Source organism: Cnephaeus nilssonii, assembly GCF_951640355.1.
Source record: "Cnephaeus nilssonii genome assembly, chromosome: 21".
NCBI classification, from domain to species: domain Eukaryota; kingdom Metazoa; phylum Chordata; class Mammalia; order Chiroptera; family Vespertilionidae; genus Cnephaeus; species Cnephaeus nilssonii.
In genome coordinates this window covers 39,449,991-39,693,783 of record NC_137092.1, presented here as the reverse complement: position 1 = coordinate 39,693,783, position 243,793 = coordinate 39,449,991, and the positions used below count along the sequence as shown (strand labels likewise).

Sequence of the window (243,793 nt, the reverse complement as noted above, 5' to 3'; positions counted from 1 at the left end):
GATTCCAGTCAAGGGCACATGCCTGGGTTGTGGGCTCAAGGGGGCGTGCAGGAGGCAGCTGATCAATGATTCTCTCTTATCATTGATGTTTCTATATCTCTCCCTCTCCCTTCCTCTTTGAAATCAATAAAAATATATTAAAAAAAATTAATGATGTTTGCACAGCAGTGTCAACATGCCTAACACCACCAAGCTGTACACTTGTAAAACTTGCCATTTCGACCATTTTTGTTATGTAAATTTTACCACAATTTAAAAAAGTAATGAGTGGTATAAAACAAGGTGTTGAATACAGCAGAAATGAATTACAACTGTTCATAAGAATGAATGCCATTATGTTGATTTTTTAGTATGCCTATTTATACTATTGTTGTTATTAATCATGTTAATATTAGTAATAATCAATACCTATATAGTACTTACTCTGTGCCAACGACTGTTCTAAGCACTACATAGAAATGCAGCTTTTGTCACTGTCTCCTCAGAAAATCAAAGTTTCACGCCATCTGACACATCTGTGGAATCACTGCCAGATTCCAGACTTCCCGAAAGCCTCCCAGTCAACGAGGAGGAACAGTGAGGTCAATAGGACAGGTAAACCCATTACCAAATTTCTTGCCAAAAAAAGCAGGGCAATGTATGAAAGCATCTGTACATGATTCTTGCGACATTGAGAAGCTGCCCTAAGTGTAAACTATGAACGTGCGGATGAATTTGAGTGGCTCAGATGTGGGCTGGTGGAAAAACACAACAAAACAGGACAATCACATCAGCACTCTAACATCTTGTCATTACCCAGAGATACCTGTGTGACTGTCTCATATCTCAGTTAGTCAGTGTCCCACGTGGGACACACTTTTACCCACTTTCTCCCTCCTGCATTCCCTCTGATCAGCATGTCCGGTCCCGTCAACCTGAGTGAGCCAGTGTGCATCCATCACTTTACCAATAAAGCTCACTTTTAGTCTGGTCTCCGCCATCTATCATTCACAGTTGGCAGATTAGGGACACATTTTGTATCTGTATGTTTCTCTTACCTCACCGTCAGATCCCTGGGTCCTTCCAGGTAGCTGTTGTTTTTATTTCTTTTGACCTTGCAAACAGACTGGACTTACGGGCCTGGTGTGGGGGTGGGAGATGGAGGGATATAAGTGTACCTCCTCCACAGTGTCAGATTGTGTACCAAGGGAGTAGGGAGAATGGGTGGGTATGTCAGGAAAAGCTTATAGGGACCGGAATCTAAGTATAAAGCTCTTCTACTTCTCTGGTCTTCACTGACCTTTATCCCAGTCCGGTTCTTTGGGGTTCTGCCAAGATCACCTTAATATATGCCCACTGTGTTCAAGGTCTGGGTCAAATCACCTTCTCCAAAAGTTTCCACAGGCTGACTCCATCCTACCAGGGTTACTCCTTTGATTGACTTTTTACCACGGACTCCTCCAGGGAGAAATCTTCCTACAGTCTGAGTTCGCTTCCTAAGCTTGTATTCTCTATCCAACCAACGAGGCAAGAAGTGTTTGAAGAGCCAGTGTGGTGTGCTTTATTTATTCTTTTATTCTCTCCCCCACAATGCCCATCACAGTGCTTGGCTGAGTTTGCCCCAATGGTTCTGAACTCAAAAGATAGTGATTATTCAGTTATTAAAGTGTCACGAAGTTTGTAATTCCTCTTAACAACTTGAAAAAATCCCGGAGAACAAATGCCGTGTTTCCTCTGACCCTTTGTATGTACGATACACTCATGGCCTCTCCTTCCCGACTCTCATCTCCAGGGATGAATAATGCTCAGGTTGTATCTGTTTGTTTCCTTTTCCAAGTCATGAGTCCACTGTGAGTCACTCATGTCTTTCCCATAGCAACCAGCTATTACATAACGAAGAGTGGAGTATGTTATGTCAGTGAGATGCCACAAGTTGTAATTTCATCTAAATGACTTCAAAGAGAGGAATAAAAATACCTGGTTTTATTTCAAAATAAAAGCAGTTTTAACATTTCTACACAAATCAGGTATAACCCAAACATTTTATTGATCTCCAAAGTAATTTTCATATCAATTAATAGTTCATATTAATATTCATGTCGACCTGTCTGGGGAGGATGAATCATAATCGTTATCATTATCATTTCCATTTTATGGAACAGAAACCAGACTGAAGGAGAGTCTGGGAGTCTGATCATCTGGTTTCCAGTTTCACCTCTGACTCGAACTAGCGATGGCCCCAGGCAGGGGGTTGAAACGTCAAGGCCCTTTCTTTTTATGCAGTGGGTAATGAAGCTGGATCTCTGCTCCATTCTCATCTCTCCCCTTCCCTGCTACTCGGCATGATTTCCTTGCTTCTATCTGTTATACCTCTGTAGATAATAAGAGATCCCACCCATTTCTACAGAAGAAGGACCTATTGCAAAGTGCAAATGTCAGACGGACTCATTGTTAAAAATTATTAAGAACGTCAACAGAGTGACCACAGAGCATTCAATTGGCCAGAGGCCAGGACTGACAGGAATAGCTGCATTGGGCCAGTGGGTACCAGCTGTCCCTTAGGCGAGCCTTTGTTTGAAACAGTGCCATGTAAACGTCAGCTGGAATGAAGCCAGAGTTCCGAGTTCTATGTCTAGTGATTCCGGATACTGAACATCCGTATTGTGCCATCAGCTCAAGGGAGAGCAGGTCAGATTCACAAGGCCGACGGGACTGCTGAGAATATGCTTGAGTTTTCCTCGTGGCGGGGGAGGGGGAGAGTAAAAAAAACCATTGTCATGTGGGTACGACAGGGAATTTGAAGCATTCTTTGTTCACATGATAAGATTGCTTTTCTCTCCACTGTCAAGAAAGTCAACATTAAAAAATCTCATTTGTTTCCTTTACTCTTAAATCATAGTGTGTGTGTGTTTTAAAATATATTTTTATTGATTTCAGAGAAGAATGGAGAGGAAGAGAGAGAAACATCAATGATGAGAAAGAATCATTGATTGGCTGCCTCCTGCACGCCCCACACTGGGGATCTAGCCCACAACCCAGGCATGTGCCCTTAATGGGGAATCTAGCCATGACCTCCTGGTTCATAGGTCAATGTTCAAGAACTGAGCCACGCCGGCTAGGCCATTGTGTGTGTTTTTTAAAGAAAAATGTAGGAGTGACAGCTACCCAGGTATGGTTTTAAAAATTAATATCTCTTTTATTAATATGTTCAGGGTTTAAAAGAACTATGGTGAAGCATGTTAACTACTTGAATAGAATATTACTTTATAGATCATATTTAATCATTGTGAAAGATAAGCCATTTTCTTGTTGGTTCTTGATATTTTCCCACTTACATTCAAATTAATGCCAAAATAACAGCTATCATCTCAATTAATGGTAGCCAGGAGTTACATTATAAAAATTTCACATATAAAATTGTATTCTCTAATAGAGGATTTAACATAGCTATAAAATACATTGCCCACTCTAAGTGGCTTGATGTGTTTAAGAGTCCTTCTTGTCTCTTTGAATACTCAATTCTAGTAAATATCACAGCCGAAGAGCTCCAGGCGAAGGGCAATACTTTGATTCCACGTTTTCGGAATGATACGGATAAACCTGGAAATGATTGGAGGGTTGAAAAAGTTCTTCACATGCCCTTTGATATTACTATTTCCTTCAAAAATCTGAAAACAGAAGGTGAGAAAATCCTTAATGGTAGTATAATGAGTATACGAATCTTACAGTTAATTTTAAAATTATTTTTGTTCAAACCGAAGGCATCCAAGAACTCAGACAACATTAACACAGAGATGACCCTCAGTGAAACCCCACTGCAGACAGGCCTCCTTAGGAAGTCTGCTCCCCAGGGATCTGAGTTGACGCAGGGGAAGAGAAAGCGTTTGATGGGTGTATGGGGCAGCTACAAGCCCAGCTCTGCCCTCAGGCCCTTTGCTGCTGAGTGACTTGGAGCCAGTTACTTAAGTTTTCTGATTCTCGATTTCTCATTGGCAAAATGGGGATAATAAAATTTTACCTTATAGAAGTTGTAAGAATTAACAGAAGTTGGTAAACATACAACAAGTGCCTAGTAAGGGACAGTAGTGGCACCAATACATGGTTAGCTCTTATTAATATTTAAAATAAAATGCAGCCATGTGTCTATAGTCCTCCTTTTTGGATATACCCTATAGTTCCAGCTAAACTGTGTCCCTGCTCCGTTTTTGTGTTTTGTTTTTTTTTGCTTGTTTTTTTGCATCCCCAGCAAGTTCCCCGTGATTCACACACAGCAGAAGCTAAACCACAGTTTGTTTCTGACAATGATGCTTATCCTGCTAGGAGGACATCCTGGTACAGTGAGAAATAAACCAAAGCAAACCAAAGAAACAACCAACCCAGGGACTGGTTATCTTATGGCCACGGGTGTGTGATCAGTCACGAATAACAAGCATCTCCAAGGCAATGCTAATGCAGTGGTAGTGTTTCTGGACCCCTCTGTGGACTGCATGTTTGTGTCCTCCCAAAATTCACATATAAACTTTGATACTTTATATCAAACTAGAGGCCCAGTGCACGAAATCGTGCACTCGGGGCGGGGGGGGGGGGGGAGGGATCCCTCAGCCCAGCCTGCACCCTTTTGCAGTCCACGATCCCTCAGGGGATGTCTGACTGACAGCTTAGGCCTGCTCCCTGTGGAGAGTAAGCTGGCAGTCGGACATCTTTAGCGCTGCCGCAGAGGTGGGAGAGGCTCCTGCCACCACCACTGCGCTCGCCAGCCATAAGCCCAGCTCAGGGCTTCTGGCTGAGCGGCGCTCCCCCTGTAGGAGCGCACTGACCACCAGGGGGCAGCTCCTGTGTTGAGCGTCTGCCCCTTGGTGGTCAGTGTGTGTCATAGTGACCGGTCATTCTGCCGTTCGGTCAATTTGCATATTACCCTTTTATTATATAGGATAAGTGGGATGGTATTAGGAGGTGGGGCCTTTGGGAGGTAACTAGGATTAAATTAAATGGAATTAATACACATAATGAAGCAGGGAGGAGGCCTGGGAGCTCTCTCTGCATGGACTCAACAAGGAAGGCCACATGAGGACATAACAGGAAGAGGCTCTTACCAGAACCCGACAGGGCCCAAACCCTGATTGGTACCCAGCCTCCAGGAGTGTGGGAAGTAAGTGTTTAAGTCAACAGCAGCCCACGCTCCATCTCTCTCGATCAGAGGTAAGGATGTTTCACACCAGACCCTGGAGTTTTGTTCTCACTGCTTCACAGGTGGCTCAGTCAAAGCAGAGAGGCAATGTGCATGGTCCCAGGCAGAGATAGGGTTTAGAGGGGGCCATGCCAGCTCATATTTGTCCAATGCAAAGAGCTATCTGCAAAGGCAAGGTACCATTCACATCACAGCACAGTTTTCTAACGGCTTCCTTTTTGCCCGGACACCGCCCTGTACCTTGTCCACCATGGAGGATTTCTGCCTGTAAGGTTTCCATTCCACGCCCTGGTCACTGTAGTGGATGGCGTAGCTCTTCACGTACATTTCAGAGGAGAGGGACTTGCAACCCTGTGTAACAATCGCAGTTATCTTCTTGGTTTTGAGCAGATCGATTTGTAACCACTGTTTGTTGTTGTTTGCCTGTGAACATGAGGAGAACACATGGGTAAGACAGATGCCAGACCTTTGCTTTTTTAGACCGAGTTACTCAGAAATGCCAGAGCTCCACGCGTTTCTTTTCTGTCTCATCCCTTACGACGCCCTGTCTCCTTGAAGCCTTCTCTGTTCCGTTTGTTTGTTGCTGCAGCACGTGTGCTAACTTCTTCTGGAGTCGTCCACACACATGCAGTCATGATCTGGGTCCGTCTTCGTATCTCTTCGTCTTTGAGGACAGGGACTGATGAGCTTTGTTTCTATGCACTTACCACAGAGCAGGGCACACAGCTGGAGTTCATTAAATATTTGTTAAATAAACAAGTAAATGAAATTGACTTGGGAAAAATATTAAACCCACAAATTATCTCTAAGTGTTATTCTGGTAAGCAAGTTGGTTTAAATGCTATGATGATGTTACTGATTACTGAAGGGCTACCTGGGAAAGAACGGAATAGTATCCTGTATTTATTTTAGAAAAGCCCACTTTCCTTTCCGTTGCTAATGCCCAATAGGAGACATAGTCCAATTTCTTCTTTTCAGATATTTCAGACACATTTGAGAGACCTGATAAAGCTACACCGAGGGCTTGATGTGCACAGTAACTGTCCTGCCTCTGGCCAAATGAAATGCCTAGTTACAGGCTTGGGGTTATGCATGTGGAGGAGGAGGATCAGAAGACAGATTGAGTTTTAGAGTAATCTGAGATGAATTTTCAATTCTGGGAGATTTATCAAGCCCCATAGTCTCATTCGGTTCTATGTGAAATAATGAAATAATTAATATTGATCTATTTGTCTCAACATCACTCATATGTGCATGCCTGTCTGCTCATATGTATATACATGCATATGTATGTAGTCATATTCCTTATATATCTTTACAGAAAATTAATTGGATTAAAAGTATCGTATTGGATAATTTTGATTAATTCTGTTATACCCTTTAGTGGCATTTGGTGATATCGTAGTGTGTCTTCAAACCAAGGTGGTACTCGTGATGCAGAATATAGGTAGCTAGAGGGGTTTTCTAGGCATAACTTTTTTTATAGGCATAGAGGGGGTAGAGACCCTTCCAGCTGCATGCATGCCTACATATGTCTAGCTTAGATTTTCATTCTCTCTAAAGAGACCCTATAAACACATTTCATGCTAACAGGTTAAGTGAAACAAATAATTGTGACCTAGAATTCCAGATTTAAAATGACAGCATTAAACATTAAAATGAGCATTTCCTCTTTGGAGCCTTTATTATTTCACAAAGACTAAGAGCAAATTGTATTCGGAGCAAGTTTTCTTTTTAAAAGGCTGTACCATGGGGGGCGGGTGGGGGGGGGGGGACAAGGTTGCGCCATAAACAGATCTAAAGGGTCATCTGGGAAACACCTTTCTTCCTCTCTCTGCTTAACCTTTTACTCTTATTTTATGATTTTTAAAATTACATAAATAAAATGTAATGTGATGGTATTAACTTTATTATTTTACTAGAGGCCCTGTGCATGAAAATGCATGCACTGGAGGTGGGGGTGGGGGGGGTCCCTCAGCCAGGCCTGCCCCCTCTCACAGCACGGGAGCCCTCAGGGGCGGGAGGTAACCTAGCGATCAGCACAAGCCTAGGCCGGCCCTGGTTACCTGAGCCTCAGGCGGCCCTGGGCGGCTGGGAAGCCGCCATCCGAGGCTTGCCTGTCCAGGGAATTGCAGTGTGGGTACCTTAAGGGAGGGAGTTAGGAGGAGAGAAAATAGGGAACTTGGATTAAATTGGTTGATGGGATTGCTCTAATTTCTGATGTCATTCTGATGTATCAGGTCAGTTGAAGAGTGCAATAAAAGTGAGTCAGTTATTAAGTTACCCTAAAACTGTCACCTGACTTACTGTGTGGGTAATATCAGGGGCAATATAAAAGCTGTTTCTCCAATGCAGATAACTGTTTTACATCCCTGGTTTTGCAGCATTTTACTGTGCGGCCAATTGTCTAAAGCAAGCATTTCCAACTGCAGCCGGTAGGCCGCATGCCTTGAGGCATGTGGCTGTGAGTTTGACATGCTTGGTCTAAAGGGATGTCACAAAGTTCTCAGAAAAATTGGAACAAAAGAATTTTAATGGCACTCTTAAGAAAATGAAAAATATTGCTAAGTTGGGGCATGGTGGGGGAAAGGAAGAGAAGATGTTGGAAATCTAAATCACTTATTGCTAATGTAAGTTGTCTCAAAGAGGATTTGCAAATTACAGCCCAAGGCCAAATCTGACCCACCGCCTGATTTTGTAAATAAAGTTTTTTTGGAACATAGCCATGATAATGTTTACGGTTGCTTTCCTGCTACAATGAAAGATGAGTAGTTTTGACAGGAAATGTATGGTTCATAAAGCCCAAAATATTTATTACCTGGCCTTTGCCCACCTCTGGTCTAAATTAAGATTAGACAAACTGCAAAGATGATGAATAACTTCTCTGAGTCAGTGTTAGAGAAAAGCTCTCAAGTTAACAGGCATGCTAGTCCTCAGGCCCAGGATCACAGCCTGCAGAAACAGGGGTGCTGTCTGGCTTCCCAGGTCCCCCATGTTCCTTTGATTTCTTCTGGAAGCTGAGAGGATTGTGTTAACAGGGATATTTACCTTGGCTTGCCAGGCATTCACACGGCCCTGGGCATTCAGGCGGGCACGGAAGGGATCCCAGTAATCTCCCCACCAGGACTTTTTAAACGAGGAGGCTGTGATTTGTGTGTTTTCTATCTTCCCACTTTCCATACCCAGTGGGGTGGAGCATCCTGTTGAGAGACAAGTAATGGGATTAGTCCTCACCACCAGCACTCCCTGTACCCCAGTTTGTGTGCAGAGGAGAGAAGGAATACTGTTCCTCAGAGTACCAGCAAAAGCAACCATCACAACAATCAGCCGGATGGATGAACAGAGCTGACTGTCCCATTTTAGGGAGTCAGCTTGACTCTACGAGCTGATCAAACTACCGCTTCCATCAGACACCATGTGGGAGGAAAACAATGATTTATGGAGCTGTTCCGAGGAGTGCCACTGCCTGTACAAAAGCAGTATTTCATGGGAGATGGTACAGGCCCCTGCTATCTGGGCACTGGCACAATGCTCATATACTCATCCCTCGTGAATATCAAGAGTATATGTAACATTGCCTGCTTGGCTAAGAAGCTGATTCCAAGGTTCAGCTACATTCTTCACCATGAGTGTAGCTCTTCCCTCCACCCCAAGAGAAGGTGCTGTGGCTTCCCAACAGGCGTGCCACAGCGCGTTTCAGGTGTGCCTATATATTGGGCTCTCCTGCCCCTTAGTCGTGAGTAGCCAGGTGGGGTCTGGGTCAGCCAAGCTCTGGGTCAGCTACTTTATTCTATTACCCCAGGCCCATGTCAGGTATGACTTTCTGTATGTGTTTTGCAGTGAACAATTTTGGAAAGCACCACTTGAAGAGACATAGAAGGAGAATAGTTATTATGACTTTCAAGCATCGTTGTTCTACATGGTAGAATTTTATTATGGCCACATGTGGTTCCCTACATCTCATCGTACCACAGGTCACATTACATCCTCTGAAAAATAGCAGCTTAACATAGAAAAGGCGTGGGTACCTACAAGGGATGTGAAACGACACAGAGCCTGGTCAAGGTTTCAGGAAGTGGGGAAGCAGACTTAGATGGCAAAACCACTCATTGGACTCTGATGCATGCCGGGAACGTGGCTAGATACTGTTATCACATGAGTGTCCCCGAGGACTTGGGAAGAGCCAGGCCTAGTGTGAATCTCAGTTCTCTGGGAAATGGGCTTCGGGAGGTCATTCTCACCTGGGACCCTCCCTCGGGGTCAGGTGCTGCTCACTGAGATGGTCCCCGCCCCCTGGCCGGGAGAACCTGTGTCCCTCTGAGTCACCATGAGCGTTTACCTGAGTGGAACCTCTGCTTCCCAAACGTTGTTTCAGGAGCCTACGTGATGAAGAGAACTAAAAGTCCTCCCCCTTCTCCCACACCTCCCGACCTGGCCTCTGAGCAGCGGTGAGACGGTCACGCATGGCGGTTCCTCACCGTTAACCTCGCAGCCTTGCAGCTCCAAGCGCAGGGCAGGTCTGTGGTAGAATCTGGTTGGATAGACCCTAATGAATCTTGCCACAATCGGCGGATCAAACCGATTCTCTTTGACTGAAGAGGCGTCGGAGTTGCCATCAAAATACTAGAGGAAAAGAGACAAGCTTAGTTATGCAAACATTCTCTGTAAAGTGATTTTATAGTGAAATTTTGGTGTAATTTAATATTGTGACGTTAAGTTTTCATGTGGCCAGAACTAAATCAATATGGTCTTAAAAAATATTTAAGGATACTTCCACTTAAGGAATATGGTATAGGTGTACTTTTCCCCATTCCTCCTGTTAAGTACAACTAAAAACATAAGAACGCTCTGGAAGGGGGAGAGAAGGCAGACTGGCTAGAATTCTAGGACCCTAGGAACAACACGGTCATGGGCTCCCTGGGTTTCTTTTTGCCCCACAGCCCCCAGACTTGGAAGAGAAGAAGCCAGCAACCAGAAACACCAATGAGCACAGGCACAAACAGCCCCAGCACAGCCCTGCTTTCTCTAGCTCAGCACCGAGAGAGGACAGCCCAGCAGACAGAGCTCTTTTAGGTGATCATTGCCCTCTGGCCAGCTCAGCTCCACAGAAACAACTATGGCCTCTCCTCATCCAACAGCAGCGAGGCCAAGGGCAGAGCCTTGACTTCCATGGGCGTGAACTGTGATGAGCACCTCGCGCCCGCACTGGGGTGTGTCGGAGGCCAGGTGGGGGCCCAGCTCCTACCAGGGCTCCCACCGCTGCAGTGTCCATGGAGAGCCTCTCATCCCACCAGCAGCAAAGAGGAGGTGTCCCTGTCAGGTGGGCAACTTGGGCTAGACCACCCTGGCAGTAGGAGTTGTGCCCCATCCGCTTCCCCTGCCAGAGCAGCATCAGAGATATGCAGCCGAAACAGAGATAGGGGAAGATTAAGCAACTAAGTGAGCAAGACAGAAAACAGAAATACGGTAGGTAAGAGTAATGATGCAAAGAGCCAGTTCTTTGAAAAGATGTTAAAAAAGGCAAATCTCTAACAAGACTAACAAAGCGGAAGGAGAAGAGACGCAAATGACCAGCACCAGACGTGAGCAGGCAGTCTCACCACTGACCTTGCAGACGTCAGAAGGATGATAAGGGACGTACGAGCAACTCCAGACATGAATCTAGCAACTTAGAGGAGATGGATGCACTCATTGGAAAAACACTACTCCCACTCACCCACTATAAAATAGATAATTTGAAAAGCCTGTAACTGCTGAAGAAATTTAATTTGTAATCTTAAAACTTCTGGGAGAGAAATCTCCAGGCCCACATGGTTTCACTGGTGAATTCTGCCAAATGGTTAAGGAACTAACACCAATTCCGGACAATCTTTTCCACAAAATAGGAAAGAAGAGCATGCTTTCCAATTTAGTTTGTGAAGCTAGTATTACTCTGATATCAAAACCAGAAAAGACAGTACAAAAAAATAAAACTACTACATATCAATATCCCTCATGAATCTAGATGTAAAATTCTTTGAGCTAGAGACTCTCACTGAAATCTATGTTCTCTGTCTGATACTGATTAGTAAGAACCATCATTTACGATTTTTCTTATCTATCCTAGAAATAGCTAAGTGATAATATAGAAAGTTAGTTATAGAGAATATAGGAAATTGGAAAAAAATTGGTAACATCAGAACTCTTGATGGCATATTTTTAGCGTGAGCCCCTTAAGGCACCAGATCAGATAGATACTCTATGCTGCCGTACACCATCTGCCAATCTGAAAAGCCTAGTATTTCGTTGGATGATAAAGTGATTTTTAAAAAGTTTTGTGGAGTTTTGAAATTTCAGGAGTCAGGCTTATCCCTTTAATTTGTAATATACAGACCCATCATTTTACCTCTTTCCTTCATTAGGCCCTAAGAAAGCCCTTCGTGTTTCTAATGCCTTTACAAAAGCAAAGAGTCATGGTCACAGTCATAGTGACCATCGGATAAGTATGAAGACTCGGAAAGAGACGTGCGCACAAACCATCACGTTCTTTGTGCTGTTCCCTTTGAAAATCTGCCAGTTGGCCTGGTCGGAGCTGTAGGCCACGCGGAACTCAGCGGTGTAGTAGGACTTCAGGTAGTGTTTGGCGCCTTGGGACTGGATGCCTGTGAACAGGACTTCCCTTTGCATGTCCACCTGCAACATAGCAAAGCCACTGAACAGAACTGTCCTTGTCCACAAGTCACACACCACCTTAATTCATTGAGCAACCAACCAGCGTTCTTCAGAACTAAAGAGCCAACACCTCAGGTTTTACTTAGCAAACGAATAAAATGCAGTCTGTATTTGAGCACAGAGGACCTAAATCCCCGCTTAACCACTAACAAGCTGTGCATGACACTGGGAAGTTAGTTAACCCCTCTATGTCTCAGTTTTTTCATCTGTAAAATGGGATGTTACTACAACCAACCTCATAGGGTTCATTTTAAGGGTGTTATCTATTTAGAATATTACCTGGCGCCTAGTAATTGCTATTTCCACTAACAACATTCCAAAGGAACAACAAAAAGTTATTAAATCAGTGTCACTTTTATTATTACAACTAGAGGCCCAGTGCACAAAATTTGTGCACGGGTAGGGTTCCTAGACCTGGCCAGTGATCAGGGCCGATGAGGGCCTTCTGGCTGCCAGCCAGGGCCTTCCTTCAGTCCGCGTCCTCCCCTCATGGTTAGCGCACATCATAGCGAGCTATTGAACTCTTGGTTTCCCAGTTGAACTCCCGAGGGGACAATTTGCATATTAGGCTTTTATATATATAGATAACAGTAAATATTATCAGATAAATGTCATACCTGGATCCAAGGTTTAGAGTCAAATTCTGAACTTTTTTCTGTCATCCATGCATTATATGATCCACCATTGTTTAATCTTGCTAATTTGGGCTCCCAATAACCTAAATCCAAAGGAAGAAAAAAATGTATTCTGAATTTAAAAAAACACACACACACTTAGAAATTTCTCAAGTGAGTTCAGTCCCAGTGGAAAACCAGATCCCGGAGGACCTTCTTGTGCAGTTAGAAGGCCAGGCAGGTGGCACAGGCTCACTTCCCGACTTAGCTCAGGATGACGAAAGCTTGGCTTCAGGTCTGTTCTTGGTCAGCTGTCACCTGCCACCCACCCCCTTTCCTGGATACAGGCCATGTTTCTCTCCTCTCAGTTATGTAAATTACCGTGGCCGCTGTTGAGTGTGCCTGCCTACCAGGAAGACATGGGAGGGGTTTATGGGAGCCTCACAGCCCCTTGCAATTGACCCCTTGATCTTGGGAAGGGCTCTGAGCAGTGAGGACAGTTAGGAGGAGTTCCTGACACACAGTGGGGGATCAACAAAGTTTCTTGAATCGATGAGTGGTGGGCACAGCAAAGGGTCCTATTAATGGGGACTCTAACACGTGTCCGAAGAGGCCCCGTGAATCTGGCTGGAACAGCATGTGTGATCCAAGCCAGAAGGGCAATGAATGGAGAGAGTCTCAGAAAAGGGCACAATGGTCGTACGAGCAAGCTATGTCCTCTTGCCCAGTCTGCTGAGAGGTCAGACTGCCTATGGAGAGGGACCACGCTCTTGGTCTTTCCTGGGAGAGAGTCTTTGGGAACATCATACACCAGAGGGGGGGCGGCAATAAGGGAGTGCCAATAGGCTTTATCTCCTGCCACGGCGCTTCTTCCTTTACCGAGAAGCACCCCAAATGGAACTGCTGTGCTGTGTTGCGGTAGAGAAAAGCCTGGAGAGGAGCAAGGCCCCAGAGGCTCCAGGCCCGGCTGGCCTGCGTGGTTGTGCAGGCTGTATCCTTCACAACGCGGGGAGGCGTCTCTCACAGGCTACGCTGCTGCTCCTTACCCAGAAACTCCGACGCCTTGATCTGTGAATCAGCTATCACGCCTGTGCTTAGTCCCAGTGGCATCTTACATTCTACAAAAAACCAGGACAACGAATAATGTTTGCTGAGAAGATACATTTAACAACGTATACCTCTACGGCTAGAGATGATACCTGTGGTGGGTCAGTAATTAGATACCGTTACCTACCTTGCATAGCACTGACTGAAATGCTTCCGATCCTACAATGGTGTAAGTGCACTAACAAGACTGGTACTTTAATAGAAACAGCGACCCCCTATCTGAAAATAACCGAAATCCTGAAATGCAATTTGTTTTTAAACCAATTTCCATCTGCTTATATCTTAAAATAAACCACTTTACAACATTAAGTCCTAGCCTGCAGGGTTATTTAGGTCCTGATTGTGTCCCTGGGAAGGAATACCAGCTAAGGGGGCGCCAACCACTGCACTATCTGGATGTTGCCCCCGTGCTTGGTACTCAGCAGGTGCTTGATCCATGCTGGCTGGCTGGCCGGACAGACAGATGGAAATTTGTCCCGAGTCCTGGGATGCCAAGTCCAGGGACTCTTTTGGGGATTATTGAGCTCCTCGTATCTTTTTCTCCTTGGTGCAAGGAGCCCGGAGGATTTATTATATGCACTTGCCAGGGGTCACACATCATGAAGGAGGTTGCTGTATGTTGGCTCCCCAACTGGGAGGAATGCCTTTGGGCCGAACCGTTTGGTTTAAGTTTCCTGGATGACTGATGTGTGCGTGTAATCAGACCGTGGCCACAGCGAAAGCACTAGTGCCACAGGTAGATTGTGCCTTTGTCATATCAGAGCTCCGAGTTGAATATTTCCTGTCTAAACGTCAGCAATATTCTAGCAACAGGACTCTCCTGCTTACAGGCCCCGCGGCTCTTGGCTGATACCTCTGTCTATGATGAGAAACGGCGTTTGCATCCCTGCTCTCTGGTTCTCTCCGACCTCCGTGTCTAGGAGCCACCAGCCAGGTTTGGATGCCTTCATTTCAAGAGTTTTAAATGAACCTAAAATAGAGAGTGAAGGACAACATTACATACTCAAAGATGAACAGGTTACTATTAGGCAGTGATCAAAGGATCCTAATATCACTGCATCCCAGGGAGCTTTAGGATAGAACTTAAGAGTTGTCCATTCATTTCTAGGCAGGACTAGAGGTGTAACGAACAGATCAAAACAGCACACACACACGCACACACACACACACACACACACGACAAATAAATCACCCAGAACTTAAAAAAATCTCCAGCATCCCTTACTGGAAAGGAGCTTCCATTTATCTGAACAGAATGTTATGAGTTAACCCACACACAACACAGCTTCATGGTCCTAAGGATCAGAACAACCTCGAGTGACCCAACCCATCACTGGGCCCGAACGCTTGTCCATCTTTCCTTTCCCTCTCTCTATCCCACTGGCTTTTCTGTTTTCACATGAGAAAATTAAAACATCTCCACATTTCAAATGTTTGACAGAATTTACACACGTGGGTGGAGCATGCATAACTTGCTTCAGAACACCACGGGAAGAATGAGTTTCTGAAACCTCTGCTTATCCACGCTCGTGTTGGCTATTACCTACTGCCAGTTAGTACTTCAAGCCCGCCAGCTGCCGCTGTGAGCATTTCCCAGCCGGGGAGTGACAATGAAAAGCTGACGGTCACCCCCCTCGAACAAGATTGTGAGTAAAAATGAAAGGCTGATGGTCGTCCCCCTCAAACCCTAAAAGGATGTCCAGCCTTCCCCTCTGGGACGAGATACTTGGGCTTGAGATGCAGACGGCCAGCCCAGCCCAGCTTCTCAGGGCTTCTCCTGGGCTCCTGGGCAGCCGGCTGCCCTGGTCTCCCTGGTCACAAGTAAGGAGTGTGTTTGACTCAGTCCCCTCGGTCCCTGATCTCAATAGAACGGGCTTTATTAGTGAGTCACGGGCACGTTGAAAGCAAGCAAGAACTCTCCCTTTCCAGACCCTTAGCCAAAACGGGCCCATGGGGACGTCTGTGCTTCCGCCGGAGGCTGACTCACAGGGCAGCTTCCCCACCCAGAGTCCTGCCCGAGACGCCTCCCCGAGCTTCCCAGCAGCGTGCAGACCTCTGCTAACACACTGGCCATTAGCTGGCTTCCTGGGTTCCCTGTGCCCACCACAGCTGAGAACCAGTGGCATCACCCCTCTCACACACACACCTACACACACACACACACACCTACACACACACACACACACACCTACACACACACCTATACACACACCTACACACACACACATACACACACACCTACACACACACACCTACACACACACACCTACACACACACACCTACACACACACACCTATACACACACCTACACACATACATGCCTACACACATACATGCCTACACACATACATACATATACCTACACACATACCTACACACACACCTACACACATGTCTACACACATACATATACCTACACACACATACACACATACCTACAAACAACGCATTGGCACATAAGAATCCTTTTAGGTGACTAGTTTGTTTAAACCTTATTATTCTGCACACAAAGAGCTCTAAATACCCCTGTTATTCTTTAGCTTTTATAATCATTTAAAAAAAGAATTTTTTTTTCTCCAAACCGCCTCATGAGTCAGTTTGAGAGGAAGAATCCTATAGTCACTTGCCCAAAGATATCAGGGTGATAGAGTGAGGAGTAGAATTCAAGAAATCAAGACCCCCCATCCCCACCCCTCCCCGCAGCCCTGGCAAACGTCTCCCCTCCCTCCGCACGCAGCCTGAGCCGTGGGGTTCCTTCCGCCCACGGTGCGGCTGCGGCTGGGAGAGCCTGCAGGGGGCATGGCTTCTCTGCTGAATGGAGTCGGGCCACACTGTCAGCGGGTGCGGCAAGCAGTGCGAGCGCTCGCTGGCTTCTCACACCCGGTGTGCCGCTCCGGGTGTGGCTTTGCCAGGATCCACGCAGAGCCCGTGCTCGGCCCTCAGCAGTGAATGCCGAGGGGGGCTGAGGGGGACTGGGGACGGTGGTGGCCTCCTCTGGCCGTGGGTTAGCCAGGACCTCTTTCCAGGCCCAGCGGCTTACCGGGCAGCAGGGGCCAGACGCCGAGCTGGTGCTGCTGCGTGCCGTTTTCCAGCAGGGTCTGGCCGTGGAAGTGAACCACGTGGATGTCCCGGGAGCCGCCCAGGTTCAGCAGGTGCAACCTCACCCACTCCTGCTCGTACATTCGCAGGCCAGGCAGCTTGTAGATCACCCCATTGATGGCTGAAAGGACAGAGGGAAAAACCCATTAGAAGGTGTGTACACAGGAGAGAGGCCGTGAGGACCTGGGAGGGCTCCCTCTCCACCAGCTCCTATGTCAGCCTGCAGCAGGCGTGTGGGCGAGCTCCTCACAGGACTTTATCCTTCTCTTCCCCGGACTTCCCACGGCCTCTTCTGTGCTTTACCCATGCAGCCTTTCCATTTACAGTTTGAATTCTCCTTTGCTGCTAATAGAAAAGGCTCATGTGGCCAGATAAGGGGACTCCAGTGTTTAGAGGAAAGGAGTAAGTAAGGGGGTGTGCAGCATGGCACTCTCAGGTCCCCTAAAGTCAGAGACAGAACCAGGCCAAGTTAGGTCGGATTCATCTCTACAGCACCCACAGCCGCAGTGATTCCTGCTGGTTCTCCCAGTCAAACGACAGCTGCTCTGCCCCCTCCCAGCTTGGATATCCAGGGTTCTGAGACTTACCCACTCGCCCCTCCATGGTGTGTGTGTGTGTGCGCGCGAGAAAGAGTATGTGTGTGTGTGTTTGAGTGTGTGTGTGTGAGAGAGAGAGAGAGAGAGTGTGTGTGTGTGAGAGAGAATGTGTGTGTGAGTGTGTGAGTGTGTGTGCGAGAGTATGTGTGTGAGAGAGTGTGTGAGTGTGTGTGTGTGTGAGAGTGTGTGTGAGTGTGTGTGCGTGCAAGAGAGAGTATGTGTGTGTGTATGTGTGTGTGTGTGAGAGAGAGTGTGTGTGTGTGTGAGTGTGTGTGTGTGTGTGTGTGTGTGTGTGTGTGTGTGTGTGTAAAGCACCTGGTACATCGGATCACCTTAAAAATACTACCACATTTCAATGATAAAGCTTAGTGCTACCCTGCATTTAACTGGGACTAAAGTGAGGGAAGTTTTTGTTGTTCTTGTTGTTCATTCTTCTAAAATGGAAGGCACGGCTGTGGAGTTTCAGGAGCCAAGCCAGTGAGCTGCTGGAGGGAGAGGAGCTGAGAGCGTTTGGCTGCCTGTTTCATTCACGCGTGTTCGGTGCCACCGGGGGCTGCTGAATACTGAAGCTGTTATTTTAGAAAGCACACGTGGGTGCTTCTCCTTTAAAGAGACATAATTTTCCTTTAAAGGTCAGGAAACAGTCTATTAAGCACTTAAACTGCCGAATGATGCTAAGTCCTCGTCAGTGTCTGTTTAACTGAGGCGTGCTGGCGCATGGCTGTGGGTTTGGGTCTGTTTCCCAGCAGCGCCGAGCCTCTTTCAGACCCTCCGCGTTTCTTCGCTGGGAGTGTCACCTGCTGGCCCTCCCTGCCCTCTGAGACGTGTAGGGACCTGGCTGAGTGGTCGCTCCTGGCTCCTCAGAAGCATCTCCTGCCTAATCTTGTGGAGACCTCAGGGCAGGGGTCCCTGTCACCCAGAGCTCCCAGATCAGATCAAATCAGAGGGAAATACCGTGGAACTTGTGGGAGGCTTTTCCTTCCGAGGATCCGCGTCTCCAGGAACTCTGGTGTTTCTTGTCGTAGTACCAGCTCTTCTTTTCATCAAAGACCATGAAAAGCAAGACAAACTCCCTCCTGTCCACGGGCATCCCGCTCTCCTTGTGCAGGGTTCCTCGCCGGCAGATCAGGAGGGGCCCTATCAGGCCCGAGTGGATGTCCCGTTCCTGAAAGACAGCGGGAGGAATGGAGCGCACACCCTCTCGGCATTCTCCCTGCTCTTCCGGCGATCAATCGTTGATCACGTGGAAGAGGGAACCTTCTTAGAGGCCTGACTGTGAAGAGTATAAATGAGTGGCTTCATAGAGCTGGCTCTTACCCATCTAATTCTATGGCACTCATATCCCCTTCCTTTGCTTAGTCGTTTATCTGGACACGGTAGTCATGATAATGATGATAAGATATTGATGCTATAACAAATACTATTTAGTGAGCATTTACTACTATATTAAATATTTTGCCTATAGCCCCTTATACAATTCTGACAACAATCCTATATGGTGAAATGAACTCACTTATTAAACAAATATGATCAACTATGTGTGATGTACTGTTGTTATCTCATTTTTAACTTTGGAAACCGAGGCTGAGAGAGGTCGAGTAACGTGCCCAGGGCCACGCAGTGGGTGACAGGGTAGGAACTGGGATCGAGGCCGGTGTCTCCCTGCCATCCCAAGAAGGAAGGGTCTTGACATTGCAGTTCACCCACAGAGAAAGAGGAGCAGAAAGCTAATACTCACCCAGGAAATTGCAAATAAATGCCTTCCTCTATCAAGGAAGTCCCTCTGACTGGGCCAGCCCTCTCAGTATCCCTCACTCCTGTTCACTGAGCACACCTTTCATCTCTGTAGGTCTGCAGGGAGGTCCTGCTATGGTAGCTGTGGGGTGTTGGCCACCATCCTTACACAGATAGCAAGACAAACATTTAGCAAGAAATAATCTTCAGCCCTAAGCTGGTTTGGCTCAGTGGATAGAGCGTCGGCCTGCAGAAGGTTCTCAGGTTTTATTCCCGTCAAGGGCACATGCCAGGGTTGTGGGCTTGATCCCCATTAGGGGGCCTGCAGGAGGCTGCCAATCAGTGATTCTCTGCCATCATTGATGTTTCTATCTCTCCCTCCCTCTCCCTTCCTCTCTGAAATCAATTTTAAAAAATAAAAGTAAAACATCCAAAAGAAAAGAAGAAGTAACCTTCACCTTCCATTTAGCAGACTTGGGTTATACGTTAGGGGAATGACAACACTTTGATGCCGTGCCTACCGTGTTCACCGCTGAGTAGTAGGCCCACGCCCGGCAGGCAGAGCCGGGGTTCTCGGGCCCCGCTCTCCCGGTGGCGTGCCACACGTAGGTGTAGCTGCTGTTTGGCTGAACAGCATTGTCTTCCTGAAACCACTCGGGAGACTCATCTTCATAATTCTTTCCCTCCGACGACTTTTCATAGAAAAGCCCATGGGCATGAAGAGAATATGGTCTGGATGCTAAATTTTTAAAACGAACCTAGGAAAAACAATGATCCACAACACACTTCAGCTTAACCAAACGCCAGTTGCCACTGAACTTATATACATTATTTCCTCTAACTTTTACTAGCATCCTGCGAGATAGGGCCCAAGCAGTTTCCCCCAGAAATACCAAACCATGCTTGTTCCTCGCTCAAAGCAAAATTATTGACCTTATCTACAGAGGCAATGCTGCTGATAGGAGCTCTGGATTTGAAGGTCGTGAGGCTTGGCTTTGTCACAGTAAGCTTTCTGCCTGCTGGGGAAGAGAGACTGCACCTGTGAATTCAAGTTAAACTCTGGGGACAAAAGGTGTCGTACATCACATGTGAACGGGTTGGAGAGAAGTGCCTGGGAGGAGCAATTCGGCTGAATGTTTAGAAAGGGTCGAGGGAATCAAAGGAAGTTTCCTAGGGGGAACGGAATAGTCCTCATAGAATAAGCAGGAGCTTAGCAGAGGGAGAAATTGAATCATAAGATTATTTTTTTCTCGGGGATTGCCAAATACTTGGCAACTGTCTTTGAGAAGAAATGTCATTATTTATTAATTTTGGAAAATAAGTAAATTCACCCGGCCAGTGTGGCTCAGTGGTTGAGCATTGACCTATGAACCAGGATGCCACAGTTGGATTCCCAGTAGGGCGCGTGCCTGGGTTGTGTGCCCGATCCCCCACTAGGGGGTGTGTTGGAGGCAGCCGATCAATGATTCTCTCTCATCATTGATATTTCTCTCTCTCTCTCCCCCACTCCCTTCCTCTCTGAAATCAATAAAAATATATTTTTTTTAAAAAAGAAAATAACTAAATCACCCTTAGCTCTCTCCCGCCACCATCGCCTTTACAGCCCTCCGGTGCTGGTGGGAATGACTTACTTGGATAACGTCATCCACCTCGGCTCTAATGACAGGGCCAAGAATGCCAAGGTGCTCTTCAGACTCTCCCCGAGGGTCCCGTTTGGTGAAAGTGCCGTCCAGGTACTTTCGAAAAACTACTTTCTTGTATATGGTGTCCTCTGGAACCTCACCGGTGTCTTCGTTATCCATTTCACTGGGATGATAATGATAGTATTTGTTTACAAGAACAAGTGAAAGAGCATTCAAAGAATTTAGGAAATGGTCTCTGTTTCTGAATATAGCATCTAGCATAGAGAAGATATCTAACACATGTTTGATGAGCAAATGAATGAAAATATAAATGACTAAAAACAATAAAAATATATTGGGGAAAAAAAAGAAAATAACGAAATCACCCTTAGCTCTCTCCTGCCCTACAAGCCAGTAGCTATCCAGCTGCCAGCTCAGATATCATTTCTTAGGTAAGTCCTCCCATGAGCCTTTAGACTAGGTCAGATCTCTGTATAGCATTCCTCCATTTCTATAGTAGTCTTATAGTGCATATAGTAAAATCCTATGGCGTTATAGCATTTCTATAGTATATACAGTAAAGTATGTATCACATATTTGTGCGATTATCTATTAGTATCTGACCTGCCACTAGAGGAAAAGCCCCATGAGGTAGGGATTGTGCCTAGTTAGCTCACGGTTTTATTCCCAGTGCCTCACAGATTACCTGGCACCAAGCTGCAGCAGGGGAACAAACGTATGCTTAGCTAGTTTGCCCAGAATTACCTCCTTGGACTATGGAAATCACTTTTCTGGCAGTAGTGGAAAAATGAGAAGAGATGAAAACACTGGCCAAACCTTTGTGCATATTTTGCATAATCCCAGGATATTTCTTCCGCGGCAATGTAGTAATATTTTCTGTTCCCGTTGCTGCTGCGGAGGTACGATGCTGCAATGTGGTCCGGATTTCTGGAGGAGGTGATGTCTATCCTAATATCGGTTTGGTAAGGGTCATCGTAGGCCACAAGGTCCATTTCACGAGCGTCTTCTTCACTGCTCTCTTGTTTCTTCCTCGGTATGATCTCGATGTGCTCTCCATTTTCTCCACTGAAGCCAAACACAACTGCTGGATTCAGTTCGCTTGATATAAAGGTGTTATAGAGTGGAGGAGATGGCTGCGGAGATGGCATCTGACCAAAGTCTGAATAAGGGAAAGTATGATCAAATTCTGGAAGAGGCGAGGATGGACTGGATTCGGAAGTGTGGGCTGTTTGAGCAAGGTCTGGAGGAGGTGATGTCTGCCTGAGATCAGGAGGAAGGCCTGTCTGAGTGATGTCTGGAGAGAGAGTTGCATGGCTGAAATCTGGAGAGAGAGTCTCCTGGCCCAGGTCAGGGGAAAGGGTTGTCTGGCCAAGGTCAGGGGGAAGGGTCGTCTGGCCAAGGTCAGGGGGAAGGGTCGTCTGGCTGAGATCAGGGGAAAGGGTCGTCTGGCTGAGATCAGGGGAAAGGGTCGTCTGGCCGAGGTCAGGGGGAAGGGTCGTCTGGCCGAGGTCAGGGGGAAGGGTCGTCTGGCCGAGGTCAGGGGAAAGGGCCATCTGGCCGAGGTCAGGGGGAAGGGCCATCTGGCCGAGGTCAGGGGGAAGGGTCATCTGTCCGAGGTCAGGGGAAAGGGCCATCTGGCCGAGGTCAGGGGGACGGGCCATCTGGCCGAGGTCAGGGGGAAGGGCCATCTGGCCGAGGTCAGGGGGAAGGGTCATCTGGCCGAGGTCAGGGGGAAGGGTCATCTGGCCGAGGTCAGGGGGAAGGGCCATCTGGCCGAGGTCAGGGGGAAGGGTCATCTGACTAAGTTCTGGAGGGATGGTTGTCTGCCAGACTTCACGTTCTAAGGAAGGGGACACTTGTCCAGTGTCGGTAGGGAAGGACTGGGTTCCTCCATCATAGTCAGGCATCTGGCCAGTCTCTGGAGAAGCTGCGTGACTGGGGCCTGTGGGGAACTGCGTTTGATCAGAGTCTTGACTCGGGAACGTTTGGTAGAGCTGCTCCGGGGGCATTGTCTGATACACGTCTGGCGAGAAGCTTGTCTGACCGGTGCTGTCTGGGAGACTGTGATTATGGTCAGGAAGGGAGGCTGCCAGGCTAAGATTCCCACGGGGGAATGTCTGAGCGAGGTCTGTGGGAAGAGACGTCTCATTGGCCTTGGGAAGGCCGTCTGAAAGGGTGAGGCTGCCCTCTCCTCTGGGAAAGCTCCTTGGAGAGAGAGGAGCGTGGTGTGCAGGCTTTTTTCGTGTCCGAATGAGAAAAGTGCTGTTCTTCACTCTACTATTTCCTCCAGGTCTTGTTTGTAGAAATTTTTGCTTAATTCCAGAAAACTTTGGGTGGCCACCTTGCTTTCCATGCTTGTTGGTAAGAGGGATGCGTTCTCCCCACGTCTTTGAGGCATTCCGGGGGCTGTTCCACAGCTTATTAACCGCCATGTCTTCATCAGCCTCTGGGATTATTTCATAGCTACCTTTTTCAGAAACCAAATGCCATTTCCCACTCAAAACCTTAGATAGAGTCTTGTGTTTTAAGAGTAACAGATCACTGGGAAGGTCCTTCCAGGGCCCCATTATGGAAGAAGAGTTGCCTTGGCTTAAATGTCCCCTGGTTTTATTTCCTAGAAATTTCATCTGGGAGAACCTGTGCCTTGCCTCGAATCTCTTACGTTGAGCATGCCCTTGGCTTCTGAATCCTTCTGCACCAAACGGTAGGAGGCTTGTCCCTATGACCTTTGGCTGTAGAGGATCCTCCACAGGGTCTTCAGAATAAGGGCTGGAGTGCTCTGCTGTGGAAGGGCTGAGAACCGAGTTCTTTCCTAAGCCGGGCCCCACCTGGGGACCAGCTGTGGTGGTTTCAGGCTGAGGAAGGGTTTTGTTAGGTTCTGCAAATTTATTGTCAATGAGCCCACTAATGTCACTTGGGGAAGAAGAATTTGAATCAGCAGCTGTATCAGTACTTGGAGGAATGAATTCAGAGCTGTTCTCCAGGGCTAGGGCAGTAAGATTGAACTCATCTTCTTCCTGATTCAGTGATGAATTTCTGAATGACCTAATTCCAAGTGATAAAGCCAGTTGATCCTGGTAATCATATTCAGCAGAATCTCCTTCACCTTGGCTTTCCGGAAACTCTCGCATTTTCCGTGTAGTCATGGATGTAAATGGTAGAGGTTCGTATATTTCATATTCATCTTCTTCCTCACTCCGGATACACTTAACATCCCTGAATCTCAACCTTAGGTTTTTGCTTCTTGGATTAGAATTCATGGTAGTTAACATCCAAGTTCCTAGAGAAGCAAGACAGACAGAATAGAGAGCTTTAAGTCCAGAAAAAGACATACTAGGTGTACCGGTTAATAATAGTGGATTTTGTAATAAAAGAAAACATGATAATTTCAAGAGAAACATCAAAAGTGCCTTATTCAAAGTAATGTCCATTGCTAGCTACACATGCCCCCATCTTTCAGGTAATTTGTGGTTACAGTCCCAATAGAACTTTTCTTGTTTTGAGGCAAACCATTCAGAAACCCAATTTTCCACTACTTTGTTCGTTTTGAAGTGCTGCTCAGAAAGTGCGTGTGCCATCGATTAGAACAAGTGGTAATCTGAAGGAGCAAGGTCTGGTGAATACAGCAGGTGGGTTAATACTTCCCAGGTAAGATCTTTTAACGTGTCTTTAACTGGTTTTGAAGTGTGTGATGGTGCGTCATCATGAAGCAAAATTACTTTGCCGTGTCTTCTGGACCACTCTGGTCATTTCATGATCAAAGCATGGTTCAAATTGATTATTTGTTGTCGGTAGCAATCAGTATTAATGGTTTCATCTGGTTTTAGAAGCTCGTAATACAGCACACCTTCCTGATCCCACCAAACGCAGAAGCGATTTGGCCTTGCAGTCAGTCAATGTTGACGGTTGACCTGGATCAACCCATGATTTTGTGCATTTGGAATTCTCAAAATAAATCCACTTTTCGTCGTCAGTCACAATTTGATGCAAAAAAGACTTTCTTTCATGCCACTGAAGCAACATTTTACTGATGACTTTTTGGTTATCCATTTGTCTTTTGTTCACTTGATGTGGCAGCCATTTTCCTCCCTTTAAAATCTTTCCCGTTGTTTGTAAATGATTGGAAATTGTTTTGCTGACAACATTTAATCTTTCTGCAAGTTGTTTTTGAGTTTGACACGCATTTTCATCCAATAATGCTTATAATTGTTGGTCTTCAAACTTTTTCGGTTGACCTGACTTTCTTTGTCTTTCACATCGAAATCATCACTTTTAAAGCGTTTAAACCCACATTCACAAGTATCTTGAGATGGAACATGTTCACCATAAGCTTCCCAAAGTATACGATAACTTTCAGCAGCACTTTTCTTCAAAATAAAGTAATGAATTAAAACCTCCCACAAATGCTCTTTTTTTTTGGGCACGAAATTCAACATTTTTAAGTGTAAAAATATCTATGATGTTAACACTTCCAGAAAATTTGACATATGAAGTTTTGAAGCTTGCTATCAATACAACAAAATAGCATACATATCATATTGCATATATATCAACATATGTGTAACTCCATCTATTGAAAAACATCCTCGTTATTAACCGGTACAACTAGTAAAATCCCTAGCTTTTATTGTAGCAGATAATTTCCAACAAACTTTGGCCAGGGATACTCAAGTGTGGCCTGTGGACCTCTGCTGCCCTGCGAACTGTTGTTACAGGTCCACAGAGCCACAAGCAGGAAAATGGAGTCAGGTACTTAGGACACTTTTGAGCAATTTGACATTGCTGTGACATCCAAGCATGTGATCAATGCACTTACCTTGTTTAACAGAATATAGACCGAAGGTATTGGTCAGGGGAGAGCAGGGAGAAAAATCGTCTTAGCACAGATAGTTTGAGAGTCACTATTTCAGAATATATTTTAAAAGGGATGAATTGAGAATAAAATGAATTTTAATCATATCCATCTTGTTAGCTGCACATCTTGTTTGAGAATTGTAGTTGGGGGAGGATGGTGATATCTACCCCCAGAAATAAGAGACATTTAGGTATTTCCAAGTGACCAATAATTTATGTGGGTCCAGGGAAATTTAGAATCTCTTTGAAATGGTGTGATTTGCCGGCACACTGAAGATTTCCTGGGAAGTGTCCAACAGTTACCACTTGCTGAGCATCTACTGAGTGCTGGACACTTGGCACATATTATAATTAACTAGAGGCCCGATGAACAAAATTCATGCATGGGGCGGGGGGTGTCCCTCAGCCCAGCCTGCACCCTCTCCAATCTGGGACCCGTCGGGGGATGTCTGACTGCTAGTTTAGGCCCGGCCCACGGGGATCAGGACTAAACCAGCATTTGAACATCCCTCTCACAATCCAGGACTGCTGGATCCTAACCACTCACCTGCCTGCCTGCCTGATTGCCCCTAACCGCTTCTGCCTGCCAGCCTGATAGACCCCTAACTGCTTCGCTGCCGGCCTGATTGATGCCTAGCTGCTCCCCTGCAGGCCTGGTCAACCCCAACTGCCCTCCCCTGCCTGCCTGGTTGCCCCCAACTACCCTCCCCTGTTGGCCTGTTTGCCCCCAACTGCCCTCCTCTGCCGGCCATCTTGTGGTGGTCATCTTGTGATGATGTGGAGGCCTTCATCTTGTGGCAGCCATCTTGTGGTGGCCATCTTGTGATGATGTGGGGGTGGCCATCTTGTGATGATGTGAGGGCATGGTGCGAGGGCCACCTAGGCTTTTTTTAGTATAGACTAGAGGCCCAGTGCACAGATTTGTGCACCGGTGGGGTCCCTCAGCTTGGCCTGCAGGGATTGGGCCAAAACTGGCTCTCTGACATCCCCTGAGGGGTCCCGGATTGCGAGATGGCACAGGCCAGACCGAGGGACCCCAGCGGTGCACAAGTGGGACCAGGGAGGGACCAAGGGAGGGCTCCAGGGTGTGTCTGGCCCATCTCACCCTGTCCTGATTGGCCAGACCCCAGCAGCAAGCTAACCTACCAGTTGGAGCATCTGCGCCCTGGTGGTCAGTGTGTGTCATAGCAACTGGTCAAACGGTCTAATGGTCAGACACTTAGTATATTAGGCTTTTATTATATAGGATGACCAAAGCAACTCTGTTAGCTGCTGTTGTTCTGTGTGGCTGTGTTTTGTTTTGTTTTTCAGATGAATAAACTGAGCCTCAGTGAGGTCAGGTCAGTTGCCCAAGGCTACACCAGTGTTGTGTGGCCGGGCAGGATTTGAACCCAGGGCTGATGAACTCCAAAGCCCATGTGATTTCCGGGGTGCTGTGCCGTGTCTGAGGCCTAGGCACTACACCTGATGATCACTAACCCTGGCACAGATGGCTGTCTTATAAAACTGGAAAGGGCATTTTGATAAAAGAAATGTCTTTTTGAGACTGAATGTTCACACTTCCTCCTCAAAGTCATGCCGTATCTTCTGTGATGTGTGCCTTTACAGAAAAGGATGAACGGAACCCACATTAAAAGGCTGGACCCACTGAGGCCATTAATTCCCCAAAACTGAAATCATGACAAGTATCAAAAGGGAAGCCTGCAAGGGATCCGAGAGCTGAGCCCAGGACCTGAGCCTGGAGAGCTGCGGCAGGCCTAGGGACCAGGAGTCCCCGCCCCGCACCAGGCTCTTACCCACATTATCCATCGTGACCGTCACCGATTCCCCATGCATGGGAAAGAGCGTCAAGGTGTCCTCGTGCCTCTTTCCATAGACGAAGGAGTGCCCAGTGAAGTGAATGGTCAGAAAGTCATCCTGGGTGCCCATGCTGCAGAAGTGCCACTGGATGGTGTCATCAAAGCAGAACCCGAGTGTGGAGATGCTGTCGGGCACGAAGCCGTTGATGGCTGAAAGAGTCGAACCGGTTAGAATGCCAGGCCTATGCCAGCAAGAGGGCACGAGTATAATACCTAAAACACAGGTCCCAACGTTAATTTGGTTGCATCAAAGCAGTGATTACCTGAGACCAGCTTTACCAGGTCTAACATGTGACTACAAGGTCAAACCCAGACTCCCCACAGCAGTGGCTGTGAACTTAAAACTGCAGCACATGGCTCAGGGAATACCTACTGCTCTGAGCGGTTACTGCACACTTCAAACCCCTCCCACAGAAAGACTTTGCAAAACTCCTGGCTCCCCATACACACTAACCTTTTTAGTGTGATTTGAAAATCCAGTTTTGAGTTACTTATGTTGTTTCTGCCCTGGCAATAGAACACCTTGCACCCAGAATGTCTATTTTGCACCCCAGATACCACAGGTCAAGGTGTGTAGCCTCTTCCTTTATCACCCCCATCCCTCACCTGTTCTTCTCTGCCCAGAGCATGCGCACAGGTACACACACACATACACACACACACACACACACACACACACACACGGAGCAGGAGACCAAGAAGACATGTAAGGATAACAAGCTTTTGACCTCTCGCTGTGAAAAGGTTGCCATGATGTCCCCTTTCTGTAATTTCGTCACCAAATCCCGGGATGAAGGTGAAGCTGAGATGTGAGTCGGTTCTCATCCACGTCTGCCTCTAGGCACAGCCACACTTCGACCACACGAGTGAGAAGTTGATGGACAGAGAGGAGAGCGTGCTCTACTTACTGCTCATGATGTTTGACTCATAAAACTTTGGGTCGTCACGGTTCACCTCCTCGGGATTCTCACAGAACTTGTTGATGTTGTCCTCAATGTACCAGCTCTTGTTCTCATCAAACACAGCAAACACGGCCTGCTGCTCGATGTCTGCTGCTCTCTGCGGGGAAAAGCGCTGTGTTCTAACATCCCGGCCAGAAACCCACAGCTTCAGACACCCCAGGGTGCAGTCCTGGGGGCCATGGAAGCCACGCATTTAGGCCTTGGTGAGAGCCCCTTGTGTGCAAAGCCCTCGTTAGAGCCAAAGGTATCACGCAAAAGCAGACAGAGCAGATCAGGAAATTCAGAGACTAAAATATCCTAATAGAAAAATCCCATTTGTCATGGCAACTGTAATTCTGTTTATCTCTGTGATGGAACACCTTTCTACCGGACTCATCGACTGACGGGGTGTGCTCTGAACCATTGCAAAGGATGAAGCAGGAGGTTGCAGTAGGAAAGCTTCATACCTCTCCCTACGCGTTTCCTTTCCAGGTTCAATAAATTAAGGTCTTCTTAATGTTCGTTTCTGATTTTCCTAGGCATATATTTATTTTGTATGCCTTGGATGAGACCCTTTTTAAAAATTATAGCTTAGCCTAATTGTCTGTGAATTTAATGGAGCTTAATAATATAAGACTCTTCTACAGTGAAGATCAGGTCAGAAGATCCACGTCTTTGTCTAGTTCAGTCTCACTAGAGATGGATCGTTGTCGAGGTGCAGTCTCTCCAGAAGCTATGTCTCCCGAGTATCTCTCTTATCTCTTTCTAGTGCAGATCTCTACAGACAACAAGGATCAGTACAGAGCCTTACACTCCTGCCAGGTGCTACCTCCCTGAGCCCCAAAACAACCTGTAATTTTTAGGATGGGTATTACCAATCTCATACAAGGAAGAAACTAAGAGAGGCTAAGAGACTTGCTCAGCACACAGACAATAACAACAGACCTGGACTTTGAAACTAGAACAAAGGTTGGCTTCACACTGTAGACTTGCCTTCTGCAGTGAGAGTCCGGGTGAAAATTGACAAGACAAAAAGTTCCCAAAGGAGTAAATGCCATCACAGTCACACTCCAGAGGACTACTTAATTTAATGTTTTCTGTTCCAGAAAAGGTCCGTTATTTAGCAAGGAGACCTAGTCTGTTCCAGCCAGAAGACATTCCTGGAATTTCTGAATGGGTACGCCAAGGACAAAATACCTGTATGCCTCGCGTGTCCAGGGATCTGCTCTTACAAATCAGAAGTAGCCCTATGAGCCCAGAGGCAATGTCCCTTGTGACGTCCACATCACTGTAGTATGGCCTTGTTAAGCACTGAGCGTCATTGTCTGTGGGCTCATCAGACTCCAGAATATTCCATTTGTAAGTGTAGGTTTCCCCTGGTTGAACTGCTCTGATCATGGTGTTACTGCCTGAAAGAAAATATAGTCAGAATTATTTTCATTTTCAAAATTATCTTATGAGAATGAATGATACAATGGAGCTTTCATTGCAAGCAATTAATATTGGGAAAGTAATATTCTTTTTATATTAAGATCCACTTAATAGAACCCTGGATAGCATGTAGTCATCAGGTCTTGCTCCCCTAGAGGCCGCTGTGGCACTAATAAAGGACGCTGTAGGGCAAGCATGTCAAACTCAAAGGCTAACACGGGCCAAATAAACAAGGATTAAGTTTATGTGGCCACAAAAAAACAAAAGCTTCAATTTTCATAGAAATGTAGATTTATTTCGATAGAGACATGCTGAATACAAAGGGCTGAAATAAATGAGTTATCGTTAACATAAAATAATAGAACATTTTAATAAAAATTAATATTTTTCTTGAATATTAACTTACCAGACACTGAATAACTGCACAAATTAATAAGTGTAACACAAATAAATCTGTTATTCTTGTTCTCCAAAAGGGAAATATTTCCTGTTGTGCACACCAAACAAGTCAGTACAAGACTAATGACGTGGCAATCAGCTGCTAAAATATTTGCTGCTGGTATTAGTGGAGAGAAATGGTGCGTTTGTGCATAAGGCGCGTAAAGGAAATGAATGCAACACGATTATAGTAATCAGTCATTAGCGAATGTTGTAGTTCATTATTAATAATTATGTATAACAGGATATTGTAAAAATTAAGTTATGAAATTTTTATTAAGACGTTTCTTACATACCGTTATATTGGCTGGGCTACAAAAATATTTGTTGTGGGCCGCATGTGGCCTGTGGGCCGCAAGTTTGACATGCTTGCTGTAGGGTAAATAAACCCCTGAGATGAGCAGGGTTTCCTTGTGGCTTTTAGGATCCCTGCCCATGTATGGATACTACCTGACTGCACAAGGTTTACTACTGATCAAGAGGGACAGTAGAAAAATATAATAGCTTCTCGGAGGTCAATAGCTTCATTCAGTAGAAGTGAAAGATTCAAACCTGAGGCGGAGGAAGAGTTGACTTCGTCTTCAAAGGGAGAGAAGGTCACGCCATGAGGGTAAATGCTGTAGGCGCGGCTGGCCATATTTTTGAACGTGATCTACAAAGTTAACTCAGATTCATTATTCGGGACTTAAGGTTGATCATGAACATTAATATAGGATGTTAACTTTGCATGCTCACTTGTTGGATGGTGTGTGCATGCATGCAATCTTGTTTGTTTAGCTGAGCAGCAATCTCTCCATCACCCGACAGAAGCATTTGAGAGAGTTTCACCTCACACGTCTGACCTTTGAAGTGACATTTCCTCACAGTACGCCACCCCCTCCGAGCTGGTCCCCATCTCCTTCCCGTCTCCTTTCAGCTCAGACCCCATCTGTTTCCATTTTCTGCTCCTCCTCTTCTCTACACCATAACCTCCTTCTCCAGCTGGCCAGGTCTCCCAGAACCCCTGTCCTTGAAGCCGTGTCCTGAGGGCATGGCTAAGAGCCAGATCCTCAATTTCCAATGAGGTGTATTTATACTCCCTAAGAGCACCTCAGAGGGATCAGAGATGGGGGAAGGGAAAGAGCAACAGAGAGAGGATGCTTCTGGTCCTTTGGTTATTTTCAAATGAACAGAATTGGCCTTGTCTGCAGATGCCCTCCTAGCTCCGCCCATGCAGCGGTGAAGTATGCTCTTGGTAAGCACTGGGCATCATTTTAGGAGCATTATCCACACAAGAGTCCTGGTTAGGTTCCTTAATCTTCAAAAGAGAACCTTGATTGTATCTTTGGTTGATTGCCAAAGCATTTGGGTCATCCTCCATCTGTAGATAATCTGCATTCTAGAATCTTGCCAAAGATTGCAACCTTCAATTCTCTGCTTCCCGTGCTTATAAAAAGCTTGATGAACCCGGCTGGCGTTGCTCAGTGGTTAAGCATCCACCTCTGAGCCAAGAGGTCATGGTTAAATTCCGGTCAGGGTGCAGGCTTGGGTTGTGGGCTCGATCCCCAATATGGGCGTGCTGAAGGCAGCCAATCAATGATTCTCTCTCATCATTGATGTTTCTACCTTTCTCTCCTCCTACCTCTCTGAAATCAATAAAAATATAAATTTTAAAAGCTTGATGATGTGTCATAGCATTAAAGGAAAACTATCTGAACAACACTCTGTCCTCATGATAAATATATGTCTTTGAGTGTGTCTTTATCAGAGACCAGACTTCAGAGAACTATATACCAAAACCACAGTGAAGAATTTTTTTCTCAATGGTATTTACTGTAATATTCTTAGCTATAATGAGAAACACTTATAAGGCTCTATGTGGAGAGCAGCTACAGTATTTGGACAGGTTCAAGCCTCAGACTAATGAGAGGGCACAGTCTTCTCACGGCCACGTGCAAGTCCCAGCCCTCCCAGCACAATTATAGCCAACAGCTATAGTTGTAAGCTTGAACCTATGGTCCGAACATGTGGTCCCACGTGCCTAAGTGATATAGGCTGCAAGTAAACAAAGCTTGATCAGGTGCATGTAATTGAGTAGGATCGAAATTCACGAGAACGTTGTAAACATCTTGACCACACTCTTACTTTGCCTCTTGGAAATCTGGCTGTAAAATAAAGACACGGCTTGTGGGCGCTGGTGCTGTCTCTCCATCAGAGAAGCAGCGTCCCACTGAGACCCAGCTTTCATTCCCTTGTCTGTCTTTTCTCAATCCTTCACCACCCCCTCTCAGGGTCACCCTTGGCCGTGCTGGTGCAGCACAGCTCTACAATATTTTTATTTATTGTACCAATTGTAGGAATTTTATCAAGGAATCTATCCACTGCATCACATAGCACCCTCTTTTCAAGGATCCATGGGGAAAATTCTTCTCTGGTCGCCGTGCTTCTTTTATGACTACTGTGAATCTGGCCCTAACAGATTTCCCTTTTTACTTTGGCTGCTAGAAAGCTCAGGACAAAATTTGCAAACAACCTTATAAGACCATATGGTAGGTGCTTCATTATACTTACCTTATCCTTGGTTTTCTTTCCTATGTCCCCAATATTATTCACCCCAATTACATTGACTATTTTGTTCTTTTATAATTTGATAAACTATCTCAGATTCTTTGTATTATGGGGTAAGCTATAAATAAGTGCAAATACTAAATAAAAACGAAAAGTTGCATTTGAATTAAAAATTACATGGACACCTTTTAAAAAAATAAACAGCCAGTACTTATAATGTCTTTTGTTACTTAATTTCTTTCACATGGGCCTACATTTCTGTTACTTACTTTGAGCGTGTCTCTGACCTGGGCTCTGATAATAGGGCCCAAGATCCCGTCTTCATTGTTTCGGGACTCCTCTAGGCGTTTGGTGAAGGTCTCATCTTGGTACTGTTTGTACACAACCTTCTTATAATGTTTTCCAATTTGGTTGGAGAAATTATCCAAGTGCAGAGATCTGTATTTTCTTAAAGTGAAAGGAAATATTAAAAAATTAACCATTTTCTCAAGTAGAGACCCCAGTAGGATGGGGAAACCCTTGTGTTTAGAAGTTCTGCTCTTGGATTAGCTTAAAAAACAAACAAAACCAACTCCTAATATGATTTGCAAAGTCCTGATATCTTCCCTCTAGTTGGAAAACTGGAATCCTCTGATGCACTGATAAAGTCATAATCATGGTTAGAAGCAGCTTTTCAGATCTTCCTGTCCCTTTGTTACTAGAGCAGACCTTAGATGTCTTTGGGGAAAGGTCTACCTGGATGAAAGGATGGGATATGCTACGGATTTTTCTCAAGTCTTTCCTGTCACTTAATTTATGGTACCCTGGTTGGCTTTCCAGGTATTTCTCAATCTCTAAAAGTACTTCTCACTCCAGGAAGTTTTACTATCTTTTTTAAAAATATATATTTTATTGATTTTTTTTTTTTTTTTTTTTACAGAGAGGAAGGGAGAGGGATAGAGAGTTAGAAACATCAATGAGAGAGAAACATCAATCAGCTGCTTCCTGCACACCCCCAACTGGGGATGTGCCCACAACCAAGGTACATGCCCCTGACCAGAATTGAACCTGGGACCCTTAAGTCCGCAGGCCGATGCTCTATCCACTGAGCCAAACTGGTTAGGGCAGTTTTTACTATCTTTGTTAGACATGGCTCTGTGCTGCTGGTCTATCCTGTCTACCACCCACTCAGTCTAGGTGCCAACTGAAAAGCCACCACCATCACCCAGCTTCTGCAGTTCTTCGATAAATGATTAGGAAGCAGCAACAAGAACCACTTCACTCCTTGGTCCTCTTTATTACCTTAAAATACCATCGTAAAAGCAGAAGCTCTATGAGAGAATTTATCCATTTCATCCATTTATTTTGCATAATAAACAGCACTGAGTGTTGCCAGAGAGTCCCAGATTCCTATCTTAGTTCTGTCAATTATTATATAATCTTGATCAATTCCTTTTTTGATGTTTTTAATAGCAAATACATTCAAACGATTTTGATTAGTGAAAACTCTCACTCACATACTACATCCTCCCAACCCCACCTCTCTACCTCTCTCTGCATTTTCTAAGTATTCACTTATATTAATGTGTACAATTCCAGGTAATCTTTATGCACATCCCTCCCAAGATTTGGGAAGTTTTCCACCATTATTTTTAAAGAAGCTTTCTGTCCCTTTCTCTTCTTTTCCTTCAGACTCGTACAGTGCACATGTTAGTTCTTTTGATGGTATTCCATAATTCCTGTAAGCTTTCCTCATTCTTTTTCATTCATTTTTCTCCTTGTTCCTGTAAGTGGATAATTCCAAATTACCTGTCTCTGAGTTTGCTGAATCTTTCTTCTGCATGATTGAATCTGGCATTAAAGCCCTTTATTGATTTTTTTCAGTTCTGTTATTGTATTCTTCAGTTCCAAGATTTCTGTTGGGTTATTCTTATGGTTTATTAGACTTCTCATTCTGTTCATGCATTGTTTTCCTGATTTTATTTAGTTGCCTGTCTGTGTTCTCTTGCACTGCACTGAGGTTCTTTAAGATGGGTATTTTACATTATTTATTTGTCAAGCACTTCATAGATCTCCAATTCTTTGAGGTTGGTTCCCGAAGCTGTATTAGTTTCCTTTAGTGGTGTCATATTTGCCTGATTCTTTGTGGTTTGTGTCGCCTTGAGCTGGTGTCTGTGCATTTGAAGAAGCAGACACCCTCTTCCAGCCTTTACAGACTGAGTTTGGTAGGCAAAGACCTCCTCCCGACAGGTCTCCTACTGATGGGATTGCTTTTAGGATCACAGTCAAGTGAGGTTGGATCAGGTCACATGGCTGCTGGTGGGCAAGCCTTTACCAAGAGCTCAGATGGGTATGGGTCCTGTCTGGTCCGTGGAAGATGGGACTGCCTCCAGGACCTTAGTCAGTAGAGCTGGTCCTGGAATAATGGTCCATTTTTAGGTCCTCAGTGGAGTTTGCAAATGGTAGGCCTGTTACCAGGTGTGTAGATGGGTATGGCTCCCATCTGGTCCTTGGGAGGGCTCCCGTCATGTCCCTGGGTAGGTCCCTGATGGGCAGGACTGCTTCTGGACTGCAGGTGGGAGGGCTGGAGCTGGGTTGTAGGACAACTTCAAGATCTGCACTGGGACCAAGGCCTGCAGGCCAGCTCCAGGGTCATGGATAGGGGTGGCTCCTCATGAGTCACTTGTCAAACAATGTTGTAGCAGGAACTGTAGCTGAGTCCATAAGAGGATGAGGCTGCTTCTAGGCTTGTAACCTGGACTACAATGAGCAAAACTACCACCTGAGCATGACTCGCCTTGTCAAAACAGCCCTCCGTGGTCCTGGCTTTCCTTGGGATTTTGTGTTTCTACCTGGATTGCAAAGCTCTCACAAAGGCACTTTGTTTGTGGATGGCTGACAACTATTGTTGCTGTCGGGGAGAGGGGTGAGGGACCTCCTATTCTACCATCTTGCTCCCTGGCTTTTTAATTTAACAATTTAACAATGGAGAACTTTTTATATTAGTACATAACACATGTTTGCATCCTTTTAAAACAGATGCATGGTATTCCATGCCTGGATATCCCATAATTTATTAAACCAATTTCCTATTGATGGACATTTTGGGTTGTTTCCAATCTTTTGCTACTACTAACAGGGTAGCAGTGACTATCCTGTATGTACAACATTTTCCCTGTGAACGGTATATCTCTATAGTAAATTCCCAGGGTGAGATTGCCGGGCCAAAGGGTGTAGGCATTTATAATTTTGACACAAATGCCAGATTATCCTCTAGATCAGTGGTTCTCAACCTTTCTAATGTCGCGACCCTTTAATACAGTTCCTCATGTTGTGGTGACCCCCAACCATAAAGTTATTTTCGTTGCTACTTCATAACTGTAATTTTGCTACAGTTAATGAATCGTAATGTAAATATCTGTGTTTTCCGATGGTCATAGGCAACCCTGCTAGCGGTTCTCAACCTGTGGGTCGCAACCCACAGGTTGAGAACCGTTGCTGTAGAGCCTAAGACCATCGGAAAACACAGATATTTACATTACGATTCATTAACAGTAGCAAAATTACAATGATGAAGTAGCAACAAAAATCATTTTTTGGTTGGGGGTCACCACAACATGAGGAACTGTATTAAAGGGTCGCGGCATTAGAAAGGTTGAGAACCACTGCTCTAGATGGCTCTTCCATTTACTCTTCCACCAGCAAAATGGCAATGCTTGTTTCCCACAGCCTTGCCAAGAGATTATGTCACCTGCACTGTGAGTCCGCTGGATGGAAAACAGTATTTCAGAGAAGTTTAATGTGCATTTCCCTCACTGTGAGTGAGCCTGAGTATTTTTTCAGATGCTTCAGAGCTATTTTGAATTTCCAGACTTCTTAATATCTCTGACCTATTTCCTACTCTACTTAATAAATAAGCTGTCTCTCACTTCTAGAGATAAAGTGAAGCTCTTAGAAAGGATTTAACACAGTGCTTGGCAATAGCAAACATTCAACAAGTGGTAGCTGCTATTATTATTATTACTAGAGGCCCAGTGCACGAAATTTGTGCATGGGAGGGGGGGGGGCGTCCCTCAGCCCAGTCTGCACCCTCTCCAATCTGGGACCCCGCGAGGGATGCCCGACTTCCCATTTAGACTGGGATGGGGCCTAAATGGGCAGTCGGACATCCTTCTCACAATCCAGGACTGCTGGCTCCCAACTGCTTGCCTGCCTGCCTGCCTGATTGCCCCTAAAAACTTCTGCCTGCCAGCCTGACCACCCCCTAACCACGCCCCTGCCAGCCTGATCGACACCTAACTGCTCCCCTGCCAGCCTGGTCACCCCTAACTGCCCTCACCTGCAGGTCTAGTTGCCCCCAACTCTCCTCCCCTGAAGGCCTAGTCACCCCCAACTGTCCTCCCCTGCAGGCCTGGTTGCCCCCAACTTCCCTCCTCTGCCAGCCCGGTCACCCCTAACTGCCCTCCCCTGCAGGCCTGATTGCCCCCAACTGCCCTCCCTTGGAGGCCTGGTCCCTCCCAACTGCCCTCCCCTGCTGGCCATCTTGTGGTGGCCATCTTGTGTCCACATGGGGGTGGCCATCTTGTGTGTTGGAGTGATGGCCAGTTTGCATATTACCTCTTTGTTATATAGGATTATTATTATTATCTCTCCTTTGGTGAGTTTGGGGCAATTCCAGACTGATTTTGAACAAGACCTGAATGGAATCCAAAACATGTAATCCCTTGAGAGCTGTCAACTCCTGACACCTCACCTGCACACCAGGACCCTATGGAACATGCCTGAACCTTTGCACAGTGGTCAGGACCCCCCAAACTCACTTGTTCATGTTCACTGGAATGAAGGGTGCGTAGTCCCAGATGACTTCCTCCGCAGCGATGAAGTATTCCCATCTCTTCATGTGCCGCCGCTGCTCCAGTGTTAGCGGCTTATGACTCCGCGTCCTCTTTGCGCAGTTCTCAATGTCGATGCGAGCCTGCATCCCAGCTGAGTTAGTACATAGAGACAGTGAAAGAATTGGGGAGAAGGAACAAAGGCTGACCAAACTGTGTAACTTTTCAACAGCAGAAGGGTTAACTGATACTGGTGAAAGCAAGGGAGAGAGGGGGCGGGCTGGGGCGGGGGGGGGGGGGGGGAAGGCGGGGGGGGGGGGAATCTGGGGAAGATTGCCTTTGCTTCTTCCTGAGCAGAACATCTGTGGCTTCCAGACCCTGAAGACCCTATGACTTAGGTCTTGTTGATTTCTCCTTTTTCCTGTCATCTGCCCCTTTATTTGTAAAATCAAAAGAATACAGTAATACTGTATGAAATTGTTAAAAATTAAATAAGTTAATACAAAAGCAATTAACCTCAATAATGTTAGCTTTGTTGTTTTATGATCACTTGGGTGACAATTTCATCAGTTCAAATATAATTTTGACTGCTCAGTGCAAAACAATACCACAGTACCCGAGCTCTGGCCGGCGTGGCTCAGTTGGTTGGGCATTGTCCCGTGCACTGAAAGGGTCGATTCCTGGTCAGGGCACATGCCCAGGTTGCAGGTTCGATCCCCGGTTGGGGGTGTGCAGGAGGCAGCTCATCAATGTTTCCCTCTCACATCGATGTTTTTCTCTGTCCTTTTTCCTTCCTCTCTCTCTAAAAATCAATTTAAAAAATTTTTATAAAATGAAATGGTCCCAATCCTCTTTCTTATGTGTTTTGCTTGTACATATTATTTTGGTAACAAAATGATTTCCTATACTAATATCATTTACTTATAATTTAGTCTCTGTTTACGGGAAACCTCCTCCCAATAGTTTTAAAGCAACTATGTGTAATAGAACAATGAGTATTTTGTTTATGTGGAACCACATAACAACCTGAGCTGATCTTCCCCCACCAGAGTTCCCTGGTATTCTTTCAAGCTCATTCCTCAGCTGCTTAGGTTTTATGTTTGAGCCATTCAGTGCACAGTCATTGGGTTCCTGTTTGTGCTCATTTTGTTCTAAAACGAAGTCTTTTCATGTTAAAACTTCTACACTTTCTGTAACTGGGCACTTCTATACATTTGCATGTTTGCCTTGTTCTGGCATCCAGATCTTTTCTTTCAGGTACATACTAAACACCACAAGAAAGAACATCTCTGTGGGCATTTCTCTTCTTCCTCCCTTTTCCTTTCAAGGAAGTAGAGACCTCTTCAGCTTTTGTTTCATTTAAAAAAGTCTTTGTCAATTCCTCCCCTTCCTCCATCCCCAAGTAAGGCTGTAAATCTAAGTGGAGAATGTAAGTTCTCCTCCCAGGGACCAAGGCAGGTATGTCTGGAGTGTGGATGGCTTAAGAAGGCAAAGGATAAGGAGGGAGTTAGCACCCGGGAAGAAGGATCCTACATTCATAAGCAAGACTGTTGGGAGCGTTTCTTGCCTTGAAAGTGTTTGGGGATGAGAGAAGAGATGATCCACTTCCCCTCCGGGCCCATCGTCATGTTTGCAGTAGTGGACGTGGCGCTGACGAGGGTCACAGCTGAGACCTTGTGATGGTTCTGCTCCAGGACCTGGCCATTGAAGTGAATGGAGAACAGTTCTGGCCCAGAGCTCATGCCGATCAGATGCCAGCTGATGTGGTCGTGGGCACAAACGGCTATATCTGCGAGAGGAGGAGCGATGGGGGGGCAAAGCCAGGCAGTCAGCACTCTGTGGTAAGAACCTCTTCACCCCAAATGGATTGAGTACCTGCTATTGTGCAAGGTTCTGAGGAACAGACCCTCCAGCTGTAGCGCCTGCCCTGAAAACGGAGACATCCGAGAGAAGGGCCAGCAAGCAGTTGCCACTCATTGCGGTGAGGGATGCTACAGAAGGAAGGGCAGAGCCCAGAGAGGGCCATTAGTTCAGAGACAGGGATTGCTAAAGGATTAGGCCGAGGGGGAGCCAAGTAGGTGGCCACTGGGACGGAGGGGTTTCCCCGGATGCAGGGCTTTCATGGTTAGAACCGGGACAGTCCTGGGCAAGCCTGGCAGCTGATCACCTCGAACCAATCTGGGCTCAGCTGGAGGGAGTCGCCAGTCTCCATGAGGGTCGCGTTCAGAGCCTGACCGTCTCAGCGGGATAGAGAGAGGGGCAAGCTCTGCCAGAGGGAAGAGTGTGAAGGTGGTTCAGGATGGCCGATCGCGCCTGTACCCCTTGTCGATCGCTTTAATGAGCTGCCATGAATTACTCTGTGGGTCACAGGCTCTCCTTAAAACACAGAGGACAAGTCCTCAGTGCGCGGGGCCCCTGCGAGCATTTCATGGGCGGAGTCATGAGACTGAGCGCAAAGGCTGAGTCTGCTCCTTCTTTGCCCCCAAGCGACTGGGAAAGGCTCCTTTGCTGCGTGGGAGATTCCAACCCTGGCTTCTCTCCGTGGCCCGGGTTTTAAGTTTCAGATCCATAATCACTAGATACAAGCACTCACACCTCGGTGCAGCAAGTGCTACCATAGAGGTGAGATCGCGGGCTGAGGGTCAGGCTCTCACCCACAGAGGGGCTGAGGGCTTGTCTTTTTGGGGGACCATTACACCAAGACAGGCATTCTGACATCATGACGAGAACGAGAAGCTAGACCCTGAGAATGAAGCTGAAAGGTAGGCTTTGGTGGGAGCATTTAGCACCCCAAAGAAACGCTCATATCGACTTGAGCATTCAGTCCGTCCGTATTAGCATTTACCACTGTTACTCAGTTTGTATGCTTCCCGAGGCTGTTTACAAGCATTAACGTGTCTGTTCCTACTAACGCCATTTCCCTTCCCTGCCCCTCTGAACCCCAACGAGTCTGTCTTTTTCAACTATAAATCCATATACTCCATGCCCTGATCAAGTTATTATTTTTATTTTTGTGCCTATGGTTTGCTTCTGCATATTTAACAGATGATTCACTCGGCCAGGACACAGAGACAGCTTCTCCTTGGAACACGCCCCTCGAAGGCCCATAGTACTGGGCATGCTATTTTACACATAAAAAAAGTCTTAACTACCGTCTGTCCCAGGAGAGATGTTAATCCGTTTGTGTAAGTTAGCTCATCTCGACAACTAACCATGGACCACACTGAGGTAGGGAATGAGCGAGGTAGCCCCAGTTAACTGCGTTTGGACGCTGAATCCAAGCCGAGAGTCATCGGGATGTGTTTGTGGCAGCCCAGGCGGAGACGCAGTCAAATGAAATAGAAAACAGTTTAAAGCAACGTCCAGACCTCAACTCGTGACAAGTTTGGTTGGTGGTAAGTGAGGCCATTTGTGATTTTTCAGATATAGAGAAGGACCCGTGAGAAATTTAATAAAGTAATATTTTCATGTTTTCTGCTTTTTCCTCGGGATCTTTGGTTCTAAGCATTTCTATCAGATAGAAGTGAAAGTGGTGTAGGTGGGAGTCAGTCCTTTCCTCTGAGCAGTTGCTATGATGGAAAGAGTAAAGATGCTATCTGCCTTTGAGTAGTTCTCATCAATCACCATTCGAAGTGCTAGAAGTATTTCCGGAGTCTGGAATTTCTCCTAATCTCCTGCTCATCTTTACCATATCATTACAGACTTCTCCCTGCTGACCCTTTCTGCCAGGGCTTGACCTTGAACATCCGTCCTGCAAGGCTTCCTCTGTGGCTGAAGGCAGGGTCACTGTGCAGCAGGGGCCACAGAACCCACTGAAGGAGACTGAGCTGATATCCTGGAGGCCTTCCTGGAAGTGCAGGCCCAGGTGAAACCTGTTCAGAGCACTCCATCCAATAATGCTGCACACCCCTTCCCTTAGGTAGCTTCCAGTTTGCCTGTTGTACTTGCTGGTTTAAAAAACATGACAAAATCTCAACCTAGCTGGTTTGACTCAGTGGATAGAGTGTTGGCCTTCAGACTGAAGATTCCAGTCAAGGGCACAGGCCCGGGTTGTGGACTCAATCCCCAGTAGGGGGCGTGCAGGAAGCAGCCGATCAATGATTCTTTCTCATCATTGATGTTTCTATCTCTCTCTCCCTCTCCCTTCCTCTCTGAAATCAATAAAAATATTTTTTAAAAAGACGATAAAACCTTGAGGACCACTGAGCTAGATCACCTTACCTTCCTGACTAAGAGTTGAAAGTAGTGGGTACCATCACCTTCCTTAGTGCTGGAGGACAGCAGCAGGCCTAAGGCACTAACGAGTCTAGTGTTGTTGGGAAGAGCACAGCCCGCGTAGTACCTGGCATCGTCCCGTTCACATAGCCGTTGACTGTGTACATGACGGATGATGACCGGCTCCAGCTCTTGCTTTCATCAAACACAGCAAACATGAGCACCTGCTGCTTGTCAAACATCTTCTGACTCCCATCCTCAGTGAGGGTGCCTGGGAAAGAAAAGACGTGCTTGTTAATAGCATCCCAGGTAGAAAACTCTCATTTGCTGTTCCTAGGTAGCAGAGCTGAAGGCAAGCAACCAATCTTAGTGATGTCAACTCGGAGAAATTCTTGTTTTAAAAATAGCATCTTGCCCTGGCTGGTGTGGCTCAGTTGTTGGGCATCATCCATGCACCGAAAGGTTGCTGATTTGATTCCAGTCAGTGCACATGCCTGGGTTGCAGGCTCAATCCCCAGTAGGGGACGTGCAGGAGGCAACTGATTGATGCTAAGCTCTCAAATTGATGTTTCTCTCTCCCTCCTCTCCCTTCCTCTCTCTCTAAAAATCAATGAAAATAAAAAAAATAAAAATAAAGAGCATCTTTATCAATGATGATGATTGGGGGCTTATTAAAATTTTGCTGCCACATTAACCATTTTCTCTGGTGCCTCATAGCCTTGAGGAATGGGGCTTTAAAGGTAAATTTGACCTGGCACAGAGAGGAAACATTTGGTGACTGTCAAGGTTTTGGCAAAAGTATCATTTACTCCTGTGTCAGTAGAACAATACACAGGTACCAGAGCTCGGTTGGTAAAAGCTCAGCTCTCCAAGTTTCGTCCAGCCACCTTGCTGTTCATGAAATGGCTCACTAGAGAACTGGTTGAGAGGGTCAAGGTGAATTCTCATTTAAGGATAAAATGCAGCTGAAAGTAAAATGAAAGAAGAGCTTTTTATAAGTTTTAACTTTTTATGTGCCATCCCAGTATCCTCTGTATACCAGGCAAGGAACACATGTATTTGTGTAGTGAATACATGATTAGGAATTGATGTAGGGATGGTATGTGTGTCTGTGCAGACAGATGGCGAGTTCATCCCATTATTTCCCACAGTGCAGTTCGTGTGATCATTTGTTTTCATGAAAGATGAGCTGAATTCTTTTCAGGTAAAATGAAAATCCAAGCTTGCTCCTAGAAGCCTAGACGATGCAATTTCTTATAAAAGTCAGTTGAGTGTATTTGCAACCTGCTGCCCAAAGTGTTCCACTCTTTATAAGAAAGGAAGCTAGAGTTTTGTGTGTTTGTAGACCAAATTACCAACCCAAACCTCCGACACGTTAGGCAAAGCTCTTCCCCAGTGCTATCAGCAGAGGGCAGGCTGCTGTGCACTTGCAGAAAGACTTGGCCTTGAGGTAAATATACAGACCACACGGGTGTGCCTCAGAACCAACTCCCAGATGAGGATTTACTCAGAGAGGCTCCAGGACTGAGATGAAGGAGGGATTGGAAGAACCAGGGGAGGACTCCAGACCCTCCGATGCCAATGTCCAACAGTGATCTGCTTCCCACCCTCCCCCCTCTGCTCGATTTGCTGAGAGGTTCCAGGATTCCCCCAAGCCTTTCCAGTATAATACTCCTTACCACTCCAACAGCTTTGCTATTGTTGATTTTTTTTACCTTTCTTACAAATAAGCAGAGGTCCAATCAGCCCAGAGTTGAAGTCCTGTATCAGATTTTCATAGGAGTAGTAGATGTACGTGAGGCATGGCGGGTCATCGGGTGTGGGCCCACTGTCCTCACTGATGGTCCACTCGTAGGTATATTCGTGGCCGGGAGCTACAGCATCATCCAGCTTCTCTGCAGGGAACGTGTGGTCAGGGTAGGAGGCGCCTGGAGAAGTAAAGGTCATGAGAACACCTGGGCAGTGCGGGAGGCTCGCTGTGCCATCACTCTCCAGCTGGAGGAACGTGAAGCCTCTATAGAGATACCTGTGCCATTCTACAGTGAGCCTCCGTTGTTTGAAAAGATTCACATTGCATCCACTTCCCTGTCTATGTAATTAGTAGGGCTTTGAGTCCATGTGATCTGAAGTGAATAAGAAATGTTACTAGTACATTATTTAAGGTTTAGTACATTAATTTTCCAGGGTGTCTAAATAATTATTATTCAAATGTAATCAGAGAATCGAATCATCTCGGATCAGCGAATCATTTCACAATATGAAAATGGGTTATATCTTCTCTGTGGTGCTTGATGAGACATCTTCCATTTAACCGCCTGTTGGCATGGGATGTAGCTCTATGCAGAGCTGTTTGTATATTGTTTTGTTTTGATCTGTAAGTTTTTCTTTTCTTCTTTCCAACTGCTGCCACCCTCAGCCCTGTCTTATCGCTTTGTCACATCTCCACCACCTGGTTGTCCCAAGTCCTTCCCCAGAGTCTTAGAGTCTGGCTCCCATAGGCAGTCTAGTTGTCCTTATAGTATGAAATGTGTCTAACCCTCTGAAATTTAGATGTCTTGCTTTGGTCCTTTGTGTACCCAAACACCTGCCATTAACACTTTGATGCCTACTCATTCTTCTCTGCTGGTGGGAGAGGGGAGGATGTATAAGTTGGTCTTCCTTATTGAAGAGAGGGAACTGAGATTCTGAATATTAAAAGAATTGCAGAGGGTTGGGTGTGGCTTTCAACAACAGAAGGAAGATGTGGCTAGAGATGGAGCAAGTGAGGTCAGGAAGGGGAGAGGTCAGCATCATAGATAGCCAAGTGGGATGGGCAGCTTCCCCTGCTTGAGGCATTCCTCATTTGATTGGGTGAAAGTTTCACCATCATCAACTGGTACCAGAATTTCCCTTTGGGATACAGTTATCTTTGGTACAAGAGCTTGATCCTTGAGGTGGAAGGTGAGACCTTCAGAGTGTATGTGTGGGCAGACAGTTGGGTAAAAAATCAACCCTAAAATATTTTATATGATGGGGTAAAGGGCCAGTGGAAACTACTCTTACTGAAGTGACCATACTCTTTGAAAACAAAAATGCTTTATTTTTTTCCTACCCTTTCCCTGCTTATTTTCTTCTCCTTTTTATTCCCCCCCTTCCTTTCACCATCTTTCTTGAGTTATAAATTATATACAGTAAAAGGCACCAATTCTAAGTATATCTGCTGAGGTTTGACAAATGTGTTCAGTCCTATACGCAATCAAGGTACAAGACATCGCTACACTCCAAAACGCCTACCTCCTGTGCATTCCTGGTCAATGCTGTCCCCGCCCTCTGCGCCCAGATAACCACTGATTTTCTTTCTGTCACTGTATTCTGTTTTCCAATAATGTCATAAAAATGGAATAATACATTATGTATACGCCCTTGTGCTTGATTAGTGTTAGTACAGTATATCTTTTTTATCCTTTATTGTTTTACCTATCTTGTCTTTAATTTAAAGTGGATTGCTTGAATTCAGCATACAATTGGGTATTGCTTTTTATCCAGCCTTACAATCTGTCTCGTAGTTGTATTGTTCTTCCTATTTGTTTTTAATATAATTATTTATATGCTTGGGTATTTGTCCATCTGGTCTTTGTTCCTTCGTCTCTTCTTTCTTGATTTTCCTTGGGTTGAGTATTTTTTTATTCCTTACCCAAGGATATGTTTTTATTGATTTTAGAGAGAGAGGAAGGGAGGAAGAGAGGGAAAGGGAGGGAAAGAGAGAGATGTGAGAAATATCGATCCATTGCCTCCCATACATGCCCCACCTGAGGAATGAACCTGCAACCTAGGTATGTGCCCTGACCTGGAATCAACCCCACAACCTTTTTAGTGTACAGACGACACGCCAACCAATTGAGCCACCCAACCAGGGCTGGATTGAGTATTTTTCATGATTCCTGATTATCTCCACTATTGGCTTGTTAGCCTTGCTTTGTTTCCTACTCTGTAGACAGAATGATCCTTTAAAATCCCAGATCTTACTTTGCCATGTTCCTGCTTAAAATCCTGACAATGATCTATCCCTACTTCTCTCTCCATTCTATTACGCGTGACTCTTTCCCCCGTACATTGTGTATCAGTCCCTCGGGCCCCTTTAGTTCCCTGGATTGATGCACAGCACTCCCTCCTCCCTCGGGGTCTTTGCAGACAATGTTCCATCTGCCCAGGGTGCTCTTCTTCCCTTCCTTCCTTGGATAAGTGTGTGCTCATGCTTGATGTCAACTTAAATGCAAACTTATTGCTTCCCTGATCTCTCACTGAGCTATGCACATTTTTTTTACAACACTTGTCACGATTTTTAATTGAATATGTGTGATATTCCATGGTTAATTTCATTTTATCCTTCTAGATAATAATTATTTGCCTCCTGCACATGTGACCTGAGCGAGGTCCTCAAAGGCAGGTGCTGGGTTGCATTTGTCTTAGAATCTCTGGTGCCTGTCACAGTACCTGGCACGGACAAGAGCTCGATGACTGTGTATTGAACTCTTAGGATTTAAGGTCCCGCAGCTAGAACCAAGGTCATCAAGTCACTCATGGGTACGTTTCATTGGAACTGCACAGTGTTAAAAAAGTTCAATGCCAACATTAACATGAGATATTATATAAGAATCTGAATTGCTGGTTTCTCTTAAAAAAACACACACAAGCAAACACACACAGTGTCACCTGGGCATCTGGTGACACTGACCTAACTCCTGCATAGAATTGGCCTGGTCTGAGTCCTGATGACCCTTCAGATAGGACACAGTTCTCTGGTCAACAGTGCCTACTGGACTTAGTTCTCATCGAGTCACCCTCCTGGCGGCCAGAATATCTGAGTTTGTGACCCTTGTACTAGTAAAAAGCTTCACTGGGATTTTGTTGTATCTTTCCTTTTTCCCAAAAGATACTATGACATCGATAACCAATCTTTACTATAGATTGAACTTTCACTCTGTTTATAAGAGGGATTTGAGTGTAAAATTATCAGGGGCTGAGAAAAGTTAAAAGCTCAGATGACTTCCTGTGAGTAATAATATCATTTCAGTCTAAATCAAACAGGAAAAAAAGCATTTATGAGGAAGAGACTCTGCCGACAAACAGGAAGGATTATCTCTGGAAAGTTGCAAAACAGCTTTTGTAGCAAAGCGCAAACAGGTCTGATAAGGGAAGCTGCCCTCTCAGGGCGGACTTGTCTATTGACTGGAACACGTGTGGCGAGTTGTCCACAGGGTCCATCTCGAGCCCAGCTGCCAGCCCTTAGTCAGTGCCTCATGCTTCGTGGCCTCATGAGGTTAAGAAAGAATATTTCCGGACACGATGCATCCAGTGTTTCAACTGTTAAAGCAACACAGGGAATGCCCATAGTAGAAAATGGCGTTCTTCCCGTTGCCTTCACAAGCTCTCAAAGGACAAAGCGTGGTATTCTGTGGGGGGTGAGAGAGAACATCTGAAGTTCCTCCTCGCTTTCTTTGGATAAAGGCATGCTCATTCTTCAGATATCAGCTTCAATGTCAGCTCACTCATTCCATGATCTCTGATTATATATCTCACAATATAGATGTGTATATGTCTGTATATCATCTGTGATTATGCTATGAGTATATATACACATAGCAGCATTATATATTATATACATAAAATAGCATTCATCACAATTTTAGTTAAATATTTGTGAGATTACATGATTAATGATATTTTCTCCTGCTTAATTTAAGAGAAAGCCCAGGAGTTTTGGGGTCAGAACTGTAATTTTTGGTTGTAGCACTTGCTAACTGCATGAACTTAGAAAGTTTCTTAGCCTCCCTTTTAGCCCCAGTTTTCTCATTCATTATTACATAATATAATCTTTGTTCTACTAATATTATTATTTTTGATGGGTATGAAGACCAGAAAATATATGCAAAATGTCTGGCACCTAAATGTGTGGCTGCCTGCGGTAATACAACTCAGTATTTGGGTTATTTCCTTTCCCAGATATTTTACAATTGATATGGCCTCTTTCTTTATGTTTCACTTCTGATAAGATGTATCTTAAGTGCTCTTGAGTTCTCTTAACACATGTGAGAAAGTTTAAAGGTGGTGATATATTTATTCTAAAGAAGGTAAAAACTGGTAATAAGATTAGGTAATTACTCACAATCACCAGTAAGATTAATAAATTTCAGAGCAAGGGGAAAATAACACATAGCCTCCACTTTCTAATCCAGTTCTCAGGTCTTCAGTTTAGTTCAGTACTCCTCATCATATTCATCATCATCATTATCACCATCAACACCACAATCATTGTCACCATCACCATCACCATCATCAACATCACCACCATCATCATCATCATCACCATATAACCATCATCACCACCACCACAATATCATCATCATCATCACCATCACCACCACCACCATCATCACCATCATCACCATCACCATCACCACCACCATCATCATCAGCACCACCACAATCATCAGCATCATCACCATCACCATCATTACCATCACCACCACCATCATCACCATCACCACCACCATCATCATCACCATCATCACCATTGCCACCACCACAATCATCATCATCACCATCATCACCACCACCACAATATCATCACTATCATCACCATTACCACCACCATCATCATCACTATCATCACCATCACCACCACCATCACCACCACAATCATCATCATCATCACCATTACCATCACCATCACCACAATCATCATCATCATCACCATCACCATCATCACCATCACCACCACCATCATCACCATCACCACCACCATCATCATCACCACATCACTACCACCACAATATCATCATTATCATCACCATCACCACCACCACCATCACCACCACCATCATCATCATCACCATCATCATCACCATCACTATCACCACCACCACCACCACAATCATCATCATCACCATCACCATCATCACCACCATCACCACCATCATCATCACCATCATCACCACCACCACAATCATCATAATCACCATCACATCATCACCATCACCACCACCATCATCACCATCACCATCACCACCACCATCATCACCATCACCATCATCACCACCACTACCACAATCATCATCACCACCACCACCACAATCATCATCATCATCACCATCATCACCATCACCACCATCATCAATCACCATCACCACCACGATCATCACCATCACCACCACCATCATCACCATCACCATCATCACCACCATCACCACAATCATCATCACCATCATCACCATCACCACCACCATCATAATCATGTCATCACCATCATCACCACCACCATCATCATCACCATTTATGCTTTAGGCTCTGTGCCAGGAACCAGGGCACAAATCTAAAGAAGACAGCCTGAGACCTTGAAGGATTCACAGCCCAGCCAATAGTAGGGTACATGCCGGCACCCTTATTGCTAAAAATTTCACCTCTAGAATTCTTCCAGGGCCACTTCAGGGAAGACACCACAATTAGAACATATTGTTCATATGTAATGAGAATCAACAAATATAAATATCTAAGAGTCACCTAAGAGGCTGTTACATGTGCTAGTCATAGCAGCATGACTGAGTTTCAAATGACAGCAAACTTATTTTTAAATGATCAGGGTTTCATATCCAGATTTATTGGAACACATAGTGGTTTATAAATGTTCATCTAGTTGACCAAAGTAAATTACTGAGAATTTCATATTCATATATTAGTTAAATATAAGATAAACTTCAAATAATTGAATGAACAATTTACTCAAAGGTGAATTTTGGACATCTAGACCCAAATAGTGAACAGTATAGATTTATACATGGAGTAATTATACTGAATGAAGATTACTAGTGAGATAGTTTGGGGATAATTTTATCAATGCCTTTCTTCTTTTCACTTCAAAGTATTTTACTTTATCTTTAATCTAGAACAAAGCAGCGTATTTTATCTTCAAGTTTGCAAACTACATAATATGAGGTGTAAAATATAAACAGCTACTTTGAGGAAGCATTTATGAAATGTATTTTTGGAAAAACTAATTTTAACTTTGCCATCGAAGTAAGTGAAAAGTCTTAACTGAAAAGAAGAGGAATGGACAGGAAAGACCATTGTGCTAAAGCACAGAAAGTCCTTGTTCAGCTTCTCGCTGGACTAAATCCTTTGCACAAGGGTGGCCCTTCACTTTATATTTACTCAATTCTGCTCACTTCCTGCTCAGTCCTTAGTCAGCCTGGCAATTTGTTTACTCTTGTCGTGATGAACTAACTATTTGCCAAAGGGCTCCAAGTATTTTTTTTCCAAATGTAAAATGGGGCGTACGCGTTTGGGAAAGTGAAGTTACATAAAGAGCCCCTTTGGTCATCCATTTGGGTGCTTGGCCATGAAATCCGCCCTTGTTAACTTTTTGAACAGTTCTTTTCCTCTCCATTGAGCAAACCGAGTGAATGCTTCAGTGTGTCTTTGAAGATTCAAAAGGTGCTTTTATTTTATTTACTTATTTAAATATATTTTTATTGATTTCAGAAAGGAAGGGAGAGGGCGAGATAGAAACATACATGAGAATCGACCAGCTGCCTCCTGCACGCCTCCTACTGGGGATCAAGCCCGCAAACCGGGCATGTGCCCTTGACCTTAATCAAACCTGGGACCCTTCAGTCCGCAGGCTGACGCTCTATCCACTGAGCCAAACCAGCTAGCACCAGAAGGTGCCCTTAGAAGCTTTCACCGAGGCAAAGGGAAAACTGGATGCTGATGTTTCTAACGAGCCTGGCCCAGTGCACAGCGCGTGCAGCTCTCCGCTGAAGGGGAGTTTGCCAGTTTGAGACTGATGAGAACCGTTCTATTAGCCATTACAGTTTGTTTCAGGTACTTATATACTCAGAGAAGTTTCTAGCTTAGGCCAAAATATTCGGATAAAAAGTGAAAAATGTAATTGCTTATATTATGTCAAACATTGGAACATTTACTGTTTTCATATAGAGAATCTGGCAACACTTAAATGCAAAAAACAATCCCTGGTGGAAATTTTATTTTTCAATTTTTTATTCACAGAGTTGGGTTACCAGGAGAAAGCAGAATATTATAGGATTTTGTACTATAGTACTTACATTGCAACTCCCACATTTAAAATATAAGAATATAAATAAAGTAAAAGGATACGATTCACTCTGAAACAAACTCTTACAGGTAATTGCACAAAGAATTTCAAAGGTCTTCATGAACAACAAAATGTGCTCAAAGGTGCAGCATTACAATCAAACAACAGTCACCAAATGCTAGTCAGAGAGTTTCTGAAATTTTAGCCTCAAGTCAAAAATCTTTTAGTGACAGCCCTAGCCAGTTTGGCTCAGCAGATAGAACGTTGACCTGCAGATTGAAGGGCTCTGGGTTCGATTCTGGTCAAGGGCACATGCCCAGGTTGTGGGCTTGATCCCCAGTAGGGGGTGTGCAGGAGGCAGCCCATCAATGATTCTCTCTCATCATTGATGTTTCCATCTCTCTCTCCCTCGTCCTTCCTCTCCAAAATCAATAAAATATATATTTTTTTAAAAAAGAGAAAAAACCCTTTTAGTGACAGAAAGTTTTAAAATACGTAGGTACAGTTGTGATTGCAGTTTAAAACACACTCCTGTTAAGTACATCTCTAAAGGAAATGATCTTGTAAGCATTTTACAAATCATGGCTAGTCCATCCTGTTCTCTCAGGGGTTTCTCATCCCTGCCCCATGTGCTACTGGGGTGCTCTCAGACACACCTGGGGAGGGGGTGCCACTGGGACTAGTCAGGTAACACCAAGCTACAACTTAGCCTTTATGTCAGATGCTACCAATTCATGGATGACAGGCATGGGTGAGATGTACACAACTTTCCTGTCCAGAACCCAGACTTCCAGCCAAGAATTCAAATGACAGCCACGGAAAGAATGTCCAGAAACAAGGCTCCCAGGCAACTCTGGTTACAAAACGATGTACAAAACCCATGCATGAAGCTCAGGGTCTTCACCTGCAAGTCATACCACTGACAGATAACACAGCTGTCATTTAGAGTCTGTTGACACAGACTGTGCAGAGTTCTAACATCTCTGTGAATGTCTGTAAGATCTCACAGCGGACTGGAAGGAATGGTTTAGAGAGGGACTCGAATTTTGCTTCTCATCCTCTGTTTTATTATTTTATTTATTTATTATTCTTTACTAGAGGCCTGGTGCATGAAATTCGTGCATGGGTAGGGTCCCTAGGCCTGGCCAGCAATCAGGGCTGATTGAGGCCTTCTGGCAGCTAGCCAGGGCCTTCCTTCTGGCTGTGGGCCAGGACCTCTCTTCCCCGGCTGCTGGGCCTTTCTTTGTTCTGCGCCACCCCCTGGTGGTCAGTGCACATCATAACAAGTGATCGGTCTCCTGGTCGAACTCCCACAGGGACAATTTGCATATTAGGCTTTTATATAGAGAGATTATTGAAAGTATTACATATGTCCCCCTTTTCTCCCATTGTCCTCTCCCAGCCTACCTCCATCCCTTAGCCCAGGAGAGCATTATGCTAAGTGAAATAAACCAGTCAGAGAAAGGTAAGTATCACATGATCTCACTCATATGTGGAATCTAATGAACATAAACTGATGAACTAAAATAGATCCAGAGACATAGAAACCTGGAACAGACCGCCATCCTCTGTTTTAGAAAGGCCTGGGGAAGTATACCATTTAGAAAGATTCATACCCAAAGTAATGAAAAGAAAATATCTTAGACACTTGAAGTAAACCTCAAACTACCTGGAAACTGCAATTATTCAAAATGTGCTTGGGATAGCTGAGGTTTTCGGGGGAAGTTTAGTTCATTTTGGCATCTGAATTCGATGGGAGCGTTTTATTTCATTCAGGTAGATGACACTATCTGAGGCCAAGGCCTTCGTTCAATCTAAGCTTCTGGAAATGAAATGCAATGCCCGCATATGAATAGCCAGGGACTAGCCCCCCGCGACAGCAGCTAGCTTTATTGCGTGCCCACTGTGCCTGGAACTTTACTTTGATTCTGACTAATCCTTGCGACAACCTTAGAGGGAAGGAGTTGCGATTCCCGTTTTGTAGATATGAAACTGAGGGTTTGTGGTAAAGGAAGTTGCCAACGTTTACTTAGGGTTCCAAGCGAGGCCATCCTGGCGCTAAAGCCGCATTCTTCCCGTGGCTGTCCTTCCCTTCCAGCTGATGAGAGTAAGTTTCCAAATCCCAGGTGGGGCTCAAGGATTAGCTCCCAGATAAGGAGGATTGTTCTAGAGGTTGCTTTGGTTCTGGTTAGATCAAGCAGCCACAAGGACAAAGACTGAGTCCTCTCTAAAACCTTTTACTCGTCTCAACCTCCCACCATCCATCTCTCAAACATCTACCTCTGAGATAAAGAAGCCCGGATTCTCATGGAGCTGGCTCAGCAGGTAGTTCATCTCCACCCCTGAAACAATCCTTCAAACCATCCCGGGAGGCTCGGGGAGGCGGGGGGAGGGCCAGACGTGAGGAAGATGTTTTATTTTAGGGAAGAGGACACAACAACAGGTAGGCTTGCCTTTTGCCAGGAAGGACACTCTCTCTGTTGGCTAGATTTGCATCTCATTTCCAAGGCAAGATATGACTTTCTTGGAAAACCTTTACTTCCTGAGAGACGTGGCACCGGGGCAATGATCAGGTGACCAGTGGAAGTGGTGGCGCATTTTAAACCTCTGCTCACAAATGACTGCTGGCTGTGGGGGGTGGTAGGGACAAATAAACAGAAAGGAAGAGGGATGGTGTTGCAAGCTTCGTTTCCCGTGCAAACAGCCCCGCTTGGAATACAAAGTCCACAGCACTTACCTCCTCCCACATCTAAAACGGGACCTTCATGGGGCATTTTGCGGGCTCTCCCTCCTGGCACCAGCGTGCTGAGTCCCTGACACTGTCATCTGGAAGCCTCATAAGTAGGTTAAGTGGTTGTTCTATGACATCATATGATTTGGGGGCCATAGGAGAGACCCCTACTCAGGCTACCTCACCCAGAGTCCTGCCAAATTGGCTCTTTAAGGTGCCTGAAATCTCAGTTAATGCTTCATTGTTTTTCCTCAAACCAGAGTATGTGCTCATGCACATATTCCCAGGGAGGGTAGTTCATTGACCTGTTAGCAGTCACGTATCCCTTAGTAGGAATGAGTTTGACAATGATTTACACTATAATAGTAAATGTAAAAGTCACGTTCTAATCCATACATTGTCACCTAAATATTAAATTATTTGGACACATTTAAAAAATTTTAATTGAGATATTGACATAATTTGAACAAATTTTGATTGAATAATTACCTTTACCATCATAGCTAATATTTATCAAGTGTTTATTATATGCTAGGTGTGCTAAGATTTCATGACAACAAACCTATATGAAGAAGTCATGCCTTGGCCAGTGTGCTCAGTGGTTAGAGTGTCAGCCTGAGCACCAGTTGTGGGTTCAATTCCCGGTCAAGGGCATATGCCTGGGTTGCGGGTTCCTTCCCACCCCCAGTCGGGGCATGTGCAAGAGGCAGCCAATGGATGTGTGTGTCTCTCTCTCTTTCTTCTTCCCTCCCTTTCACTCTCTCTGAAGAAGCAGTGGAAAAATATCCCTGAGTGAGGATTGACAACAACAGAAAAGAAGTCTTGATTATTATTCCCATTTTACAGATGAGAAAGATGAGGCACAAAGAGGTTAAGTAACTTTCCCTAAATCATTCAGTTAGTGTCTGAGCCAGGATTTACACCAGGCAGGCTAGCTCCAGACCCTGCCCTGTAAACCACTCTTCTGCTCAATTACTCTCTTTAAACGTATGGTGGTTGGAACATATGGGAGAAAGAAGATTTGTGAATCGAGAGAGGTCTAAAGTTATATTTGTGTTATTATGCTAACTTCTATTACAATATGGACACAATTTTCTTATATCAGTTCCTAGCAGAACTCTATTCTGCTTATTGTGGTCTGAACATAAGCATAATGGAAATAATCAGAACAATAGCAACAACAGGTACTTACTATCCTGTGGCTGATGTCACTTTTATCTCCATCATCCTCATGATCTTTACTGTCACTGTCATCATCATCATCATTAACATCCTTTACTGAGGGTGTACCAGGTTCCCGGAACCACGTTTATTTCGTACAATACCTAAACGATCCCATCTAATCCTCAAAGCAATCTTAGGAGAGGGTGTAAACCAGGCGTCCTCAAACTACGGCCCACGGGCCACATACGGGTGTTTTTTGCCATTTTGTTTTTTTACATCAAAATAAGATATGTGCAGTGTGCATAGGAATTTGTTCATAGTTTTTTTAAACTATAGTCCGGCCCTCCAACGGTCTGAGGGACAGTGAACTGGCCCCCTGTTTAAAAAGTTTGAGGACCCCTGGTGTAAGCATTCCCACTTCATAGATGAGAAAACTGAGGTTCAGGAATGCTAGGATCATTTAGCCAGAAACATACAATGGAATTTGAACCTAAGTCTGCCTTCAAAGCTGATGTCCTCAACCACTTCACTATGTCCAAACTTTTAACACTACTTACTAGTAAGTGTCATCTGTGTGCCAGTCTAGTTATATGTCACTATTTCAAATGATGGCTCGTGGGCCAAATCCAGCCAGCTCCCCTTTCTTTGGAAATAAAGTTTTATTGAGGTGCGGCCGTGTTCATGCACTTACATACAGATAGTGCCTTTGGCTGCTTTTGTGCTGAAAGGAAGAGTTGAGTGGTTGCAGCAGAGATTGCCTGGCCTGCAAAGCCAAACATATGTGCTTTCTGATCTCTACAGAGAAGTCTGCGGACTCGCCTTACACCATCTTGCAACGTGCATGTGAGCACTCTCGCTGCGCAGGTGAGCATACTGGGATTCAGAGAGAGCAGGGAATTGGCCCTCCCAACGAGTAAAGAACTAGAACCTCCAAAGCACTGAGGTCTAGAATGCCAGAACGCTTTCGTTCCCCCTGACGCTTACAGAGCGACCACTTTTCTATTCACCAGCTGCAGGGGCATTCTGTGACATGTGGCTAATGGAATGGTTTTCAGTGCTGCACACTGGTGTTAAAGGGTTGTACATCTTCTCCTGTCAGAGGGATAGGAAGCTCCTCTTACCTTCTGAGGCTTTACTGTACTTAATCCCTTGAGGATGGATGCTTAAGGGCTTGTCCGCCTTATTTTTAAAGTGAACCTTCATGATGTCTCCAACTTCGGCATATAAAGTAGGCCCAAGAAGTCCTAGGGAAGCAAAGATAACTATGTCAGGATTACAAAAGACAGAGCTGCCACACACTCACACACGCACGCACACACACACACACACACACACACGTGCACACACCATGCAGAGAATCCCATGAGTGACTGCGGTCAGCCCTCAGGTGCTGAGGTTGACCTGCTCATCTTCCATCTGTAAGTTTTTACCGCCTCTTCAGCTCAGCCTTGTGTGCAGCCAGCTAAGGACAGGGAGGGAGGGAGAAACGCTTGGCTTGGCTCAAAGCAAGCCGAGGAGCAGGAGCGGTCGTCCCCCAGTTCTGACCCACTGTCATTCCTTAGAGACGACCTACCGTCTTTGGTCAAGAAAAGGAAGATGTTCACTATTTATTTATCTATTTATTTTTAGAGAGAGTGGAAGGGAGGGGGAAACACTGAGAGAAACATGGATGTGAGAGAAATACATCGATTGGTTGCCTCCTGACCAGGGCTGCAACTGAGGTATGTGCCCTTGACCGGAATCGAACCCGGGACCCTTCAGTCCGTGGGCCGATGCTCTACTTGCTGAGCCAAACAGGCTAGGGCAGATGTTCATTTTCAATTGTCCAGGGTGGTATGAGGGAGGGTGGCTGGCTACTTTAGAGGTCCTAAGTGAAGTGAGGGAGCAAATCACAGAGTTCTCAGACACGTTCAAAGTCTTGGAGGCAGGAGTGAGCTTGATGTTTTCAAAGAACAGGAAACAAACAAACAAAAAAAAAAACCCAGAAAACAAAGGACCCAGCCTGGGCAGAGTGAGAAGAGACTGCGGGGGCAGGTTCCTTAGGCCCTTTGGTCACAGCCAGGACCTTGGGTTCTCTTCTAAGTGACATGGGAAGTCGCGGCAGCTTTGTGCAGCAGGGAGGTGGGGTCTGGCGTGTTTTAAAAGTTCATCCTGAAAAAGAGAAAGGGAAAAAACAGACAAACAGTTCACCCTGCTGCTGTGTGGTGGGAGAGTGGAAGCAGGACTTGGTGATACAGAGGAGGCAACGGCACATGGGGCCAGAGAAGTGGCGAGAAGAGGGGGGCTCTGAATTCTGGAGGCGGAGCCAGCAGCATCCGCTGATGGGTTGGATGTGGAATGAGAGAGAGAGAGAAGCCAGGATGACCCGAGGCTTCTGATCTGAGCAACTGGGGAAATAATCAGCTATGCCGATGGGAACACAGCGGGACAGCGGGTCAGGGGCAGAAGCTAAGAGAGAGGTTTCCCTTCCTCCATGCCAGGGGCTGTGCCAGGTCCTGTCCTCCAGGAGCCACAGCCAGTTGGAGATGGACGTCGGGTAGGAGCTGCTGCTGAGCTACGGGCAGAGGCTGGAGGACCAGCCCTGCGTGGGGGTGAGGGCACAGGACATCTGCTCCGAGTTTTGAGGAGTCATCGTCTAGAGCTTCCCACGGTGCAGTCCTGGGGTCCCCTGCAGGATCACCGGGCCCAGGTTCCCAAGGACCAGCTTAGCCCGGTGAGCCGGCCTCTGCAGGTGGAGTCGGGGCCCTGCCTCTGAGCATGTGCCCCTGCGTGATACCCATGTCCTCGAGAGCTGGAGAGCCCGTCGCCAGAGCCTCATTTCAGCAAGTGGCAGGAATGGACTGCCCCACTTCCCAGCCACCCACTAGCTCTCGAGGGGTTGGCTTCTGGCCTTTAGGCATCACGGGGGCAGCAGGCGTCAGCGCCACGGAGCTCACCCGCATCTACTGGCAGGGGGAAATGGTGCTGATCACGGACTCTACCCACTGTCCCCCCAGGGTAGTCACGCATGTACGTCCTCACGTGACTCCTCCTACACATATTTAAGGTAGATGGTAAGATCCTCCTTTTACAGGGCAGGAAACTGGGCCTCCAGCGTTCCCCCTGCTTCTGCTTCCCTAGCTTAACCCCCCCCCTCCTTCGCCGATACAGCTAGTTAGGGGCAGAGCGTGGGCAAAGTGAAACCTGCCTGACTGGATCCTGAGCTTGTAACCACCTCCCCCCTCGCATTCACTCATTCATTCATTCATTCATTCATTCAACAAATAGTAATTGAGCGCCCACGTTATCCTGGGTCAGACTTGCAATGCTGAGCAACACAGGTGCCCTCGCTGGCTTCACGGAGCTTGCCACGGGAGCGGGGAGGGTGGCTTGCCCAGGGCCAGTCAGTGATTCGCTGGCATTGCTGGGGCTGGCATTCAGGTCTCTGGACTCCTGGACCAAAGCTTTCTCTACCACCTTCCCCAGGGAGAGTTCAGACCCCTTTCCTGGAATAGTCTACACCAGTCTTGACTCCTGACCACTCTGACCCCGGCTGACCCCTCTCTTCTGGCTGCTACGCTCAGACCTAGCTCCCAACAAAGCTCCGCTGGCTGCTCCCAGCTGCCGGGATGCCCATGAGGCCCACAGGGTGCGGACTCCGCTCTCACACTGGCCCCGCATTTCGTTGCCATGGTGGCCTTGCTTGGTTGATTTGCTTGTTGGCATCTCTCGGCTGCAAATACCAGATGCCCAGAGTAAGTCTCATAAGCTGTTTAACCTAAGGAGGCCTCCAACTGCAGTGCCCAGTCCTAAGGATTTATTTAGCCTCCCTTCTGCTTCTTCAGAATCAGGGCAAAACAAAGGAATGTTTTCAAGGCAATTCAAACGCCTTCATGCATGAAGGCAAACATGTGGCCGAATGTTCCTCAGCTCCTCTGTCGGCCAGATGCCCTGAAACCTTCCCCTCCCCCTCCCCAGGGCCCAAGCCAAGCTGGGGGCCCAGGAAGGTGGCACAGCATGTGCCCAACTTCCTGCAGTTGGGGCCTTGGGGAAGGCCACAGGAGGTCAGCTAATCCACCCCCCCTCCCCCCCCCCCCCCCCCGCTCTCAGGTGAATAACGCATTACAGAAAACAGGGTTGCCCACGGTTGCAGCTCTTTAAAAACCTTCAGGGACAAACATGTCATAATTTTCCTTGAAAAGGTGCAAAGACTCAAAACTAGCCATTCAAAAGCGCAAGCAGCATTTCTGAAAATGGCCCAGTCCCTCCCTCCCGACCACTGGGCAGGCATCGGTCTTCAGACCTCCAGTCCTGCAGCCCGGTCTGGGCTCCGTCTGTGGAGTGGGGAGCTTGGTGGTTCCCGTTCAGGCTCAGCCAGAATCACACCCACCTGATGAGTGGAAACAGGGGGAGGTACGAATGGCAGAACGAGGCTGGGAGGGGAAGGTCACAAGTCAAGGGCAGTGTTCAAACCCAGATCTCCTCATTCAGTATCTGAGGCTTTCCCTGGACACCAGATTTGCCTCCTGTATCAACTACTACCGGGATCCAAAGATTAATGAGATGTCATCCCCTGCCCTGGCCGGTTTGGCTCAGTGGATAGAGCATCGACCTGTGGACCGAAGGGTCCTGTGTTTGATTCTGGTCAAGGGCACGTAACTGGGTAACAAGCTCCTTCCCAGCCCAGGCCTTGGTCAGGGTGCGTGCAGGAGGCAACCAATTGATGTGTTTCTCTCACATCGATATTTCTCTGTCTTTCCCTCTCTCTTCCACTCATTAATGTTTCCTGGCTCACTTTCCCTTTACCCACCTCTAACTTAATTTAGTTAAAAAGTTCTTAAGTGTGTGCTAAGGTTGGAGCTAGAGTTATGGACGTGAGTCGACTCTGCGGCAGAGGCTAGGAGAGCCTTGACCCTCCTGCCCACGGCTTCAAACTTAACTTGACGAGGAACCTTCCTGCCCCTGGGAAGGCAGTGTGCCTCCTACCGCAGCTGATCACTCCTGTTTCTTCTGAGTCCGACTCCGTCCGTCAGATGACTTTATCTGCTCCTTTTCTATTGGATTCTTCCCTGGAGCACTTAGATATTTTAAGCCACTGAGTCCTTTTTTATAAAACTCCAAAATACCCTCCAACCTCTTATTCCCTTTCAGAACTACCCTGTCTCTCCTCCCATGTGGGGCCAGGTTTCAGAAAGGTGTTATCTCTGAGTTCCCCCCGGGAAAGGAGGTAAAGCGAGTTTCCAGAGGGGAGCATTAAATGTCCTAGAAATGTCAAGTCGGGAAAGACCTGGAAAGAAACTGTTGGCTCTGGCATCCTCGCAGCCATAGGGACCTCTTCTGAGAGTAATTCTAGTGGCTCCCTCAGAGCAGGTTAAGGAGGGAGGGCAGGGAGAGGAAATGACACCATAGGGAGTGAAATGGGCCGTTCATATAGCGATTGGTAGTGAAGGAGAAGGGAGAGAAAGGAGAGTCAAGCTGAGTGGAGGGGAGTTTTGTTCCAGATGAAAGTTAACCTGAACATAGCTGTGTTTTGTTTTACTGTTAATGGGGAAGGCTCCAGTCCAGGAAAGAGTGCAGATAAAGGGAGATCCGAGGAGGTGGGGAGAGTGGGATGATAGAGAGGCAGAAGAGAGCATCTGGGACAGAGGGCAGGTCTTGCTGGTTGGGGAAGGCTGAGTGAATCAGTGATCAGGGACCCAACTGGAGGAAGTTCTCGCTTGCTGACCTCTGTCGTTCCTGTGAAAATACGGTGCCATATTTCAGACCCCAACCCATTCAACCTGCTTTTTTTGATTAAAGAAGAAATGAGGAAGAAGAGACTTTTTTTAAAAAGTGACAGCTATTGTGTACAGCACACTAAGTAAAACAGAAAGACAGACGCAGAAGAATCCAGAACAGTCACTTGCAGTTCGAGTGCAGGGAGCCAGGGGAGGAAGGGACCGTTAGCTCAGGCTCATCGCACCCTCAGCCTGGGCCGCCTGTCTTGTCCACTGTGGCACCCACAGCACCCACAGCACCCAGTGCAAGGCCCGGTCCAGAGCATGTGCTAAGTCAGATGAATGAACACAAATTCAAACACTTAAAAGACCTCTTCAGCTTCTTGGTCAATCTTAAAAACAGCTGGCTTCCTGGGCATGTCACTCGTGGCCTGTGAAATCACACAGGGCCCGGCTTGCCTCAATTCTTTGCTGTCCCTGTTTTGAAATTCTCAATAATGTGAATTTCATTTTCATTTTGGCCTGGGCTCCACAAATTATGTAGCCTATACTGGTTAAAAACAACAAAAACACACATTTCTATAAAATATCAGTAAATGGATGTTTTAGATATAGATAATATCAAAGAGATTTATCTTTAAATTAGAGAATACTAGTATGTGTTTCATGCTTACCTGAAGTTTTAGATCGTGGTTTTTCTTTCTGAAAATATGCTTCATACTCTCTGTAGACAATTTTCTTAAAAGTTGTTGCAAAAGGATTCAAACTGGAAATAAAATACAAACATTTATTTAAAATGTATGTCTTACATCTATTTATGTTCAAAAGAAAAAAAGGAAAGAAAGAAAGAAATCTCTCATGTTCTAGGAACAATAGTATTTTTAATTATATTTCAGAAACCTGTGGCTTTATGAATATGAACAATAAATGAAGCTGATAACAAAAATTGCTGGTCTCTTCAAGAATATTCTGCAGTGATCATCATTCTGTCACAAATTAAGCCTGGCCTAACTAATCCTGTTACTCAGAACCCATTTTCTAAAGAAGAACCCAAGATGGTCATGTGAACCCAAACTTTAGGTTTAGAGTTTAAATGATTAAAAAACAATCAAATCTTTGATGAATAAATATGTGGGCTATTTTCAGCTGGTCAATCAAATACAGAGGTAAGCTATGGGCAACGTTGTAAAGAACTGACTTGGTGGGTCCTACTTCTAGTTGAGAAGTTGGCTATGGTAATCGAGTAAAAGCCCCGGATTCACACTGGCAGCAAACAAATGAGCAAACTAACTCTCAGGAAGTTTAAGTAACTTGTCCATGGATAAGTGGTAGAGCCAAGATTCAGAAAAGGTGGAACCATTGTGTTCCTGGTAAAGACTCACAGAGGGAGGGAGGAGATTTCTGAGATACTTTCCAGGCTTCTTCTTTTGTGTCCCTAAAGATGGACACATCATTCTGTCCTCATCTCAAACTCAAAGATTAAGGTAAAGAGAAGAGAATTGGGGGACATTTCTTAAAATGTCTAAACCAGCTGACCAGATTGGCTCTGTCAAGCTTCCTAACCTAGAGACAGTGGCCCAGCCATAGTCAGGGCATACGTGGGAGACCCTCCCCAGCTGCCGTGACCTCTGCGTGTTACAGCGGCTGGGCGGGCGGGTGAGTCAGAGTGTCTGTTTAAACCATGTGGTGTTATTAACTGTGTAACCTTGAATAGCTTACTAACTCCATTGGTTCCTCAGTTGCCACAAATGTGAGATGGGAATAATAGTAAGATCTTCCTCTCAGAATTGTTAGAGTATTAAATGAGTTGTTACCAGCAAAGGACTTAGAGTGAGCTAGTAATAATTTAAAAGGTAATAAAAGTTGGTGTTTAGCCTTCAGGTTTTCCCAGCAAACAGAAAAATCTGTAATTGTAGTAATCCTTGTAATTTTTTTTGTGAGATATAAGAACTGTGTTAATGTTTTGGGGGCAGAATGAGTAAGTGCTTTTGGAATGAGCAGCTATGGAGGCAGTGGGTTCTCAGTGGAATAGGAACTGGACGCAAAGAATATGGGTGCTCAGGGTGTGGGGGAGCAGACGGTGAGGACAGGGCACTTGAAAATGAACTAAATGACCTCTAGAGTTCTTAGAGCCCAAGGATTCTATATGTTGATTTTATCCCTAATGTGGGATTGCATTTTTATTTATTTGGTTTATTGTTAGTAAAATTGAAAATTAATTCTCCTGCCCCAACCCAGATCTCTAAATACAAGAATATAGATGATGGCGTAAAAGCTCTACTAGGAAAAATCAGTCTTTTATGTGGAATAAGTCGAATAGACATGTGTTTTCTAACACATTTGATTGCATATATTGTGTGAGCATACTGAGGCATATTTGTTTTGATTTTGAAAAAGTTGAATGGCTCCTGGAAAATAATCTGTCGGAACAGAAAGTTAGAGATGATACGAATTCAAGTATGCATGATGAATATGTACGCATTTTTATTTTTATTTTTATTGATTTCAGAGAGGAAGGAAGAGGGAGAGAGAGATAGAAACATCAATGATGAGAGAGAATCATTGATCGGCTGCCTCCTGCACACCCCACACTGGGGATCAAGCCCACAATCTGGGCATGTGCCCTTGACCAGAATTAAACCCGGGACCCTTCAGTCCGCAGGCCGACGCTCTATCCACTGAGCCAAACCAGCTAGGGCTATATATGCATTTTTAAAATATCTGTTATTACATGCATGTAATGACTGAACAAGTTTTCTTAAGGGAATTTTTAGAAACATTCATTTCAGGCCTTCAGCAAGAATAATAGACACGTTTAACCTCTAAAGGCATTGCTCTGCTCATTTTAGATGAACTAAAGGGAAAGCTCTTTGCTTTGTGCTAAAATAGACTTTGGCAAGGGGTGGAATTGACTGCCAAATGTTGATTCCCTTCTAGTATCAGTTAGCTCTCGGTGCAGGACAATTTAGAACAAGTTCTTAATTTAAGCAGCCAGATACACAGATTTTCCACAGGAAAGTACTAGAGGGAAATGACATGATTTGAGGTTCAATATGGAGCCTTGGTCTGGGTTATCCTTCTGTGGTTTGGATTCAATCGTTGATACCAGAAGAATGACTCTTCCCAGGATCCTGGGAACTCAGCGGCAGAGCAAGAGGGTGGGACGACAACCTGGCTCCCTGTGGACTCACCACGTGAATCCGACTTTGGACCCTGTGGTCCTGCCCCCAGCTTCCAGCATTAACTGTGGAAGAAAGACCACACTTCCCAGCATAGCACAGCGGCCACAGGAAAGCCAGCAGCAAGTCAGTGTTCCCACGCGCAGGAAAGATTCGTGTTGGGAAGACTTATCTTCCTGGGGGTTTTAGTTCATGGCAGTTCCGTACAGTGTGCGTGGGACCTTGATTATCACCTTGAAGTGAAATGTCTAAGATGATTTATATTTTTTTTAAAAAGAGGGATTTCTTATTACAAGACCAAGAGACTATGTAATACCCTCCAAAATAAACCTTACTAAGGGAATTTTAAAAGGGTTAAGGTTATACACGAAAAGACTGAAAATAGTACAATATCTCTTGGTAGTTCGCTTTGTAATTGTAAAAGGGGAACATGGCTTTCGCAATCCAAGTGTGATGTTAAGTTTAAAAAAATTGAGTCACACTAAGAGGTTTACCATTAAAACAAGTAAAAATATAACCAACTGGAAATATTGAGTAGATCCTGTAATTTGTCTCATTTCTGGGAAGTTTTATTTTTAGCCTTTCAATTGGGAAAAGTAATTTCCGACTCAAAGATGTTTTATTATTTAAACCTCCTCTTAGCTGCATCTCTGCCTTCTCATAGGGACCCCACTCAAATTGCCAAGATTAAGTGAAGAAGAAAGAATAAAAATGTTGCATTCTTAGGGACTAATGATGTTTTGAAAGTCATTTATAAGAAAACAACAAAATGATGGCAGTCGTTATTGAATAACCTGCGTATAATGAAGTACAAGCTTTAGTTTTAGAAGATGAAGCGATGTAGAGAATGGAGTAAATGCTATGCAACTAGAAGTTCCATAACAATTCTAGACTGCTAGAATTCTAGAACAGGAGTTTGCAGAGGGCAAAGTTTGCAGAGGGTGCTGGTACTTTTGAACCAATCAATACATTAAACCAACAATCAATCATACTAACTAAACTGTGTTATCAGCAAACTTGAAAGCAGCATCTAGCCAATCAAACTGCATCTTTTCTATATCTTCATTCTCCAGGCAGGATCAGCAAAGGGAACGCTGCCTAAGACGAGTAGAGTAAGCTCCCACAGAAGCCCGCGGACGCCACCCCAGCCTTACCTGGGGTTTGTGGGCTCCGGGCGGTAGTTCCAGCTGATGCCCTGCGCAGCCACATAGAACTGCCTCAGCCGCGCAGCCTCGGCCCCCGTGGCCCCCCAGCCTGCCCAGCTGGAGCCCAGGACCAGCAGGACCCAGAGGCAGAGGCAGCCTGGGGACATGGCTCTTTCCTGCTGCTGCCCTCGGCGCCCCAGGACCTGGGCAGGGCTTGCTCAGCGAAGCTCGGGCAGCACCGCAGGGGCTGGGCGTCCGCTGTCCCCGCTGCAGTGAGCTCGGGAGGCTGTGGGTGGCAGTGTCCTCCTGCAGCTTCTCCAGGCGCTTCAGCCGCAGCCTCAGGCTGTCCCGCCTCCTGGGCCCTTCCAGGAAGAGGGGTTGGCGAGGTCACTGCCCCGGGAGACAAGAGGAGGCACCCAGATCAGTGACTGTTTCACTACAGGTGACAGGAGCGCAGAGCGCAGAGGCTCCAGCAGGTGGGGCAGTGCCCAGGGATGCGTACACCACAGGCAAAGGGCTCCCTGCACTTCCAGCTGCTAAGCCACGGAGCAGGAGCCCTCAGCACCCCCACAACACTGCCTGGGGCAAAGTTCACTCTCGCCAGACCCTCTCCAGTTCCCAGTGCCATGGGACCCACCACCTTTAAGCACAGCCCTCTCCGGCCCCGAGGAAAGGGCGTGTGCACTGTGCCTGGGCACAGGGATGTATCTTCAGCAGGTGAGGAAGCAAGGGGATGAGCGAGCACAAGACCGGGCCCGTCGGCCTGGACCACTTACTGGACTTCTGCCCTCGCTCTGTTCTGTTTTGATCCGGGCTGTGGCCACTGAAGGCAGCAACAGAGAGGAGGGCTTCACCAGTGTGTGTGTGTGTGTGTGTGTGTGTGTGTGTGTGTGTGTGTGTGTGAGAGAGAGAGAGAGAGAGAGAGAGAGAGAGAGAGAGAGAACCAGTGGACCAGGTTTCAGTCCCACTCACAAGCTGTCTTGGATGCGTTCCTCATCCTCTTTGCTGCTCAGATTTGCCATCTGCCCAGCAGGGGAGATGGTAACAGCTTTCCCTGATAGTATCGGTGGTAGGATAAAAGAACACTGTAACGTGTGTCGCTCCTGGCAGTGGGAACGCACTGAGCGGTGTTCATTATCAGGGCTGTGTTTTTCCTGCCTCCAGAGTCCCTTACGTTCCTGCCATCTGCCTGTTTTCACTCTGCCTTAAGGTCTTGTTTGCTATTGACGGAGAATCAGAGAATTATATTGTCCCAAGCATCCTGATGGCTTGTCCCCGGTTCCCTGGACCTACGTGCCTCCCAAGCCCCTGCCTTAGGATTTGTCTCAGCAGATTCCATAAACTGTCATGGGCACCTTGTGTGAGGTCACGATGAAGCCAAGCTCTTCAACGCTTCACCCCCTACACACGACCCTCTGCCCTTGCCCCTTGGCTGATATTATTCTATAACGTAGAACGCCCGTTCCCCCCACTCTCTAAAGTCCGTTCAGAGTTCTACTGTCGCCTTGATTCGGGGCTCGAATGGGCTTTTCCGTTTTGTGAACTCCTCCAACGCTCTTCACATACATGTCATGTTGGTTACCCTCTAGTACTTTGGGTGGGTGTCAGGACACCCTGTATCTATAATATCAGCTGGGAACCCATCCAGATTCCCTGGGGAGCTTCACAGAGTGTAGACTCTGCCTCCAGAGACAGGGCTGATAATGGTCCCGTGAGACCTCGCCTAGTGATTGGCAGTCAGAGATACTATTGACAGCATATCTGGGAACCTTTAAAAGCACGGTGTCCCTCAACCCCAAGGTTCCTATCAGAATTCTTGCAAAAGTTTTGTGACCTTCGGTTAGACTGTTTCACCATTTTTATTGGCATGTTTGTCTGTGTCATTCAGTCTGCATGGCATGCTTATTGCCTCACAGTCACAGAGGCAAGACAGCTGTGTTTGATTAGCTCCAGATAACACTGTGTAACTTTCCACAGCCTATTTATCAAACCTGTGATTTATATATATATATATATATTGATTTCAGAGAAAGGGAGGCAGAGGGAGAGAGAGATAGAAACATCAATGATGAGAAAGAATCATTGATCAGCTGCTTCCTGCACGTCCCCTACTCGGGATCAAGCCCTTGACAGGAATCAAACCTGGGACCCTTCAGTCCACAGGCTGACATTCTATCCACTGAACCAAACTGGCTAGAATAATAAAATATTAAAGAATGTGTAAAACACATCCATTCTACCCTAGGACATTCAGGTAATGAAGACTCTTTGTGCTTCTCTGGTTTTCTCCCGGTGGGAAGGTGGTGCGACATGTAATTGCCGGCTGATGGGAGGGTCCAGCAGTAAAGTTGTTTGTTATATTAATGTAGACGAAGTGATGGGCACAGGCCCTATTGAACAAAACATCAGATACTATAACATGGCATTTGGGGGGATCCTTTTAATGGCACCTTTGAATATGGATCTTGGGGGAGAGTGACCTTGCAGGGACCAGCACAGTGACAGGTGTCTTCCTGTCCTGGTTCTCGGTGGTTTGCAGCCTCTGGACGCCTCTGCAGCAGGGGTCTAAGCGGGTCATAGACACCGCCCCGGGGGTCCGGAGGCCTTACAGAAACCCCTCCAGGCAGAGACGCCGCCTCCTTCCAGAAGTCCAGGAGGCCTTCCTCCAGTCCAGAACTGAGGAGCCGTTCTTTCCCCGCAGTCTGGTCCTCTGGTGGCTCAGAGGCTCCGGGCTTTGGCTAGTTAGTATTTCTAGTGACGGCCGGCAGAGCCCTGCAGCAGCACGCGGCCCAGAGAGGGGGCAGGAAGGGCGGTGCATGGAGACTCCATCTCTTCTGCTCTGGTCCAGAGCTATTCTAAAGGAAAGGCTTGTCCTTCCTTCACACGCATTTACTGAAAACTGCAGCGGGTGCGCTCCAGTCCGTCAAGTCTCGCAGGAAGCCCGATGTTCAACAATAGCATCCTCTGAGGTGGAGTGAGGTGACCAAGAGAGGACAGGTCTCTGAAAAGGACCCAACAGAAATTAATGACATTTCCTTTTTTAAAAAAATAAAAGAAAGAAAGCTCTCTTCCTATCTGTTCCCCAAGGCCCAATATAATCTTTCTGGGGGCCAGATTTTCTGCCACCTAGGCTACTTTTCTTAGACTCCACACTCCCTGAGCTGTTTGGGAGAGACGTGTCGGGCTATTTTCGTTTTCCCAGCAGGCCACGAGGGCATTGGCTCCATAAAAGTTTGTAAAATTTTTCCAGTGGTCAAGATGTCTGGTTCTCAAGCCACAATGTCAATGTCACCTACGCGTCACTGAAGGGAATGCCATCCATCCTGAAATAGGTGTCACTAGACCGTGTCACCCTGGGGTGTGTGTGTGTGTGTGTGAAAATCCTCATATGAATGCTCTTTCTATGGTCATGCTACTGTCATGCCTGTCCCCTATGCCAACACAGTTTCCTTCATGGCTTGAAAACACACTACATACTTAAAATTTAACTCATGATTGTACAAAGTCAGACTTTAAAATCTTCCCCTTCACCTTACTGTTCTATTTCCTTTATGCCTGGCCAGTGTTGCCCAGTGGTTGAGCGTCGACCTATGAACCAGGAGGTCATGGTTAGATTCCTAGTCAGGGCACAAGCCCAAATTAGGGGTTTGATTCCCAATATGGGGCTTGCAGGAGGCAGCCAATCAATGATTCTCTCTCATCATTGTTTCTCCCTCCACGATTCTTTCTCTGAAACCAATAAAAATATATTTTAAAAACAAACAAACAAACAAATAAATAAATAAAATATGCCATCATTAGTAACTTACCTTAAGGGCTCGGGTCAAATGCAGCATTTGTAAAAACTCCGTATGTCCCCAGGTGGCTAAAGAACAGAAACACAAAGATGACCTGCCACATGGTGCTTAGCCCGTGACCACAGTCCATGACATAGTTTCTCCAGAGGGAGGGTCACCGCCCACCCCTGGGATTCTGCTTTAAAAGGGAAAGAAGAAACGCCAACAGGGTTTTCTAGATGCCCCTTACCAGCGCCTTTCATACCCAGGTGCAGCTGTTGTTGATGCCTTGGGTGCTGAATGCCTGCTACGCCCCCTATAGGGCTGCAGATTGTTCCAGGTGAGAGGAAGTCCTTACAAAATCCCTATCTTGATACCTGACCATCAGATCCCCGCAGGAGTGTTCGAGGTAGCACTGCCCCCTACAGGCGCTTTTTAATTTTCACAATGACCAAGAGTTCTAAGGATATTGGCGGCAGGGACCGGGCTGCTGATACCCTAATATGCATGGACACAAGACAACTGTCCTACGCTCCGTACGACTTTAGAGTATGTACGCAGTATTCATGCAGGTGAAAAAAATCTCCGAGCCCAGAACCTCACTGCTTTACACATAAATACGGTGTTTTGTGTGTGTTGCTTTTTTGCATCTTTTAAAATGCAACTGCCTTGTGAATTGAAGGGAGATTTTATCAGGTTTTCCAAACGTTCTACCAGTCGTTCATCACTTATCACTCAGGCTGGCAACGCCTCTGGGGCTTTTTGAGTCACTGTTACAACCTCCCTGTCAGTTGTCCTCTCTGGCTGGTGCCTTCCTAGTGGTTCTACCCGAAGGTGCCTCTGATGAGCTCATGGGATCCGCCAGTGTAGTGCCCCAGCGTTAGCCTTTTATTTCTACAATAAATCACTTTCCCTCCTATTGTTATTGATTCTATAGTTAGGGAACTTACTGGTTTTTAAAACATGTGTAGTTAGGATATATTATCTGTGCATTTCGTTGTGTTGCAAGAAAGGGGTGTTATGTATAATCATTCTGACATGTTATGGCGAATTAAAAAGTCAGACTAGAAAAATGAGCTCAATCATAAAACAGTTCCACCTTACCTGTGAGGGTTCAAAGGGTCTTTCCCATCATCTGAAATAAGCAAGAAGACACCAGTGATTGGTTAAAAGAGGAAACAGGTACAGGAGAAAGGCCATCCAGGATGGGAGTTATGGGGGGCATCGGTAGGTAGACTGATTTTCAGGTGACTCATTAAAGGGACAAGCTTCCCTGAGAGGCAGGGCCCACACCTGTCATGTATCTCCAGAGTCCTCTCACCTCTCACCTCTCACCTTTCCCCTCTGCCCTTGCAGTAGCAGCCTCCCCTCCTGGGTCTGGTGCCTGGCTCTTGGCTGGTTTTGGTTGTGGTTGAGACCACTGGTTCTCAAAACCCATTTCTTTGGCACTCGAGGCCCCTGTCACTCATCCCGTGTCACAATCCCTCAGCCTACACTTGGGCAAGTTAATTACATAAAGAAACCCATCCCAACGAAACAGTGGCGGTCTCCCTCCGTGGTAACCGAAGCGATCAAGGGCCTTCTGTCCTAATCTAAACCATGAGCCATGGTAGTGGGAACATAAAACACGGCAGCCGTGCTATCAATGGAAGCACCTCGTGGCTAACAACGTTTTCAAGTATCAGGTCAAGTGAAGAACAAGTGTTTTTATTACTGGGCATCACTGAGCCTCTAAGGTGATAATGGATTTGCAGGGGAGGGACAGAGTAGGCAGCACCGTCCTGAAATTGACCACAGAATCCTAGGATGTTTAACATCCCATCGGTCACATCAAGGGAAAGCCCCCATCCTCACAAATACATGTATTTCTTATTGAAGACACTGGAGGATGGGCGCTGCTGGCCCTCTCCCTGGTCCAGAGGGCTCCCTGGAAATGTCTCTAAACTGGGGAAAGACCTTGGGGAAGATGCAGGAAGAGTGTGGTTCCGACGTAGCATGGAGCCGTCTCAGGAGCTCTTGCGTCTGCCTCTGAGTTTGGTTAAGCAAACGCCGATGCTGCATGGAGAGACTGGGGGGCGGGGGGACCTTTGGTTTTCAAACAGTGTTACTCCTTGTCTGTTGTCCTCTGGCCACCCACAACATAGCCAGCCTCAGGGCCGTGGTGGCTTTGTGATGGAGGGGCATAGAGCAGGGACCAAGTGGTCCTGCCCTGAGCAGGGAAGGGTAGGAGCCGGTACTCCCTAACTCCAGGAGAACTCCGGCAGGTGCTTTTGACAGAGACACTGCCTTACCTGGCTCTGCACAGTCCCGGCCCCGCTGATGGCCCTGGTCACTTTCCATGAGGAACGGTGAGGAGCCCCATAAGCTTATCCAAAGAGGTTCTGAACTCAGGGACAGGCTAAGCATTTGGGCCGGACAGAGGAAGGATGCTCTGACCCTGAAGAAATGGCCCCTCCTTTCATCCCCGGGCCAGAGCTCTTGTTGATGGGCAGCCTGACAAACACGTTTTCCCTTATAGGGTCTCCATCCGTTCTGGTCCCTTCCCGGCCTTAAACCCAGCATTAGCTCCACACATGTCCCTGCGAACATACATCTTTTCATACCAAGGCATGAGCAGGGCGGCTCTTCATGCCTCCAGCTCCCTTTCTCGCTTCCTCCATGAGCCTCTTGGGATCGGACGCCCTGCACTGCCTAGCGTAGCACTTCCCCACCTGCCTCACCTCTAGGTCCTTCCAGATCTTTCCTCCTGGAACTGCTTCTGCTTTTCCCTGGGCAAATCCCTCCTATTCGTCAAAGTTAAGCTGCAAAGAGCCGTTCTGAGCTACCCGGCTGGTTGGGACCCCTCTGTTTTGTGTCCCTAACCCAGTCCCGCCCTGCAGCGTTAGCACGGATCTCACTTGCCTGTTCCCACTGCTGGATCACACATCCCTCCATCTCAGGGACCAGAAGTCAGGGTCCCACCACCTAACACAGTTGGTCAATAAATGACAGAGGCATGAAAGAATGGTGGAGGGGACGAAGGAGAGAAGCAAGACACGATTTCATTTAGTTTTGGTGATAACTGAGGTTCCCTGGACCAGGGGCCCCCAATTGCCAAAGAGGGGGTGTTGAAAAGTTCAGATTTCCAAGCCCATGTCCAGATCTCCTTCCACGAGGATCTGTGCTTTTAGAACGTTCTTCATTTTTATAAAGAGAACCGAGGGCAGTCAGTCCTCAAGGTCTCGGTTTCTTCTAATGCAGGTGTTCTCACAGGGGCGCTGCTGCAGCTGCGGTCCCTCGCCCTCCCCACATCTCAGGAAAGCGGAAGCGAAGGACCGCCTCCCTCCCAGTTACCTTTCCGTCTGCACCGCCTCCTGAGCAGAGCCAGGAGCGTGCCGCCCATCACCAAGCCTGTTGTGGAGGCCACTGCTCCACCGAAGTACGTCAGCGCTTCCTGGACGGTCAGCGGCCCCGCTGCAAGCAAGCACACACACACACACACAGACTTAGGGTGCATTGCGCCGAAGACCACCCTCCCAGCGGGGCCCCGGGACCTGAGAGGTGCGATCCCGTGGGATCACCAGAGGCCCTGGCCGTGCTGGTAACCTGGGAGTCATAAAACCACGTTTTACCCCCAAGGCTTTAGTGTCCAACGCAATTTCCGAAGGAGTCAGGGCAAGGGTGGACTAAAAGGAGTTAAGTGGCCACATGGTGGACCGAAGGAATGGAAGTTTGGGCAAATAAAATAAACCCTGGGTAATTTTTCTTTCAATAAAAAAAATACAGTTACAGGAAGAAAAAAAAGTCATGTCAAACTGTGGAGGAAAAAAAGGAAGAGGAAGAAAGATGATGGATGGAATAACCCTTAAAAGCAGATGGGGCTTCATGAAGGAGGTCTGTGGTGTCTTCAGTCTTTAGAGGTGTGTGATAAACAAAGGTCCTCTGAGACACGTGAGGAATCTGCATATAATCACCTCCCGTTTAAAACATTTTGAAGCTTCAAGATGTAGTACCTCCCCAGATTGCAAAGCAACCAGAGGATTCATGTAATAAATCTGAGCTCTGCAGAAGGAGGGCCATTGCTTCTGACCCCCTCAGCTCTGCGAAGGCTTGATTCATTGTGAAACGCTTACCCAATGCAGGGAAAACCCCGTGACGGAAAGCGAGACCTCTGCCAGAAATGCAGAGAAGAGCACGATTTGGTTATTTTCCACATCCCCGTGGCTCCTGAAACTATAGGAAGACGTACCGTCGCAGGTGGGCGTGGCCGCTGACCACTGGCCGTCGGGTCCGCAGGCTGCCGCCGCCGAGCCATTGAGCGCCCGGCCCTCCGGACAGTGGAAGGTGCAGGTGGCGCCGTAGCTGAAGTTGCCCCAAGGGCTGGAGCAGTTCATCAGCACCGGCTCCGCCATGTGCAGCTCGGAGCACCGCACAGCTGCAGGAAGGAACGGGGACAGCAGTCATGGCGCAGGAGGGGAAGCGAGACCGTGGCTTCATGTCACCTGGCTGACAGGGCCAGAAGGTGAGAGAATAGGAAAGGTCAGGGAGGGCGCCCTAACCGGTTTGGCTCAGTGGATAGAGCGTCAGCCTGCGGACTGAAGGATCCCAGGTTCGATTCTGGTCAGGGGCATGTACCCTGGTTGTGGGCACATCCCCAGTAGGAAGTGTGCAGGAGGCAGCTGATCGATGTTTCTCTCCCATCAATGTTTCTAACTCTCTATCCCTCTCCCTTCCTCTCTGCAAAAAAACATCAATAAGATATATTTTTTAAAAAAGAAAGGTCAGGGAGGAGACGAGCCTCTCCCGACATCCACATCAGCTCTTCCAACATCTCACAGACCGAGACACCCTCTGAGAGGGTGCCAGCCAAGGAATTAGGCGGGCACAGCGTGGCCTCTAAGAAACAGCTGCAGAGGGATCGGGCAGCCCGGCCTACAGAAACACCATTGACAAAATCTTGCTTCTCAAAGATGCTGTTGTCCTAAATGTTATCATCACTTCAGTGGACAATTAGCTGGCGTGTGAGCAGGTGCTGTTAGATGTTAAACATGACCAAAATATTTCCCAAGGATTCAACTCGGCTGGACTCAGGTTTGAAAGGAGTGGAGACTGCCACCCTCGTTAAACTGGTTTTCCAGAAGCTTCAAGTCATTCGCCTTAATTTGTGGACAGGAAGCTAGAGCTCAAGAAATTAACTTTAACTCAGATAAACGCCGAGAAGTAGCCACACCGCAAAGCGCGGGGCTGTGCTGTGCTTTGTGGGGAAGACCAAGTGGGAGAGACCATGGTTCATGCACAGGCAGCCGCCCTCCGGGGGTCACGCATGGCTGTCTCCTTATTTGGGTGCAAACCATGAGGATGTGGAATGTCTACTGTCCCCTCGTCACTAGAGCTGAAGCTTGCATTGCAGCCTTCACGGGGCTGGTGTGACGCCAGCATGCTTGGTGCCCTCACACACTTGGACGTTTACAGCGTTTCCCCATTAGGTCTCTGAGCGCCAGGGCTTTAGCGTGAGGCGAAGGGAAGGGGGAAGCGATGCGCTTGCCGCATGCGACTGCCGCTTGGGATTGGCGTGGACTTCGTGGAGGAGCGGACACTCGAAGTGGCCGCTGGGGCTGGACGGGGTGGCGGCAGGCGGGTGCCCTGACTGGCTCGGGGGCCCGAAGCATCGGTGTCCTGTGTCCGAGCTGCCGGCCCTCACTCACCTCTGCAAGCCGGGGTCGCTGCTGTCCACCGTCCTGACCGAGCGCACCGCAGAGCAGCCTCTCCCTGGAGCTCGAACCCCGCGTGGCATTCAAAGTGACAGGTGCTGTTCAACCCAAAGGCTGCCAGCGGGTGAATGCAGGACATGTCTCCCTGCCCCGGGGCGACGAGGGCTGGGCAGCGCACCTCTGCAGGGGGCGCCGGCACTGCACCTGGGAGGACACGGGTGCACTTAGAGAGCATCGGAGACGGGCCTGTCCTGGGATAACCCCTCCCCTCCTTTCATCCAGAGGCGGCTCTAGCAATAGCCCCTCCGGCAGCGCAGGGAAGCCGGTGCCAGAGGCATGGAAACCAGGTGGAGGAGAGAACGTGCAAGTGCCCTTGGAGAGGGAATCCTTCTAGAAGAAACTGGGAGGTTACTGTCACTGATATTAACTGAACAAGCCTGGGGTGGGGTGGGTGGGGTGGGGTTGGGAGGAGGGGGTAAGGGGGAAATGGGGGAGATCTGTAATATTGTCAACAATAATAAAAAGAATTTAACGCAGGAGAGCTGGTGTGGAGATCTAGGGAACGCAGTGGAAGCCAAATGTGCATGGGCTTCGTCGGGAGGTGGACGGGCCTCCGGCCTGAGATCGGCATGGAGTGTGAGGCGTGGAGGACGCCGCCGGCTTTGTCGCTAACCGGGCATGCGGCAGAAAACCGGCCTCTGTGCTCAGTTCCTCCACCCCCACCCTCTCCCGGAAAAGCAGCAGACCCACCCACCGACCCAGTAAAGCTCCTAGAGAGAGAAGCCAGAATCGTGGAGGACAATTTCTGCTTACGAATCAGTATATCTTGTATCAAATATTAAAAAAGTCCTGTCTCTCCTGATACATTTAGATATCCAGTCTGTGTTCCCTGGGCCCTATTTCATAACAGGAAGTAGGGCTTTAATAATAACAATAATAATAATAATAATAATAATAATAAACGTATGGCTGTTGCCCGGTCAGAGCCATGCACTGTCACTGTTGAGGAAGCAGCTTGCAGAGGGCTGTCCCAGGGCGGGGGCGCTCTGCTACCTTGGCAGGTTGGCGGAGGGGCCGTCCATCTCCCAGACGCTGTGCACTGCACACTGCCGGACCCCTGCAGCTCAAAGCCCCCGCGGCAGGAGAAATGGCAGGTGGAGCCGACACCGAATTCTCCGCGAGTGTCCGAGCAGTCCAGGCTCCCCCGCTCTGGGGCGGATAATTCTGGACACCTGGTGGCTGGAGAAGCAAAAGGGGAATCTCAAAATCTTCACGTTCATTCGGAAGCTTTGCTTTGCGCCAATTCCTTCATTCGTGCACTCAACAGACATCTACTGAGCTCCTACGCTGCCAGGTGTTAGGCTAGGCAACAGGCACCCCACAGCAACATGACGGTCATCTGCCCCAGGGGCAGGAGGAAGGTGGGGGGCTCACAGAGAGGGGCGGGCAGAAGTCACAAAAATGAAGCAGTCCCACTCCAGAAGGCACAGTCTCCTCCTCTTCTCTGTACCCCTTCTCCTCAGAGTCCCCAGGGCCCCCGGGGCTCCCACTGCCCTCTGCTCCTGGGTGTGGTCCAGGGCCTCACCCCGGGCCTACCTCCTGCCAAGACTGCTTCCTCCCAGACACCCGGCCTCCTCTCCATGCTCAGTGCACCTACCACTGCAGTGAGCACCTCTGTCCTCACCGCTTTCCTCCGTTTGGATCCGGCTGTTTCTTTATTCCACAGCTCCGGCCCCGACAGCTCAGAGCCTTCTGGCCAAGCTCCATCAACCCTGGGAGTTCCCTGAACCGGCCTCGAGCTTCCTGCCCTGGCTCTCGCTCACACCGCCCGCGTTCCCTTCTGCTTCCCCTGAAAAACCCCACCCACCGGTCCTCGGGGTCCAGCCAAACACAGCCTCTTGGCAGCCGCTGCCGACCACGGCAGTCGGAAGCCTTCACTGGGCATAGCATTTCAAGAGGTGGTGCTGGTTTGTTAAGCAAAGATGCTAAGCAAAATGAGCCTTCGCTGGTGAAGGCATTTCTTTCAGAACAGCCTTGGGTTTAAAGAAAGAATAGTCACTCAGCTCGCCAGTAACCCAACATGTGTTGCTCAATGATACTCTTATGTGCGAGGATTTAATGGGGAGAAAGACACAGGACTCAGAAATGTGCGACTACAGTCATGTATAAACGCAATCCCGAGGCAAATGGTTAGTCAATCAGAGTCTCGTGTATTTGTCCCCTTGGCAAATGCTCATTGAGCCCCACTTGAAACCCTGCTGTGTGAATTGTGGGGCCCACGGGGAGGTGTGGTCTGTGGGTGTTAGATCTCCATTGAGCAGGAGAGGGAAGATGAGTCCTCATGGGAGCAGGTGCATTCAAAAAAGTCAGGGCTGGAGGGCACAGGCAGGGAGGGGGCTGGGCAATGCAGGCAGAGCCACGCCCCGGGGGGCCCAGGGTTCCAATGAAAGAGGAGTCTCTGTGGAACCCTCAGAAATGACCTCTCGTATCGCACTCTGCGAGGGAGACAGGACTCCCCCGTCACCGCCCCTGCTTGCAGGGGGCCCAGCCCCTCGGAGGTGCCAACACCATGTGGAAACCAAGGACCTGGGTCAGTGCTGAGGGTTAACAATTCGTGGACTCGGGCGTTCGGGACAAGAAGAGGGGCTGTTTGCTAAGTCTACAGAGCGAATTTGGAGAATGAGGTGGAAGCACAGCTATAAAGCCTGAGGGCACGGTGACAGTTCTGATTCCCCCCGACACCCTCCACCCCCGTTGGCTGAAGCTGCTGTCGGGGTCGGGGTTGGGTCTAGGCCCTGGGCAGGCTGGGCCCGCAGGTGGAAGGCAGATGCCCCTTCTCGTGGATAAACGGCCATGATAAACGTATGGCTGTTGCCCGGTCAGAGCCATGCACTGTCACTGTTGAGGAAGCAGCTTGCAGAGGGCTGTCCCAGGGCGGGGGCGCTCTGCTACCTTGGCAGGTTGGCGGAGGGGCCGTCCATCTCCCAGACGCTGTGCACTGCACACTGCCGGACCCCTGCAGCTCAAAGCCCCCGCGGCAGGAGAAATGGCAGGTGGAGCCGACACCGAATTCTCCGCGAGTGTCCGAGCAGTCCAGGCTCCCCCGCTCTGGGGCGGATAATTCTGGACACCTGGTGGCTGGAGAAGCAAATGGAGAGTCTCAAAATCTTCACGTTCATTCGGAAGCTTTGCTTTGCGCCAATTCCTTCATTTGTGCACTCAACAGACATCTACTGAGCACCTCAGCATTTTCTGAGGAGGGGGCAGGCCTCAGAAATTACAGATTTGACAACCCTGTCGGTTGCATATATGATTTAAAACTTTAGTGAGATAATTCTCACGGGTTTTTTTTTTATTGCTTGGTCTGAAAATAGAATGTGGGAAGACAGAGCTCAAGATAAATGTTGATGGAATAAATGAATGAGAAATAAGTGAATGAGTGACATCCTAACGCTGTCACCCACGAATGCTCTGGCGTCCTCAGGTGCTTGTCGTGTGTCTTTCTAACAGCAGGTGGCGGCATTTTGTGTCCTGTCACCTGCAGGACTCTTGGCCAGGGAAGAGCCCAGGAGATGACCTTGTCCGCTCCTCTCCGAATGGAGGACCCTGCCCCCCTAAGGGAGTGACAGGACCTTCTAGAATGGCACGTGACTGCCAGCGAGGCGGATGCAGCTCTTTGGATATTAATCTAGTGCTCATTCCACCAGAAAAAATAAATAACATCTTAGCTGTTTTTCATATAATGCTAATAACCAGTTTCTATCAACACATTCTCCCATCTGGCCACCAGGCACTGCTCTTTCTCACGTTCACTTCTGCTGCAGCCTGAGCAAGGGGGGGGGGGGGGGGGGGGAGCAAAGAGCAAGTTCACGGGCAACGGCCCCTGCCCCTGGGGGGCAGTGTGGTGCAGCGCAGAAAACACCAGCCCCTGGGAGGACTGGACCTGGCTTCAGACGCTGGCACCACACTTCCTGGCGATGTGCCCCTGGCCTGCCCTTTCTCTCTCCGGGCCTCAGTGTCTGCATCTCTAAGATGGGGGACCGTAGCCATGTGAGGTTCGTTGGGTGGGTTGGCTGTGGTAATGCCTGTGAGGCAGCTGGCACCTGGTACACAGCGGCAACTAGCCCCTCCGGTCTCATGATCACTGAGCACACTGAACAGCCAACCGGCACAATGGTGCCTTTCGGAAGTAAACGTGGCTTATGAATTAATTAAGTCAGTACGTTTCTGATTTAGAGAATACTGCAGGCCAGACGTTTGGGGGGAAATCAAAGGCTGGTAAGATCCAGCCCCCGCCTTTGATGGTTCCACTAATTCGCTCTCAGTAGGATTGGTGCTTGAATAAATTTTATCAGGGAATGATCAGCTTCAATTCAACAGGAATTTGTCAGCGCCCCACTTTCACTCTGTCTAGTTGCTGCTGGGGGCACAGAGATGAAGGAGCAGTGCCTGCCCTCGAGGAATGTAGAGCCACATAGAAGTGGGGGGCGGGGGGGGGCACACGGTAGCCAGGCCCTGAGCTCCTCGAGGGGCGAGATGAAACGAGGCCACCCCTGACATCGGCTCATCTGGGCTCAGCTGTGCTCAGGAAGGGTGAACGCAGGAAGGGAGGAGTGGAGAGTGGAGCAGAAAAAGGCTGTAAGGGAGGGACACAGAACTGCGGCAAACATCGAATGCCATGCTGACATGATGATACTTAATAAAATCTAAATGTTCAACTGAAGTTATTGTCCTGCCGAGAGAGAGAGAGAGAGAGAGAGAGAGAGAGAGAAAGAGAGAGAGAGAGAGAGAGGAGCTGCCTTCGGTCTAGATCAACATGCTTTGTGGAAAGTGCATTTCCTTCAGTTTAAGACAGTTTTACATAAATCTCATTCTATGGCTCTGCACAAGAGAGAAGCCATAGAAAACACAGCTTGGTGGTCCTACCTGCACAGGTTGGTGGGGAACCTGTCCAGTGCCCAGATGGGGTGCAATCCAGCCTTTCTGGTCCAGATAAAGAAAACCCCTCATTGCAGGTGAACTGGCACGTGGACCTATAGCTGGAGTCTCCCAGGGGGCTGACACAGGTCATTGTTCCATTCTGCGGGCTTCGCAGAGGCGTGCAGGTGATGGCTGCCAGGGCAAGAGGGGGGAGAGAGAGAGGCTGTTTTAGAACTCAGCAGCCCAAAATCTGCATGTGTGAATGTGTGTTTGAGTGTGTGAGTGTGTGTGCACGTGGGTGTGTGTGAGTGTGTGTGTGTGCGTGAGAGTGTGAGTGTGTGTGAGTGAGTGTATGTGAGTGTGTGTGAGTGTGTGAGTGTGTGTGTGAGTATGTGTGTGAGTGTGTGTGTGAGTGTGTGTATGAGAGTGTGTGAGTGTATGTGAGTGTGTGAGTGTGTGTGAATGTGAGTGTGTGTGAGTGTGAGTGTGTGTGAGTGTATTGTGTGTGAGTGAGTGTGTGTGTGAGTGTGTGTGGGTGTGTGTGTATGAGAGTGTGAGTGTGAGTGTATGTGAGTGTGTGAGTATGTGTGAGTGTGAGTGTGAGTGTGTGTGTGTGTCCTTAGTACATAAGGGCAGCGTTTGGTGACTGAGAGGGAGCGGTGTTTTGTTGGAAGAGAGAGCAGCGTGGTCATCTCGGCGGCCCCTGGTCAGGAGCGGAAGAGGCTGCTTCCTGAGCACTTTCTTCAGAAGCTGACCTGCTGACCTTACCCAGAAACAAGGACAGCGACCGGAAGTAGGAAAATGGGCTGAAGTACTCTCCTCCCCTTCAAGCTTCCTTTCCTAGCTCTGGGCCCAAATCCTGGCTGTTACTCACTAGCAAGGTGTCCCTGGGAAATAAACCTTCTCAGCCTCAGTTGCTCCGTCTACGGAATGGGAAAATAATAACCCTTGCCTTGCAGGGAATAGCAGTTATATGAAGCAAGTTCACTAAAGCATGCATGAAAACGAAATTTAAAAACCAGGGGCGCACAGTGGGCACTTCATGTAAATGACCACCTGCAGCTGCAGAAGCTTCCCCCATCCCCGCCCCCCCCCCCCCCCCGGCCTGTCTCATCCTCCGGGGCCAGCCTCCAGCGCCTCTACCCGTTCACTTGCAGAAGAAAGTAAATTGGATGTCATGGGCTTTGCCACAGTTTCTACATGTGGAGCTTGAGGTGCTAGGGACTTGCTGGGTTGGAGATGAGGCTCTGTGAGCTTGGACAAGTCACTCAACCTCTCTGAGCCTCAATAGCTTTACCTTAAAAATGTGGAGAATGGCATTCCATGGGTCCCAGGATTCTCACAAGGGTCAAAGGTGAAAACACTGTATGTGAATGTTACTAGCTGGTGAGGTTGTCCCTCTGCCAGGTAGAGAGTGATCAAGCCCAGAGGAAGCATGCTGACGGGAAAGAGGAAGACTAAGAGAGCGCATGCTCAGCATCCTTCCCTGTTTGACCCCAATGAGCAGGGGACACCATGGAGCAGAGGCAGGGGCGGGGCGGCTGCCAGAGGACTTCTCCGGCCACCGACCTGAACTGCTTAAAGTTTCGACAACGTTTTCTGCACCTTTCTCTTCCCTTCATCCCTTCCCCCCTAATCTGATGGACTTATCAAAAAAACCTAGTTATTTTCTGCCACTTGACAAGCCCATCTGTATTCAGGGTGTGTGTGTGTGTGTGTGTGTGTGTGTGTGGCGGGGAGGAAGCGGTGGGGAGTAGAGTCAAGCAGCCTGTCGTCTGTAAGAACAAACAGGGAGGCCTTGGTGCCATGGAGCCGTTTCCAGCTCTCCTGTGGCCGAGCCTGTGGCAGCCAGGGTGGCTCGGGGGCGGGCGGGGCAGTGAAAAGGGAAATAGATAACACGCTCTCAAGAAGCATTGCAACAGCTGGCGGATTGCAGGCCTCGGGTGCCTTCCTGCCCCACCCACACGTAGGTACTTCACTGGATGCTCAAGAGGAGAAAGTTCGGTCAGCGTAAACAAGGAACCAAAAGCAGAAGGGGACTGGAGGTCACAGGAAGCCGCGGTGCCTGCCAGCCTCCTGCGGCGCCGCGCCCACGCGGGACGGTGGGGCAATGCGCTGCAACCCGTGCCCGCACGGCCCGGGGTTGCCTGGAGGGACTCTGATGACCCTCGTCCCCAAAGCTGCCTGGGCTCTGAGTCCAGCCTCAAGGAGGCCAGGAGGAGAGCGGAGGGCGCAAGGTCACAGCCTCACCTGGTCTCTGCAGACGCAGCTCAGACTGTGTACCCCGCCTGGCTCCAGGGGCTTGTGGTGCTCGCTGTGCTGGGGGTGAAGGCCCCAGGCTGCTGAGTGCATTCACTCATTCACTCATTCATTCATTCATGCACTCATTCATTCACTCATTCATTCATTCACTCCTTTGTTTACTGTTGTGCTAACAGTGGTGTGTGTGTGTGTATGTGTGTGTGCATGTGTGCACGTGTGTGTGACCTGAATAGCAAGTGGTTTCCTCTCCATTGACACCAGATCCGCCTGCTTTCACTCAGACGTTGAAAGCTTGTGCAAAGGCAAAGGCAAGCAGCCAGAGTTATCTAGCCTTTTACCTGATTGATTTCATTGTGAAAACTGTAGCCGCGTCATAAAAACACTAACTGCATGGAGGGAAGAGTGGGTGGGGAACGTGTGGAGGAATTCCTACAAGAATGCTCACCGTGTCTGTTTGAAGGTGGGGGTATTTGAGAAGATTTTCAATGTTTCTCTATTTTCTTATTTTCAGTAGCTTTTATAAATGAAAGCATTGCTTTTGAAAAGCAGTACTTGCCCTACATATAACTAAAAATCTATACCTTCAGAGGAAAAGGACAGGGGAGTGTGAAAAGCATCCGTCTGCGCTTCAGGTCCCAAACACCTCCGGGCTCCCCCCGCTGTGTGTCTCACAGGGACAGACACGATGGCTTCGTCTCATGTCAGGTCCCACGCAGGTGGGCCTGCTGAGGCTGAGTGTGCACTTTCCATGCTGAGAATTGCATAACTTTGCGTCTACAGACGAGTTTCTTCCTCTTTCTGTCCCTCCGCCTTATCCTACGCATATCTCTGCAATCTGACACAGAACTGGAGGGTGCTGCAGCCAGCACCGGTATATTCTGCCCCTCCCTGCTCCACCCTGATATGACCTGTGACCCCCTCCCCCGCCCCCCAGCCACCAGGAGACTCCATGCGTCCTGGGGTAGGTGCCCGTGCAGCCTTGGACAGCGGCCTCGGCTGCTGTGGCCTCCGGCCTTCTCTCCAGATGCTGGCTTTAGCCCAGTGAGCACAGTTCACCTGGCTCCGGGTCCCAGCCTCAAGTCCTACTGAAGGCCCTGGTGAGCTGCAGGCAGGGCCATCCCATCGCCCACCGCCCAGCGTCCTGCCCCTGTGCTCCTGCCCAGCCCCTCTCGGCACCTGCACTCTGAGTCGCCAGGTTCATGCGTTTTCCAGTCCATTTCACCTTTCTGCCGCCAGACAGTTACGGCCTCTAGAATATCCATCATGCCCAAGCGTGGGAAGGGCCTCCTACCTTGGCACTCGGGGGGGTCAGCGCTCCAGGACCCGGTGGCCAGGCACCGGAGCTCGCGTGCCCCGACCAGGAGGAAGCCTTCGGCACAGGCGAAGCTGCAGGCAGACTGGTACCTCGAGGCGCCAAAGGGGTGGACACACTTCACCCGGGCCTGGTTTGGAGCCGGAAGATCCTGGCACTGCAGCGCTGAGGGTGAGGAAGGGAGGGGGTGAGGGAGCAAAATGGCAGTACACAAGTTCTCGTTGCTCCCCAAGCTCTCGTCGCTCCCCGCCCCTTAGCCCACATTCCTGCCAAGAACAGGGGCTTCTGAATGGGACGCACTTAACCTGGGGAGAGAGAAAATTCCCTTTCATCGCCAGGGGGCTGAGGAGGAGGCAGGGCCATTGTGAACCGGTTGAGCAATATGTATCCATACGTTTCAGAATATCTTACCTTTGGACCCAAGAATCTATGCTAAGTATGCAATCAACGTGCACATCGAAACCTCAGTTCATAGATTGTTTTAGCATGGCATTAGCTCTAAGAGCAAAATATTGAAAACAAAAAGATAAATGCCACTGATCAGAGGCTGAAAATGAATGATGGTGGGCCCATGGGAGGAACATGGAGGGTCACCACAGAGGGTGTATTCCCCTGAACAGAGACGGGAGGTGCCTCACGGTGTGATGGTTAGTGAAGAAGCAGCGTGTAAGTGGCATGCCCTCTGCACTGTGGTCTCAGTCATAGAACGCAGATGGTCAGACGGAGAGAACACGTGGACGCTACAGAGGCTACGTCTCACCTTTACAGCCGAGACAAGCACTTAACGACCCCGGGGAGTTAGACTAGCGTGCTCCCTGCATGTCGCCTGGGTGTTATTGGTAGTGGCAGCCATAGCAGTGGCAGCAGCCGTAACGGACGGTAGTGATGCCATCACGCTCTGCACCAAACGCAGACCGGACTGTGGGGGCAGAAACACTGGGAGCTCATCGGGGGTCTGAGACACCGCTCGGAGGCGGAGAGAATAAACACGCAGCTGTCTCTTCTGGATGGTTTCCGCCTGGAGACAGGCGTGCCTCCCGCAATCGCTAAGGCAGGAGCGCGTCCAGGGCTCCCGTGTCTTTGCCTGCAATGCACCCCATGACTCTCCCGCGCCCCCCATCACGGTGCACGGCCATCCCCCCCCCCCCCCCCCGGCCTCTTTTTCTTTCAATTTTCTCATTGTGGTAAAATACACATAAAATAAAATTTACCCTTTACCACGTAACCGTTTTTAAGTGTGCAGCTCAGTGGTATTGAGCACATTCCTGCATACCATAACCACCACCATCTCCTCAACGATTTTCATCCTCGTGAACGGAAACTCCACACTCGTCACCTAGTAACTGCCCACGGCCCTTCGCCCCGCCCCTGGCAACGGCCACTCCGCCTGTGTCCACGACTCCGACGGCTCTAGGACCTCGTACAAGAGGACGCATGCATATTTGTCCTCCTGTGGTCAGCTTCTCTCACTCAGCACAGTGTCCTTGAGGTTTGTTCGTGGTGTGGCATATGTCACAATTTTCTCCTTTTGGAGGCTGAATCCTATTCCATTGCATGTTTATGCCACATTTTGTTTATCTATTCATCTGCTGATGGGCACATGGGTGGCTTCCACATTTTAACTATTACGAATAATGCGCTATGGACATGGGTGTGCAAACCTCTTTTCAAGACACTGATTTCAAACCACTGCCTATTTCTAAGTCAGACTCAGGGATTGACATGAATTGCCCAGAGGTTCCCAGCACCCACCTTTCTAAAGCTCTCAGCAGCTTTAAGCTTGCTTTACACACACTAATTCAAGACCACTGCTGAGGCAGGTAGGCCGGGCAGAGAGCAGCACCCCCATGTTACCGAAGACGCTGAGCCTCAGAGAGACCAAAGCTCATTGGAAGGAAACGACTGAACTAGACTGAATGCCTCGTCCATTATTCTTCTGCCGTCCCATGCCCTTCCTCAGGCACCACCCCTTCCTCCCAGCTCCGTCTCCTTCACGCCCACCCACCCACACGTGTCAATCAGTGCAGCCCGACCTTTCTCACAGTGTGCGGTGATGACCATGTTGTGCCCGAGACTGGCTTTGCTCCCATTTCCTCCCCAGGGTCCAGCACAGAGGGCTCGGCACCTAGTAGGTTCTTTGTGACTGTCTGATGAATAAATGAATGACAGTGCAGATGCTAAAAGCAGATGCTGATGCCTTTAAGAGGCTGCTGGTTTGGCTCAGTGGACAGAGCATCGGCTTGCGAACTGAAGGGTCCCAGGTTCGATTCCAGTCAAGGGCACATGCCTGGGTTGTGGGCTCGATCCCCAGTGGGGGACTTGCAGGAGGCAGCCGATCCATGATTCTCTCTCATCATGGATGTTTCTCTCTCTCTCTCTCCCTCTACCTTCCTCTCTGAAATCAATAAATATGTATCTATATATATCTATATCTATATATATATCTATATCTATATGGATATATGTCTATATCTATATATATCTATATCTATATATATATACACACACATAAAAGAGGCTGATGGACACAGAGGGATGCTTCGATATCTCCATACCTTGACAGAGCGGGGCCGGCGCCGTCCACTGTCCCGCGTCGGCACACCGGACTGTGTCCGCTCCGTGCAGCTCGAACCCCTCGGCACAGCGGAAGCGGCAGGTGGCGTTGTACGGCAATGCCCTCGAGGACAGAGGGCAGTCCACGCTTCCGTGGGCGGGGCGCTCCGGGGGCTCGCACGCGATGGCTGGAGGGAGAGCGTTAGGTCTGAAGCTGCTCACGGAGGTTTTTCTCACATGAGCCCTCCAGAGACGCTGCATCTTTCCCCCCATGTTGTCAGGATGTTCAGCAGCCCAATCCTCACTTTCCAAAGGGAACCTGCCCAGAACACCTGCCTGGCCTCCTTGCCCGGGCCGCTCACCTGCCCTTCAGGTCTCCGCCGAGACCTCACTTCCCTTAAAAACCTCTCTGCCCGCCACTGGGGTAGGAGCTGCTCCCGCAGCCCCCGGTCCTGCTGTTCGAGCACGACTGTAACCCTGCCCCTCGGAGCGCGGCCCCCGAGGCCCGAGTCTGTCCTTCATCGTGCCGCTCAGAGCCTGGCAGTGGGGGTGCAAAGGGTGCCCTTGAAATATTTGCTGGCATTACTTGTGGAAGAGGAAACACAGAGCAGGGTGGACTTTTAGGGGTGCACAGCTTACTGCTGACTCTATTATCCAGCCCGTAAAGGGGTCCTGAGGGGGCTGTGCCTCCGGACACAGGAAGCCGTCCTATGGGACCTCAGCCGCCGAGGGCAGCCCGCCAAGTCCCTGAGCGCAGTCAAGCCCGGAGACCTGGGATCTGAGAGACTGGCTTCCTGGCGCCCATGCTCCCCCAGGCGGTTTCATCTCCAGCTGGTCCTGCGTGCCTCGGTCTTTTTCAGAGTAAAGCCCACCCTCACCCTGGGCTGGGACTTCCGGTGTCACAGGATTGTCTCCCCAGGTGGCAGGTATGCAGCTGCCTCCCCAAGCAGCAGGCAGGGCGGGGACCGGGGGCTTAGACGGCACTTTCAGTAGCTGTGTGGAAAGAGCTGGACACCCTAATTTTCCCTTTTATTTATTTTTTTTTAGAGAAGCAAATCAAAATGACCAGCTTAATAATACTCGCCCCCTAAGTCCTCCTTATTGTGCTCTGTCCACTTTGCAGTTAACAACGGGAGACAGGGCCCAGTGTAGTGCTTTTGCCTGAGAACCCAGACTTAAGCTGATTATCTCGCTGGACAGACACAAGCCATGAAAATCATGGTTGATGGGTGACAGCACAACCAGAGCCCGCATCCATTGCAGGCCCTCGCTCCCTACCAGGCTGTGCGATGGAGAAAGCTCCTCCTCCCCCGGAAGCTCCTGGTGTCAGTGAGGGTGGGAGGAATGGGGTCCACGCACCTACACACCGTGGGGGCTGCTTCGTCCAGGTTCCCGAGGCCAAGCACTCCAGCTCGCGGGGCCCGTCCAGCGTGTAGCCTTCGGCGCAGTGGAAGCTGCACCGGGAGTTGAAAGAGAAGCTGCCCAGGGGGTGGCTGCAGTCCATGAGCACGCGCGGAGGGAGCTCCAGGCCCCCGCACTCCCTCACTGCGGGGACAAAAGGCCAGGTTTCCATCACAGGCTAATGACAAGGTCAGGCTTGCTGAGAGCCGGAGCTGTTCGCACAACCCTCTAACCCTGTCCCCCGGCTCCTCGCCCAGCCTGGTGCTCCTCTGTGTGGGCTGCATCTTGGAAAATACTCTTCAATCTTCGCCTTCATTTTGCTTCCCTTTTACCTTTTGAGATTTTATGACAAACTAGAGGCCTGGTGCACGAATTCGTGTGGGATCGGGCTGAAACCAGCTCTCCGATATCTCCCGAGGGGTCCCAGATTGTTAGAGGGCACAGGCCAGGCCGAGGGACTTGGTGCACGATCAGGGCAGGGAGAGATGCGGGAGGTTGGCTAGCCAGGGAGGGACCGTGGGAGTGCTCTAGGGCGTGTCCAGCCCATCTAGCTCAGTCCCGATCGGCTGGACCCCAGCAGCAAGCTAATCTACAGGTTGAAGTGTCTGCCGCCTGGTGGTCAGTGCACATCATAGCGAGTGGTTGAGCGGCCTTAGCATATCATTAGCATAGTATGCTTTGAGTGGTTGAACGGCCGACTGGACAACTGAACACTTGGCATATTAGGATTTTATTATATAGGATGTTCTCCCTATGGATACAGTGTTTTTAACCCAGAGTGTGTGTCTCGGGCAGCTTGAGTCGGGCGGAGGGACAGGTGGTAGAGAAAGCACAAGCCCATGACCGCAATGTGGATAAAACGGGCCTCACCGTATTCACATTCTGGTCCGTAGAACCCGGGGTGGCAGGAGCAGGTGTAGTTCCCGATGGTCTCCACGCACTCCCCCTGCTGGCTGCAGGACGTGTCCTGGCAGGAGGCTGCAGGGACAGAGGGTCAGAGTGTGGAGAAAAGCGGGATCCTTGTTCCAGGCCACAGCCTCTCGGGTGAGACTGCGCTGGCCATGCCACGGGCCCGGGAGAGCCGCCCGTTTCCCGGGGAGGGAGCCACGTGGCTCCAGTACAGGCTGCGTTTCGTGTGGACACAGCGCGACCAAGGGAGCCACAGAGAGAAGGGTAGACAGAAGCTCCTCCGTGTGCTACCAAGCAGCGTGTGGCTTCGCAGCCAGCGGCACTCAGAGTGCCCTGCTCATCCGGAACCTCTGACAGATGTCACCGCACGGAGGCTGGGGACCACGAGGAGTCACACGTATGACCTCAGTCCTGGCTCCGCTGCCTACCGGTGACCTGCCTGCGACCTCAGGCAAGTTCCTGCGCGGAGCCCAACCTGCCCATCTCTTCCACCTTTTGCCCATTTCAAATCTCTGCCCAGGACCACGTGGTGAAGGAGCTGAGGAGCCACGGAGGCGTTCCAGCCCTGCTCCGGGTGAAGGGCCGACGGTTTTATGAGCAGCTGTTTCGCGGGTCTAACTAGCCGCTGACCCGCCGGCCTCCTCACCGGGTCTGTGCCCGGGTGGCGGACGGAGAAGGGCCAGCGTGGCTTTCCTGCAGGAGGCTCTGCGCGGGGGTGCCTGCGCGGTAGAGGGAGGGTTACTGGTATAACCGATGCCACCAGAGCGCTGAGAATGTTTTCATTCCTGTTTTTATTGACGAGGTCAGAGCCGGGCAAGGTCTGCGGCTAGACTGCTTTCTGGTGGTGCTTCCTGTGCACTGAGCCCTGGCCCCACGTTGGTCCACTTTGGGCTCCTACCACAAGAGGAAGCCCATAGGTCACATCGAGGACTATGCGAGGTGATCTCTCTGTGTCCGCTCGACTCTGAGGTGCTCTAAGTCCAGGAGCCATGCAGGGCTCCGCAGGAGTTCCCATGACAACCAGAGAGCTCGGTGACGCTGCACTGAGGCACTGGGGAGGGTTCAAAGTGAAGAGAAGGTGCAGGAGGCAGCAGTAGCTGGTGGAGGAGGCGTGGTCCTCGCCCTCCCTCCTGCTCACCGGGGCCTCGCAGGAGCAGTGCCTGCCGCCCGGTGCTCAGCACACAGCTTTGCTCTGACTGTGGCTCCCCAGGCTCTCCGAGCTCTAGGGATGAGAAAACAGCCACTGTTCTGTATCTACTCCACTCCAGGGCTCCATCCAGTTAGTAACTTGTCTACTCCTTGGGCACTCCAGGAAAGACATTAATGACAATTCAATGACTCAATCTTTTTTTGCAAGCCTGTTCTGAGGTCTGACAAATCCTGACATTGATGGAATTATTCAAACGCAATTTCTTGTTGCCGTATACATATCTGTTCCGCATCCACCTCCTACAGGGAGCGGATGGTTCCCTACACCCTTTTCACTGCGATGGCAAAATGCCCGCCCGTGGTAGTGGGGACGGAAGTGGCACTCGGGTGAAATGGTGCCAGTCAGTGATGCCCACCAGTGCTGCAGGGCACAGGGGTGGCAACACTCATGCCAGTAATTTGCAATCTCTTTCCAGTCCTGTAATTGTCTGCACCCTTTACTGGAAAAGACGGCCTTGCAGGCATGCGTGCTGATGGTTGGGAGGGGAGTGGGAGCCATGGCATAGCAGAACATCTAGTGGCAGCCACGGGGACCTCTGGGGACAGGTAAGCTCCCTGACAGCAGGGACAGACTGGGAGAGCAGGTGCATGAGGAATATTCTGCAATGTCCGTCCTGGCCTTTGAAGACTAACTTGTTAGCTAATGAGTTTATTTAATAACCAAGAAATTATTTATAAAATGGGGCCTGACTACATGACAATGCATTTATGGATACATTTTCCCTCAGCTAGGAGGCGTGGGTGAGGAGAGGGAGAAAGTGGAGGGAATGTTCTAGACTGTGTATTCTGTTCCTATTGTTGAGGGCTTCTAGGGGAAGGTGTTTATAATATAAAGAAATGAGGAATACACAGCACAATGTGGCATCTGTAAGATGGCTTATGAAGGGAGGAGCTTCAGAATGCCCAGGGCTCTCCTGATCCGGGTGGTGGGCCCCCTCTGTAGGCACTCCCTCCCACGTGCCCAAGTGCCAGGGCAGGAGGGGCCCCTCCAGAGGGCAGCCACCCCAGAAAGATGGAGCCAGTCCTGGCACTGAGCACATAGATCGGGGAAGACCAAGCTTTGGTGCATGTCTGCTTAGCCTGGAAGTGGGAGAGTGAGAACCAAATATGCTCACAGGATCTCACCTTCAGTCACCTCTTTCCTGACCCCCCACGCACCAAAGCCTACCGGCCTGAGGAGATGCTGTCACTGAGGGGAACCTATAAAGCGCCTGTCACCTTGGTCATGTTCCCAGATTGTCTCGTGAGAACGCAGAGCAGCGTGTGGGCGCCTATGCGGCTAAAACGACAGCTCTGAAGTCAGCACGAGTTTCAAGCCGGCTCCAGCATCGGGGGCTTAGAACCTGGGGCAGGTCCCTTCATGGCTCCAGGCCTTTGCTCATCAGCCAACGAGAGGAATTAGGGATGCATTGAAGAGTCTCATGAGGGCTAAATGCCACCGACAGAAAATGGCCTCATGGCACATGAGCTAATAACCATGCCGGAACATACTGATGTCCAGCCGTGTCTCCTGGGGCAGGGCCGAGTTCCCTCTCAGCTTACACTCTCTCTTCCGCTAGGGCCCTGCGTGCAAAAGCTCTGGGCCTGAGTTGTAGAGCCTACAGCTTCCTGGGCGCCTGGTCCAGCAGCTACACAATGAGGAGGGTGGGCCGGATGAGAGCCAAACTCCCCTCTGGTCTCAAAAGTCCAGTTCTCTCTCACCCGGGTCTTCTATTCTCCCAGGTGCTCAGTGCTGCTGCTGGGTTGGCAGTCTACTCTGTTTCATGTCCCTGACTCTGACTCCATGGTACCGACCCAGTGGCTGTAGTCACGCACCAGGGACGGCATTTTTATTAAACAGACAAGTTCGGAGCAGAGAAGACCTACCTGTGTAGCACAGCGGCCGCTTCCTCCTCAGGCACGGCTCGTCATTCCACCTGCCGGGGGCCGACGGGCTCTTGATGTAAATCTCCACGCAGTCCTGGTTGTTCTTCTTGTTGTTGGGCTCGTGGTCGGCCCAGTTCTCAGCCTCCTTGGTGAGCGTCTTATTGGTTCCCACCCAGGTCCATTTGTTATTGATCTTCCGGATCCCGATCCAGTAGTAATGGCTGTAGTAAGGAATGACGTCATTGAGGTAAGTAATTTCATCTTTATTCTGGATGGCCACCAGGTCGGTGAAGTACTTCTGGCAGAATTTCCGGGAGGCATCCCACGGGTAGGCCTTGGTGCCGATATGATAGGTCCACGCTGCCACTTCTGTCTGGTTCATTATTTCTACGGGAAGGAGAGGGCGTGCTGGTTAGTCGGCGTTTCTAGCCGGAGGGGCGTGAGCATGGGCACGGTTCCGTGAAGCTGGACGAGTTTCTGACCAGAGGACCAGTGCCCCGAACATGACCCTTTATGTCTAATCTGGTTGATTTAGGGAAAGAGCGGGTTCCGTCTTTCACTTAAAAGTGAGCATGAAGCCACAATAGGAAAATGCCCTCTCGGGGTCATAAGATACCAGAACCGGAAGCCACCTTAGAAGTCATCTAATCGCCTCCTTTTGTAAGTGGAGGGGGCATGGCGAGCCATTTGCCAAGTTTACATTAAATGACACGTGAAAGGTCTGGGTGGCGGCCTCCGATCTACAGGTCCCAGCTGTTCGCATGGAAACTAAGATGCGTCAGGCCCCGGAGCCAGCCTGCTGGCCCCGCTCCTCACCCACCACATTTACTTTCTCAGCCAAACAGAACTCCCCCTTCCAGGCCTCGGCACCTGCTCTTCCTGCTGCCGGGCTGCCATCCCCCTGGGCCTGCTACACTCTCCCTCGGGCTTCCTGTGGCCCCCAGGGGGGCATGGTGTTTCTCCCTCCGGCCCCCACGGCCTCCACTCCGCCTCCGCCTCCCTGTTGTAGTGTCTGTTTCTATGAGCCGGTCCACACCCGTGGAATGTGAATCCGGATGGGGTCTCTTTTGAGCTCTGGCTCCTTTACAGTAAGCATAGAGCTGGGGCCTTAACAGGCTCGATCAGTGCTTGCTGTGAAACCCACAGGCCGGGGCAGCGGCAGGTTGGACAGCAGACCTGGCGTGCAGTCCTACACGCATTCCACTGCTCGCGGCTGTTTCTCTTTGATAAATTACTTCCTCCATCTCTGCTTACTCACTGGTCAGAGTTTAAAACAGGCCTTTGGAAGAATTCTTGGTGATGTGAAATGAAATAGAGAATGTGCCCTCCGAGCGTCCGAGGGGCAGGCATGGCGGTGCAGCGTTATCACAGCCGGCGGAGCACAGCGCGCAGAGGCCGTTCCCGTGCGGAGAGGTGGGCCATCAGCAATCAGGCCTGGAAGCGGCTCCCTTTCCTGTTTATAAAGTCTTCTTCCTACTCAACCTCCTGCTGCCCGCGGGAGGCGCTCAGTGTCCCTCCCTCCCTGACACCTTTGCTGATTGTTTTGCCATAACACTTCGTTCTGCGATTGCCAGGGCTGTGTTATGACTTCCACCAGGTCTAGGGAATTTGCCTTTGTGGGCCCCTTCTTCCATAATGTTTATTAAAAACTATATTTTAGCCTGGCTGGCATGGCTCAGTGGTTGAGCATGGTCCTATGAACCAGGAGGTCACGGTTTGATTCCAGGTCAAGGGCACATGCCCAGGTTGCGGGCTCGATCCCTAATGGGGGGTGTGCAGGAGGCAGCTGATCAATGATTCTCTCTCATCATTGATGTTTCTATCTCTCTCTCCCTCTCCCTTCCTCTCTGAAATCAATAATATATATATATATATTTTAAAACAAACAAACAAAAAACCCTATATTTTACAACTGCATTGGCATAAAGATGAGTCTATTAATATTGTATCCTATAAGCTTTTTCTTTGACCTACTAGTAGAAGGAAATATTTTTTAAAGAAATTGTGTGTCTGTCAGAGTAACGTGGGCCTGGGCCTACTGTGCTGATGGATGGGGAACTTGGTCCTTGTCGAGCAGTGGGATGGTGGTGGGTGCATTTTTCCTTCCAGGAATCTGGGCTTGGACAGCTCCCCATCCTCACCCCAACTGGCTCCCATCCCTAATTTCTTCCACTTGGAGAAGTTACCCTAACCACTCGGGGCCACGTGAAGGGTTAGCAGAAAGGTTACCAGAGAGCAGGGCACTGAGGCGGAGTAGCTGGGCGGCTATGAAGACCACGCCCCGAGACCTCCAGTTCCAGGTGGCGCTAGGGCAGCGAGCCTGAAACAAAAAGAGAAAGCATCCTCTCAGTGCGCGTGTGCACTCCCGTTCAGAACGGTTATGCTGGGTTGCCATCCTGCCTGTGTCCACTAAGGGGGTGGCCAAGCCCTCTCCCCACTTCCTGTTCCTCACTGCTCTGCATCTGAGTCCCACCCTGGCTGGACTCCACACCAATGCCGGGTCATTTCTCCCTTCATTCGACGCATATGTATTGAGTAACTATTTCATGCTATTTATATTGTTCTTTTATAATACATTTTGTAATGTGATTGTAAAGGAAACACTGTCATTATTATTTTGCAATAATCTCCCTTTAGGAACTGGTATGCCGAACCCAGGGATAATGGGAAGTCACATGAAACGTGCCTGATCCACACCGTGGGCTGTGAGCACCGTGGTGCTGGGCTGGGCTGTGGCTTATAGATCCACGTTTGGCCTTCCTGCGTGGCCATTTCAGCATGCATCTACAATACCATCCAGTGCTTAATGGACATGCATGCATACATTATATTTCTACTCATATATATCGCCCTCCCCTTGGATCTGTAGCCTGTATTATTTTCCATGAGCTCCCTTCTGTTGGGATCTCATCAAATACATTGACATTTTTAAAAATCTTTTTAGGTAAGCCGGTTGTGGAAATGCCCCTCTTGCCCAGCTCCGTCGTGTTGCACATGAAAACACGAAGGACTGGAGAGTCCAACACAATGGATTCGAAATGACAGCAGCAGGGCCTGACTTTGAAACAAGAGCTTGAGCACTTCACTCTTTTACCTTCATGCACCCCCAGCCTCCACATCCACGCTGCGCTCTGCTAGATGACAGAGCATGTGACGGGCCAAGCCTTGCTGCTGCCTGGGTGCCCCTCAGCCCATCCCAACGCACCCACCAACCTAAACACCGTGTATGCACTTGCTTAGCATCAAAGCTGTATCGCTCTTCCCGCCAGACTGCCACCTAAAACCCTCCTGTGTGGAAATTCTGAATTGCATAGCCCATGCTCCAGGGATGGGTGTTGCAGGGTGTATGGTGTGTGTGTGTGTGTGTGTGTGTGTGTGTGTGTGTGTGTGTGTGTCACACACACTGTTGACCACAGTCTGACTAGATAGTGGGGCAGACACAACTCAAATCTCCCAGGCAGTGGGGTTATGGTTGTATAAGAAGCCTGGCACTTTTCCATCTTGGAGTTCCTGGATATTGGATTTGGGACCAGGGAGGGAAGATCTCCCCCTCCTCCAAACCCTTCACATCGATCCTATTGACTGTACCTTGTAACAAGATACCTGGCCATTCTCCAGATTTCCACTTCACCCCTACAGCACTGCTTCAGACACCACCCTTTCTCTCCTGGACCGGTACACTCATCTGCTAACCCCTTGCCTCTCCTCAAGATTGCCGGTCTCCCACCTTCCTCTAGTGCAGTCAGAATGGTATTCCTAATGCAAACATCGGATCGCATTGCTTCACTACGTACAGCCCACCAGCTGGCCCTGCTCCCTGGGCAGTGCATCCACTGTCAAGATGGCACACCAGGATCCTTTAAGACGGGACCTCCCCTATTTGTCTAGTCCAGCATTTCTGCACTGGTGTGCTGCAAGGATTTTTAAAAGAGACAATACCTGACTATTTAGTCAGGGGCACTGCCTCGTTTCCCTTAGATTGTCAAATTAAAAAAATGACAACAGCCAACACTACATAACCGTCCACTGTGCATGATTCAAAATTATACCTATTTTTGCCCTGGCTGGTTTGACTCAGTGGATAGAGTGTCGGCCTGCAGACTGAAGGGTCCTAGGTTTGATTCTGGTCAAGGGCACATGCCTGGGTTTCGGGCTCGATCACCAGTGTGGGGTGTGTAGGAGGCAGCCGATCAGTGATTCTCTCTCATCACTGATGTATCTATCTCTCTCCCCCTCTCCCTTCCTCTCTGAAATCAATAAAAATATACTTAAAAAATTTTTAAATTATACCTATTTTTTGTCATATTGGTGAAAATATATATATATTTTTGGTGTGCCTCAGAATTTCAGCAATTAGCTTATATGTGCCAGGAGGCGAAAAAGGTGGAAAATCACTGGTCTAGTCTCAGCTCCTGATATTACCCCTCCATTGACCGCCCCCCCCAACAGATTCTGCAATGAAGTCACAACAAAACGTCGTGTAGTTTCCTGGATGTGCTGTATGTTCTCTGCGTCCTCACGCCCAGAGCACCCCGTCCTCCCGTGTGTGCCTCGCTCCGCAAGTCCACACACCTCCTCCGAGGAGCTGCCACGCCCTTCCTCCCACACCAGGCAGCTCCCTCTCACTGCCCGTGCTCTTCCCCACTGCGCACTTCAATAACTGGTGATGTATTGAGTGCTACGATGTGTCAGCCTTTGTTCAAGGCACTGGTGTTAAAATGATAAACAGACGTAATTCCTGTCCTTGTGGAATGTATGTCCTACTGAGGAAGACAGACAATGAAACAAACATCAATAAATATACAACAGTGCGAAACGAGGAAACAGGACACGTAGAAGGCAGCTATAGGTGACAGGGAGGGAGTGGAGGTGGGGCCATGTGACAGAGGGCCCGGTGGTTACGTTAGACAGGGAGGCCAGGGCAGGGGACGTGCAGCCAAGAGCACAGTAGCCAGAAGAAGCCAGCGGCAAGACGCAGGAGGAAGCGCATTAAAGACCGAAGGAAAGCGACCGTGAAGGCTCTGGGTGGGCGCTGAGAGTGGAGAGTTCAGAGAACAAGAAGTCATCGGGGTGGCTGGCGTGGAATGGGCAAGGGGGAGAAGGGTGTGAGATGAAGCTGGTGACGTTTCACCCCGGGAACCAAAACAGCGGGATGAGACTTTGTTCTAGTGCAATGAGAAGCTGGAGGTGGGGGCGGGGCGGGGGGGGGGTGTTCAGAGAGGTAGTGATGTGGTCCGATTGCTGCTGAATGCTGAAATTGGATGGGGCCAGACCTTGTGAGTCTGAAATGACGGCCGCAGAAGGACTCCCCAGGCCAGGGTTCTGGACAGAGAAGCACCCTGAGCATCTGCATCAGACCATGGTGTGGGGTGAGTGAGAAGCAGGAGGGTGCGCTGTAAAAGCAGCAGGCCGCTGTGACAGTCCCAGTGGGAGTGACAGGCCTGGCTGGGGCCGGGCCCGCGGGAGTGCGCACGGGAGCACAGGTGGCGGTCATTGAGGAGGCAGGACTAACTACTTGTCGGCAGCATCCAGATTTCACAGCCGATGGGATAGTATTTCCCTACGTTTCTGGGTGGTGGTGGTACACGGATGTTAGTAGCCCCACATAAAAAATACAAAATGAAACAGTGAAAAAAAGAGGTCGCTAAGCTGAACAGAAAATTAGAACTAGGAACCGGAGGAAACCCAGGACATCAACACTAGGAATTAAAGCATATATTTCAATTAGACAGCTGGTCACCATTACTCAGCGTGAAATAGCGCCATAAAAAGAAAGTAACACACGTAATTTTTTTAAAAGTCTGTTGGCTAATGGCTGAGTTATCTCCCCACAAATATAAAGGATTGTTTTGCATTTGATGTCATAAAATTTCTGTTTTGACTTTTGATCAGAGAAGTTAGACTCCTTGAAGACAGCGGGCGAGTGCCGTCTATGAAACTATCCTGCGCCTACCCTGTGGGCCAGGGGTGGGGAACCTTTTCTCTGCCAAGGGCCGTGTGGACATTTATAACATCTCTCAAGGGCCATACCAAACTTAAACATTAGCCCGCTATTTTTGTTCAAACATTTAATTACTCACCCCTAATGCCTTGGCAGGGCCAGACCCAATGATTCCCGGACTTTATAAGGGAGTCCATGAGCCGGCCGTTCCCCACCCCGGCTCTAGGGTGAGGTCCGGGGTCTTCTCTCAGCGCCGACGGTTACACAGTAAGTCCTTGTGATCTTGGGGGGGATTGATAAGCTCCCACTCACAGAGCTCTGAAGCTGGACATGCTAACAGCCAGTGGCCAGCCCAGGAAAACATGAACCATTTAGTTGCATTTTGAAAAACAAGTAATGGAAGGAAGAGTAAGAACTAGATGCCACAGACCTAAGATGGTTCGAGGTATACATCGAAGAGAAGCCAGCCCGGCTGGTGTGGTTGAGCATTGTCTCATGCACTGTGGTCGCCAGTTCAATTCCCTGTCAGGACACAGGCCCCAGTTGCGGGCTCCATCCCCAGTAGGGGGTGGGCAGGAGGTAGCTGATGGATGTTTCTCTCTCAGCGGTGTTTCTATCTCTCTCTCCCTCTCCCTTCTCTCTCTAAAAAATTAATATATTTTAATATATTTTATATATTTTATATTTTATATATTTTAAAAATGAGTAAATGAAAGGGAATCATTTCTTTTGCCAAGGCCAGAGGCCAGGAGCCCAGCAGCAGACAGCGCCACGCCTAACGGTGCCGGCTTCGGTGAAACCCCAGCCTCAGCCCAGCATCGCGGCTGCACGGGAACCTGGAAATCACCTCCACTCCCGAGGGTGCTCGGGGGGTGGGTCAAGCGACGGCCGGCTTTGAACCGCTCACAAGTTCTGAGGGCTAGTCCACAGAGAGCTCCTTAGCCCTATGTTAGAACCTTGTTAGCCCAATGTTAGAACCTTGACTAACATTAGCACCATTTTCCTGTACGTTTCCATCAAGAGCTCCACCCCCGAGCCCTACCTGCCTGAGAACGCCCCACTGCTAAGCCTTAACCTCTCTCCTCAGCTCCTCGGGGCTGGTTGAAGCCACTCTCTGAACTTGAGCCAAACTACACGCAAGGTTTGAGGTTCCTGAACCCCTGGAAGTCAAATGTGTTAAAGAGCAAAGGAAGAGGTCTTGCCTTTGTGACGTTTCAAACAATTCCGGGGCGTGGGCCCCTGCACTTCATTGCAGAGCCCCGTCTCGGGTGAGGATGCCACAAGGAGTTTCTGAGCATAAAGCCTGGATGGCGATAGGGTGGGGGCTCTCAACCTGGGCCCCACATGGAGGTTGGGGACCCCCCTCTGTGGTTTCCCATGGGGCTTGGTGTTTCTGTGGATGTTTTCATTTATCTGGGAAGAGGACTTCTTCCATCTGAATCTCAGAGAACGCCAAGCCCCAGGAGGTTAGCATCCCCCTGAAACAGAGGAGGGTCCCAAAGGGAATAGAAGGAAGAGAGGATGACTGCTCATTCATTCAAGTTGGCCAATTCAGGAAGCCGAGGATACGCCAAAGATAAGACAAGAGTGACCCACGTGCTTATGTCATCGGGGTTCAAGCTCAGGCCAGGCTGAAACCCCTTCCTCTTCTCTTCATCGTTATCTACCCGTCTCCCGACACAGAGTCCTCGGTACACGAATCACCAAAGTGTCCTCGTTACAGGAATTAGCAAAGCGTCTTCGTTACAGGAATTAGCAAAGCGCACTATGGTTGCAGCAGGGAGGTGGGTGAATCAGGTACGAGGCGTCCCAGCGGAAGAGGCTGTAGCCCTGGGACTGTGGGAGGTACTCCTGGTGAGCTGGGGTAAAAGCCCCCTGTGTCTTATCTCAGCTAATGTTAATGAATTAAGGCCTTTCTCCTCGGATCTTCCCTGGACCCAAGCCTCCCTAAACCCAGGCATTCTCTTTCTCCTAACGACGATGGGGAACCTTTACTTATCAGTAGCTACGGGCCAGGCTCAGAACTACTTGGTTCAGCGTAATCTCATTTCATCCCCATAATGACACGATAGAGCAGAATACTATTTAATCATTTCACAGATGAGGAGACTGAGTCCCTGGCAGGATTGAGACTTAGGGAGCAATGGAGACCATGTGGACACTCCCCACCAGTCCCAGCAGACGCCTGGGGCTCAGAGAAGGAAACAGGAGGCAGGGGATGGGAAACCCACCAGCCGCAGGCATGCCCCAGGCACGTGCTCAGCCTTGCGTTCAACCCAGAGAGGAGAGCATCCCTGGAGAAGGGCCCGGGATGGAGAAGGGTCCCAGGGAGTCCCTGTGAGCCCTCCTGGACGCCAGAGGCCAGGAGCCCAGGGGCAGACAGCGCCACGCCTAACAGTGCCGGCTTCGGTGAAACCCCAGCCTCAGCCCAGCATCACGGCACGGGAACCTGGAAATCACCTCCGCTCCCGAGGGTGCTGGGAGGGTGGGTCAGGCGACGGCGGGCTTTGAACCGCTGCTGTTCCTCATTTCCTGAACTGGTACCTGTCCGATTCAGCCCCGAACCCCTGCAACTCACCCGCTGCCCACAGGAGAGAGACGCGGACTTACCATGTCCTCTGCGCCCGGGCTGGTTCTGCCGTCTGCCAAGCCCAGGCACCTCCTGTTCTTATAGTCTCGCTGCCTGCCCTCAGTGTCAACTGTTTAGAACAGCAACTTCCTACTCACTTGCCAGAAATCCACCACAGCCCTTCCCACGAAGTGAGAGCTGATAACCCAGGAGCAGGGCTGGCGGCTGGCAGAGCAGTGGCCGAGGGGCGGGGGTCCCACTTCCACGGGGGATGCTCTGGAGACGGGCAGGTGTGACTCACTGCCGGGCATCCCCGCTGAGCAGGCAGGGAGAGCACCCACACCCAGGTCAGGTCCCCTTTGATGATGACATGAGCCCCACTGTAAGGTCACTTGTTTGGAAATCAAGCTTTATCTGGACTGTAAAGGCTTAGTGTCCATTTTCCACTTATTGTGATGCCCTGGCGCTGCCTTCTATGCCAGCGGCCTTCTGGGGGGCCAGTGAAAACAGCAGCACAATGACTAGGGAGGAACGGAAAAGGCCACGGAGGGATTTCTGGCCACAGTGGGCAGGGGAGATTGATGGAAACAGTTTTGAAATGAAATCTGAAACAGACATGGGGCCCAGGCCTGTTTGACTCAGTGGGTAGAGTGTTGGCCTGCGGACTGAAGGGTCCTGGGTTCTATTCCGTTCAAGGGCACATACCTCGTTACAGGCTCCTCCACAGCCCACGACCTGGTTGGGGCTTGTGCAGGAGGCAACCAGTCAATGTGTCTCTCTCACATGGATGTTTCTGTCTGTCTTTCCCTCTCTTTTCCGTTCTCCCAAAAATCAATGGGAAAATATCCTCTGGTGAGGATTTAAAAACAACAACACAGACATGGGTCATTATTAGGAAGGAACTTCTGCTTCTTATATCAGAAAAAGATGTAAACGCGGGAGGGTCGGCACATGGGAGTGGAAGGCGTGTAGTGCAGCATGAGACGGGTGCTCTGACCAGACTGCCCAGGCTGAGTGTGCCTCCTCCATGGCCGAGTGTGCCTCCTCCCTGGCCGAGTGTGCCTCCTCCCTGGCTGAGTGTGCCTCCTCCCTGGCTGAGTGTGCCTCCTCCCTGGCCAAGTGTGCCTCCTCCCTGGCCGAGTGTGCCCTCTTCCCTGGCCGAGTGTGCCTCCTCCCTGGCTGAGTGTGCCTCCTCCCTGGCCAAGTGTGCCTCCTCCCTGGCTGAGTGTGCCCTCTTCCCTGGCCGAGTGTGCCTCCTCCCTGGCTGAGTGTGCCTCCTCCCTGGCTGAGTGTGCCCTCTTCCCTGGCCGAGTGTGCCTCCTCCCTGGCTGAGTGTGCCCTCTTCCCTGGCCGAGTGTGCCTCCTCCCTGGCCGAGTGTGCCTCCTCCCTGGCCGAGTGTGCCCTCTTCCCTGGCTGAGTGTGCCTCCTCCCTGGCCGAGTGTGCCTCCTCCCTGGCTGAGTGTGCCTCCTCCCTGGCCGAGTGTGCCTCCTCCCTGGCCGAGTGTGCCCTCTTCCCTGGCCGAGTGTGCCTCCTCCCTGGCTGAGTGTGCCCTCTTCCCTGGCCGAGTGTGCCCTCTTCCCTGGCCGAGTGTGCCTCCTCCCTGGCCGAGTGTGCCTCCTCCCTGGCCGAGTGTGCCCTCTTCCCTGGCTGAGTGTGCCTCCTCCCTGGCTGAGTGTGCCTCCTCCCTGGCCGAGTGTGCCTCCTCCCTGGCTGAGTGTGCCTCCTCCCTGGCTGAGTGTGCCTCCTCCATGGCCGAGTGCCCCTCCTCCCTGGCCGAGTGTGCCTCCTCCCTGGCTGAGTGTGCCTCCTCCCTGGCTGAGTGTGCCTCCTCCCTGGCCGAGTGTGCCCTCTTCCCTGGCCGAGTGTGCCTCCTCCCTGGCTGAGTGTGCCCTCTTCCCTGGCCGAGTGTGCCCTCTTCCCTGGCCGAGTGTGCCTCCTCCCTGGCCGAGTGTGCCCTCTTCCCTGGCTGAGTGTGCCTCCTCCCTGGCCGAGTGTGCCTCCTCCCTGGCCGAGTGTGCCTCCTCCCTGGCCGAGTGTGCCTCCTCCCTGGCTGACTGTGCCTCCTCCCTGGCTGAGTGTGCCTCCTCCCTGGCTGAGTGTGCCTCCTCCATGGCCGAGTGCCCCTCCTCCCTGGCCGAGTGTGCCTCCTCCCTGGCTGAGTGTGCCTCCTCCCTGGCTGAGTGTGCCTCCTCCCTGGCTGAGTGTCCCTCCTCCCTGGCTGAGTGTGCCCTCCTCCCAGGCCGAGTGTGCCTCCTCCCTGGCTGAGTGTGCCTCCTCAATGGCTGAGTGTGCCTCCTCCCTGGCTGAGTGTGCCCTCCTCCCTGGCCGAGTGTGCCTCCTCCCTGGCTGAGTGTGCCTCCTCCCTGGCTGATGTGCCTCCTCCCTGGCCGAGTGTGCCTCCTCCCTGGCTGAGTGTGCCTCCTCCCTGGCTGAGTGTCCCTCCTCCCTGGCTGAGTGTGCCCTCCTCCCAGGCCGAGTGTGCCTCCTCCCTGGCCGAGTGTGCCTCCTCCCTGGCTGAGTGTGCTTCCTCAATGGCTGCGTGTGCCTCCTCCCTGGCTGAGTGTGTCTCCTCCCTGGCTGAGTGTGCCTCCTCCCTGCTCGAGTGTGCCTCCTCCCTGCTCGAGTGTGCCTCCTCCCTGGCCGAGTGTGTCTCCTCCCTGGCCGAGTGTGCCTCCTCCCTGGCCGAGTGTGTCTCCTCCCTGGCCGAGTGTGCCTCCTCCCTGGCCGAGTGTGCCCTCCTCCCAGGCCGAGTGTGCCTCCTCCCTGGCTAAGTGTGCCTCCTCCCTGGCTAAGTGTGCCTCCTCCCTGGCTAAGTGTGCCTCCTCCCAGGCTGAGTGTGCCTCCTCCCTGGCTGAGTGTGCCTCCTCCCTGGCTGAGTGTGCCTCCTCCCTGGCTGAGTGTGCCTCCTCCATGGCTGAGTGTGCCTCCTCCCTGGCCGAGTGTGCCTCCTCCCTGGCCGAGTGTGCCTCCTCCCTGGCCGAGTGTGCCCTCTTCCCTGGCCGAGTGTGCCTCCTCCCTGGCTGAGTGTGCCCTCTTCCCTGGCCGAGTGTGCCCTCTTCCCTGGCCGAGTGTGCCTCCTCCCTGGCCGAGTGTGCCTCCTCCCTGGCCGAGTGTGCCCTCTTCCCTGGCTGAGTGTGCCTCCTCCCTGGCTGAGTGTGCCTCCTCCCTGGCCGAGTGTGCCTCCTCCCTGGCCGAGTGTGCCTCCTCCCTGGCTGAGTGTGCCTCCTCCCTGGCTGAGTGTGCCTCCTCCCTGGCTGAGTGTGCCTCCTCCATGGCCGAGTGCCCCTCCTCCCTGGCCGAGTGTGCCTCCTCCCTGGCTGAGTGTGCCTCCTCCCTGGCTGAGTGTGCCTCCTCCCTGGCCGAGTGTGCCCTCTTCCCTGGCCGAGTGTGCCTCCTCCCTGGCTGAGTGTGCCTCCTCCCTGGCTGAGTGTGCCCTCTTCCCTGGCCGAGTGTGCCCTCTTCCCTGGCCGAGTGTGCCTCCTCCCTGGCCGAGTGTGCCTCCTCCCTGGCCGAGTGTGCCCTCTTCCCTGGCTGAGTGTGCCTCCTCCCTGGCTGAGTGTGCCTCCTCCCTGGCCGAGTGTGCCTCCTCCCTGGCCGAGTGTGCCTCCTCCCTGGCCGAGTGTGCCTCCTCCCTGGCTGAGTGTGCCTCCTCCCTGGCTGAGTGTGCCTCCTCCCTGGCTGAGTGTGCCTCCTCCATGGCCGAGTGCCCCTCCTCCCTGGCCGAGTGTGCCTCCTCCCTGGCTGAGTGTGCCTCCTCCCTGGCTGAGTGTGCCTCCTCCCTGGCTGAGTGTCCCTCCTCCCTGGCTGAGTGTGCCCTCCTCCCAGGCCGAGTGTGCCTCCTCCCTGGCTGAGTGTGCCTCCTCAATGGCTGAGTGTGCCTCCTCCCTGGCTGAGTGTGCCCTCCTCCCTGGCCGAGTGTGCCTCCTCCCTGGCTGAGTGTGCCTCCTCCCTGGCTGATGTGCCTCCTCCCTGGCCGAGTGTGCCTCCTCCCTGGCTGAGTGTGCCTCCTCCCTGGCTGAGTGTCCCTCCTCCCTGGCTGAGTGTGCCCTCCTCCCAGGCCGAGTGTGCCTCCTCCCTGGCCGAGTGTGCCTCCTCCCTGGCTGAGTGTGCTTCCTCAATGGCTGCGTGTGCCTCCTCCCTGGCTGAGTGTGTCTCCTCCCTGGCTGAGTGTGCCTCCTCCCTGCTCGAGTGTGCCTCCTCCCTGCTCGAGTGTGCCTCCTCCCTGGCCGAGTGTGTCTCCTCCCTGGCCGAGTGTGCCTCCTCCCTGGCCGAGTGTGTCTCCTCCCTGGCCGAGTGTGCCTCCTCCCTGGCCGAGTGTGCCCTCCTCCCAGGCCGAGTGTGCCTCCTCCCTGGCTAAGTGTGCCTCCTCCCTGGCTAAGTGTGCCTCCTCCCTGGCTAAGTGTGCCTCCTCCCAGGCTGAGTGTGCCTCCTCCCTGGCTGAGTGTGCCTCCTCCCTGGCTGAGTGTGCCTCCTCCCTGGCTGAGTGTGCCTCCTCCATGGCTGAGTGTCCCTCCTCCCTGGCCTAGTGTGCCTCCTCCCTGGCCGAGTGTGCCTCCTCCCTGGCCGAGTGTGCCTCCTCCCTGGCTGAGTGTGCCTCCTCCCTGGCTGAGTGTGCCTCCTCCCAGGCCGAGTGTGCCTCCTCCCTGGCTGAGTGTGCCTCCTCAATGGCTGAGTGTGCCTCCTCCCTGGCTGAGTGTGCCCTCCTCCCAGGCTGAGTGTGCCCTCCTCCCTGGCTGAGTGTGCCTCCTCCCTGGCTGAGTGTGCCTCCTCCCTGGCTGAGTTTGCCTCCTCCCTCGCTGAGTGTGTCCTCCTCCCTGGCCGAGTGTGCCCTCCTCCCTGGCCGAGTGTGCCCTCCTCCCTGGCTGAGTGTGCCTCCTCTCTGGCTAAGTGTGCCTCCTCCCTGGCTAAGTGTGCCTCCTCCCTGGCTGAGTGTGCCTCCTCCCTGGCTGAGTGTGCCTCCTCCCTGGCCGAGTGTGCCTCCTCCCTGGCTGAGTGTGGCTCTCCGTTAGGCAAGTGACTGAAACGTTCAGGGCCTCCGCTGACTGGGCTGGGCAGCAGAAGGGCAGTGACAGACTTGCCCTGAAGGCTGCTGGGTGAGGATGAGTCCATCTCGGTAGCAGCTACCGCCGGAGCCCCAGGAGAAACCGCGAAGGGCACTCAGCCAGCGTCAGCTGTCATTGTCACTTTTCAGGCTTGCTATGAGACAACACAAGCAAATATCAAATATTTCCTGTCAAATCAGAAAACCATCCCTGCGGTTTCTCCTCTCGGACTCCGGGCTTGCAGTGCGGGGCTGCCTCCACTCCCCCAGGAGCGTTCCAGCTCGTCCGTGGGCATCTCGTGGCTGAACTAAACCTGGAGGGAAAGAGGGAGGTCTGGAGGGAGGCCCGAGGCGAAGAGGCCTTAAGGAGCTGGGAGCTGCGTCTGCACTGAGGAAGCGGGGCCCAGAGGAAGGGCGTGATTTCATGGTAGAAACGCAAAGCCTGGTGAAGGAGGTGGTGATGAAGGAAGGAGAGAGGGGCCAGGGGACTTGGAGGCAGCGATGTAGGGTCAGGCCACCCCCCTCCCCCCGCCCCCTGCCCGGGGAACCAGCTCCCAGCTGTGTGACCTGGGCCAGTTACCCCCTGTGACTCAGTTCTCTGAGTGTACTCATAAACAAGGAAACCAGTCACCACAGTCACCGAACAGAAGTGTTGGGACAACTAGCTGGGCTTGGACATCAAGTGCTCAGAACAATCCCTGGCTCGTGGAGGGCGCCGAGGGCGAGGTCCGGTTTCCCTGTGCTTTTGCTCCACTCGCCTCCACTTCCTCTGCTCTCATTCTCAACCCCAGCCCTTTTCCATGGCCTCCTTTTCCCTCCCCTAGTTTCTCAGCTGCGTGTGAGGGAAGGTGCGAGGCAGGCTATAGGTTCTAAAACTGGACTCAATGTGTTTTAAGTTGGATATTAAACGTTAAGGGTTTTCAGGGAAGCAGGAAAGGATCCCAGGAATAGGAGGGGGAGGAAAATACCGTTGGACTTTGTTTCAAAGCTGTTCAGGCTGAACACCATTTGCTCATCTGGCTATCGTCTCCTGTCCCAAGGAGATCCCGGGAAAGGATCTGGGGTGTTATCCAAGGCATCCCTTGAGATGAACTTCAACCATGCAGGTGTTGGAACATTCAAGTAGTTGCTAGCGAAGAGGCTGCTCTACGCAAGCAGGACCAAGGGTAGGCCTAGGACCGAAAAGACCAGAAGCTTTAATTTCAGTTTTAAGCGCACGCAAAATAATTCAATTCAATTAACTGCCGGAGGAATTACACCACATGAAACATATGCAATTGCAAATCACACAGCACTTTATTACTCACACAAGTTCCTGATGCTGCGGGTACAGGCTTAATGGGATCCCGGTGATGCTGTCCTCTGGGGTCCGGCAGCTGGGCTGGGCTGGTCCCGATGCAGGGGGCCGGCGTTCCTCACCGGAGAGCTCAGTCATCGGGAGGTACTAGCCGTTCTTCTGTGGTCTGGCAGGGAGAGGAGTGTGGAGCGGCGTCGCTTGCCGGACTCACAAAAGGATGTGCCTTTGTGGCAGTCTCAATAGGCAAGCACTGTTGGCTGGTCAGGACCCATTTTTAAAGCCTGTTTCATAGTCGCAGCAGTTCAGGTGGCTATCAATGAATTACATCAATGCACACATGTTAATCTCAAACAGGGCGAGGGGCTACATGTGGTTATCTAGGGAGAGTACATCACCCACACAAATGGTTATCTTACTCTGAGTCAGTAATCGAAGTTCAAATCTTTATCTGTGGGGTACACACACTTCAGGGCAGTGGGGAATGTGTCTTTACTATCACACTTTAAGTTTCAGGAAAATTAACTCAAACCTTTTAAAACCTTTTTAACATTGTTTAGACATTTTTAAACTTTTTAAAAATTTTCTATATTTTACTACAACATCTGCATAGAGCATTTAGGTGGTTTCCAGTTATGTGGCCATGAAACCTACAATTCCAACAAAATTTAATCATAAGTGTCATCTGGTTCACATATGTTTTCTCCTGTCTTCATAGTGGACTGCAGATCCCCGGGGCAGGGGCGCTGCCCATGCAAGTCCCTGGCAGCATCTCGCAGAGAACAGACACGAACACTGAGGATTCCTTGATGGGCCTGATGGCTCTGGGGGGCACCGTAAGTCTCCCCCCGCCTCCCTCTGCCCTCTGTTTATCTTATCCTAGTGGTGCGGTCTAGACACAGGAAATACTTGACGTCCCTCAAGGCTCCAGGCAGGTGCTAGCACCAAGGATTCAGGAATGAGCAAAACCATCATGGGGCTCACGGCTGCTTTATTTGGGGGGAGGGGGGCATTAAGATATTAAAGAAAAATCTTACCAATAAACGCAGGAAGCAAAAGGTGTGCTCAAGTAAGGGCATGATGGGAACTTGCCCTGAGGAAGGCCCTGACGGTGCCCTCAGAGCTGAAGTCTTAGTTAGCATCAGCATCACTTCACTGGCGGGAGAACTTTCTAGGCCGGTGAGGGGAGCAGCCTGGAGCCTCCCGACAGCCTCGGTGGCTGGAGGGCATCCAGGAGGCTGGAGAGGTGGGCACCCAGACCACGCCAGGTGTCTTTCGGGCACCATCGGTCATCCGGTCAAATAGACGGCAGCTAGGTCCTCAGGGAGGCTCGCCTGCACAGCTGGTCCCTCTACTCAGAGAAGACGACAGAACTTTCTACTTCATAAGCTGTAGGGTGACCCATTAGAGCTTAATATATATATTATTGTTAATATAATACATGCTTATTGTTAATATAATACATGCTTGTTTTGAAACTTTTTCAGAAAAACACAGAAAAGGGAAAAAATCACCCATAATACTGTCATCAGTGCAATTGGGATAAAATTGTATATTCAGTACAATGCTTTTTTCATTCAATACCATACCATGGGGATGGGAGCGGCTGGGGAGAGGTCAATGGGGGGAAAGGAAGACATATGTAATGCTTTCAACAATAAAGAATTCAGATGAAAAATAATAATAACGTATCACAAACTTCCTGATGTTTTAAATTATGTTTATGCTCAAGTTACAACTGAAAATAAAGCCCAATATAGAAGATGTTTACCTATAGACACAAGATGGAGATGAGGCATGAGTGATAAATCCACCTCCCCACAGCGTAAGTGGCCTTATCAAAACTTCCCGAGCAAAGGAGCCCTTTGGGCCGCGTGGCCCGAAGTGTCTGTCCCTCCGCAGGCGGCTGAGCCCACGTGGCCCAAGCTGCCAGCTCTCCCACAGGGCTTTGAGGGAACCTTAGACAAGCTGTGGGGACTGCTAGCTCTTCCTGCAGAAATTCTATTTATGTTGGGCTGTGGTGTTCCGATCAGGCCTTCCTTGCCTCTATCTTTGCTCTCCAGTTTTTGAAAGGGAAGGAAAGGCCAGGGAATTCGTCATTTTGGCAAAGGTCTCAGACTGTAAGTATGAACTTTCACAACTGCCCACCCACATAGGAATCGGATTCTCAGGACACACTCCGAATTGCCATGTTCATGCCCACTTAGCCCCACCCAAGCATCCCCCTACTCATCCTACAGGTGTTTGTGGGACCTGCTTGGTACCATCACCTGGAGACACAGAGATGAGGGAAACCCCGCCCCTGGCATGAGGGAGCTCAGAGACCAGTGGGGAGACGGGCATGGAAAGACAGAATGACATGGAGGAGGCAGCATTTACCCGTGTTCCTGTGGGAGCCCGAGAGAGGCCAGCTAACAGGCTGATGGTGGAGAGGCGGCTGGAAAGGGTGCGTAGAGGACACGACCCTTCAGCTGAGTGGAAAAGCCGGGTTCTCTGTACAAGCTCAGTGGTTGGACAGAACACACAGCAAATACTCTATGCTAAGCAGAGGAATTAGGAAGTGGTTTTTCTCATTAAAAGTATTTTTGCTATTTCAAAGCATATTGTGTGTGGGGCCCTTTGATTAGCAGAGGCTGCCACAACCACAGGAGGGTTATCACCTACCCCAGAACCCTAGAAACACAGCGCAGCGGTGGCCTGCTCACACACGAGCGCCACAAGCAGACGGTTGACAAGCCTCAGAGGAAGCGAGGCGGAGGTGTGAACTGTCTGAGCTGCCGGCACTGAGCCCTCGCGTTCTATACTGAGCCCTTGTTCTCGGGCCAGGCCCTGTGCCAAGCATCTCAGAAGCTCCATCTCAGTTAGTCCTCCCAAACCTTGAAGAGGCGGATCCCGTTGGCACAGCTGATCCATCTATGGAGAGTAGTAGCACTCGCCTTTTTTAAAAAGGGAAATTGTGGCTTGGGGCGTTGAATGCCTTGCTCGAGATGACAGAGCTGATAAATGGAAAAGATAGGATTCAAGTTCAAGTTCAGTGAAAATAACACTACACTAAAATCTGGACTTCATTACACTCATTAGAAAGTGCTTACTGGAAAGTGCTCCTGACACCCTTCTCTCTGCTCATTAAAGATGAATCAAGAGTTAAACAAAATCAAGCTACATCTCACATCGATGTCAGGGCTCAGATGGGATGTCTCATCTATTCTGTTACTGAGCAGATTAAGCAGAGGAATTGCAGGGGTTAAAGCATTCTATACTGCCTCCCAACACACACGCACACACACGCACACACACACACACACTGCACACACACTCACATGCTGCACATACACTCAAACACACACTGCACACACACTCACACACACTGCACACATACACATACACACACGGCACACATACACACACTGCACACATACACCCACTGCACATATACTCACACACATACTGCACATACACTCACACACACTCACACACACACACTGCACATACACTCACACACACTCACACACACACTGCACACATACACTCACGCACACTCACACACACACTGCACATACACTCACACACACACTGCACATACACTCACTCACACACACACTGCACATACACTCACACACACACTGCACATACACTCACACACACTCACACACACACTGCACATACACTCACACACACACTGCACATACACTCACACACACACTGCACATACACTCACACACACTCACACACACACTGCACATATACTCACACACACACTGCACATACACTCACACACTGCACATACACTCACACACACTCACATACACACTGCACATATACTCACACACACACTGCACATACACTATTTTTTTAAGAGAGTAATATTTTCAATTATAGTGAATTTCTTATGGGTCAGTAGAATATAAATTTTTTTCTTTTTTTTAAAAAAACAATCTTGCCCCTATGATGGGTTCCTAAATTCAGACTCAGAAATGTCTGACCTGTACTGGCAGGAGAGGTCTGAACCAGGGCCGGTCGGGGCCAGGTGAGGTTGAGGGTTGTGTCCCTGGGAACTGAATGAGGGAGGCCTCAGAGGAGAGAGTCCGAGGGGAAGGTGTGAGAGTCAACACCTTGAGGCCACAGATAGTATCGGAGCCAAAAGGAAGGGGAGGGAGGGCTTTGCGCTTGAGGGGGCCCTTCCCCTGGCCTGGGCCCCGAGCGAATCCTGTAAGCAGATAGGTCACTTTAAACTACATTTAATAATGGACACATACACTTAAAAATTGCTTCCTTTTCTTATAACTATTTTGGTGAGCAAAATGCGTAATTTATTGAAATACATATGAACTCCAGCTGTGACATGAAACAATAGATTGTAATAAAATAAATAATCGGAAAAACAGCCGCGTATAAAATCACTAGGCTGGAAGTAATCAAGTCGAGTCCCATTTTTAAACCTTGAATAGCCCTGTGCTCCTGGCTCTGGATGAAAGTGAAGTGTCTGACCAAGAGGCGCAATCGCCGCCGGGAATCTGCTTTCCTTCCTGCAAGAAGAGACAGGAAAAAGCATTATTTGAGATTTTAATCTGGGTGACTTGTTTGTACTTAAACTGTGCTTAATAAGTACGCTTCTCTTTCTATAGCTGGAGTTATTGCAATAAAATGTAAATTTTATAGCTCATCTGTCAATTTAATTAATAAAAATAAATTTCCATAGGCTGGCATGGCTCAGTGGTTAATTGTCAACCTATGAACCAGAAGGTTGTGGTTCGATCCCCAGTCAGGCCATAGATCTGGGTTGCAGATTCAATCCCCAGTGGGGGTCATGCTGGAGGCAGTTGATCAATGATTCTTTCATCATTGATGTTTCTCTCTCTCCCTCTCCCTTCCTCTCTAAAATCAATAAAAATATATTTCTTTATTTAAATATATTTTTATTGATTTTAGAGAGGAAGGGAGAGGGATAGAGAGATAGAAACATTAATGATGAGAAAGAATCATTGATCGGCTGCCTCCTGCACACCCCCCACTGGGGATCAAGCCCGCAACCTAGGCATGTGCCCCTGGCCAGAATCAAACCTGGGACCCTTCAGTCCGAAGGCTGGCGCTCTATCCACTTAGCCAAACCGGCTAGGGCAAAAAAATATTTTTTTTTAAAAAAGAAAGCTTTTTGCTAAAATGAAGATATAAAAGTAATGTGTTTCCTTATAAAAGATTCATGCCATACTGAAAGGCAAATGGAAGTAAAAATTATCCTATATAATAAAAGGCTAAAATATAAATTGACTGAAAGGTGGAACGACCAGTTGCTATTACATGCACTGACCACCAAGGGGCAGACACTCAACGTAGGAAGCCCTGAGCCAGACTTACGGCTGGTGAGCGCAGCGGCAGTGGCAGGAGCCTCTCCCGCCTCCACAGCAGCACTAATGTGTCTGACTGCCACCTTAGGCCCGCTCCCTGCAAGGAGCAGGTCTAAGCCATCAGTTGGACATCCCCCAAGGGCTCCCGGATTGTGAGAGGGTGCAGTCTGGGCTGAGGGACCCCCCTGAGTGCACGAATTTTGTGCACCAGGCCTCTAGTTATTTATAATGTACTGAAATAGAATATCAACAAAACATTCATATGTATTCATTTATATTTCCAGATTTCTTGACAACCTTGTACACATAGTACAGCTATCCACGAGGAGAGGTTAGGGAGAGTTTGTGAGAAGTAGAACAGGCCCTGATTGTCACCCACAGTTATTAACTAGGAATAAAACTTAGGTGTGAGGGTAGAGCAACAGGAAGGGGTTAAGAGAACCCGAGAGTTTCAGTGTTGTTCTGTGTGGGGAACCCAGTCCTCCTGGGTTTCTCCTGTCACATGGACACACAGCGCTCCTGACACCAGGCCATCCCATGACACCAGCTGGTGTTCCACCATTTAACTCAATTCTGACACCATTCACCTGGAGAGAGCTCAGGCTCACAGGGTAAGGGCTCCGCCAATAAGTCCACCCCCACTTCAGAGGTCATTCATGTCCAGGTTGTCACCTGTGATTCTGACCCATCCGCTGTACGTCAGAGGTCCCCATGACCCTCCTCAGATCCAGCTCATTTGCTAGGGCAGCTCACAAGGTTTAGACAAACACTACTTACTGTTTACCAGCTCATTGTAAAAGGGTATGATAGCCCTACCCGGTTTGGCTCAGTGGATAGAGCATTGGCCTGTGGACTCACATGTCCTGCGTTTGATTCTGGTCAGGGAACGTGCCCGGATTGCGGGCTCGATCCCTAGTGTGGAGCATGCAGGAGGCAGTGAATCAATGATTCTCTCTCATCATTGATGTTTCTCCCTCTCCCTTCCTCTCTGAAATACGTATTTTTAAAAAACAATGTGATAGAGGGTACAGGTGAGTATCCAGGCAGAAGGGGACTGTGGGAAGGGCTTGGGCTTCACTCTCCCCACACCTCCATGTGCTCACCACCTGGAAGGTCTCGGGACTTTTATGGAGCCTTCATTACACAGGCCTAATGGATTATTAACTCCATTTCCACCTTCCCTCCTCTCTGGAGGATTGTGGTGGGACTGAAAATTCCAAGCTTCTCATCATGGCCTCTCAGGTGACCAGCCCCATGCAGGAGCCACCAGAGTCGCCTCATTAGAACAAAGACCCTTCTGTCCCTAGGAAATTACAACAGTTTCAGGATCAAACCAGTGACCTCCTAGATCCTGGGCTACTGCTCAGCCACTTGAGCAGGACTCATTTTCTTTCTTGAGCCCAAGTCTCCCCCATGGGAGAACAGTTTCAGAGCTAGCTCCACACCCTGCACCACCCCTGTCTGCTTCGGCTACACCCTTCAATTGCTCAGGTATTAGAGTCACGGGTATGGGGCAGATGATGAGCCATGGAATAGCAGAGTCAGCAACAGTCAGGTTTTAGAGGGAGTAGGGGAAGACGCACGAGAGGCTCTAAGAGCCAAGATTGGGGTTTTTCAGCTGAGAATCAGGAAGAAACTTCAGCTTCTTCTTGGTGGGGGATCGCCATGACCTCTGGTCAGAAAGAGGTCATACACAGCCATGTCTCTGTGTGCTTAGGAAAATACCCCACAAGGCATTGCCTGGGAGAAACCCTGGTGAGAAATAGTGCCTGGTAATGATGCAGAGTGAGTCTCCTGAGCCAGGCCAGGCTGATGGGGGGGGGGGTTGTGGGGGGGAGGTATGTCCCCTGCCCACAGGACCCCCGGTCTCGCTGACCACTGATGTCAGGTGGCATGAGGGAGGGAGAGCTGGCACATCCTCTTCAGTTCCTGGAAGAGACTAGCCCACCCTGAATGTGGCCTCCAGGGGGATGAGGAGAAAGGCCTTGTGTGGGGGCCACCCTACTTCTCATCTGGCCTCAGCAGTGAACTCCCTGGGGGTGGGGGTGGGGGGCTTAGTGATAAACCTCCCCAAAAAGTACGGACCATTCTGTCACACTGTGGTCTCGCCTTCTGTATAGAACGTTTGAGGGCTGCCACCTCAGCATGTATCTCTAATCTCCTTTACAGTTTTCAATAACACAAAAAGTAATGAATACTAAAAAGTCTAGGTTCCTAAGTTCATTTTCTGGTCCTATAAAATCTAACTCCTTATACAGTGAGATCATATGGTATTTGTCTTCCTCTGACTTTTTTTCATTAAGCATAATGCCTTCAAGCTCCATCCATGCTGTCACAATGGCAAGATTTTATTCTTTATGATGGCTGAATGGTATTCCATTGTGTGTGTGTGTGTGTGTGTGTGTGTGTGTGTGTGTGTGCGCACGCATGCACGCGCACACACATTTTTGTTATCCATTCATCCATCAATGGACACTTAGGTTGTTTCTATGTCTTGGCTATCCTATATAATAAAACCCTAATATTCAAATCAACCAAAGGGCAGAAGGATCAGTTGCTATCATGCGCACTGACCACCAGGGGGCAGATGCTCAACACAGGAGCTGCCCCAGGTGGTCAGTGTGCTCCCACAGAGGGAGCGCCACTCAGCCAGAAGCCAGGCGGTAAGGAGTGAGGGGTTCTGGACTATGAGAGCCCCAGACTATGAGAGGGATGTCTGACTGCTGGCAGGCAGACATCCCCCAAGGGGTCCTGGACTGCGAGAAGGTACAGGCCAGGCTGAGGGACCGCCTCCCCCCACAGTGCACAAGCGTTGTGCACCAGGCCTCTAGTCCATTATATCACCTCACCCACTGCTAACTTGGTAGGCTTTCAGAATTTAAAAAAATATATACATGTTTATTGATTTTAGAGAGAGGAAGGGAAAGAGAGAGAGAGAGAGAGAGAGAGAGAGAGAGAGAGAAACATCGATGTGAGAGAGAAACATTGATTGGTTGCCTCCCATATGCACCCGACCAGGGATTGAACCCACAACCTAGATATGTGTCCTGACCTGGAATCGAACCTACAACCTCCAGTGTAGGGACAATGCTCCAAACAACTAAGCCACCTGGTCAGGTTTGTTTTCAGAATTTTTATTCACATATTTATGACCAAATTTTCAACAAAATAGATTCAAGTTTTATGTTTTTATTTTAGTGTATATAGCATATATTAAGGATATCTTTTTATGTTAATAAATATAGGTCTATGACAACCTTTACAATGGCTGCATAATTATTCCATTGCATAAGGCACCATAGATTATTTAAAATACCCCATATTGATGAAAATCTTGCTATTCACAATTTCTCATTATTGTAAACAACACTGCAAAGCATCCTTGGACATTTAACTTTGCCGTATTTGTCCTATAGTTTCTCAAGTAAAATTACCAGAAGTGGGTTTACTAGTCCAAAGTGTGTGTGTGCACTTACAGTGTTGACAGATGCTATTTCATTATCCTCCAACTAAAACGATGATTGTGACCTCCCGCCAGCAGTGCACGAGAGTGCCCACTCCCCCTCTCCTACTCCAACACCGAGCTGTGCCAGTTTTAAGAAACTTGGCCACGCTGGTAGACAGCAACAACAACAACCTCATGTCTCTCATCTTATGGCTCAGGTTGCTGTGGAGCTATGTCCTGAGAAGTGACACAGAAAATGAGCACCCGGCCCAAAGGTGCCTCGGTGTCGCCTCCTGCCACACTGCAGGCTGGGGGACTCTGGTGTGGTCGCTAGCAGGGAGGCGCAGGAGGCTCAGCTCCACGGGGTGGGAAGTCAATGAGAAGGCAGAGGCTCAGGGCACCCGCAGGGCTGCCCTTGGGCTGTCTAGCTGCCTGCCCTGCACGGCCGGTCAGTCGGGTCGTAGTTTCGTCACTCTGTGTGCTGGAGGCCACATTGCCAGGAAGCCATTACATGCGAAGAGGGGAATGCTAGTGGAACATAGAAGCTGGAATAATAGAAATTCCGTGCATACTTTGGAACAACATTTGACATGCATATATTTTGGTTATCAAAATGGGTCACTAACTAAAATACATTTATACTCCCACTGTGATATCAAACCACGGAGTATGACAGCAAAGCATGGAAAACAGCACCTGCATACAGTCACTTAGCTGGAAGAGATGAAATGAAGTCTCATTTTTCAATCCTCAGACAATTCTGTGGTCCTGGCTCCTGAGAAGAGGGGGCTGTCCTGCGGAGTGTCCTCCCTGGGGATTTACTAAAGAGGCGATGGGGACCTGCATGACCCTGAATGGAGCCTTGGGTCCCAGACAGCAGGGCTGCCAGGCAAGGTGCGTCCCAGCTGCCATTACCCAGGGGGCAGAGTACTACTCTCTGAATGCAGGGGTCGCTGGTAATATCTAAGCACTTCTAGGCCGAGTCCACTTCTAGTTTACATCTCTCAGAACTACAAGGTTTCAATAACCCACTTTTTACAAATGCTCGGGCTGTGTGGCCTTGGGCAAGTGACTCAACCTCCCTGAGTTTACTTTTCCCTCTGTGACCTATGTAAACAATGAAGAGGTTGCATAGTGCACTGTGACCCACCTGTCCCAGGAATGCAAAATACGGTTAACATCAGAAAATCGGTTACATAAATTGTTCCTATTGACAGATTAAAGAAGGGAAACATGTAATCTTCTCAACACACAAAGTATGTTCAATGAAATTCAACCCCCATTAAAAAAAGACTAGGAGGATAGGGAGCTTCCATAATGTGAAGGATGGTATCTACAAAGAAAACCTATATGTTTATATAATAAACTTCATGGCAAAAAACCAGAAACATCCCTTTAAGTTCAGGAACAAAAAAGAATCCCACTATTTCTACTTCTTGTGTACTAGTTATCCTAGACCAGTGGTCGGCAAACTCATTAGTCAACAGAGCCAAATATCAACAGTACAACGATTGAAATTTCTTTTGAGAGCCAAATTTTTTAAACTTAAACTTCTTCTAACGCCACTTCTTCAAAATAGACTTGCCCAGGCCGTGGTATTTTGTGGAAGAGCCACACTCAAGGGGACAAAGAGCCTCATGTGGCTAGCAAGCTGCAGTTTGCCAACCACAGTCCTAGACAATGCGGTAAGGGATAAAAGAGAAAAATAAGACATAAGAATTGGAGAGTAAGAAATACAATAGTTTTAATTTGCAAATGATATGATTGAGTAGAAACCTCAATCTACAGATAAATTAAATAGAACTAATTAAAAATTTTTAATATGATGCAATAAATAATATACAAAATTAAGTTGCAATTCTAAGTGCCAACACAAAGAATTAGAAAATGTGATGTTTTTATTTAAAAAAATAACAACTCAGATACCTAGGGATAAATCTAACAAAAAAATGTGCAATGCCTTTATAGCAAAAAAAGTATAAAATTTTATTGAAAACATTACAGGAAACATAAACATAAAGATATATTATGTTTGCGAGTCATTAAAAATACAAATACTCCTAGAATTGGTGGATAGATTTAATGCAATTTTAATAAAAAACCCCAGTAGGTTCTTTTTTCAATTAAAGCGCTTCTTATCAACTTGGTAAATGTTTACTGAGCACGTGTCAGACACTGCCAAGCACGGCAGGGTGCAGCAACGAGCCAGACACAAGGTCCCGCCCCTTCCGGTCCTGATGTGGGGGAGAAGCTCCCTTCAGACCTGTCATTACCAGTATGACATAGTGATTTCAGGCTGTGTGAGTGACATTTGACAAATTAACGCTTAAACAAGGTGAGCTGTCCTGTGCAGGACTGCAGAGCCAGGGCATGCTAGAGCCACTTCTGAAATCCAAGGCGGCAGAGTCTGACTTCAAAGCCCCCCTGCTTTCCATGTCACCATGACCCCATTTGGCCGAAAACAAAAGCTCAGCCACTGTATGCTCCTCTGTGGGCCTCTGGGGAGCCACGGATGTTTCTGAAACACGCACAGAGAACATGTGATCTGGGCACCAGGCTGCGTGAGGCGGTGTTCTTGGTGCCGGCCCCGCTGGGCTCTGTGTTGGGCACAGTCGGCAGCAGTGTGACGAGCTTCTCCTCTAAAGCGCTCCTCCCTGGGCTGGCTCAGTTTCCAAAAAATCCCAGAGTTGGAGAGTCAGGCTGCGGGATTTCTAGAAAGACTGTCGGGTGAGTGAAAAGGTCAGCAACTATCTCACCTCCAGTGCCGTCACGTAGTTCATTTTCTCTTCAGTAACCACAGTATCAGTGACACAGAGCTCTCCCCTGCCCTACAACTGAGTAGGACTTGGCCACAGTCTGGCTTTCTCCTCTAAGTTGCCTCACTTCGGTACCCAGAGCCACAGCCATTCTTCAGAAATGGCATCGGACCAGTATTTTGAAGAATGAGAAAAGCTGAGTTTCCCAATGTGACCATGAAACACCTGTCAAGGGAGAGACAGAGGGAAGCCACAGAGTTTGGGCTCCTTCCATCCCAGGCACAGGGCCAACCTCGCCGTTGCAGCCACATGATCCCGCCCAAGAACGCTGATGGTGCCAGCAGCTCTACGCGAGTATGGAACTGCACCTTGCCTCCCACTGCCTGCAGGAAATTCATATCTCACGGGGGTCCCCGGGTCTTCCTAGGTCAGTCAACATGTTCCTCTCCTTAGGAGATACTTCATCTCCAAGCATCTCTGACATAAAGGCAGAAGCACACACAAGGGGTCACGTCAGAGTCTAGGCAAATGGCCTTGCTCATGCTGTCTCTAAGATCCCAGCTGTGTGGATAAGCGATGGAGAAACCACTGCAACCCACAAGCGAAATCACTGCTCGGTGGCGTGGACCTGCTGATGGAAAAGAGGGCCACAACCACACGCTCCTTCGTGAGCCATGGGAGAGGCAGACGGTGGTCGGGAGGATGGGGCAACCCCGGAGGCCAGGGTCAACGAGGTCACAATGGGGGGTGGCCCCAGCTTTGGTTCGGGCACCAGGACAGGAGCGGCGAGACAGCAGCGTCTCTTGTCTCTTCCTGTCTTCAAGCACCAAGGGGATCGGACAGGAAGTCGGTCACACCAACTGGCAAATGTGGGAGATAAGCAGTGGATGCCTTTCCCGGGCAGCATTCCGCCTCCCATTGTGGAAAAATCTAAACAAACCAGAATTAACGGGAATCCAACATCTTTCTTCCGATAGTAAAAGTTTCCCTGCAGAACCCTTGGGAAAATCCACTCGAGGGAGTTAGGAAATTGGAAAAAGAAAGCCTTGACATCAGTCCCTGAGTATTTTTAGCTTCCCGTGTCGAAATGAATGCCTGATAAACACGTGTACACGCACAGTAGGTCGCTGTGGAGCAGGGATGGAGACCACCCTCTGTACCACCACATGGGTGAGTCTCAGAGACACCGTGCTGGAAGCAACCAGCCCCGAAGGAGGGCACACGGAAAGAGTCTATAGAGAGAGTTCACAACCAGTGGCATCAGCCTGTGCTGTCAGAGATCAGGAGGGGCCGCCCCTGAGCGGAGGGTCGGGCCATGGCCGGAGAGGGGCTGAGGGAAGCGTCTGGGGCGGCACTGGCAGGTACTCCTCTGGCTGCTGGCTACATGGATGTGTCTAGTTGGTGAAAACGCACCAAGCTCTACATTCTGGACATGGGCCCTTTTGTGTGTGTGTTTTAGGCTTCAGAAAAGCTTGGACAGTGAGTAGCCTTCTGGCTCGATCATGGTTTTGCCTTTCCAGAAAAGAAGTGATCAGTCGTTTTTAAGAATGGGCAAATTGGGGCGGGAGGCGGCGGGGGGGGGGGGGGCGCAGAATTGGAGTAAAAGGTTCAGAATTGAGGTTTGCTGGGTCACTAGGTTTATTAACGTCATCGGTGTATGACAGCAACATGGGCTGATTCCTTGAGTCCAGCCCAGGGAACCAGAGCATTCCGTATTTTTCTTCTAAGAAGACAACCTCTGCCTCCAGCACCTGATACACACATGTAGCTGCCCCTGATAAATGGGGAAAGGGGGTCGGCCGGGGAAATGCACCTCTATTTCCTATCAGACACAGTGGAAAGTGCTTAACACTCGCCCGGGGGAAATAGTCTGAAAATAAATATATATGTGCTCTAGGATGGAAGTTCCCGATTTCTCTTTTTTTGTTCTCAACACTTGTTCCCTCAGACCCTGGGCTGTCCCATCTGCCACTGCTTCCTCACCCCACCCCCAGAGCCAGCCCTGAGAAGAGCAGATGAGGGCCAGGAGGGCTCCCCAAAAGAACACACATGAAGGTCATCTTCATACTTACAAGTCAAGTGCAAACGCAAATCACCTTAATACGAATGCACTTTTAAAAATCACTTGAAACCCTACTACTCAGAGGTGATGGTGGTTAAGAATTTTTTTTTTTAAAGTACATACATACAAACACACATACATACTACGCCTAGACTTCTTTCTCTGTATAAGGGCATACAAGGGAAAAAAACTGAGATACTAATACTCTTTGAGTATAAATAAATAAGTTCAATATTATATGCTTTAACACGATGCCTTTACTTTGTGGCGTTGGTCACAGCAGTCGCGAAATAATGGTTGGCGTGATCAATGTTGACTTTGCTAGTGGGTAAGTGTTTGACCTCTGGAGCTAGACTCCCTGGGATGTCCTCCGGCTCCGTCATGGACCAGCTGTGCAGTCTTGAGCCAGTTACTCTTGCTCCTCAGCTTCTGTAGAATAGACACAGGTAGCACCTGCCTCAGCAGCTCGGTGGGAGGATTAAATTATATAAAACACATAGAACAGTGTCTGTCGCATATTAAGCCCAAATGTATTCGCTATTGCCTTATTTGCCACTAACCTTCATCTGTTCAGGGACAATGCTGATCTTCTCCATTGTATCCTCAGCCTGGTTCAGAGTGTGTTCAATAATTGTTGACCGTTATTATCACTGGCATTTAAAAAGTATCTGTTGAATGGGTGAAAAAATACCCATTTACTACAAAGGTATTGGATACTGACAAAATAGTGGGGAAACCCCGAGTTTTAGAATCAGGCAGATTTCAAACCTTCTTCCCTTATCCTCAGTTATTGACTGTTATTTGGAGTGGAGTGGGGGTATTGAATTTTTATGAGCCTCTGATTTTTCATCTATAAAATGGACATAATTCCTTCTTGCAATATTGTTATATGGATTTGAGACAATTGTGTTAGTTTATCAATAAATAGTATGTATGCCTAGCTGGCATGACTCGGTGTTGAGTGTTGATCTATGAACCAGGAGGTCACGGTTCGATTCCAGGTCAGGGCACATGCCTGGGTTGTGGGTTTGACCCCCAGTGTGGGACTTGCAGGAGGCAGCCAATTAATGATTATCTCTCATCATTGATGTTTCTCTCTCCCTCTCCCTTGCCCTCTAAATCAATAAAAATATATTTAAAAATAAATAGGAGGTATTTTTGTACAAATATCATTTAACTAGAGGCCCGGTGCACAAAATTCGTGCACAAGGGGAGTGTCCCTCAGCCCAGCCTGCACCCTCTCCAATCTGGCACCCCTCAAGGGATGTCCAACTAGGCAGGATTGGGCCTAAACGGGCAGTCAGACATCCCTCTCACAATCCAGGACTGCTGGCTTCCAACTGCTCACCTGCCTGCCTTCCTGATTGCCCCTAACTGCTTCTGTGTACCAGCCTGATCACCCCCTAAACACTCCCCTGACAGCCTGATTGATACCTAACTGTTCCCCTGCCAGCCTGATTGCCCCTAACTGCCCTCCCCTGCAGGCCTGGTCACTCCTAACTGCCCTCCCCTGCAGGCCTGGTCCCCCCCAGCTGCTCGCCCCTGCAGTCCTGGGTCCCCCCAACTGCCCTTCCCTGCAGGCCCGGTTGTCCCCAACTTCCCTCCTCTACCAGCCTGGTCACCCCTAACTGTCCTCCCCTGCAGACTTTATCATCCCAAACTGCCCTCCCTTGCAGGTCTGGTCCCTCCCAACTGCCCTCCCCTGCTAGCCATCTTGTGGCGGCCATCTTGTGTCTACATGGGGGCAGCCATCTTTGACCATATGGGGGCAGCCATCTTGTGTGCTGGGAGTGATGGTCAATTTGCATATTACTCTTTTATTAGATAGGATAGAGGCCTACTGCACAGGTGGGGGCCAGCTGGTTTGCCCTGAAGGGTGTCCTGGATCAGGGTGGGGGTTCCCTTAGGGCATGAGGCGGCCTGGGCGAGGGGTCTGTGGTGGTTTTCAGGCCGGCCATGCCCCCCAGTGACCCAAGCAGAGGTCCTGGTATCTGGGATTTATTTATCTTCTATAATTGAAATTTTGTAGCCCTGAGCGAAGGCTTGGGCCGGCCAGGGTGTGCAGAAAGCTTGGCTTCCTCCATTGCTGGGGAAACCCAAGCCTCCTGTTTGTTCCGTGGCCGCAGCCATCTTGGTTGGGTTAATTTGCATACTTGTTCCTGATTGGCTGGTAGGCGTGGCTTGTGGGTGTAGTGGAGGTACGGTCAATTTGCATATTACTCTTTTATTAGATAGGATAGCATCCATAGTCACTGCTCTGCAGAATCCAAGAAGCCCCATTCATGTGGACTATAACATAAGTGGTGTCCCTGAAACAGTGCAGCGTGGGAGCCCTGTGGTTCCCACAGTATCCTTCGAAGTTCATAAAAATTACAAAGGAACCCTTTATCAGAGCCTCTCAGGATTGGACTATTTGGGGTCCTTAAGAGCAATTTAAGGTTACTATTAGCTGCGAGACCTTCTGCTGGTGGTATTCTCATTTCAAAACCATGGAAAATGAGACAGAGCTACAAACTCAGGACCTGGATTTAAGCTCAAGCCTTTAAAATTCCAAGTTCATTATTCTTTAAAACCCAGTAAATACAGGGACCAAGTGATAAGGGGAGGGCTAGCTCCCTGAATAAACAAGGCATGTGAGTGTGTATGCTGTGTGCATATTTTTCATTCATTCAGCGTCAGAGACTCGGAGCTAAGGACTATCAAGTCCATCCTGCCCCCATCGCTCCCCCGCATCCCAGGATGGCTGTTCAGCCAGTATCCACAGTAACCCAGTGTGTGGCAGAACACAAACTGGGTCTCCTCTCTTATCAGATGAACAGGATGCTTGGCAATAACAAGCCACTTCTGGGGAAAATTAAGTTTGTTGGCATGCTCCTTGTCAGCATTACAAAGCTGAAAGCTAAATTTATCACCTCTTATGCCAGCACGCCCTGGTGCCCGCGTCTTGTTTGTTTGCATTTGCTGTGGCTACTGGTGGTGCACGCATCAGGGCCCCGGCCCACAGGTTTCCCCAGAATTTTCTCAGGAGGCGACCTCAGAAAGGGCTTGGGGGTATTCCCAGGCTGGCGCACCAAAGGGCCGACCTGCAGGCTGGAGAGGTCGTGGCCAAGGGGGATCGGCAAAGCCTGGGCCTGCACTTCAATAGCAGGAAGGGGAAGTGCTGACCTCTAACCTCGGGGATTTTTCCAGATGCCCACCCCTGATCCCTCTCCTGCTCTGAGGAAGTGGCTCAGCCTAGAGCGGTATGACACGCGGGAGAAGTGCAAACCCACCAGGAGCCACAGGCCTCCCCAGGGGACAGTTCAGGACAGCCACCGGACGCTGTTACAGGCTTAAAAGTGCTCAAGTGTTGGCCAACCTCGAGGATCTTGGATTAAGCATAACAGGAATGTTGGCTTTCCCTCTGTGAGAGGGTCTGCCAGCCACATCTGTCTGCCCCAGTTCCCCCAAAAAGAGACACTACACTGACGTTGCAGCAAGAGGGAGTCAGACAGATGTGAAGAAGAGTTCTGAGTGCTGGCCTAGTCCATGTGGAACCATCTTTTTTAAAAATATTTTTTGTATTGATTTCAGAGAGGAAGGGAGCGGGAGAGAGAGAAACATTAGTGATGAGAGAGAATCATGGATCGGCTGCCTCCTGCACGCCCCACACTGGGGATCAAGCAAGTGCCCTGAGCAGGATTCGAACCTCCTGGTTCATAGGTCAGTGCTCAACCACTGAGCTGTGCCAGCCGGGCCAGGTTTCAATCTTGCTTCCATTCTAAGATTTACTGCCACGAGCAGTTTTCAGGAGTTACCTGGCCAAGACCACTGTTTCAAGAATGAATCATCTGGTAGAAAATCATGCACACGAATTAGCTATGAGTGACCCATTGTGACCAGTGCCGTAGCCTCATGGAGTGCTGCTGACCTTAGTAGAGGGAGAGATTATTCCTTTTGGGGGATTTAGGAGGCGTCCCCATTGTATGAGCTGGCTCTCCTAGGATGGACTAGACTTACATAAATGGAGGCTGGGGAAAGTGGAGGCAGCAGCTCAAGTAGAGACGTGGGAGCAGAAAGGCACAGAGTGAGCCAAGGAAAGTCAGTTACCCTAGTGTACCTAAAACCCGTGTCAGGCCTTGCAGGCTGCACGGGCCAGGCCCCAGACACAGCGTGGCATGCGTGGGAGCAGCGCTGGTGTCAGCTGAGAGTCTCCAAGAAACAGGTGCTTAGATGGGGAGACATTCAAGAGCTGTATGGGGAGACACACTGCAAAGGATAAAGGGAACAAAACGGAGGTAGCTAAGGAGAGCCTTCCGAAAAAGGTGCAAGCATGACCCTATTAAAAGAAAAGGGGGAAGGAAGGATGAAAAGAAGGAAGGAAGAGAGGGAAGGAGGGAGGGAGGGAGGAAGGGAGGGAGGGAGGAGGGAGGGATGAAGGGGGGAGGATTTCAGACTGAGTGCAGCCAGAAGAGTTTTAATTAGGTCAGTGGGAAATCCTTGAGGCCAAGCCGTCCATTAGACTAGTCCCACCGGCAAGATGGGCTCACACTGTCACCAACGCTGTCAGCATTGGCTGGGAGCAGCCTGAGGGATGTGCAGCCTCGGACGTGGTGGTGGGTCCGGAGGTGGCAGGTGGGGTTGTTGGTCGGTGCCGCTCCCCGGACAGGAGAAGGGAGTGGTGGGTTCTTGGCGACCAGGCGCCCGGGTCACAGTGACCTCTGATGGAAGAGGCCCTGCTGCGGACAGTCCACAGCAAGGAGCTCCTTTGCCATGCTCACAGGCTTCCTCTGCAGCCAAGGAAAGTCCCCTGCTGGCTGCTAAACGCTTTCTCTTCTTTTTAAAACTCACGTCGCCTCTTTTTTTGCAATATTGAGATGGTTAGATGGTGTTCTCCTCTAATCTATTAGTATGGTTGATTTATAGTTAGAGATCTTCTAATGTAAATTCTACCCTTATATTCCAGAAATAAATCTAAACTGAGCAGGAGTTTATATTTTTTCTTTCTGCTATATTTGGCTTGGTATGTTTAAGATTCTTTTCATATATATATTCACTAGAGGCCCGGTGCATGAAATTCATGCACGGGGGGTGGGGTCCCTCAGCACAGCCTGCACCCTCTCCAATCTGGGACCCCTCGATCCTGGTGGGATCAGGTCTAAACAGGCAGTTGGACATGCCTCTCACAATCCAGTACTGCTGGCTCCCAACTGCTCGCCTGCCTGCCTGCCAGCCTGATCACCCCCTAACCACTCCCCTGCCAGCCTGATTGATGCCTAACTGCTCCCCTGCTAGCCTGATCAATGCCTAACTGCTCACCTCCCGGCCCGATTGCCCCTAACTGCCCTCCCCTGCTGTCCTGGTCGCCCTTAACTGCCCTCCCCTGGTGAAGTGGTCACCTCTAACTATCCTCCCCTGAAGGCCTGGTTGCCCCCAACTGCCCTCCCTTGCTGGCCCGGTCACCCCTAACTGGCCTCCCTTGCCAGCCTGGTCACCCTCAACTGCCCACCCCTGCAGGCCTGGTCACCCCTAACTGTCCTCCCCTGCAGGCCTGGTTGCCCCAACTACCCTCCCCTGCTGGCCCGGTCACCCCTAACTTCCCTCTCGTGCCAGCCTGGTTGAACTAACTGCCCTCTTCTGCTGGCCTAATTGCCCCTAACTCCCCCCCCCCCCCCCGCCTGCCTGGTTGCCCCTAACTGCCCTCCCCTGCTGGCTTGGTCATCACCAACTTCCCTCCCCTGCAGGCCTGGTGCCCCTCAACAGCCCTCCCTGGCAGGCCCGGTCACCCCTAACTGCCCTCCCCTGCAGGCCTGGTCCCTCCTAACTGTCCTCCCCTGCTGGCCATCTTGTGTCCACATGGGGCAGCCATCTTGTGTGTTGGAGTGACAGTCAATTTGCATATTGCTCTTTTATTAGATAGGATAAGTGAGATTGCAGTATAAGTTTTCTTTTGTGCAAAATCTTTCTCTGGTTTTGGATCAAGGATATTTTGGCCTTGGAGAATAATTGGGGAATCAGGATTCATTTTATAGCTCTATAAACTGTTGAATATATTCAGAAAAATCTGGGTTTACTTTTTTTAATTGGTAGAATTTAACTCCAGATTCAAATTCTTTAATGAATCTAGGAGACCATTCAGACTTTCTCTTTCTTCAGGGATAAATTGGGCAAGTAAATTTTTTTCAGCAAATTTGTTTATTTTTATTATTATCAAATATATTTTTATTAAATTGTTCTTAATATGATTTTAATTTTTAAAAATCATCTGTGGTATTTTTAGATATATCTTGTTGTGCTCCTAATTTTGTATTTTTTAACCATGTTTCTTTTTCCTTAATCAGTTTGTCTATTCTCAATCCTCTATTATTCTGTTTATATATATTAATTTCTGCTCTTAAATTTATTATTTTCCTCTTTTTATTCTGTTGTGATTTATTTTATCATTTCTTTCTCTAACTTCTGAAGTTGAGTGTTTAATTTTCAGCCTTGTTTGCTTTCCTAATATGAGCATTAAAATGATGTCTCCCTAGATATTTCCTTTTTCTGTGCTCCAATTGCTGATACATAGTATTTTAAATATCATTTAATTATAATAATTCAAATTTTGTGTTTATTTGAATTATGAGTTATTTAAATGTTTAAAAAATATTAAGCATACAGGGAGTTTTAAAGTTAATTTTTTATCATTAACTTTATAGGAGAGAATTTGATCTGTGTTGTTCCAGTTCTTTGAAATTTATCCATTTGCTTTATAGCCTATTCTATGATCTTTTTTGTACATGTCCCACATGTAGTAGAATTGTTCATTGTTAAGTGAAATGTTATATGTATGTACGTCCATGACATCAGGCACAGGTGTTTTTGCCTGGAATTAGTGGTGAATATACAATCTGATTAAGATGAAAGTCATCTGTAAAGCTGGGCTCTTTAAAGATATTGCAGTGTTAGAAAAGCTGTGATTTCCAACCTCTGAGTCTTAACTTTCATCCAGGCAAGGAGCATTTTTTCCTTAATTAACCACATACATACATCTGTGTTTTCTCAATCAGTGGGTAGCAAAAGTAACTACTATCCTACAATTTTTTTAACTTTAATGCGTGTTCCTCATTATAGAAAAGTTTGGGAAAGACTCCTGTGGGTATACGCTTTCTAAAGAGACACAGATTTCCCCAGCACATTCATACGATGCTCAAGAAGTTACTAGCACAATTGTGCAAGTCACGTGCACCATCAGACGCACCTTCTGCATGTTAATTCTAAATCCACGTGACACTGTCAGTGGTGCCCACTGGACAGGCATTCTCAGAGGCCCCCAGCACATGGAGACGGCTCGCCAGTCTGCAGTGGGTCCCTGTCAGAGCTGCGTTTCTAAAACTGAACTCAGATTGCTTCAGTGCAGGGTCCGAGCTGATTTAACCCGTATCTCTAGGAGCCCTTAGCTTGGGGACTTTTCCATCGCAGTCTCCGCCACTTGCCTGGGAGAATCCAAAGCCATTTTGACCATATCCTTAACTCAATCCTATACTGAGAATCAAAGGATAGGTTCATGCAGAGGAAATGTAACAAAGGAGGGACTTTCCTACAAGATCTTTTTTAAAAAGAGCATTTGCATAAACCATATTTAACCAGAGTCTTTGTTTTGTTTTTCCTTTCTGAGTGCTTTGTTACACTCCCTTGCAGTCCCCTCCCTGACCCCTGACCCCAGCTAGTCCAGACCAAAGCGTGAACAGTGTTTCCCAGTGGAATCTTCCCGGCCCCACCCTCATCATCAGGCCTGACTAATTACATTTGCTGACTAGTCCCACTTCCGGTTCCCTCAGCTCCTGACCCCTCAGACCAGTTAACCTTCCCAGAATATCACTGTCATCTTGCCCCTCTTGCTCAGGTCTTCCCAGAAACTACAGAACAAACTTCGCAAGCTTGGGTCTGGGATGTGAAGCGATTGTATGCCCATTTTTGCTGCTGGTGCTCTGCCAGGCCAATCTGTCTGCCATCTCTGATTTCAATACCTTTGTCTCAGACACTCAGTTCACCTTCTGGTTGCTAATTGGACCTCACTCTATTTTATCTCTAAATCCCGCTGCCCTTCGCCAAGGGGCCCTCCCTCCTCCGAGCCCGGCTCTCTGGGCTCACACACCCAGCAGGCCATCCTGCGCACTGTCCCCTTCTTCCCTGCATCGCTGGGTCCTTCAGGGCAGGCCTCTGCCCCTATGTGTCCGCAGCCTCTGCTCACCCTAACCCTCACCCTGACCCTAACCCTCACCCTAACCCTAACCCTCTGCTCACATTTCTTGCAATAGCAGATTTTTCTAGACATTTAATTGGTTCATTGAAAACTACCACCTCACGCCTTGTGCCTCTCTTCACATTAAACACTTTACCAGGCGATAACCCCCACGAGCATCTATTATCCCCAGATACAGGGCGAGTTCTAAGGACGCTGAGAGCGAGAGACAGTCTGTTCTCTCAGGGCCCCTTCCAAGGGCGGTTTTCGGGTGACTTGGGGAGTGGCCACATACCTTTGGCCTGCCCAAGCAGGCCAACAGTAGTTTCAGAAATCAAATCTATTTTAATAAATTTGTATTCCCTGAATGCTGACTGGTGCAGCCACTGTGGAAAACAGTATGGCGTTTCCTCAAAAAATTAAAAATGTAACTTCCATTTGACCCAGTGATCCCACTTCTAGGAATATATCCCAAGAAACCAGAAACACCAATCAGAAAGGATATATGCACCCCTATGTTCATAGCAGCACAGTTTACAATAGCTAAGATTTGGAAACAGCCTAAGTGCCCATCAGCAAATGAGTGGATTAGAAAACTCTGGTACATCTACACAATGGAATACTACGCTGCTGTAAAAAGGAAGGAGTTCTTACCATTTGCAACAGCATGGGTAGAACTGGAGAGCATTATGCTAAGTGAAATAGGCCAGTCAGAGAAAGATAAATATCACATGATCTCACTCATTTGTGGAATATAATGAACAACATAAACTGATGAACAAAAATAGAACCAGAGTCATAGAAACATCGAACAGACTGTCCAACCTATGAGGGAAGGTGGGGAGTGAGGGGGTAAGAGATCAACCACAGGACTTGTATGCATGCATATGAGCATAACCAATGGACACAGATGGGGGGTGGGGGCATTGAGGGCATGTGCTGGGAGGTGAGGGCAGCCAGGGAGAGGTCAATGGGGGAAAAGGAGACATATGTAATACTTTAAGCAATAAAGAATTTAAATTAAAACAAATTGTATTCCCTGTTCTCTTCAGCATAAGACACACAGCTCATTTTATTTACTTACTAGAGGCCCGGTGCACAAATTCATGCAGGGATGGGGTCTGGCCGGCCCGCCCTAATCGAGGCTGATCGGGCCTGGCTGGCTGGAGAGGGAGGGAAAGCAGGAGGTTGGCTGGCCAGCCCCACCCCCTGGTCAAACTCCCTGTGGAACTCCCAGTCAAGGGGACAATTTGCATAGTAGCCTTTTTATTATATAGGATTATTTTTTAATCCTCACCCAAGGATATTTTTCCATTGATTTTTGGAGAGTGGAAGAGAGAGGGAAAGACAGAGAGAAATACCAATGTGAAAGAAACACATCCATTGGTTGCCTCCTGCACGAGCCCTGGCCAGGGCTTGGGCTGGGAGGAGCCTATAACCAAGGTACATGCCCTTGACCAGAATCGAACCCGGGATCCTTTGGTCTGCAGGCCAACACTCTATCCACCGAGCCAAACCGGCTAGGGCTACAGAGCTCTTTTTAAATATCACTTTCCTTACCTATGAAACAGACACTTGCTGGCCAGGTGAATTTAAACAAGGCATTTAATATCTCTGAGCCTCAGTTTCCCAAAATTTGACATGGGGATAATAAGACCGGTGGCCAAGAATTAAATGCTATAAGGAATGTGAGCCAGATTCAGCTGGGGTCTCTGCCCCTTAAAATCAGATACAGTGGATTAGAAATGCTGATAATAGTGGAGGCCCAAACCCCTCTCTAATTGTTCGCAAAATTCCCCGAGAGCTTGATGTTCCTGCTTACCTTGGTATTGATTTCTTTCCAAATCTTTTGTTCTAACTTTGCTTCTTGTGGCTCTCCCTTCATATCTGCTGTTTTTCCCAAACTAAGAAAGCAGCCCTTTCCACTCTCAACTCCTCCTTCCAAGTTCAAAGCCACCTGGACACAGACCAGTGTCTGTGGCAGATCTTTCCAGAAGGTCCACAGCACTTAATGTTCCTGTTTGTCCTCAGGGGCCAGCTGCCCACGGAGTTCTTGCTCCCACGTGTGTCCAGCTCCTCTCTCTCTCTATTTCCGTCCCTCATTTTTTTTCTCATGTCCTCATGGGAGCAAAGAAAACTAAGTGTGCTGCTACATGTTCTTCCACAGAGCACCCTGCTGACATGCTACTGCAGCTTACGTTTCGGCGACCCTAGTCCGTAGGGTCTCACCTTCTGTCTTAGAGGCTGGTCAAGAAAAGACAGTGTCCTCCCAGTGTCTGATTTGGATTTGGATGTCAAGTTAGACCATTGGATGTCAACAAAAGATCAGTGTAAGATAATAAACTTTAAAAAAAAAAACTGTCACCCCTGTACTGTGGTCATGATGTCTGCTATGGCGATCAGAACTTGGAGAGTTGGAAACACTGACACTAGATCTGTTCCCTGGACCGAGCCTCCTGCCAAGGTGCCGGGGAAAAGCCTGGTTCCAATGGGGCCTCCAGCGACGCAGGGGAGGAAGGCTGTAGCCACCTAATGCGACAGGACTGCCAAGGCCGACGGGAAGCGAGCTCTCATTATTTCTCCTGATGATTTCCTCGTCCTTTGTCACGGTTGTGTGCTGTTTGGGTGGTGGCAGCTTTTCTTTTCTGAGCGGGACACGTGGAAGAACCAAATCGCGGCAGTCGAGAGAGGGACATTTTAGGGAAAATAAAGAGACGGCTCAGTGGGCAGAGAATGGGGACTGTGAGGGGGGGACATCGCTTTCTAAAGGGTAAGTGTATTCATTGCCCACAGTAGGATTTGGACAGGAAGTCACTTTCTTGCCTCATCTGTTTCTCGTTAAGTCATTATGGAGCTGGGCCTGTCTCAGGCACGTGTCAAAAAACAGCACAGTCCCAGGAGGCCGAGGGGTGAACACTGGGTCACTCGTGGGAAGTGTGGCACTCACGTGACAGATTTCCCTTATCAGAGCCAAGGTCATAAAATCAAATCTTAATTTAATAAGATCGTATTCAGAAAACGAAAATAATGTAGCCAGACCCAGCAAACAAGTTCGGTGAACAAATCCAGAGAAATCGACACTTCTGTGTCCCTTAGACCTTTGTTGTGGGATTGAACCCTGGAGTCAAAAATAAGACCACAGGAGGCTGCTAATTGATTAAAAAAGCAGGCAAGAATTTATTGAGCTGGCCAGGATGGCCGCGAGAGCACCACACGCAGGTGGAGTCCACACTCACGACTGCGCCGTTTCAGGTGTAGGCAGTCTTTTTAAAGGTCCAAACCACAAAAATTTTCCTTTGTTCTAAATTCTAAATTCTAAATGCTGGGAATGGCCCGCAGGGCCGCTCCCAGCCACATCCTGCTGGACATTGGAATGTGGCCCTATCCTGCGAAAGCAATTTTTTACAGAAGCAGAATCAAGCAGTTAGTAATCTGTAAAGGTTATCTACAGTTTCTACTCCTGGAGCTACTGAGTCAGTGGGAATCAATCTTCTGTGGTTCTGGTCCACAGGCACAGGAAAATTGCCTTTGTGATGTGGGATAGATTTATGTGAGTTTCCAAGTCTCAATCTGGAAGCTGAGGTAACTACCCCATTGTTCAAGCAAGTAAGTGAGTGCAGAAGGCAGAATAGCAGGGTTAAAATTCAAACAGCAGTTTTTACCTAAGTATGGTTACTACCATACTTCATTCCCCACTGGTTTTATGTGCATGAGTCAAATCATGGACCCATCCTTATTAGTTAAGGGATTGTACTGCCCCCTAACTTCAAGTAGTTTGACTGCATTAATTTTTCTGAACTGCCTGCTTGGCACAATTAGTTTTCTATTTACTCATCCCACTTCCTTTAAGGGCATTCTCTGTTCTGTTCCTGCTCTCCCGTCCCCTAGCACATCTAGCCTTACTTAGCCCTGGACTTTCTCACTGGCTAGCAAAAATGTTCTTACAGTTACCAAGGCCCCTAGTACCACGGTCCCCATCAGTACTGTCCTCACTGAAGTCCAGTTCCCCTCCAGCAGGCGTCGAGTCTCCTCCTGGCCTGCGTGGAGCCCAGGCTAGGGATCTCATGGGTGAGGCCGCTGGTTGCCAGGATCCAGGCCGTTTCCTGGTGCAGGAGCTGGGAGTGGTGTAGCCAGGTCTGGACGCCGTCTACTTCAACAGCCGTGGGTGTGCTCAGGATAACAGTGTAGCATCCCTTTCAGGTTGGGGTGAGTCCTTGGGCAGTGAACTTTTTTACCCACACCGAGTCCCCGGGCTGGAAGGGATGTACAGGGTCCGCGGTGGGCACTGGCAGTGCATTTTGAACAAGCTTATGGGTGGCTCTCTGGGTATACTGCAGAGCCTGTAAGGACTTGAGTAAGGGAATGGTTATGAATTCCAGCTTTCAGTTTCTCCCTGACCCTGGGAAGGATGGGGGGAGGTCTACTATACACGATCTCAAAAAAGGGGGGAACCCCTCCCAGTAGAGGGTACACCTGGCCCATAAGAGGGCGAAGGGCAGGAGGTTGGTCCAATTTTCACCGGTTTCTAGGACAAATTTAATTAAACTCCTTTTTAGAGTCCTGCTCATGCCTGTCCTAAGGCTTGAGCTATACTTTGAGATACCTTGGCTACAAAGGCAGGGCTGTTATCTGATCCTATGACTACTGGCAGCCCGAATCTAGGTATAATTTCCTGGAGATTATATCTTGACAACTATAGAGGCAGTTTCTGTCCTAGTGGGGTATGCTTCAACCCAACCCGAGAAGGTGTCTATGAGAATTAGCAGGTATTTGTACCCTGACACTGGTGGCTTAATCTCTGTGAAATCCACCTCCCAGTGCTCTCCTGGGGAATTTCCCTGGGGCCCGAATTCCCAGGGGGACCCTTTTACCTTGCTTAGCATTTACCTGTGCACAAACAGTATTTCTAGTGACTATGCTCTTAATTACCTTATCTAAGCTTGGTAGTACCTGCCTCGCAGAAGTTCAGAAGTCTTGGTGACTCCTAGGTGGGTAGCCTGGTGTAACTGGGCAACTAACGTCCAACCTAGAGCCTCTGGGACCAACAGTCTGTCATCTGGTAGGGTCCACCAACCATCTGGTCCTTTGATGGCTTGCTTCTGTTCTGCCAATTCCTCCTCTTGTTTGATGTAGGAGGGGGTCTGTGGTAGGTCCGGGTCCGGCAGGGTTACTAAGACTTGTAAAGGTCCCACTGGTTTTTGGGTGGCTTCCTTGGCAGTTTGGTCTGCGGCTCTATTTCCTCTGGCTTCAATTGTCTCCCCTTTCTGATGTCCTCTGCAGTGCACTATTGCAACTGCCCTTGGGAGCCAGATGACTTCTAATAAGGCTAAAATCTCTTCCTTATTTTTAATGTTCTTTCCGGCTGAAGTTGGTAACCCTCTTTCCTGGTGGATGGCACTGTGTCCCCATTGAAGGGCCTGGATTAAGGCCAAAAGTTCAGCTTTTTGTGCCGTGGTTCCCCTATTCAGGGACTGCGCCCAAATGGTGCGGTCCAGGGCTACTACCACTGCTCTGCATATCAGATGCCATCCTGAACATAACTGCTCCCATCCGTGAACAGTACCTCGTCTGGTGATGATAACGGGACATCTGTCAGGTCTGGGCAAGCTGTTTGTACTGCGTCTGTTACCTCTGCGCAGTCATGAATGGGTTCCTCCGGGTCATCATCTGGGAGCAGGCTGGCAGGGTTGATGGCCAGTGTCTTATGGAACCGGATGCGGGGCTGGTCCAGGAGAAGAGCTTGGCACTGGGTGATCCTGGTGTTTGACATCCATCTCTCTGGAGCACCTCGAAGGAGGATCTCCACAGCGTGGGGTGTTGTCAGGGCTAGTTCTTGGCCCAGAGTCAGCTTATCTGCCTCCTTTACCAGCAATGCTATGGCGGCCACTGCCCGAAGGCATGCTGGCCACCCTGCTGCCACAGGGTCTAGTCTCTTAGACAGATAGGCAACAGGTCTCTTCTAGGGACCTAGAGTCTGAGTGAGAACCCCTTTGGCAATGCCTCTTACCTCACTCACATAGAGGTGGAAGGGGTTCATGACATCTGGCAAGGCTAGGGCAGGTCTTCTTTAGGTCCTCAAAGGCCCGTTGTTCCACTTCGGTCTAGTTCAGCGGCTGAGCTGGAGTGGTGGTGGCTTGCAACTGACTATAGGAGCTTGATGACTTGCCAACACCGGGGGGTTGTTTTCTGCCCAGACCATGGGATAGAGATGCTGTAATTCCTCCAAGTAGGTGGAGGCTTTATGCTCTTCCCCTGGCACCAATTTTTCCGTTTCCTACAAGATATATTCCTCTAAGAGAGGACAGGTTAAAAGAATAGAGGCAGGGGAGGATGTAACTGGACCTGGGTTCCTTGGACCCACAGTGAGGTGTGCTCCGTCCCCCTCCAAGGATATGGTGGCTTGTAGTTTCTGTAGGAGGTCATGTCTATGCAGGGGGTACGGGCATTCTGGCATGACCAGAAATGAATGTGTTACCGTGTTCCTTCCGAGGTCTACAGTCCTTTTTGATGTCCAAGGAAAACTGGCAGTTTGTCTGGTGGCTCCCTGAACTGGTGTCTTCTTAGAGGTAATGGGTCCCATCGGCTCTGTCAAGACTGAATAGGCTGCCCCAGTGTCCACCAGGAAACTAACAGTTTTACCCCCCTCCCCCCACTTGTAAGGTATCCTGGGCTCCTGGGGACTTAATGGAAAAGAGCCCTAGCCCTGTTAGTCCTCTTCCTCTAAGTTAAAGATTCTTGGAGTCTGAGTCTCCCCTTTTGCTTCTCTAGCTAACCTGCCAGGACATTCTCTCCTCCAGTGCCCCTGCTTCCTATAATAGGCATACTAATTTCTTCCTATTTGCTGCTGGCCTTTTCTTTCCTTAGAAAAGGCAGAGGGAGGAGGGAGCAGGCCCAGCTCCCTGTTCCCAGGCCTCCAGCCGCTTGAAATTCAAACTGCCACATTCTTCCTACAGATAAGGATCTCAGATTTTTATAAGCCTGAAAAGGGGAATGGGGGAATTTCTAGCTGCGCCTTTAAGCCCCCTAACAGAACACGGTGAAAAGTGTCCAAGGAGTCGCCTGGCGTTCTTGGGTCTCATCGGGGCATAGGGGGTCACAAGGGAATTTCCCTCCTTGTTGCCGCAGCCAGCTACTCAAAACAACCCCTGGAGGGGATGGACACCAGGTGGGCGGAGGCAGGGAGCACAGCTCGGGTCCCAGGTGGAGAAGGAGGTGTTCCCACCGAGGCGTTTTCATCTGGCAGTCCGATCTCTGTTCCCACTGGGAAAAGCGCTTGCCTCCTGCCAGCGAAGGTGGCGTGGGGGGAACCAGTGATCCTTACACTGCAATCAGACTCCCTGACCATTCTGAAAAACCCTCTGCTTGAGTGTGTTTCCATTAAAATTACTGATTTTAAAACTATAACTTAAGAGTTGCCACACATAAAAAAAAGGACCAAGTGGCCCACAAAATATTTTCCTTTTCTTCTAAAGGTTTTACAATGAATTGTAATCATTAACCATATAAACTCAAATGGCCAATTGAGACAAACACTACTGAGACCGTTTCTCCACCAATAATTAAGACTGGGTGGCGGCAGGTGTCAGAAATAAGATTCATTTAGTTTTTGAGCTTGCTGGGCAGACTCGGTGACTTTGCCAGCTCTGGCTTCCTTCTTGTAAATAGTTAACTTTAGAATTTGGTCCCTGCTTCAAACCTCTTTGGACCACAATTGTTACAACTTTATACCTTCAAATTAATAAACATAGACAGAAATGTTGCTAGGTGGGCCGATTCCCCGTCTGACAGAGAGCAAGCACCCCTGGGAAAAAGAAATCCCAGTGGCCACTTGGGGGTTTGCTATCTGTCAGAACACTCAGCCTTAAATAAATCGTTTCTTTTTTCTTCTCACAGACTTCCACACTGACATGAACAAATAATTATACCCAGGCAGACAAACAAAATATCAAACAAACATCTGTACTTATACCCTTTCAGTAAACAAGTATTCTTACAGTCTTGGGATCTGAGCAGCTAACAGGAACACTGCCCAAGTCCCCTGATGGGGGCATAACAGGAACAGATGTAGGGGCCTCCCTTTCCCACATCCCAAGACAGGATTCTCGACCCACGTTTCAGCAAAACAGAAATGGCACTCATGATGGACAAAAGAAACAAGACTAATACTCCAGGGACTGTGAGAGGAAAGTTATCCTACAGTCCGGCGTTGACCTGGGAAAAAGAGTGCTTAGTTGGGGAGGGACAGGTTACACATAGAGCGTTATTCCAGGAGAGGCAAAACCTTGCAAGGAACCTTGATAAAAAGCTCAGTAATCCAGTCACATGAAGGCAGGCCATTCCTATTCACAAAATTTCTGTAAATCAAAAGCATTAACATCAGAGCCGTAGTCATCCATCCACTTTCTGAAGTCCTAGAAATTTTTCAAAAAACATTGTAGAGGGGAACACGAAGACACAGACAAACCTTGACCCATTTTGATGGAGACCAAAACACAAAACAAATAGTCCTGACACCAACACGACAAAACACAAGACAACCAGTCCGGACACCTGTACCGGGCCGAGGACACCGTCGTGTCCTCCGGCCAGAGTGTGGAGGTTATGCTGCATCCAGCCCTCCAACAGACTCTTACCCTTGAGATCTCAACCTAGGCGCCTTACCTCCTGTGAGACCAGTCTCCCCATTTTCAATAAATCCTTGTGGCTCCTGTCTCTGGCTAAGGTCCCCAAAAGGAGGGAGAGCTTCCAGCCCCTTCTGAGGGTCCCTCTCTCCTCTCGCGAGAGGGAGAGCTTCCAGCCCCTTCTGAGGGTCCCTCTCTCCTCTAGTGGGAGGGAGAGCCTCCAGCCCCTTCGGGGGGGGGGGGGGAGGGTCCCTCACTTCTCTCTCTTGGGTATCTCGCTGGGGCCTCCAAATGTTGTGGGGTCGAACCCTGGAGTCAAAAATAAGACCACCGGAGGCTGCTAATTGATTAAAAAAAAGCAGGCAAGGATTTATTGAGCTGGCCAGGATGGCCGCGAGAGCACCACACGCAGGTGGAGTCCACACTCATGACCGCACTGTCCCAGGTGTAGGCACTCCTTTTAAAGGTCTAAACCACAAAAATTTTCCTTTGTTCTAAATTCTAAATTCTAAATGCTGGGAACAACCTGCAGGGGGGTTCCCAGCCACATCCTGCTGGACATTGGAATGTGGCCCTATCCTGCGAAAGCAATTTTTTTACAGAAGCAGAATCAAGCAGAGTTAGTAATCTCTAAAGGTTATCTACAGTTTCTACTCCTGGAGCTACTGAGTCAGTGGGAATCAATCTTCTGTGGTTCTGGTCCACAGGCACAGGAAAATTGCCTTTGTGATATGGGATGGATTTATGTGAGTTTCCAGATCTCATTCTGGAAGCTGAGGTAACTACCCCATTGTTCAAGCAAGTAAGTGAGTGCAGAAGGCAGAATAGCAGGGTTAAAATTCAAACAGCAGTTTTTACCTAAGTATGGTTGCTACCATACTTCACCTTCCGTTTCACTGAGGCCGGCGTTCCGGCTTATTCTGTGTAATCTGGAGCACACCCATGTGGGGAGATACTGGCATCCCCATTTCCTAAATAAACCTGAGACTCAAAGGCTGATGACTGCCAGGGTCACCCCACAGAGGCCAAGGCAGGGTCCCAGCGGGGTGGGGGACTCCCCAACTCACGCCTTTCTACCTCCCCAGCTGGTGTGCGGGAGCAGGGCTGCCTCTGGTGAAGGACCCTCTGGCCTCTGACCTCAGAGAGGGCCCCAGATCTGCATCTGCTTGAGCCCTCGCTGAGATCCAGGTCCTACGGAAAGCAGGAAGGGCCAGGCAGGGTGGGGGAGGGGAGGGATCTACAGTCAAGGTCAGTTCATAAAGCAGTTTCATCCCGGACTCAATGGTCTCAGTCACCCTGTGAGATAAACAAACGAGGCATGTTTCACTCTACGTTCCGGGCAGGGAAACAGCCTCGGGGAGGCTAACCCCAAGGTCTTTGGAGAAATTTATCTTTTGAACCTTCATTTCTCTGTGAATCTTATGAATCTTTATGTAAAAGACGGAGCGGCACATAAGTCCTAAGACCACAATCCCTTGGGCCTGGGACGCAAGGCTGTGTCTGTAGGTCTGCACACCTCTGACTCCCAGGAAGCAGCCTCCGCTGGGCTCCCCGGTCCTGCTGTGTCAGGTGCACGAGGCCTCGCCGGTAGGGCTGCTGGGAGGCTGAGCAGGGGGCGCACCGCCTGGCTCCGAGGGGCGTGTCCCAAGCCACACGAACGTAGTGGCACATCCTGGGTTTACAGTGCACAACCCAGGCTCCTGACAGCGGCCCTTGTAAGGCAGAGTCTGAGGCGGCGGGAGAAAGGAAGCTGTAACCACCACCAGAAACCATCCTCCTGGCCCTGCAGCCGTGTGAGAGCTGTGCCAGCCGCGGGCAGGGCCTGTTTGCAGCTGGTCTTCGCCAGGGCCCTGTTTCTTCTAAGAGCTCCGCCCTGGACAGGGGTGGTGCCTGCTCAGGCCATCACACGCCGCAGAGAGAGGGTTTGCTGCCGAGCCAGCAGCACTGGGAGCTCCCCCTGGCCTATTAGAACATTTACTGAGTGTCAAGGAAGGAAGTGGACCCTCCGGGGATGTGGCAGTCTCTGCCTTCAAGGGGGAGGGAGGATCTTGTTGGGGAGAAAACACATGTATGACAATTTTTAAAATAACAAACTAGGTAACACTGGGGCGGGGGGAAGAGCTGTGTTTAAGTACAAAACTGCATGTGACAGACTAACCTTGCGGTAGGAGGCCAAGGGGAGGTTGCCATGCGGGGCTGGTAAGGACCAGCTATGAAAGTGGTGAGGTGATGGGGGAGGCGGGGCCTGAGGTGAACCATGAAGAATGGGTGGACTCTAGGGAGATGGATAAGAGAATTGGGGGCAGCGAAGGGGGAGCCTTTCAGCAGGAGGCCTGGAATCTCTTTCTCCCAGTTTCAACTTTTCTGCAGAACCACAGGGATACAGGCTGCCTGCCGCCGGTGTCCCGGTAATGGTGTTTCTTTATCAGCTATGCAGCGGTTATAAAAAACACGGAATTCAAGAAATCTGGGTGGGCGTAACAAAAAGAGACAGCGAAAACCGAATCCGAGGAAAGCACGGGTCCGGCGCCTTTCTCCTCTCCGGGGTTTGGTGCTCATGAGCTGCTGTGTGTGGAGTCAGCCAGTGAGGGAGCAGGGGGAGGCAGACAGCGCGGCCTGCGGGTGTAGAAGGTGGGATCCAGTGCAGACAGGACCGGTCCTGTTCAGAGCAGAACCCCATGGTTTCGCTGGAGTTGGAAGCAAGGATGACATCAGCTGAATGGCCTCTCAGTGAGAATGTACGCACCCCCACCCCCGCATGTAAAGTGTGGCTTGCAGCACCTCGAGCCCGTGGCTGACGTGTACCCACGTCCCACGGTGTTCGGAGGTGTGTGTCATCAGGTGCAGCTCTGAGTTGAAACTGGAAACAAGAGTCAAGCAAGAGCGCGACACCAGAGTCTTTATGTTCCACAGCAGTCCTTTCCCTGGGGTCTCGTTCCTCCACGGGGAAGAGGTACACACTGAGCTACACAAACCACAGCGCGGGTGGGTGGGGGAGGGGACGGGGGCAGAAGAAGCTGCTGGCCCTGGAGAATCTTTCCAGATGTACTGAGCGAGACACATGTCATCTCAACGACGGAGGGCTGGAGGGATCCAGGGATGGGCTAGGATCTCGAGAGAGCTTTCTGTCCCGGGGTGTGATTTAGTACGGATCATCCATGCTGAATGGAAAACAAGAGGACGTAAGTTAAAGGAAGGGGCTTAAACTTGCGAAAACTAAAGTGTTGTTAGGAAAGGTAAATATTCCCTAGAGGTGAGAAAAGTAAAGAAAATATGGTCAGTGAGTTGGACAAAATGCCAGAGAGGCCCCGAGGCAGAGAAAGGAGGTCAGAAAAGCCTAAAGCAGCGCTTCTCACACCTTCAGCTGCTTCCCACCCAGAGCCAGCGGGTGTGCGTGGGGCCAGAGATTCTGCATCTCTAACCAGCTCCCAGGGGGTGCCGCTGGTCCCAGCCCTCACTGAGAGGAGCGTCCGGGCCCAGGCTTTGTCTTCAGACCCAGGGAGCATGCGGGGCGCTGGAGACAGGCCCTGAGCAGTGGGGAGTCGGGAAAGTAGAAGCAGACATGCTCAAAAGGAAAGAGACATCAGAGAACGTCAAAGCTCATGAAGGCTATGGTGGTGGGTCTCCCAGGCCTGACTCCGGTGGGCTCTGATGGAAGGAGGTGGTGACAAGTCTAGCTGCGTGAGCTAAATGACACCTCGTGCGTGTGAAACAGGGTCTCATTCTTGGAAAGGACGGGGACAACCAAACGCAGTCTGCCTTCATAGCTCCTCTCCCAGGGAGGACCAGCCTGAGCTGTTCTCACGGCGAGCTGCCCTGGGAAACCACAATTCAGCAGCTGCAAACGTGCCGCCAACACAGACAGAAACGTTTCTGAAAACAGAATCTCACGCCGGCCCTCCTCTGAGGTTGGCATCGTATCTTCCTGTGCATCTCGGGCGTAGCTCTTACCCGGGCAGAATTTAGACACTAGAAACCAAATGAGGTGATAAACAGAACCGGTTTGCAGAAGAATCAAAATAACCCGGCAAGAATAGAAACCGCAGATGCCCGAGGAGCCTGTCATTCACCAACCAACACCAACCAACGGCGAGTAGGACTGAGCACAAAGGACTCGAGAGCTTTTAAAAAACGGAGACAGGTGTTTGCTGTGATTGTGTTCGGGTCGCCTTCGGCTTGTTTTAGGAACACGCCCTGCTCCTCCCACCCCACCCTTCCTCCGTGCCAGCACACCCAGGGCTCCATGGGGTGGGGGGGGGGGGGCAATCACACCACCGGGACTTACCACTCTAACCTGGGGCCAAGAGTCCTGAGTTCTAAAGGCATGAACATTAAGAGCATGATCTTTGGACCTAGGGGGGCACAGATCTCATGGGACTTTCTGTGATCACCAAACTCCTGCAGCGAAGGGGGCTTTTGACGAATGCAGAATTCCCTGACCACTGCCACGTCTGTCTTGTATTTTTCTTTTTCTTTAAAACACTTTTCTGTCTTAGCTCCCCAACCAGGCAAGCTCCCTGAGGTCACGGGTAAGGATTGACTCCTCTTTTCCCATCCAGCTTAGCATTGTTCCTGCACAAAGGTGTTCAGTAAGACAACTGTGGATTGATTCGTGTGAAAATTAGCAAGCCATTCAACTTAATGTGGCAGTTAGCGTAGAAGGGTAATGAACTTAAAGCTGACATTCCTCCTGCCCTAGGACATCTAAAACGTTGAATCTATCCATCAAGTGGTGACGAAAACACAGGTGGTTCCTGCGGCCAGAAACCGGCTCTGGGTGGATTGTGCCAGAAAGACTTTTACTCGGTGGGTGTGAGCACCTTGTGGGTTTCCTGCCCACAGAGCCGGGGAGGCGCGCTCTGGGAAGGGCCTAGGACCCATCCACACTGTCCAATGGAAGGTAAGGCAATAAAATAGAATAAAAAGACCTCCACCAACCCTCTGTCCCCACCCAGGTACCCCCAACGCTCTCATCTCCTTCTAGCCAAGCTTTTCAAGAGAGATGGCTGACATGTTCTGCCTGTTTTCTCATCCCCACTGAGTCCTCGAGCCCTGGCCACCGGACTTCTGTCCCGACCTCCACACTGAAAATAGTTCCCACCAGGACCCTGGCCACATCCAGGGGAAATGTACTGGTTCTCTTGGCAGCACGTGAAACAGTTTCATTTCTTCGTTTCCTAAGCATTCCCAACCCTGTACTCCTGCCCCCGCTCCCCCATTTCCTTCTCACTCCCTGGCAACCTCTTCCCACTCCAAAACGTCTCCCTCTTTTAGTTTTATTTGTTGTTGTTGTTGTTGCTTTCCCTTCCCAGTGACTAGCACTGTGGAGTACAGATAGCAACCACCTATCAGTTCCCCAATCAGAACCACGGCAACTTCTCTGATTCTTCTGTCTTCTCTGTTATTAGCCAACGAAGGACCACCCTCAACTGATTCTACCTCCACTTACCTCATGAGCGCATCCTCGCTGCTATGGTTCTAGACAGTTTTAACCTCATCATTTCAAATCCCTCCCAAACAGTTCTTTGCCTCCAAGCTCACCGATTCCCACGTTTGCTTACTTTTGTGTAGGGTGACCCTCACAGATCAGGTGCAAAGATCCCCGAGATACACATCTCAGCACGGGGGAGGGTGCGGGGAGGGAGGGACAGCCACCTGCTCAGCCCCGTGGTGATGCCCCAAAGGCCTCAGGATAGAGTCCTCTCTTAATGTGGCGCGTGGATGCCTCTGTGATCTGGCCTCTGTCACCTCGTGGCTCCCCACTTTCTCTTTCGCACCCTGCGCACAGCCCGCTGAACTTCTCAGTGACAATTTGTGGTTTGCAGGATGGCTGTCTGAACAAGCACCCTCCTTGGGGACCATCTTGTTTCATTTCCAGCGTCTAGCTGGGTACTTCGAATGGCACCAAAATCTCGTCTTCACAGTTCTTTTCACTGACACTCTCCTTCCTAACATTTCAGAGCAAGTCACTAAGGCTCTCGAACTGATAAATGCTTTGCCACCTTCATTTCTGCCAGACGGGCCATGCATTGCCACATGCTTGCATCTCTCCTAAGTATGTGTTTCTCCAGTTAAAGAAATCTGAGGTTCAGGACCAAACTAAAAAATTACCTTTTTAAGGAAGCTGCAGATAGAATCTGTGCTCCCAACTTTTTCCACATTTCTGAAGGCAGTGCTTAATAGAGCAGTAGTCACCGACCCCCTGTGCTAGGCATTGAGGACCTGGGGTCTGGGGTTATACCTGCTTCTTAAAGCCTGGGATTCAACAGTTTCTCAATAAATATTTGTTGAATTAGATGCTTCCTGAATACCTTATTTATTACTGCCCTCATGTTCAGCCAGGACAAGACAAAATATGTCACAGTGCTTCCAATCCTCACAAAATATTCCGAACAACTGGAAAGCGCTCCCTTTACATAACTGCCTTTTCCTAATAGGGCGTTACTTGTCCATTCATTCATTCCACTCCACTCACACTAAAAAGACCACTACTTTTCAGGGAAGCTGATAGATGGATGGATTTATCTGGAAAGATCATTTGAATGAGGCCCCGTGTAAATAGCTACTGGAGTCAGTGTGTTTAACTATAACAGGAGGATCTTAGGAAGGTAGAGAATAGATCAACAGATGTAGAAACTGCTCGCTGATAAAACTTACCTTCTCTGAGACTTTTTGCCTAAAAATAGAAGAAATAGAAAAATGGCATCAGCAAAAGTAGACAATTTCAACTTCTTAAGATAAGAGTAAACAGAAATTCCCACCCTCAGAACCATCTTTTGAAGCATATTATGCGTTTGCTGAGTAGAACGTCTGAGGTCAGAGGTCCTGGGCTAATGCTCTCATTCAAACAGCGGTCAGTGCTCGGTTGGACCGAGTTCCACTCCGCGGTCTGCACAGCTCACAAAGACAAGTCCAGCCTGACCTGCCTGGTAACCAGGCCCAACACATCCCTTCACAGGCTTCCCCTTCCCCACCTGCCCTCCCACCCCCTCGGGTCCTTCCCTAGGAGACCTGACTGCTGATACCCGGAGAACGCGTGTCTCACACCATCTTCTCTAGGAGGACCCACAGGAGGTGCACTCAGGCCCGGCGGTAGGAGTGACACCCCCGCTCTGAGGAACCGGCGTGTTGTCATCTTACACAGTGACCCTCAGGGGTCCGGTTTCCTTCTCTGATGGGCTGTGAGGAACTCGGAGCCCGACCCGAGACCCTCGCTGAGCAAGCGTATAGGACTTTGTGGCACACCATTTATGTGTTCTAACTTCACCTGTGGCTCCAACCTATTTTTGTAAAGTACATTCTGGCTTTCTTTTTTTTACTTTTTAACTAATTTTAACTTGCTCTGTTGAACGCGTTTTGTGAGTGATCTGACATTCTCTTTAAAAAGCAGAGAATAAATAAGTAGATAAATGAACGAACTGTAGAGTTGAGCTGCAGAGGAAATAAAAGCAAATAAAAGCTTTCTGAGTAGCCCCAGCTGGTTTGGCTCGGTGGATAGAGCGTCAGCCTGAGGACTGAAGGGTCCCAGGTTCGATTCCAGTCAAGGGCACATACCCGGTTGCAGGCTCGACCCCCAGTAGGGGGCGTGCAGGAGATAGGCAATCACTGAATCTCTCTCATCATTGATGTTTCTATCTCTTTCTCCCTCTCCCTTCCACTCTGGAATCAATAAAAATATCTCTTTAAAAAAAAAAAACCACAAAAATACTTTCCGAGTAGAAAAGCCTCTCTGGAAAGCAGTGAGTCATTCAGTCACCGAGCAAGCCCTGGTGGCCACCAGCGGCATGTCCCTGAACAGCCACTTATCCTCTCTAAGCCTCCACTTCTCCAGTGAACGGGGCCTGAAATTATATCTTCCTCACGGAGTTGATTTTTAAAAATGTACTCAAACTACTTAGTGCAGAGACTAAAGCTTAGATAGTATTCATTTACTATTTTACACCTTTAAAATATCAGAAATTAATGTTTTAACATTTCTCCCAAAATTCAGCCACTGATGACATGGGCCAAATACACCTGCGTGGAGGGAATTAAATCTGAACTCATTTCAGGTTTCTGTTTGTTCATCTCCATATATTTTTCTTTTAGGAGCAATGAGACATATAGCAATACACGAGCAAGAATCGGTTCCTACTGAGAGTTTCTTTTCTGAAGAAAAGGGAACTAGGGCCTGTGCTCAGCCAGTGCCCTGTGCCCTGGTGCCCTGTGCCCTGGTGCCCTGTGCCCTGTGCCCTGTGCCCTGGTGCCCTGGTGCCCTGTGCCCTGTGCCCTGGTGCCCTGTGCCCTGTGCCCTGGTGCCCTGTGCCCTGTGCCCTGGGCCCTGGTGCCCTGTGCCCTGTGCCCTGGTGCCCTGGTGCCTGTGCCCTGTGCCCTGTGCCCTGTGCCCTGGTGCCCTGTGCCCTGGTGCCCTGTGCCCTGTGTCCTGTGCCCTGGTGCCCTGTGCCCTGGTGCCCTGTGCCCTGTGCCCTGGTGCCCTGTGCCCTGTGCCCTGTGCCCTGGTGCCCTGTGCCCTGGTGCCCTGTGCCCTGTGTCCTGTGCCCTGGTGCCCTGTGCCCTGTGCCCTGGTGCCCTGTGCCCTGTGCCCTGTGCCCTGGTGCCCTGTTCCAGTCCTGTGGTCCGGTGGAAGAGTCTTCCATCCCCGGGGAAAACAGAGCCTCCTTACCCCAGAGACCAGCGGTCTCAGGGGCACGTCCAGATGGGAGTCCAGCTCCGGCCCTGCTGACATTCAGGGACTTTAGAGATTTGGCCTAAAACATGATGGCCTCTGCCCGGATGGTGTGGCTCAGTGGTTGAGCTTTGACCCATGAACCAGGAGGTCACAGTTCGATTCCTGTTCAGGGCACATGCCCAGGTTTCGGGCTCGATCCCCAGTGGGATTGCGTGCAGGAGGCAACTGATCAATGATTCTCTCTCATCATTGATGTTTCACTCTCTCTCTCTTTCTCCCCCTCTCTCTTCCGCTCTGAAATCAATATAAATACGTTTCAAATTTTAAAAAACCACAACATTATTGCCTCATTTCCCCATTTCCCAAGAAGGGCCAAGGATAGTGGCTAGTCAGCTAGGAGAAAAGTTTCTAGACAAACCCATGCACAGGGGCCTGTTTCTGGAGCCCCCGATTCCTCGCTCAGGAGAAAGGGGCTGAGGTCTGGAGGTCAACACAACCAGGGCAAGGGTCAAAGTGCGGGTTCCTCAGATTCCTGGATTCTGGCCGTTTCATTGACTACTATTCTGTGAAGATTCGCCTGCCTCCTTTCCAGCTTTCTCAACCCCAAAGCATATAAAGTTCTCGGTGGTGGTGAGCACCACATATATCCAGATGTGTTGCTTTTCACTTTTATTCTTGTAAACGCCTCAGCTACCTTGTGTTAGAAATCTCTAGGAGTTTAGCCCATCATTTCTAACTTTGTCTCTGCAGGAAAAGAAAAATATTCTTCACGTTTCAATGAACCTACAACTAAAATTTTTGGAAGCAAAACTGACTTGAAGTTGGGGCTACCAGAAGAGGTTTCAGAAATGAAGACTGGTAGGATGTTTTGTTAGAGAAGCATGACCTTCCTACAGCCAGTGATCTCCGGGCTCTGCTCTCTGCTGGCATAACTGTAACAGGCGAACTGCCCGTTATCTGTTTCCTGTTTGCCCCACACTCATTCCCACAGCGGGGCACGCAGTTGTTAGGTTATCAGTTTGAGATCTTGTACAGAAATGACTCCAAGGTAAAGAATGTAAAAACAGCCCCACTGCCTTTTCTCACCCCTGCTTATAAATCAGCCTCAGCCGGCCCCTCCCCCGCACTGAGCCACTGTGACTTCAATTCTGCTCTTGTGATTCTACTAGCCTTTATGAAAAGGTTTTAGAATTTGGGAATAAATATCCTCCTTATGCTGGTGACTCGCAGCCCCAGAGCCTTCCACAGTTACTCAGCTATCTCGATGCTCTACCCCCTCTGTCCGGCCACCGCCACCCAACGTAGGAGGAAAGAGAGGACGCTGGGCCAGACTTTGAAGTCTCCATGGAAACGACCATCGGCAGTGCGAGGGAAATCTCATTCCCGTTCTGCCTTTTACTTACATACTTAGCACTGCCCTGTAAGTTGATGGGACCCGATGTTAGCAAATGTCTAAGAGCGGGAGCAGAGGCACTAACTCCTCATGCTCTCAGGTTACAGCTACTGAGGTCCTCGCACATCCTCACCCTCCCCCCACCCCACCCCACCCCGTCTTTCTGGGTTGGTTAGAACAGGAATCAGGTTCCCTTGTTCTTACATTTAGAATGAAAGAGCCGATCACAGTGAAGACTATTGAGAAATGGTAGCTACTATTCCTGCAGTTGCCAGTGAGGATGGGTGGGTGAGGGGTGCAGCCCTTATATACCACATTCACCGAACAGAATACATGCTAATTAATATGGTGGAAGTGGGATTAAAACGGCAACACCGCACAGCTGCTTAGCAGTTGTTTTGAGGTCACCGATGACCTCTGACCTTGAAGCAGGGATGTATTAAAAGCTGCCTACTGTGCGTGAGTTTCAGAGTCTTGGACATTGCTGGCTGAGTCCGGCCAATGGGGCAGCCCACACCAGGGTCTGCCTCGGGCTGTGGGTCTATAACTGTCAGGCCGGCTACCTTAGGGTTCGGATACTCGGGGGCAGGTGGGTGGGTGATGCTGTTCCTCCCTGGTGGGCAGACACTGGCTTCTCAGGGCAGCCCTCCTTGCTCCCTCTTCTCCTCCAGTCCAGAGTGGAGGGGAACAGGAGAACACGTTGCCTTGCTGGGCTGAGTCGCTAGTGAACAGGCACTGGGGAGGAACGTGGGGGTGGATCCTGGGACATGCGACTCCACGGGTCAGAAGCCAGGCAGGTGTGCGGCTCTCGGTGAGGTCAGGGATTCGGGGGCAGTGCCGTGGAAACATTCCTGGGCACTAGATCCACTTCCCAGAGGCACCGCAGCACGGAGTCAAAGGCGCGTGGCTCTTAGAGGTCAGGTGCATGCGTCCGTTTTCCAGAATTAAGTCAGAGCCAAGGTCCATTTGTCCGTTATCACCCAAGCGAGGTGCCTTGAAGATCGCAGGACTTTTGTTTGTTTTAAAGTTTGTTGGGTGAAAAACAAAACAAAACCAAAACCAGCCCACGTGTCTTAATGCAAGTGTGTTCGAGGCTGCCTCCCACGTGTCCAGGGCCTGAGGTGTGCGGCCTCGCCCCCTATCCAGCCTCAGAAGCTGTCGTACTTAATTTCCTGTGGGTTTCTATTTTCTTCTCTTCACAGTTCTATTATTTTCATAGGAAGGTAAACGCACGTACCTTTTTTTAATCGCCTCGCCAGCCAGATGATAAAGGCCAACCCCAGGAATGCCGTAACCATGACTGCCAGTGGGATGAAGAGGGGGTTGTAGTTGCCTTCCTTGATCATGGAGAAGCTCCGGTCCAATTCTGAAAGAGAATCGGGGAGGCACGTCGCATGAGGCCACAGCATGATCTCTCTAGTGCCATTTCATGAGGTTAGACTTTCCCCCTCCTTCCAGCGCCCAACAATTGCCCATTTGGTGCCACCTGGCATGAGGAACCTGGCGTGGGAAGGCCCGTGATGACTCCATGGCAGAGACAAAGACTGGGCTGGCTATCCTAGCCCCACACCTGTGCAGTCTCAATTCCCAGACTGGTCATTAGTGGAATTTCTGGGAGATGCACCTAAAAATCTTGTCAAGAAGTGGTCATCATTGTGTTTAGCCCCGTGGCCTTGTTGAATGGTTGGGACTCTAAATCAGAGAGGAGCTGAAAGGCCCAACTTGATTGTAGGAAAAATAAAAGCCAGTGATCGGAACCAGTAACTTGTCAGTCGCAGGAGACCATTAGTGCTTTTACTTTGAAGCAGCTGTGCAATCGTCTGCACTTGGGGTTTACCTGCCGGGGACCTGCACGGACCTGTGAATGATTCACTCCTCCCACTTCCATCACAAATACACAAAGGGATACACCTCCATGTCCTCTTGTAAGTGTGAACCAAGTTCACTGGGGAACCTTTATTGAAAACATGCCACGTGGGAACATCTGTAATCGGTGGACCAGTGAAAGACACTTCCTTCTGCATGTTGGCACAGGGTCTGACGGCATCCCTATTCTCCACATGACCTGGAGGAACCCTTTCACGGGGCTTCCATCCCCACACCAACTTTATAGTGGAAAGGGGCTCAAGGTCCCAGAGGATCCAAACAGAAGGCACCTGTTGGCTGCCTTGAAAGGAAAGGACCCCTAGCCTGATACACAGTCCTCCCCTGAAGACCCTGACTCCCCACCCACTCCCTGGCCCACAGAGATCAGCTTCTCGGACAGCTTCCACGGGTCACACCATTTAAAGACTTTCGTCATTGGTGCAAATGGCCCTAGGGGCAGACACGGGTAGCTAGACTTTCACATGCCAATTTAATGTGCATTTATTTAGCACCGACGGTCAGGTGGAGGGTATTGAGAGATGAGAGAGTCATAGTCCTTATACACAGACAGATTTGGATGCTGCAGTTTAATGATAATAGAAATGTATCCCCTGCTTTTGGAATCATGTAGTTATTGGTGTTCTTGGCAGCGGCACTTTAATGGACTAAGAGAAGTGAGCTTGCACTGGAATAGAAGAATGGATAGGAAATAATTCAGTAGAGACAGTGAGTTTAGATGTTAAGGTCTGAGATAGGAGGAGTTGAGAATTGGCTGGAAAAATGAAATAGCTATCGTTGAAGGAAGAGGCAAGAATAGTCAAGGGTTATGTAGTAAATTAATATGTACGAATTTATTTTTAAAGCACATCCGTTAAGCAAAATGAAATATAAAAATGTACTGTATCTTTCCCACATCTGCTCCTTCTTTAAGGTATTCGGGAGATTGGGACATGGACTCACTCTGGCATACTGCAGGAGGGCTGGACCACATTCCAGATGATTCACAGACAGTTCTCGTCTTTCCGATGAGCTCAGTTCCTTCTGAGCAGTTGAAGGTGCACGTGGAGTTAAAGCTGAAGTTGCCCAGGGGGTGATGGCAGTCCATGGTCCCCAAATCAGGTGCTGTTAGAGCATCACACTGAATCACTTCAAAGAAAAAGAAAAAAACGTTCTGAGTAGAGACCTTCTCTTGATCAAAGGATTTAGCCAAAGCTACCTGACTCAGCTGTGGAACCACCACAGGACCCCAGCCTTTCCTAATCTAGAAATTGCTCCTGATCATGCTTCCAGAATTTACTTTCTTGAGAACGATGGAGAGTGGAGAGGCAGGGGTGAAGCCAGGAGAGCACCGGAAGCATTTGGGGTGAAAGGTGGAGAGAGGAGGGAGGATGGGCCCCTCTGGGAGTCACTCCAACTCCGCTGGAAGTGCCTGGACCTGGCCTTGGCCCTTGAGGAATCTTCTCACTGAGTGTAGAGAATGCCCACCCCTCCCCCGTCCCAAAGTCTGTCCAAGCAATTTTGAGAAACATCCCAATTCTCTGAAGCAAGTCCCTCAACTTCTGTAAAATCCAGCAGGTTGGTCAATTTACTTTTCTTTCTTTCTTTCTTTCTTTCTTTCTTTCTTTCTTTCTTTCTTTCTTTCTTTCTTTCAGTCTTTCTTTCTTTCTTTCTCATTTCCTTCCTTCCTTCCTTCCTTCCTTCCTTCCTTCCTTCCTTCCTCTTTCTTTCTTTTTCTTTCTTTCTTTCTTCCTTCCTTCCTTCCTTCCTTCCTTCCTTCCTTCCTTCCTTCTTTCTTTCTTTCTTTCTTTCTTTCTTTCTTTCTTTCTTTCTTCTTTCCTTCCCTCCTTCCTTCCTCTTTCTTTCTTTCTTTCTTTCTTTCTTTCTTTCTTTCTTTCTTTCTTTCTTTCTTTCTTTCTTTCTTTCTTTCTTTCTTCCTTCCTTCCTTCCTTCCTTCCTTCCTTCCTTCCTTCCTTCCTTCCTTTCTTTCTTTCTTTCTTTCTTTCTTTCTTCCTTTCTTTCTTTTAAATCTTTATTGTTCAAAGTATTACACGTGTCCCCTTTTTTTCTCCATTGAACCCTTCTAGCCACCCCCCTCACCCTAGGCCTTCACCAAGTGCTATGATTTCAATAAATGATTCTGACAGTTCTTTTGAGAACTAAACCACTTAAACTGGTGAGTCAGAAGCATCGACGGCGTAGAAAATGTAACCAAAACTGGCACCCCCAGTCTCCTCCTGCAAGGGGATCGTCTCGCCAGCTAAAACGAAAACACCCACCATATTTCAGATGGAAAAGGACCAAGACACTGTGATTTTCACAGCAGTTGTTACTCTCCTGAGAGTTCATGGAGGAGAAAAGCTAAAAATGATTTTGAGAATAAACAAATAAAACAATAATAATAAAATAAAAAAAGACCTCTAGCCCTAACCGGTTTGGCTCAGTGGATAGAGCGTCGGGCTGTGGACTGAAAGGTCCCAGGTTCGATTCCGGGCAAGGGCATGTACCTTGGTTGCGGGCACATCCCCAGTAGGGGGTGTGCAGGAGGCAGCTGATCGGTGTTTCTAACTCTCTATCCCTCTCCCTTCCTCTCTGTAAAAAATCAATAAAATATATTAAAAAATAATAATAATAATAAAAAGACCTCTACTTTGGAGAAGGAAATCGATTGGTGTTAAGAAGGACACCACATAAAACAGGTGTTTTTGAGAGGAGAGAACAACACAAATTTCACTGAGGCTCAGCAAGGTGGATGATTTATGCCCTGACAATGAGGAGGAAAAGATACAGCGTAACCACGGTGACTGCTGAAAATCACTCACGGGCTATGAGAGGGCTCCGGAGGTATAGGGTTGTTATTTTTGTTCGCAGTTTTTCTCTTTAGTTTTAGTAACAACTGCTCCTCTGAGCAGCATCACAGCATAATCTAAGGGTAAGTCATGCTCTAGCAGAGGATCCAGGCCTCTTAGCAAGACCCGATTGCATGTCCTCGCTGCGGGAACCCAGGGCTGCGTGACAAAGCCGCGGGGGACAGCTGCTCACCTCGGCAGGTGGGCACCGGAGATGACCAGTTCCCAAAGGGCCCGCAGGTGGTCTCCTCTGTCCCGGTGAGCTCTGTTCCCTCGGAGCAGTTGAAGGCACACCGAGAGCTGTAGCTGAAGTCTCCCAGCGGGTGGCTGCAGGCCATGGCGCCCAGCTCGGGGCCCTCCAGAGGTGCACACTGCATCACTTGAATAAGAAGAGAGACAGCATTGGGAGGCGAGAGGGCCTGGTGGCTCGTGAGTCCAGGCGCGGCCACCTGAGGACCAGGGTGGTGACAGGACCACGAACCCTGTCAGCTCTGCTGACTGTCCTCACTTCCTGGAGTTGGTGTGGGAATTAGATGATTGATTGCAGGGCAAGGACTTAGGATAGAGCCCGGCTCATGGGACGTTTAATTAAACGTGAACTAATCTGGTTATCTGTGGCATTATCTGGGGAGAGAATTTTTACACCTACACGGGTTTAAGTGGGAATGACCGGCTCAGTCTGGAGATGACTGAGAATTTTAGGGTGTTGGGATAGGAGGTTTGGAGGAAGAGGGGGTGTCTGTAATTGGTCTTTAGGCAGCGTCTCCGCCTGGACTCTGCCTCACCCTCCCTGGCCGGTGCCAGGCCTTAGCTCCTCTGCTTGGACAGCCCTCTGCAGAAGCTGCATCCGTTTCCCTGCTCTGGTCAGTGGTGTAATGGATCAAATTAAGGCTGAAAGTCAGTCTCCAATTTTAGGCTCTGCCATGTTATTTGGGCCAATATTGCAACTCTCATGCCTTATGTTTTATTAAGTTTGAGCCATTGTGTGATCCTGCTCTTGATATTTCAATAAAGAATGGATCCAAGGAATTGGGAGACATTTTATATTTTTTCATATCCAGTCCAAGTCCAAATGAAAGTGAATTACATTGTCCAGTTCAATCCATGCCCACAAGCAAGTGCCCGATACACTCCAGGCACAGTCTCCATCCTGCAGATGCAATGACAGGTAAGATGTGCACCAACTTCCTGTGCTATCAGTCTGCCAAGGGATGCAGACACGTGCATAGATGGCCTCATCAATGCGGGTATGTAAGGAAGATATACGTGGAGGTATTAGAACAAAAATAAAGACACTTAGCCTATTTGGGGGTACTCAGAAAGCTTCCTGAAAGAAATGGTCCCTGAACTATGTCTTCAAGATAAACAGGTGGATTAACCATGTGCAAAATGAGAGAGAAATCCATGAGCAATCGACGAGATACAAAGCTCTCAAGGTCAATGTGGAGAGCTGTGACCATTCTGATGTCACTAGAAGGAAAGAGGAGATGGAGGGACGGAGGGGGGGGAAGTGAAATGAGATTAGGGAGAAGATAGGCGATAAGACAAAATGCCATTGTCTTTTTTCATTGATTTCATGAGCACCCACGGTACAGCAGCATCACTCTAGGCCTCAAGGAGTTTAGAATTTTATCCCGTAGGACAAATGACAGGTGGACATGAAAGGGTGGGTGGCCACAGATATGTGATGTTTGATTGTTTCCAATTGATCAGCCTCCCGTAGTGTGCATATTTGAAAGGCACTCATTGAAAGTCGTGGATCACAGCTAAGAAACTAGGCAATCCTCTAGGAAGAGGTTGATGAGGGCAGTGGCAGTAGAACTGACGAACAGAAGACAAATTGGAGAAACAATAAAACTGTATAGAAATGAGTAGTGTGTACATGTAGGGCTGGTGAGAGGGCTTCATACCAGAGCACTCGTGTAAATGGTGGTACCACACACGAAGATGAGGAATACAATGGAAAGCTGATGGGACAGTGGCTTTGCAGTCTGTGGGCATCAGGATATGCCTGTATATTTGGAGTTCAGGGCTGGAAACAGGTCGTCAGTCTAAAGCTCACACAGACTCGTGAATTCACAAAAGTTGGCACGTTTGACCAAAGGGAGCATAGAGAGTCAAAAGAGAAATGGACAAGAGATAGAAAATGAGAAATAACAATAGTGTGTGGGCTTGGGTTCGTGCCCGTGAAGAAAACCGAAAAGAAATGATCACAGGTAGAAAGAAAACCAGGAAAGAGTGATACGATGGAAGCCAAGACCAAAAAGATTGAAATGTTCAACAAGGGAATGGACATGGCAACGATGTAAGAATCAGAAAACAAAGCTTCGGGATGGAGTGAGGGTGTAGGGTTGGGTAGGAGTCACGGCTCTGCAATCGAGTGAAATGAGGTACATCCGCTCCAGTTGGTTGACATTTAAATTTGCTTCAGCCTCAATTCTTTATTCTTTACAAACATTGCTCTTTCCCCCTCCTTATAATCTTATATTTTATGCACCAGATACTTCAAACATAGTTTTGAAACTCAACCAATTCGGTCAAAGGATTTGATGTGTCTCTCGGTAGTGAGTTGACTGGGTCAAAGGCTCCTTGCTTTGAATCTGTATATTCTTCCCTTTCTGTTTCTACCACCATGACTCTGAGTGATTTCAAGAGCATCCTAACGATCCCCTCCATCTTCTCCCTTTCTGCTCTCCACTCCATTGCCCGCACTGCTTCTAGGATTCCTGCCCCACATGCAGGTGTTAAGATACGAAGTGGCCGAAGAAAAAACCCTCCAGACACAAACAACAGTGCGGTGATTACCAGAGGAAAAGGGGGGTGGGGAAGGCTTAACAGGGCAAAAGGGGGGATAAATGGTGACGGAAGGAGACTAAACTTGGGGTGGTGAACACACAATACAATACGCAGATGATGTATTATAGAATTGTACACCTGAAACCTATAACATGTGTTAATCAATATCACCCCAATAAAGTCAATAAAAAAGATATCAGTAGCCTCCCATTTATAATAATAAAAGTGTAATATGCTAATTAGACCAGATAGCCAAACGACCTTCAGGACAAAGCAGGGGCTGCCAGGGCTGAGCCCCTTGCACGAATTTCATGCATCGGGCCTCTAGTTGTTAAACAGAGGCCAGATTGCTTCATTAGGCAGTTTCCAGTGCCTGCAAACTTACCACGGCTTACCTTGCTATCAAGCAAACCAAATTATGAGCATATATAATTTCCACCAGTTAACTGTAAATCCTTTAAGAGCAGAATCTATAAAAGATTTGCCTTTCTATCTTCTGAAATACCCAGCCCAAATGAATGTGTTGAATGTATTATTACATATCTCCAACCTCTATGTACTGTATATCATTATGTGCATGAACTCTTCTTTTTGGCTTTGCCCTGTTATGACTTTGAGGATTAACCTAAACAAGCGAGATTACCCTCCGGGTAACTCACCCTCCTAACAATAAATGTTTTCGCGTCTTTCAGACTTGAGAGTTCCAATGAGCCCAACAAGCTCACGAGATATGAGTTTCTAAAAGCAGGAATCTGCCACACCTGATTTGTCACTGTCCTCCTGACCCCGTGTTCTCGGTGGCTCTGGGAAGGACTTGTTGAGAAGAGAATTGAAACTTCATCCTGACTTGTGAAATCTTTACGGAAAGGTGCCCACGTTTCGCAAGCCCAGCCTTCTGATCAGAACTTCTCATTTCTCAGAATGGCTGGTACCTTGCTGTCCCAGCCCACTCCACAGCGGCAGGAACCCCGGTGGCTCACACAGGAAGAAACCACGAGGGGAAAGGGCTTACCGAACTGGCACTGGGGCCCATGATAGCCCGCGTCACAGATGCAGGTGTTGTTGTTGATGGTTTCCACGCATTCGCCGTGGCCGCTGCATGACCAGGGCTGGCACGAAGCTTTAAGGGGATCAGGAAGAAATTATTTTAATGTGATTACTTTGTAGTACGCATAGTCATGTTTTCAGACTTTTAGATAACTTTCTGCCTGAGACTAATTTACCACACAGGAAACCTTCATCTCTACATTCATAGTGCCTTTGCATAAAAACCATATGCTAACATTTTTATTTACGGCATATACTGGCCCGTAGCCATACACGTTTATTTTGCGAATGAATTCGCCAATGCTGACACTCTGTAGCATTTTGAGAAATCTTAGGGATATACATTGAAACTCTTGAAATTACTTTGTTTTTAAGGTAATGAGCAGATTCAATGATGCCCAACCGTTTCTGCAGTCAGATTGCTTGGCAATCCCTTTCTTCACAGAAAGAACTATAGAAAGATGAAAAAGTCCAAATCTGCTAAATTATCTTGGAGTCCCATTTGCCAGGGACCCAGTGAACGGTGTTTCCCTGTTCAAATACGACTCGGAAAAGAACCCGGGCTGTTTGGGCTGTTGCCATGGCCCTTGTGGAGCTTTTATAACCAATGACAAAGAAGCACGTGCTTCATTGCACAGAACTGCAGGCTCCGCCGCAGGCAGCGCCACGCCAGGCCCTGCTTTGCGGGGAGGACACTGAGGTGGTGTGAGGCTCAGCTCCTCGCAATTCCCCGCCCTCTCCTCAGGGACCCTGATGGTCTAGTCCTTCCTCCTTACACACGGCTCGTCTTTTTTTTCTTTTCTTTTTAAATATATTTGTATTGATTTCAGAGAGGAAGGGAGAGGGAGAGGGAGATAGGAACATCAATGATGAGAGAGAATCATTGATTGGCTGCCTCCTGCACGCCCCACACTGGGGATCGAGCCTGCAACCCAGCCATGTGCGCTGACCTGGAATCGAACCTGGGAGGGACCTTTCAGTCCATAGACTGATGCTCTAGCCCAGGGGTCCTCAAACTTTTTAAACAGGGGGCCAGTTCACTGTCCCTCAGACCGTTGGAGGGCCGGACTATAGTTTTAAAAACAACAACTATGAACAAATTCCTATGCACACTGCACATATCTTATTTTGAAGTAAAAAAACAAAACGGCAAAAACACCCGGCGACCCGGATAAATGTCCTCGGCGGGCCGTTTGTGGCCCACTGGCTGTAGTTTGAGGACACCTGCTCTAGCCATTGAGCCAAACCAGCTGGGGCTGTACACGTCTCATCCGGATGTAAACGGATTTAGGGGCACAGCTTTGGGGTGTTGGGACCAGCCTCGCACTCCAGGAAGCTCCGCAGTGACGTGGGTCGCGCTGCCTGGAGGCCTGGGCTGACCTCAGAAAGCACCCGGCTCTGCCCAGCATCCCCGGCGGGGCCGGCTCTCTGCACAGGGCCTCCCTACCTGTTTAGCACGGGGCGGCCCCGGGGGGCCGGCTCTCTGCACGGGGCTCCCTACCTGTGTAGCACAGGGCGGGGCTGGGGGGCCGGCTCTCTGCACGGGGCTCCCTACCTGTGTAGCACAGGGCGGGGCTGGGGGGCCGGCTCTCTCCACGGGGCTCCCTACCTGTGTAGCACAGGGCGGCCTTGGGCTTGTGGCAGGCGTCGTCGTTCCACTTGCCCGCGTCCTTGCTCCTCTTGATGTACATCTCCACGCAGTCCTCTTTCGACTTCTTGTTGTTGGGCTCCCCGACGCCCCAGTTCTCGGCTTCGGCCGTGAGGGACTTGTTGGTCCCCACCCAGGTCCACACGCCTGCCACCTTCCGGATCCCGATCCAGTAGTAGGTGCGGCTGAAGGGCAGCGTCCTGTTCAGGTACTCAATCTCCCCCTTGTTCTGTATGGCAACCAGATCGGTGTAGTTTTGTTGGCAGAACCTCCGAGCGCTTGCCCAGTTCATGGGTTTTTGGGAGTGATGGTAAGTCCAGCCGTCGGTCCCATGGTAGGCAGAGAAATCTGAAAGACATCAGCGAGCGTGTCCACCTCAGTCACAGCTGACACCGCGGGACCAACCCCGGTGAGCCCCCCTGGGACGGGAGGAAACCGACACAGCTAAGGTGTAAGGTGCCGCCTCGGTGCAGAATGAGTCATTCGCAGGTTTGAAGCAGAAAATACCCCGTGAGTCCCAATCACTTTTCACCGCAATACAGAGTACTTTTGCACATAGCTCTATTTTAGACAAACTTGGTGGCTTTCTAGATTTATTTTCGTGAAATAATTTTTTCTCCAAATTCTTTCAAGTGAAACGTAACCAACATAATTCAGACATTCATGTTTACCTTAGTAGCTGTCCATCGTTTAAAAGTAATTTAAGTATAACCTATCTCTCTGAGATGTACTGTCTTTTTTTTTTTTTTTTTTTAATCCCAGGATATTTTCCTAAAGGCCTGCACTTCTGCGTCTAGGAGAGAAGTCAGATGAGGACAGGAATAATGATACATTGCTAAGTGATCTCTTTTGTTTCAGAAAGGTAATATTTAGCACAGGAAGAATTGTTTCTGGGAAAACGTCCGTCCACAGCCCAAGCCTTAGACATCTAACTACATAACAGCACCCAAAGTGCACAAAGCCAAAAGGTGTGGGATTGTGAAATGTATTTAGATGGTGTCCCGTACACAGAGATCTCAACTGATGGCGTGTGATCATCATGGGTGTTCAGCTATGAGCACCATAAAGAAACCAAGACAAACACATAGTCACAACAATGACCTCGTGATAACATGGGCTGTTCCAAGCATGTATGATCTGTGAAACACTGCTCTCCTGTGAAGTAACTGTTTTCACAGCCATCAACATTGATTGAGTTTTCACCGTGTAGGGCAAATCCCATGGAGACATATGACAGAAAACAGGTCCAACTTTACCGTCTCCTAAGGATTCTAAGCGAGGCATAACAGATGCAAAGAAAACATAATTCATCTGGAGCAAGTCAAACATATCGGAAATGAAACATACGATTCATGAGTAAAGAATGTCCTAGAATGGACATGCGGACCGAGCTGTGAAGGGGCATCCCACCAGAAGGTCAGTGCTGGCGGGAGGAAACCGCTCGGCTCACTGCTCTCTGGACCTTCAGTGCCAAGAACAGTGCCTGGCACGCAGCAGGGACTCCCCAGGGTGCCAGGGGGCGTGGGCAGACACGGCACAAGGAATGTGTGAGGGGCCGAGGGACCCACGTTTGCTTGGCCAGAGCGGGAATTTCAAGCCGGGGAGTAAGAAGACATTAGCTTACTGCGGCAATGGGAATGTTCCGAACAACTGCCAGCACGCCTCAAGAACCAGACACAGCATTTGTCACATCAATGGGAGAAGGATCAAAAAATATGTAAAGGGCTGGCCCTTTAAAAGCTCACACGGTAGAATTGATGTCCACTGAACTGTCGATGAATCATAGAAAGCGCAGTGCTAAACATCTGGTAAAGACTGTAAGTTCCCTATTAGATATTTCTTAACTGACCTTCTTCCTTCACAACTCAGATCTTGGTGGCTTCCTCAGGCTTTGCGCCTGCAGCAAAGGGTGTGGCAGGTGCCAGGGATTTCTGGGAAAGGACGGAAGAGGAGAGGAAGAAAGATCTTCCCCGGAGGGGTGAAATTAACAGTGTCTGCCGAATAATTTCCCTGTGGCTCTGCACACACAGTGGACACTTAAGAAAAACAAACAAGTGAACAAAGGCTCAGCAATACACAAACCGCAGCACGTACCCCAGCAGAGCGCTGTCCACACCCACAGCTCCAAGATCCGCGGAGCCCTCCGATGTGTCCGAGGAGAGAGCTGCAGATAAAACACGAGATGTACACTCTGAAATCCCACGCGCACAGCCCCCTGGGGAGGCTCCTACCACTTTCCTAGAGTTCACATCGAAACACATGGGCTTAGAAACCCGGCCAAAGGCATTGAATCCTCAGACCCGGATGAAAGAGAAGCATCCAATTTGCCTCAAAAAGGATCCTTTAATGTCATGCCTTAGCCTCAAGGTGCTGATTGTTACTACTCTGACTTTTTCTATATTTCAGGAATGTTTTGTACCTGCTTCTCTGCTGAGCTGTTAGATGGAATCACTTGATACTTAGTATGTATTGTTTTAAAGTGTCCCTTGGTGTTTAATGGGCTGTTGACATTTAGGTTGAATGTTAAAATCCCCCACTTGATTATGTTGCTTCCAATTCCTAAAAGAATTAGACAGCCAGCCAGACGCCAGAAAGGAAAGCAGTTCCGTTTCTTTCAAGTAAAAAGAGATGCCTTTTGAGCAACTCGGATGGCAAGACCACACATTGTCTGCACCCCTAAAACCAGGTGGTCTGTAGAGTCCCTTCTCAGCGAGCCGCAGGTTAGCTCGCAAAGCTGCTCATTGCAACAGGGGAGCCCTGAGTCTCAGCCGGGACAGCCGAGAAGTCAGAGTCGTGAGAGGAGGGCTCTGGGGGCTCCGGCAGGTTAGCTCCTGGCTTTTTTAAAGCAAAAAATGAAATGCGTTGCCTCCTGTCCTTTGCCACCCGCCTCTGCAACCCCGAGAAGAGGCTCTGTGAGCACCTGAGGCCCCTCAGGCTGAGAGCTCACCATGTCTGCGCGGTCCTGGTCCTGGTCCTGGTCCGGTCCCTCTGCGGCCCCACGTCCCGCTCTGCTCCGGGGGCTCCTGACCTGGCCCAGGCGAGGCTGCGCTGTGCACTGAGCAAGTGGCCCAGAAGGGCTGCTTTCTCTCATTTCTCTAACGCAGTCTCACATCCTCCTCCTCCCCACTTCCCCGCCCCCCCTTTCTGGCTCCTCTTTCCCCACCTCTTTCCTGACCTGTCACCTCCCCTGAGAAAAACAGAGCTCTGACCAAGGTGCTGCTGTTAGATCCTCCCTCTCCTCCTTTCTCTCTCCCTCCAGCCTCCTTCTACTTCTCTTCCTTCCTCCCTTACTCCCTTCTCCCCTTTCCTCCTTTCCTTCCTCCCTTCCTCCCTTCTCCCCTTTCCTCCTTTCCTTCCTCCCATCCTTCTCCTCCCTCCCTCTTCCCCTCTGTCCCAGTCTCCCTCTCTCTCTGTCTCTCCTCTTTCTTTTTCTAGCAACACGGGGCTAACTCATCGCTATCCATGGTAGAGGGCGCCTGATAACCGCAAACACCACACAATTAAAAAGTACTTCAGACACATTTACGATGTCCCTTAGACTGCATAGAGCTCACCTTAACAACTTGAGGGTGCCTTCCTGCCCCTTGCTCACCGCCTAGTGGACGTCCTTGTCAATGGCACCCCTAAAGTTAAGCCCGACCTGCGGAGCAGCTCTGGCTTTCTGCCCTAGGGGTTTGGGGGCCTAAAACACCCTTATCTGTACCCCGAGTGTAGCATGTGAAGGAGATAGACTGCATATGAAATCAGGACCCGAATGATGGGGGGCAGTGGAAGGGGGAGTCACTGGCAATCAGTTTTGCATTTTTGAAAAGACAATAATAACAACAATAGCTATACATCTCAATATTCTATGTCTGTTACCTTATTAATCTTTATAGAGATTAAACACAACACCCCGCAGTAGGTACTATTGCTACCCCGGTTTTCCAAGGCCCATGAAGGTAAGAAAGGAAGAGACCGGGGGTGGGGGACCAGCCCCGCTCCAGCCTGTGCGCGTGGTTAGTGCGCTGCCCTCCTCCTGGCGGGAGCTCGGAAGGCGTGTTGACATGGGGACACGCCTGGGGCCGAGGGGACCCACGAAGTACCAATCTTCACCTACAGCCCAAAGCAGTGTCCAGACTGCGTTTCTAAGTCCCGCCTCCCGTTCTCTCCTGACCTTGTCAGCCAGGCTCTCAGCCACGCCAGGGCCCTGGGTCCTCCCTTCACTGAGCCCACAGCCAGGTCTCCGCCCTCACCGTCCTCGGCCAGTCGGCCCTGGTTCCCCACCTCACCCACTATCCTTCTGTTTCATTGGCCGGTGCTCCCTCATCTCCCCAACCTCCACGCCTGTGGCCCCAGCACTCACTGCTCTTCTCTCGTTTACCCCGTGGACTTGATGGCCCGACCCGGTCTCTGAACCTGAATGTCGTCTACATGCCACTCACTTCCGATTTCTCTTTCCACCTAGGACACTCCTCTGCCCCGGGAACGACCCCCGTGCCCATCAAACACCTTCCCAGTATCTCCATCAGTGGTTTACTCCGCCTCCCACATTTTACATGCACCACACTGACCTTCAGATTTCCTCTCGAACCCGGAGAGCACATGTGATTCTGGAGTGGATGCAGCTCGGTGAGGTCATGGTTTGAGGCTGAGTCCAGGAGAGGCAGTGGAGCGGAGGGAGAAGAATGATGGAGAACGGAGAACGCGGACAGTGGACTGCGGTGCACCTGCGTGAGGTGGCACGGGATGCAGGAGTGCTTGAGGCTGAGGAGGACCAGGAGCTGGGGCCCAGCCTCTGTGCAGGGGCTGGGAGTCCTTGCCATGAGGTGGTGAACTCGGTGTTATGTGCTCCATGGAAACAGGGTTATCTTATTTCTTCTTTTCATCTCTAGAAGCCCGGCCGGCCGTGGCACAGTGGTTGAGCATCAACCTATGAACCAGGAGGTCACAGTTTGATTCCTGGTCTGGGCACATGCCCGGGTTGCGGCCTTGACCCGCCCCCAGTAGGGGGCGTGCAGGAGGCAGCCGATCAATGATTCTCTCTCATCGTTGATGTTTCTCTCTCTCTCTCTCTCCCTCTCCCTTCCTCTCTGAAATCAATAAACATATATTTTTAAAAAGGGGTTAGAAGAACAAAGAGAACCTCATCCTAAAGGAGGCCACCCCTGCCTCCCACCGCTGAGGTGTGGGCGTGAGAGAACAGACGTCCCGTGGAGGGACCTGCGGGGCCTGTCGCAGGCCCGGCTGTGGGAATAGCAGGGCGGGACGGGGTTTGAGAGGAACTGGAGGGTAGGGGCTGGCTGACTGGGGAGAGCAGTCCAGAGGGTGAAGGCGGCGGTTGGGAAGGAGAGCAGGTGGGTCAGGAGGCTTGGCCTGTGAGCTGGCTAGAAGATGACCGGCCAGCAGAGGGGCCTCCACTCCGGCTGTAAGGAAGGAGGTGGGCATGGAGGGGTAGTCCTGCTGGGTCTGGGGGCGGGTGGACACTTAGTCTAACTCTGGAGCGTGGGTTTGTGTTGTCTTCCATGGAAGCTAACCTGCTAACCCAAGCCGCTCCACTCCTCACGTCTGCGCTCTCACTGGCCCATGTCCACGTGCCTCGGGCCCCTGCATTCCTCTGCACACATTCAATTCGTTGTTTTGCCTTTTTTAATATATGTTTATTGATTTCAGAGAGGAAGGAAGGAGAGAGAGATAGAAACAACAAGGATGAGAGAGAACCATTGATCAGCTGCCTCTTACATGCCCCACACTGGGGATGGATCCCGCAACCTGGGCATGTGCCCCGACCGGGAATTGAACTGTGACCTCCTGGTTCATTGGTCGAGGTTTAACCACTGAGCCACGCCGGCCGGGCTGCACACATTGCGTTTGTACAATTTGCTGCAACACTCTGTGCCGGGAAAGCCAACAGTCACACCTGCCTTTTGGGCTGCTGTGTTGTTCCTCCAGGGAAACAGCCTAACCAGCTGGATCTAGCCTGGTTTTTCCTTTTTTCTTTACTTTTCCTCTTGAGTAGAACTTTTGAGCTAAGATGAAGCATAAAATCAAAGTGAAACCAACTGTGGCCGATGACAGTGCCATAACCACAATTGTTTTCCGCCTGGACAACCGGGTCAACAATCAAACCAGGTTTTCTTAGAAATTTCAGATGTTTTGAGTCTTTGATAACAAGGAGGTGTTTAGCTTTCAGAAGAGAGGAGACACCTTTTTGGGGGGAGAGGGGGGAGCAGAAAAACTAGCCTGGCCCTGGGCCTGGAGGAAAACAAGTCTGCAGAGTAAATGAAGGTGAATGGTTTAACTTGAGCAGCTTGAGATCTGAGACTGGCATGAGGCAAAGCCTCCAGGATAAGGACTCTGTTTCATTGACCTTCCTTATCTTTTCTAGAGAGTTCATATTTTTCAGACAACTGTGCGGTATTGGTGTAGGGGCCCATGAGTGCGGTGATCGCCCAAAAGACAGTACCAGTGTTGGACGGATGTGGAGAAGCTGGAGCCCTCGTGCACTGCGGGAGGGGGTAGAAGGGTGCGGCCCTCTTACAAAACAGTCTGGCTGCTCCTCAAAAAATGAAACATGGAGTTGCCAGAGGGCCCGGCAATTGCACGCCCGAGAGAATTGAAACCATAAGTCTACTCCAAAAGGTGTACAAGAAGTTCATAGCATCGTTGACAACAGCCAACGTGCAGCAGCAAGCCAGATGTTCACCAGCTGGCGGATGGGGACAGGAAGGGAGGCATGGCCGTACGATAGGGGATTACTCAGCCACAGAAAGGAATGAAGTACGGCACCTGCTACGGAGTGGATTATCCTTGAATATATCATCCTGAGTGAAAGACGCCAGACACAAGGCCACATGATGCCACGTATGTGAAATGCCCAGAGCAGGCAAGTCCGTGGAGGCAAAGGGAGGTTCCTGTTCACAGGGCCTGGAGGCGGGCAGAGGGAGAGTGACTACGGGTGGGTACTGGGTTTCTTTTGGGGGTGAGAGATGTGCTCTGGAGTTACACGTGGTGGTGATGACTGCAGGATCTTGTGAATATACAAAAACTACTGGATTGTACGCTTAAACAGGCGCATTTTATGGTGTGTGGGTTTTACCTACATAGCATGGAATTTTTAAGAAAGAGGCCATACACAGGCCATACATATAAACATGTTTATTATCAAACTTCATAGTGCCACGTCAAATACAACAAGTATGACATACGTTTAAATAAATACATACTTTAAACATTGTAAAATATTTTAAATCATAATTTAAAATACTTTATAAAACCCAGACACACTTATATCTCACACAGCTACTTCCAACCCAATAACATAAACATTTACATTTGGACCGTTTCAGATAAAATGGCCATTCATTTCCTGATCACACATTTCACATGCATCCTCTTTTATTTCCCAGGGTCCTTTGCCCTTCACAACCCCTGCCATCCGGATTCCTATCGCCTCTCCTCTTACTTCTGGCTTTGCCTGGGCCAGAGCGCCCCAGCGCCCCTGAGCGTGGCTTCCTCGGCACACGCAGAGGCGACGGGGTGTGAGGGAGCTTTGACCCTCACACCTGCGAGGCTGAAGCAGCCCTCAGTCACTGACAGCGCTTCTCAGTGCCAGCGATCAATACCTGGATTCCTTAGGAGTTGGAAGCTCCTTTCTACACGAATATAAATACTTGCTCATCCAGGCTTCCCTCCCTTTAAGAACAGCCTCGCACACAAGAAAACAACTGGGAAATAATCATTCGACATCTTCACTTTGTGAAGACCCGCTGGGTGAACCCAGGACCCGGGCAGGTCCTATGGTGGACTCAGGGCCTTGCACTAGTCAAGACTGTATGCTGACACATCACATCCGACACGCATCTTTTTGGGGATGCAAGGCACATCCTTATTCCTATAGGCGGGTGCTTTTCCAACAAAGACATTCACAAAAGGGTACCTTCATTCATTTGCACGTATGCTTTTACCAAGTCAGAACATTTGGTCTCCTGGAAGTTTTTCATCATGGAAACCACAAATTTCTGAAAAATTAACTGACCGTGCACAGTATCTGCCACTTAGCTTTTACTCGCCTGGTACTACTCCGTTTTTTAAAAGCAACTGTAGGAAAAAATTAACAATGTTCACCAATTACCACTGTACATTGTCGGGGGATAGGACTTGCCCTTTTTCGAAATAAAGTCACTGCGGATGCGACATTAGAATCTGTTAATAAATAAAGAGGTGGTGATCTAGGAGAGTGATTGTTGCCCGGTCATCGTCCTAACACTTACATATGTTAAAGTCCCTATAACACTTGTAGTACTGAATTAAGAATCATGGAATACATCTCCATGCAAGTCAGAAGAATGCTATCTCTAAGAACACTTTAAAGAGCACTGAGTCCCACAGGGAACAAAGTGGTCCAGGCTTTGTTTGGTAATCTCCACGCAGGTGTTGGTTTTTTGTTTTTGTTTTTTTTCAAGTCAGTAACAGACTATTTTTGTACAATTTGCTTCCTCTAAACTTTCGACAATTATCATTCAGCTCATGACAGCAACTTTATAACCAGTAGTTATAACACTACTAGAGTCCCGGTGCACCAATTCGTGCACGGCTGGGGTCCCTCAGGGCTGAAACCGGCAGCCAACGCCGCCTGCTGCTCCCGCTCATCCCGGCCCTGCTGCACCTGCCGCGGGCTCACGCCAAGACAGTCCTGATCATGTGCCCATCCCAAGGCAGGTGAGAGGGGTGGCCGGGATGCGATCAGCCCTCCAGGCAGGCGATGGGACGCTCTTGCTAGCCCAGGATCTGGATCCATTCTGCTGATGTTCACACGGGTTGTCGGGAGCCACCTGGCAGCCGCTTTTATATAATTTCTTCCTTGTGAAGCATCTAGGGAGGGGAAGCAGCCGTGGTGCCCGAGGCCGACTTCCAGGAGGCCTGGGGTGCTGTCGGGATCGTGCTGGCGGCACCAGTCAATCAGTGCCTGGTCCATTCTCTGGAGACTGGACCTGCAGGACTACTGAGGGAGTGAGTGGCTGCCACCAGGATGGTGGGCCGCTGGGATGGTGGGCCACTGGGATGGGTCAGTCAGCTGAGTGGCGCTCCCACTGTTGGAGCGCACTGACCACCAAGGGGCAGCTCCTGTGTTGAGTGTCTTCCCCCTGGTGGTCACTGTGCGTCATAGCAACTGGTCGACCGGTCGTTCGGTAACGTAGGCTTTTATATATATAGATGAAGGACAAAGGAAAGAAACAATGTCACAAAATACTGGGTTTCTCCACCAAGATTTCATCAGGAGTGAGGGAGAGTTAGAAATGGAGTTCTGAGACTCCAGAGCCTTGGGCTCTTTGCTTTTGTCTGGAAGAGAATGTCCTTCCCCCTGGTATCCAGCACTTTCCAGATCCTTAAAACAGGACAAAGAAAACTGAGTCATTTTGCTGGCAGGCTGGCCTTGCCCACGGGACTTTGGTCCTTTGAAGTTCTCGGGGGCACTGCAGTCCAGCTGCAGTAAGTGACAAAGGTCTGAGATCCAAGGAGAGCTCTCTGCCTCTGCCGTCCTCAGGGCATCGCTCTCATTCCCTCCTTTACCTGTGTTCCTGCAGGTACAAGAGTGCAGATCATCAGGACACTTAATACTCTGCATAAGAAGAGCGACAACAGAATTCATCTTCTGTTCACTGTATGCATTCTCACTGGGGTAGTGCAAACATGAACAGCAAATCCTACTCCGTTAGCTCAGTGCAACCATTCTGTATGAGGCTATAAGGGTGGATTTGTGTCATATATTTGTCAAAACCCCTAGAATATACAACACCAAGACTGAACCCTAATGAAGACTGTGGACTTCAGTTAATAATGTAACAATGTTGGCCCACAAGTTGGAACAAAATACCATACTAATGCAAGATATTAATGATAGAGGAAATGGAGGGGTGGGAGTCAGGGTATGTTGGAAGTATGTGCTTTCCGCTCACTTTTCCTATGAACCTAAAACTGCACACAAAAGGTACTAATTTTTTAAAAAGCATTTGGAGAAGACTTGACCCTTTCAAATTCTCAGAAAACAGAGCAGAGGGGTTAAGGCCACAGATTCTAGAACCAAACTGCCCAGGTATGAACCCTGGCCACCCCACTTACTAGCTTTGAGATTTTAAACAAGTTACTTAACTTCTCTGTGCCTCATTTTCTCCATCTATATAATAATGAATATAGTAATAGCCCCATCGCATAGAATTCCTAGCTCAGAACCATTCCTAGGATATGGTAAATGCCATATAAAGGGTAGCTATTATCATCGTTATTATTAACTTCCATAGTGAACTGACTCAGTGTGGCCAGAGCCTGGTTGCTTTCCTCTCCTCCTGCAAACACATGAAACCACAGTCCATAAAATCCCCTGAAGGGGTGACCCCTCACCCCCACTCTAGAAACTGGCCGGTTTGGGAGGCTCAAGGAACAACAGAACATGTAAAGAGGGTATCTCCTCTCAAAACCGCACGTGATTGCAATGCCTACCTGATTCCTTTTGGACTTAAATTAGCGTCTGGTAGGATCCGTCTGAGGCAGGGCTTTGGCAGCTGCTGCGGAATACACAAGAACAGCGGGTGAGGCAACTCTCTCGACCGGAAGAGGGAAAGACAGACGTGTCGGTGCTCAGCGGCACGCGGGGTGCAGAGTGCAACTTACCTGGCGGGAACAAACTTCTTTGCTGCAAGAAAAAGACAACCGTAATTTGGACTCAGTGACTTCGAAGGACACACTGAGTCCAGAAACAGTCTGATTCGCCCTCAGGGGTTACACATTCAATGCCTTTGAGGGCCCCCATGTAATCAGAGCGCCAACACAACGTGGCGGCGGGTAGGGTGGCGTGCAAGTGGACCTCACGGGGGGGGGGGGGGGGGGCGGATTCCAACACAAGCCGCAGCCGCAGGCTCGGCTTGCCAGAGGTAGGGTCCACTTTTTCGTGACAAGTCCCGAATCCGGGTCTTATGTGAAATTTCCTATTTTGTAATCAGAACTTAATTCAAAGAAGTGTTCAATGCTCCGTAGGCCAAACCAACCACAAGCGTGGCCGGATGCTTCGCGCATCCCCTTCGATTTATTCCCCCACGGAAGCCTGTTCCCCAAACACATTCTGCCCCTTTTCCTGGGAGCACGGGCCCGGGCGGCCTCTGCACGGCCTCAGAGGCCACAGAACCCAGCGCGCGTGGCGCTGCCCACGGTCGTGCAATGACACACATTTCCTAAAACTTCCCACGCGGTGTGCTGTGAACTCCTCCCCTAAGACTGCTGCTCCGCGTGACCGCCTCTGACCACTGATCTCCTGCCCGTAGAGCGTGGCGCAGTGTTGGGGTGCGTGCACAGGCCCTCACCTTTCTTCCGAAGGCGCTTCAGGAGCCAGAGGAGGAACGACCCCGACGTCAGGAGGGAGGTCCCCGCAGCGGAGAGCCCGATGGCCAGGGGCAGGCTGGACGGGGTGGGGGCTGCGGAGACAGGGAAGAGCCGTCACGAGAGGAACTGGCTTGGAAGTCCTGCTGCTCTGTGGCTCTGCCCTTTGCTCTGTACACACATCTCAGGGCACAGAGCAGAGGAGACGCGCGGCGCGCATGTGGGAGGAGGCGTTGCATTCAAGACCTGGGAGATCTGCCCAGCACAGCACAACTCATTGCCACGCTCTTTCCTGGCACACACTGCACCCCGGATTCTCTCTCTCTCTCTCTCTCTCTCTCTCTCTCATTCCCCCCCCCCCCCCCCGCACCCCCAGCTCTCCCTTTATGATGGTCAATATTCCACCCATTCTATCAACATGTCACCTCTTCTGTTTTTTCTATATTCCCATTAAGTTGCATTTTCACAGCTTAGTAACCTGGCCAACCCTTTGGCCTTTCCAGTTTGGACGTAATGGATCTTCATTATTTTAGCCACATAACCCCCTTCTTCACTCTCGCCCCCCCCGACGACCTCCATCAATGAGTGCCTCACCTTCGCAGGTGGGCAGCATCCCGGACCAGTGTCCTGCAGCACCGCACGTCAGCGCCGACGAGCCATTGAGCGTCCATCCCTCGGGGCACGCAAAGGTGCACTCAGCGCCGAACACGAGCTCCCCATCACAGCTCACGGCCACCTTGCCGGCCACTGCCGGGTGTGAGCATCGCACCACTGCAGGCAAAGGACCAGGAAGAGGTTAAGGAAAATCCCCTGGAAGCTCCTAACCCCGGCTGGACAGGCAGCACACAAGCATGATTTATAGGCACTGCGTCATTTTTTTTTAATTTATATTTTACTAGAGGCCCGGTGCACAAAATTTGTGCGGGGGGGGGTGTCCCTCAGCCCAGCCTGCACCCTCTCCAATCTGGCACACCTTGGGGGATGTTCTAAACCGGCAGTTGGACATCGTTCTCACAATCTGGGACTGCTGGCTCCTAACCACTAGCCTGCCTGCCTGCCTGACTGCCCCCTAACCACTCCCCTGCCAGCCTGATTGACACCTAACTGCTCCCTTGCTGGCATGATCATCCCCAAATGCCTTCCTCTGTGGAGCTGAGGAGACTGGGGGGCTGAGGCTGGATGAGGTGGGGCTGAGGGGACTGGGGGACTCCAGCTGGATGAGGCAGGGCTGAGGGGACTGGGCATCACCATCTTGTAGCTGTGAGTGCCACCATCTTGTGAGGACATGAGGGTTAATTAGCATATTCCCTCTTTATTAGATAGGATTGATTTTGGAGAGGGAGGGAGAGGGAAAGAGAGATAGAAACACCTACTGGGGATCAAGCTCACAACCCAATGCTCTATCCACTGAACTAAACTGGCTAGAGCAAGGCACTACTTTCAATGAGCTCAAGCCCCTGGGGGCAACGTGTGAGGACTCGACCCACATCTACTCCTTTGAGTCCGACTTCAGTCTGACCTTGGCAGGAGGGGGCCTCCTGTGTCCACTGTCCCCGAGCCGTGCACTCCAGGCGAGCTGCCCCTTGCAGTTGGAAGCCATCCTCGCAGCCGAAGGCGCAGGAGGAGCTGGGGGTGAGCTCCCCGGCAGGGGCGTGGCGGCACCGCACCCAGCCGCCCCGGGGCTGGGGCACAGGGGCACATCTCACGGCTGGAAGGGGAACAAGCACATGAGAGGTTCGCTTGTCTCCGGCAGCCACGGGTTTCGCCAAGTCCCTAGCTCTTCTCTATATAAACACATTTTTTAAATTTTCCTTTTTGTTAATCCTCACCCGAGGATATTTTCCCATTGACTTTTAGGGAGAGTGGAAGAGAGAGGGAAAGACAGAGAGAAACATCGATGGGAGAGAAACACATCGCTTGGTTGCCTCCTGCACCAGCCCCGACCAGGGCCCGGGCCGGGGAAGAGCCTGCAACCGAGGTCCATGCCCTTGACTGGAATCGAACCCGGGACCCTTTGGTCTGCGGGCCAATGCTCCATCCACTGAGCCAAACTGATCAGGGTTTCAATATTTTTTTCAGTCTTAAAAGAAAACAAAAACAGAAGCTGTACCTTCACAAGTGGGCTCCGCGCTGTCCCACTGCCCTGTGGGGCCGCACTGGAGCCTCGTGGGTCCCCTCAGCACAAAGCCCTGCTCGCAGGAGAACGCACAGCTGGCCCCGGGCTGGAAGCTTCCGGAAGCGCTGGGGGGACAGCTCACGTGGCCCCTCTCGGGCCTGGATGGGGCTTTGCACTGGGAAGCTGAAACACCAAAGCGGGGTCAGGACACGCTGGCGGGACCGGAGGGACCCGCATGGGCCGAGTGGACCCAGTGCATCGGACAAGGACACGCTGGGGGGCTCAGACTCTTGGTCTCCCCGGGACCGTCGGCCGTGGCGCTAACCAAAGGGCGGGCGGGCGGCCCCAACAGGACAGGCTCCTCTGACATGAGAAAGAGGAGGGCAGGGCCAGGAGGGGTTTGGTCCTCAGAGCGCAGCTGGGGTCTGGATGCCTATAGAATAGGTGGCGCCCGGGAAGGGAGGTCAGCGCAGCCACGCAGCGGGCCTGCTGTGCGGCGGGGTGCGGCTCGTGGCGTTTGCCGCGGGGCAGGGCCCTGTGCCGCGTGTGGCTGCGAGGACAGCAGCACCCGAGAGTGGAACCTGCTTGTTGTCAAGGTGCCCTCTTGCCTTGAGGCGGGTCAAAGGCTGCTGCTGAGCTATGTGACAGCGGACGCCCCTCCCCACTGCGGCGGTGACACCTCAAGAAGGCAGGAAGACAGGGTTCTAACGTCAGGGGGAGCTCTCATGGCCCCGCTTGTTAAATGGTAAATCTTAGAGGGAGACTCTGCCTCTCCCACACCCAGGGCCGAGGCTCTGTGGGCGGCACAGCAGGGAGCCGGCCGCTCTCACTGTCCAGCGCTTTCCCGGCTGCGCCTGGTTCTGCCACGCGTGTTTCCAGGAGCTGAGAGCCTGCTGCCCCCGAGTCTGACTTCCTGTCTCATCCCGAGCCCCCCCACCCCCATCCTTACCCCCCACAGGCTGAGGAGGGCCAGGCTCACCTTCACAGAGCGGGGCCGGCTGCGCCCACTGCCCCCGCGCCGTGCACTCCACGCGGGCGGGCCCCCGCAGCAGGAAGCCCTCCTCACAGGCGAAGCTGCAGGAGGACCCGAGGGCGAGCTCCCCGGCGGGGGAGAGGCTGCAGCTCACGGAGCCGTGCGGAGGGGGGTCCAGGGCGCCGCAGGTCACGGCTGTAACACAGGGACCGGCAGTGAGCAGGGCTGGCGGCCTCACCAGCGCGGGAGGGGAGCGGGGGAGCTCTGAGCAGTGAATCCCGACGGGAGGGGCTGCGCTACCTGAGCACGTGGGCTCCTCGTGGTCCCAGTGCCCCGCCGCGGTGCACCGGAGGCGCGGGGCCCCCACGAGCGCGAAGCCGTCCTCGCAGCGGAAAGCGCAGGTCGTGTTCCACGGGAAGGCCGCGGGGCCCCGGGAGCAGTCCACGGAGCCGTGGGCGGGACGCGTCACCTCGGCGCACTGGGCCACTGCGGGTGGAAGGCACAGGAACACGAAGGTTCGAGAAGGAGCCGCGCGTCCTGCTGAGCCTGAGTCTAGGACGGAGCAAGGAGCTGCCTCCCAGGGGGCCCAACGCCCCGGTAACTCCCGGGGACGGCACACCCACGGGAGGCTTTCGCTCTCTGGTGGCCATTTCCCTCTTTTCTGGGTGTCGCTCTGGCTCAGTGTCTGATCTAGGTCCAATCTCTCCCAGGCCCTGAGCGAGCTGTCGGGGCCACAGTGCAGGGAGGCAGACCCTCAGGCGGAGCTGGCTGTGGTGGCGGAAACAGCAGTGACAGACTAGCCACGCGTTCCCTTGAACCCCGTGGTCCCCACGAAGGGGTTTTGTCCCTGGCCGAGAAGGTAAGACAGAGCGGGAAGGAGACGCTGAGGCGGGCTGACTACACAGCCCGGGCCGGGTCTGTTGTTGACGTCAAACAGGGAGAGGAGGCGAGAGCCCCTGAGGTCTAGAGCGTGTGCACGGGTTTGCAAGTTACCAGGGCCACAGAGACACCCCCCCCCCCCCCCCCCCACTGCACACGTAGAAAAGGCCTCTCACCCCAAGCCGCACCACCCCGCCATAGACACTGGCTGAGAACAAGCTTTCTTAAAAGACGGCGACGGAAAGAACTTTCCCGAGAGTCTGGAAACGTTCCAAGTTGGGTAAAAAGCTGAGGCTGGGGAGGTGGGGGGAGCGGGGGGTGCTTCGGAGACTCACCCTCGCAGCCCGGCAGGGGCGCGCTCCATGCCCCGGAGGCGGTGCAGCGGGCGGCCCGGGGGCTGCTGGGCCGGTAGCCCTCCTCGCAGCTCACGGCGCAGGAGGCGTTGTAGCTGAAGCTCCCCCAGGGCTCGGTGCACTCCAGGCGTCCGTGCTCAGGGGCGTCCTGGGCCGGGCAGGTCACCGCTGGAAAGGGAAACCGGGTCAGTTCTGTCCTCTCTCAGCTCCTGTAGGAGGAGGGACCCCGGGAACGGCAGCTACACGTTTCCTGAGAACGGCCTGTCTGCCTCGGGTCACAGAATCCCAACCACAAGCCCGCGGAGGCCGTCTGTTCGCATGCTCATCTCGCAGCGAGAAAGCTGGGACTCAGCGTGCAGCGCCGGTCACGGTGCCATGTAAGTGGGGAATCTGGGGTTTGAACCTGGAGGCCCCGGCTTCACAGGCTCAGCCCTTGCCCCCCGACCCTGGGCACTACACGCTCCTGGGAAGCGGAGGCCTGCAGACCCGGCTCCAGGCCAGCGAGCTCGGCTGGCACTGCCATCCCAGGGAGGGACAGGTGGCATCTGACTCACCCTGCTCGCACTGGAAGCCACGGAAGCCGGGGTGGCACTGGCAGGTGTAGTTGTTGATGGTCTCCACGCAGTCGCCATGGCCGCTGCAGGACGTCGGGGTGCAGGCAGCTGCGGGCACACAGGCATGGCAAGGAGCGTGAGCCCTTGGACTTGAGGGTCAACGGTGAGCACCGAAACGTCACCAATGACTCGGTTTAAGCCGATGTTCTAACTGAGGTGCCTTCACAGAGTGCCAGAGCGGAGCTTCAGGCTCGGCGGCTGAAACCTTGATGCCAGCACACGGGAGGCACCAAGACTAGGAAACTCACTGAATCCCAAACTCTAAAGATGGCTCCCCTGCCACCGGTAAACAAGGAGCCAAAACACGCCCTGTACGTGTGCATACACACCCTACATATGTACAGACCTGTACATGCAGCTATGGACACATGCACACATGGATTCTTGCCTACATTCTCACAAAGAAGCAAAGAGATACTTTCTCAATCAGCGCACGTTAACACCAGATTTTTAGAACATAAAATCATCGGCCTAGCCGGTTTGGCTCAGTGGATAGAGTGGGCTCAATCCCCAGGAGGGGGTGTGCAGGAGGCAGCCGATCAATGATTCTCTCTCATCATTGATGTTTCTCTCTCTCTCCCTCTCACCTTCCTCTCTGAAATCAATAAAAAAATGTATTTTTTTAAAAATCACATAGAGATCAGTGTTTGCCTAGTGCCAGCAGTTTGTGGTGAAGCCTCCCTCCCCCCGCCGTGCCCACCTGTGTAGCACAAAGCCTCCCTCCCGCCGTGCCCACCTGTGTAGCACAGGGCCCCCCTCCCCCCCGCCGTGCCCACCTGTGTAGCACAAAGCCTCCCTCCCGCCGTGCCCACCTGTGTAGCACAGGACCCCCTTCCCCCCCGCCGTGCCCACCTGTGTAGCACAGGGCCCCCCCTCCCCCCCGCCGTGCCCACCTGTGTAGCACAGGGCCCCTTCCCTCCCCCCGCCGTGCCCACCTGTGTAGCACAGGCCCCCCTCACTCCCCCTCGCCGTGCCCACCTGTGTAGCACAGGGCGCGCTTGGCCTTGCTGCACCGCTCGTCGTTCCACTGGCCCGCGTCCTGCGGCCGCTTGATGTAGATCTCCACGCAGTCCTCGTCGGCCTGCTTGTTGTTGGGCTCCCCGGGAGCCCAGTTCGCGGCCTCCTCCGTCAGAGGCTTCCCGGTGCCTATCCAGACCCACTGGCCTTCGACCTTGCGGATCCCGATCCAGTAGTATTTGCTTGAGTAGCTGAGTATGGAGTTCAGGTACTGGATCTCCTCCTGGTTCTGAATCGCCACCAGGTGGGTGTAATGCTGCTGGCAGTAGGCGCTGGCCTGGTCAAAGGTCAAGAACTCCGAGGAGGCATGGTAGGACCAGGCTCCGCCCTGTCTGACCAGGAGGAGGGCTGAGGGGAAAGGTGAGAGGAAGGAGAGCGGTCAGTCCTGCCGTGGTCTGGCTCTGAGCTGGCCTTCCTCCCCTCCCCACTGTTCTTCCTCCTCCTTTCACTGAGGGAAAGTGCAGTTTGCCACCCTCACATGCTACGTGCACCGTCCAGGGGTATAAATAGTTTCATATGGGCAGGCCTCACCACCACTCATCTCCATCTCTTCCATCTGAACACTGAAACCTTAAATCTATTGAACTATGACCCCTCCCCTGCCCCAGCCCTGGCGACCAGCATTCTACTTTCCGTCCCTCTGGCTCGCACCGCCCTGTCTCATGCCCGTGGAGCTCTACGGCTGTTACTGGGCCTTTTACCCTCCGAGGGAGGCCGACAGTGGGCTTCAGGACGACTCGAACCTTGTTCGCCTTTTCCAAAGGAAGAAGGGGTTTGGACAGAGGAACCTCGGTTTCCTGCGCTTTTCTTCTGTGACTGACTGCACTTGCTTAGCCTGCTCCCATTATAGCCCGTAGCACCCCTCTGCAGTGGGACAGAAGTCCGAGTGAGCAAGCGCTGCTGGGCCCCACCAGCCTGCTGGGGAGCTGTGCCCGCCCATGACCCTGACCCTCACGGTGCCTCTGGGACTTAGCTGTGCATGGTCAGCACCTTGCACTTACGGAAACTGAGGCACAAAGAGGTAAACCGCCCTGGTCCAGGGCAAGCCGCACCGTGTGGGAGGCCAGGGGCGCTGCTCGCCCTGCGATGCACAGGGTGCCCACCCACCAGGAAGCATCGTCGGTCCAAAAGGGCCCTGGTGCCCGGATGGAGGATGGGAGAGCCGCTCCGATGACTTTGGCTTACCAAAGGCGAGAGCCGAGAGCAGCCACGAGGCAGTCATGGCTTCCAGAGTTCTTCCCATCAAAGGTCAGACTTGAGGTGCTTTTCTGGGGAGAGAAGGCACAAAATGAACTGCAGAATGAAACCCAGGCGGCCGGTTCCTCGGCTCATTCTCCAGGGATGTTTGCAGCAGCCTCCCAAGACCTTAGGTAAAGGGTTCCAGGGCCACAGTCTCTGTGAAAGAGAGGTTTGCCTGCATGAATAAATGAGAATCTTACATTTGCATCCTTCAGGTCAAAGGGAGAAGCCAGCCTTTGACGGCCTGGATGTGGACAGATCCCGCCCGGAGGCCGTGGCCTATCTGTTCATAGCCATCGGCTCAGTTGCATGGCCCAGGGCTGCTCTTTAGAGACTCACGGGTTTGTGGAGAGGCTGCTTCCCTGTCCGGTTCTGGTTCCCGCACGTCCCCTCTGAGTCCCGTCCCCTCTGCGTCCCCGTGCCGCTGCGTCCGCTGCTCCTCCAGTGCCGGTGCCAAGTCAGCCGACAACAGCAGAGCCCGCTCTGCCGGAGCCTTTATAGGGCGGCTGGCTTCCTGTGAGTCACAGAGAACACTCCAAACCCGCGGGCAGGAATTCCCGGCAGCATCCAAGACGTTTCCCGGGAATATCCACGATGCTAAAGATTATAATGATATCAGGAACCCTGCCCCTCACAGCAAAGTCTCCTTTGTTACACACCTTTCCATTTTACATGAATTCTATTAATATGACACAGATGCATGGTCTTTAATTTTAATCATGTAAAATCTCCGTCTTTAAAAGGTTTTAAAGCTTTGCCAGTTAGCCCTGACCGGTGTGCTCAGTGGTTAGGACGTCGGCCCATGCATTGAAGGGTTGGGGGTTTGATTCCCAGTCAAGGGCATGCACCTGGGTTGCAGGTTTGATCACCCGTCCCAGTCGGGGCTCACGGGAGAGACAACCAATCGATGTGTCTCATATCAATGTCTCTCTCTCTCTCTCTTTCACTCTTCTTCTCCCTCCCTCCCTCCCCCTCTGTCTAAAAGGCAGTGGAAAAAATATTCTCAGGTGAGGATTAAAAAAAAAAAACTTTGATGATTAGCAGCATTTCCTCGGTAATTGTGGTAGTAATGCCAATAATGGGTCACCCACCACATTTTTCCTCTTTCTCACCTATTTTAAGGCACTCTGTCTCACAGAGGAATGAGTCACAAGCTGTACAATAATCCTCAGACTTTGTGCATAGTTACAGCCAAACTACTAGAAATAATATTTCCAAAACTTATTGAGTACTTACTATGTGCCAGGCCCCATTCTGAGCATTTTGCACATTCATCTATCTGACTATTTAATCTTCACGACAGTCTATGAAATAGGTACTCTTATTATCCCCATTTTAAAGATGAGGACATTGAGACATCACAGATTTTACCCTTCTCAGCCAACAGCACAGAGCTATGGGGGAGACCCAGACAGTCACTCTCAGGACCCGATCCCTTAACTGCTACCTCATGTCCTGGTTCCTCTTATTGTCAGGCCCTCGATGGGCCTCCTTGTCCTGCCCGAGTCTCCAGTCTTCCTTCTTCTTCCCAGAGTAACAGGATCACCCCAGCTTTCAGCTGGGAGAGCTGATTTTCTTGGATTCTGAGACATGGAGGCAGGAAGGAAACCCAGAACAGAGGACAGAGGCTACAGTGAGAATGGATCCCAGCCCCCAACACATGGGGAGAAAGAGGACAAAGAAGCGAGCATGCAGGCTGAGCATCCCCAGGAACCACTGTGGACCCCTTTGCCACACTTTCTAGGAGGTCCTGATTCAAGAGCAAATTCTCTCTGTAGCTAAAGGACAAAATGATTGTTTAAATGTAAATTGAGATAACTCGAGGGAGAGAACCCAATACACAAGGAGGGATAAAAGAAATGAGTGAATGAGACTTATGAGTAAAGGTAAACTATTATTATTATTACTAGAGGCCCAGTGCACAAAATCACGTGCAGTAGCCCGCCACTGCTCACCACGCTCCCCCACCCACCCCTGCTTGCCACTCCTCTCTGCCGCCCACCTTGCTGCAATTGGAGCCTGTGGGCCACAGGGGAGGGACCAAGAGGTGGTCAATGCACCTCATGACGACTGGTCAAGCAGTCATTCTGGTTGTGACGCTTATGGCCTCCGGCCTTTTATTATATAGGATTGTAACAGTGGGAATTGCAACCCACCCCACCATTCTCTTGACATTGTTTCTTTAAATACTGACTCAGACTAGTATGCAGCTTGTAGATAAACAGCATGTTTGTCTAAGAATCCTAGGAATTAACTTCAGAAGATACTGACCCTGAACTTCAGTCATCCCAGATCCGGGAGATTTGCTGACCTTCAAATGTAGAATCAGGATGACGAAGACCAGAATGATGCACATCAGACCATCACTTGACCAGTTTTGAGATCCTTATCTGAATGGACGGTGCTGGAGTGAATGTAGAGAACTTTTCAACCCCCTCTCCTTGATTTCTTTGTTCAGCTTTGCCTCTCCCTCCTTATGAAAACCACTGAGGTGGGGAGATGGGCTTGGACAAGAGTCCCCCATCTCCTCGAGATGCCAGCACTTGAATAAACCTCTTTCCTTTTCCACCAGCACCTGTCTCATGAGTTTGTGTGTTTTTTTGCGGCAGCAGGCAATTGGACTTGGGTTCTGGTTACATTATTATTGTCACCAGAGGTATGAAATTCCAAACCTACCACAGTCATCCTGCATTCTCCCAGAGGGATCCCCTGAGGGGGGTCTGAGAATAGGTGCCTGGGGTGTAGGGGGTCTCTCTTCAGGCTCCAGGGCTGCTGAAGGGTCATAGACAGACCTGGAGGCCTGTCATAGAGAGACCCCACCACAGGGAGGAGCAGGAGCTGGTGAGAGATGGACTGCAGCCTCTTCACCTGCACTTTCCTATCAGGTGAAGGGCACCCCCTTGGGGGCACCCCCCTGTTGGAGATCAGCAATGAATTGCAGAGGAAACTGGGTGAGAGTTGAATAGTTGGGGATGTTGAATCTTACCTCTCACTCCCCAATAAACCTTATTTCCCCCAAGTAACATGCTGGTTAGAGGTGTCCCTGCTGGGCTGCCCCTCTGGCTTCACGTGGGCCCCTTTACAATCTCCATCGTGGGGGAGACGAGAGAAGAAGCAGGAGGTGGAGCACACGTGGGCACAGCCCAGCCCCTCCACCAGGGCTGCTTGGTCTCGGAGGCGCCACACTTCCCGGCTGAGCATCCCTTTCCTGGAAGCTCCTGCCGCTCCCCCTTTAATGGGGCCCCAAGGACTCGAACCGCTTTCGCTCCTGTGCCCAGGTCAGTTCATGCTCACTTTTATGATGAAGGGACATCCCTGAGGGAGCGAGAGCCAGAGCGAGGATGTCGGGGTTTCCAAGACGCATGTTGCCGTTTTATCCGAGGCATCCTGTGCACCGGATGGGGACAAAGAAAAGGCAGCACCGGCCATGGCACAGGCCGAAAGGCAGCCTGTAAAAGGCGAGGATTAGCGCTGGCTCCTCGCGGCTGACGGGAACCGCAAAGCTGGCAGGGCCGTCTCTCGCCTTCCCGAGGCTCTCAGTCCCCTCACCTCTGGGCAGGGTAGCTAGGCGCTCATTTTTTAAAAACTTGGCACCTCCCCCCCAAATTCTACTCTGCTGACATCTAAAGCATTTCTGCAGAGTCTAAGGTGGGGGGGGGGGGGGGGGAATCCCAATCAAGGTTCAATCCTAAGAACACAGATGCATTTCTTGCACACCCCAAATCCTGAAATACGCTTCATGTCAGTGTACCATCGCTGTGTCCAATGGCGTGCCTTGTTTGATCAACCCACAGGCATATTTGATGGGAAATTGATCTGGCTCCTTCTACGTTCATTCCCCAGGAAGGCTTGGTCACTCATTTGGGATCTGGAGATAACCTTCGGTCATCGGAGTCAGGTAGGAGCCCCGGGCACTCTTGATCTGCACTCCCACACCCGGCGGGGGTGGCGGGGGGGAGGGTCCTCAGATTTTCCTCTTGAAGAAGACTAATGGGCAGCTCAGTTATTTATGTATTTATTTGTTTGTTTATAAAATATTTTACTTGTTGATTTTACAGAGAGGGAGAGAGAGAGAAACATCGATTTGTTGTTCCACTTGTTTATGCATTCATTGATTAATTCTTGTATGTGCCCTGACCGGGGATGGAGCCCAGAGCCTTGGCGTATCAGAATGACACTCCAACCAACGGAGCTACCTGGCCAGGGCCATGGGCAGCTCGTTTAAAATGCCCATCTTCAGGTCCAGCACCCAGAGCGTCTGACTCAGTAGGCCTGGGTGGGGCCCAGGAATCTGCTCTTCAAGCGAATATCTCAGGTGATTCTGACACGATGGCCAGGTCCTACCACTGCGATGCACTGGCCCAGGGCCACCCAATGTGGGAGGGACCATCGAGAAGGCCTGCGGCGGGGGCCTCAGTTACAGGCACCGATTAGCTGCTGTCAATCCTGACACCCTCTCTCCTGGACGGCCGGACGCCCGTCGGGAGCAGCGCTGGGCAGACACAGGGACTACGCAGGGTGAGTGGGGGTTTCAAACTCCTGGACATGGGAGGTACGTGGTTTGTAGCCAAGGACAGGGAATTGCGGCTCGTGGGGACATATGTATGCACATGTGAGCTTATTCTCCGTTCTCCGCTTGACTGGGAGGAGAAATGGAATTCCACTCCCCTTTCTAAGCTTTCTAGATAGATAACGCTGAGGCAATTTGAACGTTTCCTTGCTTCCTGCGTGGCCGAGCCTTATCTCGAGGCTTCCTTCTTCTGTGTGGGGATCTGAGAAGTAACTAATGGGAATATCTTCTAAATGCGCCGGTCCGGTGAATTCCCGAGGCGGCAGAAACGGCTCGGGCTGCGGAACTGACAGCTCTTCCTGGTCCAGCCCCGTCTGCTGACAGCGGCAGCAGGGAAATGCCGGGTTGAGAAAGCCCCCCCGGCTTGTTTTCCTTGGCCACTGCGCCCCTTGTTTTGTGAGTCGAAGTTTCCTCAGGGTTATTCTTAGCTCTGCTCCCCGGCGCCTCACAACAGAAAAATCCCGGCCTGGTCACTTTTCAAATAGGAAGAGATTGCTGTTTTATACTACTTAGCTCTGCGACCGGAGCAAAGCTTCTTTGCCTCTTTATTTTGTTGTTGTTGTTAATCCTCACCTGAGGATGTTTTTCCCATTGCTTTTCAGGGAGGGAGGGAGGGAGGGAGGGAGGGAGGGAGGGAGGGAGGGAGGGAGGGAGGGAGGGAGGGAGGGAGGGAGGGAGGAACATCAATGTGAGAGAAACACATGAACTGGTTGCCTCCTGCACGTGCTCCTTGGGTAAGGTGACCAGATTTTAACATTGGTAAAGCGGGACACCATTGACCCGGGGGGGGGGGGGGGGGGGGTTGTTCTTGATTAAAAATTTGGTCTATATGGAGCAACAAAAATTTTCATAGAATGCAAAAATAGTATTGTAATATATTTTTTAAATTATTTTAAATTATTGTAACATAAGTACAATTTACAAATATAATAAATAAAAAATTATGTATAGTATTATTTTATTCTTTGGCATATTTCTCATTTGAGTGAATTTTTTTTAGTAGATTGCTGTCGTTGTTTAAAAGGTCATGAATTTGCCGTAACGTAAGTCGTGTCACTTTCAAGTCCGGCGCTAGACTTTTTGCCGCCACTATAAAATATAAATAATACGAGTACTGTCTGCTAAATTCAAGAAAATTTATGTATTTATGAAATAAATAAATTACTTATCTAAATTATCTGAATAGCTGATTTGTAATGACATCACTTGTTTCACTAGCTTACTAGCACGCAGTACGATGTGTATCGTCTGAGAGACAGTTACAAAATGTTTTCGTCATTGCCAGTCCCAAAAAATGCCATTGTTCATTAAGTCCAAACAATGGTGGTCGAATTCTAACAACTGATCAACAATGCGAACTTTGATAAGCAGTTCTCATAATCAGTTCTCAACAATTATTTGTTATTATTAAAGTTTAACATTATAAAATTAACAAAAATAATATAAAACTCATATCCTGGCTAAATAGCCACATGGCCGCCGAAAACCGTATATTCCCTTCCCGTTCTCCCGCCGTTCCCTAGCTTGTTGTGCATTCTTTCCAAAAATCGGGACTTTTTTAAAACGCCGCGGGACGCGGGACAAATTGTTAAAAATCGGGACTGTCCGGCCAAAAGCGGGACGTCTGGTCACCTTATCCTTGGGGCGGGAGCAAACCCACAACACAGCAACCCAGGCACATGCCCTTCACCAGGAATCAAACCCACAACCCTTCTGTCCACGGGCTGACGCCCTAACCACTGAGCATACGGGTCAGGGTGCTTCTTTGTCTCTTTCAGTGTCAGATTTCCCATCTGGAAACCAAAGGCCCTTGACCCCAGTCCCCGCCGGCTGCAATGTATACACACCAGAAAAGACACTAATTTAAGTCCAAGTGTCCACTCTTTTTCCTTGCTGTGACGTTTCTAGCTAATCCTGCACTATGATACCACCCACAGAGTGCCCACTGTGCACCGCGCCTGGGGGACAGGACTGCATGAAGTCTCACCCAGTGGGGTGGACAGCACTCACTCCGTTTTACAGAAGATGGTGCGCAGACCTGGAGAGGTTACGTGACTTGCCAGTGATTCTTTCCGCTGATGAACGGCCGAGCAGGGACTCGAGTCCGTGTCTGTGTTATTCTAAAGCGCATGCCCTTCGGGTTGACTCCATGCCTGTTCAGTTAGAAACCTCACAGGAAAGTGTACCTGAGCTTTTGCATGGAAAAAAAAAAAAATGTTATGATTATAGCCACCTCCTTGGCTTCCCTGGCCACCCGCCCTTTCATAGGTCATAGGTCAGCACCCTTCCGAAGCAGAGCCCGAGGCAGCGTGCGGTGCAGTCTTTCATTTGGGGCGTGACCCCAGGAGCCACTCGGGGGCAGTGAGGAGGCGAGAGGGAAAGGGAGGGAAGGAGGAAGGAAGGTGTGCTAATGAGCAGGTGACTGAGGTGGGCAGTCAGACAGGCATGCGCAGAGCAAGGGCGATGGGCCAGGTACAGGGCATCCGGGGAGAAGGTCCGGGACACCTGGCAATGGCAAAGCTGGTGGAGCAAGTGCTGGAGGGAAGTATCGTTAACCAGGTCCTCGCCCCTAAGGCCCCCAGTCCACCTAGAATGCTGCGCCCATGCAGTGGGATTCTCCTGACCTTTCCTCCCCTGGCACCTGGTGAAGCCACGTGGGACGCCCCACCCTTAGAGAAGAACCAGAGGGAGGGAGGGGAGCCCCCTCGAACTTCCATACAAGGACCGGAGGCGACTGGACAGACCCTGATAGGTCAGCTGGAAGGAGAATGCTGTTACCCCCCTCTGAGGGGCTAAAGGAGCCCTAGCCCGCTCCCGGACAGCTCTCTGAGCCGCCCCCTGGAAATCCCTCTTCCAGTTACTCTCTCTTTGCTTGCCCAGTAAATCTACTCCAGCGCGTCTGAGTCCTGGCTCTGGATTCTTTCCCAGCCAGAACTCAAGTGCCGAGGTTGCTGAACCCAGGTCCGGGCTCACCCCAGCGGTCAGACACCTGGTACCATTCCCACCGCCCCCTAGAGAACTCTGGGAGACACTGCAGAGTGTCCCCAATGAGGCGCAAAGGAACTGGGGGAGGGGAGAGGGGGTATATGTATCCACCACTGCTGGCAATCAGCCGAGGGCGTGGTTAATTCCTGTGGGTTCCTGGGACGGAGCAGGCCTCCTGCGTGGAGTTGCAGGTGTTTGCAGTTGGAAATGGCATAATCTGACTTAGGTTTTAAAAGGATGATCTGTATGCTCTGTTGGGTCAAGCTAAGTGTTAGTGTTCTATTGTTGCCTTAACAAGTTACTACAAATGCAATGGCTGAACGCAAGCCAAGGTGATTTCACAGTGTCTGTGGGTCAGAAGTACAGGGGGCTCAGCTGTTTCTCTGCCCTGGGTTTCGTGTTGCCAAATTCCAGGTGTCGGCCCGTGGGCTCTTCTTGGAGCTGCTAGGACCATTCACTCCCAAGGCCACCCACGTTGTTGGCAGAATCCACTGCCCCGTGACTGTAGGCCTGAGGTCTGCTTCCCTGCTGGCTGCTATCCACCTGTACGTCCCGCCTCATTATCCCCTTCACCTTCCAAGCCAGCAATGGCAGGTGGAGTCACCCTCTCTGGATCTCTCCAGCCTCCCCTCTGCCTCCTCAGTTTCCTGCCTAACACTCCCCTGCATCTCTGCCCAACTCCGCTGCCTCCACTTCCGCGATTAAGGGCTCATGGGATTGCATTGCTCACCCTGATAACCCAGGATAAGTCCCCTCTTTTAGGCTCAGTTTGTTAGTGACCTTAATCCCATCTGCAGAATCCCTTCTCACAGTGCCTAGATTGGTGTTTGATGGGATAACCAACACACAGGAATCTCGGGGGGTAAGTAGGGGGAGAAGTCGTCAGCATCCTGCCTCCATGGGAGGGACGTAGGCACAGCTATGCCTCCAGGGGCCAGGCGAATGGCCAGCACCGGTGTGCCAAGGCCAATTCCGAGGATTTGGGTCTCCTGACCTGGTGCTTATTATGTCACCTCTGCTTGGAAGGGGGACTAACTCCCTGAACGAGGGTGGTCCAGACCTTTAAGAGGGGGTTAAATGTACAAAGCCGAGGACCCACTGTGAGGTCCCACCCATACTCCCTTGGCACTCCTTTTTCCTGAATAACCCAACTCCGTTAGTTTTTATGTCACATTGATTCATTCACGCTGTGAGCTGAGGTCACCTACATGGACGCTTCATTTTGTCAGTCCTAATGCTTGAGTACTAATCACGATTATTAACCTGGCAGCTACCATTAATGGGTCACTCCACACTGGAGGCAAAATTAAGAACTTTACCAAGTCATTTGATCACCATAACAGGCATGAGCTACTACCTGTCCCCATTGTACAGGTGGGGACGCTGAGGCTTAAAGAGTGTAAATAACTTGCTGAGGGTCATAACCATCAGTAAGCTCAGAGTAGAACATAAAACAGTCTGAAGCCTAGTTGGTCATCTGAGATCCTTAAAAATGGCTGACCCCTAACAATATGTACCAAAAAAAAAAGAAATGTATATAAAAATTACAAACCAATTTTCCCTTTTAAAGTACTTTTAATAAACAACATCAGGGCCTTGAAAATGTTGGTTCTTTTTTTCCTCCCCTGCTTCAAATTCTCCCTGTGGTTTTGGTTGGGCGGCAAAGAACACAGGTCACCTGCAGGGGGTGCCGCCCAGGGGGGCTGGCCAGCTGGTCTGGCCTCTACTCAAAGGCGGCCACATTCACATTCCAGGACAGGTCATTGCAGCCTTTATTTTATTTATTTTTTTATATTTATTTTATTATTTTACTTATGTGTGATCTAGTAAAATGCTATCTATTTTTTGGTCCATGTGATATATGTGTGGAACAATGTTGTCCAACAATAAATTGGAATTTTATTTTGCTGGGTTGTTCTAACATGACATAGGGAAGGTCCAATTCCACTATACGGAGCCTTTTTCTAATCCGTGGTACTTGCTATGATCCAATTTTACTTCCTGTCTGTTAGTTGCTGGTGTCCAAATTTTTGCTGAAAAATGGGGGTAATTTAGGGTTTACTATGAGGCTTGTCATCAAGGATATTACTTGTGGTTACACCCTGCCCCCGACTCAGCCTGGCTTTCAGTAAATGACCACCGATATTTGCTGAAAGTTAGATAGAGGGACAAAGTCACTTGAAGCATGTAAACGTGTGTTCATGTGTCCTGATCATGGATGACAGGGCCTGGCATCCTGGAGAGAAAGTGTGCGTCCTCTCTCTACTTCAATGTTTCACAACATGAAGACAGGACAGCCTGTGGGGCAGGCTGCCAGCCTGAGTGTCTCTAATGCCAAACCCAGCGTGGTTTCGAGGAGCTGCTGAGCGAGGGGGGGCGAGCCTGGCCCACAGCTCCAGCCGCGCCCAGGGCCGTGGGCAGTCAGTCCCAGAGAGCAGGGAGCAGCCCTCAGGGTCACATTTCCACAAGGCAAACAATGAGGTTCCCCATTATAGATGTAGCTAGGATGTGTTTATGTTGAAAGGCAGTGGAAGATTTTTCTCAATAAGGAATCACTCCAACTTACAGCGTTTGCAAACCCTCCTTAAAATAATCTTAACGTTCTATTAGAATATACGGAGCCTCCCCAGCTAATTCTGGGAAGTTGTAACCTTCATATCAAAACTGGACAACGTTGGCACAAACGTAGGAAAGCACTCTCCTTTCTTTTATATTTCAGAGAGGAAGGGAGAGGGAGAGAGAGAGAAACATCAATGATGAGAGAAAAACCATTGATCGGGTGCTGCTGCCTCCCGCACACCCCTACTGGGGATCGAGCCCACAACCTGGGAATGTGCCTTGACTCTTTAGCACACAGGCCAACATTCTACCCACTGAGCCAAACCGGCTAGGGCAGCACTCTCACTTCTGATGAGGAATCTAGAGAGGAGAGTCCCGCAGAGCCCGGGCCTGCGCCGGCCACCCTGGCGCTGCCTCTGTGTGTGTCCCTGTGTCTGCTCACGGACATGACCGTGTGTCTGTGACATCGAGTCACGGTGGGCAGCCGCCTCCCCTTCGCCCTGCTAGCCAGAGTCCCTGTGGGACAGAGCACCCAGATGATGAAACCAAAGATCCAGGGGGCGGGGGGAGCCACCCTCGTTGTCGGGAAGGGGCCTGAGGAAGAAGCCTGAGGAAGAAGCCTGAGGAAGAAGCCTGGGGGCGCTTTCAGAACGGAATCTCCTCGCTCTCTGGATGATGGCTTCCTTGGCCTCTGATTGTGAGAGGTTCCTTTCGTTGTTGAACAATGTTGACTTTGGAGAGAAAACAGGGTTCAGATCCTCTGGGGAGAGTTACAGGAATGCAGCAGGCCGGGCCTCTGCTCCTGGGAGATACAGAGAGGAAGAGATGAACAATAGCTTTTGAAGAAGCTCGGCCTTATCGCTTCGTCTCATAAAGAGATGCCTCCAGTCAGTCTGGCTGAAGGCAATGGGCATGGGAGTGTCTTTATCTGTGATTCTAACAAGTGGAGTGTTTCCCTTCATTAAGAGCGGCCTGTCTGACTCAGGAAAATGAAACACTTTCCCCGCTTTTCCAGAAGCCTCACTAATAAAACCCTCGGGGAAAGTAAGGCCGCTCTCTGAGTGGTCAGAAATGAGTCACTTTCCCCCTTGAAATACTCAGAAAACTGAAGCAAACGTACATCTTTTGGGTTTTCTTTGTCTAATAGATAACTGATAAGGCCTTGGCGTTGCTAAATTTACTGGGAAGCGGCATGGAGTAGAAGAAAACCCTGGTCATTGTCGTTATGCAAATCAGCAAGGGGAAAAACTTGTGGGTGTGGTCACACACTGGCAGTCACCGGAGCAAGGCAGTGCCTCGCTGTGAGCTTAAGCTTCGGCATCTATGAAACAGTATGTGTCTGTAAAATGGGAATTCTTTCTACATCATAGTTGTGGGGTTTTGTTTTGTTTTTTTGTTTTTTAAAAAGTAAAAATAGATGAGATAATGTGAATAAAGCACTTGCCGTAGGTAGGCACTGAGGAAGCAGTACCACATAAGATACTGTTTGAAGTGTGATTTTAGATGTAGCTGTTCCGAGATGATCCCCCAAAGCTGGCCATGCCAGATGGTGCCTGAGAATTCACCGGCCTTCAGAGCAGCCATGAATGATTGCCGGCAGTGCCTCTTGCCTTGGCCAGCCTGGCCAGGTGGGAAATGTCCAGGCTGGTGTGAAGCCCGTGGCTTGAGAAACATCTGGAAGGAGTGAAGGGAAAGAAGGGGGAAACGCAGGAAGGGCCTCAGGAGGCCCTGGAGAGGGCGGGTTGGATTCTGGAAGGGGACGGAGCGGACACGTGGCCTTCCTGTGCAATGGGCACCCAGCTCCTCCAGGGTCCCCCGTTGTGAGTTCAGAGCCAGCACCTCAGTGGCTTACAGAAGACGCTCCATGGAACGCCATTTTCCGGAGGAGCATAAAGAATATCAGTCAAATCACTTTGGAAAATTGCCTAAGACTCTCCCTGAGAGTCTTCATACTCGTTAGCATGGAGAGGCCGAGAGGTCCTTCAGAGTAGAAATGGGCTCCACGGCTGCCTACCTCCGTATTTCCCCATTCTACTTTCTCATGGATACTTCTCCCTACTGCACCATTCTCTGACATGCCACTAACATATACAAACACATATGCACAAGATTATTCAGTGTGGCATCATTTTTAATAGCAAAACGTTGGAAACTGTCTAAATTTAAATGCACAGCATTTACCTTTTCTTCAAAAACTGTGTATATCCTTACGACTTACAGAGCCCTGGAGGAAATGACTCACTCACTAGCTAGGGGGTATTCTAACCAATATGTACTTGCCTTTCTGTGGGTCGAGCATACTATTCAAATTCCAGTCTCGGAAAAACTACAAGTTTCCAAATGTCATGTCCATTCAATATTCAAAGCTGCAAATACAGTCGCTGTAAGCCCACGGCCCACTCTATAGGCAAGTTTCTAGAAACACTGGTCCTCCTCTAACAAAAGCAGTCTTGTTGATAAAAACAAGGAAAACATTTTGTTCAAGAATAAGATTGTCTTAGCTTCCCACCTACACAAGCAGAAATGTAAGCTGTTTTCTATCATTTTTTTTCCCATTTATTCTGCAACCTTGGGTGCTGGCGTGGACACTCATTGTCCCTTTTGCACATGGTCATGTAAAAGTTCAAGGGCGGAAAGATATATTTTGAGATTTGTTCTGCTGTGTGATTGGTCCCAAGAGAAATTTGGCTTTGCTTTTGCAGCGTTCAGCATGGCCGTGGGGGGTTTTCAGAGCTCATCATTTTTCAGAGCTGTTTTTGTTTGTTTAGGTGTTCTAGGAACATGAAGCACAACCTCTTGTCTTAGAACAGCTGCTTACAAACAAGCAGCTCCTCTCGCAATGTTGTGCGTGTGAAAACCCCAAGGCAAACACGATATTTTTGGAGACTTAACAAAAAAAGTCCAAGGCAAAAAAAATGTTATAAAACTGATGGACCCTAGCCAGTTTGGCTCAATGAATAGAGTGTCAGCCTGCAGACCAAAGGGTCCAGGGTTCAATTCCGGTCAAGGTCACATACCTTGGTTACAGGCTCTTCCCCGGCCCGGGCCCTGGTCAGGGCTTGTGCTGGAGGCAACCAATCGATGTGTTCCTCACACATCGATGTTTCTCTCTGTCTTTCCCTCTTTCTTCCACTCTCCCTAAAAACCAATGGGAAAATATCTTCAGGTGAGGATTAACAAAACAAAACTAAACTAAACCAAAAAATGATGGGAGGTGGGAGGACGAACGAGAATAGAGACCGTATAAGGACAAACTATTTAGAAGTTGGGGGGCTGTCTCAGAAGCTTGACAGCACACTGTTTTGGAGCAGCTGAGGGGGAACTTTCAGTTCCATACATTGCTGGGATGAAAAACGGCCCCATTCTTACGGAGAGGGATTCGGCCAAATCCAGCAAAGTGACACGGGCCCTTATTCTTTGACCAAGCAATCCCACTTCTAGGAATTTAGGGTGAAGATAAACTTCAACAATATTAAAATATATATGCACAGGGTTACTCATTATAGTGTGATTTTAATAGCAAAATATTCTGAAGGACCTAAATGCACAAAATAGGGGACTTATTGAATAAACTGGGGCACATCCGTACAATGAAGTCCTGTTCAACTATGTTGTCAACCGAGGTGCCAAGGAATATAATTTGTTACCTTTCATGTAAGAAGAGAGAAATAAGATAAATAAGTATGCATCTGCTGCTAATATTGCAGTAATAAACACAAGAACTATAAGTCAGAAACTAATGAAATTGATTATCTCCTGGTGTTAGTGGGAATAGGGTGGAAAAGAAGGACGTTTCTTTCGGTATGTATCTATATATGGCTTTGACTTTTGAGCCATATTCATCTACAATAATAAAAGCATAATATGCTAATTAGACCAGACAGCTGAATGACCTTCCAGATGTCTTTCCAGACGTCCTTCCTGATGAAGTCGTGACAGTGGGGCCGAGGCAGAGGTGGTTAGGGGCGATCAGACAGGCAGGTGAGTGGTTAGGAGTGATCAGGCAGGCAGGCGAGCAGTTAGGGGTGATCAGGCAGACAGGCAAGTGGTTAAGGAGCCAGCAGTCACGGATTGCGAGAGGGTGCAGGCCAGGCTGAGGGAACCCGCCGTGCACAAATTTCACGCACTGGGCCTCTAGTGTTTATATATTCAAAAATAAAAATTTCCTTAGCCAGTTTGGCTCAGTGGGTAGAGCATCGGCCTGCAGAATGAAGGGTCCTAGGTTTGATTCCAGTCAAGGGCATGTGCCCGGGTTGTGGGTTCAATCCCTGGTAGGGGGCATGCAGGAGGCAGCCAATCAATGATTCTCTCTCATCATTGATTTTCTATCTCTGTCTCCCTCTTCTTTCCTCCCTGAAAGCAATAAAAATATATTTTAAAAAATAAAGTAAAAATAAGCTAATATGAGTAGCAAAACAAACAAACACACACCTAAAATTAACTACAAACAGAAAACAATTGAAGTATCAAAAGTATTGATAACATAAACTCAGAGACGAAATGAAAGACCCAATTCAAATACCAGCGGAACATAATACTCTAGCTGTACATGCTCAGGGGGATGTTCTATAGACAAAAGGAACTGCAAACATATCCTGAATTTTAGCTTGTGGGGTTTTATTGGCACTCGCCTTGATGTACTAATCCTGAAGCTATTTTTTTTGTATATCACAGGATTGAGTAAATGGTGCAGTTGGGAACTAAGATATCACTGTGGAAGAAGAGAACTATGAGTAGGATTTGACAAACGAAAGAAGGACCCTGGAGTGAGGCTGTTCATATAAACTTATTATTTTAAAAGTATATCCCCTGCCTCCGTCCACCGACTGGGCCTCGATTCAGTGGTGTCCGAGTGGGGATGGGCACGCCTACTGCCCAGGGCCTGATTTCTCACTATCATTCTTCACTGAAGAAACAGGTCTCCTGGAGGAAGTGACCTCCAGCTCTGGGGCAGGTGAAGCACAAGGTGAACCCGAAATTTCTTGCCGTCTCAGACGTTGGCAAACAGCTCAAAAACATATGGGAACCCATCAAAGGGCACACGGGACGCTGGGAGTAGGCCTCACTGGCCCAAGTTGGGACCATTTGAGCATCAGAAAGAACATCAAGAATAATGGGTTATAACCCTTTGAGTAAAAAGGAATCCATGAGCCCATGGAGGAGAAGGGGGGAGCTCTTCGTCACAGAAGAATATCAAATAACAAGTAAGAAATGACAGAACTGGAGAACATTTGTTTTGTAAACAACGATTGTAATGATCATTCCAGGCAAGCATTATTGGTGGATGTACTGCCGGTGGGTAAGTGTGGGTGGGAACAGGACATTCATGCAATCTCAAGGTACCACCAGCAGATAACCTATGAATTACAAATGGGAAGGTGACTTTACCATGGGGGAATCTCACACATGCCACCTTCATCTAGCATCAGACTTAACGTCACCAGCAACGGATCAAACGGAATCACCTGTCCCCTAATACGATGCACCCGGAAGGATACGCCATCATCAATGTAATATTCTCTTGTGTTGTGTAAACCACCCAAGGTAAGGCCAGCTTTTTCCTTGCTTCCCAGGGTTGTTGGTTTTCATCTGTTTTGAGGATCTTAGATTTTAATTTGATTGTCAGCTCCGTCATTCATTTAAGAAGATGGCTTTTATATTTTACTAGAGGCCCGATGCACGAAATTCATGCAAGAATAGGCCTTCCTTCCCCCGGCTGTCGGCACCAGCTCTTCTCTGGCACCCGGGACCTGGGCTTCCCTCCGGCTACTGGAAGGCACCCTGGACCCGGGCTTCACTCAGGCCCGGGCTTCGTCCAGAAGGATGTCTGGAATGACGTCCGGTCTAATTAGCATATTACCCTTTTATTATTATAGAATCATTATCTTGGTTGTTTTTAACTTGGAGGGTTTTTCCAGATTTCTAACTTACTGCCATTGCCAAAACCGGAAAACAGCATGATTGCTTTTGAAAATGTCTAACTCCACATGTACTTGTGGGACATTAGACTCATATAGCTCTTTGTCTGCTAATGTGGTATCATGTGGCATTGGCTATAAAAATGTTTATCCCCTCTTATTCAATAATATCACACTTGAGAATTTATTCTAAGGAAATAATTTAATAGTAACAAAACACTATTAGCACAAAACATAATTTGATTTGTGCAACCAAATACTGGAAACAAGCTAATTGTCCATTAGGGAAACATTTACTACGCAACCACTAAAATGCTCATTAAGAAGACTGTGGCAACATGGCTCCGAGGCTCAGCTTTAAAAGCTGAACATAAAATGTGTGTACACGCCAATTGCAACTTCTAGAAAAGTATGTGCACATAAGAATAAGAAGACACAGTGAAGATGGTTGTGTTAGATTGTGGAATTACGGTTGATTTTGCTATTTTATTTTCTCATGGGCATTTTGATGCATCATTTTAATTTTAAAATGCAAAAGAATTTGCCACCTGTGTTTGCCATTATTAAGGGGGAAAGTGATTAGTCCATTCTTCCTGGGTCTTGGCAGGTTCCTCCTGTGTAAAAGGGGGATACGAACTCCAGCTTCTTTTCATGCCGTAAAGAGGCCAGGCTGGCTCCCACCACAGGGCACTGGCACGCGCTATTCACCCTGCACTTTGGCCCCCCATCTCTGCACACCCACCTTCTTGGGATCCTTCAGGTCTCAGCTCAAAAGAACATGCCACCAGTCACTTTCTCAGTGACGCCTTCTAATCATGCAGAGTGAAGCAGCCCTCCTCCCCTCGCCTTGTCACGGACCATCGCTTAGTTTCATTTTCCTCACAGTGGCAGCGTTATCTGAAATCACCTTGTCCAATTATACGTTTACTCATTTGACCCCCTCTCCCCCCCATGGAATGTCAGTCCCGGAGATCCGGACTTCATCTGTCCAGTTCAGGGCTGCCTCCTCGGTGCTCAGCACGGGGCCCTGCTCACAAAAGCCTCCATCGGGATGTGTTGAGTGAATGTGTGAAAGCCCCTTCAGCTGCCCCTGTCCTGGTCAGGATAAGGCCCAGGGCACTCCACGGGCTTACAAGCTGGTCCCTGCTCCCTTACGGAGCCTTATCTTGCACTCCCCAGATCCCCGCTGGACCCTTCTTGGCTTTGACCTTGGCCTGTCACTTTTACCACGTCAGGACTTTCGCATATGATGTTCTTTCCCTGGATGCTCTTCCTCCTCTGTATCCCTCGTTGCCTGGCTATTTCTACTCTTAAGTCTGAGCTTGGACTCCATTTTCTCTGTGGTGCTAGTTGGTCATCTTTCCAAACTGCTTCCTGTTCAGGCCAGCACGCTTGGAGTCCCCATTTAGAAAGTTCAGAGGTCTCCTTGTCTTCTTGGAATTGGGTGTTTCCGTAAATGTCCATAACAAGAAAAATCCTGGTGGTTTGGACTGAGACAATGGCAGGACAAGTCTTAATGAGGCTTGTGTTAAGTAGTCTACTACCATAGCAATCAGCAAATAGTTGTAGTGACTAATAGAGTCATAAAAATGTTAAAGGGTAGGTTAAGCAAGGTGTTTCCTATACAAGCTGATGGCTTTGGTTCCTCACCCCTCTGTCCGTGGGCCCCTCAGCTCTCCACGGCATGGTTTCCAGGGAGGAACAGTGTTCAGGGTGGGTCTCTCGTCACCACATCTCATGAGCCTGTTTCTAAGTCAGAGTCAGGCATCTGGTTAATTTAAAATGGGCCATATCCTTGAACTTGAGAGTGGGGATTTGTCACTTGTAACTGGCACATGGAAGATAGATGGTCAATCCGTGGTTGTCGACTTTTTTTCCTCACATGTGGAGTAAGGGCGGGGGAGGGATCCCTGTCACCCTGGAGGTCCCCTGTGGCGGCGGCAGCTCCAGCCCCAGGGGGAGAAGATCTGGGAAGGACAGTGGTTCCGGAGCAGACAGAGGGGAGAATTCGGGAGCAGGTGCCTGCGTGGGAAAGCTGTTCGCTGACTCCTTCCCAGCCAGGTTTCCTTGCCACGCGCTTTGCTGGCCTTTCCCGGCTGGAGGCGGAAGACAGGGAGCCAGGTGTGTGCTCAGCAGTTCACCCCGGTGTTTACTTAATCTGCCTCCCGTCTTCCTCATCGTTCAAGCTGGAATGTAGGTCTGAGTTTAAGTCCCCTTCTGCCACGTGTAGTGTGACCTCGGTCAAGACACCGGTGTACTTGTGTCTGCCGAACCTCAGTTTCTTCATTTGTAAACGGGGAATATGAATCTGTGCCTCTCGAGTGTTCTGGAAGGTCTGCACCCTAAGCATAGGCAAGGGCCATTTTTAAAAGTATGGGTCACTCTGGATGGTGTGGCCCAGCTGGCTGCAGCATCGTTCTTTACACCAAAAGGTTGCGCTTCAATTCCTGGTCAGGATACATACCCAGGTTGCAAGTTAATCCCCATTCGGGACACATGTGGGAGGCAATTGATCAATGTTTCTCTCTCTCTCTCTCTCTCTCTCTCTCTCTCTCTCTCTCTTCCTTCCTCCCTTTCTCTAAGATCAATAAAAAAATAAAAATAAATTTAAAAATATGGCTCACATTCTCTTGTGCATTCATATATATAATAATTTTTGGTTGCCATCTGGACTTTTTTTGTTGTTGTTAATCCTCACCCAAGGATATTTTTTCCATTAATTTTAGAGAGAGTGCAAAGGAGGGGGAGAGCCAGAGAGAGAGAAATGTCGAGGTGAGAGAGACACATCTGTTGGTTGCCTCCCGCAGGCAGGATCGAGCCTGCAACTGAGGTACATACCCTTGACCAGAATCAAACCCAGGACCCTTCAGTCCGAGGGATGATGCTCTAACCACTAAACAAACCAGCTAGGGCAACCACATGGACATTTTGAACTATTCATTGTGGAGACTGGATTCTCTAGGGCAGTGGTTCTCAACCTTTCTAATGCCGCAACCCTTTAATACAGTTCCTCATGTTGTGGTGACCCCCAACCATAAAATTATTTTTGTTGCTACTTCATAATTGTAATTTTGCTACTGTTATGAATCATAATGTTAATATCTGTGTTTTCCGATGGTCCCACAGGTTGAGAACCGCTGCTGCAGAGCCTAAGACCATCGGAAAACACAGATATTTACATTACGATTCATTAACAGTAGCAAAATTACAGTTATGAAGTAGCAACGAAAATAATTTTATGGTTGGGGGTCACCACAACATGAGGAACTGTATTAAAGGGTCGCGGCATTAGAAAGGTTGAGAACCACTGCTCTAGAGAGTATGGCATTTTTTTCCCCACCTGGCAGGTAACTTGATTGAACTTGAACTTCAAACTCTAGCTCCTCTGTAATGGGCAGCAACAGAAACCTTTGTTCAATTCTTTGAGCCCTAGCCATATGCTTGACCTCTGCCACGCACACATGCAGCTCAGGGTCTAACTGGAAGCTGGAGCCTCTAAATAGAACTGGCCTTTGAACAGCATTCTTTTGGGGGAAGAACTTTGGCTACTTCCTGTGTATTTCCTTATTTCCTGTTTTTCTCAGCCATGTTCTCTTCATTTCCTAGCTCAGATATTTTCTCTACTTGAAGATTCGGTGACTGTTATCAAGTGTCTCCCATATTGTTAAATATAATATTCTCTACTGTATTTATAAAAATATGTATATTTTGTATAGTATAATTTTTTAAATGCTGGTCTTTGCAGCCAGATAATTAAGGCTAGAAGTTCATATTCTCGCTGATTAGCTGAAGGGCCTTGAGAAACTCATTGACTCTGCATAAATAACAGTTTTTTCAATGGTAGAACAACAACAAAATAACACCTATTTTATTGCATTGCTGTGAGCACGAGAGATAGCTAACCTCGCCTGCCAGGCCTGAGTGTCCGGCATAAAACAGGTGCTCCAAAATGGTAGCAGTAACATTTTTAAAAATAGACTTTATGTTTAGAGCAGTTTGAGGTTCGTAGAAAATTTAAGCAAAACGTACAGAGAGTTCCCCTATAGCTCCTCCCCCAGCCGCCTGCACAGCCTCCTCCATTATTCACATTCAGGGTGAAACATTTCTGACAATCCATGAACCTACACTGACACATTATTATCACCCAAATCCATAGTTTACATGAGGGTTCACTCTTGGTGTTGTGCATTCTGTCAGTTTGGACAGATGTGTAATGATGTGATCCACCATTGTACTATCACACAGAATAGCTTCCCTGCCCTAAAAACCCTCTGTGGTCAGCCTATTCACCTCTGCCCTCTCCCAGCCCCTGGGACCACTGATCCTGTCACTGGCTTCATGGCTTTGACTTTTCCTGAATGCTCTATAGTTGGAATCAGACAATAGGTAGCTTTTTCTGGTGGCTTCCTTTACTTCGTATTTTGCATTTAAGTTTCTTTCATCTCTCTTCGTGGCTTGATAGCTCATTTCTCTTCAGTACTGAGTAATATTTCATTCTTTGAATCTAGCGTTTAGCCACTCACCTGGTGATGGACATCTTGGTGGCTTCCACGTTTGGGCAACTATGATTGAACTGTAAACATCTGTGCGCAGGCTTTTATGAGGACGTGAGCTTTCAACTCATGTGGGTAAATACCAAGGAGCGTAATTGCTGAATCATAGGGTAAGAGTGCCACTTTGTAAGAAACTGCCAGACTGTCTTTCAAAGGGGCTGCACCGTTTTTGTGTTCCCACCAGCGATGCGTGAGGGTTCCTGTCACTCTGCATCCTCACCAGCATTCAGTGTTGTCAGTGTCTGAGTATTACATTTTTATTTCATTTTGACTCTATTTTCTTTTTCAAGGAAATCAGATAGAAAATAGAGAAAGGAAAAAATAATGGCAATGCCATCTTTTATGTCTAGTCCTCCAATTCATGAGATGCTCAGTCTATACCAAGCATGTCAAACTTGCAGCCCATGGAATATTTTTTCCATTAATTTTTTTTCTAGAACTCCCTCCCAGAATTTAACCTTAGCCCTGCCTAGACATAGCTAGAATTTCTTTTTTTTTATTTCTTTATTGATTAAGGCATTACATATGTGTCCTTATTCCCCCATTTCCCCCCCCCCAACCCCCAATTCATGCCCTCACCCCCCTGTTGTCTGTGTCCATTGGTTAGGCTTATATGCATGCATACAAGTCCTTTGGTTGATCTCTCCCTCTTACCCCCACCCTCCCCTACCTTCCCTGAGGTTTGACGTTCTGATCGATATTTCTCTGTCTCTGGATCTGTTTTTGTTCATCAGTTTATGTTGTTCATTATATTCCATAAATGAGTGAGATCATGTGATATTTATCCTTCTCTGCCTGGCTTATTTCACTTAGCATAATGCTTTCCAGCTCCATCCATGTTGTTGCAAATGGTAAGAACTCTTTCTTTTTTACCGCAGCTTAGAATTCCATTGTATAGATGTACCACAGTTTTTTAATCCACTCATCTGCTGATGGGCACTTAGGCTGCTTCCAAATCTTAGCTATGGTGAATTGTGCTGCTATGAACATAGGGGTGCATATATCCTTTCTGATTCGTGTTTCTAGTTTCTTGAGATATATTCCTAGAAGTGGGATCACTGGGTCAAATGGGAGTTCCATTTTTAGTTTTTTGAGGAAACTCCATACTGTTCTCCACAGTGGCTGCACCAATCTGCATTCCCACCAGCAGTGCACGAGGGTTCCTTTTTCTCTGCATCCTTGCCAGCACTTGTCATCTGTTGATTTGTTGATGATAGCCATTCTGACAGGTGTGAGATGGAACCATATTGTTGTTTTGATTTGCATCTCTCAGGATGATTAGTGACTTTGAGCAGATTTTCATATGTCTCTTGGCCTTCCTTCTGTCCTCATTCAAAAAGTATCTATTTAGGTCCATTGCCCATTTTTTGATTGGGTTGTTCATCTTCCTTTTGTTAAGTTGTATGAGTTCCCGGTAAATGTTGGAGATTAAACCCATATCAGTGATATCATTGGCAAATATGTTCTCCCATGCAGTGGGCTTTCTTGTTGTTTTGTTGATGGTTTCCTTTGCTGTGCAAAAGCTTTCATTAATTTTAGAGAGAGTGGAAAGGAGGGGGAGAGAAACATCGAGGTGAAAGAGTCAGTTGATTACCTCTAGATAATGTAGTAAGCAGAGTAATGGACCCTTTAAAGCTCCCCTCTCAAACACATCCAAACTCTAATCCCCAGAACTTATAACATACATGTATATTACATGGCAAAAAGGACTGTGCTGGTGTGATTAAGGGTTCAGACCTTGAGATTGTCCTGGACATAGTGAGCCCAGTCTAACTACATGAAACCTTAGAAGCAGTCAACCTTTCCTGGTTTCCTAGGTTAATAACGTGATAAGCCAGAGGAAAAGGAGAAGAAAGTCAAAGTGAGAGAATGAGTTTACCTACTGCCGCTGGCTTTGAAATTGGAGGGAAGGGGCCACAAGCCAAGGCATGTGGGCAGCTTGAGAAACCGGGCAAAGCCCTCGGCTGACAGCAAGCAAGAAATCAGGGCCCTAATCCTAAAGCCACAAGGAACTGAATTCTGCCAACAACTCACCTGAGCCAGGAAACGGCTCTTCCCTGAGAGCCTTCAGAAAGGAACGCAGCCCTGCGACTCCTTGATTTTAGCCAGGGGAGGCCTGTGTCTGATTTTTGACCCACGGAACTGTAAGTGTTGTAAGTTACTAAATGTGTGGTCATGTGCTACTGCAGCAATGGAAAGCGAGTACAGAAAGCATTAAAAGGCAGAGTGAGCGCTTTCCTGAAAATGTTGCAGATCTGGGCTGGACAAGCTCCTCAGAAGATAAGCTGTCTCTCTAGGAAACTCTATGGCCAGTCCTCCAGCCTCACTTTCTTAGGCTCACTGTGCGTCTGGTACATCCATGGGAAAGTTGAAGCTGGACCCTGAGTAGCTGGGAAGAAAAGGTGGGATCAGAAATGAGCTGTGCTCTGAGTAAGAAGGTAAGAAGTGGGAGACTGGCCTGTCTTTCTCATCTGTCTCAGGCAGCAGTGCTGAGAGATTGTCCCCTTTGAGACCATTGTTGGCCATCACCGTAACCTGGAGGAACCTGGAGCATAACGACGGATGTAACAGTAACAATGCCTCTCACTTCCATGGACTCCAGGGTCCCATCACACTAGTTGAACAAGCTGGTTGGAAATGAGCTTAAGGGGGAGTTTCCTGAACGCATCTCATTGTTACACAGTTGGGTTGGCCTCCTCGCCTGCAGCCCTGCCAAGCACTCACACTCTTGGGCCTCTAGGGACAGTATATTAGTGATCTTTCTTTCAATAAGCAGCGTCCTAATGAACACTTCCACTAAGAGCAAAGGAGTCGATGGCTTTTCCGCCAGAAGTGGAATTGGCCACCCAACAGGAAGGGAAGCCAGGAAGCCACTGAATGGATTGGCACCCAGCTCCGCATTGTCCGTCTCCTTAGTTTACTCCTGAGCGCTGGTGGGGACTTCATTTCAGAGAGCAATCTCGTGAGTATTAAGTCAGGCCTCTGAATATTTGATCCCAGGATATTTTGTTGCCTGGAGAAGGAAGAAGGAGTGTGGGGTCTGGAATCATGTGGTGGACCCCCCCTAGGGAAGTGTAGTTAGTACCCACAGTGAGTGACGACCCAAGTTCTATTGAGTGCCCAGAGCGCTGACCAGGAGCAGGTGTGCTCTGCCCGTCTCAAAAATGACTTGAAAATTTCCCTCAGAAACGCCAATGTAGACATTTAATAACTAAGTTCCCAAGGTACAGTTATTAACTAGATTCCTAGGTGACTTTTAGGGATGATTGTACGGATTGATATAACTGACAAAGGACTCCAGCCAGCAGATGTGTACGCCATCTAGGATTGATTGACAGTGTCCGCACCGCTAAAATAAGTTGTTTCATAAATACAGTAGAATAGTTCCCCCCAGACCGAGGCTGGAGCTCTGCCAGGAGCAGGTCTGTGTTTTCCAATTGGACACGACCTCGAGGGATCTGAGTTCAGTTGGCAAGTTAGACCTGCTTGTCCGTGACCTGCTAGTCTAGTTCACATCTCTATGCCTTAAGCATGGATATACCCAGGAAGGAAACCCCAAATCTTAAGAATTTTAGAGAATTGATTGAGAATTGATGAAGGACATCAACACTCGGTGCATGTGGAACATATAGGATGGGGTCCACAAAGACCACCCGAAAGTCAAGCACGTTTGCTCTTTGAAGGAGAGGACTGTGGATCAGCGCCTCCCTAACCTGTCGCATCACTGCCATTGGCAGCTCTCCTTCTCCTCTAAATACTCCTCTCCAAGCCCCTTGCTCATCTGAGCCGTCCTCTCACACCTCATGAGACTCCAAGCTAATTTCTTCACCTCTGGTTCCTCCTCCTTCCAATACACCCTGCGTTCCATGACAAGATACATGTTCCTTCCGCTGACTCTGCAGCATCTTTCTTGTGCAATGAGAGGTTTTAAGGTTTTCATCTGTAGGAAAAGGCACCCACTCCTTAGCATCGGAGCTTTCCCTGGAGGACCTCGCCCGATGTCACGGGGTGGCAGCTGTCCGCTCATGGGCCCTGTGCCTGTCGCCGGAGTCTTCTCTCCCTCTGCTTCTCAAGTGGCGCCCTCTCTCCATTTGGGTGACTCAACTGTACCCAGCCTCCAAGGCCATGTTCTTGTCCCGCCCCCTGGAAAGGCTCCCCTGATCGCTTCAGCCGCAGCGATTTTTTCGTATTCTGAACATCAGGACATCCTTCTGGCTCCGTCACTCACATTTACTCACAGATGATCTCGTGATAGTCCATGTAGACTTGTCTCCTTTTTATTTTCATTCAACAACCCATCCATTCCTCAAAGATGTATTAAATGACAAGTCAGAATAAGAGTTTTACCGTTAGTAGATTATAATCAACATGACTGTTATGAGATTTTTACCTGCTAACTAACATGTAGAAAAATAATTATAATGAAGCAAGTTTTGTGATAGGAGAAGTATTAGTAGAGCAGGGGAAACCTAACCCAGTCCGGAAGTGCAGGAAAGATGCTTAGGATCAGAGGGGACTCGTGTTTAAGACAACACTTGCTTTTTTCTTCTCCTCACTTGTCTGCCCTACAGAAGGAATGTCTTTTGCAATTGACAAATCCCCACTCTCAAGTTCAAGGATATGGCCCATTTTAAATTAACCAGATGCCTGACTCTGACTTAGAAATAAGTCAAGGCTCATGAAATGTGGTGATAAGAGACCCACCCTGAACACTGTTCCTCCCTGGAAACCATGCGGTGGAGAGCTGAGGGGCCCACGGACAGAGGGGTGAGGAACCAAAGCCATCAGCTTGCATAGGAAACACCTTGCTTAACCTACCCTTTAACATTTTTATGACTCTATTAGTCACTACAACTATTTGCTGATTGCTATGGTAGTAGACTACTTAACACAAGCCTCATTAAGACTTGTCCTGCCATTGTCTCAGTCCAAACCACCAGGACTTTTCTTGTTATGGACATTTACGGAAACACCCAATTCCAAGAAGACAAGGAGACCTCTGAACTTTCTAAATGGGGACTCCAAGCGTGCTGGCCTGAACAGGAAGCAGTTTGGAAAGATGATCAACTAGCACCACAGAGAAAATGGAGTCCAAGCTCAGACTTAAGAGTAGAAATAGCCAGGCAACGAGGGATACAGAGGAGGAAGAGCATCCAGGGAAAGAACATCATATGCGAAAGTCCTGACGTGGTAAAAGTGACAGGCCAAGGTCAAAGCCAAGAAAATCCCAGCGGGGATCTGGGGAGTGCAAGATAGGGCTCCATAAGGGAGCAGGGACCAGCTTGTAAGCCCGTGGAGTGCCCTGGGCCTTATCCTGACCAGGACAGGGGCAGCTGAAGGGGCTTTCACACATTCACTCAACACATACCGATGGAGGCTTTTGTGAGCAGGGCCCCGTGCTGAGCACCGAGGAGGCAGCCCTGAACTGGACAGATGAAGTCCGGATCTCCGGGACTGACATTCCTTATGGGGGAAGGGGGGGTCAAATGAGTAAACATATCATTGGACAAGGTGATTTCAGATAACGATGCCACTTCGAGGAAAATGAAACTAAGCGATGGTCCGTGACAAGGCGAGTGAAGGAAGGCTGCTTCACTCTGGATGGTGAGAAAGGGTCTCTCTGAGAAAGTGACTGCTTTTGAGCTGAGACCTGAAGGATCCCAAGAAGGTGGGTGTGCAGAGATGGGGGGCAGAAGTGCAGAGTGAATAGTGTGTGCCACTGCCCTGTGGTGGGAGCCAGCCTGGTCTCTTTACAGGATGAAAAGGACAGCGAGCCTGCAGTGAATGATCAGGTGGGAGCGATGGGGCATGCTGGGGTGGGAATGCTAAACAGGCAAAGAAATTAGATTGTATTACAATGGCATTTGAAAACCATTAGAGGTTTTAGAATAGGGTCGAAAATTCTAAATTCTATTTCTATTTTAAATAGATAATTATGAAGAATTCGTTATCAAGATCGAGGAGTGAAATAAATGAGGGGCTATTTGAGCAGCCCAGACTAGGATTAAATTTGTATTGCAGCCGTGGGAATAAATAGAAGTGGTACATTTTTAAGATCTAATTGGGAGGCAGAGCCAATACAATTGTTTATGGAGCACGTGCAGCTGTAGGGAAAAGGGATACAACGATTATAACAATTGTATTACAAAAGTTATAACAATTCCTAGGTTTGTACCTGAACAGCCAAGTGAATGGACGCCATGACTGGCCTGAAGAGATGGGGAAAGAGAGTGGGAACCACAGGCTTTGTTTTGTTACATTGATTTTGAGAGGCCTATTAGACGTGTAGGTGGAGATTCAGGCAGGTGGTGGCATAGGAATGGAGCTCAGTAAAAAGGTGAGAGACAAAGAAAACAATTTGAGAGTCATTGGCATATGCGTGATATTTAGAGCCGTGGGTTCCGTAAGAAACTCAGAGTAGGTGAAGATAAAGATGTAAGTAGGCCTCGAACCCTGGGTTGCATCCTGTGATTATCAGAGGAGTCAGAGCTGGCGAGAGAGATTGGGACAGCAGCGAGGGGGTTCAGGAGGAACCCCAGGAAGGTGCAGCCACCTAGAAGGCAAGAGGAGAGAGGGTTAACCCAAGGCAGCAGTCATTGGTGGCAGCTGAGTGATATAAGGACAGGAAAGTGACCACTGAATTTGGGGATCTGGAGTGATGAGCACTGGAGTGGCGCGGTGAGATGGAGGCCCAGTGAGAATAGGTTGAGAAAATGAAAACTCAGGAAAGGTACCCTGCAAGCAGAAACAAAACTTAGAGACAATTTCTGTAAAAGGGAGTAGAGACATGGGGTCTTAGCATTTTCTCTTTCCATGGGAAGTGGAACTATTCTGAGATGAGGAACAGTATTTCATCCTTCTTTTCGTACATTTATACTACCCAGCATACAGCCTTGCTCTTCAGAGCATTCCCAGTAATCCTGGCTGAACGCCTGGCCAGTTGGGTGGGTGGGTGGATGGATGGATGGATGGATGGATGGATGGATGGATGGATGGATGAAAGGAAGGAAGGAAGGATGGGTGGGTGGATGGATGGATGGATGGATGGATGGATGGATGGATGGATGGCATGATTTGCCAAGAAGAGGACCCTGGTAACAGAAATAAAGCAACACTGGAGACGGGAGGCTTAAGATTTTTGTTCTTTGATGTCAGCAAAACATGAGAGCAATTCCCTAGAAGAGTCCCTGGCAAATTGGATGCAATTGTTTGCTCAGAATTTTTAAATGTTATTGTTGGCACTCACATGTTTCTATTGGAAAATTTTTGGTGTTTTCTGGGTGATGGCTAATATTTTGCAAACTTGCCCTCCTGTTAAGGATAGAAAGCTGGGGCCCACAGGACTCACTTCCCAGAACTCTGTTGGTAACAATAAAATTCTTAATATATGTGACTGGTCCAGATAACGGAAAGACAGTTCTCAAACAAGACACTTTCCCCAGCAATCAGACACCAGTCCTCGGTGACTAACATGGTAAGACAAAGGATGTTCGCCGTTTCCCCCAACCTCTTGGCCTGCGGTAGCTTTCTTCCCCACCCTTTGTTCCGGAAATTGTCAAATTCATAGACTTAGGGAGGCCTGTGAGCCCCTGGGAGGGCTGCTGGGTTTACAGCCATGAGGAGACTGACTGATGGGAAATGCCCTGGACTGAAATGAGAGGGTTTCATTTGTAAATGGGTTCCCTAAACAGAGTCCCTACTGATGAAAATGTCATGCAAACATAATTAACTAGAGGCCCCATGCACGAATTCATGCACCAGTGGGGTACCTCAGCCTAGCCTGTGGGATCGGGCCAAAACCAGCTCTCCAACATCCCCTGAGAGGTCCCGGATTGTGAGAGGGCACAGGCCAGGCCAAGAGACCCCACAGGATCAGGGCCAGGGAGGGACGCAGGAGGTTGGCCAGCAAGGGAAGGACCGTGGGAGGGCTCCAGGGTGTATCCAGCCTGTCTTGCTCAGTCCCAACCAGCCAGATACCAGCAGCAAGCTAACCTACCTATCAGAGCATCTGCCCCCTGGTCAGTGCATGTCATAGCAAGTGGTTGAGCAGCCTTAGCATATCATTAGCATATTACACTTTGATTAGTTGAATGGACAACCAGACAACTGGACACTTAGCATATTAGGCTTTTATTATATAGGATGTTTGCAGCCCCCACTTATCCAGTGTGTGCGTGTGTGTGTGTGTTTGTGTTTGTGTGTGTGTGCGTGTGTGTGTGTGTGTGTGTGTGTGTGTGTGTGTGTTTGTGTGTGGTCTCCTTCCATAGGCACCAGGGGTAGCATGGTCCCTGGGTCTCACCACTACAGAAAAAAATGTGATTTGATCAAATAACTTACATGAAAGTTTTCGTGTCCTGATGTAATTGCATTTTCAAAGGGACCCCAAGGGGAGAACTGTTGGACCCCACAGCAGGCTCTCTACTTCCCTTGATGCCCTTTGGGCAAAGGATTGGGAAGTTTGTGTGAATAGGGGGCTCCTGGGTCCCCTCCAGTCATACCATCCACGCAGCCCACTCCCTCACAGTAAGCCTCCCCACTCTTACTCCTTTACATGCTCATGGTACCGTACTCTCCAAAAAAACACAGATTGTTCTTTCTTATATTAGAAGACGACAGCTTTCTCTAACTTGATTTCTTGCGTGTAAATGATGATAGAAATACTATCTAATCCAGTGATTCTGAATGTTTCCAGAAATTGATGAGGCCATTCACTAATATTTACCAAACTCCTATTATACACGCAGTACCAGCTAATACACGAATCTAAGCCCCCCGCCCCCTGCCCCAGGCCTTCATCCAATGTTTTATTGAAGAGAAAACTATTAGAGAGACCTATCATCTGATGAAGGGCGTGACCTGAGTTACCAGGGCCAGTCAGGTGTGTCCTGACCGCTCCAGGGCCTCCCACCACACAACCCCCTGCGCGTCCCTGGAGGCCTCTCTGCTCTGTGCTGCTGGTCCTCAGGGGTGCTCGGTGGCTGAGAAACAACAGGAAGTCACAACACGCTGTGTGAGATCCCACAAGAGCGGCTGGGGTGTAAGGTTTCCATCGCCCCCCCGAGTGTTTTAGAGGTGCGCCAGCGCCTCGGTGAGCCAGGGAACAAGGGATGCAGCTGAGCCTCCGCCTCACCTCCCACCCATCCCAGCCCCTCCCGACTAGGAATGACACCCTCCCAGGGTGCTCACTGTGTGTGGCAAGTGACACCCAAGACTCTGTGCTCAGGGGCCTGCTACCGCCTTCAGAGAGGAAGGCGGCATTTCCCTTGAATCTCGGGTGTAGGTTTTTAAGAGACTAACCTTGGAAGTATTTCTTTACTGAGTGGTTTTCATTGTGACTTATTCCACACAATGATAAGGCTGAACTTAGTGCCCTAGGATTGGTACAACTGGCCCCTGGGGCTGCCTCAGGCACACTGGGATGCATGGTCATTCCAGGAACAAAGCTCACAGTGCTGTCCCAGGAGACAAAACTGCAACGGGGAGGAAAAGCGAGGGTGCAGCGAGGTCACCTGAGCTGTCATCCCATGCTTCCTGGCCCCTTACTTTAGCCGCACCGCCTGTCCCTCCATCGTGCCCTCCGCCTGAGTCACCAGAGAGCCCACCGCCAGTCACTTAAAGGCCAGCATCATATGATCTCACTCCTGTGTGGAATCTAAGGATCAAAATAAACAGATGAACAAAATAGGTCCAGAGACATGGAAGCGTGGAACAGAGTGTGGAATCTCAGAGGGAAGGTGGGGATTTGGGGGTGGCTGGGGAGAGATTAACGGGGGCACTTATATGCATATTTGCAGAGCCCATGGACACAGACCATAGTGTGGTGAGGGCCTGGGGGGGGGGGGGTGCTGGGTGGAGGGGTCAATGAGGGAAAAAAAGGAGACATCTGTAATACTCTCAACAATAAAGATAAATTCTTTTTTAAAAGTTCAGGTAAATCCAGGCAAACCTTTGTCTGGTCTTTTCCTTGGGCTCCACTGGTGAACCTTTTCCCGAACTCTCTCTGCTGCTCTACATTTTAATCAACGTGACTCCGTACTTGTCTCTGTCATCCTCCCCTCTCTGCTCCCAGGCTCAGCACCCTGGCTGCGCTGTTTGATTTTGGCTTTTATACATCGCTTTCCTTCTGAGACTTAAGTGCAAAGCTACAGTTATCTATAGTTCTGCTTCCGTTAGTTAATCTCCGACCCTTCATAAATTACATTTGACAAAGTGCCTTCATTCAAACAAAGGAAATGCATTAGTCACAGTAAAAGGGACACCCAGGAGTCAAATACCCTTGGGGATTTATCAAATATTCTCACACCGATTCCGCAAAGATCCGGGAGAAATGGGGTGATGGGAAGTGTGTTAGATAACACCAGAGTAAACGTGTTACAAGTATTACGTTGAACAGAGTTGAGGAGATTGTCTTCTCCACAACAGTAAGTACTCGGTGAATTCTTGTTGGAATGAGAATGTATTTGAGCTTTAGAATCTGTTTGATTTGCAAGTATCACAGAATATGAAACCCAAGAGGTGTGGCATCAGCAAGGTGGCATCCATCTGGGAGAGGCTCGATTCTTCCTGTTACTGAATTTTCCTGAAACTCAGAAAATTGGAAGCATATGTACATATTGCCAAAGGGTGGGCCCGCCCAGGATGTGTCTGTAGAGCAGGGGTGGGGAACGTCCGGCCCTCGGGCCTATAAAGCCCGCGAAATCGTTGCGTCTGGCCCTGCCAAGGCATTAGGGGTGACTTAACTAAATGTTTGACCAACTAGAGCAGGCTAATGTTTAAGTTGATAATTTTGTATGGCCTACGGATGATGTTATAAAATTCCAAATGGCCCTCGACAGAAAAAAGGTTCCCCACTCCTGCTCTAGGCCAATTGGGGATAAAATCATTTCCATTCTGGCTCTGACATCTGGATTTGTCATTTATTTTTAAGCAAGGGTAACGGTTGTTAGCAAACTCAAATGACTCTCAAGGCAGGAGGGAAGTGTCTGAGGTGTTTTGCAGGGCGGTCACTGGGTAAGATGTTCTGTCCGCTCTGGGACAAGGAAAACCCGTGGCAAAGTGCAGAGAATGGTGGTTTCGTGTTTCAAATCCAGCTCGAACGCACTTCCTGTTGGAGGAACTAGAACTCGGAACTCTGCCCTTCTTCCTAGAAGGGCTTTCTCGGAGGCATTTCCGTGGGGGAGAGCCTGTTTTTGGTTCTTGCGGTAAAATTCCTGGAGAAGCTTGGAAACAGCAAAGCAAACAGGAAGCAGGGCTCGGTGTGTGGAGAGCTCCGAGAAGACGGGCTGGGCTCGGAGAACGTGGCTCCCTCTGAAGACTCTCAAGAGCCTGGAAAAGCAGCGCTAGGCAAGCAGCCGGGGGGACCGGCAGAGAGGGCCCCTGTGCCAGCCCTGGTCGGGGGCTGGAGGGACCTGTGAGGGCCGGCTTTCTTCCACGTTTTCACACATTCACCCCTAAAAAACAGGCCCCCCTCACCAAACACTCCATCTGATGCTGCTTAAACAAGTTCACATCCAAGTTTCTGGAAGTCCTCCGGAGGTCATTTAGCCGAGAATGGCAGGAGCGCTTTGAGTTCTGGGACACTTTAGACACAGAAAGAATGTGGACAAGCCTTGACATTTCCTACCTCAGATGTCCATGAGCAGAAAGGGGACCGTAGTTTTTCCCCATTTCTCCCTTGGACTAAATAAGCTTCCCGGAGTGGGGACTTTGTGGTCAGCACATTCTGAGACACACTTGAGTGCTCTGGACCCCCGGTCAGGGAGGTGACCGGGCCGCTTGAATGACCGATGTCCATTGTGTTGGGACCTGGAGTGGAACCCCATCTCCACAGATGGTGAACCTGCTTTGAAGGGCTATCTGAGTTCACTCTAACTCCACCGGGAGACAGAAATGGGAATTGTGAGGTAATACCTGGTGGATTGTGGCTTCCCCCGACGGTCGGTTGAGCAGGGACTGTGTCCTGGGCTGAAATGAAGGTTATTCTGGGCAGTGAGCGGCTTCTCTGCTGGCTGCGCCCCAGGGATGATGGTGACTTTGAACGTGCACTTTCACCCAAAGAAAAGCCTTCCTCTCAGCAAGGGCATGGCCACCGTCAACAAGACAGGAGACGTTCAGGAAATTCCCACTGAAGTGGAGGCAAAGCCTGAGGCCCAGGGCGTCCCAGTCTCCCTGCTGTTCCTCCTTTTCAACTGGCCATGAAGCCCCGGAATAACGCCCTGGGGAGGACGCTGAAAGGGGAAGGCATGTTTCCTCTCAAGAAGCTGAGTGTCCAGCCCTGCGCTGGCCCACCTCCCGCGAGGACACCGCACGCCAGTCTCTGGCGACTGCATTTGACACAGGGAAGTGCGTCTCTGAACCAACGGTGGGCAGAGAGGCATGTGGGGCAGTGGAAATGGGCGCATCTGACAGACAGAAGGTCAAAGGCAGAGCACAGCGTGGCCGGGACTGAGTTTTAGAAGAAAACTCTCTTAGTACAGCTTTAGAAGATGCGCCCTTGTTCATCCCCAGTGACCGAAACACTGACGTGTCCAGAAAGGACAACTGAGAAACTTCGAGTGCAGAGCGGGGAGGAGCGGGCGCCCAGGGAGAGCATGGGGGTTGGCACTGGGCGGCCCCAGGTCTGGAATTTACTTGTTTCTCAAAATTCTGACCTGGGATTTGTAAACTGTAAAGGCACACACCTAATTTTTAACAAAAGTGAACAAGACTTCCTATTTGATTGAGCAAAAAGGATGACTCAATATTATCAGAATTCTTGAAAATAATAATTTCCACTTATATATAGCTCAACATTAGCTGTTAGTATTTAAAAGGCCTCTGTTGGGAAGATAATATTATTATAAACCCTATCTTACTGATGGGCAAACTGATTTTTAACCCAAGGTATTGGACTCCAAAGCTCACTGTGGTAGCATGCTTCCACCTCTGAGTGATTGAGCTAAACTATCCACATGAGAGGGTGCGCTGTGCATCTTTCTCCTGCATTCGTGGCCACAATCTGTGTCTCAGCTCTTATGCTGCTTGCTTACTTGGGTAGGTGTGTCCCTGTTGGGCTGTTGTCATGGGACTCTGTCCAATGCTTTGTGCCTCAATTAGCCAATCCTGTTCTCAAGGCCTGTTCTACCTTATCTAGTAGGGCAGCTGAATTACAGCTGTGGCATTTATAGGGATGGTACCCTAATCATGAGCATCTGACTACCACATGTCTTCTCTGTAGCTACACCTGTGCATTTACCTGGTGAGATAAATTATTAGATTAAAAATTACTTTCTTCATATTATAATTATATATATGATATGTATCTGTGTGTGTATGTGTATATATATATCCATATATACATTAGGGACTTACGTATAATATATACAAATTTTAATGATGTGTATAAGTAAGTTTAATTATTACTTTCGTTTCAGAATAATAAAAGGGTACTAAGAAATATCTGCGATACCCAGCTGTCATGGCTCAGGAGTTGAGTGTCGACCTATGAACCAGGAGGTCACGGTTTGATTCCCAGTCAGGGCTTATGCCCAGGTTTCGGGCTTGATCCCCAGTATGGGGTGTGCAGGAGGCAGCCAATCAATGATTCTCTCTCATGATTGATGTTTCTATCTCTCTAGCCCTCTCCCTTCCTCTCTAAAATCAATAAAAATAAAAACGAAAATAAAAAAATAAATAATTTTCTGTGATGAAAAACAGGCAGTGGTGAGGTTGAGACCCCTGAGGTGGTGAGAAAAGCTTTTATCTGGGCTTTTGTTTGGTGGGAGTTTTTTTTTTTATTATTGCTTCTATTTCATCAGTTGTTATTGGCCTATTCAGGTTTTTTGATTCTTCCTGATTCAGTTTTGGGAGATTGTATTTTTCTAGGAATTTGTCTATTTCATCCACATTGTCCAGCTTGTTGGCATATAGTTGTTCACAGTATTTTCTTACAATCCTTTGTATTTCTGTGGTGTAGAGATTATTTCTCCACTTTCATTTCTGATTTTATTTATTTGGGTCCTTTCTCTTTGTTTCTCGATGAGTCTTGCTAATGGTTTATCTATTTTGTTCATCCTTTCAAAGAACCAGCTCTTGGTTTCATTGATTTTTTTTGTATTTTTTTGTCTCTGTTATTTATTTCTGTTCTAATCTTTATTATTTCCTTCCTTCTACTTATTCTGGGCTTTTCTTGTTCTCTTTCTAGTTCTTTGAGTTGTAGTGTTAAATAGTTTATTGCTGATTTTTATTTTTATTTTTTGAGGTAGGCCTGTAATGCTATGAACTTCTCTCTCAGGACTGCTTGAATGGCTAGGTTTCTCTCTCTGTTTCTTCTTCTCATTACAGCAATTCCTTTAGCATTTCTTGTAATGCTGGCTTGGAGGTGATGTACTCCTTTAGCCTTTTTTTGTCTGGGAAGCTCTTTATTTGACCATCTATTTTGAATGATAGCCTTGCTGGATATAGTGATCTTGGTATCAGATCCTTGCTTTCTATTACCTTGAGTACTTCATGCCATTCCCTTCTGGCCTGTAGAGTTTCTGATGATAAATCAGGTGTCAGCCTTATGGGAACTCCTTTGTAGGTAACAATTTTCTTTTCTCTTGCTGCCTTTAAGATTCTTTGTCTTTAATTTTTGGCATTTTAAGTATGATGTATCTGGGCATGGGTTCTTCTTGTTTGGGGTTCTCTGTGCCTCCTGAACTTGTGTAAATATCTGTGTTTTCTGATGGTCTTAGGCTCTACAGCAGCAGTTCTCAGCCTGTGGGACCATCAGAAAACACAGATATTTACACTATGATTCATAACAGTAGCAAAATTATAGTTATGAAGTAGCAACGAAAATAATTTTATGGTTGGGGGTCACCATAACATGAGGAACTGTATTAAAGGGTTGAGGCATTAAAAAGGTTGAGAACCACTGCCTTAGGGCAAGATGTTTTCCAAAGGGTGTGTCAACTGTCTTCCCCCCAGGCGAGGCAAATGTCTATGTGGGAAAGTTGTCCTCTGCTGCGTTAATGAATGACTCAGCCCAGGAAACTTGGGGTGTCTGCCTTCTGAGCTCTATCCCCTTAGTACCCAGTCCTGGCTCCTGCCCTCACAGCTCCAGTTCACTTCACCCTCCCTCTGCTGCAGCACAAGGTGGGTGGCTCCACAGGGAATTTTGTGCATTGGCCCTTTAAGGGGGTGCCTGAATTTTCAGCTGTTACTCCCTGGCAGACAGCACCCTGCTGCTTTTCACAGCCAGATGTTATGTGGGTACCCTCCTCAGTTTTGGTGCTCTCTGCTGGGGGGCCCACCTTGGGGATTAGATCCCAAAGTTCTCAGTGGCACCCCCCACAGCTGAAATATCTCTCTGGGACTTCAGTTGCTGTCTGTGGGCACCTGGCCAGTCCTTTCATGCCTCCACCTGTCCTACCAGTCACTATGCGGTCTCCACCTTCGGTCCTTGGGAATCAGGGTTCTCTCCTGCGAGTTTTCCATTGATTGTTCAGGAAGTTTTTCTGTATTTGAGTTGTAATTCCAGTTTGTTCCTGGAAGCATGTCCATGCAGCATCCCCTTACTCTGCTGCCATTTTTAATCTCTCCTGAGAAAAGCTTTTAAGTAGACCTCAGTTTAGAATCTGGTTCAAGGTGAGAAATGTGATGGGGATCCAATTACTTCCTTGAGTCTCAATTTCTTTGTCTATAAAATAGAGATATTAATTATAATGCAAAAATTAAATATTCAAAACAAGTTTTTAGTTATTGTATTTATTTCACTTAGGATGCCTTGTAGACATTAACTAGGGTGCTTAAAGGTCATTTTTTTAAAAAGGTCATTTTTATTAGGAATCTTTTTAGTCCTTCATCAAGTTTTTCAAGTGTTCTACTCTCAAATACATTCCTTTCTTCTACAAACTTCCGAAACAGATGAATACCTCCACCTACACCAAAATAATGTGCTTTGCTGGCCAAAAGCACCCGCCCATTTTTACTTAACAATGGAATGAATGTTTGGGGCAAAGTACCATAATAATCTGGGTTGTTTAATGGTTTCTGACGTGAGAATGAGATCATATTTTTCAGAGTTTTTCACAGTTAGTACAAGTTTACAACACTCAGACCACAACCCAGGAAAAGAACGGCACTGACCTAGTTCTTGTGCTACTTTTGATTTCCTGCATCTTTTCACAGCTGGCTTCTTTCCATCATCTTCTTCATCTTCCAAAGTGGAGTTAGCCACCACGTTAGATAAGGCTACTTCGTCAATCACCATACTGTTATAATCTTGAAAATGAACTTCTTTGACCCCTCCCTTGAGTGCAATTATACCCAGCAACCCTGATCCACAGCCAAGATCCAACACTTTTCCCCCAGCAAATTTCATGTGGGACTTTGTGAAATAAGCCAGGAAGTCAAAGGTACATTCCTAGATTTTTAAGCCTCCTCCATAAACACCAGTAATCAGATCAGAGTGAGAAGAAAAGGTTTTTGACACTATGTTTTCTTCAGGGAAGTTCTCTTTCAATAAGATGGTGTTCACTACTGATACATTAATGTACTGGAGAGCTGGTGATTTTTCTATGACTTCATTTTCTATGCTCTTTGGCAAGTCTCAAGCAAAGCTGTTTTCCATGAGGCTCCAAGTTCCCTGAACTGTTAGCTGCATGGAGTGAGTTCTGTGTGCCCTGAGAGGGAACTGCAAGGCCAGTAAGACTGCTGCTCTCTAGAACATTTTGGGTCCTTTTGTTTCCCCTTTTGACTTTGTGAGAATGGAGACTCTTTTGGAGGAATTCAAGGTCGAAGCTCCCTCTCCGAGGGGAGTTGACCCATTTTCCAGATGGTCTTCTATAGTGAAATTAAATTGGTAGGTCATCCTAGCACAATCCTTCAATTCAAAGGGAGACTCCTCCGCTTCTGGATAGAATTGATGACACTGACATAAACCTATCTCAGTTATAAACGTGTCTCTGTTATTCAAAGTAGTTTCATTTGGGTCAATTTCTCTTTAAGAGCTTATACACAGTTATAAATATTTAGAGATGTTTCCAAATGACTTTTTAGAGGTCTTTGCTTTTCTTTCAGTTTAACTCTGGAGGGGGGAAAAAAGAAATAAAATTGTTATTAAACAGCAAAATGACACATTTCTTTGAAATAAAATATTAAACAATAACTCCGCCCCTCTCCCCACCCCATACAGCTAGTTGCTTTTTTTAATAAAAGTTGTGAGGGGCATAAAGAGATTTGGAAACACACAACCCCTCAAGGGTCAACAGCTGGATTAGAGAACGAAGAGTAAAAACAATTAAAGAACAATAGCAACAACTTAGAAAATATATGAAGTCCAATTTTTTGGGGCAGAAAATGACAAGTCTAACTCTTGGTGTCTGTTCCTGTTTCAAGTAACAGGAATCCCAAGTTTTTTTGTTTGCTTGTTTTTGTTTTGTTAAAATATGGGGGGCGGGGAGGTGGTAAAATTTATTTTAGAGAGTGAGGAATGGAGAGAGAGAGGGAGAGAGAGTGAAACATCAATGAAGAGAGAGAATCATCGCACGCCCCACATTGGGGATCCAGTTTGCAACCCAGGCATGTTCCCTGACGGGGAGTGGAACCAACCATGACCTCCTGGTTCATAAGTCCACGCTCAACCACTGAGCCACCTCAGCCAGGCCAGAGTTCACTGGGGTAAATGTGCAGCCCTGTGAAAACTTGTGCGGTTCTGCTTCGGTACACGCTCATCCACGTGACCTCAGGACCAGCAGCCCCAGCGTATGGGAGTGGGTGATTTTGGAGTCATCCGTAAAGGTTAGTTTGGTGGCAGAACAAACACAAAATGAGGGCACTGCACGTTTGGAGAGGCCCGTACAGAGTGGAGGCAACCTGACTGGGACTCTTGTCTGTATCCGTGGTGCTAGACCTGCTTCGGATGGCACAGTTCTGGCAGGTGGGGTCTCTATGCCCATTACACAAGATGTACAAAGTAGGGTCACACGGCTAATGGATAGAAACGTGCCCCTTTGTACCCGCTGCAGGTCCTGGGTTCAGCCCCACCCCAGAGGTGCAATCTCAAAGACCACTGGGACCCAGGGATTAAATCTCGGGACCTCCGGCCCTCGCCTCCCCAAAGCAATTCAATGCGACATTTACTGCGACCCAGACCTGGAGATGCCCGCAGCCCGCCGCCCGCCAAGCTCCCAGCTGGGGCGGAGAGCCTACGTGCGGCCCGGGTAGTGCGGGCTAACAGCGCGCACCAGTGAGTCGAGTCCTCCGCGGGCCAGACCAGCCCGGGTTTTCCCAGCCGGTGCGGAGCCCGAGATCAGAAGGAACGCAGCCCGCCCCCTCTCTATGGTCCCGGCGCTGGCGGAGCGCTCGCAAGGCTTGTCGGGACGGCTCGTTTCCGGTCTCGGCGGTGGCGGGCTGTTTGAAGTGGCCGCTGGGCGGAAGCAGCCTCGGGAGCGCCGGCCCCTGGAGGACTGACGCGCTGGCCCGGGAGTCGCGCGCCGGAGCCGCGGGCTGCCCTGCCTCGGCCCCTCTGCCTTCCGCTGTGGCCGGCACCCAGAGAGGAGTGCAGGCAGGGGCCGACCTTTCTCCGCGGCCGGTCGCGCCCCACCGGCCTGACCCTCGGTTCTCGGATGGAGCGAGATGGAGCAGCGAGGGAGGGAGGGCGGGCCAGCGCGGGCCGTGTGTCCGGGAGCCGGGCCTGCCTGCCTCTGGGACTGCGGGGCTCGCCGAGGTGCCCGCCCGTGGTGGCGGCCGTGGGAGTGGCGTTTTCGTCCTCCCCGAGGTTTTTGTACTCGTCCCGGGCAATCAAGTGTGAATACTTGTGCCCGGAGAGCGGGGGAGGCAAGGACGCGGGCCTGAGCTGTAAGGCGAGCGCTGACTCTCCGCTGGATGAGGCAGAGAGGGGGGCCCTGAACTGCTCCCGCCAAGGTGGGTGGTGGGTGGTGGGTGTGAAGACGCCTCCCCCCGTGTTGTGGGGACTAAAGGGCGCAGTTCTGCCGGGGTGCCAAGTCTGTAAATTAAAGATGTTGGCATGCCCTCCCCTCCCCACCTCGTGCCCTGTGCTGCTGGTTAGGAGTTGCTAAATTTTGTTTTGGGTCCATCTGCTGGGAGGAGCCTGCAACCGAAGGCCGTGCCCTTTACCAGAATCGAACCCGGGACCCTTTGGTCCACAGGCCGACGCTCTATCCATTGAGCCAAACCGGCTAGGGCTCAACAATTTTGTTCGAAGTCGTTTCATTATAAAATAGGAACTTAATTCTTGGTTATATCAATTAGCCTGTGGAAAAATTGGTTTCGTTACACAAAGTGTCGCTTTCAGTCGCAGAACCTGTCGACAGTGTTAGAGGCGGCCGTCACTGTATGGTTTCACAGACCTTGGAGCCGCACACCCCTCCAGTCAGCAGGTTTTGTGTCTCTGACTTCAAGCTGTGTCTTGAATCCACATATCTCCATCCCCAGTTGCTACCACTTTATTCCAAACCCCCATCAGCTCTCACCTGGACTATTCCTAATAGTTTCCTCATGTCCTCTTATAATCCACTAGAGGCCCGATGCACGAATTCGTGTAAGAGTAGGCCTTCCTTCCCCAGGCTGCCAGCACTGGCTTCCCTCTGGCACCCGGAACTTGGGCTTCCCTCCAGCCGCCAGCAGGCACCCAGGACCCAGGCTTCCCTTTGCAACCTGGGCTTCGTCCGGAAGGTCATCCGGAAGGACGTCTGGTCTAATTAGCACATTACGCTTTTATTATTGTAGATGCTCCAAAATAGTTCAGAGTGAAAGAGCGTGTCATTTCCTTTTTATACCCCCACACACACCCCAATGGCTTCTTAACAAATCTATACTAATAATAGAGGAATATGCAAATTGTCCAGGACGCCATCTCATAATGACCAATCAGGACAGGGGCAGGGCTGCAGTGGCAAGCTCTCAGCACTCCTGTGCCAGGGTCCAAAAGGTGCAGATAGGAAGGGAGAGCAGATAGGCAGTTAGGGGGATCAGGCCAGGAGGGGAAAGCAGATAGGCAGTTAGGGGGATCAGGCCAGGAGGGGAAAGCAGATAGGCAGTTAGGGGGATCAGGCCAGGAGGGGAGAGCAGATAGTTAGGGGGATCGGGCTGGCAGGGGAGAGCAGTTAGGGCCATCAGGCAGGCAGGCAGGTGAGCGGTTAGGAGCCAATGGTTCCAGATTGCAAGAGGGATTCCCGGATTGGAGAGGGTGCAGGCCGGGATGAGGGACTCTCTCTCCACACCCCCTCCCCATTATTCCCCCCCTCCCCCATGCACAAATTTCATGCACCGGGCCTCTAGTTAGAAATAAAATCCAAACTTTCCTTCAAGGCCCCATGTGGTCTAGGCCTTGCCCTTTCCTCCTGCCTGGCTCACTACACTCCATCCACAAAGGCAGGAAGCGTCCGGCCTGGTCTCCATGCCTGCTGGTCCCTCAGCCTCTTGTTCTCCAGCCCTTTGTGCAGCTCATTATGCAGGTCTTGGCTCAAATGTCACCTCACTTGGGCCCTTTGCAGAGCCCTCAATTTTAGGTGGTTCCCCCAAACCCAGCCAGCAACACTTACTACTTTGCCCTGTTTGGTTTTATAAAGAGTACTGTATCATGAACAGCAGTCTTATTTATTTTTCACTTGCCCTCACATCACCGTAAAGTTCATAAAAGCAGGGTTTTGTTTTCACTGTGTTATCCCAGCACCTAGAACAGTGCCTGGCACATAGTAAGCATTGCATAAAGGGCTAAAAATATGTTTTTTAAATGCTTGTAAGTCTCAGACGATATTTCTTTTCAACACAATTTTCAGCAAATTAAAGTTTGCAATAAATTCACGGTTCCATCACTGGAGCCTAATTATTTTCATGTTTTGTACTTTACATATGATTCTTGTCTTTACCTGCTTGTCTTCATAATCATAACATGTTTAATTTTTGAAGAGGCTAGATTTAATTTTTAGCTTTGTTGAAAATTTTGCATAAGGCAAATTCTATCTTACCAGACTCAAATAAGTTAATGACTATACCTCATTTTGAATGCTGCTGTAAAAAAATATATATATGCAGCATTAAGTTTCAGAAAAAAAATCTTATGAGTGTGGGGTTATGGGAGATTCTTATGGGGTTATGGGAGATTCTTTTTTCTTGTTTTAAATTCCAGTTTCAATAGCTAACAAACATGTTCTGTTTACTAATGTATGCATTAGCACAGTGTAAGCTTTATATGCCAGTTAAACCGTGGTTAGACCATGTGACACATAACTTACATAACCTGCTTTCAACCTCCAACATGTGAAGCAGCTTTAGGAAATAGTTTCTAGGTTACAGAAAGTGGATTATTTAGGTGATGACATGTTTGTCATTTGGAAAAAGTTGACTTTCTCATCTCTGTCTTCATCACTCTTACTTGATGTGATTGACTTATTTAGCCAGGAGAGAAGGTAGAGAGTAAAGATTAGACTGTAGAGTTTACATTTATCTTGAGTTAGAATGGTTGTGGAATATTAGTTTATAATTTTTAATCTATGTTGCCTGTTGGGGTCTAATTTTTTAAGTAACATAATTATTTTTTATCTTGAGTGTTAATTATACATATTCATTGTAGAGAATTTAAAACATGCAGAAAAACTAGAAAACACCCATGGACCTGAAATGGTTAAGATTTTAAGAGAGGACATTCTCATGTCATTTCTATACATTCCTGCCAGACTGCCTTATTATTCTTTGTGTGTACATGTTTACATATATTAGAATTGGGATAGTATTTTGGGACCTTTTTTTAATTTTAAAGTACTGTAAACATTTTTTATGGTTTTTAAACACTCTCTAAGAATCATTTGCAGATCCTATGCAGTAAAGGTTCCCACATTCATTAAATGTCCTCAATCATGTCCTCAATTGCTGGACATATTCTCCCATTTATTTTGCTATTATTTCAGTTACATAGCAGTTTCTCTTAATAGATTATGGCGTTTGAAACTGTACAACGTTTTCTGTTGGTTGTGTTTACATATTCTCCCATTTGGAAAGAGCAATGATCTTTGTTGGCTGACATGACTTACTGTATTTTTCCATGTATAAGATGCCCCCCACTTTTCCATCCCAAAATTAAGAAATCAATATTTTAAACATTTTGCTCGTTTTCCTCTCAAGGCATTCTTCTTTTTTGGCATCTTAAGGAGTTGTTCTTCCTGTTTTCTCCACTGTCTGATCATACACTCAGTGGGAGGAGGTCCAAGTTGTCACCCTGCAGCTCTGTTTTCATGCTCTTTTGCATAACTGATTACTACATGCAGTTTGAATTTTTCAGAGTAAGACAGTCACTTACCGGCATTTATCTATTTTTTGACATCTTTATATGCTGCGAATGCTCCGGTCCCGGTTGCATCTGCACACTCCCCAATTACGGCACCAGCTGATGTCAGTAACAATAGGTTCGTGATTGGAGAAAGCCTGTTTGACAGGATATGGGCAGCTATGCACCCACACGGCTCCCTCCTCTGCTGACTTCCATGTATAAGATGCCCCTTGATTTTCAGTCTAACGATTTTAGGAAAAAAAAATAGCATATTACACATGGAAAAATACGGTAACATTCCTACAAAATGTGTTACTATTTTGCTTTATAGAAATTTTGAAAATCATTGTAGAAAATTTTTGACCTCATATGAACCACCTGACATTGGAACAGACTTTCTTTTTGTAAATGCTGCCAAAGACACAGTACTATTATCTTAATCAACATACAGGTTACGAAACAAAGGCTGTTCAAGTCCAACCTGTTTTAGATCATTCTTAATTGTGGCTTTTTTTTTTAAGTATCAAACATATTCGTCATACAAATAAAGTAATAAAAAATATGAGAATATGGTGGTATTAGAATAATTCGTTGATTAAAAACTATTATATTTTCAGATAATATGGAGCCTTGACTAAGTGAATTTAAATTATTTGTAGTTAATTTTAAGTACTCTTGTACTTTAATGCTATTAAATGAAAATTGGGGTGGGTGATGAAGGTAGCAAGTCCCTTTGTTGTGTCTTCTCTGCAGAGTTTATTAGTAACTAGAGGCCTGGTGCACGAATTCATGCATGGGTGGGGTCCCTCGGCCTGGCTGGTGATTGGGGCATCTCACCCAGTCCCGATTGGAGCCGATGAGGGCCGGCAGGCTGGTGAGGAGCCACGGGAGGGCTCCAGGGAGTATCCGGCCCTCTTGCCCAGTCCTGATTGACTGGACCCCAGCAGCAAGCTAACCTACTGGTTGGAGCGTCTGACCCCTTTTGGTCAGTGTGCGTCATAGCGATTAGTCCAGCAGTCGACCAAATGGTCGACTGATTGGTTGGACACTTAACATATTATGCTTTTATTATATAGGACTAGACCCCGGTGCACAAAATTCATGTACAGCGGACGGGGGTCATCAGCCCAGCCTGCACCCTCTCCAATCTGGGACCCCTGCCTGCCTGATCGATCACCCCTAACTGCCTCTGCCTGCCAGCCTGATCCTCCTAACTGCTCTCCCCTGCCCCTGCCGACCTGATCCCCCTAACTGCTCTCCCCTGCCGGCCTGATCACCCTAACTGCTCTCCCCTGCCGGCCTGATCCCCCCTAGCTGCTCTCCCCTGCTGGCCTGATCCCCCTGTCTGCCCTAACTGCTCTCCCCTGTCGGCCTGATCACCCTAACTCCTCTCCCCTGCCAGCCTGATCTCCCTAACTGCTCTCCCCTGCTGGCCTGATCGCCTTAACTACTCTCCCCTGCCAGCCTAATTACCCCTAACCGCCTCTGCCTCGGCCCCTGCCACCAGTTTAGGCTGGGCTCAGCTGGGACAGCCATCTCTGTTCCACATGGCAGAAAGGGCTCACTCGTGTGTGTGGTCAGTGAGCCTACTCACATCTGGCTGTTAGAAGAGCCAGAAGTACTGAGCCAGCTGTGTGTAGGGTATCATCCAGCAGGCGAGCCGGGCCCTGTCACCTGGCGTGGCCTCAGGGTTTCTAAGAGCAGCAAGAGAGGGCAAGCCCCAATGAGTCAGCACTTTCCAAGCCTCTGCTTGCCATACACTTCTTCTGGTCCAGTTGGCCAAAGCAAATCAGACGGCTCAGCCCCGAGTCTGTGAAAGGGGACTGCCCAGGAGTGTGGTCACAGAAAGGGAAGTTATTGTGGCATTTTTGTAAATAATCTGCCACAGACAGGGTAGAAGCCTTACATGAGAACTGTGCAAATTAGTTCTAATTCTTCCTTGTTAGGGTTTCTTTCCTTAGGTTCACTTTGTCCTTTTAAAGTAGAAATATGTACATATAGAACATTTCAGTTATAATGAGCTACAACTAGATTCCACTAAACACTTTAGTTTTATTTAGGTCATAAGGTAGGTGTAAACTTCAGAAGTTAATTTGCCATCCTATGTAATAAAAGGCTAATATGCAAATTGACTGAACAGCAGAATGACCGGTTGCTATGATGTGCACTGACCACCAGGGGGCAGATGCTCAATGCAGGAGCTGCCCCCTGGTGGTCAGTGCGCTCCCACAGGGGGAGCGCCGCTCAGCCAGAAGCCGGGCTCACGGCTGGCAAGCGCAGTGGTGGTGGCGGAAGCTTCTCCCACTTCCGTGGCAGTCGGACATCCCCCGAGGGCTCCCGGACTGCAAGAGGGCGCAAGCTGGGCTGAGGAACTCCCCTCCCCACCCCCGAGTGCATGAATTTTGTGCACCAGGCCTCTAGTAATGTATAACAACAGAAGTGTGAAACTTATTTTTAATAATTATTTTGACAAAATTTTTGCAAACTGTGTTACCTATTTTAACAAATGTCAGATTATTCAGTAGGGCCCTAGTCAGTTTGGATAGAGCATTGGCCCTTGGACTGAAGGGTCGCAGGTTCAGTTCTGGTCAAGGGCAGGTACCTTGGTTCCAGGCTTGATCCCCAGCCCTGGTTGGGGTGCATGCGGAAGTCAACCAATCAATGTATCTCTCACATTGAGATGTTTCTCTTGTCTCTCCCCCTCCTTTCCACTATCTCTAAACATCAATGGAAAAATATCCTGAAGTGAGGACTAACAACAACAAAAATTGTTCAGTATTTTTAAATTTAGGTGATACTCATGACATTTGAATGTTTTGAGTGTTCTATTATCTTTCTTTGTAATAATTCATTCATTGTTGGATATCTGCTCTGTTATTTCCAGTAGGGATCATGCATTTCATGCCAATATTTAGAAATTTATAGTTAAGTTTTTCTTTGTTTTCACTTTTTGTAATTTTCCATCTCTCAAATCTTAATTATTCTTATTAGATGGCATTTAAAACATCTCCTGTAGGTGTATATAATGTTCACTCCCTGCTGTCTGATAATCCAGATAATCCTACATGTAGCTCCCAGGCCAAATTGGACTTCACCCTGCTGCCTCTAAAATTAAAAAGTTCTCCCTAGTTAGCCTGCTGCTACTTTTGTTTAACAGACTATTAAGTACCCTATTTTTAGGCTGAATATAATCACTTAATTACAAGCAGGAGTTGTTCTACTTAAATTCCATTGCAAAGTAATTTTACCTGGAGCATTATGAAGGGTTGCTCGGGAGAGTGCCCACAATGTTCATCAGTTTATGTGCAGGAGGAGATAAGCTGAGATGTTAGAACCTCCGCTTTACCCACACGCACAAAATATCAAAGGTCATGTAGTGCTTTCAGGTCTTAGTGCTTTTGCCAGCAAGTAGCAGAGCAGTGGTCAGAAGTGTCAGCTCAGAGCCGTACTGCATTTTGTTTGGCTCTATTCTGAAATAACTTACTCCTCCTGAACCTTAGTTTGCTCCTCTGAAGACCGGAGTAGTTGGCAGTGGTACTTTTTTGGTGGGTGTAGTAGTGAGAGTTGAGTTCATTGGCTTGGAATGCTTGGAGTGGTGCATGGCAGGCACATAATAAGTGCTCAGCCAATGAGCTGTATCACCATCATCACTATTGTCACCACCACCATCAACAAACATCTTCCACTCTTACCCCTTCCGATTCACTTTCTACCCAGCATTCAGGATGATCTTTTAAAAGCATCATCAGATCATGTCACTCAGCTGCTTAAAACCTGCCCTGTTCTACTAAGAGTAACCACCTCATCCTCTCTGGGCTCTGCCTTCTTCACCACCTGTGAAGAGGGGACTCTCTGTACCTGTTCTTCCCTGCCGTGCACCTGTGGGCAGGAGGTGCAGAGACTCATCCAGGCCCTAAACACGGGTGGCAACTGCTGGGCGGGGTGACTGGGAGGACAGATGCTAGCGGAGGCTGGGAGTTGGAGAGGAGTTGCCAGGAGGTGAGGAGTAGCTCACGAAGGAACTGACCTTTTCCCTCTTGCTTCTCTTCTCTTTATCTGTCCTCCCCTTACATCCCTCTTTCTCTTCCCTTTTATTTTTTTCATCCCCACTTCCTTCGTGTACACTTTCTGGTTTCCCCTGACCTTGCTGAAGGGAGAGGCATTTGGTTGGGCATTTCGTGTCATGGCAGGAAGGTTCACTCTCCACCTCTGTTGTGTACATCTGTATCCTCAGCCCCAGACTCTTCCCATCCCCCGACCCCCACTTTTTCCAGTTCCTTCTTGCTTATCCCGACACCACAGCACCAGCGAGGTAGTGCTTGGAGAGTAAGATTAGACAGAGGCTCCTGGGCCGGAGCGAGATGTGAAAAGCCCACTCAACAGGACAGCCTGTAGTGGAAGAAAAGTTCAGAGGGTGCCTGCCTGGGTGGCTATTCGTACTAAATATCAGCTCATATCAACTGCAGGTGAATATCAAAATTTAAATGGTAAATTCTCCTAACTTCCAAGCATATATTCATGTTCTTCCTTATCTGGGAACATTTGGGACCAACATTGACCTTGCCTGAAATGGAGCTTTGCCATGGCCTGTAGAGTTTCTGCTTCTTTACTCTAAATTCTGATCAGCAGCGCCCTCTCCTGTTCACTATTGATATTTATTGAGGAATCAAACTATTCAAGTTTTCCAAGTAGTGTTTTCACCTTCTTTTAAAAAATGTCTAAATAAAACCACTAGATTTAATTAGCTGTGTGCTATTAATGGAGGGATTATGAATATACCAGTCCCTCTATTTTGTTTCCCAGGCTACAATAGCAAATTACCACAAACTAGGAAGCTTAAATAAAATGGCACTTATTCTCTCTCAGTTCTAATCTGAAATGTGTCAGCCGGGCCTTGTTCTCTCAAAGACTGTGGGGCAGAGTGTGCCCCGTGCCTGTTGCTGAGCTTCTGGATTGGCTGGCGTTCTGTGTAAACCTGATCTCTGCCTCCACCGTCGCATGGTGGGTCTCCCCACGTCCGCACATTTTCATGTAGGACCCAGTCGGTTGGATGAAGGGCACAGCCTACTCCCGTAAGACCTCATCTTAACTAATTACATCTGCAGTGAACTTATTTCCAAATAAAGTCACATTCTGAGGTGTTAAGGATTAGAACTTGGGGAATATGTTCAATTCATAACAGCCACTAGAATTGACAAGATATTCATTCTCTGCTAAGTCTTGAATGTGCTTTTAAAATGAATGTTGTGTTGGACATTTTAGCACATAGTATTTTTTCTTTTTTTTTCTTTTGTTCCCCCTCCTCTCTAACATATAGTCTTTTATCCACCAATGATTTTGTTTTTCTGTAAAGATAGGGAAATGTATTTGTAAGGCACTTTGATACAAATTTTATTTCCACTGTAATTCCTGCTTTTATTTATAAAAAATTGCTTGTAGAAATTCATATTCCGAAAAGAAGTATACTTTATATTTATTGCCTACACGTAGATTTATTGCCTGCTATATTTAGTTTTTAGTCAGCATTTTTCTTATTTTATTTAAAGAAAGGAAGCATGGGTGTTTGGTGTTTTGAAATATTGGATAATAGTCTTCCTTGCTTATGTCTCAGCCCCTTCTTGGTTGGCATTGGGATGCAAACGTTCTGTTCTAAACAGTTCAGTGAATCAAGATGGGACAGGCTTGTGTTATATACTTGATTTTTTGAAATCCTATCTAATAAAAGAGTAATATGCAAATTAACCATCACTCTGCTACACCCACAAGCCACGCCCACCAGTCAATCAAGAGCGAGTATGCAAATTAACCGAACCAAGATGGCTGTGGCCATGGAGTGAGCAGGAGGCTTGTGTTTCCCTGGCAATGGAGGAAGCCAAGCTTTTCGCACACCCTGGTGGGCCCAGGCCTCCACTCAAGGCTACAAAGTTTCAATTATGGAAGATAAATAAATCCCCAAAAAAATGGTGGCAGCCACAGAGCTGGAGAGAGCAAGGAGGCTTGGGTTGCCCCTGGCGATGGAGGAAGCCAAGCTTCTGCAGCCCTGGCCTGCCTTGGCCTCCACTTAAGGTTACAAAGTTTCAATTATAGAAAATAAATAAATCCCAAAAAAATGGCTGCGGCCACGGAGCAAGCAGGAGGCTTGGCTCCGTTCAAGACTACAAAGTTTCAATTATAGAAGATAAATAACCCCAGATCCCAGGGCCTCCACTTGGGTAGCTGCGGGGAGTGGCCGGCCTGCAAACCACCACAGGCCCCTCGTCCAGGCCGACCTACGCCCCAAGGGAACCCCACCCTGATCCGGGACACCCTTCAGGGCAAACCAGCTGGCCCCCTCTCATGCACCAGGCCTCTATCCTATCTAATAAAAGAGTAATATGCAAATTGACCATCACTCCAACACACAAGATGGCTGCCCCTATGTGGTCAAAGATTCTGCCCCCATGTGGACACAAGATGGCTGCCACAAGATGGTCAGCAGGGGAGGGCAGTTGGGAGGGACCAGGCCTGCAAGGGAGGGCAGTTGGAAGTGATCAAGCCTGCAGGGGAGGGCAGTTAGGGGTAACCAGGCCAGCAGAGGAGAAAAGTTGGGGGTGACTGGGCCTGCAGGGAAGGGCAGTTGGGGGGACCGAGGCCTGCAGGGGAGAGCACTTGGATGGGAGACCAGGCCTGCAGGAGAGGGCAGTTAGGGGTGACCAGGCCTGCAGGGGAGGGCAGTTTGGGGCAATCAGGCGAGCAGGGGAGCAGTTAGGCATCAATCAGGCTGTCAGGGGAGTGGTTAGGGGGTGATCAGGCTGGCAGGCAGAAGCGGTTAGGGGCAATCAGGAAGGCAGGCAGGCAAGCACTTGGGAGCCAGCCATCCTGGATTGTGAGAGGGATGTCCAACTGCCCATTTAGGCCTGATCCTACTAAGGACCGACATTGGATCGGGCCTAAACAGGCAGTCAGACATCCCTCAAGGGGTCCCATATTGGAGAGGGTGCAGGCTGGGCTGAGGGACACACACATCCCCCATGCACGAATTTTGTGCACCGGGCCTCTAGTATCAAAATAAAAGCTCTAGGTTTAATTGGTATGCTATTCAGTAATGAAGTAAAACTAGTCTTCAACCAAATCTTGTATAATTTCCCCTTGAATGAGAAAGGAAAATTTAAGGTAGGCAAGCATATGTTGTGTGTCACCATTTATTCATTGAACTAGAGGCCCGGTGCACAAAATTCGTGCACGGTGCAGTCCCTAGGCCTGGCCGGCCATCAAAGTGTGAGCATCTGGTGTGGAAGGGCAGGTCCCAGCTGACCTCTGGGCCCTGGGCAGCACCTGGGACCCCAGCCCCCTGTTTGCCCTCCTCCTGCCAGCGCTGCATCGCCAATGCCCATCATGTTCCGCGCCACCCCCTGGTAGTCAGCGCATGTCATAGCGAGCAGTTGAACTCGTGGCTGAACAATTTGCATATTAGGCTTTTATTATATGAGTATTTCCAGAGTGCCAGAAACTATACTAGGTGCTAAGTTAGTCACATTTTCTGCCTTCAACAACTTACATTCTAGCTCAAGAGACAAATGAGCAGGTAATTACAGAATGGTATGATCTGTGGAGATCTGGGGTTGGCTCATGGGGTAAAGGTAGGAACCCAATCATAAAGTTGGGGAGGTTTCTTATGATATGACATCTAAGCTGAATAAAATTTCTCATTGAGTGTATTAGAAGGTCAGTGTAAGTTCATCTGTAATCTGTGTTTGTGAACTCCCATAGCACTGTAAGCATTCAGGTTCATAATTATCAAAGAAAGGTGAATGCCTACCATGTCACCTATTTCTGCTGAGGAAAATTGACTGTTTTCAGATATTATTAATATAAGTCAAAATCAAGGGTCATGTCTAATTAATGGATTATCCAATTCCATTTTGATAGATTTAATTAAGGTTTTGCTATATTGTTGGAAAGAAATTTAGCATAGTAACATGGAGTTTAATTTTTTCAAGTGTCTCTGTCATCATTTGGTGTTTTTTTGTAATACCCCTAACAGTTCAAAGTAGAATTAAGCTTTCTTGGAAAATGTTTTCACTCTGTTTATTAAGACACCTTTTTAGAAAATATTGTCTCATTTTCAAGTTAAGCAAATTTCATGTTATTTTCTTTTATGCTTTCTAATTTCTATTTTTGAAACAGGATGATGCTGACTACAGATTATTTCAGAAAACACTCAAATTGTATTGTTTTCCTTGCCAACTATCTTCTGTACTATACTAAGGTAAGGCTTATTTTTTTAAGTTATTTTGTCAAAAGTATATTTTTTAGTGTTGTGGTGGGGTTTTTTTTGTTTGTTTGTTTAGTATTGTTGTCAAATATTGAGCATCTGTGATATTATTTAAGTGGCTACCACATTGTTATTTGTTCAATTATCTGAAAAATTATTTAATACTAGAGGCTCGGTGCATGGATTTGTACACCACTGGAATCCCTCGGCCTGGCCTGTGCCCTCTCGCAATCCGGGAACCCTCGGGGGCTGTCAGACTGCCAGTTTCAGTCCGATACCTGCAGGCCAGGCCGAGGGACCCCACTGGTACATGAATCCGTGCACCGGGCTTCTAGTATATAGATAAGTATAAATAAAATTATTTCTATAAGCTCAAATTATTTGTCAGAAGATAATTCAACTTGTTTTCAAATACTGTTTATAAATTATTTCTACCATATTTCTAAATTAGGTTTTTAAGATTTAAATGTTCAAATATTTATTTATTTATTTATTTTTAATATGTTTTTATTGATTTCAGAGAGGAAGAGAGAGATAGAAATATCAGTGATGAGAGAGAATCATCGATTGGCTGTCTCTTGCACAACCCCTGCTGGGGATTGAGCTCGCAACCTGGGCATGTGCCCTTGACCAGAAATAAACCTGGGACCCTTTGGTCCACAGGCCGACGCTCTTATCCACTGAGCCAAACTGGCTAGGGCGAAATGTTCAAATATTTAACACTATAATCATTTTAAGAAGACCTGCATATTTGGGAGTCACCAGGAGAGCAGTGATAGTTGCAGATATGGGCATAGAATAGATTAGTTGTCCAGGCAGGTTATTTATTTGGGGAGATGAGCAGAGTGCTTATAGCAGCCAGTGAAAGAAACAGCATTAGTGATAGATATTAGAGACTGAAAAACCTGCTGTCACCCTGCCAGTGTGGCTCAGTTGATTGGGCATCATCCTGTGCCAGCTTAATCCCCAGTAGGAGGTGTGCAGGAAGCAACCAATTATGTTTCTATCTCTCTCCCTCTCACTCTCTGTAATCAATAAAAAAAAATTTTTTTTTAAAGGAACAAAAAACTACAAAAACAATTAGAAAAAAACATTAATAAAATGGCAGTAACTATGAAAGTATCAGTAATTACCATCCAGTCCCATCCACTGTTATTTTCTTGCCTGGGTTTTTAGAAAGGAGCATCCAGCCATGGTCTCTGCTATTCTCATCTCACTCTCGTCGGTTCTCCATACAGTAGCCAGAGTGAGTGACAAAACATAACTTAGGTCATGTGACTTCTGTGCAAACCTCAAATGACTCAATATTCAAATAGAATTCCATAGAGTTTGCTGTCCACCATACCTTGTTTTTTCTCCACAGCACTTACTATCATCTGCTGTGCTAGGAATTTACTTGCTCCCTTGCTTGTTAACTGCCTCCCTTCATTAGAATGGACTCTATGTATAAAGGCAGTGATTGATTTTGTTTACTGCTATATCCTGCAACAGTGCATGGCATGGACACATAGGCATTTAGTAAACATTTGTCAAATAAATAAATTAAAAATGCATCATTTGATTGAAATGCACTTTGATGCTCACTTTGATGCTCAGTAGCTGTAGTTCAAGTGGAGTTTCATCACCTTTTATTTATATGTGTCTTTCACCTTACTTATAATTTAACTAGAGGCCTGGTTCACAAAATTCGTGCATGGGGGGGTGATCCCCTTAGCCCAGCCGGCACCCTCTCCAATCCGGGACCCCTCAGGGGATATCTGACTGCCTGTTTAGGCCCAATCCCAGCCTAAACCGGCAGTTGGACATCCCTCTCACAATCCTGGACCTCTGGCTCCTAATCGCTCACCTGCCTGCCTGCCTGGTCGCCCCTAACTGCGCCCCACTGCCTACCAGGTCACCCCCAACTGTCCCCTCCCTGCCCGCCTGGTCACCCCTTACTGCCCTCCCCTGCTGGCCTGGTTACCCCCAACTGCGCCCCCTGCCAGCCTAGATGCCCCTCACTGCCCCCCCTGGCAGCCTAGTCACCCCCAACTGTCCCCCTGCTGGCCTGGTATCCCCCAAATGCAACGCCCCTGTTGGCCTAGTTGCCTCTTACTGCCCCCCATGCCGGCCTGGTCGCCCCCAACTGCCCCCCTCTGTTAGCCTGGTTACCCCTAATGCCCCCCCACCAGCCTAGTCGCCCCCAACTGCCCTCCCTGCCATCCTGGTCACCCCCAACTTCCCCTCCTGTTGGCCTGGTCACCCCCTAACTGCCCCCCACCCCCGCTGGCCTGGTCACCCCACTGTTCAGTCGTTTGGTCGTCCCTCACTAACCCCCCTGCCAGCCTGGTCATAGGCAGCCATCTTGTGAGGGCATGATGGTCAATTTGCATATTACCTCTTTATTATATAGGATACTCACAACCCAGATCAATGACACAAGTGAGGAAACAGAGAGTCTCAGGGAAGTCAGATGAATGAACCAAAGTCACGTAATTAATAACTGATAAGTGACAGACGGGTGCTTTTTCTATTACACTACAGAGGTTCCAATGTTTATCTTCATTGCATACTTTTATTTTATTTTAAATTCTCACTGAGGTTATGCTTATTGATTTGAGAAAGGGACAGACAGACAGATAGACATTGATGGGAGAGAACATTGATTAACTTGCCTTCCATACATGCCCCACCATAAATCAAACCCACAGCCTAGGTATGTGCCCTGACTGTGAATCGACCTGCAACCTTTTAGTATTTGGGACGACACTCCAACCCACTGAGCCACCTGGCCAGGACTTAAGTGCACCCTTTTAAATGTTATCATTCTCTGCAGGACAGGTGCTCTGGGTGCTGTCAGGTGTGCCCAATTAACATAACGTGGCAGAAAATGCTGAATGCATCTCTGATTTCACATAGGTTTTGGTGGAAGTTCAGTTTAAACACCATTACTGAGAGAGTTTCCACACAAAAATCTGTGCATCCCCCTTGAGTGTCAGCTCCATCTTAGTTATTGAAAGCTCTTGCTCCTGAGGAAGTGGGTACTAATTAATTCATAGTCAATTCCTCATCCCGTCTGTTTTAAAAGGAGTGATTACACCAGAATTTATCAGAAATATCTTCTTACATGTTTTTAATAGTTATTTAAGGTTCATATTTTTTAAAGACATCATTGTCAGAATGGTATTGGAATGCACCAAAACAATACATACCCTGCAACAGTGCCTGGCATGGATGCACTCCTATATGGTCTCACTGCTAGAAGAACATCACTTTGCAGGGCCTACCTCTTCCTGGAATAGAAGGTAGCTGCTAATAACAGTGTTTCCCTCCCTTTCTGGCAGGTTCCTCCCAGCGGGTGCTTTTCTAGTTGCCCTGGATCCACTCCTCACTCAGCTTCTCACCTTTCAGCCTTTTGCGTACCTGGTTTGAACAGTAAATTAGGTGGGTGAGCTTCAAATCAGAGTTAATGTTAAAATGTCTCTTATTAACTACTAGAGGCCTGGTGCACGAAATTCATGCTCGGAGGGGGGGTCCCCTCAACCCAGCCTGCACCCTCTCCAATCCAGGACCCCTCGGGGGATGTCCAACTGCCAGTTTAGGCCCAATTCTGGGGATCGGGCCTAAACCGGCAGTCGGACATCCCTCTCACAATCCAGGACCGCTGGCTCCTAACTGCTCACCTGCCTGCCTGCCTGATCACCCAAAACTGCCCCCCCTGCCAGCCTGATCACCCCTAACCGCCTCTTCCTGCCGGCCTGGTCGCCTCTAACTGCCCCCCCCACCAGCCTGGTTGCCCCTCACTGCCCCCCTCTGCCACCCTGGTTGCCCTTCACTGCCCCCCCCCGCCGGCCTGGTCGCCACCAACTGCCCACCCTGCCAGCCTGTTTGCCCCCAACTGCCCCCCCTGCCAACCTGGTCACCCCTCTGGCCCACCCTGCCAGCCTGGTCACCTCCAACTGCCCCCCCTGTCGGCCTGGTCACCCCTCAATCCCTCCTCTGTCAGCCTGGTCGCCCCTCATTGCCCCTCCCCCCCCCCCCCCCGCCAGCCTGGTCACCCCACGCAGCCTGCTGTTCAGTCGTTTGGTCATTCCTCACTAACCCCGCTGCCGGCCTGGTCGCCCCATGCAGCCTGCTGTTTGGTCGTTACTGTGAGGGCGTCCCAACCAATTTGCATATTCCTCTTTTATTAGTATAGATGACATGTTAGAGACAGGGTTATCTTCCCTTATGTAATCATCTTTTTTTAAGTTTCAAAATTTTTATTTAAAATTTCTTATACTTTTTTCTTCTTGGAACAAATTTCTCATCTTAAAAAATTACACCTCTAATTTCTTTACATATCACATCAAGTTTCTGCTGAAAAGATGTAGAATATGTTTTTACCAATTTGTCGTAATGTGATGAATGTGTTTTCATTGCCTGTAAGAGCTTCCATGTGAACTGCAGTTTCTGCAGTGTCTCCTGCTGGTTGTCACCATGGATAAGCTGCCCTCTCAGCTCCATATGCACAAACCCTGTGTGCACAGACGCAGTGGTGCACGGACCAGGTTGTGCACAGACCCTGTGTGCACAGACGTGGTGGTGCACAGACCCGGTGGTGCACAGACCAGGTTGTGCACAGACCTGGTGTGCACAGACCCTGTGTGCACAGACCCGGTGTGCACAGATGTGGTGGTGCACAGACCCTGTGTGCACAGACCCGGTGTGCACAGACCCAGTGGTGCACAGACCCTGTGTGCACAGACCCGGTGTGCACAGACCCAGTGGTGCACAGACCCGGTGTGCACAGACCAGGTGTGCACAGATCCAGTGTGCACAGACCCAGTGTGCACAGACCCGGTGGTTCACAGACCCTGTGTGCACAGACCCTGTGTGCACAGACGTGGTGGTGCACAGACCCAGTGTGCACAGACCCAGTGTGCACAGACCCAGTGGTGCACAGACCCGGTGTGCACAGATCCAGTGGTGCACAGACCCAGTGGTGCACAGAGCGGTGGTGCACAGACCCTGTGTGCACAGACCCGGTTGCACAGACCCAGTGGTGCACAGACCCTGTGTGCACAGACCCGGTGTGACAGACCCTGTGTGCACAGACCCGGTGGTGCACAGACCCTGTGTGCACAGATGTGGTGGTGCACAGACCCTGTGTGCACAGACCCGGTGTGCACAGACCCAGTGGTGCACAGACCCGGTGTGCACAGACCAGGTGTGCACAGATCCAGTGTGCACAGACCCAGTGTGCACAGACCCGGTGGTTCACAGACCCTGTGTGCACAGACCCTGTGTGCACAGACGTGGTGGTGCACAGACCCAGTGTGCACAGACCCAGTGTGCACAGACCGAGTGGTGCACAGACCCAGTGTGCATAGACCCGGTGTGCACAGATGTGGTGGTGCACAGACCCTGTGTGCACAGACCCAGTGGTGCACAGACCCTGTGTGCACAGATGCGGTAGTGCACAGACCCTGTGTGCACAGATGTGGTGGTGCACAGACCATGTGTGCACAGACCCGGTGTGCACAGACCCAGTGTGCACAGACCCAGTGGTGCACAGAGCCGGTGGTGCACAGACCCTGTGTCCACAGACATGGTGGACACTGGCCCTGTGTGCACAGACCCAGTGGTGCACAGAGCCGGTGGTGCACAGACCCGGTGTGCACAGACCCAGTGTGCACAGACCCAGTGGTGCACAGACCCAGTGTGCACAGACCCGGTGGTGCACAGATCCAGTGGTGCACAGACCCTGTGTGCACAGACCCTGTGTGCACAGACCCTATGTGCACAGACCCTGTGTGCACAGACCCGGTGTGCACAGACCCAGTGGTGCACAGACCCGGTGTGCACAGATCCAGTGGTGCACAGACCCAGTGGTGCACAGAGCCGGTGGTGCACAGACCCTGTGTGCACAGACCCAGTTGCACAGACCCAGTGGTGCACAGACCCTGTGTGCACAGACCCGGTGTGCACAGACCCAGTGGTGCACAGACCCTGTGTGCACAGACCCGGTGTGACAGACCCTGTGTGCACAGACCCGGTGGTGCACAGACCCTGTGTGCACAGATGTGGTGGTGCACAGACCCTGTGTGCACAGACCCGGTGTGCACAGACCCAGTGGTGCACAGACCCGGTGTGCACAGATCCGGTGGTGCACAGACCCTGTGTGCACAGACCCAGCGGTGCACAGACCCAGTGGTGCACAGACCCTGTGTGCACAGACCCGGTTGCACAGACCCAGTGGTGCACAGACCCTGTGTGCACAGACCCGGTTGCACAGACCCAGTGGTGCACAGACCCTGTGTGCACAGACCCGGTTGCACAGACCCAGTGGTACACAGAGCCAATCGTATGAGCTCATCCAGGTAGCAGGTCTGCTGTTTCTATCCAGTCATATTGTGATGAATTAGAAAGCCCCATTGTTTAGAAAGATCTTAAAATTACATTTTTTGTTGTGTCAGATATTCTAGTTAATTACTATAGACCTCATGTATACTAGTATTTTGCTACTTTATAAAAATATGTACATATAATATATAAATTTATAGATGCTAAAACTATTTTAATCTTATTCAGTGTTTTATTTTTTTAATATATTTTTATTGATTTCAGAGAGGAAGGGAGAGGGAGAGAGATAGAAACATCAATGATGAGAGAGAATCATTGATGGGCTGCCTCAGCACACGCCCTACTGGAGATAGAGCCCGCAACCCTGGCATGTGCCCTTGACCAGAATCGAACCCAGGACCCTTCAGTCTGAAGGTCGATGCTCTATCCACTGAGCCAAACCAGCGAGGGCAGGTTTTCAGTGTTTTAGAAGGCATTGCTTAATAGTATCATAAATATCTGGTGTAATAGGGTAGAAGTTCTTAGTAACGTGTATATGAGCTCTGATGAATAGAATGGCTGGCACTGTGCGTTCCCTGTGGGAAGTGGCACTTGTATCCATCCTCTTTCCCTGGATCATTGCTGTGCTTGGGTTTTTCATGCTCTTTTAGCCGGTGGTGCACAGACCACTGTCCAGTCAGTCCCCTAAAGCCCAGCTCTGAGCTCGTTCTCCTGCTCAGAACTAATGCTGATGTCGTGTAGACGCCTCAGCTCTGTCCATTCTGTCACCAGCTTCTCTTTCTCCTCATCCTTTCACTCGTTTTCTCCACGCGTCCCTGGCTTCCACCAGACCTGTTATTCATGTTTACTTGGTACTCATGTTCTTGCTGTCTTTACCAGTTTATATCTTGTCTATTTTAATTTGTTATTTACATCCTCTATAAAGTTTTCCTAAACTACTTCAGGCATAAAATGACCTCTCCCTGCTATGTTCTAGTTTATGTATGCTCTCTAGCTATTTAAACATCATGTCTTGATGAATTTCAATTTTGACTTTGAATAGTTTAGTTCTATGATAAACACTTGGCAAATGATACAAAATGTACAGGCAAATCTTATCCTTTAAGGACTTTCTCTAACAGTGACTGTATTTTATTTTTATGTGTTCACTAGAGGCCCGGTGCATGAAAATTGTGCACTCGGCAGGGGTCCCTCAGCCCAGCCTGTGCCCTCTCACAGTCCAGGAGCCCTCGGGGGATGTCTGACTGACAGTCAGTCAGGGGAGCAGGCCTAAGCCATCAGTCAGACATCCTTAGCCGCTGCGCTTGCCAGCCGTGAGCCTGGCTTCTGGCTGAGCAGCACTCCCCCTGTGGGAGTGCACAGACCACCAGGAGGCAGCTCCTGCGTTGAGCATCTGCCCCCTAGTGGTCAGTGCACATCATAGTAACTGGTTGTTCAGCCATTCGGCAGATTAAACTTTTATTATATAGGATGTTCACATATTGGAAATGTATATCTCTTAAGACATTTTGCTTTGCTAAGCAACCCATGATGTGTTATATTATTATTATTATATGCTAATTATTAAACATTAATAATGTTGGGTTCCGTATTATCAATTTCCTTGCAGGGCATATCTGCTCAAAGCCATTTTCTGCAGTTTTGAGCAGTGTTCTGGGACCTCTCTCTACCTGTTCACTTACAGGGGGTAAAGGGGAAAGGGCAAGCCAGGTGCCGTGGCTTGTACCAGCACATCTGTGTTCATCTGTGCACATCCATCGCTTCCTTTCACCCCTCACTGTTTCCGGAACTGGTGAGTGTGTTACTTGCTGAGCTAAGCTGAGGTTACTCTTTTGCTTTTTTTGTTTCATTGAAATTGTGACTTATATACAGGAAAAAGTTAATGTATGTTCTTTGTGACCATCCTCCTCTCAGCTCACACATTTTTATCCTTTAACCCAGTTGTGTCCTGGGAAATGTAACCCAAGTGTCCCACAGTACTGAGATGTAGTGTTGAGCTGAAGGACTTGAGGAAACATTGTGGGTGGGAAGGTATGGAAAGAGTGTGAGGAGAGAAAAATGTGTGGATTTTACCTGCCTCAGTTTCATAAGCAAAAGAAGTAAAGAGTTGTACACAGCACCAAGTCTCCTGTAGATCTTTGGTATAATATAGATATTTTTAAGGGGAATTGGATTAGAAAATATGTTGAGGAAATTCTAGGGAAAACTTCTTAGAACTTATATAACTGTCAGTATCATGTGAGATATTATGCAGTGGGTAGTATCAGCCGTATTAAATACTATATTTGGATAGTTAACGGAAGGAACAAAAGTATAGGCTTATCTGGTATATATGTTGTTTTAATGATTTCAGCTACTCAGAATTCTGGTGGTTCCCAGTGACTGAGTTACCACAATTAAAACTAGTTTTGAATCCCTATAGCCCAATGCAATGCTCGATATGGTAGGTGCTGAAGAAATGGGGGGCGGGGGGCGCGGGGCGGGGACTGGCGGCAGCACAGGCTCCTTCAGATTCCAGGAAATAAGCCTGTCCCTCGAGGGTCGGCCGCAGTTTGTGTCGTGGCAGCGTTCTGGTTCATGTTGAGAAGTGAACATGAGTGGTAACTTGTGAACTGTTTCTCACCAGGACGCCGCTCTGCCCAGGCAGTGCTCAGCGCTAACATGACCGCCTCCTTGTTGGCTCGGTCCAGCATACCGTTGGTAAGAGTTTTTAAACTATATAGTGTCCGAATTTAGGTCGAGATGATTATGTTCTTTGCTTTTTCTGGGATCTGGTTAGTAGATTTCTAACAGGCATGTGAGTTGAGAAGAAATAAAACCCAAAAATAATTCAGGCAGTTGTTCTTCAAATATAGATAGTGAGCCCTTTATGACAGTGAGGGTGAGGGGAGGCAGAAGGGAGGGCACTCACTGTTTCCCTCTGATCTGCACCCAGGGCCTCTGCAGTCAGTGCTCTGCGGAGGCTGGCCACTGCCCTGGCGGCCTGCCTCAGGGACCGCAGTGCTAGCCAGTGGCCATGAAGAGTTTCCATGAAGAGGGCACTATTGGACTTTCAGAGTCAGTGAGTTGGATAGCAGTGGAAATGAGTGGCAATGGGGATTGTTAAATGTCACTGTTTTGAGATACATCAGTGGTAGGAGTGTGCAAATTAAAATTTCTCCTGCTACACCAAGAAACTGGGGAAGTTATTTAATCACATCCCTAAGTAATTAGAAGCTGCATGCCTTCATTAAGAACCCAAAGTAAGTGCTTGCACCATGTGCAGGTAAATGACAGCAGGGACCTACAAAAGTTGTTTCCTAGCTCAGACTCAGAAAAATGTCATTTTTATTGGCTGAAGAGAAAAAATCCCTATAATAATTTTGTGGTAATGTTCTCATTAGGAGCTGTGAGGGAACTCAAGAAGCCCAGAGCTCTCATAAAGTGTCCTGTTATTTCCATATCCTCCTCAAAACCGTTTTATCATAAAACTAACATAATGCTTCAGCCCTTTTATCTGGGGATTCTCAGCGACATTAAACACATTAAGATGAGCCTCATGCCAAAAATATTGGATGTCCAGAAATCTACACAGCTTGCACTTGATAGGTTTTATTCAAAGACGCTACATCTAAGTTACTTTGGAGGTTGGTTTGGAAAGGAGTGCAGAGGTATAGGAGAGTAAGTTCATCTTCTAGCCATTCTTCAATGGGAGATATGTCCACTCAACCACTGGTGATGCTGTCTTGCTCCTTCTCTGCTGGTATGAGCCTCAGATACAGATGCTGCGTTCTATACGACCTTGACAAAGTCTTCCATTTGAGTGGAAGTAGAAAGGTGACTCCCCTTCCAAATATGTTCTGAGCTCCTGCTAGGCACAAGCCCTTGGATATGTACTGCGTTGAATCACTTGCAGAACCTGACTTCATGAACTTATGCACTGATAGACAAGATAAAGCAAGTTCCTCAACACTGATAATACAAGATGTAGAGGGGGTACTTGTAAATGCCTAGAAGACTTCTGGAAAACTATAGAAGACACTGTTAAAGTTGCCTGGGAAGAGTGGTTGGGGTCCAGGAGAGAGAGATTGTATCATCCAACAACAGCAGAATACTAGGCCACAAGCACACCTTAACAAATTTGAAAGAATAGAAATAAACAATGTCTGCTCTTAGATCAAAATGAAATTAACTAGAAAGCAGTAACAAAAGGTAACTAGAAAATCCCAAACAATGTGAAGATTAAACAACACACTTTTAAATAATACATGGAATAAGGAATCACGAGAGGAATTTTAAAATATTTTGAATTAAATGAAAATGAAAACCAATTTATCAAAATTTGTGGAATATAATGAAAATAGCTATTTGAGGGAAATTTATACAATTGAATGCCTATGTTAGAAAAGGAGAAAGATCTAAAATCAATAATCTAAGTTTCCACCTTAGGAAACAAGAGAAAGAAAAGAATGTTAAATCCAAAGTACAAAGAAGATAAATAACAGCCAATTACAGCAGAAATCAGTGAAATTGAAAACAGAAAACCAGTAGAAAAAAATCAACAAAACCAAACTCTGGTTCTTTGAAAGATTAATAAAATCAATAATTCTCTGAAATCTTGCCATTTGTGACAGCATGGATGGACCTAGAGGGTATTATGCTAAGTGAAATAAGCTAAATAGATAAAGACAAATACATATAATGCTATTTATATGTGTAATCTAAAGCAGCGGTCACCAACCTTTCGGACCTCACGGACCACCAGTGGTCCGCGGACCACCAGTTGGCAACCACTGATCTAAAGAACAAAATAAACAAAATAGAACAGATTTATAGATATAGAAAAAAAAACTGATGAAGGCCAGAGGATACGGTTGTTGGGGGATGAGGTAGAAACATGTAGATCTTCGGGTTACGTTGGAGATCTGTTCCTACAGCGCGACGTAACATGATTTTCTCCGTAAGTTGGAACCCACCTACATAAGCACCTACGTCACTCACATGGAGCACATACACAGCAGTACTGAAATGAAACAGTAAAAAAATTAAAAGAAAGATAACAATTCCTGACCTTTACTTGTGGTAAATAAATAATAAAAAACATAAAGCACATATATCAAAATGACAGAACTTTTTTTTTTTATAAATAAATGGGAGATGGTGATGTAACCATGAAACAATGTACGTCAAGTTTGACATAACCCAAGGACAGTCTATAATGGGATTAAGAAATACTAATTGGTAGTTACAAAATAGGCATGGGGCTATAAGGAAAAGCATAGGGAATATAGTTAACAATCTATACTAATAAAAGGGTAATATGCTAATTAGACCAGATGTCTTCCGGATGTCCTTCCGGACAAAGCCACAGTGGCAGGGGCCAAGGCAGAGGTGGTTAGGGGCAATCAGGCAGGCAGGGGAGGGCAGTTAGGGGCAATCAGGCCAGCAGGCAGAGGTGGTTAGGGGGCGATCAGGCCAGCAGGGGAGCATTTAGGGGCATCAGGCCAGCAGACAGAGGTGGTTAGGGGCAATCAGACAGGCAGGCAGGCTAGCAGTTAGGAACCAGCAATCCTGGGTTGCAAGAGGGATGTCCGACTGCCGGTTTAGGCCCCCTCCTGCAGTCAGACCTCCCCCGAGGTGTCCCAGATTAGAGAGGGTGCAGGCTGGACTGAAGCCCCCCTCCCATGCATGAATTTTATGCACCGGGCCTCTAGTATTGTAATAACTACCTATGGTGCCAGATGGGCACTTGAATTATTAAAGGGAATACTTTGTAACCTATAGGAATGTTTACTTGCTGTGCTGTACATCTGGAACTGATACAAAAAAAGTGTTAAATGCAAACTGTAACTGAAAAATAAAAAAATAAAATCAATAATTTTCTAGCCAAGCTAACTATGAAAAAGAGAGAAGTTATAAGTTACTACTATCAGAAATGAAAGAAGGTATATCATTACAGCACCTATGGGCATTAAAGGATAATAAAGTAATATAGTGAACAACTCCTATGCCCACATATTTGATAACTAGATGAAATATTAATTTTTGAAAGATAAAAGCTGCCAAAACTCTTGCAAGAAATAGGCAATCTCAATAGACCTATATATATTAAAGAAATTGACTCAATAATTAATAATTTGCTAAAGCATAAATTCACCAGGCCAGACGGGTTCACTAGAGAATAATACCAAACATTTAAGGGAGAAATGATACCAATTCTTTACAATCTCTTTCAGAAGATAAAAATAGAAGGAATGTTTCCTAGCTCATTCTATGAGGCCAGTGTTACCTGAATACGAAAACCAGACAAAGACATTACAGAAAACCTCATACCATTATCTCATGACCATAGATACAAAAATCCTCGATAAAATGTTAGCAAATCAAATCCAACAATGTATAAAAGACCAAGTGTGATTTAACCCAGGTATGCAATGCTGGTTTTCACATTCAAAAATCAACATAACCAATCACAACAATAGATTAGATAGAACATATACTAGTAGATCAATGAAGTTGTATTGAGATATAGGCAGTAGGCAGTGAACAGTTTTCTCCCAAAAGCTGACAGCCATTGCCTACCTAAGTCATTCTCCTATCTGAAAATATTACAAATTAATCCACATCCTAAGGGCTGCTCATGAATAGTCACAACTGGTTATGTCAAAACCTTGAATGCTAAAGTCTGTTCTTGCACCTCTACTCCACATGCTTTCATTCATTTGATTTAATACTCAAATGAACAGGCATGTTATTCAATGTTTAGATTCCCTAGGCTTACCCATATTTCCCATACATAAGATGTAATGTGTTTAAAGTGCCCACTGCCATACCTGCCGAATAGTAAGCACTCCATAAATGCTAACTCTGACCTGTTAAACCTGTGCTAGCCAGATGACTCGACTTACTTGGGCGGTGCTGCTGCCTACTCAGGGTGTAGCTCTGCATCGCTCAGTGCTGTTCTGCTGTCTCCTGGGTTCACAGGAGTGTTGTTTTCTGGGTGGTCTCCTCGGCTAGTTTGCCAGCTCATCTTAGAAGGTCTGTGCAGCCTGTCCCTGCACTTGTCAGTGCCAGGAGTGGTCTGTGTGCAGGGGGCACCCAGCAAACGCCGCTGGCTGGCCGGCGGGTTGATGTACTACCACCTCCCCTCCATCCCTGAGGACATCCATCACTGCACATAGAAGCACCTCCCTGGCTACATCTCCTCCACCCAGAACAGCCTCCCACATCGCCCTGCATCACTGACTCTCATTTCAGCCTTCCTGCCCGTTCCTGGACCTTCCAACTCCTTGTCCTCCCCCAGCTACCATTTTAACTCAGTGTGCACGTTACTTAGTTATGGAAATGTTCCCCCTTTGCCCCTATAGCTTCATTCGCTGTACCCATTTCTCTGGAGCCTCCCGGTGTAAATGTGACAGTGGCTCCTAGAGCCCCTTGTGAAAAGCAAAGGGCTCCATGCGGACTGGCAGGAAGTGAAACACACGCTATAGACCAGCAGCTGAGTGTCCGGGAAAGAAAGCTTCCTCAGCGCGTCTTCTCTGTGAAGCCGTGTTTGGGGGCATGTTTTTAAAGACCTTCCCTGACAGGAGGGGCTGCAGTGGGATGGAGCTCGGCCATCCGGATGAGACTCAGATGCTGAGGCAGAGCTCCGGAGCCGATGCATTTCACAGCCCTCTGCCCTGCCTTCGCGTCAGCCTCAGTCTAGGAATAGACCCCTGGTTTGAGCAAAAGGAGGAAGTTAAAAGAGGAAAAGCAAACTTCTGTGCACACCGTTCTCCCTAGAACACTAAGCAGGCAGTGCTAAGAGCGGAGGTGACTCACAGCCTCTGGGCCGGGGGCTGAGCGGAGCACCAAGGTTAGCGCCTACTGACCCACCTGCAGCTTTTTACTCAGACAAGTCTGGGCTAATTACAGGATTTCATTGTATTTTCATACACGCAATAATCTAGTGCACCCTGTAAATGATTCATTTACAATTCAATTAAGCAGCCAAGGAAAACAAAATATTAAAATGTGTTTAAATAAGATACAATATGTACAATTAGACATAACACACTCCTGTATCTCAGTGTTTGATTTGCACAGTAAAAACAGGTCACTTGAGGCCATGCAGAAATCAGTGATGAGATGACCTTTAAGCTCCTGCCACGCTGGAGAGTCCATGATTTTGTGATCTGAATGAAAAATGAAAACTTCAGTGTGCCATCCAAATGTTTACAAGAATCCAGCTGTTGGATGTCAGGTGGACAAGACACCAGACAACGGACAGAGGCGTTCCACTGTCATCCAGATGCTGCTGCACTGTGCTGCCTGAGCCTGACGCACAGCAGCGTTAAGTGACTTATTCCAGTTGGTGAGCATCTCTGACTGTCCTGGCAGGGGACTCGTTTGGAGGTTTGTCATTTGAGGGTGAGTAGCACCGATACTAACAGCTCCCGCCCCACCGGCAGCTCTGGGTCCGAGATGACATAGTCAGTCAGTTCTCTCCATTCTCCAGCTCTTCGCTCCCCTCTCGCTCCCCTCCTCCCCGGCGGAGGTCTGCGTTAACCTGGACTCTGGCCCATGACAAGGTGGGCCCCGTCACAGGGCTGTGCACTGCGGCCCTGTCTTTGCAGCCGCTCCTGTTCACGGTGCTCACTGCCTCTGGGACAGCATCATCGGGGCCACACGCTGGTCAGATCACACTTCCAGGCATTTGAAAGGTTGGCTGCAGGATAGACCATCACAGCCACCTGTCACCCTCCCGTGGTCATGCTGCGTAAGACCACGCATCTAGATGTGGCTGTGGTGCACGGCCTGGCTGAGGTGACGGACGCTGATGGAAAGTTCTGTCCACATCCACAAACCGCACCGCTGCCCTTGATCTGCAGCTGCAGCTTCTGTATGCAGAGCCCGGTGCTGTCTGCAGATCAGCCTCTTAGACTCAGCTTCTTCCGGTTGCCTGGACGCCCAGTGAATTTCCCAGGTCCATTCCAGGCGCATCTGGTACCTCTCATGCCCAGATGTCTCCAGCTTGACCATTCGGATGGAAATTGTTCTTCCGAAGCATCTTCCTCCGCAGCCTTCCTGGCTTCTTTCCTCCCCGCACCTGCGCCCTCGCTCCTTTACCATGGCCTCCCTCCAGCTCCTGCTGCTCATGCCCTGCCTGAGTCTGCATAGTGTGGTCTTGGCTGCCCAGAGGCTGGTTCTAGACCAAACGCCCTACATGACCTTGAGCAAGTCACAACGCCTCCCTGGGCCTCACTGTCCTTATCTTAACATGAGAGCGTTGGACTGAATCAGGCCTGAGCTCCCTGCAGTTCTAAAATTACATTCTCTCTCTAATACCGCTAGACTGGCTGCCTTCCAAGGGCTCACTGCTCACATTCTGCCTGGTTCTGCAGGATTGAGGGAGGGAGAGTGAAAAATATTAGGTCCTTTGGCTAACACCCTGCAAAATTATAAAATGCGTCTGCTACCTTCTCATCTTCATGAGCCCCCTCTTTCCTTATGTGTGAAATTGAAAACTTAGAGACCTAAACGTAGCCATTATGACAGTTCTGTAACTTCCCCAAATTGCACAGCAAAAACAGAGAAGGGTGCAGGGAAGCTTAGCTTCCTGAGTGTTATGCTTCTCCCCTGTAATCCATTGGTTGAGTTTGCCTTAAAACTCTTTCAGCATTCAGTTCTTCTTCAAGTCAACTTCTCACTGACCAGAAGAACATAGATCAGGATATCCCTGCTCCCAGAGTTTCTGGAGTGAGTGAAAGCAAGAGGGACCATCCGAGTGTTTGGAACCAAGATGTTAATACTCAGTGACAAGACAGTCACTAAGATTCCTTAGGGTGGGGAGTCTTAGTCTAAAGAACTGAACTGGACTGGATCAGAGTTGAGCTGTAGGTAGGAAGGGGTGAGTGTAAAGCTTTGGTAGCAGCTGCTGATCAAACCAAGGTGAAGACAGAGATGATTTGAAAGACAACCTGAGTGGCTCCTAGATCAGAAAGGAACCTTCAAGTGAGAGAACATGGGGCAGGTGTCAGCTGGAGGCTCCTGATGGTCCTTTGATGCATCATCATCTCTTCACTGTTGAGGAGATGGTCCAGAAAGAAGATGAGGAATCTGGAAAAGTGGGGGAAATCAACCATGCATCATGTTTTTTTGTGTGTGGGGAGGTTGTTCTGCAATTTTACAGCCTGCAAAGTACAATCACAGATACGATCTCATGTAATTTCCACAATTACCCAGTATAGCTGAGTAGTTATAATTAACTCTATTTTGCAGTTCATTAATTCATTCAATATATTCTGAGGGTCTTTTATGCACAAGGCGCTATGCTAGATGCTCAAGCTACCACAACAGACAAGGCTACATCAACAGTGGAAAAGTTATTGCAGTGAAGAGTGATTATATTTGGGGGGGGGGGGGGGGAAGGGTGCCAGCAGGAAGTCTTAATCTGGTCCAGGGAAGTATTTTCAAAAGGACTGAATTGTAGGTAAATAAGGCTGAGCTAGGTGAGGGACAAAGGTTGGAAAATGTACACTTCATGGAAGACCCAGAGACAGGAAAGAGAGGGAAAGCAAGTTGGCTTGGCTCATTCTGGGAACTGCACTGGGTGATCACAGCTCTGTAAGGAATGCCAGGGGGTGAATCAGAAGAAACGAGGCCCGAAAGAGAGGCAGGGACCAACCCTTGAAGGGCCCTGGAAGCCATGTTAAGGAGGATGAATGAGATCTCAAAAGATGACACTGAGTTTTCTCACTTGGGCACTTGGTGGGTAGCCATGTGATTTTACTGAGGAAGGGCGTCTGGGAGGAAGAGTAGGTTTTGAGAAAAAGATGACACACCATGCTTACAACATCCTGCGTTGCTGTCTCGTGGGCAGTTGCGGAAAGGTCTGGAGCTCAGGAGAGGAGCAGGGGCTGAAGATGGCAGTGTGGTGGTGTTTCCATATGGTTGGTTATTGAAGACGAAGACATGGTGAGATCGTCCAGGGAGAATAGACGGAGAGAGGAGAAACAGGCCCAGGATGGAGCATCAAGGAATTCCAAAAGTAAAGGGAGCAGTGGAGGAAGAGAGCCTACAAAGGTGGTTGAGAAGTATGTTGTTTCTGTTGAGAAAACATGGTTTGGAGTCAGACAACTCTGGGATTATAGCCTAAGAATCATGAAACGCCAATCAGAATATATGTATCCCTATGTTCATAGCTGCGCTATTTACAATAGCTACGATCTGCAATCGAAATACGTGCCCTTGACTGGAATCGAACCCGGGACTTTTCAGTCCATAGGCCAACACGCTATCCACTGAGGCAAACCGGCCAGGGCAGTACTGGAAGTCTTAGCCACAACAATCAGACAAGAAGAAGAAATAAATGGAATACAAATTGGAAAGGAAGAAATAAAACTGTCGTTATATGCAGATTACATGATACTGTATGTAGAGAACCCTGAAGATCCTACCAAAACTACTAGAACTGATAAATGAATTCAGTAAAGTAGCAAATGCAACCGAATATCCAGAAATCAGTTGCATTTTATACACTAACTAGAAGCCCGGTGCACGAAATTCGTGCACGGCGGGGGGTTGTCCCTCAACCCAGCATGTACTCTCTCCAATCTGGGACTCCTGGAGGGATGTCCGACTGCCCGTTTAGGCCCGATCC

At 48.9% G+C, this 243,793-nt stretch overlaps 4 protein-coding genes, 1 long non-coding RNA gene and 1 pseudogene across 8 annotated transcripts; 1 reads left to right on the top strand and 5 right to left on the bottom strand.

Annotated features, from left to right (window-relative positions):
• Positions 1–2,109: 2,109 nt before the first annotated feature.
• Positions 2,110–65,184, bottom strand: F5 (coagulation factor V). The gene is made up of 25 exons (XM_079761829.1): positions 64,784–65,184; positions 61,125–61,216; positions 55,876–55,998; positions 43,484–43,696; positions 41,896–42,039; positions 39,121–39,342; positions 37,542–37,707; positions 33,012–33,189; positions 30,748–30,847; positions 29,524–29,735; positions 28,294–28,444; positions 27,323–27,535; positions 21,489–23,952; positions 20,661–20,835; positions 19,551–19,787; positions 18,250–18,460; positions 16,641–16,820; positions 14,453–14,569; positions 13,539–13,610; positions 12,496–12,596; positions 11,684–11,839; positions 9,646–9,790; positions 8,216–8,367; positions 5,408–5,590; positions 2,110–3,647 (listed from the first exon to the last, which is right to left on the bottom strand). Exons 1-25 carry the CDS (start codon positions 64,939–64,941, stop codon positions 3,501–3,503), a joined length of 6,312 nt encoding a protein of 2,103 aa, XP_079617955.1. The 5' UTR covers positions 64,942–65,184; the 3' UTR covers positions 2,110–3,500.
• Positions 65,185–67,243: 2,059 nt separating this feature from the next.
• On the bottom strand, positions 67,244–99,353 carry SELP (selectin P). Its single transcript, XM_079760463.1, has 16 exons — positions 99,224–99,353; positions 92,902–92,992; positions 90,673–91,059; positions 87,559–87,666; positions 86,647–86,832; positions 85,290–85,475; positions 82,714–82,899; positions 79,167–79,352; positions 77,193–77,378; positions 75,294–75,479; positions 74,235–74,444; positions 72,779–72,964; positions 71,884–72,003; positions 69,655–69,685; positions 68,584–68,639; positions 67,244–67,775 (listed from the first exon to the last, which is right to left on the bottom strand). The coding sequence occupies exons 1-15, from the start codon at positions 99,224–99,226 to the stop codon at positions 68,585–68,587; spliced, it is 2,307 nt and encodes a 768-aa protein (XP_079616589.1). The 5' UTR covers positions 99,227–99,353; the 3' UTR covers positions 67,244–67,775; position 68,584.
• Positions 99,354–138,468: 39,115 nt separating this feature from the next.
• On the bottom strand, positions 138,469–159,210 carry SELL (selectin L). Its single transcript, XM_079761680.1, has 9 exons — positions 159,163–159,210; positions 158,310–158,379; positions 156,177–156,563; positions 154,533–154,640; positions 150,918–151,103; positions 148,839–149,024; positions 147,250–147,378; positions 142,609–142,627; positions 138,469–139,112 (listed from the first exon to the last, which is right to left on the bottom strand). Exons 1-9 carry the CDS (start codon positions 159,163–159,165, stop codon positions 139,094–139,096), a joined length of 1,107 nt encoding a protein of 368 aa, XP_079617806.1. The 5' UTR covers positions 159,166–159,210; the 3' UTR covers positions 138,469–139,093.
• A 4,136-nt stretch (positions 159,211–163,346) lies between these two features.
• Positions 163,347–175,213, bottom strand: SELE (selectin E). Of its 3 annotated transcripts, none has more exons than XM_079761057.1 (14): positions 175,098–175,213; positions 174,705–174,787; positions 173,481–173,867; positions 172,443–172,550; positions 171,871–172,056; positions 170,957–171,142; positions 170,663–170,851; positions 169,678–169,866; positions 169,087–169,275; positions 168,162–168,338; positions 167,552–167,662; positions 166,866–166,887; positions 166,695–166,759; positions 163,347–165,775 (listed from the first exon to the last, which is right to left on the bottom strand). In XM_079761057.1, exons 2-13 carry the CDS (start codon positions 174,760–174,762, stop codon positions 166,711–166,713), a joined length of 1,851 nt encoding a protein of 616 aa, XP_079617183.1. In that variant the 5' UTR covers positions 174,763–174,787; positions 175,098–175,213; the 3' UTR covers positions 163,347–165,775; positions 166,695–166,710. The 3 variants fall into 3 exon arrangements, with proteins under 3 accessions (XP_079617183.1, XP_079617184.1, XP_079617185.1); XM_079761058.1 differs by having other exon boundaries at positions 166,695–166,756; XM_079761059.1 differs by lacking the exon at positions 166,866–166,887.
• Positions 175,214–211,120: 35,907 nt separating this feature from the next.
• On the bottom strand, positions 211,121–212,177 carry LOC307093810 (histidine protein methyltransferase 1 homolog; annotated as a pseudogene). The gene has a single exon. The product of its transcript is annotated as a histidine protein methyltransferase 1 homolog (transcript).
• Positions 212,178–222,469: 10,292 nt separating this feature from the next.
• Positions 222,470–229,250, top strand: LOC307092909. Its single transcript, XR_013812902.1, has 3 exons — positions 222,470–222,667; positions 225,762–225,843; positions 229,173–229,250. It is a non-coding gene; the product is annotated as an uncharacterized lncRNA (long non-coding RNA).
• The last annotated feature ends 14,543 nt before the right edge of the window (positions 229,251–243,793 follow it).

What these genes read in the sequence shown, in the direction of transcription:
- F5 (XM_079761829.1), bottom strand. Translation starts at nt 64,941, where the DNA reads ATGTCCCCAGGCTGCCTCTGCCTCTGGGTCCTGCTGGTCCTGGGCTCC. An exon ending in CAACTCTTCCTCCGCCTCAG is followed by an intron (nt 29,736 to 30,747) that starts GTTTGAATCTTT and finishes ATTTTCTTTCAG; the next exon opens with GCAGTAACACCATGATCAGA. An exon ending in GTTTCTCATCATAGACAGAG is followed by an intron (nt 13,611 to 14,452) that starts GTATCAGCCAAG and finishes GGTTTTTTGTAG; the next exon opens with AATGTAAGATGCCACTGGGA.
- SELP (XM_079760463.1), bottom strand. An exon ending in CCTCAGTGCCCTGCTCTCTG is followed by an intron (nt 91,060 to 92,901) that starts GTAACCTTTCTG and finishes TCCTTCCCGTAG; the next exon opens with AAATAATGAACCAGACAGAA. An exon ending in GAGGCGGTGCAGACGGAAAG is followed by an intron (nt 69,686 to 71,883) that starts GTAACTGGGAGG and finishes TGCTTATTTCAG; the next exon opens with ATGATGGGAAAGACCCTTTG.
- SELL (XM_079761680.1), bottom strand. An exon ending in GTGGACAGCGCTCTGCTGGG is followed by an intron (nt 156,564 to 158,309) that starts GTACGTGCTGCG and finishes GATGTCTTTCAG; the next exon opens with ATTTCTCTGCCTACCATGGG. An exon ending in TCCGGTGCCCACCTGCCGAG is followed by an intron (nt 149,025 to 150,917) that starts GTGAGCAGCTGT and finishes TTTTCTTTGAAG; the next exon opens with TGATTCAGTGTGATGCTCTA.
- SELE (XM_079761057.1), bottom strand. Translation starts at nt 174,762, where the DNA reads ATGGGAAGAACTCTGGAAGCCATGACTGCCTCGTGGCTGCTCTCGGCT. An exon ending in GCGCGCCCTGTGCTACACAG is followed by an intron (nt 172,551 to 173,480) that starts GTGGGCACGGCG and finishes GTGTGCCCGCAG; the next exon opens with CTGCCTGCACCCCGACGTCC. An exon ending in GGAGGCCCCCTCCTGCCAAG is followed by an intron (nt 168,339 to 169,086) that starts GTCAGACTGAAG and finishes CTTTGCCTGCAG; the next exon opens with TGGTGCGATGCTCACACCCG.